Source organism: Crotalus tigris, unplaced genomic scaffold, assembly GCF_016545835.1.
Source record: "Crotalus tigris isolate CLP2741 ecotype Arizona unplaced genomic scaffold, ASM1654583v1 scf7180000017828.1554129, whole genome shotgun sequence".
NCBI lineage: Eukaryota > Metazoa > Chordata > Lepidosauria > Squamata > Viperidae > Crotalus > Crotalus tigris.
Genome location: NW_024096658.1, coordinates 1261196 through 1549553, shown reverse-complemented (window position 1 = coordinate 1549553; position 288358 = coordinate 1261196). Strand labels below are relative to the sequence as shown.

The following is a 288358-nucleotide window of genomic DNA, read 5'->3' as shown; positions in this document are numbered from 1 at the left end:
GTTTAAGTAATTTCTAGACTAGATTTCAGAAAGAATCAATTCCTTGAAGCTTCGAAAATTAATTCATACTCTTTGAATTTTTATATTCTAAATTATACTGGATGCTTAAAGCAGATGTTGCAAACAAGTAATGGATTCATCCCTGTGAGACACTTACCCTCTTTTTACTTTTGTAAAGTCAAAAGCCACTTGTCTGTAGGAAACTGCTTTCTCATTCAAATATCTGCTGTATCTCCTAATAAATGTGGACATATCATATCCTAAAGGAAGCAAACAGAAAGCAAGCTATTTCTTATGTAAAACCAGATTAATATCAAAGAGGTACATTATGACATTCAAAGGATTGCCTACTAGCAAACTGACATATTTGAATCAGTGAGATAATTATTAATAGCATACATGTTTTGCCATAAACCAAGTCAGATATTTTGCCTTGAGTTCCCCCATTCTGCTCATTGACGCCAAAGCTGGGACGATAGCGGTGTACTGATTAGCTTGAATTAAACCGCAATACATGTAGTCCTCAACTTATAATGGACCTGCCCATTACGATCATAAGTTGGTAACGCTTGCAAAGTGAGTCACCCACGTGACCGACCCAATTTTTATATCCTCTTATGGGGCAGTCATTAAATGATTACAGCCGTCATAAAGCAAACGCCGCAATCATAAAGCAAACCCATTTTTCGCCGTGGGGTAGTTTGCTGAAAACTGGACGTAAAAACTTTGCAAAAAAGTAAATAAATCATAAAATGCAGTCACATGACTGTGAGATGCTGCAAATGGCTTTATATATGGACTAGTTGCTGAACAATCATGTGACCCTAGGGGAGAGCCTGGGGCGGTGGTGCATTCTAAGTTCAAAGGGTCACTAAGTGATTGGTCATAAGTCAAGGACAATCTATACAAAATCTGCCATCTTTCTCTTTCTCAATGCATTTTGGGTGATTTGGAGCTGCGGCAGGTTTCCTTCACCATCGCTACCTTTATTCAACATTATAGTACTTGCCCTCAATCTTTTCCTTTTTCTATTTAACCTTGTGAGCAATCGCTAAAAAGCAAGAAGCTACACATAAGCCTTGATAAGTGATGCAGCACAAACTTTCCTTGCTGTTTCTTGTGGATTTACTGGTTTTGAGGCTGGTGCTTTTTACTGTCATTGGTATACTGAATCGAGAGTAGAAAACTAATCTTAAAACTGAGTGAAAATGTAAGAGAAAATAAATTTCAGGCTTATTTTGTTTCATGGATTATTTATTTTAATTTATATTCTATTTCCCTATTCAAGCAAGCACTCAAGGCAGCTAATAATGTAAAAATATTTATAGAGATGTAAATGCGTTCATTGAATAAAGGGGCTTTTAGTTTTCATCATAACGCAAGTCAGCTTCTTTTGGTAGAGTGTTTCATCGGACGTAAGACACAAAAGACTGAGAAGTAAAACTGTAAAATACTATTCAGAAAGTTAGGGATTATTTGATACAGATCAAATAATTTACCTTGCAATCCACTTTTGTCCAAGAAATTGCTCAAGTTAAACAATGTGTTTCTGGAAGCCAGGTACTGGGTAAAACGCTAGAAGGAATAAAATGATTCAGTTATTCAGCTAGAATTGCACGTGGCTCAATAAATTTCTCACTGCTAACGGAGTTTAAAACTCTGATAATCCGGTATATGCATGCAGTCTGTCCCACCAGGTTAAAGAAAAACCACTGTGAGTCAACAGAGTTCTCTGGAAATGAATATTGGGAGAAAAAACTGCTAGCCTGCAATCCCATAAAAAGTGATACTAATTGCAAATCTTGTCAGAGCAACTAAAACTTTCTCTGAAAGTAAGAGACACAGCTAATTTGCTTTAAAATTTGATCATTTCACCACCGGCCTACTTAGAACAATGCAGATGACTGTATGCATTTAAGGCAAGGCACTTTAGTCAATCAGTCACGATTTAACCATGTGGTTAATGATGCTCATTTTGGATGACTCATATCTAAGCCCATTAATTTCTCAGTCTTGACTAGCCCACAGCTTCCTGTTTCTTTACTGATAAAGTTCTCAATAATGCCAAAGACACAATTGCACGGTATAAATAACACTATTGTAGTGTAGACGTATGAGGTAAGGAGTTTGTTTAATACTCCGGATATATTTCTCAGAACGATATAGCATCACAGTTCTGTAAATATATCAGTCTGCCCCACCCCTTTTGCCAGGAAAATTATATACCTGAGACACAAGTTAGTACAGGCAGGATTAAATAGCTAAACCAAAAAGCATTGTTTCTGCTCACAGAATTATAATTGGAGCATTGTTCTACTTTTAATTAGGACAACTGGAACTTGTTTTCAGAGAAAAGGGTTTAAGGAAACATTATTCTTTAGGAGAATGAAAGCCAAAACTCATGGAAAGGCACAATTCACATTACAGAATCTCAGAAGAGATTCTGAATACAGATAGTCCTCAACATAAAACCATAACTGAGGCTGCCCATTAAGGTGGCATGTCGTGATGGCCATGTTGTGTTGTCACATGACCAACCCAACTTTATGACCTTTTTTGTGGCATCATTAAATGAACATGGCAGTCATTAAGTGAACCCAGTGGTTGCTATGGTATGGTTTGGCTAAAAACCAGAAACAGCTGTCAAAGTTTGGCAAAACCAACATAAAACACAAGTCATGTGATTATAGGATGCTGCAAATGTGGCCGGGTTGCCAAGCACCCAACATGTGGTCACATGACTGTACTGGAGGGTTGGCATGACAGTTGGAACTTCAAGTCAAGGGGTGTAGTACTTTTTTTTCTCAGCTGAATTCATATAGAATTATATACATGATTAACATGTATATTAGAGTGGTTGCCTTCCTATTATATACGATATTGCTAAGTCCATATGTCTTTAGAAATTATGAATAAGCAATTGTTAAGAGTTACTTTTTTCCTGAACCCTGTCCCCTCTTTTGTTTACCATGGTTTAATCATATAATAAATCATAAACAAGTACCATTTAAAATACAATATACTTCCAGGCTGCTTTCTGTTTTAGCACCTTTAAACTAGAGCCCAAGTACACTTGCTACATCAAAATACACCAATCTTCCTTTGTATGTAAATTGGATTGTGATATATTCTGGCATTTTGCTCTCTGACATGTATTTGCTGGCCCTTTCTTTATATTTTCATTGTTTTTGAACTAGTTTTCTGCTCCCTGGTGAAAAAGAAAGCCACCAGGGAGAAAAAAAGGACCCAAATTTATCTCCCCAGCTTAGCAACCAGCCACAATTGCTGATAATTATATAGGAAATGGGGTCCAGCATGTTTCAAAGGCACTAATTGAAGCGTAAGAGAAGCAGGTGTTACCTCATTTCCATGCACCATGAGATGGTGAGTTGTGATGAGAGATTTGAAGACTACCACCCAGCTACTATTTGTTGTCCTTTCAAATAGGCTGTCTGCCAACTGTGGGATGTTTACGTTCATGTCATTTGTACATAGTATTAAATCTGAAAAAGAAGGAAATGCATATGGATATTTCAAGCAAACCCTACCAAGCGCCATTTAATTAAGAAAAGCTTCTTAATCCTCCAGGATCTCATGAGCCGTTCAGAAGAGAACAAATGTTATTAACTGTGCCTCTTCTATACAATACGTTCTAGATCCCATGCAAAAGAATTCCTGTGCAATCCTCTAGAAAAGATCTAGAAAAGTCTCTCCAAAGAAATGAACTGAAGACATTCAAGCAATAATTGCCACATTGAGAAAAGCGGTGCAGGTGGTCCTCAACATACGACCACAATTGAGCCCGAAATTGGTGTCACTAAGTGAGAAATTTGTTAGGAGAGTTTTGCCCCAGTTTATGACTTTTCTTGTCACGTTTGTTAAACAAATTTCTTACGTGGTCAAGCCTCTGAAGGTAAATCACGTGACCAGGGGGATGCTGCAAGGGTCGTAAGTGTGAAAAATGGTCATAGGTCACTTTTTTCAGTGCCGTTATAAGTCTGAATGGTCACTAAGTGAACTATTGTAAACCGAGCACTACCTGCCATAGTCGGAAGACAAAGATGAAGTAAAATCATGAGTTGTACTACTCTATTTTTTAAAACTTCTGATGAAATTCACAGGGACGAAATTGGTTTAAATCAGGGAGCTCAACCGGTGGCTCATTATCTTCACATACCTTAACTTCTCAGCACCTTCCTAAAAGTTTTAAATTTATATCAACAAAACACCACTTTTTTAGACATCTAACATCTATTATGATAACATCTATCGTGCTACTGCTTGTAAAAGTGAATTATTCACTCAAGACATCTGCTTAGAAAAGTTTTGTGGTTGAAAGCGGGAGAATTACATTTACAAGAAGGTAGAAGAATTGGGAGTATTTGATCTCTTGTGGAATTGTTTTAATGTGGCAAACTGCAGGCCTGAGGAGGCAATCACCTTTTACAGCCTTGTAGGCAACTTGATAGTGAGAAAAACAGGTTTCTAGTCCTCTGTCAGCATCTCTTCTATTTAAATATGTGCCATTCTGGTTCCCTACAGCTCCCATGCAAGCCCAGAAAAAGTCAAGGAAGTGCTGACAAATGCAGTAAATCACACATCCACACCCTGCTCCAAAGTGCTTCTTTGCTTCAGAACATACATAATGTTCTATGTATTAGTAACTTCTAATTTATGAAATTGCTCAGCATTATCCATGGGTATTGAGGCTCTACTAGAACCTGCCTCCGCAAAGTAGACGAGTAGAGAAAAAAGCAGTCTTGACAATTGGGACTAATTAAGTTGGTTTACACCAAGACCAATAGGAAGAATTAAGTTACTCTATAACAAAGTTAGAGACTTACAGCCACCGATTTACTTAAGTGATTCAGCTGGTTAAAAATGTTAAAGAAGCATTACAGCCATTTAAGACAGTTGCACTGCCAAGTTTAGTCTAATGGTTTTAATGTCAGAAAGAAAGGGAGGAGGGCTCAATAAGAAAAGGAAGGAATATGTATATGCAACTATTTACAGGAAAACCTTATTCTTAATATCTTCTGTGGATGAAATTTCTTTATGTGGAGAATTTTTGTTTCCACAAATAAAGTATTGGAAATATACATTGTCACCACTTCCTGAACGAGCCCAAATTGCTTCCTGCCTCTTATTTTCATGACTAAATGCTAGCTTTCGATCTTGGTCAACCACACAATTCATTGAAAAGGCTGGCTTTGTTCATTTATGGAATTTATATCCTGCCTTTTTCCCAAATATGTTCAAAGCCTAACCAAACAATAGAGCATTATTATTAAACACAATTAGATGCATAAACATATTAAAACACAATGAATAAAAAGCAATGTCCAGTATGTCTCAGAACTTTAGCATTCACGTCTGCTTCCACAAAGACTTGTTTCAATAAAAATGCTTTAATATGCGGTCAGTTTCCAAAGAGTAATTTAGATTTGGCTTTTCAGTTTCCCATCTTCTCTAGTTTAGGCCAGTTTATAAGAAACGCGATGATGAACTAAATTTATAATCTCAATTAAACCAAACTGGAGTTCATTAGTTTGCAATATAAGGCTTACAATAATTCGGAATTAGAATGAACATCTCAAACTCAACCTGCATTTGATTCTATGTCAAGACACTTCGTGGACAAAGCAATTCATGGGATGTCCCTAAGCAGCAGTATATGTTGGCTTTTAAGATAGTCTTTAGCTTAGAACTCAGCTTAATAAAAGAGGATGAGCACGCTGCACATGCCCAAAATGTATCAAAGTTTGTGGGCATTATCCTTGCTATTTGCTGGGATTGCGATGTGTGACACAGGTAAGGGAAAACACTGAAATCTAGTCTATACTTTTGCTGTACAGGTAGTCCTTGACTTATGACAATTGGACCCAAAATTGATGATGCTAAGTGAGAAATTTGCTAAGTGAGTTTTGCTCCATTTCACCACTTTTCTTACCACATTGGTTAAGTGAATCACTGCAATTGTTAAATTAGTAACCTTTGTGAAGTGAGTCTTGCATGCCCCTTGACTTTGCTTATCAGAAGATGATTACATGATTCCTTTACATTACGACACTCATGTTGTAAACATGAAACAGTTGCCAAGCATGAGTTTTGATCACATGACCATGAGGATGCTGCAATGGTTCTATGTGTGAAAATGATCATAAGTCACTTGTTTCAGTGCCGTTATAACTTCAAATGGTCACTAAATGAACTGTTGTAAGTTGAGGACTACCTGTATTACTAAAGGCATTATATGAAAGTCAGTATCTGACTAAAGCTATAAAGAGGAACCACATGAGGTGGCAAAGGTCAATATGTGTAAATAAAGACTGTAGTACTATAGAAGTAAGACTGTGATTTGAATGCAACAGGAGTAAATTAATTTCATGTATTTATTTGCTAAATTTATTTGCCATCTATCTCACCATGGGCTGCTTAACTTGAATAAAAAATGAAATCGAGTGAAGTGAAAAATACGTGTCTATGGAAGTAAGAGAAAGGATAATAAATCTCAACGAGGACAGTCTAGCAATATGGAGCAATGTTGATGAATACCTGCATGGAAATGAAAGTGTAGATCTAATTGCAATGATGTAATTCCTTGCTGAGGATATATAAAAAGTAAGCCTAGGTTGGCTGCTGATAGTTTTATGCTACATGCCAGGGAAAGGTGAAAATGGAAGAATCAGAAATGAGTATTTGGGAGAAACTCTGTGAAATTATGGGAAAAAAAATGAAACACATGGAAAGATTATGCCAAATGGTTGGTAACTTTGTGATGTGGGGGAGGGAGGGAGGGAGGGAGGGAGGGAGGGAGGGAGAGAGAGAGAGAGAGAGAGAGAGAGAGAGAGAGAGAGAGAGAGAGAGAGAGAGAGAGAGAGGCCCAAAATCACCCAGCTGCTTTCATGGCTAAGATGGGACCTGAAGTCAAGGTCTCCCGCTTTACAAACCTGATGTCTTAACCACTAGACCAGGGGTAGGCAACCTTGGCTCTTTTATGACTCGTGGACTTCAACTCCCAGAATTCCTGAGCCAGCATGGCTCAGCTTGGAAATCTCTCCCTTTCCCCTCAGCATGGCTGACTCAGGAAATCTGGGAGTTGAAGTCCACGAGTCATAAAAGAGCCAAGGTTGCCTACCCCTGCACTAGACCAAACTGGCTCTATTCTATTAGACCTATTCATGTTTATACGTAGCAATAGAATATATATAAAGGTAAAATGTTTATTATTAAAAAGCGTTAATGTTTGTTATAAACACCTGAATTACTGAAGGATGCAGCGATAATGACAAACACTGTGGGACAGACCATTTCCTGATAGCAACAGAACTGGATCTGTGGGACAAATCACCATGGAAGAGGAAATAAAAACTAGAAGGAAAGAATGACTGAACAGAAAGCATGAGTTCTGTAAGAAATTAGAAGATAAAATTAACCTTCCATTGGAATGAATGGAAAGTAGACACAAGAAGGTGTGAATGCTGCTTTGAATACAGTGGAAAGAAAGTTACACTGGGCTGTCAAAGTGTGTGGATGTATATTAATGAACAAAAATGAGTGGAATGATGAAATAATTCAAGTGATTTCCAAAGTGATCAAAGCACACCCCTCCAGGTGCAAAACAGCTGCTTCAAACTCAAAATGAAGCTCTGCAAATTTGAACTAGTTCAAATTCAAAGTGCTCTGAGTGTCCCTAAGATACTGAATGTTTCTGTATTCATCGAGTATTACTTCAATATTAGATGAACACAGAAACATTCAGAATGAAAGGAATAGTCTGTTCTTTTTTCTTCTCCTAACAGAGGGACAACAGAATCTAGAACAAGGCAGGGGAAACTGACCCATTTCATTTATCATTGCCTTTCTATTTGGCCCTTTGGTTTTATGACTCCTGATAATTTGCTTTACACCTTAAGTTTATCTGGGCATTTAATCATCTCTGAGGGCAATCATTAGCCAGGTAACACAGTACAAGTTTACATTCCAATTGTTCAGAGGATAAATGCAAAAAGTGGTTAACAGAATAGCAGAATTGGAAGGGACCTTGGAGGTCTTCTAATCCAACCCCCTACTCAGGCAGGAAACCCTACACCATTTCAGACAAACGGTTGTCCAGTCTCTTCTTAAAAACCTCCAGTGATGAAGCACCCACAACTTCTGCAGGCAAGCTGTTCCACTGATTAATTGTTCTCACTGTCAGCAAATGTCTTCTTAGTTCTAGGTTGTGTTGGGAGGAACTCCCCCGTTCGGTCCTTCCAGCCGGGATTCCCCTTGACAGCGCAGAAGAAATAGATTGTGAAGCCAGCTACCAGAAAGAGGTTTAATTTCGAGGATCAGCGTTGAGTGACAATTCAGCTCGAGTCCCCGGCTAGCTAGACAGAGTGATCTTTAAATAGGGGTTTTTATACCCTTTTGTGGTTTCCAAACTTGTCATTTCTGATTGGTAACAAACTTATCATTTCTAATTGGTGAGTTTGAATCTGCCTTTTCTGATTTGTTGGTTTGTGACTATTGTTAGTTCCTTTTTGTTGCCTAAAAGGTGTTAATTACTTTTATTGTTGTGTGTTAATCCTGATTGCTGCTAGCTGGTTCCTCATTGTGTGTGTCAAGTATTTGCTGTTTAGCCTCAGGCTGCTGTTGACCCAGTTTAGTTGGGGTGTTCCTAGATTATTTCTTGGTTGGGCTGGGGAGGGGGTGTCCAACTCTCATCAATCCCCCCATTTTGGGCTATCACTGATGTATCAGTGATTAGCCCAACTGGTTCATATATACGGTAGTGGTGATCAATTTGGCACATCATGAGAGATGTTTTCTTGCTCTGTCCCTTGCTTCTGATGGGAGTTGTGCAGACCTTTAGGCATTTTAACCCTAAAGGAATTAATTGGCATAGGCAACAAAGGAGGGCCCCACCTATTATGACTGTGATTATACTACCAATAAGAATTTTCAACCAATGGAAGTCTGGTAACCATGAAAAGAGCCAGGAAAGGTCCCAGGATGACTGGTTGTGCCCAATGTTTTGTGCTAGTTCTCTTAAATGTTGGATGTCACCTTTAGCTTCCAGTCAGGTTTGCATACCCCCCAAAATTCTTCACAGCCATGGTTCTCCTTAGTACATGACCACTGGCTGCCCAGTTTCAAGGGTTGTTTCCTGCCTTAGCTCTTAATTCAGTGCATCCAGGTTTGTAATGCCCAACTGCCAGGCTATTAAATTTTCTTTAAATTGCACATAATGAGTTCTAGGAATCCCAATCTGAGCTCAACAGTGCAAAATATTCAGGGCATAAGTTTGGGATTTTTCCTATTGCTTCCTTAGTCAGGGCATATGAATTGCAAATCACCTGAGGGGGCCTAGTTCCCTCCCCTTTGGAATCTGTTGGAAGTTGGTCCCACAAAGCTTTGGTGCAATAGAGCAAAAATCAGCCTGGGGAACTTTACTAAAGGTAGGTGGAGGGGATAGACTCTGAATGGTGTGAATGGTGTATGTGTGCATATGCAGCTATTTCTACAAAACAGGCAATACAAACATTCTGGAAAAGTTTTCCCTCCCACCAGATAGAAGTCCAAGGTGTTCAGCACTTGTTCTGCCACATATTCCTAAATGCCATCTCTCCATTAATACATTCAACTGGCTTGTTACAATACAAATGGGGCAAGAAAGAAAAGTTTACAATGAGTTTCCATCCTCCCCCCACAGTCTAATTTTCTCTTCTGAGGCTTCACATGGCACCACCTTCTTTCTGCAGCTCTCACAGGCATCTGGGTAAATGGTAGGACTTGGGAAGATGTTCAACCCAGATTGCATGGTGGCTTTTTAGTGGATGGCTGGATTCAAAACTCAATTCCATGGCTCAAATGGATGGAGGCAGCATCTGGGTCTGTGTGTTCTGCTTCCAAAGGCTTGGGAGGGGGTTTCAGGGCTGAAAGATACAAGAACAAGGTCTCCCCCCCCTTTCTGGGTGGACTGTACCAGGAGAGGCAGACAAAAGGTATGGAGAACAAAGGGCAGGAAAAGAATTGGAAGGGGGGTAGCTTGCAGACAGTTTGAAAATGCTGAAAACTCCAAATAATTTTAAAAGCCTAATATTTTAAGATGTGCAACTTGCCAAGGGTAGGAGAACATTTATTCTAAAATAGACCACATTATTTTAGAGATTAGAAAATGCTTATTTGTTTCAGAAAAGTTTCATAGTAGTTTCACCAGTAAGTTTTAGGATATGAAAAGTAACTTAGGAAAATTATTTCCCCACACAAGCAGACTTGAGCTTCAAAAGGCTCTTGTAGATAGACAACACATTTTTCAGGAAAAAGATAAATAAAGCACATACAGTAAATGCAAGTGAAACTTTTCCAACAGATAAACTTAAAACAATCCCTCCTGGTAACTTAAGGCTGTTCTTGAGCGTACACAGAGAGAAAGAGGAAAACAAACAAACAAACACAATTCTTTTTCTTCACTCTGTTTGTTGGCCAGACAAACAGAGTGAGGTATTTCCTTTTTGTGGCTTATTTTAAGCAGAATTTCTAGCAGAATTTAAAATTCTTTTTCCTTTGGATTTGAAACAGTTAATAGTCACATTTACCTCTCACACAGACTTTGACAAACATATATACACAAAGACAAGAGAACAGAAGTCTTAGTTTTACACATCCTAGTCATTCCCACCATAAATTTCAGATAACTCAAGTTAGGGAAGGCACACATTTTAAACATACCACGTGGTTGCATAGAGAAGAGAGAGATAGAGATAGAGAGAGGGAGAATCACTATTTCTTATTTTCCCTTTTAAGTACCTTTATTTAGCCAAATTGGTTTCCCAGCAAGGCCCTAACCAAAGTCTATTTTTTTTCTATACACTACACAGTCAAAGTCTCCTTGTGAGACTTCTTCCTAACACAGTCGAAGTCCCCTTGTGAGACTTCTTTTCCTAACAGTCGAAATCTCCTTGTGAGACTTCTTTCCTAACACAGTCGAAGTCTCCTTGTGAGACTTCTTTCCAAACAGTCGAAGTCTCCTTGTGAGACTTCTTTCCAAACAGTCGAAGTCTCCTTGTGAGACTTCTTTCCAAACAGTCGAAGTCTCCTTGCGAGACTTCTTTCCCAATACAGTCGAAGTCTCCTTGCGAGACTTCTTTCCCAATACAGTCGAAGTCTCCTTGCGAGACTTCTTTCCCCCAATACAGTCGAAGTCTCCTTGCGAGACTTCTTTCCTAATACAGATTCTCGGAGGTGAGCAGCCACCTCCGCTCGGGGCTACTGCTTTGATATTTACTGGCAGAAGGGGTCCTGGCTTGCCCAGAATAGGGTTCTCTTTCTCTGCCCGCTCGGTCCTCCTCTCTCACCAGAAGGTCTCACGCTCCGATGCCCCCCCTTGCTTTCCCGAATCCTGCCGGTCACGGCTCCAGTAGAGCTAGCAGCAGGTCGGGGTGCGGCTAGAGGGCACACGGAGGGAGCGAGCTCCAGCTGATTCTAAGAGGAGGATGCCTCACACACACACTCATGCATTCTTCCTTTCGTTCCCCCAGACCCTTTAACCTAATAGATTTAAATTTTGGTGGCACTTACCCTCTTTCTTGGTAGCTGTTCGAGCGTAAGACTCAAAAACTCCCTTTACTACCCGATGCCGACCGGGCAGGGTCCGAGGAGGCTTCCCCACGGATCAAAGTGTCCGCTGCCGGCTGGGTGATGACTCTTCCGGGCCCGGTCCGGTGGCTGGGTGAGCTGGAAGTCCCTTCGTAGATCGCCAGATTGTTGGGAGGAACTCCCCCGTTCGGTCCTTCCAGCCGGGATTCCCCTTGACGGCGCAGAAGAAATAGATTGTGAAGCCAGCTACCAGAAAGAGGTTTAATTTCGAGGATCAGCGTTGAGTGACAATTCAGCTCGAGTCCCCGGCTAGCTAGACAGAGTGATCTTTAAATAGGGGTTTTTATACCCTTTTGTGGTTTCCAAACTTGTCATTTCTGATTGGTAACAAACTTATCATTTCTAATTGGTGAGTTTGAATCTGCCTTTTCTGATTTGTTGGTTTGTGACTATTGTTAGTTCCTTTTTGTTGCCTAAAAGGTGTTAATTACTTTTATTGTTGTGTTAATCCTGATTGCTGCTAGCTGGTTCCTCATTGTGTGTGTCAAGTGTTTGCTGTTTAGCCTCAGGCTGCTGTTGACCCAGTTTAGTTGGGGTGTTCCTAGATTATTTCTTGGTTGGACTGGGGAGGGGGTGTCCAACTCTCATCAGTTGCTTCTCTCCTTGATTAGTTTCCATGCATTGTTTCTTGTCCTGCTTTCTGGTGTTTTCTAAGATATTCTTTTGGCTAGAATTTGAATAGATCCTTCCAAACATATAGTTACCATCAACATTATGACAGCTGGATTAAATGTTCCTTATTGCGAGGCCATATGCCTCTGAATACTAGTTGTTAGAAGGTGGGAGACAGTGACTGCTGTTTTCACAAAATGCCTGTCTGTTTCTTAAAACCATCTCTGAATTGGCACCAAATTGTGATTTGGAGGAATGTTAGTCTGATTCAGCAGGGTTGCTGAAACTAAGTACATTTTCAGTCTACAGCAGGGGCCTTCAAACTTGTCCCTTTTATGACTAGTGGACTTCAACTCCCAGAATTCCTCAGCCAGGCACACTGGCTGAGGAATTCTGGGAGTTGAAGTCCACAAGTCATAAAAGGGACAAGTTTGAAGACCCCTGGTCTACAGGAAATTCATACTGATTTTTTAGTAGTCTGGGTCCACCTGGGGAGAATATAGCAATAAAAATCTAATTTAAGCAGGCATTCCCTAGACTCAAGTAAATTTACTTGACACAAGTAAATAGAGCAGATATCCAGCAGAATGAGTTCGGAGCAAGATGAAACGTACAAAGGTCACACAACATGGGTAAAAGCACTGTCCTGTGAACCGGAATATTTGTGTTGCAACTTCTGAATCTTGCTTTTTTTAATCAAGCAATAAATTATTGTTGAATTTTTAACGATAATTCTGCAGAAAGTCTCAAATATTCAGTCTTCAATTCCCACTATTCACCAGACAACCAATATAAATTGGGAAATAGCAATGCAGATTGAGATCCTTTTATAAATATTTCTAATGTTTTTAAAAGGACATCATACAATACTAAATTGAGATGCATCAATAAAGGCAAAGGGAGCACATTCTCCATCAAATGAATGCAATTAATATAAAAAAAGTATATGTAATATTTGAATTACATGAGTTTGGCTAGTCTAAAGAAAAGAATTAACAGGGGAGACATGATAGCAGTGTTCCAATATCTGAGGGGCTGCCACAAAGGAGAGGGGGGTCAAGTTATTCTCCAAAGCACCAGAAGGAAGAACAAGAAACAATGGTTGGAAACTGACCAAAGAGAGAAGCAACCTGGAATTAAGGAGAAACTTCCTAACAGTGAGGACAATTAACCAATGGAATAGCTTGCCCTCAGAAATCATGGGCGCTCCATCACTGAAGGCTTTTAAGAAGAGACTAGACAGTCACTTGTCTGAGATGGTATAGGTTCTTCTGCTTGAGAGGGACTAGAAGACCTCCAAGGTTCGGTTCTGTTCCATTCCGTTCCATTCCGTTCCCATGCTGCCCAAGAGTAACAACTCCATAAAGTACAGGAACCACTTTCACAACAGAAATAATAGAAAAATGCATATACAATTTGCCTTTATATTGATGGCATTAGAAATATCATTTCTGGAAAACAAATTGGGAAATCAAATAATGCCTCTAAAATAGTGGTTCTCAACCTGTGGGTCGGGACCCCATTTGGGGTCAAACGACCATTTCACGGGGGTCACCAAACAAGGCTGTCCGCCATTTTTTCCCCCTTTTCTTTGGCCACGCCCCTGGCACCCGGTGATGTATAAGTGGTTGGGGGTCATCACAACATGGGGAACTGTATTATGGGGTCGCGGCATTAGAAAGGTTGAGAACCACTGCCCTAAAAAAAGGGGAGTAACTACTTCTATATTGTTGCCAGGATAATTACATTCACATGTCCATTAAGTCATCAGAGCCAGCTCAACTTAAAGGCAATTTCTAGGTAGCAGTATTTTCATTCAAAGGTAACTGAACAAAAGATAATATGCATCAATTCAAAATCATTAGATTTGTTGTGCTACGTGTAAGGATTCTTTTTTCTTTTAAAATAAAATGGCAACCGGCCATGTGATGATCTTTCTATCCTCAAATTATAAAGTACATTTTCTTGAGGAGATTCGTATTTGCCATTAGATAGGAAGCAGGAATTATCACTTAAAGGACAATTATAACAAAATACCAAAAGGAACCAGCCTTAAATATGGATTTGTTTAGTAAACTAGAATTTAAACCACAATGTCAATTTTGCACAAACCAGGGATCTTAGTAGTTCAAAGAATCCTAAAATAAAATTACCAAGTGTAGTTAATTCCCTCTTTGGGACACACAAAAGAAACAATGCCCTCGAGAATGCACTTCCCTGTTATTAATATACTAAAAAGTTGTGATTTATCAACTGTGTCACTGTGTTCCGATCCTTTCGACAGTGCTTTCTTTCAGTATGGCCAGTAATAAAAATAATCCCAAAATAGAAATATAAAGGAAAAAAGAAAGGAATCCTGAGATTTCAGTGTTTCAGCGGCATGTTGAAGGTACAGTGTACAACAATACACATCCCCTATAAAGAGACATGTCACTGGATATAAGCTCAGGTAAAATCTTATAGACGAGAAAAAACATTCTTACAAGTATTAGAGACAATAAAAGTTTGGAAATCAAAAGTTCTAAAAGAATCAGAAGCTTAAGATGGCAAAGCATGCAGCTGATCAAAGTAACATTTTCTTCCTGTTATTAAAAAGGAGGGAATGAAGGCCTTAGTTGTAATTATAACCTTTCTGCTAATTGTCATCCTGCACAGTCTCAGCCGATGCGTTAAGCAGTCTTCACTGTATTGAGCACAAGATCTTATGTCTGCTTATTGCTAAAATTTCTCAACTGCCCAAGTCTTAAACAGATTGTAGGTGGGGCCCAAACAATAAGGTCAATACAGAAATACAGGTGGTCCCCAACTTACAACTATTCGTTCAGTGACTGTTTCAGGTTACGATGACACTGAAAAAAGTTTTTCACACTTGCGATCATTGCAGCATCCCTGTGGTCATGCAATCAAAAATCGGATGCTTAACAACTGGCGCATATTAATGATGGTCGCAGTGTTGTGGGTTCACATGATTTCCTTTTACAACCTTCTGAGAAGCTAAGTCAGGGGTAGGCAACCTTGGTTCTTTTATGACTTGTGGACTGGCTCAGGAATTCTGGGAGTTGAAGTCCACGAGTCATAAAAGAGCCAAGGTTGCCTACCCCTGAGCTAAGTCAATGGGGAAGCCAATTCACACAACAACCGTATTGCTAACTTAACAACTGCTGTGATTCATTTAACAACTGTGACAAGAAAGATCGTAAAATGGGGCAAAGCTCACTTAACTGTCCTGCTTAACAATGCAAATTTGGGGCTCAATTGTAGTCATAAGTCAAGGACTATATGTAAAGTACAATAGTGTTGTTGACATGAATATTGTAACAGACCTACATATCTGGCATCAATAATTTCCATCCATCAAGACCCACAGGCTTCTAAAACAGAGATGCTTTTGCTAATTACAGCAAAGCTAAACATGGAAGCCTTGATGGGAGCAAAGCTACTCCTGGGAGAGCAGCTCCCACAAATAATGCTTCCTCTGATCCTTACATTTACTATCTAATTTGATTCTTGCTTTAAATATGCATATGCCCAAGGGGCAGGACCTCATGGAGGAGGGGCGTGCAATGGCTCTCTAAGTGCACAATGGGCACTGTACCATACAGACATCTGCCAAGTCTAGATTCAAATTCCCATCACTGCAATGAAACCCAGCTATACTGAGGGAAAGAGGAGGATATTATAAGAGCCTCACAGAGGACCAATGGGCTCTAAAAGAACTAAATGTATGCTTACTTGTTCCAATGGGCTTGTCAGCCATTTTGATATAGTACAGCAAAACTGCAAAGCAATTTAAAGAATGCATTTATTACAGCTTGAACTTTCTCAAATGCAGGCATTCAGCTGATGGGGATCGGTGGGAAGTGGAATGCTCAATTATGACTTCTGAATTTATGGGGAAATAAAATATAGGCAGCACAGAGGATTGGGACTCTGTTTGACTTCAGCCATTCAGAAAGCAATTGTGTCTACTCTACTACTGTGAGTGGAAATCTTGTGGTCTTCAGCTGACCAAAAATCTTATTTAGAAATGTGTCCCAACTGACTTAAGATTGCCCGTCTCTATTGCAGATGCTCTGAATACATTAAAGCAAGAACCACATCTCTATTCTATTTCGCAAAATATCCAGTTGCCGATCTTGAACTGTTAACTGCACTTACTGTTCCCAGATATACACACCATCTCTGAACAGGGGAGATTCCATTTAGCTATTGTAATTAATTCACTGATAACACATGATCCATAAATCTGATGCAACTCAAATGTCTCTGTTAAAAACTGCCCCGTCCCTTTTCAATGGTAATATACCGTACCACGTTTTCCAAAGTTTTTGATATAGGTTTATCCAAAGTGGGTAATAACCCACTCTATGCTATTTCACATGACAAGACAAGCAGTTATGGGCAAGTCTCACTGTGCCCATGTAACACCTTTGTCCGCAAACTGTATGATTAAAAATAAGTTCCCTGATGTAATTCAAGGTACTGGTTTATTGGTTGCCATCTATAAAGCCCTCATGGCATAAGGTCCAGTTATTCAAGGAATTGTCAAGGCTTAAATACTACCTCATTACTGAAGTAACTCAAATATCATATAAACTGAAGTTAAGGCATACAAATCTGTACAAACTGTTTTCCATCTTCAGATAGTATCAAATAGTATTAAAAGAAACGTATTAACTGCACAGTTTTATTCACATAAATTGCAATGGAACTATAATGCTTCTTAGGATTAACTATAGAGACCAATTTAAAACTATAAAGCTCTGAAACTGAGAGAAAGTTAAGTTGCAACAGCAATATATCTCGTAGGCTACTGTTCCAGATTTCCTGGCAGTTCCACTGCTGTTCTTCAGCTTCATGTCCTTTTCTGGAAAAATCTAATTCTGTTTTTAAAAAAAAAAAAAAAAAAATTCCATTTGTTCTTTAAAAATCCTGTAGAGCCAAGGGTCAATGATAGAAGAACATTAGCCAAGTTCTCATTCAAGAGCGTAATACAACTAAAAAAAAATGTGACAAATGACCTCTTACTGATGCAATATCCTGTATTAAGTTCATATGTTATTTTTACAGGAATAGCTCAATAAATCACCAATGAAAAATATGAACATAACCAATTCACCAATGAAGGCAAGTATACGTGTCCCAGGATAATCTCTGGTCTCAGTGACCAACCCAAATTCGATTTCATAACCAACTCACCATTTTTACAGTATTATGCACAATTATGTTCAAGTCCTTTTTTGAACTCGAGAGCCAGTCTTTCAAGAAAAGTTGTGAAAATACCACATTTGCAAGTGACTGCTCCTCCTGATTATCATACTCATGCTTCCATCTTTTCTCTAGCAGGGAAACTTGAAAGGAAAATCAGTTGCCTGCAGTGAGTTCTCATGTAATCTTACTAGAAAGCACACAGTGAATAGTTTATTGTAATAAACTATTGAAGTAACAATGCTAAAGAACTGGTTTTAAACTAGTTTTATTATCTCTTCATTTTATATGCAAATATCAAAAAGTACTTCCTTGCTTTTCCAACTGGAGGTAGCCAATTTCTGTCCCTCATATCTCTCAACTGTTCTTTATGCTAGGGGCAAATTCACTTGCATTTCAGATCTGTTTGACAAGTAGTATGCAAAACATCATTTGTACTGTTAGCTTTATTATACATTACAAATAATCAACACAGTAACATGTTCTGAATCTTATCTCAAGAGATAACCAGCATCCCCATCAGTAATCCCAATTTGCATTAAACAAAACAAAAAACAAAAAACAAAGGTAGACATAAATATTATCCGAAAACCCACTGTAATCAGCAATTCACCCACATGCCGGAGAATTTCCAGATAGACTCGAATATGTGTCATCTAGCCTCAGCTAAGCTTTCTGAAACTTTTATCACAGATGGAATATGCATGTAAAAAAAAACTAGCAAACCACCAGATTGTTGATCACAACCTACTGTCCAAAAACAGGGTTGATAGCTTCTGAGAAATAATAACAAGCTACCTTTTTGGAGAGGGATTAGCTCATAGCAAATTAGGCCTCTTCTGAGTTGTAACTTGTTGTTGTTGTTGTTAATTGCGAAGTCGTGTGGACATATTTCAAAGTTAATCATAGATAACCAGAATAGTACCACAGAATTTTTTTTTTTTTTTTACAATCTGTATGTTTTTTATGAGACAGGCAGGTTTTCCTTAAATGGTTGCTATGTAGCATGTCAACTGAAACCCACGTATTTCCCTCCTTGGCATAGTTTTGATGCAGAATCCTAGAATTTTATTTTCCTGAGCACTACTGAAACATTAACTAGCTGGAACAATATTCAGCAAATAAAACTGCAAGCCATTAAGTATAGGCCGGAATCAGACTATCATTAGAAATAGTCAGAGAATCAAAGAGATTAAATTTGACTATACAGAGATTACATTTGGAAAGAAACCTATCCTGCTTTGTTCTGTAACAGGAACTGGAATTATATCAAAATGGCAATCATAAATGTGCTTAGCCTGAAACAACCGTTCTTTATAATATAAAAGATGTGTATGGATTCACAGCATATTATGCATGATATTGCTCCATTATCATGAGTATCAGGCCAAGTGACACCTCCTCAGCACATTTATGTTAGGCTTGTTAAACAGGGTAATGCATGCATTTGTTGGCTTTTTAAGATACAAAACATTTTTTTCTTTTAAAATAGGCAGAGCTGAAATTATTCTATATGGCCTCTGCAAGGTCACAGCTGTCAGTAACTAACACTGACTAGTTTAGATCAGAGATGGGTAACACTACGAGGACATCTAATTCCATAAAGCAGAGCCAAGGTGCAAAATTACCTGTCTGTGTGATATAGACTGAGGAGCAGGACTAATTAAATTAAGGCTTGTACAAGGGACAATCAGACTGGGGAGGGAGGGAGGAAGGAAGGAAGGAAGGAAGGAAGCTTAGCATGCTGTGTGAATATGACTAGTTGAGGTTGAATTCTTCCTATATTTCCAATATTGTAAGACTTTAGAAGGCTCAGCAATCTTTCCCAGCAGCAGCAAAATGCTACTGTATGATAGCATATCTATTTCTCCCACCCCTGTAAAACAGCAATAAAACTCACAAGAATATGCTTTAGTTTAGTAATGTTTTGCTTGGTGTGTGTGTGTATGTGTTCGTGTGTATGTATTTGTCTGTGAATATAACATGTTAAGTGTTCAAGTAACTTATTACAAATTTGTTTTTTTCACCAGAAGAATTTTTTTGCTAGCAGTTGAGTTTCAACCAATTTCAATTACTTCTCTAACACCGCTTCTATGTCACCTGATCAGTCTTGTTTCAATGAGAGCTCTAGTGTGTTTAAAGATGATCGATCACTGTATTGATCAGCAGCCCAGAACTTTGTGCTATGTCTCCTGTATTACTCCTAAATGATGCTCAAAAATGGCCCAAATCTCAAAATATTGCCAAGCCTATTATCACATTAGATCCCCAAAAGATACGAAGAGTGAGATTTACAAATTTTCCAAGCAATATGAAAATCTTATTTATTGATATCAGGCAAATGTTATTTAGGACAATAAAGAAAAAAACTACTAACAGACCATTTTGAATTGAATTATTACTTAAAATATTATAGTACTAGAAAACAATCCAATGAATGAACTTCTGAAATAATGATATTTTGCATGCTAATGCATAAGTTCAGTAAAAAAAATTCAGGAACTATCCTAGCCAACGGTATCAGATAGTACAGTCTGGCATTGTCTAGCAACATTGGAATAACTGATACCAACAATGCTATTTTTTGATATAACTAAAGCTTTGAACTGACCTGAGCAGGGTTATTTAATCATACTAAAAGCATTCAGCCTAGTTCTAGTTTCATTTTACATATATATTATATATTCTAATGTTAACATTTCAGAAACATTTGACCTCAAATAAAAGAACCCTAACCTGTGGAATAATTACAATTTATATCAATCCATGTATTGATGCAAAAGCAAGAGGAAGCTATCTAGAAAATATTAATTTCAGTGCTATTATAGAATGACAAAAACCTCCATATATTTATAACTGATTCCTACAGTTACTGTAATGGCATCTAAAACATCATTAATTGTGCAAGTGAAATCTACCATTGTGCTTCTTTCTGAATACAGAGTACAAATAAGAGCTATTTGGCCTTCATGGTTCTGCTATATTAATGAATAAAGGTACTTTGCATTTTTTAGGAAACTAATTAATACTCAGCACAGAAAAATATGTTAGAGTTCAATCTTTTACACTGACTTGAGGCTGCTCAATTTTATTGGATGAAGCAAAAACAGATCCTGAGATTTTAGAATAGTTTAGGTGGTAATAATGTGATATTAAGGAAAAAAAACGCAGCTGTAATATTGGAATGCAGGAATAAATTAAATATTTCTAGTTGGGACCCATTAATTCAATTTGAAAAGAGATTTATAGCCCCAGAGGACCAGAAACTGCAAATTTTATCACAGAATATTCTTAAACTCATTATGCACTAAACAATCATGTGAAAATATCACAAAGGTCACTCTTGTAGATTTAGTAAATTTAGGTACACAAGTGCCACCCAAGAAGTAAAGGAAAAAATATTCAGTGAAGAGTTTATGAGAAAGGGGAGCAAACAACTGTTCTCATTAGAAATGTATATTTTTGGAATTACTGTACCTGGAAAGGTGAGGATAAATATTCATACTTCATTATATTACATAAATTTATACAAGATCACATAACTCAGTGAAGGATGACTCTAAGTTAAATTATGTTATACTACATAATTCTAACCATGAGAATTTTTTTACATTCAGATTTATAGGATCCATCTGAAACTGAATGAATATATTATCTGAACAATAGTTTGAACTAAGGTAGTCCTTGACTTACGACCACAGTTGAGCCCAAAATTTCAGTTGGTGAATTAAGTGAATTTTGCCCCATTTTATGATCTTTCTTGCCACAGTTGTTAAGTGAATCTGGCTTCTCCATTGACACTGTCAGAAGGTTGCAAAAGGGATCACATGATCCCAGAACACTGCAGCTGTCATAAATATGAACCAGTTACAAACATCTGAATTTTGCTCAGGTGACCATAGGGATGCTACAATAATCATGTGAGAAGTTGTCATAAGTTACATTTATCAGTGCTGTTGTAAATTTGAATAGTAAGTCAAGAGCTACTTAACAAAGACTCAAGGAAATCCCAATATTCATTATAAAATGTGTTACAAAATCTGACAGCTAGTTTAGTATAGTGGTTAAGGTAACAGGTTAGAAACAAGAAAAATGAATTGCAGTCTTGCTTTAGCCATGAAAGCCGGCTGAGTAACTTTGGGCCAGTCACTCTCTCTGTCAACCAACTCCACAGAATAGTTGTGGGAAACTAGGAGGAGGAAGGAGTGTTGGATATATTCACCACCTTATTTGTAAAAAATAAAGGCAGGATGCAAATAATATAAAGCACCTGAAAGCAAGACAAGAAGCAATGGATGGAAACGAACCAAAGAGAGAAGCAACCTAGAACTAAGGAGAAATTTCCTGACAGAACAATTAATCAGTGTCCTACAGAAGCGGTGAATGCTCCAAGACTGGAAGTTTTTAAGAAGAGACAGGACAGCCATTTGTCTTAAATGGTATAGGGTTTCCTGCCTGAGCAAAGGGTTGGACTAGATCAGGGCTTTTCAACCTTTTCACCCATTGTACCACTTTTAGGATATGGCAACATCCGAGTACCACCAGTCGCCTAGCAAGATATCAAAAACTTGATGACCCTCCCCCAAAAGGAAAAAAGCGATAAAGTACAGGTAGTCCTCCACTTACAACAGTTCGCTTAGTGACTGTTCGAAGTTACAATGGCACTGAAAAAAGTGAACCCCAAACCACAGCCGAGCAAGACATCTACCTGCCCGCCCGGTGGCGCTTTTCCTCCTGTCCAAGGTTTTCATTGTTGTGAGCATTTCTGTTGAGGATTGGCAGTGGGGGGTGGGGTGGGGGGTGTTTGGTTTTTATTCCCCCCTCCATCTGCTGGGTGGTTGCAGCAGGTTTTGGTCACTTCACATGACCCTGGGACACTGTGAAGTCATAAATATGAATCAGTTGCCAAGCATCTGAATGTAAATCACAAGACCCTGGAGATGCTGCAACATTCCAGCTGATGGGGGTTCTTCTGGGCTCAGTGGAAGCACCAGGATCAGCGCTGAGCTCCAGCTGGAGCCTGGAGCTGATCCTGGCGCTTCCACTGAGCCCTGACAGTCCCGAAGAAGAGCTGATCCTGGCGCTTCCGCTGAGCCCTGGCAGCCCTGCAGCTCCAGCCATCTCTTACTCAGGCTTGTGAGGTGCTGCCACCAGTTCAGCCCATTCCCCTCCCCCACTACCACTTTTCTAGGATGGTCGTGTACCACCTGCCAGGTGCCAAAGTACCACAAGTGGTACCTGTACCACTGGTTGAAAAGCCTTGGACTAGATGACCTGCAAGGTCCCTTCCAACTTATTATTATTATAAATATAATAAATCATACACATTCTCCTCAAGATTGCCAAACTGGACATTCCACCCATGTGAAAGCCCATTTGTCATCCTAAAGTTCAAACAAGGATTGGGTTTTTTATAATATATTTTTTTAATTCAGCATGTACACTGTGATAAAAACCATGTCTCTGCTCAAGAATTCTGCGTGACAGCAATAATGCTGGTCAATCCTTAGACTCCAGCACATCTGCTTCTGGCATAATAGGAAAATTATAGTATGCAAGACCTTTTAACTGGAGTTTCCTTTTTAACACAAATATACCAATCTCATCCAATTAAGATATCAGGACTACAGTTTCCATAAATATCAGGCAGCACTGCTAATATATGACAAGAGTTGTAATCTAAAACACATGAGAAAGGTATTTTAAGTTGCTTGTTATTAGTGCCACCAACCAATTTTGAAGTTGCTATTTTAAGAAAACATAGACCATTCTAAAACAGCTACTTTTAGAATGAAAGAGGTTTTAAGCAAGACAAAATTTTAGTGTTAAGGTTAGAAATAGCAAGAAGCACATAATGTGTATGGGTGAGGTGGAATGATTACAGTATACTACAGACAGCTGTTCATATAACAGTGTGGTTACTAAAACTTAACATTCAGTCAGAACATTTAATTTGCAAACTGATTTCCACAATGCCGTAGAGGCATACATAAAAATACCAGATGGCTATTTTTATTCCTACTTCAAATGAGAAACTAGTGTTAACAGCTGTTTGTCCAGCATCAATAAAGAGTCCAAATATCTCTTGAAATCAGGCCCCATAAAATAAACTGGTTTCTGGGACAACACAGGTTAAAGTGATGAAGCACAATTTGCTAAGTAATGGACAACTGTTGGGAAAATTTCTAACACAAAATTTCAGTCCAGAGGTGTAAATAATTCTTCAAAAGAAGGTGATTTTACTGCAGCAATTTGTTCCAAATGATTTCAACCCTCAAGCAAGCTGATTTGAAAAGCACCTCTATTGTTAATAATAATAATAAAAAAATCAAGCTTGCAAAAAGTTTTTACATGACCTCATTTAGGGAAATGTTTAATACAGCACCTAAGCACTCAGGTGTGTAATACCGGTTAGAAACTGATTAACTATAATCCTAGTGTGAGAAAGAAAAGATTTCACTTATTAATTGGATTTCTATGCCACCCTTCATGAATAAACAGGGTGATTTGCAAAATTACCACAAAAGTATAAAATAATGCAAATATAAAAGCAATACAGAAAAAGCATCTGGAAGATCCAAAGGTCTGGGTGATTAGGGCAGTGTTTCTCAACCTTGCCAGCTTTAAGATAAGTGGACTTCAACTGCCATAACTCCCCAGCCAGCACAGCTTCAATTCTGGGAGTTGAAGACCACACATCTCAAAGCTGGCAAGGTTGAGAAACACTGCCTTAAGCAACTGATTTCCAAAGCACCAAACTTTATGCAAAAGATACACCAACTGGGACCTGAAAAATGACATGGACACCATGGAACAATCTAATCCTACTTCACACAGCATCACCGCAGAAAGTCCTCAACTTACAACCATTCGTTTAATGACTGTTCAAGGTTATAACGTTGCTGAAAAAAAGTGACTTATGAGTATTTCCAGATGTTTCGCAACTGGCCTATATTTATGACGGTTGCAGTGTCCTGAGGTCATGTGACCCCTCTTTGTGCCCTTTTGACAAGCAAAGTCAATGGGGAAGCCAGATGCACTTTACAGCAGTGTTATTAACTTAACTGAAGCGATTCGCTTAACAACTGTGGCAAGAAAGTGTGCAAAATGAGGCAAAACTCACTTAACTGCCTCACTAAGCAACAGAAAGTTTGGGGTCAATTGTGGTCATAAGTCGAGGACTATCTGTGATAAATACAAGAACAATAAAGACATCTCTCACCAATGAGACTGCATTTTGGCTAAAGTACATGCTGGCATCTTCAAGTACAAAACCATCACAAAACTCTGAAAGCCACTTCAAAGGGCCCATCAGTTTTTCAAAGCCACCTAGAAAGCGTCAGAACCACTAAATGGAACATGATGAGAACTTCAGAATCACTCTGCATGCCTTAGTTTAAGCTACAATGTTTGTGAAGTCTCACGTTATACAATCCAGCTAGGCTTTAGCAGCTGCATCCAAGTTACACAGTTCAAGTCTGGCCCTCATTGTAGAAAAGCCCCATGAAAGAAATAGGACAGATCTTGCCAAAGCAATTGTCTTAGCCAAAGTCCTTATGTGCAGGAAAATCAGGAGTCAAGGCAGTTCAAATGAATACAGGTTTATACATTCTAACAGCCTCTACAACAGTGGTTCTCAACCTTTTTAATGCCACGACCCCCAACCAGTCGTAAGTCGAGGACTACTCAACCGGTCGTAAGTCGAGGACTACTCAACTGGTGCAGCACCGTTTGCAGAATGGGACTTTTGGTGGGCTCAGCAGGGCAGAGACAGCCTGGACAATTCCTATTGTCTTTTGAAAGCCAATAGAATTAGACTCTATTCAAGAGAGTCTCTTCTATTGGCTTTCAAAAGCCAATAGAATAAAAGGGAGTAGCACAGCTAAGGAAAAGGGGGAAAAAATGGCAGACTGTGTTGTTTGGCGACCCCCGTGAAATGGTTGTTCGACCCCAAATGGGGTCCCGACCCACAGGTTGAGAACCACTGCTCTACAAGAATCTGAACTACTAACAGTCAAAGCAAATTGGTGGTAGATAAGAGTCAACAGAATTTTAGGTGGGCCGGACTTCGATCTCTTGTGGGCACAAAGGAATTTGAGACTGATGATGCATTTGACCCCCTCCCTCAGATTCAACCTGGTCATCTCCTACAGCCCTGTCTCCATGGGATTATCCTATCCAGACTGAGAGTTTGTTCTACTCCAAACCACAAGGCAATTATTACGACAATGTGAGCATATACTGAGCAGGTATAGAGTTATTTTCATTGCATTAATGAGTTATAAAAAAGAACAAGTGTTGGGAATTACAAAATAGCATAGCAGGGGATTTTTCAGTCCTGGGATTCCAAAGACAGCAGAGCATATGGTAAAAGCATTACTGGAAAGCTGCAGTGCTCCTAGTATCAAATAAATGTCAGTTAAAGGATTTAGTATACAGATGCAGCTCACAGAAAACAAGTAGACAAATCACAGGAAGGACAGAGGCAATCAAGCATTTGAAGGCTGCAGCATTCCAAATTCCAGGTGTTTCTCCCTGAATCTTATAGACGCAGCATAAATTTAACCTATGTTAAAAAATATATAGATTTTCCCCATTATAATTAATGAAAGAATACAACTCTTGTTATAGTGAACAACTCAAACTTTCTCTATGCTTTTGTTTATATAATAAAGTGACTAAGAACTTATTAGCCCAATTGTAGGAATGGGTGCAGGAACTGGGTATGTCTAGTTCAATGAAAAGAAGATTAGGGGTGACATGATAGTACTGTTCCAATGTTTGAGGGGTTACAAAAAAGAAGGGGTCAACTTATTCTCCAAAACACCTGAAGGCAGGACAAGAAGCAATGGATGGAAACTAATCAAGGAGAGAAGCAACCTAGAACTAAGGAGAAATTTCTTGACAGTGAGAGCAATTAATCAGTGGAACGGCCTGCCTCCAGAGGTTGTGGGTGTTCCAACACGGGATGTTTTTAAGAAGAGATTGGACAATCATTTGTCTGAAATGGTATAGAGTTTCCTACTTGAACAGGAGGTTGGACTAGAAGACCTTCAAGGTCCCTTCCAACTCTGTTCTGTTAATCAGTTAGTTATAGATGATAGGTGGGGAAAAGGAGCAGTTTGAATGGGGATTAAGAGGCTAAGTATTCTGAACTATTTCTCAAGAACAGAACCACTTGGCAGATTAAAAACAAGAAATCCAGATCAGCATTCAGAAAACAAATGCAACTGCATCTTGAATAAATGGTACAAAAAGCTTTTCAATACTCCAATAGTCCAAATTATATGCTTTCTTCTACTAACTTGCTTGCCAATCTGAGTTAGCTGATAGGGTTATAAGACCATGTGCATCTAGCCTTCCTCATAAATAGTGTGGCATGTAAGATCTAAAGTTATTGCTTTCATTATTGCTAGTTAGAGCACAAATTTTCTTCTTTGCTACCTTAATGAATTGTCAAACACAAAACATTAGGCTCAGCTTCCTACCACTGAATCCTGAAGAGAGCAATCAATGTATTCTTCTCAATACAAAAAGCTTTAAATTATGGTTCAAAATAATGATGGTAGTAAAGAAAACAAACCTCACCTCTCTTTTTGACTAAAGAACTATATTCAACGCAGGTATGTATTGAGAAGAATGCTTTTCAGAAAAATGTGCCTAGTGTCCAAATGCACATAAAACTGAGATTCTCAAGCCTCAAACAAAAGTACACATTAGTAAGAGACTTTTCCAAGAATTCTCTAAATCAGTGTTTTTCAACCTCAGCAAAAAGATGTGCACACTTCCACTCCCAGAATTCCTCAGTCAGCCTTGCTGGCTAAGGAATTCTGGAAGTTGAAGTTGCTGAGATTGAGAAACACTGCTTTAAGCCAGCCTAAAAGCAGTTACTTGCAATTATAATATCTACGGTAATAAACATTTAAAGAACCCTGAAACATAGGCCAAAATATTTTATTTGCCAGAAATTCTCCTCATTTTTCAGATATTTTCTTAGGAACAAGGAATCAAAAGAAAGTGAAGGAAATAGCATGTTTGGGGTCAATGATCTATAAATGCAAAACAGAGACCTTACAAGCATAGAATCTGTGGAAAGTTAATCACATGAAATCAGATTTCAAGTTTGATCTAGACTGTAAGTTGTGCAAAAATGCTGGAGAGATGGTTCTGAATTGCAATTAAGTTCTCAGAATGCAAAGATCTACTTTATACAACACCACGAGGCAATTTCACATAGGTTTGGAATAGCTATAGCCCCAATTTTAAGCCAGAAAAGCCAATCAATAAAATGTGGTTTTACCAAACGCTAGCTTTCCCTGTCATATGTAACCCTTTAATTGGAGACTGATCCTACATATTAACAGGAAGAAGCCCTTAAAGTTAACTAGCTTCACTTGTTAATTTGAGAGAGTAGTAAATGAAATTATCCTAATGTTGCAATGCATCTTATATTATGAAATGGCATGAAAAGAGAAACAAAGACATTTTTGCATTAAAACTCTTTAGGGGTAATATAGGTAACAGCAAGGATAATCCTATGTCAAACATCTTCCCTCTTGTGTTAATGGATACCCAATATGTAGATCATATGATCCCCCCCACATGACTTCATTAAAAACTACTCAATATTCAATTCAAAGGAAGGCAAAAGCCTTGCTGATAAGTGAAGTAGTACTAGTGTTGGCTTTCTAAACAACTGCTTAATCTTTTAAATTATCATTTATACTGCCTTTGCAAGTAGAGACACCTAATTCAAATTTGTCTCCATTGTGCTGAAGGCAGGACCAGGGCAAAACCAGAAAAGTGATTTCAACCTCTCAACTTTCCTGAATAGCCAAGACTAAACTAAAATTGGGGAAGGGAGGGGAAGAATAGTTAAACCACAGTATTTATTAAATTTATATGCCACCCACCTCACCGTCAGGCAACTCTGTAATCTTCGACTTACAACCTCAACTGAGTCCAAAATTTCTGTTAAGTGAGACATTGGTTAAGTGAACTTTGCCCCGTTTTACGACCTTTCTTGCTGCAGTTCTTAAGTGAATTTCTGCAGTTAAATCAGCAACAGGGTTGTTAAGCGAATCTGGCTTCCCCATTTGACTCTGCTTGTCAGAAGGTTGCCAAAGGTGATCACATGACACAGGGACACTGCAACCGTCAGAAATATGAGTCAGTTGCCAAGCATCTGAGTTTTGATCACGTGATCGTGGGGATGGCTACAGTGGTCGTAAGTGTGAAAACCGGTTATAAGCCACTTCTTTCAGTGCCCTTGTAACTTCAAACGGTCACTAAACAAACTGTTGTAAGTCAAGGACTACCTGTCTACCTAGTCAAAGCACCAAACAGTTGGAAGGAGGTGAAACTTCTTCATCCCATAAAACTGAGAGATGGTGGCAGGATTAAGTTACAAACAACTCCGGGCAGAAGCTGCCACAAAAATGCAGATTTAAGACATTAGGGAGGGAGGAAGGAGGGAGGGGAAAAAGCACAGGGGAAAAAATTCATTTAGAAGCCAAAATTAAAAGGCAGCCTGTCAAGCAGCGAAGGGAAGAAAAAAAAAAAACCGCAGAAAGCCCAAGGAAGAGCGTGGCATCAGAGGGACTAAATCAGACTAATGGTGCTGAATTGTTTTAAGGTGTTTTTTTTGTTTTTGTTTTTAATTTTGCAAACGATGCCTAGTGAAGGACGAAGGCTGAGGGGCAAAAAAAAAAAAAGCTTCGGGGACGCCTTTCTTTGCGGCCAGTCCAATAAGGCGGTTTTCCTAGGCAAATTTCTTCCCAAGAGTTGTAAAACAAAACAAAACAAAAACAAAAAAAGGAGGATAGGAAGGAGGAAAAGAAATCCCAGGGCTTGGCAGAGCTGCCAGCGGGTCCAAAGAAAGTTTGCCTCCCTCCTCCACGACGAGGGCGCGCCGGAGGAGCCCCGAGGGGAAGAGGGGCCGGGGAGGCTCCACCGCCCCGAAAGGGACACCAGCGGCGGCGGCGGCCCCTTCCCCCAAGCAAGGGGAGGCGGAGGGGGAGAAGAGCCCCCCGAGGCTGGAAAGGGCAGCCCCGGGAGGAGGAGGAGGTTGGAGGAAGAGGCGGCGGACTCACAGTCGAGGTGCTTCTTCTTGGGGCCCATCACCTCGTGCGTGGTGGCCTTGCAGACGGTCTTGGAGACGGCCGAGCCCGTCACGCTGTGCTGCGCCGCCGTGATGCGGTCGGTCAGGCTCTGCCCCGACATGGTTGCCCAGCTCCCTGCGCGGACGCGGCTGTTCCTGGCGGGGAAGCGGGGATGGGAAAGAGGGAGGAGGAGGAGGAGGGCGGGCTGCCAGCCCCGGCCGGCCCCAACGCCGCCACCTAGCCTAGACGCCCAGCTACGCGCTCCGCCCTCCGGAAGGGCCGGGCCTGTCACCCGGGAGAAGGCCGCCGCCTCCGCTCCCGCCCGCCCGCCGGAGTGGGCGTCGCCTTCACCCACACGCGGGGAAATGGCCGCCGAAGAAGCCGCCGCCGAGGTCTTTCCGGGACGCCCGGATCACGTGACCGCCACCATCCCTTTTAAACGGGGCCTCCCTCGGCCCGGCTCTCTTTTCTTTTCTTTTCTTTTTTCTTTCCCCCCCCGCTAGGCCACGTGACGCGCTCCACCTTGCAGGAAGAAAGGGGTGTTGGCGGGGCCGCACACCCCCCCCCGACGCCCCTGCACGTGACATGCGGTCATCCTTGTCCTGCTCGCCCCGCCCCTTCCTCGCCGCGTCCCGCGGTGCTGCGTCACAAGGAAGAAGGCGGTGACGCAATCAGCAGAGGAGCTCTGCAGTTTTTTTTTTTTTTTTGCTGGCCGGTCTTTCCCCTGCCCTCTCCCGCCGCCGACTGTTCTTTCGTGGACGATGACGTCATTGGCATTCCAGAGGGGTGGGAGCGGGAGGGAAACCTCTCGTGGGCCGTTCCCTTCGGTGGGTGCTTTTGGTGACTTTTCCACTGCCTTTTCCACTGCCAGTTGCCTACCCTACCCGCACACATCTGCAGCCAAGGTGGCTCCACACACACATTTGCACTTCTCAGGTGACCCTGGGGACACAGGTAAACCTCCAAAATGGTTTCACCGACTCTAAGGAATAGAGATTCCTTAGAGATTAAGAAGAGATGGCAAAACTACACAGAAGAACTATACAAGAATGAGCTTAACATCCCAGATAACCACAGTGAGATGGTCATTGACCTCGAACCAGACATCTTAGAATGTGAAGTGAAATGGGCCTTAGAAAATCTGAGCAACAATAAAGCTAGTGGAGGTGACAGTATTCCAGCTGAGCTATTCAAAATCTTAAAAGACGATGCAGTAAAAGTGCTACACTCAATTTTCCAGCAAATTTGGAAAACTCAACAGTGGCCACAGGATTGGAAAAGGTCAGTTTACATTCCAATTCCAAAGAAAGGCAATGCCAAAGAATGTTCAAACTATTGCACCATTGCACTCATTGCACATGCTAGTAAAGTTATGCTTAAAATCCTACAAGCTAGACTCCAGCAGTATGTGGATCGAGAACTACCAGAAGTACAGGCAGGATTTCGAAGAGGCAGAGGAACTAGAGATCAAATTGCCAACATACTCTGGATCATGGAGAAAGCTAGGGAGTTCCAGAAAAACATCTACTTCTGCTTCATTGACTATGCTAAAGCCTTTGATTGTGTGGATCACAACAAATTGTGGCAAGTTCTTAAAGCGATGGGAATACCAGACCATCTTATTTGTCTCTTGAGAAACCTATATGCGGGTCAAGAAGCAACAGTGAGAACCGAACACGGAACCACTGATTGGTTCAAAATTGGAAAAGGAGTCCGGCAAGGCTGTATACTGTCGCCCTGCCTATTTAACTTATATGCATAGCACATCATGAGAAAGGCAGGGCTAGATGAATCAAAAGTTGGAATTAAGATTGCCGGAAGAAATATCAACAACCTAAGATATGCAGATGATACCACTCTAATGGCAGAAAGTGAAGAGGAACTAAAGAGCCTCTTGATGCGGGTGAAGAAGGAGAGTGCAAAAGTTGGCTTGAAACTCAACATTAAGAAAACCAAAAGCATGGCATCCGGCCCTCTCAATTCCTGGCAAATAGATGGGGAAGAAATGGAGGTAGTGACAGATTTTAATTTTCTGGGCTCCAAGATCACCTCAGATGGGGACTGCAGCCAAGAAATTAAAAGACGCTTGCTCCTGGGAGGAAAGCTATGGCAAATCTAGACAGCATTCTAAAAAGCAGAGACATCACCCTGCCAACAAAAGTGCATATAGTCCAGGCCATGGTTTTCCCAGTTGCAATGTATGGCTGTGAAAGCTGGACCATAAGAAAGGCTGAGCGCCAAAGAATTGAGGCCTTTGAACTATGGTGCTGGAGAAGACTCCTGCGAGTCCCTTGGACGGCAAGGCGTTCAAACCGGTCAGTCCTAGAAGAGATCAACCCCGACTGCTCTTTAGAAGGCCAGATCCTGAAGTTGAAACTCAAGTACTTTGGCCACCTAATGAGAAGGAAGGATTCACTGGAGAAGAGCCTACTGCTGGGAAAGATTGAGGGCAATAGAAGAAGGGGACGACAGAGAATGAGATGGCTGGATGGAGTCACTGAAGCAGTAGGTGTGAATTTGAATGGACTCCAGAAGATGGTAGAGGACAGGAAGACCTGGAGGAACGTTGTCCATGGGGTCGCGATGGGTCGGACACGACTTCGCAAGTAACAACAACAACAACAAGGAATACAAATGACCAGCTGTCTGCAAGCAATATAAATCCTTCCACTCCCCGCCATCTAGCTCAGGGGTCTTAAAACTCGGCCCTTTTATAACTCGTGGATTTCAACTCCCAGAATTCCTCAGCCAGGCACACTGGCTGAGGAATTCTGGGAGTTGAAGTCCACGAGTCATAAAAGGGCCGAGTTTTTAAAACCCCTGGCTGAAAAAGGTTCTTGGGTAAGAAGCAAAATATCTTCAAAACAAACAAGAAAGTGCAATTGCCTTCTGAAAAAAGCACCTTTGGGTTTTGGGTTTCCACTACAGGTGGTCTTTGGCTTACCACCACAACTGAGACCAAAATTTCTGTTCTTGGGAAAATTAAGTCAATTTTGGCCCATTTTGCAACCTTTCTTGCTACAGTTGTTAAGTGAACCACTGCAGTTGTTAAGTTAGTAACACGGTTGTTAAGTGAATCTGGCTCCCCCATTGACTTTGCTTGTCAGAAAGTCATAAAAGGTGATTGATTAATCACCTGGGACTCTGCACCCATCCTAAATATGAATCAGCTGCCAAGTATCTGGATTTTGATCACCTGACCATGGGGATGCTGCAATGGTCATAAGTGTGAAACACAGTCATAAGTCACTTTTTTTGATGCCGTTGTAACTTTGAACGGTCACTAAATGAACTGTTGTAAGTCAAGGACTGCCTGTATTTTAAGATGACCAGAATGTAGAACATGTGAACAGGAGCGCATCGTTCACACTGTACAAACCAGTTACACGAGTTATTGCACGAGTTATTGCAGTTTCTGGAAGTTTGTCCTAAAGAGATAAATATAGACTTGATGTTCAGGCTGCAACATTCCTTCAAAGAATTTCCATCCATTTTTAATCATGCCTTGCGACATTTGGCACAGAGTTGGTTGATCTCTAGAAGAATCTGATCTACTTTGTACTTGAACAGGAGACCACGGGGAAATCCCATGGAGGCTGGGAAAGATTAAAAGAGATTATTCAGAATGGGAAATCACTTCTTTAGCATTACTAGGAAAACTCCAGGAAAGGGACCAAGAGCTGGCTTTCTATCATCTATTTCGTTAAAGGTAGTCTTTCACTTACTGCCATTTGTTTAGTGACTATTTGAAGTTAAAGTGGCACTGTCTCTGGCAGGGGTGTCAAACTTGCTGTGTCACATGGCGTATCACAACTTTTTTTGCAGTGCCGGAGCTGGGGTGGATGCGGCCTCCGTATGATGCAACCACCCATGGGCCGGCAGTTTGACACCTATTTGGATTGGAGACCACCAGGAAATTCCAGGTAGGTGAGATTGGAAAGTTGAAAAAAGGTCCTGGAATAAGGAAATAGTAAATCACTTATTATTGCCAAGAAAATTATGAGGATGTTCATGAAATCACCAGAGATTGAGATTGACAGAAGGGAGAATATACAATGTTACTTACAAAGTAGTTCATCAATGTAAGCAAACATACAGAGTTAAAATTCAGGAAGGTGCTTTGAACTGCTTAAAATAAAGTTTTAGTATCATATTTTTTGGAAGATGCCAAAATAAGTGCCTGCTAAGAGAGTTTTGGAGTTTTCTGCAGGGTGAGGTCAAAAAAGTCAAAATGGTGGCTGTGATGCGGTGTAACACATATACAAAATTGGGAGTGCTTTGATTGTACCACTGTAGCCATCATCTTGACTTTTTGGACTATACCCTGCAGATACCTCTGGTCCTGGATAATTTTTATCAATCAAACCACTCTCATATTTTTATTTTGGGTTTTTTTTTCTGCCTTCTGCCTTTTTTATTTATATCGCTGCATGCTAAGCTGACATGTTTTTATGTTGCTAAGAACGAAATTTCTTGAGTGAATTTGGTTCATTTTATGAACTTTCTTGCCACATTTGTTGTGCAAATCACTGCAGTTGTTAAGTTAGTCACACAGTTGCTAAGTGAAGCTGGCTTTCCCATTGACTTTTGTTTGTCAGAACATCGCAAAAGATGATCACATGACCCTGGGACACTGCAACCATCATTAATATGAACCATTTATCAAGTGTCCAAATGTAAATCCCCTGACCATGGGGATGCTGCAATGGTCATAAATGTGAAAAATGGTCATAAGTTGCTTTTTTCAGTGCCACTGTAACTTCCAACAGTCACTAAATGAACTGTTGTAAGTTGCGGATTGCATGTATTGAGGTCCTTGCCATTTTTAATCTTTTTCTGATAGAATAATTTTCATCGGTATATGTGTGTGTTAGGGTGATGTGTCCTGGATATATTTTTAATTCCATTCCCAAATTCTCAACATAAAATTTACATAGATTTACATTTATATTATGGAAGACAGAAGTCCCCTTATACAGGAAACAAATTTTAATTTTATATCCTGCTGTTTTATTTGGCAGCGTGGGTGTTTTCTGTAAGTAGTCTGAGCAGTTCTATGCAAATAATGTATATAACCATTCCTAGGTTTGTCCTGCCAATTTATGCATATCAGGATATTATCTATCAGGTTTCAGTCTTCAAATTGTGTTGCAGATGGCAACAGCTCAAAGCACCTGCTTGGCATAAGCATAATTCCAGAAGGAAACTCCCAGAATCTCTAGTTTAAAAATAAATAAGGTAGCAGATGATCTGAAAAACTTCCATCTGTGACATTGGGGATCTGCCAGTCAGGGCAGATAAAACTTGGCAAAACTTCAGGCTAAGAAAGAATTATTTTTAAGGCTGTGTTCACTTCAAAAATAATTGGGGAGGGGAATGCTTTTGATTTTGTGCAGTCCTTGTATCTTTTTGCTTATTTGTTCAATAAAGCAGTCTGGCTTTTAAAAAAAGCCTTCCGTATCAGCTGTTAAGGAAGGACGCTGCCCCTTTAAGGAGTCAATTTTTTGGTTGTAAAATTCAAGCTACTTTAATGAATAGTGGCTATTGCTGCATGGCAGCTAAATAAATCCAATCTTCTTCTTTACTTCCTCTTATACCACTTTGGGTGTCTAAATAGATAGGTACAGTGGTGGGATTCAGCCGGTTCGCACCGGTTCGGTAGAACTGGTGGCTAAATATTTTTGAGTTCGGAGAACTAGCTGGGGAGGCCCCCCCCAGGCCTAGAACGGCCCGCCGGAAGTGCATGGATGCCACTTCTGGAAGTTTGTTCTAGGCCTCAGAGGCCTGGAGGAGGTCTCCCAGGTCTAGAATGGCCCCCCGGAAGTGTGTGGATGCCACTTCTGGAAGTCCGTTCTAGGCCTTGGATGCCCAGGCCTGCATCCACTCAGGGAACCGGTTGTTCTGGTATTTGAATCCCACCACTGGATGGATAGATAGATAGATAGATAGATAGATAGATAGATAGATAGATAGATAGATAGATAGATAGATAGATAGATAGATAGAATACAGGTAGTCCTTGAGTTACGACCACAATTGAGCCCAAAATTTATGTTGCTAAGCGAGACATTTAAGTGAGTTTTGCCCCATTTTATGACCTTTCTTGCCACAGTTGTTAAGTAAACCACTGCAGTGGTTAAGTTAGAAACATGGTTGTAAAGTGGCTTCTCCATTGATTTTGCATGTCAGAAAGTCGGAAAAGGTGATCACATGTGACACTGTGACATGATAAATATGAACCAATTGCCAAGTATCGGGATTTTGATCATGTGATCATGGGGATGCTGCAAGAGTTGTAAGTGTGAAAAATGCTCATAGGTCACTTTTTTCAATGGAGGTGGGGGAGGAGAAAAATCAGGAGGAAAATATGAGTGTCGATAAGCTAAAGAGCAATTTTTCTCTATTTCCTTTGGCTTCAGCTTAATACACAGTGGTTTTGGTCCAGCGGCCTATGTCCCTTCCCTCCCACTGTTATTCTGAGAAAACAGTATTGACAGTGTTAGCAAAATTTAACATTAGGAAGAGATCAGATAATCTGTAGCCATGAATTATAGCTTAACTTTTAGCAGAAATGAGCTGGTTATATAAACTGCACTTTTAAACCGTGGTTTATGACAGTCTATTGTGCTAATCTAGGTGTGACTGATTGCCTAAATCACATTAACATAAATTATGTATAGCATATATGAGTTTATTTAAAAAATAATAATCCACCCATTTAAATTAGGGAAAAGGTGAAAGTTCTCTGGACCATCTTTTAAGTTTCATCGCAATTATCTTCTATGGCTGCTAGTTAATGTTCATTTCCTCCCTTGCACAACTTAAAACACAACATTGTGATTAACCCTATTAATAAAGTTATGTGGGGATTTTAAAATGGGCAGCACTGGGAAAAGCAATTACTGATATGTAAGGTGACCAACCATCCTCCTTTAGGGAGGACAGTCCTCCTTTTGTGAGTTCTGTCCTCCCTCAAAAAGTGTCCTCCTACATGTCCTCCTTTTTGATATTTGAAGACTAATCTGCAGGGCTTTTTTTGTCCTCATAGAACGCTCAGAACGGCGTTCCGGCACCTTTTTTTGATGGTTTTTTTTTCAACTTTTACATGAGCTGTGCTACTCCCCCTATTGGCTTTCGAAAGCCAATAGGAATTGCTGCTGAGCGCGCCAAAACACCCGGCCGGCAAACTTTGCACATGTAAGTTGTCTGCAGTGAAGGCGAATTGGCAGGAACTTTGCACCCCTCCCTGCTACCCAACTACACCATATCCTAGTTAGTCCCGAAGATACCTGGAGGAGACTGGAGCGGCGATGCCATGATAACTTTCTCTTGATCTTTGGCCCTGCTAGGGCAATAATGGCTGTGGGTGTAAGAGGCAGGGGCAGTGGGGGTGCTGCGGGCAGGGGTGTGAGGGGTGGCAGCGGCCGGGTGCCTCCCGTGCTGTGGGAGCCGCGGGGCCCTCTCTACATGGGGCTGTGCTGGGTGGGTGGTGGTGCTGGCGGGGCAGCTGCAGGCGGAGTGTGTTGATGGCGGGCTGCCCCCCCGGGGCTGGAGCCGGCATGGCTGGTGCTTTGGGAGCTGCGGTACCCGCTCTACACGGCAGGGCAGCAGTGCTTGCGGGGCGACTGTGGGCAGGGGCGCGGCGGGCGGTTGACCTTCCATGGGCCGAGCCAGCTTTTACAATATTTTTTTCTTCTATTTATTTGTGTCCTCCTTTTCATTGTAAAAAAGTTGGTCACCTTATGATAGGTTAATAGGATATGAGTACACTGAAAGACTAAACAAAGGGCATCTTATTTGTCATATTTAGGATCCCCCTCACAGAGGGACTCTGGGTGGTGAACTCTAAAATTTCATCTTTAATTCTAAACCTTATCACACAGCCGGCTATTGGCTTAATTCATGAGGAAAATGAAACAAGTTCTTTTTAATCAGTAAGATCTCTCTGTGCAAATATATTTTGAATATTATAAAAGCCTACGTGGAAACTTCAAGTACATCATAAATACAGTATAACAATATTGCAGCTGAAGTGTTCTTGACTTGCATCAAGCATTAGCATAAATAAGGAGGAATGTCACTGTGTTCAGACAGACTATATAGTTGACTGTGAAATAATAACACTAATCATGTTTTAACCATGGTTTGTTTGAAAAGCTGTGATAGTTTACTCCATACAAATGGCTGATTCAAAAACCACAGATTGATAATAGCCTGTAATTGAATATGCTTATTATACAAAGACAAAGCCAATCACATTATGGCTTTGCATGATGCATGACCCCAGACATATGTGGTAAAAACTTGCAGGGGCTCTGATACTATAAGATGCATGTAAACAAATCATATGTCTATGGGCAAACTAGGTTTATTTAATCAGAAGAGCATGATTTATTTTATATTTAATTTTAACATAAGTAAACAAACTTTAAAATCTCACTGCCTTCACTTCAGAGCGACCAATACAGGACTACCCGTATAATTCTCTTTTATTGGATAGTTTAACTTACTAGATATGTCTTTCAAATTTGTTTTAAATGAAATGGAACAGCTGATTTTATATTTTATATTAGGAGGAAAGCTGGGGACTTGTCAACAGATTCTTAGCCATCAACAGGCATACAATGTGTCCCAATTTCATGAAAAAAGCAAAAAAGAACAACAATGCAATATTTGGCAGATAAAAACTAATTTTAAACAAAGCTGTGTTTTTGAATAGGATGTGCAGAGAAAAATATATTGGCCAAGTATCCTGACAAAGCAGTAGTGTTAGGTGAAAAGGGGCAATGGGTTTTGACCTTGTGTTTGAATTTCTTTCAAAAACCCTGCACAGATTTGAAAGAACAAGGAAATATGATAAAACATCTGGTTGTTTATCAGAGCACCAGAGGGAAGGACAAGAAACAATGGTTGGAAGCTGGTCAAGGAGAGAAGCAACTGGAATTAAGGAGAAGCTTCCTGACAGTGAGGACAATCAGTGGAACAGCTTGCCACTAGAAATTGTGGGCGCTCCATCACTGGAGATTTTTTTTATTAAAAGTTTTACAAATTTATTACAATATAAACCCCCCCACCCCTTCCCCCTCCCCCACTTCCCAGAGCTGATTACAGGGTAACAAATAAACAAACATAATCTAACTAACATAAACCAACTATACTATCAATCAAAACCATAATACACTTTAACTCCTTCTCAAAACAAATATTAACAAATTAAAACAAAAATAATAATATAATTAAAACTATTAATAATTATCTAAAATCTACTCAAAAGCAAGGTAATACTTTTCAGTTTCATATTCCTTTTGAATATAATCAATCCATCTTCTCCAAGCCATAATGTATCTTTCTTGTGAATGGTCCTTCAAGTAGGCGGAGATTTTCGCCATTTCTGTTAAATTTGACACCTTAAGTATCCATTCTTCCAAAGTAGGCAGTGAGTTTTTCTTCCAATATTGCCCCACCAATAATCTTGCAGCTGTTATAAGATTCAACATCAAATTAATTTCTTTAACATCAAAATCTACAATAATACCCAACAAAAATAATTGTGGAGTAAACTTTATCTTTCTCTTAAAAATCTTTTGAATATTCCACCAAATCTTAATCCAAAAAACTTTAATATCTCTACAGGTCCACCAGATATGAAAATAAGTTGCATCTAAATTTCCACATCTCCAACATTTGGGCTGTAAATTTGGATACATGTGAGACAACTTTTGGGGATCCAAATGCCATCTATAAAACATTTTATAAAAATTTTCTCTTAAATTTTGCGCTTGAGTAAATTTTACATTTCTAACCCAAATTGTCTCCCATGTATCCAATAAAATCAGATCTTGAATATTTTGAGCCCATTTGACCATACAATCTTTAACTAACTCCGTTTCAGAGTCCAATTCTATTACTATAAATTCTTTTTATATGAGCTCGACTTTGATCTTTAATTTGTTTTACCAAATTCACATCCTCTAAAGTGATACCAACCTTTTGATCTATACTGCACCTCACTAACAATTGATTATAATAAAACTAAGAATATACAATATTTTCTTGCTTCAACTCAGTTAAGGGCTTTAATTGCCAATGCTGCCCAACCAAACTAAGTAATTCCTTGTAAGAAATCTTACCCAAATTTACTCCCCTAGATACTCCCTCTATCATGTGTCCAGGAATCTCTCAAATTGGGATTTTATAATTTAACCTATAATAATATTTCTTCCAGACACGCAACAAGGCACTTCTCAAAATATGGGTTTTAAAAACCTGATCAACTTTTTTATCATAAATTAAATATGCGCATCACTGGAGATTTTTAAGAAGAGGCTAGACCAGTGGTTCTCAATCTTTCTAATGCCGCGACCCCATAATACAATTCCCCATGTTGTGGTGACCCCCAACCACTTATACATCACCGGGTGCCAGGGGCGTGGCCAAAGAAAAGGGAAAAATGGCGGACAGCCTTGTTTGGCGACCCCCGTGAAATGGTCATTCGACCCCAAATGGGGTCCCGACCCACAGGTTGAGAACCACTGGGCTAGACAATCACTTGTCTGAGATGGTATAGGTTCTCCTGCTTGAGCAGGGGGCTGGACTAGAAGACCTCCAAGATCCCTTCCAATTTATTTATTTATTTATTTATGAGACTTATATACCGCTTTAAGTGCAAGCACTCTCTAAGCAGTGTACACCAGTAAGCAATGTATATATATATTTACATTGCCCCCAACAATCTGGGTCCTCATTTTACCTACCCCGGAAGGATGGAAGGCTGAGTCAACCTTGAGCCGGTGAGATTTGAACCGCTGACCTGCTGAACACAGTCAGCTAAAGTGGCCTGCAGTACTGCACTCTAACTGCTGCGCTACCTTGGCACCTCCAATTCTACTCTACTCTACTTTACTCTACTCCACTCCACTCCACTCCACTCTAGTGTATAGAGTAACCATCTTATAGGCCTCTACTTCCAACCACAACATAACATTTTTGTTGCTAAGAGAGAGAACGTTATTCAGTGAATTTTATCCCATTTTACAATCTTTCTTGCCACAGTTGTTAAGTGAATCACTGCAGTTATTAAGTTAGTAACACCATTGATAAGTAAACCTCACTTCCTCATGGACTTTGCTTGTCAGAAGGTCACAAAAGGGGATCACATGACCCTGGGACACCGCAACCGTCATAATATAAACCAGTTGCCAAACGACTGAATTTTGATCACGTGACCCTGGGGATGCTGCAGCGGTCATCAGTGTGAAAAACGGTCGTAAGCCACTTTTTTCAGTGCCATTGTAACTTCGAACGGTCACTAAACAAACTGTTGTACGTCAAGAACTACCTGTATTTCAGAGCAGCAAGAAGCCGCCATCTATGTGTTATAGAAAATGTCACTTTTCTGCAGCTGAAGCAGTAACTTTTGGGAAAACATCTGGATTGTGCAGAACAACAGATGAAAAACAACTCTGCAAAGATTGCTTTGAAAGGCGCTGTTGGGAGAGGCTTTGAATCAGAAACAACATTCTGTCAGCAGTCCCATGTGACATATCCATAATTCAACCATACTGATTCAGAATTTAAATGGGAAGACAGGCGCATGAGACCAAAGCCCTCTGGCTGGCTACATGGGCAAAAAGAGTCATGTTTTATAGTACAGGTAGTACTCGACTTACAACCATTCATTTAGTGACCACTTGAAGTTACAACGGCATTGATTGTTTTTCACACTTCACGACCGTTGCAGCATCCCCTGGTCACGTGATCGAAATTCAGACACTTGGCAACTGGCATGTAGTTATGACTGTTGCAGTGTCCCGGGATCATGTGATTTCCCCTTTTGCAGCCTTCTGACATGCAAAGTCAACGGGGAAGCCAGATTCATATAACAACTGATTTGCCAACTTAACAACTGCAGTGATTCACTTAACAACAGTGGCAAGAAAAGTCACAAAATGAGGCAAAACTCAACAAACGTTTTAGATAGCAACATAGATTTTGGGCTCAGTTGTGGTTGTAAGTTGAGGACTACCTGTACAACAAATGCTTCCTTGGCAAAAGATTATACGCAAATGGGACCCGGAATCTTGGTCATTGAATGAAACAGTCATTAAATGACTGCTTTGCTCAATAACATCAATCCAACACTCCTGGTTGTGATCAGTACGCAATTTCACATTCTTCATCCATCCATTAAGTGGATGGAATCCCAAGTAAGCAGCGTATGGTGCTTCAAAAAAAGAGAGGACATTAAGGGAGGCTGTGCTCAGGAGCTGAAATCCAAGTGGGATTTTTAGCCCCTGAGCAGAGAGACAATTGTGTGCAGCCTGCTCTGGGCTATCCAGGGCCTTCACACACATTTCTTACCTTACAGTGCTGCCTCTCTGCTCTCTGCTTGGATTTCAGCTCCCTCCCATCTCTGGAGGCTGCCTGAAAGAGTTGCCTTTTGAAGGATTTCAACTCCCCTCTGTACACAGAAGGGAACTCCTTCAGTGGGGAGTTTCTGCAACCTGTTGAAGGACCTTAGTGGCCTTCAGCAGGCAGTTCTTTCAGCCACCTCTCAGGGAAAAGTGGGAGTCCTCTGAGTAGCTTGCAACTTTCCCACCGACTTCCCCACTGACCTCCTGGGGAAGCTGGCAGAGAAGATTGCAGATGGCAATCACAGGATCATATAACACATGCATGGCATTCTTTTTCTTTGCTGTAAAATATTTTTACTCCATACAGCTCTACCTATGCATTAGCTCTAGAGCAGGGGTGTCAAACTCGTAACGTCACATGACGTGTTGCAACGTATCGTGACTTTTTTGCCATTGCCGGCAATGGGGTGGGCGTGGTTTCTCTATGATGCACCCGGCCCACAGGGCTGACAGTTTGACACCCCTGCTCTAGAGGAAATAGCAGATAGGTATGTTTATTCCATTTCATGTTGATTTGCTCAGAGGAAGAAGGCCACTACTTTCTCACAGTTTGCAGTAAGAGAGACTGGGGCAGTACGTAACAGCAGCTCTCAATAGCTTCAGAAAATCTAGGGTTAGGGTTAGGGGGTAGAACTCAAAATGACCCTGTCACCACATAGGATAGGTTTATGCAAACTTCCTCCAGTTTTATTTATTTGTATCCCGTCATTATTATTTTTATAACTAACTCAAGGTGGTGAACATATCCAACACACCTTCCTCCTCCTATTTTCCCCACAACAACTAACCCTGTGAGGTGAGTTGGGCTGAAAGAGAGGGATTGGCCCAAAGTCACCCAGACAGCTTTCATGCCTAAGGCAGGACTAAAACTCACCATCTCCTGGTGATTGACCTCAAGTCACCCAGCTGGCTTTCATATCTGAGGCAGGACTAGAACTCAGTCTCCTGGAGATTGGCTAAATGTCACCCAACTGGCTATTATGGCTAAGATAGAACTAGAACTTACAGTCTCCTGGTGATTGACTTCAAGTCACCAAGACAGCTTTCATGTCTAAGGCAGGACTTAAAAACTCACAATTTCCTCGTGATTGACTTCAAGTCATCCAGCTGGCTTTCATATCTCAGGCAGGACTAGAACTCACAGGCTCCTGGTTTGTAGCCTTGTTCCTTAACCTAACTGAACTGGCTCTCCAAAAGTCTACATTTTGGAAAAAAAGGCCAAATTTGCTGATGTTCCCTCCATGAAAAAAGCCCAAGAATCATGACAAATAACATCATAGTAATATGGGGAAACTATTACCATGTTTTAAACATGAACCACATGCTCTAAATTCGTTATATAGCACTAAAAAATTAGACTAGGGCATAAAAGTGAGCTATGCTTGCAAATTGCATCGCACAGTGTACTGTATTTTTTTTCTGGCAGAACAACTTCACTCTTATTGAACGGCCCCAGTGGAAAATTCTAGACATCGAAAACTAGGTCACGAAAAATAAGATGTGGCTAAAATTTCTTTGAATTATCTTTTTGTGTGCAAAAGGCTGTAGCTCTGAAGGGCATTTCTGCATAAGTTTATGTTCTGTTTCGAAAACAGCTCTGCCTTGTTCCCGGATTCTGCCTTTCTTATGACCACTGTTGCTGGTCATAAAGTTGAGTCATTTTCCTTCTGATTTTGAACTGATTTACTTGCAACTAGGAAAAATGATTGTGATTATGATTATGATTATTATTATGGATCATCGCACAGTCAGCCAGATGTTCAGACTGGATTTGGCATTTTGTCTACCTATCGAGTCCTTACCCAGGACCTGGGATAGGCAGATGTTTGATGGTATTACAGATATCGTCGCAGGATGGAAGCAGTTCCTAGTAAGGCTGCCTTTTGCAATTGACTAATAGCGAATTTGTCAATGCCAATGGTGTTCAGGTGGTGCTCCAGTTGTAGTATTATTATTATTATTATTATTATTATTATTATTATTATTTATTATTATTAGTGTAGCATGCAAGCCGCACTGCTTTCTTTCATTTTAAGTTATTGGGAGCCATTTTTTCTAGTTTTTTTCCCCCCCAACGTGACATGGTTAGGGTGTTGTGTCACCATCTTGTTGCCATCTCAAATCTTCTTCCTTCTTTGCACCTTCCTATAAAACCACAGAACCTGTCTGTACTGCAAAAATGGGACATAACTAGGAGAAAAATGCCAGCTTCCCTTCCTCCTACTTCATAGGGTTGACATGGGGAAGAGACGATACAATCCCTCAGTGTTTTAAGTCATAATGTCAGTTTTCAGAATTATTCAGGTCACAGAACCAGTTACTGTACTTAAAAGATGCAGAATTCCTGTTCCAGAGGCCAGGCTTTTTTCCCTGTGTTTGAGAAAAATTCTTTCTCTTGCTCTTTCGGCTGTTACAGTCCTTACATTTACAATATGTTGTGGATGACTCCTGTTTTTTCTTCCTGGCTTCCTGGGCCTTTTGATTTACTTAAGATGTCATGGAGGTTTTTACAGGTAGTCCTCAAATTATGACCATCATAGAACCCATAATGTCTGTCGTTAAGCAAGACAGTTATTCAGTGAGTTTTGCTCCCTTTTATAATCTTTCTTGCCATAGTCGTTAAGCAAATCACTGCAGTTAAGTTAGTAACATGGTTGTGAAATGAATCTGGCTTCCCCATTGACTTTATTTGTCAGAAAGTTGTAAAAGGTGACCCCGGAACACAGCAATCATCATAAATATGAGTCAGTTGACAAGTGTCTGAATTCTGATCACATGACCGTGCAGTTGTAAGTGTGAAAAACGGTCATGGGACACTTTTTTTCAGTGCCATTGCAACTTCAAACAGTCGTTTTATTTATTTATTTATTTATTTATTTATTTATTTATTTATTTATGAGACTTATATACCGCTTTAAGTGCAAGCACTCTCTAAGCGGTGTACACCAGTAAGCAATGTATATATATATTTACATTGCCCCCAACAATCTGGGTCCTCATTTTACCTACCCCGGAAGGATGGAAGGCTGAGTCAACCTTGAGCCGGTGAGATTTGAACCGCTGACCTGCTGAACACAGTCAGCTAAAGTGGCCTGCAGTACTGCACTCTAACTGCTGCGCCACCTCGGCTCTTTAATTGAACTGTTAATTGAACTGTTGTAAGTCATGGACTATCTGTAGTTGGTTTGCGTGTTACGATGATGCTGTGCAGCTGTAATAGTCTGATGGTAGTTTGGTAGATGGTAGTTCTGAGATGGTTTGATGTATGGTAGTGTTATCCTTTTCATAGCTCCCATTTATTGTAGTAGGTTAACACCAGACAAACAAGCAAAAAACAACACTCTTATCAAGGAACCACCAAGGAGAAAACCACACCCCACTAACACTGGTAGGAAGAGCTACTGTATAAACAAAGAGCAAACTGCACATTCACTCACACTGATTATGTTACCTAGTGAAGTAATGAAAGGTTTGCAAGCAAACAACCAAGCTCAGAGAGCACCAATGATCCACAGTTCAACTCTGAGCTGCATATATTCTCAGCTATGGGAAATTTTTGTTTTACAGTATTTCGAAGTCATTGCTGTACACTACCAGAATATTGCATTTGGAGCTCCTTTAATATTATTTTCTGTCACTTATATAATGTGCAAATAAGCCCCTTATTTCTCATTATTTCTAGTAGGATGCAATTTTCCAGGGTTCCCTAGCCATTATAGAAGTGTTATGTTCCATTTCCTATCCTTTACACTCTATGCAACATTACTGGCATATGAAACAGATCTCCTATATTTCCTCCCACAGAATGGACTGCATTCCAGCGCTGGCAAATATTCATAATAACCTTGGCTTCCTGTTGTTTTTTTCTAACTTAATGACAATTGCAAGGATGACAGCGGCACCACTCTGCCAAGGACAGGATTAAAGATGGCCACTGGATCCTTGCCATTCTACAGAACTTGTGCAGTCTTATCCTAAGAATTATGCAAATAATTTAAGGCAGGAGTTCTAAATATATGTATGAGGCAATCCCTGAAACGAAGTGGCATTAGGACAGGATAAAAAAAAAAGAGAGCATCTGCTCTCTCCTGGATTATATCTTGTTGCCATAATTTCAGCTAAAACAACCCTATCATTTTATCATGTTGAGCTGGGTCTGTTCTTTTCCCATCAGATGGGGCCCAACGAGTGTTTTAAAAGTGCAAATGAGGACCCAGGGATGCTGTTTTTGTTCTGGAAAATAATTCTTTAATTATCAATTATTGAAACTGGGGGAAGTCAGCCTCCCAGAGAAGGAAATATTAAAAGGGCAGAAAAATATATTTCCTCAAAGGATCTTAAAGAGGCAGAAAAGCATGCCCAGTTTTCTTGATAGCCCCAATTCTCCCTTCCCCAAGCAGAAACCAGCTCTGTAGAAATGCAGATGTAAATAATCCAGGAAGGTTGGAGGCCCCCAGCTAGAAGATTAAGAAAACAAAGACACCTAAAATCTACACACCCCACCCAAACTCTAAGACAGGACATAATAGGATTAACCCACAGATGCCAAAGGGACACAGGTCAAAATACATGACACAGAAAATACAAAGCCTCAAACAGGAACAGGAAACAACCTCAAGAGCCCCAGAGGGTATAAAAACCCACTCCCTACATGTGCTCGCTCTCTTTTCTTCCAGAGCCATCTTCCTGTCTGGCTCTCCTCTCCAATAAACTGCAACCTTCTTTCTAAAGCAGTCACCATGTTGTTTATTCCCGGCTTGGACTGAACCATGGTGAAGACTTTTCCTTCAACAAAACCCTGCCTACGACTTTTTGCTCTTGAAATACAATGGGCATACTCAAAAGCACCACCTTCTTTGTAAGTAGAACAGGTTGCAGAAATAGTATACAGGTTTCTCAGGTGTGGGTGGCACAAAGCCGAAGTCTTCTGCTTCCTTAGCATACCCACCAGACCACAGCAAACACACAAACTGTCTCAGATAGCTTAATCCCTATTCAAAATGCAGTTGTCTTGTGTTCTTTGAACCTTACGTAAAACAAACCAGAATTTTCTTCTAACAATGATTGTTCTGGCCCATAGAGCTCTATGACCCATATAGCTCTATAGCCCAGCTCTATGTTGGAAGGCCTGGCAGTTATTGGGTTAAATGCTAGGTATGTGGATGGGTCAGTGGGAGGAGTTCCAAAGGTCTTGGGGAGACTTCCTGAACACAAGCCACATGGGAATCTCTTAGTCTGTAAGAAGCATGGGCCATGGAAGGTCTCCCTATAAGATGGTATAAAGAGCAAAATCTTCTTACCTAAGGAAAGGATCTGAAAGATGAACAAACATGTATTCCCAGCAGCACCAATCTCAACGTGAACGCAAGTAATCTTTCTCATTAAAATATATTTGTTTGTTATAAGATCGTTTCTTTTGAGTTAACTATCTGACTGGATTTGAAATATAACACTTTTGAATTTGGGTCAGTATAGTAAGAAGATTTTTTCATAATTTGTGCCATCTTTTGAAAGCAAATAGTAAATTTGCAAAGATTAATTCTCCTCTCAAAGCTGCAACAGTTTGAAGAAAGAGAATCAAATTGGTCAGCCTTTTCTCTGCATAAACCTTCAAGCAAGTAAAGATTCTCTTGATGCTTGTAAGAGCCTGCAAAGCAAAGCCGTGTCTGTGTAAAGACAGCTCTCAAGGAGTGATTCAGAAGTTTTGTTATGCTAATTCACTTGCTAGCTAACTTTCAAAATGAAAAGTGCCTTGTATCTGATTCAAAATTACTTTGTTTCTTGCATGAAAAGTTTGAATTTTAACACCAAAAGGAGCTTGGGCTTTTCCCCTTCCCCTCTTTGCCAGTGAATCACGCAGCCTGAAACAAAGAACTGTTTAATGACTGCCTCTAAAGTTCAAACAAAGCAAGGTTTATTGCCTTTCAATAAACTCATCTGTTGCCATAGTGACAGCCCTAGGTATCACAGAAGCACCCCCTGGTGGTCATGCAATTTTTTTTTCCAGCTGAGTCACAACAGCCACAATTAATTCAGCACACAACAGAGCAAATCTGTTAGTTAAAGTACAAGCTACTTAAAGTTATCCCAAGCTACCAACACCCCACAGAGGGCACAGAGTGATCTTATCAGAAGCATTCACTCACTCACTCAAGCTGAAGGCTAAGCTGTTCCAGCTTGAGAGATAGGAAGCAAGAGCCAATTGCCTTCGCTCATTATCACAGCTGATGACCCGGAGTTCCGGCCTGCAACTCAGTGGCTCACTAGCAGTAACGTGGTAATAGGAAGAATTTGGCTAGCCTTTCTCCAGACGCCCCCTAGTGGTTAAAGGAAGCTCTACACGCAAGCCTTTAACCGCACCCAGAGAAGCCCCTCTAGTGGACAAAGGGTGAACCTCGAAGCCAGAGCACCCTGGTAGCTGACCCACAGCAAGCGACCCCTAGTGGTGAAGGGGTGAACTGCACTGAAGTACCCACAAACACAAGAGAACGCACCCAGTGGCATTATCCACCCACAGACAGCACCTCAGAAGCTGATCTACAAGTAGCGACCCCTAGTGGTCAAAGAGATAAGTTCTTCAAATTCTCTTCAAAATAGCTGAGAAGGACACGGAACCTACCCTAACCATGGAGGAGTGTCTTACTGATTTGGACAAAGGGGCTCAATTAACTAGCCTAGTTGAAACACCCCAACCAGTCAGTCCAGGAGAGATTCTGCACACAGCCAACATTGACCAGTATGCAGAGGCTGAAACTCAAGCCTCAACAAAGCCCAAAACGTCTCAGGGTCAATACGATCTTAGACAATGCAGAAAGCTCACAGAAGCCATGCACTCACATCTGATGGAGAAATGGCACACCATCCACAGGCGCCATGAAAGAAGCTGGAAGAGATTATACAAACTCTACCACGAACAGAAGGAGGAACTCTCCCCAGAATGGGCACACGCAGTGGAAGGAGATAAGGAAGACGCCTATGTGCAATGGATGGACTCTGAACAGCAACTCAAGGACGTTCAAGACCAATTAAGAGACCCAAGTGTCGACAGCGAGATGCAAAGCCTCCAGCTATTAAACGAGGAACGCAAGAAGTTTCTAGAAAGCTCACAGGGTTTCCCACAGCCCGAGCCTCACCACAGAGGCAGTCCGGTTGACAGAGCCGAGTCCGAAGTTTCATGCTTTTCACATGCACCATCCCAACGATCGCACGCAGATCCATCTCAGGTTTCTGGAAAGGCCTCATCCTTCCGCCACATGTCCAGGGCACACTCTAGCGTGTCCCAACAATCACATGTCACAGACGCCTCCCGCCTTTCGAAGGCATCCTCCCGCCGCAGCCGAGCATCCAGAATTTCACAAGAAGAGCAAATAATCTTAGATGCTAAAGCCACTGAAGCTGTCTTTCGTGTGGCACAAGAGGAGAGGCAGAAAAAGAAGGAGTTGTCAGCCATAGAACTTGAGGAAGCTGAAATAGAGGCCAAGCTAAAGGCTATAGCAGCCAAAAGAAAGGACGCCCAAAACGAACTTGAACTTACTCAATGCCAAAAAATTATGGCAGACAAAATGGCTAGAGCGGAAGGCCTTCAGAAAATACTCCAGTACACCACTTTCTTGCCAGACCGACAACAACTGGAAAACGAAGAGCGTCGTAGCCGCGTACAGACCTATGTGGACAACCAAAGCACATTCCAGAATGCACAGATGAGAGCACCACAGCCAGCCACAAGCCCCCCAAGACCGAGTAGACGAACAGAGGAATCTCAACGACCTGATTCGCTGGTCAACTGCAGAGTTGATGTCACGACACCTAGGTCACGAGATCCTCCCGCCGTTGTCGCCACATCGAACCTGATGGGATTACCAGCAACGGCAACAACTGCACAGCGGGGAGTGCCACAAGATCTTCCCACCGTTATTACCCCACAGAACCCACCAAACCATACCACTAATGGCAATTGGATGGATCCACCTGTACCACCAACGACCCTACAGCAGAACCAGCCGACGCTCAGGGACGAGGTTGAAAGAGTTAAAGCCACACTAAAGTCACTAGAGTCCCTGCTGCACCAACAGGAGGCAGCACCCCAAGGAACTACCACCATTCCTGAGTACAGAGGACAGCCTCGAGTATCAGCTCTGACACCCTACCAGGGAGCTAGCTACACTCCACCAGGAACACAGATCTTCCAACACGTAAGCAAGCAGGAGCCTGGGCTCCCTCAGCTCAGCGCCAGTGCAGCAGAGTTCCGACCAAGCCAACAAGGTCCTTTGCACGTGACATGGCAGAATACCCCCAGCCACCAATATGCTGAAGGAAATTACCAGCCAAACATGGCACGCGCCCCTACACCTGGAAACGAAGTACCATCGCCACCTGGTTACACCCCTATGAGACTTTACAGAAGCAAACTAGATCTGGCATCCAAGGGTGTACATAAATTCCCCGATAAACCGGGAAAGGACTACGTATTGTGGAAGCTCACGTTTCAAACCGCCATCCAAGATGAAGCTATAACATCGAGCGAAACGCTCGGACATATGAAAACATGGCTGGGACCGGCTTCCACGCGATTAGTAGAGAACACTCAACTAGCTCACCTGGGCAACCCAGCTACCGCCCTTCTCAAAGCTTGGGAAAGGCTCGACGAGCGGTATGGCGGACATGAACTGACAGAAAAGTCGCTCTTAGATTGCATTTACACCTTCCCTAACATCAATATCAATGATCACACCCAGATGTTGGAATTCGCAGACACGCTCTCGATGCTACATTCAGTTCGCGAGCAACCCAACATGCCGAAACTTACCTGCCTCGATCAGTTCGAGAAGCAAAGGATCATAGTTAGAAAACTACCAAAGCAGTCAAGGGATGAATGGGCCAAAATATCAGAAACCCACAGGAACCAAGACCCTAACGCACCGCCCGCCTTCGCTGTACTCGCTGAATTTGTGACTGACCAAGCAAAACTACGTCATAATGCCAGCAACTTCGAGCCAACAAATGACAACTTCGGCCCCAACCAAAGTTCTTCCCAAGCTACGGACAGAACCATACCTTTGGTGTATAAAACTGACATCACGCCTTCCCCAAAGAAGTCTCCAGACGAACAAACACCAAGAAGCGCTCTTTCGAACCCTCATCCAACTACCAAAGGCCTAACTTGCCCGATACACAAGTTCTCTCACTCTCTAAATGATTGCAGAGAATTTAGGAAGAAATCCCTAGATGACCGAAAGACCCTACTCAAAGAGAATAGGATATGTTTCAAATGCTGTGACTCTATGGACCACATAGCCAAGGACTGCACAGCTAATGTGAAATGCCACCTGTGCTACAGCGACAGGCACCCAGCAGCCTTACACCTAGAACCTAAGATGCTGCCTATGGAATCACGACAAGCAACTAGCTCTACACCAGACTAATCACTGACCGAGTCCTGTTGCTAAGGAAGACCAGCTTAGACAATTGAACCTCTTCAGTTCCAGCTGTTCCTGACCCTTCTGTCCCAGCTGTTGTTCCTGATTCTTCAGCTCCGGCTGTTCCTGAGTTTCCTGATGTTCCTGATCTTGATTCTTCAGCCCCAGCTGTTCCTGAGTTTCCAGATCCAGCTGTTTATGTCTTTCCAGGTTTTTCAGTTCCTGAGTATCCTGTGAATCCAGTTCCCCTCATCCCCGAGAAGCTTAGGTTCCAGTTTTTTCTGTTCCAGATTTGGTTCCAGTTTCCTTCACAGGAAGAAGACCTTGTCTCGTTGGGAGACAAGACTGCATACCAGAACTATTGGCCCACGGTCCCTGCGCACCGGGCCCACCCACTTGACGAACTAGTTTACCCAGCTGAGATCCAGATCATGAAGCCACATGAGTCAGGTCGTGACTCAAAGACACTTGTACCAGGCTGATCACCGAACCGGTCCATCGCCGATGAAGACTGAACCAGAAGATTAAACCTCAAATTATGTATTTTCTTATGCATTGTTTGATGTAACACTTGCCTTTTCATAATTGTGCATGTTTTATGTTTACCTTATAATTATGCATGTTTGATACCAAGTTTTTACCTAGTTAGTCACAAGTTAACCACAATGAGTATTGCATGCCTTGATGCTACGTTTTTACTATTTTAATAGTGGAAATATAAATTTCCAAGCGGGGAGTGTTCTGGCCCATAGAGCTCTATGACCCATATAGCTCTATAGCCCAGCTCTATGTTGGAAGGCCTGGCAGTTATTGGGTTAAATGCTAGGTATGTGGATGGGTCAGTGGGAGGAGTTCCAAAGGTCTTGGGGAGACTTCCTGGACACAAGCCTTTTGGGAATCTCTTTGTCTGTAAGAAGCATGGACCATAGAAGGTCTCCCTATAAACATAAAGATGGTGTAAAGAGCAAAATCTTCTTACCTAAGGAAAAGGTCTGAAAGATGAACAAATATGTATTTCCAGCAGCACCAATCTCAACGTGAACGCAAGTAATCTTTCTCATTAAAATATATTTGTTTGTTATAAGATCGTTTCTTTTGAGTTAACTATCTGACTGGATTTGAAATATAACACTTTTGAATTCGGGTCAGTATAATGATGTCAATGCTGCTAACATCGGATGTTTTTGCATTGACAACAGATGGAAATGTAGCCATCTTTTTCCCTTTTGCTTTTAGAGTTAGATGATGCTGGGAGGGGTGGGATGTGAATGGAGCAGGTGGGATGGGGAGGAGCTGGTTTTTGGGCACTCGGTCTCTAAAAGGTTCGCCATCATTGTTATAGCTTATTCATTCTTATTTGGGCCAGTAGACCCAACTATGAAAAACCCCACCCCCAGGGTTAGCAATGAAGACTGACAGGAACTACCACCATCTCCATGTGACATATTGCATTAGAGTCAGAATTATGAAAAAGATGTTCACCTAAGTACATCCATTTTCTAGTCTTTCCTCAGTTGGTGTTTACATGGCACCAGAAGACTGAAAACTCCAATATTGCCCTTGATTATATCATAGTGGCCTTATGTTACCTCAGCTCCATGTCTCAAAATATTATGCTGAGCCTTCTTGCTGAGCCTAGGAAATAATTAGCTTTTCCAAGCTAACCTACCAAAGGATCATGCTGAGTAAATTTCAAAATGCATCTTCCCTGTTGGCTTCTTTGCTCTCAGACCATTTAATAATGAAAATAATTCACCCTTGTCAATCTTTAAAAAAAAAATCTGATGCTTTTAGCCGGAAATTTCAGCTGAGACAAACATCAAGAAGTGGAAATTACAGGGAAACGTTGAAGTCAAGCCAAGATTTGGGAGACCAATAAATAGCAGAGCTGGAAGTCTCTCCTCTTCCTCAAATGGTCAAATCTGGGAAACAGAAGCCGTAGATCAGTGGTTCTCAACCTGTGGGTCAGGATCCCATTTGGGGTCAAATGACCATTTCACGGGGGTCGCCAAACAACGCAGTCTGCCATTTTTCCCCCTTTTCCTTAGCTGTGCTCCTCCCTTTTATTCTATTGGCTTTTGAAAGCCAATAGAATAGACTCTCTTGAATAGAGTCTAATTCTATTGGCTTTCAAAAGCCAATAGGATTGTCCAGGCTGTCTCTGCCCTGCTGAGCCCGCCAAAAGTCCCATTCTGCAAACGGTGCTGCACCAGTTGAGTAGTCCTCGACTTACGACCGGTTGAGTAGTCCTCGACTTACGACCAGTTGGGGGTCACGGCATTAAAAAGGTTGAGAACCACTGCCGTAGATGAAACGGTGAAAAAGTCAACTCACATTTTACAGTTGCGATAGTGGAGGATATATCTAGTTCAAAACGGGACTGGGGAGTTCTTGCTGCTATCTCAATTTGCTTTTCTTCCTTTGAACGTTTCGTGGCCTGACTTGGTAACTATCAGAATGGTACATATACAATGCACATCTCCTTAAGCTCTCAGGGGAAAAGGGATCCTGATGTACCTTATTCATCCCCCTATATCAAGGGTAGGCAACCTTGGTTCTTTTATGACTCGTGGACTTCAACTCCCAGAATTCCTGAGCCAGCATGGGGGAAACTTTGGCCTCTTCATGACTTGTGGACTTCAACTCCCAGAATTCCTGAGCCAGCATGGCTCAGCTTGGAACCTCTCCCTTATCCCTCAGCATGGCTGGCTCAGGAATTCTGGGAGTTGAAGTCCACGAATCATAAAAGAGCCAAGGTTGCCTACCCCTGTACAGATACTGTAGTCCTCGACTTATAACAATTCATTTAGTGACCATTGGAAGTTACAACTTCAATGAAAAAAGTGACATAACTGTTTTTCACACTTACGATCCCTGCAGCATCCCCACGGTCATGGGATCAACATTTGGACTGGCATGTATTCTGGGAGTTGAAGTCCACAAGTCATAAAAGGGCCAAGTTTGAAGACCACTGGGTTAGAATATCCTTGAAACGTTCCCATACATCTTTTCTCAGCAAATGGCATGTATTTATGTCGGTTGCAGTATCCCAGGGTCACATGATCATGTTTTGCAACGTTCTGACAAGCAAAGTCAAGGGGGGGAAACAATGTCCCTTAGCAACTGTTTCACTAACTTAATAACTGCAATGGTTCACTTAACAACTGTGCCAAGAAAGGTTGTAAAATTGGGCAGAATTCACTTTATAAACTGTCTTGTTTGGCAACAAAAGTTTTGGGCTCAATTGCGGTAGTAAGTCATAAGTCAAGGATTACCTGTACATAACTCTTGGGGTGGAGACATTTCTCTATTTTAACTGACCACCTGGTGTTTTCTGGTGCTCAGCGTGGCTGAAAACATCATTTCCAATACATACAATGACTAAAAACAATGAGTGCAAAATCCTTCAAAATTCTGCTTTACCCATAGCACCTGTATTTCGCTCTCTGAGTGATATGGGTGGGTCTCCAGATTTGGTGTAGGAATAAAAAAAATAAAAGAAATAAAATTTTCACTGCTCAGAAGGTAGAAGGTGGATTTCCAAAGGTGCTTTTTTTTTTCAGGAGGCAACTGGACTTTCTTGTTTTTCTTTGAAGATGTTTCACTTCTCATCCAAGAAGCTTCTTCAACTCTGACTAGATCAGACATGTCAAACACAAGGCCCGGAGGCCGGATGCGGCCCGCGAAGTGGTTTCATGTGGCCTGCGAAGCCATCCTGGAAACAGTGAGGGAATGCCCCCCTCTGCCTTGGCCCTGGCCCAGGCCGGCCGGGAGCCAATGTACAATATTGTGGTGGCCATCTATGCTGAAACACATTCAGTCTTAGCTCCATAAGCCCCCCCTCCCCTCATGGCCTGAGAGGAACAGTGAGGCTCCTCCAGTGGATCATGCCTTGGCACTTGCCCCGGTCCCACCCCCTTCTGCCAGAGACCCTCAGATCTGTCCCACTCCTGCCCAGGCCCCCACAGGCACCCTTGACGCGAATGATGTAGAGCTGGCCATGCCCACCCAGTAGGCCACACCCACTCCATCCACACCCACCCAGTAGGCCACACCTACCCTGGCCACACCCACCCGGCCCCCTGAGGTTAACCACAATGCTGATGTGGTCCTCATTGAAATTGAGTATGACACCCCTGGACTAGATGGTGGGGAATGGATTTATATTCCTTGCAGACAGCTGGTCATTTGCAAGCAATATAAATCCTTCCATTCTCCACCTTCTAGTCAGAACTGAAGAAGCTTCTTGGATGAGATGCAAAGCGTCTTCAAAGAAAAACAAGAAAGTCCAGTTGCCTCCTGAAAAAGCACCTTTGGGACAACCATGACTTGAATGACTGAGAATCTCAGTAGACACTTAGAAGGTGAACTGTATATACAATCCAGGTAAATTCTTCCTGTGTAGCTCCAAAGCTAATGCACACAATATAATCATCTAAAGTTCCTAAAGCTCTATGAGTTCAATTCCCAGTAGAGTTGAAAGGTTTCAATCCGAAAGAATAACATCTGGGTATTTATATCAGATGAGACTCAAATAGGACACTGTCAGTCGCAATGGCTTCTGGTGGTCAACGAAACTGGCTTGATAACATCATCAGTGCATGGGGGAGTGAAGTTTGAGGGCTGTTTATACGTGACAACTTGTCCTACCAGCCTTTATTAGGATATTGACTCACCATCAAATGCCATAGATATTCTATTCTATTCTATTCTATTCTATTCTATTCTATTCTATTCTGTTCTGTTCTGTTCTGTTCTGTTCTGTTCTACTCTACTCTACTCTATTCTATTCTCAAGGACCATCTGTATAAGCAGGTATTCAAATTTGCAGAAATGTGCTATGTTTAACTTTGCACCATGTGGAAATTGTGTCAGTTTTGGGGGATACACTGAAATATAAAATTGGAACTGGAGTGCCTGAACCCTAAATATTTGCAGCATCTCCCTGGTCACTGGAATAAGAGACAACCAAGCCCTGATATAAGAAACTGGATACGATCAGCCTTTGTGGGAAGTTGGGTGACATCTTTGACCTCTTTTAGGGTCTATTTTAGATTGTAGCCTCATATCCTCTTTTGATTTTGATGAGCCAGTTTTTTACTCAGACCTGAAAAGATAGATCCTGAAAAGCCATCGCAGACCCCCAACGAAGAAGATTTCAGAAGTAAGGTAGCAGTTTACAAAACTGCTGTGGAACAGCTGGGCAATTAATGTGTCTCCTTTTGAATCACATCCGAAGGAGATCAAGACCTCACATTATTATGCTATGCCTTGCGTTCTTCACAAAGAGGCCTCTCCATAAATATTTTCCGGGAGCTTTAGTATTTATATCCTGTTATAATTGTGCCTTAGAGGGGGCCTTGTGAGAGGCAGAAAAAAGAAGGAGGTATTAAGTACTTTAAAAAAAAAAAAAAGATTGCCAGATGTTTCCAGAATTACTCCTATGAGCCTGAAATGACAAATTCTAACTAAGGCATACAGTACAAGTAGTCCTTCAGTGATGATCACAATTGAACCCCGAATTTTGGTTGCTAAACAAGACAGTTATTAAGTGAGTTTTGCCCCATTTTAAGACCTTTCACAGTTGGTAAGTGAATCATTGCCGTTGTTAAGTTAGTAACATGGTTGTTAAGGGAATCTTGCTTCCTCCGTTGATTTTGCTTGTCAGGTCACAAAAGGGGATCACGTGACCCAGACACTGCAACTGTCTGGGTCACGTGATCCCCTTTCGTGACCTGACATACTTGCCAGTTGCCAAGTGTCTCAATTTTGATCATGTGACCACAGAGATACTGCAACTTGTCATAAGTGTGAAAATCAGTCAAATGGCACTTTTTTCACTACTGTTTGTAACTCTGAATGGTCACTAAATGAATGTTTGTAAGTTGAGAGCTACTTGTATATCTTTATTCTTCCACTTCAGCTCCAGGTTTACCTTTGGCTGCTTTTAAGTAAGTGGAAACGTCATTCTCTTACATTTTGTTGCCTCACAAGAAACATAAAAAAAGCAGCACAAACTAGATATCTAAGTTTACTGCCCTATTCCATGTTTACAACAAATATAAAGAACCACTTACGTAGTCTTAACAAACTGTCTCTTTCTATCTATGTTTCGATTTCAGTGTATTCCCAAGAAGTATAAGTTTCTTTTTTAATCAAGAATTAGAAAATTCACATATTGGTTTCCAAAGAACTCTATCTCTTGATGCCATATCTAAATCCATATAAATATATATATATATTTCTTATTTTTGCACCAGTGTATAATTTCTTCACGGCATTTGATCAGAGATACGTCCCCCCCCATTTCTTTAGATCCATTTGAATCTTTCTATAAACTGTTCCTTCCACAAATATATGGATTAAGATCTAGGAATGTGATGGTTGTCTGAAACTTGCGTGTGTTTTCACATTCCAACTTGCTTCTTTCAGTGTTTTATAAACATTTCTTTGGTCATCTTGTACATTTCATAAAATACCAGCTGATGGTAATCTACCTCTCAAATATTAGCCAATCAACAGTTGTGCTGGTGACTTTTTGTTGACCTATTTTTATAAGTCAAGAAACCCAAATGAAAATAAGAATTGACCAAATTTGAGAATTGCAAGATTGACGTCAGCCTTATCAAGTCAACCACACAGGAAACGTAATTAGAGGAGCTAATTCTATATTATTGTAAGGCTACATTAACAGACTTGTTTAAGTCTAAAAATACAAACCTCCCACTGCTACTTTTAAACTGATTAGGGCAGGTCTTTCCTAATTTCTTCCTCTGACTGTTAATTCATAAGGGGCTCCCTTCCTTTCTTATCTGATCATTTCCTAAGCAGCTTCTCTCCCCCTCATCCTGCAAGGCCATTCACACATTCAATTACAGAAGGAAGCCTCATATGGCCTTGTGGAGGACTAGACTGGGCATTTTTGGTTAGCAAGGAGAAAGAAAGTGGTGTTGAGGGAAAAGTCTTCATCAGGGTCCAGTCCAAGCCGGGAATAAACAACATGGCAACTGCTTTAGAAAGAAGGTTGTAGTTTATTAAAGAGGAGAGCCAGACACTGGCTCTGGAAAAAAAAGTGAGCACATGTAGTAGGGAGTGAGTTTTTATATCCTCTTGGGCTTTTGTTTGGAGTCTGAGTGTGCGTTTCTGGTATTCTGATGGTGGTGGGTTAATCCTATTATCTCCTATCTTGGGTGGGGTATGTAGATTTTAAGGGTCTTTGTCTTCCTGATCTCTTCAGCTTCTAGCTGGAGGGCTCCAATCTTCCTGAATGGATTATTACATCCAGTCAAGCTATTTTCCAAAGCGCCTGAAGGCAGGACAAGAAGCAATGGGTGGAAACTAACCAAAGAGAGAAGCAACCTAGAACTAAGGAGAAACTTCCTGACAGTTAGAACAATTAACCAATGGAACAACCTGCCTCCAGAAGCAGTGAATACTCCAACACTGGAAGTTTTAAAGAAGAAACTGGACAGCCATTTATCCAAAACGGTATAGGGTTACCTGCCTGAGCAGGGGGTTGGACTTGATGACCTCCAAGGTTCCTTCCAACATCATCATCATCATTATTATTATTTCTAAAAGCTGGTTTCTACTGAGTTGTCAGGCTGGGGGGCGGGGTGTGTGGAGAAGTTTCTGCCTTTTTAAAGATCTTCTCCATTATTCTTTTGGGGAAATATATTCTGCCTTTTTAATATTCCCCAAAATATTTCTTTCTCTGGATTATTCCCACAGTGGTGAAGGTCAGTTTCAGGTGACAGAGGCTGTGGAGTACAGATGACCAAATGGGCATAGAAGGGGTCCCAAAGGTGCTTTTCAAAAAGTAACTGGACTTTCTTTGTTTTTTCCTTAAAGATGTTTTGTTTCTCACCCAAGAAGCTTCTTTAGCTCTTGAAGCTTTTTCAGCTTCTTGGATGAGAAGCGAAATGTCTTTTAAAAAAAAAAAAGCTAAGAAAATCCAGTTGCCTTTTGAAAAGCACCTTTAGGGTGTAGGAAGACCCCCCTTCCCCTGAATAAAACATTCTTTATTCTTAATATTAAAAAGAGGCTGAAGGAGAAGAAAAGAGACGTCTTCTTAAAGGCAGAAAGTAGCTCCAGTCTTCTTGCTGTAAGAAAACAGCCTCAAGCAGAAACCAGCAGGTTTAGGAATGAAGATTTTGTAATCCATTCAGAAAGACTGGGTCACACTATTCATAAACAAAGAACAGACAAAAACCCTAAATAAGCAACAGCAATAGGCAAGGCCAAACTGACAAGATTAGCTCAGACAAACAAAACACCTAGGATTTGCATTTCCCCTCTTGCCTGTAGAGCAGCGGTTCTCAACCTGTGGGTCGCGACCCCATTGGGGATCGAACGACCATTTCACAGGGGTCGCCAAACAACGCGATCCGCCAATTTTTTTCTTCAGCCGGAGCAGGGAGTGCCACCGTGCATGCGCGCCGTGCAGGAGGGGCGCATGGGGGCGCCACTGCGCAGGGGGCGCCGCCACGCATGCACACCACGCATGGGGCGGTGCCACGCATGCACGCCATGCATGGGAGCAGCGCAGGAGGCGGCGCCGCGCATGCACGCCGCGTGCTTATGACCAGGGTCGCCGGTATAAAAAGATTGAGAACCACTACTGTAGAGCCAGTGTCTAAGGGGCAGCTGCAAAGAAGAGGGGAGGGTCAACCTATTTTCTAAAGCACCTGAAGGCAGGACAAGAAGCAATGGATGGAAACTAATCAAGGAAGAACCACCTAGAGCTAAGGAGAATGAAAATTAGAACAATTAATTAGTGGAACTGCTTGCCTCCAGAAGTTGTAGGTGCTCTAACACTGGAGGTTTTTAAGAAAAGATTGGACAACCATTTGACTGAAAAGGTATTGGGTTTCCTGCCTGAGCAGAGGGTTGGAGTAGAAGACCTCCAAGGTTCCTTCCAACTTTGTTATTCAATCCTTTCAAACAATGTGGATGCAGGAAAGACCAGCGGTGCCTATTCTGTGCCAAGTCTAAACAAGACATGCGCAAACTTCCTTATGATTGTTATGAGTATAAACAATGCCTTGTCAGCTTCAGCGGCAAGCTCCAGCCAGGAAATCTATCTTTATGAGATTTTTTTTTTTTAGATAGCAAATGCTGAGGCCTTCAGGGCAGTGAAGAGGATGGCCGGGAGCTAATGTGCAGCATCCACTTAAACTTGGTGGCTAAAACCTTCTGCCCTCGGGTGCAATGGAGGACACTACTGCCACATTTTCAGTGCAGGCCAAACTGGTTGCTTTCAGTACATACTGTAGCTCAGACATGTCAAACACAAGGCCCGGGGGCCAGATACGGCCCGCGAAGTGGTTTTGTGACCCGCGAAGCCATCCTGGAAACAGTGAGGGAACGGCCCCCACTGCCTTGGCCCTGGTCGAGACTGGCCGGGAACCAATGTACAATTTTGTGGTGGCCATCTATGCTGAAATGCATTCAGTCTTAGCTCCACAAGGCTGTCTGGAAACAGCGAGGAACCAGCCCCTGCTGTGTTGGCCCCACCCCCTGGGTGCATGCTGGGGAGGTGTCACCCTTTGTGAGGAATGAAGAAATGCACCATCGCCTGGAAGTGGCCAGCAAATGGCCCTCGCCTACTTCACATATCCGAATTGATGGGCTCCAGCGGAGGGGTTTCAGCAGGCAGAGAGGCTCCTCCAGTGGACCATGCCTTGGCACTTGCCCTGGTCCCACTGCCTTCAACCAGAGACCCTCAGATCTGCCCCACTCCTGCCCAGGCCCCCACAGGCATCCTTGACGCGAACAATGTAGAGCTGGCCATGCCCCCAATAGGCCACACCCACTCCCTCCACACCCACCCAGTAGGCCATACCCACCCTGGCCACAACCACCTGGCCCCCCGAGGGCAACCGCAATGCTGATGCGGACCTCAATGAAAGCTACCCCTGCTGTAGCTTCTCACATATCTTGTCTTTTGCCACAGGCAAGAAATGCCCCGGAGCTTTTTTTACTAAGGAAGCATCCCTCATTTCTTGCTCTACTGATCTAGGCTTATGCCTGGAAGTCACCACTAAAATGGATATAGGTAGTTGAGTTACAACCATAATGGAGTCTGCTCATCACAGTCGTAACTCATGATAATTTCAAAGTGGATCATCATGTGACTGATTTGATTTCCCCACCTTTTTTGCAGGGGGCATTAGGTGAATGCAGTAGTCTTAAAGTGAATGCCACAGTTGTTAAGAAAATGCTGTGGTTGCTAAACAAAACAATGGTGTTGAAAGAAAAAAAATCTTCATCCGGGTCCAGTCCAAGCTGGGAATAAACAAAATGGAGACTGCTTTAGAAAGAAGGTTGTAGTTTATTGAAGAGGACAGCTGACCACATGTAGCTGGGAATGGTGAGTTTTTATACCTTCTTGGGCTTTTGAGGTTGTTTCCTGTTCCTGTGGCATGAACTTTGACCTGAGCTTCAGTGTGCCTTTCTGGTATTCTGATGGTGGTGGGTTAATCCTATTATATCCTAAAGGTCATGCGTTTGGGTGGGGTATGTAGATTTTAGGGGTCTTTGTCTTTCTAATCTCATCAGCTTCTAGCTTCCTGGCTCCAACCTTTCTGAATAGGATTATCACATCTGCATTTCTAAAAAGTGATTTCCTGAGTTTCTACTGGGGGCTATTAAGAAGAACTGGGCCTGCTTTTCCGCTCTTAAGATCCTTTGGGGAAATATATTCTGCCTTTGAATATTCCCTGTCCTCCCACAGTGGTTTGCTATGGGAGGCTTTGCTGAAAACCAGGAGTAAATGCTGATTTTTGTAAAATGCGGTCACATGATCACAAGATGCTGCAAACAGCTAACTTCCAGAGTGCAGTCACATGGGGGGGGGACGACTGTTGGGACTTAAAATCTGGGTCATAAGTGCCCCCCCCCGATGGGTCCATTGGAACTTTGAATGGTCACCAAGCGAACAGTCATAAATCAAGGACTAACTAAAAAAAATCTTTTTTTTCAATTGATACCGCTTTCCACACATGCTGGAACAAAATTCAGAGGCTTTCTTCGCTAAGTCTCTTGAGCTGAATTTAGGTTTTGCTGCTTTAATTCTTCCATGGGTAGGCAACATCACGTGCCCCAAACAACCAAGTTTGTCCTTGTGGATTGTCAACTCAAGGGATCAGTTAGCTTTTGGATATACCAGAATAGACTGATTGGTTGTTTTATAGTCCATGGTACTCTTAATAATTGTTTCTAACTGAATAATTTGAAGGTTTCTATCAGTGAAGGAGACTTATTTATATCCTGCCTTTATTATTTTTATAAATAATTCGAGGTGGCAAACATACTTAATACTCCTTTCTCCTATTTTCCTTTCAACCCTGTGAAATGTGATAGATAATAAATACACCTGTCAGATTAGATTCCTACTTCATTGCACTTGCCATCTTTTATCTTTTTTTAATTTTCTACTGATTTTGTTATAATTTCTTTGACTGTTGCGAGCCACACACAGGTGTTGAGAGACTGACTGCATAGAAGTTTAATAAAATGGTTTCTCACAGTGAGCCAGATATTCAGACTGGATTTGGAATTCTGGGATAGGGAAATGTGGATGTTTGATAGCATTACAGCTATTTTAGCAGATGGAAGTGTTGAAAGAAAAATCTTCATCAGGGTCCAGTCCAAGCTGGGAATAAACAAAATGGAGACTGCTTTAGAAAGAAGGTTGTAGTTTATTGGAGAGCCAGATAGAAAGATGGCTCTGGAAAAGCTGATCACATATAGTATGGAATGGTGGGCTTTTATACCTTCTTGAACTTTTGTTTGGAGTTGTTCCTGTGACATGAACTTTGACCGGACCATGCCTTTCTGATATTCTGATGGTGGTGGGTTAATCTATTATGTCCTAAAGGTCATATCCTGCTTCTCTGTGGCTGATGACTGTTAGATTTTTTGCTGTGAGGAGATGTTGATTCTAATGGATCTTTGTCTTTCTAATCCCAGCTTCCTGGCTCCAATCTTTCTAACAAGATTATTACATCTGCATTTCTGCAAACCTGATTTTTGTTTGGGGCAGAGACTTGGGGGGGGGGTGCTTGGTTTCTGCCTTTAAAATCTTTTGGGTAAATATATTCTGCCTTTTTAATATTTCCCAAAATATTTCTTTCTCTGGATTCTTTCCACATATGCGTTGTTTCCTCTTTTTCCTCTTTTTGTTTTGTAAATTAAGAACTATAACGAGCTGCTCTCCAACTTAGGTTTTTTTTTTTTAAAAAAAAAGTCCTCCAAAAAATAAAGGTTACAAATACAGGCCAGGGGTTTGTTCTTTCTGAGCCCTAAAATAAACGCTTTCTTTTGAAAGCAGCCCTCCAAAACGAAGCAACGAACGCCCTAAAATTGGGGGAAGAAGAAACAGGCGCGCAAAAACTCGATGTGAGGTGACGGGGCCGCGCGCCCGCTGGCGGCCCGCTTACTCGAGGCTGCTGCGCACGCGCACGGGGCCGCCTTGCACATTTTCCCACAGTGTGGCTTCTATTTCCCCTTTGGCTTTGCGACAGCAGAAGAGGCGAAAGCCGTTTTCGCTTTACGGCGGAAGAGTTTATATAGTGCGCCCCGCAGGTCTTCCTGTCTCGCCGCGGAGTCGTGGGCGGCGGCTACCTTATCTGTGCTTTACGGTCGGGCGCGAGGGGCGGGGAAGATGTCTGAGAGGAGGCGTGGAGCCGGCGGGAGAAGCGAGGCGCCTGAGGCGGTGGCGGGAACCGAGATGCCGACAAAGAAGCAGAAGCTCAGCAGCGACGAGAACAGCAACCCCGGGGACCTCTCGGGAGACGAAAATGTGAGCGGCCCCGGCGGGAAGGCAGCGCGGGGGTGACCGCCACGGGGCTTTTCGCTTTCCAGGCCTCCTTGGGAAGTCCAGTGTGGTCGAGGCCCGGGCCTAGCGCGTCTCCTAGCAACCAGGGGGATGGGGGGTGGGGACCGCCCTTCTAGCTCTGGCTGCTCTTCAGAGAGATCGGACGGCCAACTCCCATCACTCCCGCCCCAGGTATGGGAATGATAGGTCAGGAGAGTGAAAAAGGGACTTCAGCCTCATTATTCCCAGCCTTGTTATGGGATTGTGGGGATGATTGGGCTGGAAAGAGAAGGTAGAACTGTAATCCCATCATTCCCAGCTTCCTTAAGGGATTGTGGAGTTGATAGGGCTGGAAAGAGAAGGTAGAACTGTAATCCCATCATTCCCAGCCTTAAGGGATTGTGGGGTAGATTGGGCTGGAAAGAGAAGGTAGAACTGTAATCCCATCATTCCCAGCTTCCTTAAGGGATTGTGGGGTTGATAGGGCTGGAAAGAGAAGGTAGAACTGTAATCCCATCATTCCCAGCCTCCTTAAGGGATTGTGGGGTTGATAAGGCTGGAAAGAGAAGGTGGAACTGTAAATCCCATCATTCCCAGGTCTGTTATGTTGACATGGTTGAAGGGCTGGAAAGAGAAGGTAGAAATGTAATCCCATCATTCCCAGCCTCCTCAAGGGATTGTGGGGTTGATAGGGTTGGAAAGGGAAAGTGGAATCTAATCCCATCATTCCCAGGACTGTTATGTTTGGGATGATAGGGGTGGAGGGTGAAGGTGCCACTGCAGTCCCATCACTTCTAACTCAAATATCTTGACTGTGGATGTTAAAGGCAGGATTTCAGTTCCTATCATCATTAGCATGTATTGATTGGGGATGATGGATCTGGAAGCATCTTTTTGAAAAGAGAATAGCAGTGCTTCCTCAAGATATATTGAAATATAATCCTCTCTTAAGTTATCACAATAGGCATTCCCTGGTAATAGATTTTGTTTTCATAGGTAATAGGCCTATGTCAAAACAAAATTATTCAAACAAAATGAACATGTCAGAGATAAGCTTCTGAATTTGTTTGTTTTTTTGTTTACAGAATATTTGGTGGAATATTCAATCATGTCATCATACTTGAATTCAGAAGTAGTACTGGCCCAATCAAACTAATTTATTGATTTATTGGCCAATATTGGGAAAGATTCAGGAAGAGGTTTTTCTTGTGTGAGGTTACCAAAGATTGTAGATTTCCATCTATAAAGTGTTCCTTCCCTTTTCCAGAAGGATCTCTTTTAAGTTTTTGAGTCGGTTGACACAACTGAGAATTTTAAGAATATAATGTGATATGTTCCTCCAAAGTGGTGCTAGTTTTGCTCATGAATAAACAGGACTCACCATCAGTAATTTTCAAACTTGGCAACTTTAAGATGTATAGAGTTTTAAGTCCCAACATTCCATAGCCTCAGATTGGCTGGGAAATTCTGAGAATTGAAGACACACATCTCAAGTTTGCTTAGTTTGAAAACACTGCACATCATGAGGCCATCGCTAATTAAAAAGAGCTATTTATCAACATAACTGTAATGTCCCTCAAATATTTGCTCTTAAAGGACATTTTGTATTACCTTTGACTAGTTTTTCTTTCTTGATGCATAATTCCTAGCAAAGCCATCCATTGTTTTTATTTTCTTCAAAAGCTTTGGTGCCCAGAATCTAAACAAGATGCTGGAACCTATCACTTAAACTTGTAGCATGCCACCTTTCCATTCTGAATGTTTTTAAAAAAATGAAACAAAACTTTGCAAGCATGCTAGTCCCTACTGGGGGCATTATTATTTTCAGTTATTTGTTTATAAGTGCCAGTATTATGAAGCAGGATTATAAAAGGCTGAGTATCTAATCTACTCAGAAACTTGTTTTTTCAATAATTCTGGAAAATTTCTGCATTTCAGACATTGCTCTTTGCTGGTTTTGGTTTGTTATGAAATCCATCTTGTTTTATGTTTCCAGGACGATGCTGTTAGTATAGAGAGTGGTACTAATACTGAACGCCCTGACACCCCTACGAACACGCCGAATGCTCCAGGAAGGAAAAGTTGGGGGAAAGGAAAATGGAAGTCAAAGAAATGCAAATATTCATTTAAATGTGTGAACAGCCTCAAGGTATTTGCAGGCTTAAGTGTTTCATGGAGTTTGCTGCTGCCTGATTAAATATTTTTAAATCAGATTTGTATGTCACAATATATTTTGATGGCTAAGAAGGTATAAAAATACAATAAATACAAAAATCCTAAGATAGGTAAAAACTCAGACAAAATGTATGGCATGAGATCTTGCCAAAACGCTCTTAAAAAGTTCTGTGTTTAGCTTCTAGGTAACAGGCAATGTTGGAAACAAATGAATCTTCAACAGAAGGTCACTCCAGAGAGTCAGCCCCATCACCTCAAAACAGGGCTTTGATTACCCATACCTCCTTAAAATAGATACTGGTCTGACTTGGTGGAAAGCAGCTTCTCATGTCCCTAAAATTAGGAAAATCTTTAAAACAATTTTTAGTGTGCTCCTCATAGTGTGTTCGCTATGTGAGATAATAAGGTGGTTCAAGATAAATTCTCAAAGTACTAAACTTAGTTACACCACATTATTGTTTCATTTTCAGAAAATCCATCTCTTTACATAGTTTTTTTAAAAATATCTTTGTTGCAAGTTCAGATGCACTTGTTATGGGAGGTATACCTAGATATAATTGGAACAACAGGAAATTGTATTTTAGTTGTTGACAGGAAATTGAAATGTGTACTTTCTTTTGGGGGAATGGCTAAGAACAGCAGCTGAACATTATAACTTGGGTTTCCTTCATGACTTCATAGAGAGGACTGTAGAAGTGTAGCCCTTAAACAAAATGCAGAAGCCATAGCAACTGTTTTTATTTTAGATAAAAGATACATAAGCAAAACAGATTCTGGAGTTGTTTCTAGACTCAATTGTTGAGCTCAGTGTCTATTCTTTTCATTTTAGCCTCTTTTTCCTAAATCTTCCTGTTCCTCAAATGCTGCTTAAGAATTTTATATAATATTAAAATGTCCTAAAGATGACCTGGTCTCTCAGGCACTTCAGGAACATATCTATAGAGTTTGGAATTGGCTCACCGCTGCTGTTCTTCAGGTTGCTTTTCTTTGCCCCAAGAAAGTCTACCGCCTTGGTATCCTCTAGTTGTCTTTCATCCAAATACCTGGTAGTCCTTGACTTATGACCACAGTTGAAACCAGAATTTTGGTTGCTAAACAAGGTAGTTAAGTGAGTCATTCAATTTTATGATCTTTCTTGTTACGGTTGTTAAGCAAATCGCTGCAGTTAAGTGAATCAGGTGCTTGTTAAGCAAATCCAGCTTCCCTTACTGCTGCTACGACTCCAGGATGCTGCAATAATCATAAATACGAGTTGGTTGCCAAACTCCTTAATTTTGGTCACATGACTGGGGAATGCTGAGTGCAGACAGGCCTGTGAGGGGCAAGGATGGGTGATAAGCATTGTGGGAAGGCTGGTGGGAGCATTTACAGAGCAGGAGTGGGCAGAGGCGTACTATGGAGTATGAGGTCCCTGGGATCCCGTTCTCCAAAGTGGGGCTTCATGGGGGAAAATTTAGTAGGAGTGATTTATAGGACTTTAGGAAGCCAACAGGAAAGGTCACAAATGGCAGTCATGTGACTGCAGCTCACAGCAATGACATAATTGCAAGCCAATTACCCAAACACCTAGATCAGTGATGGCGAACCTTTTAGAGACCGAGACTGGCCCAGCCCCCACTCAACCCCCCCTGCCCACCCGCTCTGCCCCCCATCCCCCGCCCCGCCTGTCCACAGGGCCACTCACCACCTCCAGGGCCTGCCACAGATTGTCCAGGCAGCCCAGCAGCGCTATGACGGCCACACCCTCTGCCCGCACCCTGCAGCATCAATTGCATGATGGGGTGTGAGGGCAGAGTTTTGTCTACGCTGCCTGGCTGCCATGTCCTTGGCTGCGCTGCTCTGTGTGGGCCACGCTCGAGGGCGAGTCTCCTTCAAGGGGGCTGCTGAAGATGAAGGGGTCGCGGGGGGGAGGCAAGGCTGGGGCAACGGCACGTGTGCTCACAGAGAGGGCTCCGAGTGCCGCCTCTGGCACCCGTGCCATAGGTTCGCCACCAATGACCTAGATAATGACATTGTGATGGCCGACTGGTCATAAGTTCCCCTTGTTCAGTACTGTCATAATTTTGAAGGGTTCCTAACAAATGGTCATAACTTGAGAACTATCTGCACAATAATCTCGCTAAGCCTACTTATGTCCCTACTGAACTTGCTTTAATGCTGAAGGAAATGCTGTGGTTTGAACTTGTGGTTTCTTTTTCAGGAGGATCACAGTCAACCGTTATTTGGCGTGCAGTTTAATTGGCACAGCAAGGAAGGTGATCCCCTGGTTTTTGCCACCGTTGGTAGCAACCGAGTGAGTAGCTTCTTAAAATTCGTCTTGGGCGTCTTTCTTTCCGATAGAAGAGATTAACTTGGTACTCTCCAAGCTTTATTGCTTGCTTGCAGATGTTTCATTACTCAACTAAGATGAAATCAGCCAGCAGCAAACCTCACACTCACTTGCAGTATTGATGTTACCTAGTTGGGTAATGAAACGTCTGCAAGCAAACAGCCAAGTTAAGAGAGCACAAGAAACTCCACAGCATCTTTTCATCTTGCTTCCTGCAGGCCTGTTGTCTCACTTTTGAAGGTTCTAGAATGCTGCTTTTCGGAAAAAGTTGAACGGTGTTTTTGAATTCATGAGCTGACTCTTGTGATGAGTCAACTTATCTTGTGATGAGTTGAGGCAGCAGGGAACAAAGCTGGTCATGGTTGCTGGCTGCAGCCAATGCAATGTGCCTCAAAAACATAGGCTTTTGAATGAAAAGCAGTAGATTTTAAAAATATAGTCTAAGCCAGGGGTAGGCAACCTTGGCTCTTTTATGACTCGTGGACTTCAACTCCCAGAATTCCTGAGCCAGCATAGCTCAGCTTGGAAACCTCTCCCTTTCCCCTCAGCGTGGCTGGCTCAGGAATTCTGGGAGTTGAAGTCCACGAGTCATAAAAGAGCCAAGGTTGCCTACCCTTGGTCTAAGCTGATTGAATTGTGACTTGTTTATTTATTTGTATCCCACCTTTTAAATTTTTTACAAATAGCTCAAGGTGGCAAACACATCTGTTGCCTTGTTTTAGTTATTTTTTTTTGTGTTTTTATTATACTGTATGATGCAGTGAAAAGATCATAGGTTTGCTTGCCTCCCTCAATACTTATACTGTAGCTGTTGGTACATGCATCTACAGTAGTGGCCAAAATTGTGGAAACCTTTTGGGAAAAGTGTATTTTTGAGGTTTGATGGCTAATAAACACCACTTTTTTTGGAGTAGTACCATAAAATTATATATCAATGGAAAGATAATTTAATCAAGAATGTAATGCAACAAAGTTTGTTCAATTATCTGTACTGTATTCTATGAAAAGTTATAGCCAAATAACCAGAAAAAGGAAGCACAACTTGCTTAGGTTGATATCAGGTAGCTTTCCTTCATCTGATTGTAGCCAATGAGCATGAGTGTTTAGAGAGCCAATCAGGTGTCATCTTGTTTTGGCAATGAGCCAATCAGATCACAGTAGGATTCAGTTATTGATGTCCTGTATTGAAGCCGAGAGGAGGACATTTGTCAGTGTGTTATGTGATCGCTATCAAGTTGGTTGGGGTTTTTTGTGTTCTTTCATTTAGTGAGCTTGTAAAACGTAATAAAATTAAAGTCATGGTGCAAAGAGTTGACTGGTCGCCCAGAAAGCGATGTAAAATAATATTATTAAGTGAACAAGGCTACAGTTATAAAGAAATTAGAAGAAAAATGGGTGGAAACTTAACCAAAGGTGGCATTTCTACTGTACACTTTTCCCAAAAGGATTCCACAATTTTGGCCATTACTGTATGCGCTTAGATCAGGGGTATCAAACTCGCACTGTCACGTGACGTGTTGTGACGTATCGTGACTTTTTTTTCCATTGCCGGCAATGGGGTGGACGCGGTATCGCCATGACGCATCCGGGCCGGCAGTTTGACACCCCTGGCTTAGATATTCAAGGTTATATTGATAGAGCTGAGCAGGTGTACAACAGGTGAAAGAGATTATGGCTGGATAAATACATTGTGGTCCTCTTTTAAGTTAAGCTGTTTGTGTACCTTTTCTTTCCTTCCTGCTGCTGAGAAAAGTTAACTTTGAAGTTTTCAACTTTGGTTTGGAAGTTTTAACTTTGGGAAACAGGAGCTTTCACCTCTTGTGTTTCGTCCATCTCCAGGTAACTTTATATGAATGTCATTCCCAAGGAGAAATACGGCTACTGCAATCCTATGTGGATGCTGACGTATCCTTTATTACATACGTTTCTAGAATTGTTTTCAGGCAGGCAGGCATACTTTTATTTTTAATTAGGCCATACCACAAGATCTGTCGATTTTTTTTAAAAAATTTCTCCAGAGGGGGTGATGTAAAATGATGCTCTATCCTGTGGGTTTTGGGAACTTATTGCTTATTAGTCCCAACTGCATAATGTTGCCTGTTTTCTTTCTTTTGTCCCCTTTTCTCATTTCTACATGACATATGGTTTCCTTTGCCTAAGCCAGGGGTCTTCAAACTTGGCCCTTTTATGACTTGTGGACTTCAACTCCCAGAATTCCTCAGCCAGGCACAGTGAGGAATTCTGGGAGTTGAAGTCCACAAGTCATAAAAGGGCCAAGTTTGAAGACCCCTGGCTTAGGCAAAGGAAACCATATGTCATGTAGAAATGAGAAAAGGGGACAAAGGGATTGACGGCATCATTGCAGTTTTCCGCTAGGATCTCTTAGGGTGATTTTGAGCACATCACGCTCTCCAAAGCCACCTGGAAAAGCACGTCACTTCATCAGGTTCTGTAGGCTTCAGTGGTGATAAGGGCTTAAAAACAATGAAAAATATGCTGGCACCTGTTCCATATTCAAGATGCTCTTTAAGTATTTTGAATGCTTTGCCAAAATATTTTTTCTACTCGGAGGAAAGCATCTACCTAGTTAAGAGTCAGGAACCTGCCTGAAATGATATAGGGCAGTGATGGCGAACCTTTTAGAGACCGAGTGCCCAAACTGCAACCCAAAACCCACTTATGTATCGTCGGGTGCTGGGTGGGCATGGCTCATTTGGTGGACGTGGCTGCGGTGGTACTGGCAGATTGGTGGGACTAAAAAGTTCAATCAATTCCAACTTTGTGAGATTTTTTTTTTCTGCAAGAGGTTGAAATTTATTGATTGATTGAACCTTTTATTTTTTTTGCACACGGCAGGGGAGACCTAAAGTGAAAAGGTTTTATAAAACCCAGCTGAAGGCCCAGGACTGAGGCGATGGCGCGTGCCCACAGAGATGGCTCTGTATGCCACCTGTGGCACATGTGCCATAGGTTCGCCATCACGGATATAGGGTCTCCTGCTTGAGCAGGGGGTTGGACTGGAAGACAGAGGTCCCTTCCAACTCTGTTATTCTGTGCCGAGTTGCTGTGCTGGGCTTAATTGTGGGAGCTTAAGTCCCGCATGTCAATTTCCCAAATTAGGAAATTAATAACAATTAATATAATAGATTGGAGAATCTGATAAACCTCTTCAAAGTCCCGAGAATGGAAACATGGCTAGTAGGAACTATAGTTAAAAACAGGATAAGGACTGCAATTTAGAGAAATAGGTTTCAGAAGGATTGAAATGACACCCAGGGAACAGCTTAATAGCTGTTTTGCAATTTCTAGCAATCGCTTTCACTCATTTTCCAGCCATGCCTCCAGATTTTATCCATTCCCTTGACCTCATGTGAACTCCTCCGCTTCTTGGAATAGCCGCTCCATCTGGTGTCCTTGCAGTGAATCAATAACTATGCAGGGAATTTATGGGAATTGTTCTCCAAAACATCTGGAGAGAGAACTAAGCCAGAGAAAGCTGCTGTAGAGCTATGGGCTGTTAATACTTTAATGGCTGCTGCTTAACCGTCCTTTGGCTCGCATCTAATTTCATGGCAAATGGCAAATCATTTGTGCAAGGAATAAACTACCACTCACATACTTTTTAAGCCACCACTTTTCCCAAATGAGTGTCCTTAAGTTGCGCAAGCATTTTGCTATCCCTGTCAGTGGAAAGTCCGCAGTTGTGTGCTATTGCACTTAACTATATAATTTAGGCAGATGAAAACTTTTATACTTGTGCGTGGACTTACGACAGCAATACAAGCCATCCTCTTCTGGCAGTGGCTGGCTCCCGAGGCATTATTCGAATAATTAACCCCATTACGATGCAGTGTATAAAGGTGAGATGATACCAGAGGTAAATACGAGGTTCAGATATTGTCTGGCTTCTTAGTAGAAAATAGGTAGGGTGAGATGGGAACCAGAGAGCTCCTGCTTATTCTGCAAAAACTTGAAGTTCAGCCTCTCCAGGAAAACCTGAAATAATTCTGCCTTAAACCTTGACTATTGCAACGTGCTCTACATGGGGCTGCCCTTGAAAAGCATCCAGAAGCTCCAGTTGGTGCAAAATGCAGCGGCCCGCATGATTTTGTGCAGACCTTGATGTGTCACCTCTCCTGTGGGAGCTGCATTGGTTGGTGATTTGCTTCCCGGTGCAATTCAAGGTGCTGGTTGTCACCTTTAAAGCCCTTCATGGCTTGGGTCCAGGTTATCTGAGGGACTGTCTCTTGCCAGCTACATCCATCTGACCCACTAGAGTGGGGAGGAATGTAGCAGGTCCCGTACTCTTAAGGAGATACACTTGGGGGCACCCAGAAAAAGGGCCTTCTCCGTGGTGGCTCCCTCCCTTTGGAACATGATCCCTGCAGAAATTAGACTGGCCCCCACTCTGACACTCTTTCGGAAGGTCCTGAAGACGTTCTGCCAGCAGGCCAGGGGAGCCCGGAGTGGAATGGAGCCCATTGAATGGCTGGTATGAGTGTGTGAAGTCGCCAAGGTGGGGGGTGGGGTTCACTTTATTATTGTATTTTTACTTCTTTTATATTGTTCTTATTTCCTGGAAGCCAGCTTATGTCGCCGTAAGCAAGTAGGCGGCAATATAAATTTTCCAAATAAATAAAATAAACCTTTAAAGATTAACTATAGATCAGTGGTTCTCAACCTTTTTAATGCCGTGACCCCCAACCGGTCGTAAGTCGAGGACTACTCAACCGGTCGTAAGTCGAGGACTACTCAACTGGTGCAGCACCGTTTGCAGAATGGGACTTTTGGCGGGCTCAGCAGGGCAGAGACAGCCTGGACAATTCCTATTGGCTTTTGAAAGCCAATAGAATTAGACTCTATTCAAGAGAGTCTATTCTATTGGCTTTCAAAAGCCAATAGAATAAAAGGGAGTAGCACAGCTAAGGAAAAGGGGGAAAAAATGGCGGACTGCGTTGTTTGGCGACCCCCGTGAAATGGTCGTTCGACCCCAAATGGGGTCCCGACCCACAGGTTGAGAACCACTGCTATAGATGGTCCTTGAGTTACAACCCTAATGGAGCCGTCATAATCATAATGTGTGATAGTCACCCCCATGACTGCCCTACTTTATGACTTTTTTTGCAGCAGTGGTAAAGCACTGCCATAGTCATTAAATGAACCAATGGTTTGCTGTGGGCCACTTTTGCTGAAAACCGGAAATAAATGCTGGCTTTTGGCAAAACGTTTGTCAGATGCAGTCATGTGATTGTGGGACGCTGTGAACAACTGTAAATGTGGGCCTGTTGCCAAGTGCTCAATGTGGCCATGTGACCGGGGGGGCTGGTCTTTGGAAATTAGTGTTAAGTACACCCCCCATGCACTAGTTCCGTGGGATGACTCAAGGTCGTGCATTGCCACAAGGAAACTGATCTCTGAATTTTATTGCAGCACTATGTAGGCCACGGAAATGCAATAAATGAATTGAAATTTCATCCGAGGGATCCAAATCTTCTTTTGTCTGTTAGCAAAGGTAGGCGAATAAATTAATAAATCACTTTGGCAGAACCGGTAGCTAATTTTTTGTTGCCCAGGCCCAGAATGGAAGCGGCATCCACACAGCGAACCAGTTGTTCACATATTTGAATCCCACCACTGGAATAAATTCCTTTTTAATGTTTTTTATGAGTAGTATACTGTGTTAGCAGCCTATTTTCTCTACCAACAAAAAGGGGAACAAGGATGGCTCAGGTAATGGTGATAGTGCTGGAGCTGGCAGAGGTGAGATCTGAAGGTATTGGAGGCCCTCAGTGCTGCATCTTTGGGGTGTGGCGGTGAATTTATTGACTTTTTAAAAACCACATGTTCTGTAAGGCTGCTCTAGTCCAGAAATTGCTTATTTATAATCTATCTAGGAAGATGTAACACATGCTGGGACATGTATTCAGCAATATCAGGAGAGCTGCCAATTGCTGTCCTTCAGGCTAGTAAAATAAGATAGGATTGAACTATAGTTTTGCACCCTGTGTGATTATAGCAAATTATACTTTTTTTTTCAAAGTCAAACTTGGAATTATTGAAAAGCTTGCTTTATTTTAGAGAGATAGGACATGCTTTCTTGTAGCTGCACTGAAGATTTATACTAACTTTTTTTTTTAAGAAGTGAGCTATGGTTATTAAGGCTTAAAAGACCCCCTTTCTCTTAGATGGAATCTCTTTGGCAGCGTAGATGCTTGAAATCTCATGTGAAATCTTGGCCCATTCCTTTTAATTAAGCATTTATACCTCTTTCTGGTATCTCTAGCTAACCCTTGATGTAGTTTACTATAACGTGTAGTTATAAATGAGGGATATGTTAATGGTGAGTTACATATGGATTACACAACCTAATCTGGTTTATTGGATTTTATTAGATCATGCACTCCGATTGTGGAACATTCAGACAGACACTTTGGTTGCAATATTTGGAGGGGTCGAAGGACACAGAGATGAAGTTTTAAGTGCAGTAAGTCCAACACTATTATGTGGTTTGAGAAACCCTTTGGAAATCATTTTGACTTCGATTTTTGTACAGACTTTATAAAATTCAGAAAACTTAAACAATTACAAACACTGATAAGGTTTATTTGGAGATGAGAGTGTTTTCTGAGGGTGTTGTCTTGCTTCGATTTGAATATTGGATGCAAAACATAAAAAGCTATGACTTTGTACGTTTTGCATACAGGATTATGACCTGCTTGGTGAGAAGATAATGTCCTGTGGCATGGACCACTCTCTAAAGCTCTGGCGAATCAATTCAAAGAGAATGATAAATGCCATCAAAGAATCCTATGAGTACAATCCCAATAAAACGAACAGGTAAGAAACATATATCCTCCAATCTAAAACTGGTAAGTGCACAGGTTTAGAAACGGGTTAATCTCAAAACGGAGAGTCCGTGTGGTGTAATGGTTAAGGGGCTGGATTGGGAGTAGGGACACCCAGATTCTCATCCATTTTCAGTCACAAAAGTACTTTGGTTGGACCTGGACCAATCACTGCCTGCCTGTCCAACTATCTACAAGGTTGTTTTTTTTGGAGGGGAGGGAGGCAAACTCTGGGTTTATACTATTATCACATGCGTAGGATTCAGACATTTGCATCTGTATATCATTTTATTTGGTTATGTAAGACACGCTTTGTAGAACATTATAAAAATGCCCTTACTGAAACACTGGAAGGGTAAAGCTGTGTAAAAATCAATCTGAGGATGAAAAACCAGCAAAAGAATGTGTTTTTGTTTTCATCCTTTTGTTTAATCCTTAAATCAATTCCGTGGCTCACGTGTGAAAGGAAATACTATTCCATAGATAAACACACGCTCATCATACTGTTGCCTTTGGGGGCAAGCAGTGTTACGCAGAGACAGAAAATGAGGAAGAAGTAGTGAAAAAAATAAGGGGAAAAAACAAAAGACAATAGACTAATGGTATTTTACCAGTGCCATTCATTATGTCTCTCTGTGCCTTTTTGTCATTTCAAAGTTTCCTTTTTTTCTGCCATGTACTTTACATTGCCTTTTGTTTTTTAAAATCCTCAACCTCTTCCTGAGGATCACTTAAGTATTCCATTCCTAGTCATCTTACTCATATGTTTCTTCTGACGTACCAATTTTCTTGGATATTCTAGAATAGCTTCACTGAACCTGGGACATAATAGGAATTGTATCAACTGTTGCCTTGTTTTTAGACTTACAATATGTTACAGGTAGTCCTTGACTTACGACCACAGTTGAACCCATTTTTTTGTTGCTAAGCGAGACGGTTGAGTTTTGCCACATTTTACAATCTTTCTTGCCACAGTTGTTAAGTGAATCAGTGCAGTTGTGAAGTTAGTAACACGGTTGCTAACTGAATCTGGCTTTCCCAATGGCTTTATCAGAAGGTGGTCACATGACCCTGGGACACTGCAACTGTCATAAATATTCAGTTACCCACATCTGAATTTTGATCAGGTGATCAAATGGTCAGGATGCTGCAATGGTCACAGGGGTGAAAAACGGTCATGTCACTTTTTTACAGTGCCATTGTAACTTCGAACAGTCACTAAATGAACTAGTTGTAAATTGAGGACTACTTGTATATATTGTATTTAATCAGAGACCAATAATTGTATTTAAACATACCAATAATTGTTGCATTCAGTGCAGGCCTCTTCTCCAAATTTTCCTGTTTTTTTCATGTCTCCCTTCTTTTGTCTGCAGACCATTTGTTTCTCAAAAGATTCATTTTCCTGACTTCTCTACAAGAGACATACATAGAAATTATGTAGACTGTGTGCGATGGCTGGGTGATCTGATCCTTTCCAAGGTATATCTTGTATTATTTTTTTCCCCGTTTCCATTATATATGTTTCGATATCTAGAAGACACTTAAAAATTATTTGCTCTATGAAGTAAATAAATTGTAGAGTATAGATCCATGCCCTTTCTTTCCAAAATAAAACAGAGTTGTTAACATATGTTACATATTCATATTAGCTGCAGTTTGGGTTAGTGAGAACGTTTTTGTCACCAATTTTGCTTTTTTTTCCCTTTCGATTTCTCTCTGCAGTCCTGTGAAAATGCCATCGTATGCTGGAAACCTGGCAAAATGGAAGACAACATAGATAAAATTAAGGCCAGCGAGTCTAATGTGACTATTTTAGGGCGATTTGATTATAGCCAATGTGACATTTGGTATATGAGGTTCTCTATGGATTTCTGGCAAAAGGTAAAAAAAATCATATAAGATTGAGCAGTAGAATAATACAGGTAGTCCTCAACTTACGACCACAATTGAGCCCCAGATTTCTGTTGCTAAGTGAAACTTCGTTAAGTGAATTTTTGCCCCATTTTAATGACCTTTCTTGCCACAGTTGTTAAGTGAATCATTGCAGCTGTTGAGTTAATAATTTATTTATTTATTTATTTATGAGACTTATATACCGCTTTAAGTGCAAGCACTCTCTAAGCGGTGTACACCAGTAAGCAATGTATATATATATTTACATTGCCCCCAACAATCTGGGTCCTCATTTTACCTACCCCGGAAGGATGGAAGAGCCGGTGAGATTTGAACCGCTGACCTGCTGAACACAGTCAGCTAAAGTGGCCTGCAGTACTGCAATCTAACTGCTGCGCTACCTCGGCTCATAATAACCCAGTTATAAAGTGAATCTGGCTTCCCCATTGACTTGGCTTTTCAGAAGGTCGCAAAAGGGGATCACATGACCCTGGGACACCGCAACCGTCATAAATATGAATCAGTTGCGAAGCTGAATTTTGATCACGTGACCATGGGATTTCTGCAAAGGTCGTAAGTGTGAAAAATGGGTCATAATTCACTTTTTCAATGCCATTGTAACTTTGAACGGTCACTAAATGAGCTGTTGTAAGTTGAGAACTACTTGTATAACCCAGAGCTTTAATTGAATGTAAGGTATTGTGAAGTAGCTTGAGTGTATGAAGGCTTCATCAGGATTAAACAGTCCATTTGTATATAGGAGAGGTCTTCAAACTTGGCCCTTTTATGACTTGTGGACTTCAACTCCCAGAATTCCTCAGCCAGCATGCCTGGCTGAGGAATTCTGGGAGTTGAAGTCCACAAGTCATAAAAGGGCCAAGTTTGAAGACCCCTGATGTATAGGGATTAACGCTGAATAGGAAAAAAATGGGGCGAGTGACTTGAGTCAATCAACTGTAATACGCCACGGTCCTGGAGATGAGAGGGCAGATTTCAAGTTTTTGAGAGTGTTATGATTAGATGGTGCTCTGAGGTCTTCATTACCGAATGCCTCTGGGTGATATACCGGTGAAACTAAAAGTAGTCCTCAAGTTACAATGGTAATTGGGACTGGGACATCACATGGCTGCTTCACATAGCAACGGAAACCCAGGCAATCCTAGTTGCCCTCATAACCCTGAGATGCACAGGTTGTTAAGCAGAAAGCGGTGAGAGCCGCAGGTAAGGAACATGGGGATACTGCTGGAAGGTATGACAGGCCAGACGCAGGCCAAATGGAAGTTACGGGAGGGGTTGTTTAAATCTCGTTGACGTATTTCAGATGATTTTTCTGGGATCTAGGAAAAGCAATTCAGGTGTTTAAAATAATATTGGCAATGGAATGAGAAAAGTAAGTCAACAGAATGGATAATTCAGACTTCATTCTCACCAGTTAGCAGTGCTCTCTGTTGTGTCAATCCTGTGTTTCCAATGTATTTCTGACATGAGGAATTCAGTCTCTTGATGACTGTAAATAAGTATTTCCACTGTGGAAAAGAAAGCTTAGTACAGTACATTTTCACGACTGGGGACTGGGATTTTTCTGGAATGAAGAATGCTAGAGGTTTCCAGGGTTGTTTTTTTTTTGAAAAGAAAAACACAGAATGTAAATGGTTTCTGCAGTTCAGAATCTACACATGTTCTTAATAGAGAACATACTTGGCTGTAGCAAACTATGACTTTATTGGTACACAATGACCTACTTTTATATGGTTGAAGCCTTTGAATCAGCCTTGACAAATTTCTACAGCTTCCTTGGCAACGTTTTTTGTAACTGGTGTGCTATTGCTTCATTCCTAGGACAAGAGAGAATGACTGAGCCAAAGTCACCCAGCCAGTTTCCTTGCTCAAGACAGATCTAGAACTCGGGCTTCCTGATTCTTAGACCAGAGCCTGAACCACTAGACCAGTGGTTCTCAACCTTTTTAATGCTGCGACCCCCAACCGGTCGTAAGTCGAGGACTACTCAATCGGTTGTAAGTCGAGGACTATTCAACTGGTGCAGCACCGTTTGCAGAATGGGACTTTTGGCGGGCTCAGCAGGGCAGAGACAGCCTGGACAATTCCTATTGGCTTTTGAAAGCCAATAGAATTAGACTCTATTCAAGAGAGTCTATTCTATTGGCTTTCAAAAGCCAATAGAATAAAAGGGAGTAGCACAGCTAAGGAAAAGGGGGAAAAAATGGCGGACTGCGTTGTTTGGCGACCCCCATGAAATGGTCATTCGACCCCAAATGGGGTCCCGACCCACAGGTTGAGAACCACTGCACTAGACCAAACTGCCTCCATATCTTACTGTATATGCAGGCCCCCAAAGCAATATTAATTATAATGGCTTCTTCACTTTTCAGCCTCTTATCAAATCTGGTGTGTTGCAGCTGTGTTGGCAATTTCAAGGCAGTAGTCTAGACTTCTGGAGATCACTGAGCAGGAGAAGGGTGACCTAAACCAGGGGCCCCCAACCGTGGCCACTTTATGACTTGTGGACTTCAACTCCCAGAATTCCTCAGCCAGCATGACCTCTGACTTAAACCGTAATGCGTAGTGTTTTAATGAATTTCTTCAGTTGAATGTTCAGTAGTACAAAATATTTTATTCTTATAGCCTTGCTAGAGAAATTGGGAGATGGCCATGAGCATAAGCTTCATTTATACAGCAATTCTCAGCTTACCACCACAGTTGTGTCCAAAATTGCTCAACCTAGTTATTACATGAGTTTTGCCCCATTTTGCAACATTTCTTGCAACTTTTCTTGCCACAGTTGTTAAGTTTATCCTTGCAGTTATTAAGTTAGTAACATGGTGGTTAAGTGAATCTGGCTCCCCATTGACTTTGCTTGTCAGGAAGTTAACAAAAGATGATCACATGACCCAGGAGGCTGAAACTATGAGCCAGTTCCCAAGCATCTGAATTTTGATCGAGTGACCATGGAGACACCGCAACGATTGTGGGAAAAATAGTCATAAGTCATTTTTTTTCAGTGCTGTTGTAACTTCAGTCATGGCTGACTACTGAGAATGAAGCCTAATTGAATTATCTGCTCTGTTAACTTACTGTTCCCATTCCATTGCCAGTCTTATTTTAAACACCTGAATTGCTTTCCCTGTTTCCCAGAAAAGTCATCTGAATGACATGAGATTTAAACAGCCCCTCGCAACTTGCATCTGGCCTGTACCTGGCCTCACTTACTCCCCTGCAGCATTGTGTTTCTTGTCTTTGTAAGCCCTTGTCTTACAACAGGGGTCTTCAAACTTGGCCCTTTTATGTCTTGTGGACTTCCAAGTCCCAGAATTCCTCAGTCAGCGTGCCTGGCTGAGGAATTCTGGGAATTGAAGTCCACAAGACATAAAAGGGCCAAGTTTGAAGACCCCTGTCTTATAACCACAACTAAGCCCAAAATTTCTATTGCCAAGCAAGACAGTTAAGTGAGTTTTGTTTGTGTTTATGACCTGTTTTATGCAATTGTTTAGTACCTTGGTTAAGTAAATTTGGCCTTTCCATTGACTTTGCTTGTCGGAAGGTCACAAAAGGTGATCACATGATCCTAGGACACTGCAACATAAATATGAGCCAGTTGTCAAGCGTCTGATCACATGACCCTGGAGATGTGATGGTCATGAAGTGTGAAAATGGTCATAAGACACTTTTTTCAGTGCCATTGTAACTTCAAACGATCATGAAATGAAAGGTTGCAAGTTGAAGCCTAAACTATAGTTCAGGACCATGGATAAAGCCATTTCTTCAAAATGCTTATAAACATGTGGAGTAATGATTGTTACTGAAATGTAGTATACACCTTGAACAGTTTATTTGATACAAGAATTAAGCTCTAGGCATTTATTGGGTTGCCTGAATAAGAAGGGTTTAGATATAGGTTTGTTGAAGATAAATATGAATTACAACATCTCTATAACACCAGGAAGTAGGCTGTGGTATTAAACAATATATTTTAGATCCTTTGATCCTTGTCTCTGTGATACGGGATTGACTACATGTATCTTCCAGATGCTGGCATTGGGCAATCAAGTTGGCAAACTCTATGTATGGGACTTAGAAGTAGAAGATCCACATAAAGCCAAGTAAGTATATATAAATGTTTGGTATTGTTCCAATTCTTGTAAGCATTGAAGCTTGCATGTATACTTCTTAAATTGTAATGTTTAAAATTGTAGTTGGAAATATTGTATGCCTTTTGACAATTAAGGGAGATACCACTATAAAATAACTGGGATACAGGAACCCACATGCATCCCTTAATCATTTATGTATGATCACCCTTTTATTTCTGATTGAGAATATACAATAAGCCCTCAGTGTAATTAACTGATGGAGGGAAAGAGTGTCTCTTAAAACAGATATCCATTAAATCTAAATACAACTTCACACACGCAATGCATTTTATGCATATGTAAAATGGGAATGGAATTTTGTCCATGTGGATTTTTCATCTTTTATATGTGCTTAAAACAGGGATTAGGCTTTATAAATCCATGGGAATATACAATATATTGACCCATTTTGACTATTGCATCTGAATTTCTAAACAAGTATTTGATAGATAAAAATCAGCACATAAGGATTTCCAGAACCTGAACCTTTATAGATTTATCTGATGTAAGCCTTTCAGAGTCATTTACCTTTATCACAATTCCAAAAATTGAAGCCTAGATTACAGCATATATGCAACAACATGGTAAAAGTATTTTTCCCCCTTCTTTCTTGCATCAGCTTTTTTTTAGCCTGGAGAAATACTTCTTTTTGGATTAATCCATGTTTTTAATCTGACGTTATTAAACCAAGATCCAATTTTTCAAATTCATTAGATTTTGATTTATTTTATGTGTAGGCATAGTATTCAGTGAGGTCGTGGGAAGATGGCCTGTAGTGGCGCATCAGTTAGAATGCAGAACTGCAGGCTACTTCTGCTGACTGCTGGTGCCAGCAGTTTGAGTTTCACTGGCTCAAGATTGACTCAATCTTCCATCTTTCTGAGGACCCAGATTGTTGGGGGGCACTATACTGACTCTGTAAATCACTTAGAGAGGGCTGTAAAGCACCGTGAAGCAGTATATAAGTCTAAGTCAGTGTTTCTCAACCTTGACAATTTTAAGGCATGTGGACTTCAACTCCCAGAATTCCACAGCCAGCATTGCTGGCGGTGGAATTCTGGGAGTTGAAGTCCATATGCCTTAAAATTGTCAAGGTTGAGAAACACTGGTCTAAGTGCTATTGCTATTAAAATGAAGTTTAAAAAATTTAGCTTCTTTCTTGTGTTGTTCCAGATGCTTGCTTTCTTGCAAGGAGACTTAACACTTAAATTTCTTTTAATAGGTGCACAACTCTTACTCATCCCAAGTGTGCTGCTGCTATTCGACAAACCAGCTTTAGCAGAGACAGTAGTATCCTTATTGCTGTGTGTGATGATGCCAGCATCTGGCGCTGGGACAGACTTCGATAAATTACGGATTCCTGAGACTTATACTGCTTTTTTGCCATAACTTCTCACCTGCTGATCCTCTAAACCGCTTTCAGAGTAATCTTTCTTTCCTTCTGTCAACAGCTGAACTTAGAGATGTTTACATTTGATTTGATAGCATTGTCTTTTTTAAAAAATACTGCTTTTTTAAATAAAAAAATATTTTTGTACATTTAAAAAAATTATTTTACTTTTGGTGTTTGAAAGCTGGAGAACTTCCTCTGTATTAAATAGATATTTGCTATTTTGTATGTTTGTGAGCTAAAAGACAAACAGATAAAAGTTTGTGCATTTGAGAGAGACAGATTTGATAAGATAAAGCAGTGGTTCTCAACCTGTGGGTCGGGACCCCATTTGGGGTCGAACGACCATTTCATGGGGGTCGCCAAACAAGGCTGTCCGCCATTTTTTCCCCTTTTCTTTGGCCATGCCCCTGGCACATGGTGATGTATAAATGGTTGGGGGTCACGACAACATGGGAAACTGTATTATGGGGTCACGGCATTAGAAAGGTTGAGAACCACTGAGATAAAGAATGTTATTTTATGTAGGATTCTGTTTTCTTCGAATATGGGCTTCGTTATTTTCAAGTAGCTAGTTTTTAACAATGAAAACCTGCTTGAAAGCATTGTGTATCTCAGTGTTTCCCAAACTTGACAATTTTAAGGCATGTGGACTTCAACTCCCAGAATTCCACAGCCAGCGTTGCTGGCTGTGGAATTCTGGGAGTTGAAGTCCTCATGCTTTAAAATTGTCAAGTTTGGGAAACACTGGTGTATCTGAAAAGTCAGGTATTGTGATTGAATCAGGCTTACCATAATTCAAGCAAGGTTCCACTCATGCCTTTTTCCCTTTATTACTAGTACTATTTTTTTTTTTAAAAAAGTATATAAATTAGCCTACAATGTATACAGGTACCAGCATTTAGCTCTCTTTTGTAGGAATGAATGTTAAGGATACAGGCTTATTTTAATGTGAATTGGCATATAGAAACAGCTGATTGGAGTGGTCAGTTTTATTTTACTCCTCTCCTGTAGCCCCTCCTTTCATTCCATTCCCCCCCTCCCCCTAGTTTAGTTTTTCTGAAAATTGTGCATTCAGTCAAAAATTATTAGGAAGCAGGGATAAGGACTTTACAGAAATGCAACGTATTTATGAAAGCAACTTAAAATGTTTTAAAGCAGTGGTTCTCAACCTGTGGGTCGGGACTCCATTTGGGGTCGAACGACCATTTCACAGGGGTTGCCAAATAACGCAGTCCGCCATTTTTCCCCCCTTTTCCTTAGCTGTGCTACTCCCTTTTATTCTATTGGCTTTTGAAAGCGAATAGAATAGACTCTCTTGAATAGAGTCTAATTCTATTGGCTTCCAAAAGCCAATAGGAATTGTCCAGGCTGTCTCTGCCTTGCTGAGCCCGCCAAAAGTCCCATTCTGCAAACGGTGCTGCACCTGTTGAGTAGTCCTCGACTTACGACCGGTTGAGTAGTCCTCGACTTACGACCGGTTGGGGGTCGCGGCATTAAAAAGGTTGAGAACCACTGTTTTAAAGCTTCCATGTGAACCTGAAAGAAAAGATCTAGCTGTGTTACGGTAGTGGTTGCACTACGGAATCAATGTCTCAATATATTTGAGAAGATACCCAAAATAAGAGGTACACTTCTATTTTCTATATATTTATATTCTATTTTGAGCAAATCAATGTAATATATACAACGCTTATTATTCCAACTTCCTTCCCCTCTCTCCCAGCAACAACCCTATAAGATTGATTGGGCTGAGAGAGAGATGTTACACATACATGTAAGATAAACTACTTGCCAGGAAGAAAATGTGAATGTGTGTAATTTGGCAATTAAATAAAAATTGGAATAGTGTGTATAATTTTTAATCTTAAAATTGCTCGTTTTGAACAACCTGTAGTCACATCCATTTTTCTTTACTTTTTTTGCTGTGGGTAAAGCAGAACAAGCAGTGTAAACCAGCTGCTCGGTTAGCCCAGGTATATAAGAACATTAATTCATTAAAATATTTTTAGCTTGTTTAAATTGGGATTTGAAAAAGGCTGCAATTTTTAGGTTTTAGGGTAATCTTGTCTAATACATTAAGTACAAGTAGTCCTTGACTTACGACAAGGCTCTTCAAACTTGTCCCTTTTATGACTTGTGGACTTCAACTCCCAGAATTCCTCAGCCAACATGCCTGGCTGAGGAATTCTGGGAATTGAAGTCCACAAGTCATAAAAGGGCCAAGTTTTAAGACTCCTGACTTAATGACCACAGTTGAGCCCAAAATTTCCATTAATAAGCAAGACAATTGTTAGGTGAGTTTTGCCTCATTTTATGACCTTTCTCACTACAGTTGTGAAGGAAGCTAGCCCAGAGAAAGAAATATTAAAAGGGCAGAAAAATATATTTTTCCTCAAAAGGACTTTTTAAAACCAAACCTGGCCTCAAATCTATCTCTCTGCCCCAAGCAAGACTTTAGCCTCATATAAATGCAGATGTAAAACCATCAGAGAATTGAAGCCAGAGCAGTCAAGAAGACAAAGAAAATCTGCATACCCCACCCAAATTCATTAGCCCCATCACCTGGGAAGCAGGATATGATAATAGGATTAAACCACAGATATCAAGGCCTAGACCAGTGGTTCTCAATCTGTGGGTCGGGACCCCATTTGGGGTCGAACGACCGTTTCACGGGGGTCGCCAAACAATACAGTCCGCCATTTTTTCCCCCTTTTCCTTAGCTGTGCTACTCCCTTTTATTCTATTGGCTTTTGAAAGCCAATAGAATAGACTCTCTTGAATAGAGTCTAATTCTATTGGCTTTCAAAAGCCAATAGGAATTGTCCAGGCTGTCTCTGCCCTGCTGAGCCCGCCAAAAGTCCCATTCTGCAAACGGTGCAGCACCAGTTGAGTAATCCTCGACTTACAACCGGTTGAGTAGTCCTCGACTTACGACCGGTTCGGGGTCGCGGCATTAAAAAAGAACCACTGGCCTAGACAAACACTCAGAAACAGCCTCAAGGTTCATGCCACGGGAACAGGAAACTTCCAAACAAGGCTAGAGAGGGTATAAAAAGCCTACTGCCCATGTGCTCTCTCTCTTTCCTCTGCTCCTTCCTGCCAGGACCATCTTTCTGCTTCTTCAATAAACTGTAACCTTCCCAAAGCAGTCTCCATGTTGCCTATTTATTCCTGGCTTGGATGAACCAGGATGAAGACTTACTTCTGACAGTTGTTAAGCAAATCACTGTAGTGATTAAGTGAATCATGTGGTCATTAAGGGAATCTGGCTTCCCTCATTGACTTTGCTTGTTGTGGGATCATGTGATCACCATTTGTAACCTTACAACAGTGTAACTCATAAATACATGCCAGTTGCCAAGTGCCTGAATTTTAGTCATGTGACTATGGGGATGCTGCAATGGCAGTAAGTGAAAACCCATAAGAAGTCACTTTTTCAGTGTCCTTGTAAGTTCAAATGGTCACTAAATGAATGGTTGTAAGTCAAGGACTACCATAGATATGCTGTTTTTACCCAAGACCTACCTTTTCATTTTGCTTCAGGGAGAATGAACAAATGACAAAAATTGGATCAATAGGCCTGCTCTTTGACAGCCTGGAGAACTATTATAGGGACAGGGAAAAAATAGTAAATGCGGAGACTTCCACTCTTGATGCTTTTTGTGCAACCGAAGAATTCTGTGAAATTGGAAAGCTTGCACACTCCCCTGGCAATAGAAGGGGATAGCAAGGTTTCTATTTGCAGGGTGAGGATAAAGCTGCAGTCCATAAATTTCTTTTCCGTAAGTCGGAACATAAAAGTAATACAGTGTTTTACAAAAGAACTTCATTTCTTTATCTCCGTGCGCACACGCATCCTCCGCCCTTTCATAGGCTCAAGCCTACATTTCCCAAAGGACTCTTCGGCCTCCGGAGCGGAGATTCCTGTACAAACGAACGGAATTGTCCTGCGCTGCATGCTGGGATATAAAGTCCTTTCTTCGTGTACTTCAACCTACGCTTTCAATAGTTTTCTCCTTCCGCCTGCCCCGGATGTACTTTCTTGGGGCGGGGTGGAGTGGGGGCGTCACGGAGGGGCATTGGGGTGTTCGTTCGGGCCGCGTGTAGGTGTCTAGAAAGGCCACCTCGGAGGACCAAGCCGGGGTGCTGGCGCCGCCGCCGCCGCCATGTTTGGTTGCTTGGTTGCGGGGAGGCTGGTGAGTGGCTCCCGCCTGTGGCCGCGGGGGATGGAGTGGGCGGGCTCCTCGGCCTGGATCTCCATGGAAACGAAGGGGAGGGGGAGAGAAGGAGAAGAAGAAGAAGAGGTGACCATGGAAACGAGAGGGCCAGCTGGCCCTTTGGGTTTTCTATGGTGAACGATGCGCGGGGCGACTCTAAGCACCGCCTCTTGCGGTTTTGGACTCGATGGGATGACGAGGCGCCGATCCGATGTCTTGAAACTACAACTCCCATCACCCCTTGGGCAGCAGAGGCTGTTGTGGGGTTGGTAGGAGCTGTAGTCCCAATGCATCAGTTGGTGCCTGAGAGGGAAAGACTAGGCAGGGTCTGAAGTGATGTGCAACGTGTGACGGGAGTTTACAAACTTAACATTGCATTTATGGAAGTTTTCAACAGGACTTATGCCTTCCTTAACTGGGTGTGATTAAAAAAAAAGCTCAAAAGATGCAGTCCCTTATTTTTGAGGGGAAAAGCCTGCACCTGTTGGAACTTCTACATTGGACATGAGGCTCCTACTGCTGCCTGCTTCCTCTCTTCCACCGCCTTTTTATAGAGCTACCTGAGTCTAAATTCATCCTTCAGGGATGACTTCAGAAAGTGAAGTCCTTCACCACTATTTGCACAATTTACATTGCAAATTGGGACTTTGCAAGAAAGATTGCAGCCCAACATTCGCAATTAGATGTGCTGCAATCTTTCATGCAAAACCTCTACCTTTTCAAGGTGGAGTTGTGCGAGTGAACCCAATGCTTGCATTCTACTGTAACTAATTTCAGTATAAAACATATGGGTCTGAACAGTGAATTACAACTTTTGGTAGTTGTTGCAGACGTTGCATTTTCAGTGGAAATCACTTTTTCATGAGTTGGACTGATTTATCAGATGGCTTAGCATGTTTGACTGCTAAAACTCAGAGTTAAGGTTACACTGAATCTGCTAATTGTGAGGTGTTATGTTGGAGAATGTTCTCTACGCCCGTCATATATGGATGTATTTAGCTGATCTGTCTTCTGTGCAAAAGGCTAAAGCAGGGATGAATCAAATTGCACAAAATGATGCATTGACATCATGTGAACCAGTTAGCCTGACTCAAAATTTGCTCAGTGGAAAAAGGGGTTCCCATTTAATGCTCTACATCAGTGTTTCTCAACCTTGACAATTTTAAGGCATGTGGACTTCAACTCCCAGAATTCCACAGCCAGCATTCTGGGAGTTAAAGTCCACATGCCTTAAAATTGTCAAGGTTGAGAAACACTGCTCTACATGGAGCTGCCCTTGAAAAGTATCTGGAAGCTCCAATTAAGCACAGACTCTGCTAGAATTCTCTGAAGATGGACTCCCAGCACAAATCTGAAAGTTTGGACAACAAAAACTCTGGTCTCAGTAACAGACCCAGATTGGATCCTGCAACATTATCCTGGGACACATATGTTCGCTTTCATCCATGAAGCTTCAATTGGTTCAAAATGTGGCAGCCTGCGTGGTTTTGTGCAAATCTATAGTTGGACATGTGTCACTTCTCCTGTGGGAGCTGCATTGACTGCAAATTTGCTTCCAGGTTCAATTCAAGGTGCTAGTTGTCAACTTTAAAGCCCTTCATAGCTTGGGACCAGGTTATTTGAAGGATTATGTTTTCCCGGTTACATCTATCACCAGAGAAGGGATGCTGAGGATGTTACGGGTCCCCTGTCTTAGTGGAGCCAAAAATAAGGGCCTTTTCTGTGGTGACTCCCTCCCTGTGGAACATCATCGCTGTGGAAATAAGATTGGCCCCCACTTTGACACTCTTTTAAAAGGCCCTGAAGATATGGTTTTGCCTGGGACTCAGAGTAATATGGAGCCGATCAAGTGACTGGTTTGATTGTTGTCGTCAGGGGTTGGAGTTTATTAGGTTTTTATTGGGGTTTTACTTCTGTAAACTGTACAGAAACACTGAGCATTGGGCGGCCAAATATATTTTCCAAATAACCAAATAAACTTCTTTTATAGGTTCAAACAGTGGCACAGCAAGTAGCAGAGGACAAATTTGTGTTTAACTTGCCCGACTATGAGAATATCAATCACGTGGTGGTCTTTATGCTGGGGACTGTACCCTTTCCAGAGGGTATGGGCGGATCAGTCTACTTTTGCTATCCTGATGAGAATGGTGTACCCGTGTGGCAGCTCCTTGGATTTGTCACAAATGAAAAACCAAGTGCCATCTTTAAAATATCTGGTCTAAAATCTGGTAAGAGAGGGGCATACAAGAATTGGACCCTATGTATATAAGTGTGTGTTACTACAGGGCAAAGATGGGTAGTCTGCATTTTTGCAGATTCCTGAAGTCCCCCCCCCCAGGATTGTTCCTGCCCCCAAACTTCAGAACTTAGAGCTATTTAGTAATAGTAGTAAAGTTGGAAGGGACCTTGGAGGTCATCTAGTCCAACCCCCTGCTCAGGCAGGAAACCCTACACCATTTCGGACAAATGGCTGTCCAGTCTCTTCTTAAAAACAGATGTGCCTCCAATAGAACTAACAGTCTATTTGGCCAGGAAACATTGGAAGCCAGTTTGGTGTAATAGCTAAGGTGTTGGCATAGAAACCATGAGACTGAGTTTTAGTTCACCTTAGGCCTGAAAGCCAGCTATTGTAGGTGACTTAGCCAATCACCAGGAGACCGTGAGTTCACAATCGAGGCCAAAATTTATGTTGCTATGCGAGACATTTGTTAAGTGAATTTCGCCCCCATTATTGCATGATCCCAGGACACTGCAACCATCATAAATATGAGTCAATTGCCACGTGTCTAAATTTTGATCATGTGACCATGGGGATACTACCACAGTTGTGTGAAAAATGGTGATAAGTCACTTTTTCAGTGCCATTGTAACTTTGAATGGTCAGTAAATGAACTGCTGTAAGTCAAGGACTACCTGTATTTTAATGTTTCATTAATGGTGGCGGTAGGCTTTTGTTGTTTCATGCCACTGCAGTAACTGATGTGTTTCCCTCCCATGCAGTCTTGTGTATGTTTGAAGTTACTTCAGAATTGTGCTTGCATTGAGAAGAAGACCAATGCATTAGGGTCGCTGTGGTGTGTTTCTTTTAGGTAAAGGCAGTCAGCATCCATTTGGAACCATGACCATCCCCCAAATGCCATCTGTGGCCCAGATTGGGATTTCTGTGGAGCTTCTGGAAATCTTGGCTCAACAGACTCCTGTAGCAAGCGCTGCTGTATCATCGGTCAATTCATTCACAGAGGTGATTGCAAATATAGTTTTTTTCTTTCAGTAGAACAGTGTTTTTCAACCTTGGTAAAATAGAGCAGAGTAGAGCAGAACAGAATACAACAGAACAGAATAGAGTGTAGAGTAGAAAATGGAATGGGATAGAATAGAATAGAATAGAATAGAATAGAATAGAATAGAATAGAATAGAATAGAATAGAAAATGGAACAAAATGGAACAGAACAGAATAGAGAACAGAATAGAATAGAAAGTGGAAAATAGAATGGAAAGGAACAGAACAGAATAGAATAGAAACATGGAATGGAATGGAATGGAATGGAATAGAATGGAATGGAACGGAACAGAACAGAACAGAGCAGAAGATATTTTGAACAGAACAGAATAGAATAGAAACATGGAATGGAATGGAACGGAACAGAATAGAGCAGAAGATATTTTGAACAGCATTTTGGGAATAATAGAGAGGGTGTTACATGTTGGTTTTCTACAGTCTATCATTTGTTTTATTATTGTCTTTATTATTGTTTTGTTTCGTTGTTGCTATTAAACATGAGAGGTCCTTATGGCAATATTCAAATGCATAAAGAATAGCGTGCTGTTCTAACAATTGCAGCAGAGGTGATTACATATGTGGAAACTGTTAACACATTTTGATTATTTTTTTCAGTTCACTCAAAAGATGTTAGACAATTTTTATAACTTCGCGTCATCCTTTGCTGTTACTCAGGCCCAAATGACACCCAACCCATCAGAAGCTTTTATTCCTGCAAATGTAATTCTGAAATGGTAAGCTACAGTACATGTCCTGGCACTTACAGCCATCACAGCATCTCCTTGTCACATGATCAAAATTTGGGCGCTTGACAGCCGGCATTTATTTATGATAGTTGCGGCATCCTAGAGTCATGTGACTTCCATTTCTAGATGGCTTCTGACAAGCAAAGCTTGTTTGGTCTGATGCCCTGGTGGCGAACCTATGGGACGCGTGCCACAGGTGCACGCAGAGCCCTCTCTGTGGGCACGCGTGCTGTCGCCCCAGTCCTAGGCCTTCAGCCTGGTTTTATAAAACCTTTTCGTTTTAGGCCTCCACCGCCATGTGCAAAAAAAAAATATCAATCAATTTCAACTTCTCGCAGGAAAAAAAAAGATCTAGCAAAGTTGGAATTGATTGATTGAACTTTTTAATTCCCACCCAGTCTGCCATTACCACTGCAGCCACGCCCACCCAATGGGTGGCGCCCACCTAATTGGCCACACCCACCCAATGGGCCACGCCCACCTGGCACCCGACGATAGATAAGTGGGTTTTAGGTTGTAGTTTGGACACTCGGTCTCTAAAAGGTTCGCTAAGTTACCAGGCTAGAAAACAGGAGACCATGAGTTCAAGTCCTGCCTTAGCCATGAGAACCAGCGAGGTGATTTTAGGCTAGTCACTCAGCTCAATCCACTTCACACTGTTGTTGTGAGGAAAATAGCAGCAGGAAGGAGTACTATGTGTTTTTGTCACCTGGAAGAATTATTTGTAAAAATAATAAGGTGGGACATAAATAAAATGATGCACTGATTTTGTTTGCAGGAACAGTCTTTGTCATGTGGAAGAGCAAGCTGTGTCAGCTATATGAGCTATACAGGAGATGTGATAGTCTCTGAAATAGTTGGAAGATGGCTTTGTTTCCAATACGGTGCATTGAGTTTCAATGCTGGAGATTAAGAGAAGTCTTAGCGGAAATCTCTTCGTGTGTAGAGAAAAAAATAACAAAATAGCAGAGTTGGAAGGGGCCTTGGAGGTCTTCTAGTCCAACCCCCTGCTCAAGCAGGAAACCCTATACTACTTCAGACAAATGCTTATCCAATCTCTTATTAAAAACCTCCAGTGATGGGGCACCCACAACTTTTGTAGGCAAGCTGTTTCACTGATTAATATTCTCACTGTCAAGAAATTTCTCCTTAGTTCCAGAGAGTTGCTTCTCTCCTTGATTAGTTTCTACCCATTGCTTCTTGTTCTGCCTTTAGGTGCTTTGGAGAATAGATTGACACCCACCCGCCCTTCTTCGTGGCAGCCCCTTAGATATTGGAAAGGGAAACATTATCCTTAACTTGAGATTGCCACCAATATTAAGCATACAGATAGCTTTGTTATAAAATTTTAATTTATCCACATCTTCTGTTTCTCCCCCTTTCTTTCAGGTATGAGAATTTCCAAAGACGACTAACTCAAAATCCTTCTTTTTGGAAAACATAATCCTGAGTTACTTTTCTGGGAGTTCACTCAAGCAAGCAGATAAGAGCTTAAAAGATGCAATAAGCCGAGCCTACTAAAGAACATCTGGATGAATTCATAAGTTTGAGATGGAGGGGAAAAAAAAAACCCCTCAGCTTTTCTAACACTTCGGGGACTTTGGCTTTAAAATTAAATCATAAAGAGTAGTCATTGCAGCGGTGTCCTGTTTTCAAGTTAAAAACTGTAAACTGAGAAACCTGTGATGTGTACAGGAAACATGCTCAATAATATTAACCAGCATAAACCTTTTGATTTGGTTTTCCTTTCAGACTGAAGTTGTGATGCGGCGTGTTTGTATCTAAAGGTTTGTTGATGTCGCTTGTATAATTTCTAAATGTCCCGTTCGGTTAATTCTGCTTACGATAGTTGATTCGATTACTTTTGGTTTTCATGTTCAAAACAAACAGTTTCATCAGTAGCCCTGACCTAGCACATCCTTTCAGCTAATATATTCCTGATTCTGTCTGAGTATTTGTTTAGCATAGATGGGGACAATGGAGAAAGAGTCAATGAGACATCTATTATCGTCTTGGGACCTGCTCTGAAGAATTGGCTGACAATATGAGGACTGTCCCATTAGTTGTTTCCTCTTTAAGGTTGTAGAAAGTTGCAGTTGATGACTTATCAACCTAGTGACCGAGATTTCAACAAGCCTTACTTGTATAATTCAGAAGCATTGCATGGGCAATAGCTATCAATTCATTTTTTTTTTTTGAGGGCAACTGAGAGCCACCTCTAAAATGCAGCGGGCACGTTCTGTGGGGAGAGGGCATCAAAATGCCTCTTGATTAGAGAAACAGGGAAAATGATCCTTGCAAAATGGTCAGTCTGCCACTTCAGAAGTGAAACGCGTTCTAGTTGGCCGTCCATAGGTCTGGCCCAGCATCTTAAAAGCTATAGAGCCGGGCTGTCCAACATTGGTAACTTTTAAGACTTGTGGACTTCAATTCCCAGAATTCCTCAGCCAGCCTGGGCGCTTTTGGGAGCGGTGGGGGGGGGGGAAGAGGAGGCAATCAACAGCAGAAGATTAGATACTGCCCCAATCTTGTATAAGACTTGGGAGAATTTCTTCCAACTCCATTTTTAAACCGTCCTCCTGTCCTGCCATGTGCTGGGCTCATTGTCGCTTAAGTTTTTAGTGTGGATGGACTGTGAAGAATGTATTTCTGAATTCTGAACATTAGGTTCAACTGTCTAATTAGGTGTTGACTTGGGAGGGTCCCACTCTGTGGTCCAACCCCCCCTCTGAAACAAAATATCAAAAGACAAGATTTAAAAGCCACACTGTCATAATCATTTAGAACAATCCTGTTTTATATATGGAATAGGCCAGTGATGGCGAACCTTTTAAAGACCGAGTGCCCAAACTGCAACCAAAAACCCACTTATGTATTGTCGGGTGCTGATTGGGCATGGCCCATTGGGTGGGTGTGGCCCATATGGTGGATGTGGCCCATATGGTGGGCGTGGCTTTGGTGGTAACGGCAGACTGGGTGGGACTAAAAAGTTCAATTTTTTTTTCTCTCGAGAAGTTAAAATTGATTGATTGATTGATTGATTGAACCTTTTTTTTTTTTGCACATGGCTGTGAAGGCCTAAAGCGAAAAGGTTTTATAAAATCCAGCTGAAGGCCTAGGACTGGGGCGACGACATGCGTGCCCACAGAGAGGGTTCTGCGTGCCACCTGTGGCACGCGTCCATAGGTTCCCTACCACGGGAATAGGCAATAGTAAAGATAAATACACAAATATCTTTTTTAAAACCAAACAGTGTTTTGCTGGTGGAAAAATATAATTTGAGATCCATAGTGTTATGTCTTCTAATTTTTGTAGCTGCAGTATAGTGTTACTCAAAAGTTTGCATACTTATTTCAGCAGACCCAGACAGTAAGAGTTTTGCCTATCTGTCCATCCATTTAATTTCTATACTGCCATTTCAGCTGAGTGATTCAAGAGAGATCAACAAAGCAGCAAAAACGTAGTGGTCTTATTCTTAACTTAATCTTGTATATCTGCATATTTCAAATAATTTATCCTCCTTAGTGAAATGTACGCCAAACTGATTTAAGGAGGGGATGAAACTAATAGGTTGAACAAAAATGAACAGGAAAAATAACAGCTAAGAAATTAGTACTTCCGGAGATATTTTAGATTTCTCATTTTTTGCTCCACTTTTCTTCAGTTGTAATATACTCTAAGGGCACTTTCCATTGTTCAAAAATAATTTAACCTATTGCAATTAATGTATTCATACCAAGCTGATGCATGGCTGCCCTTACCCAGTTTCTATTGACAGAAAGCTTAGAGGTTTCAGTTTGCTAGCAACTATTACCTTTATGTTAAACACCACTTTTTCTTGGTAACATAAAAATATATGAGAATATTAATAATCAGAAGAGGTTTTTTTTATTTCAACTGCATGTTCATTCTTTAGAAGAGAGTAGCAGCAACGTAGCCTAGATTTGCTGGGATGTCACAACAGATAGCAGCAGCTAGCAGACCTTGGCCATTCTCAAAAAAATTAAGGAGTGTGGAGTTTCATTAACGAATGGAAGACCACTGGGAAATTAAACCAAGAAGCTGAAAAAAAACCACTCCAGAAAAGACTTCATATTATGCTGGGAAAGCTACCTGGCCATATTCATGATGGGATTCTCCAAGATATAATAAGCTTGGATCTTACATATTCCATGGTTATTCTTATTTTATGTATGTTTTTTGTTACCCCATAATTCAGTGAGCAGGCAAAATGCTGCACTTCAAAAACACGCCTTTCATATAAAATCTGCCTCTGTCATCCACACAACTGGTGTCAAGAAGACGTAAACAATCATAACACTGTTAGTTTTAAGGTGCCAAAACATCATTTTGAGTTTGTTTTTGCTGCAAAGGAGCAACATGGCCACACTCCCGTAGTCTCCATTCAAGTATCACAGCTTATAAAAATCAGCAGTTCGCACTGAACTAAGTTTGAGTTTTCACGTCTAGGTCTTCCTTGATATGAAAACTATTTATTGGCTTTTAATATTTGTAAGCTGCCCAGGGTCGCTTCTAGGTGAGATGGATGGCAAAGAAACAAATTAGATAAATGGATAGATATAGATAATGGTAGATGATAAATAGATTGAGATAGATATAGATGATAGAGATAGATATATAGATGATAGCTAGATGATATAGATATTGAGATAGATGATAGATGGATAGAGGGAAAGAGGGAAAGGGAGATGATATAGATAGAGAGGAAGATAGATGATAGATAGGGAGATAGATAGGGAGATGATAGATGGAGAGAGGAAGATAGATGATAGATAGGGAGATAGAGAGAGATAGGGAGATGATAGATGGAGAGAGGAAGATAGATAGATAGGGAGAGAGAGATAGATGATAGATGGAGAGAGGAAGATAGATGATAGATATAGATGGAGAGAGGAAGAGATAGATGATAGATAGGGAGATAGATAGATATAAATGATAGATGGAGAGAGGAAGATAGATGATAGATAATTGATAGATATAGATGGAGAGAGGAAGAGATAGATGATAGATAGATAGATAGATAGATAGATAGATAGATAGATAGATAGGGAGATGATAGATGGAGAGAGGAAGATAGATGATAGATAGATAGACAGACAGACAGACAGAGATAGATAGATAGATAGATAGATAGATAGATAGATAGATAGATAGGGAGAGGGAGAGAGGAAGATAAGATAGAGCGAGGGAGAAAGAGGTGATGGACAGAGACACATGGAAACGGAGAGAGAGGAAGATGATAGGTAGATAGAGGGAAAGAGGAAGGATAGACAGGCAGGCAGACAGACAGATAGACAGATAGATAGCCGAAGGGAACAATCAGAAGCAAGGTGGAGGGGCTGCTTTGGAAGACTTGAAGGACCAACTTAGGGACAGAACTCCTTGAAGAAACTCTATGTATGTAGTCGCTAAGAGTCGAAACCGACCTGATAGCCTATAATCAATCAATCAAACAAACAAACAAACTCTCTTGGTATCAGTCCTTCTCTGATCATTTCCTTCTGGACAAACTTTTTTTTTTTCTTCATCCCACCCAAGAACGTCTAAAAAGAAGCCGGAGGATTCTAAATCGAAGCGCGGGACAATTCATCCCAAAGCCGGGCGAAGAATCCCCCATTGTGACATCACTCCCGGTAACCAGTGAGGGAGAAGCGCGTCCTAGCGACAGCCCCGCCCCTCCCGTTCGCCAGCCCCGCCCCCAGCGCTGTGGGTGCCCTGCGTTTCGCAGAGTTTCTCTCTTCCCCCTTCTCTCCTGCGAGGGGCCGAGTTTCGCTTCTTGCATTGATGGGGAGGAGGAGGAGGAGGAGGAGGAGAGCCAGAGAAGGGAAATGGGGCGAGCTCGCTAAGGCCCTGCTTTAAAAAATCAAGTCAACAGGAGGGCGAAACTGAAGACAATGTGACAGCAACTTTTCCCACCGTGAACTAAAGGATCAGCTTCTGTGCCTCCATCTCTGCTCGACTTCGTTGGGATAAATTGGGCCAGGAATGTAAAAATGTTGGACACAATCCAAAATGCAGTCACAGAGGCTGGCAAGAATTTGTTCATAACCCTCCCCAAACTCACTTCAGAAGGTAAGGTTTATTTAATTGTTGCATTAAAAAAAAAAGGGGGGGGAATATACTCTAGGGCTGTGAATGCCTTTTCTGGTTATATCTGTAAAAATCCCTAGTTTTTGATCTCCCAGTGTTGGAATAGAGCAGACATGGCAAACACATGGCCCGGGGGCCGGATGCAGCCCACGAAGCGGTTTCATGTGGCCCTTGAAGCCATCCTGGAAACAGTGAGGGAATGGCCCTCGCTGCCTTGGCCCTGGCCCAGGCCAGCCAGGAGCCAATGTACAATATTGTGGTGGCCATCTATGCTGAAATGCATTCAGTCTTAGCTCCACAAGGCTGTGTGGAAACAACAAGGAACCAGCCCCTGCCGTGTCAGCCCTGCCCCCTGGGTGCATGCTGGGGAGGTGTCACCCTTTGTGAGGAATGAAGAAATGGACCAGGCCTTGGTGCTTGCCCCGGTCTCACCCCCTTCTGCCAGAGACCCTCAGATCTGTCCCACTCCTGCCCACGCCCCCACAGGCACCCTTGATGTGAATGATGTAGAGCTGGCCACGCCCACCTAGTAGGCCACACCCACTCGATCCACGCCCACCCAGTAGGCCGCACCCACCCTGGCCACCCCCACCCCTCAAGGGCAATCCCAATGCTGATGCGTCCCTCAATGAAATTGAGTTTGACACCCCTGGAATAGAGCATGAAATTTCTCAAAATATGAAATGAAAATGTTCCTTTAGGCAAAACATGGCCCAGTTAAGCAAGCCAAGCTGGCAGGTGAGGTTCGTTCCTTTGCAAAACTTGTGGAAATTGGATGGTGGACCTAATTCTCAGTTAGGACTTATTGGTGTTATTATTCTTTGATGGAGTTTATTCAAATTTTTTACCTACTTAACTATTTATTATTAATTTATCTCTTCTGGTAATTTAATTCTGTTAATTTCTCCTCTTTCAGTACCCTGGAAGGTACGGAACTCAGGAGAGTTTGCCTTTAGTTTACCACTAGATGGCAGCAGCAAACTATTGTGGTTGCCCACAATAAGCTAAGCAGGGTCAGTCCTGGATAATATTTGGGTGGGAGACAACAGGCTGTAAATTAGACTGGAGGCAGATAAAGGCCATTCAGCAAGAAAGGGAGGGCCAAGTAGAAAGGACAGCGAGGAGTTGAGTTTGATTTAAAGGAGGGTTTATTTTTTTAATTTACTTTATTTGAAAGAGGATTTATTTGTTTATTTGTATCCAGCCTTTATTATTTTTACAAATAACTCAAGGTGGTGGACATATCAGGCACACTTTCCTCCTCCCATTTTCCTCAACACAATCAACACTCAGCTGGCTTTCATGGCTAGGGTGGGACTTGAACTCTTGGTCTCCTGCTTTCTAGCCTGGTGCCATAACCACTAGACAAAACTGTCTATTGGGTCAATTGGCCCCTTGGGTGAAATCCCAAAGCATCTGGATCACCACTTGAACACCATCAGCATTGACAAAATCCACATTGGCCAATTGCAAAAGGCAGCTTTAACAGTTTACACCCTACAGTGATGCCTTTGACACCATCAAATAAGACCTACCTATCCCAAGGCCTTGGGAAGGAGTCAGTAGATGGATAAAAATACCAAACCCTATCTAAACATCTCTCTGACTGTGCAATGAGCCGCAGTAATAAATAATAACTGGAGAAAATCATAAAATACAAAGACCTGCAAATAGGGATTGAATGACTGGGGCAAAAGAGAGCAAAGGTAGAACCAATAGCGCTAGGCACCTTGGGTGCAATCCCAAGGTGAACTGCATCGGCATTGACAAAATCACCATCGGTCAATTGCCAAAGGCAGCTTTCTTTGGAACAGCTTACATCCTACAAGGATTGCAGCTGCTTATTTTTTCAGGGTCAGTCCCTGCTGTGTGAACCAGGCTTCCTGTGCAGTTGAGATGGTTCCCACATGAATGACCATCTGGAAACTTAAAGACCAAATTGGTCCATAGAGTCAGTGGCGACTGAGAAGACCCCAGTGAGAAATTGAGTTGATTGCTGCATTTTTTTTAATGCTGTCTTTATCATGAATGTTTGTATGGAGTTGTCATTATGTATACAGGTAGTCCTCAACTTACAATGGTTCGTGTAGTGACTGTTCAGAGTTACAGCGGCACTGAAAAAAGGGACTTATGGCTATTTTTTACACTTGTGAACGTTGCAGCATCCCCAAAATCATGTTATTAAAATTCAGATGCTTGGCAATTGACTCATATTTATGACGGAGTGTCCTGGGGTCATGTGATTACATTTTGTGGCCTTCTGATGAGCAAAAACAAAGGGATGTCCAGATTCACTTAACAACCATTTGACTCACTTAACAACTCCAGTGAGTCACTTAACAACTTTGGCAAGAAAAGTTGTAAAATGGGGAAAAGCTCACTTAATTGCTGCCTCGCTTAAAAACAGAAATGTTGGGCTCAGTTGTGGTCATAAGTCAAGGACTACCTGTACTTATAAACCATCTAGAGTCTGACTGGTTGTCATGGACAGAAATCAAATCCATCCAGCAATAAATCAGTTCAGTAAGCTTCTATCTAGGATTTTTTCTCTTTGTAGAGTTACGTAAAAATTGTGTTGACAAATAAATATGTGTGCCTTACATTTCAGAGGTTGTTAATATTTGGGACACCGTTTCTGAGTTTGTTGAGAAGCAACTATCGATGAATAAGGTAGGACTTTTTGTAAATTTTTCTACTTTCATTCTTCAGATCTAGGTGCTTATTATTTGTATTTGTATCCTGCCTTTATTTTTTTTACAAATAACTCAATACGGCGAACATATCCTCTTATTTTCCCCACAATGACAACCCTGTGAGGTGGGTTGGGCTGAGAGAAAGAGTGACAGCTCAAAGTCACCAACTGGCTTTCATCTTGGCTAAGATGGGCTTGAACTCACTGTCTCCCGTTTTCTAGCCTGGTGCCTTAACTAAGGCTCCAGATTTTGTGGGCACGACTTTTTCTTTTTTTAAATGTACAGGAAGGAAACACTCTTTCGTTGATAAGATTAGGTGGTGAGGAATACCATAGTCCAGGGGTAGGCAATCTTGGCTCTTTTATGACTCGTGGACTTCAACTCCCAGACTTCCTGAGCCAGCCATGCTGAGGAGAAAGGAAGAGTTTCCAAGCTGAGCCAGGCTGGCTCAGGAATTCTGGGAGTTGAAGTCCACGAGTCATAAAGCAGTTTAGGCCTAGGCCAGAGTGAGGCAACCTTGGCTCTTTTATGACTAATGGACTTCAACTCCCAGAATTCCTGAGCCAGCCATGTTGAAGGGAAAGGGAGAGGTTTTCAAGCTGAGCCATGCTGGCTCAGGAATTCTGGGAGTTGAAGTCCACGAGTCATAAAAGAACCAAGGTTGTCTACCGTGCCATAGTCAAAGTTAACTGTGGTTGGCTTTCTTGAGAAAGATAACTTACCTTATGTGCAGCCAGAATCTGAAGATTACATTTAACACAACACAGTAAGCGAGCAAAATGCTTCGGCTGAGATAGGCATATGTGAGACTGATTGGGGTAGATTGTAGGGGTGATAGTGAAATATAATTTGATCACATTTTATCTATCTGCATCTTAAATTGCGGTGCTTGATTTTAATTTCACTTTAAAAATGTATTTTATCCCAATTTTATTTTAAATTGTATTTTATTCCTATTTCACTCTAAATTATATTTTAACTAATTCCATTCTAAATTGTTTTTACTACACTTTAGTATAACGTGGGTTTGGAACTCTGCATCTTGATATGGCCCACGGGCTAATCAATAAAGGTTATTATTATTGAGAAAAAGGAGTTACTGTGTCTCCCTGAAATTAAGAGCTACCTGAAAATAAACCCTAGCTTGATTTTGATGCGTGCACCTAATACAGGGGCAGGCAACCTTGGCTCTTTGATGACTCGTGGACTTCAGTTCCCAGAATTCCTGAGCCAGCCATGGTGAGAAGAAAGGGAATGGTTTCCATGCTGAGTCATGTTGGCTCGGGAATTCTGGGAGTTGAAGTCCACGAGTCATAAAAGAGCCGAGGTTGCCTACCCCTGGCCTAATATAAGCCCTACCCACCCCCAAAATAAGCCCTAGTTAAGAGCCTGTGCAGCTGGCTGCCCGCCCATTCTGTCTGGTTGTTCGCGGTGCTGCCGTCATCATGAGGTGAGGCGAGGAGGAGGGGGTGGAAATGCCCTACCTGCCTTGCACCTGCTTACCTCAGGGCCCCCGCAGCCAGGCCTTCCACGCCCCGCCACCTGCCTCACCTCATGGCAGCACCAACAGGCCCGTCCAGCAGGAGCCTGCTTGTGTGCGTTGCCCCCGGCCTCCGTTTCACCGGCAGAGGCCTTCAGGAAAGGCCTCTGCAGCCGAAAATGGAGCCCTGAGTCTTATTTTCCGGGAAACACGGTAGTAGAGACCAGCAGGAAGTCTCATGTATCTTCAAACCAGGCATTTGGTCACCACTTTCAAATAGATCCTCAAAGACAGACTTAGCATTTATCTCAGCTATTACTTAATTTGCCCTTCCTTCCTTCCTTCCTTCCTTCCTTCCTTCCTTCCTTCCTTCCTTCCTTTCTTCCTTCCTCCCTCCCTTCCTCATTTATTTCCCACACAAATTTTAAGATCTTCTCTCAGTCAGAAGACAAGGGATTAAGAATATATAAGAGTAGACTGTGTTAAATCCTACCCAAGGCTTACTTACTCCATCCATCAGAAGTTCGTTCGCATTCAGAGCGATCAAGACATTTTTCTTAAAAAAATATTTCACTTCATCAGTGACTCAGCTGGTGCTGCAGTATTAAAATTCTTTTGTTCTGTGATTTATTATTCCTTAAGAGCAAGCCTTCCAATTTTCTCTTTGCCTGTCTGCCTGTCTCCCTATTGTTACGTTTTATCTACATTTTCAGAACAGACCAGTGTTCATTACCCTTATTTTGCTGATATTTGTAGGGGAAAATGCTGGTTTGGTGAGTTTGTTGTTGTTAGTTGCGAAGTCGTGTCCGGCCCATCGCGACCCTGTGGACAATGTTTCTCCAGGCCTTCCTGTCCTCTACCATCTTCTGGAGTCCCTTTAAGCTCACACCTACTGCTTCAATGACTCCATCCAGCCACCTCATTCTCTGTCGTCCCATTCTTCTCTCGCCCTCAATCTTTCCCAGCATTAGGCCCTTCTCCAGTGAGTCCTTCCTTCTCATTAGGTGGCCAAAGTATTTGAGTTTCAACTTCAGGATCTGGCCTTCTAAAGAGCAGTCAGGGTTGATGTCCTCTAGGACTGACCGGTTTGAACGCCTTGCAGTCCACGGGACTTGCAGGAGTCTTCTCCAGCACCCTAGTTCAAAGGCCTCAATTCTTTGGCACTCAGTCTTTCTTATGGTCTTGGTGAGTTAGTTTTGTACAAAATGTAAGAGCTGAAATATGATTTTTCAGTTTGTTCTGTACAACAGTTCATTTAGTGACCACAGCACTGAAAAAAGTGACTTATGACCAGTTTTCACACTTACGACCATTGCAGCATCCCCATGGTCACATGATCAAAATTTGGGTGCTTGGCAACTGGCTTGTATTGATGACGGTTGCAGGGTCCCGGGGTCACGTGATCATCATTTGTGACTTTCCCAGCTGGCTTCCAACAAGAAACATCAACGGGGCAAGCCAGATTCACTTAATAACTGCATGATTTTCTTAACAACTGAAGTGACTCACTTAACAATGGTATTAAGAAAGGTTATAAAATGGGGGGGGGCAAATCTCACTTAGCAACTGTCTTAGCAGCTGAAATGTTTGGCTCAGTTGTGGTCATAAGTCAAGGTCTACTTGTACTGTAGGTTGAGAGCCTTCAACATTTTACTGCTCCAACTCTCACTTGTAGCTCTTTCTTTTCCAGGGTGTCCAAATTCCTGGTCTTGGGACATTCTCCTTCCTTAGAGAGAAACTGCAAGTTGGCAGTAACAGATCCATCTTCCTGCAACGGCCTGTCTTCCTTCTTTCCGAGAAACTTGCCCAGATCCACGGACTAAAATTCAACAAAATACGCATTCCGGGTGAGAAATTCAGTTGCAAGCTTTTCCTGTCCCTTCAAATCTAAACCCTTTGCTTTACCCCATTAAGTTACCTACTGAACAACATCAATCATTTTAAAAGGATTATTTATTTATTTTATCAGATTTGCTGTCCTCTTTCTGTCTCCCAAGGTCATTCCTGCATACCATTACAGTTATTGATTGACTGGATCTCTATGCTAGGATGAGCTCTAGGTGTCTATGGAGATTCTCAGTCATCCAGGTCATAGTTGTCTCAAAGTTGCTTTTTCAAAAGGCAATGGACTGTTGGTTTTTTTTGTTGTTGTTGTTATTGTTTTGACTTTTCACTTCTCATCCAAGAAGCTTCTTCAGTTGTGATGGTGGGGGATGGAAGCATAGATCTTCTCCATCCCCCCCTATCATAACAACTGATGAAGCTTCTTTTTTTTAATTAAGCTTTATTGGTTTTTAAAACATAAATCACATAGTAGTTGGTTAACTGTGTGTTTGCTTGGTTTACATTTGTAAAGAAAAAATCGTTAACAATTGATTTCTATAATTCACAATCCACATGTTCAAACAGATGTTTCTTTTTTTCTTAAATATTCTCTCTGGTAGATCCCATCAACTATATTCTTAATTTTCACTTTAATATTTTAATATTTTTCCGTTGATCCGTATCTTTCTTGAGCAATGTGTTTTGCTGAATCAGAGAGTTTTTCCATCTGTTTTTCTCCAACCAATTATACAATTTGTTCCAGATTTCGTAATAATCTGTTTCACTCTTATCCTTGAGTTCTAACGTCAACCTATCCATTTCAGCACAGGATAAAATCTTATTTATTACCTCTTCTTCTGAGGGTGCCTCATTATCTTTCCATCTCTGTGCAAAGACTAATCTTGCTGCTGTTAGCAGGTGTAGTAATAAGTATAGGGATCCTTTATTGCAGTGGTTCTCAACCTTTTTAATGCCGGGACCCCCCCAACTGGTCGTAAGTCGAGGATTACTCAACCGGTCGTAAGTCGAGGACTACTCAACTGGTGCAGCACCGTTTGCAGAATGGGATTTTTGGTGGGCTCAGCAGGGCAGAGACAGCCTGGACAATTCCTATTGGCTTTTGAAAGCCAATAGAATTAGACTCTATTCAAGAGAGTCTATTCTATTGGCTTTCAAAAGCCAATAGAATAAAAGGGAGTAGCACAGCTAAGGAAAAGGGGAAAAAATGGCGGACTGCGTTGTTTGGCGACCCCCGTGAAACAGTCGTTCGACCCCAAATGGGGTCCCGACCCACAGGTTGAGAACCACTGCTTTATTGTATCTATCCTTAGTGATATCCAGCAGAAAGAGTTCTGGCTTTAGCTCAATGTTCTGCATTAGTATCTCTTCTAAGCCTAACACTCTGGGCTTTTTTCCTCAGAAATGTTTCACTTCTCATTCAAGAAGCTTCTTTAGTTCTGAAAAAGAAGGGAAACGTTATCGAGAAACACCTCCCCCCACCCTGAGAAAGTCATCTTGCCTTTTTGGAAAAGCACCTTTGGGACCTAAAGTTATCCTGCTAACATATTACCTAGAGCCTTGGTGTCCCAGGGGTTAGAATGCAGCATTGCAGGCTAACTCTGCCCACAGCCTGGAGTTCGATCCTGACTCGCTCGAGGTTGACACAACCTTCCATCCTTCGAAGATCGGTAAAAGGAGGACCCAGATGGTTGGGGGCAATAGGCTGACTCTGTAAACCGCCCATAAAGCATCACGGGGTGATATATAAGTCTAAGTGCTATTGCTATGATATCAGTTTGCCTACAGGGCAGTGGTGGCGAACCTATGGCACGCGTACCAGAGGTGGCAATCGGAGCCCTTTCTGTGGGCACGCGCGCCGTTGCCGCAGCCCCGCCTCCCCCACAACCTCCGTCCTCACCAACAGCCTCCTCCAGGCTCCCCCATGTGGAACAGCAGAGCCAAGCACATGGCAGCTGGGCAGCAGGGGCAAGATTGCCCTCGTGCCCCATCATGTGCAGATGCTGCTGCGGGTGGAGGGCGTGGCCACCATGGTGCTGCAAGGCTGCCTGGGCGATCTGTGGTGAGTGGCCCTGTGGGCGGGTGGAGCAGGCTGGTGGAGCGGGGGGGCGGAGCAGGGGCAGGGCGGAGGGCAGGCTGGTTTTGGGGCACTCGGTCTCCAAAAGGTTTGACATCACTGCTATAGGGTATTTCTCCCTTCCATACCTTCCTAGGTGATATCCCTATTGTCCAGCTGAATTTCATTGTGTTGTCCCTGGACGGCCCCTTCAACAGGGACACAGTAGAAGGATGTGTCCGAGAGACCCTCCTGTCTTTCTCGAGGTCCATTGCCACCAAACAGATGGTCGAGTTCACCTTCAAAGGGATTGGCGTCCTGATCATCCGGGATAACAAGGTGAAAATGAAGTTTTATAAAGATTTTCTTCACACCATGGATGGAAGCGGAACACTCTTAAAAGCCCTGACAAATGTAAGTTGGTTAGGTAGTCATTATGTTCTAAAACTCGATAGCTTTATGGTTACATCTTAATAAAAACAAAACCTGCTAATGATAAATTCAGCGTGACGATGACACCAAAACAACCAAGTGACGGGGGTTCAAGCCAAATCAGGACCACTATGAGATGGCTGGATTTGCATTTTTTTAACAATTAGGTATAATTAATTAAATTAACATGTATTTGAAAAATTACAAATATAAAATTAATATCATGAAATTAACATAGTATGTTTGTTATGTTTATAAATAGCATTTTATAATTTTTCTCGGCTGCCTTATATGTTTATTTTTCTACTATATTGCAGTTGTTTCCAATAGTTTTTAGACTTGGTTGCTACTAGACTCACATGCCTGAGATAGGTGGCCATAAAAATTAAATAAATAATGAGAATGAGAGTGGGAATGTGATGTTTTTGGATGATTGTTTAAGGCCATTCCTGTTCTTCATGAATACTTGAGGGAGGAAGATTATATATCCGTCCATCCGTCCATCCATCCATCCTATAAAGTGGTATTAACACTGTTACAATAGCTTTACAATAAAGTAGAATTACGGTAGCTCTTCTGGTGGTCTAGTCTATCTTGTAAGGCTAATCGTAGATTTTAACAGTCTCTGGATGCCATGTTGATTTTCCTTTTCTTCAACAGAGGCCAGGAACTGTGGACTCTGTGTTGTCAACCAGAGACACATCCACTCCACCGTTTTGCCCTTCCAACACTGCGGTATTTCCAAGGTATTTCTCTAATCAGCCCACAAGTTCTCTTACCAGGGGTCTGCAACCTTGCCAACTTTAAGACTCGTGGACTTCAACTTCCAGCTGGCTTGCTGAAAAATTCTGAGAGTTGATGTCCACAAATCTTGAAGTTGGCAATCCTAAGTAGTGGCAGATATTTCTTTCTCTGGGCTCAATGAGTAGTTTGCTGCAAACTCTACATAGGCCCCAGGAAGGTCATCCAGCCAGTAAACACTCAAGCTCCATTCAGTTGCCCCAACCCCACCCCGATGCAAGACATTACAGGGTCGTTAAGAAAAAATTAGCATACATGACTTTGATTTGCTTGTCTTGTCCATTTTTGTAGGGCTGATATTTTGAGACTCTTGAAATGCAAAGCAGACAATAAACCTTTTTAGTGTGAATGATTCATTGATTCAGTTTTTTCCCCCCCGGTAGGCTTGAGGTCAAAGAAATGGAAACCATTGCTGAAGAAGGCCAAAAGTCGAGCAGAGAGCAGGAGCAGCTGGACAAAGAGAGCTCTAAAAAAGGTTGGATGAGAATTCTTGTGAACTGTGTTATTGATATTTACTTCACAAGTAGCAAGGATAAGCATGTGTAGATGCTGTTTTTCTGAGATCTGTTTGGAAACGGGCTGTAGAGAAATCCAACTCCTTGTAAAATCACTGAAAAACCTAAATCAGGGGTCTTCAAACTTGGCCCTTTTATGACTTGTGGACTTCAACTCCCAGAATTCCTCAGCCAGGCACGCTGGGAGTTGAAGTCTACAAGTCATAAAAGGGCCAAGTTTGAAGACCCCTGATCTGAGAATAAAGGTGCTTTTTAGATGGCCAAGTCCTCTATTTTAATCTCTTTTCTTATTTTGTTGAGGGAGTTCTAAACGTTTGCCCCTGAATTCCCCTTCTAATGACACTCTTTTGTAGAAGGGTGATGGAAGTATCTGGTGCTAGAAGAGAACCAGTGATGCTGAGAGACTCAGACAATATATGAATTTAAAATGGCAGCCCAGTTCCAAAACACCTGGTCCAGAGTGGACCATCTTGGCACTGGTTGGGTTGGAAGAAGACTAGGTTAAAAGACGGGATCAAAGGACGGGTGTTGTGGGCAGACTGTAGAAGAAAAACTTGCTTTGGATTCCAAGTTCTCTTGCCTCTTTCATCTCTGTACTTCTTGAAGCTAAAAGGTCCTCAGTAAAGGTTGAAAAGCGATATTATCCAATGAAAGCTCTTTCATTGACAGCTTGCTGTTTTGTCCTGAAGTTCCCAGATAACCTTTGCTTTATTTACAGAAAACGTGTTCTCCAAACGCTTTCTCTCCCGTCAAGCAATTTTTCCAGCCAAAGTGACCGGGATCAGTTTGACCGAGGAACTGGAGAAAAACCTGAAACCCAAACCACCGCCTTCTTCAAGGTAGATCTTAAATCTGAGAGCATCGGTGAGATTTTTCTCTTAAAAAAAAAAAGAAGCTAGATATCTTCCTTTTCTCTAATTAAAACAGTCATATATTCTTTTGCCATCTCTGCTAGCTCCCTCACTTTTCCCATCCATTGGAGTATTGACGTATCGTTCCATCTCTGTACATAAAGAAGTCTTGCTGCAGGCAAGGTAAATTATGCTCTGGCCTTATGAAACAACCCTGGATTCATTCTTATAGTGAATATAAAGATAAAACCAGAGACTTTTCTTTGGATTTAATGGAAAAACATTTGGGGAAAAAAAGTGGGTCTTTGATGTTATATTTGTTGATGGCAGCAAGATTACTTTATCCACAAAAATGGAAGGACACTTTGATTTCCACAATGGATGAATGGCTGCAAACTTTGATGGAGTTGGCAGAAATGGCTAAATTGACTGCTCTGATTAAAGAAAAAAACACAATTACTTTTGTTTCTGCTTGGAAACCGCTTCTGGACTTTGTGCTTGAGGGGGGGGGGGAGAAATGAAACTTTGATTTTGGGTCTTGCCGATTAGATAGGTTTGTTCTTATAGAAATGACTAGTTTATATTATTATATAAAGGTAAAATTTGAGATTTGATGTTGTCTTATCCAACTTCACTAAAAGGAATCGGAAGTCAGTGCCTTTTCTTTCTTTTTTCACTTTGCCCTACACTTTTCCCTCCCTTATTTTCCCACTGTTTTCTTTTGTATTTTTTGTATTTTATAAACTAATAAAATGTTGAATAAAAAAAAGAAACAACCTTGCATTGAGGGATGCTGTTGCTTTTCATCCTTTCTGGCCTGGTGGTTCCATTATTTTGATTTTATTGTATTTTATTTAAGATAGCTAACAGATAGAAAGAGATATATAAAAGTAAGGAAAGGAATGTCAATGTGTTAAAACTAATTTGAAACCATAGCTCTGATCAGTTCAGCCATCCAAGTCAGAGCCTGGTTGATCAGACAGACGAGGCTTGGAGTTATATATTTCACCTTGCATAATTCATTTTCCTTTGTTGCTTTTCAATTCAATTTTGGTAGTGGTTAGCATTATTCATGAAGTCTAACTGAATTCTATCCTTCCTCTTCATCGCCAACAATTGTTGAGCCAGCGTCTTGCGTACCGGTTGGCTTTTAAATATTTTAGAGGATTGTCTTGAGTAATGGAGCCTGCCAACTGTCTGTTGGAAAGTACCTCTGAAAAGCTGACTTGCGTGCAATTAATATGTAGGGGCCTCTTGATGTTTAGTTTAAGGCACACCTTTGTAAAAAGAGGTAAAAGGGAACGGTTTCCGTGTCAGTTGTGTCCAACTCTAGGGCACGGTGCTCATATCTGTTTCTTGGCTGAGGGAACCAGTGTTGTCTGAAGACATTTTCTGTCATCATGTGACCAGCATGGCTATATGCTAAAGGCACATAGGACACTGTTATCGTCCCACTGAAGTACCTATTTATCTACTTGCATTTGCATGTTTCCAAACTGCAAGGGTAGGCAGGAGCTGGGGTGAGTAACGGGAGCTCACCCTGTTGCGTGGAGTTCGGGTGTCTCCAGCTGAAAAGCTCAGCATCTTTAACCACTGAGCTATCGTGCCCCCTTGTTAAAAGGAGGAGTGAAATGGAAATAAACCAAAATCCACCTCCATTCTTTATACTTGGGAAGAGTTGCCATTTCATTTGGAGCCACCTTTTCCCCCCAAACAAATAATTTTAATGTTTACAGGCCTATGGAGTCCCCCCAAGGCTGAGCTGCTAAATTTGTTAGTAAAGGACCAAAGCACAGCAGTGGGAGTTGCCAAGGATTAAGCCACATTTTTTGGGACAATAATTAATATAAAAAGTGTGCATTAAAAATGTGATCCCTGAATGCAAATTGCTTGCCTTCTGAGACTTAAACAATGATGTTCAACACTCCCTGAGTGCTGAAAAGTTTTTGGGGTGGCATGATAAGAAATGCAGGTAGTTCTCAGTTTATGACTGTAATTGAGCCTGGTGACTGTGGTCTTGTCATGACACTTGTAGAATGGAACATCACATGACTGGACCTAACTTTACGACCTTTTTGTGGTGGTCATTAAGCAAATGCCACGGTCATTCAGCAAACTCATTGTTTGCTATGGGCATTTTTTCCAAAAACAGGAAGTAAAAGCCAGCTTCTGGAACAAATGTTGTCAGTTGGGGACACATGACAGTGGAACACTGCAATGTGTCTCTCAGTGCGGGCCAGTTGCTGAGCTCCCAAAATATGGTCACGTGACCTCGGGTGAAGGTGGGGAGACAGTCATCAGCACTTCGGGACCAGGTGGTAAATACCTTCTGGCAGATCAATCATAACTTTGAATGGTCACTAGATGACCAGTCATAAATAAGGGACTACCAGTAGTGTCCTATAGGATGAGGGAACTGTACAACAGCATGCAGAGCTGGAAAGTGGAGTTAAATGCATTATCAGTTTAGGGTCCTTGTGTTGCCACAAGAGACCTAAATCTAGCTCTACTTGAATTTAATTGACTCTTATCTAGCAATAATATTAATATTAATAATAATAAAGTTGGAAGGGATCTTGGAGGTCATCTAGTCCAACCACCTGCTCAGGCAGGAAACCCTCTACCATTTCAGACAAATGGCTGTCCAGTCTCTTCTTAAAAACTTCCAGTGTTGGAGCATTCACCGCTTCTGGAGGCAGGTTGTTCCACTGGTTAATTGTTCTCACTGTCAGGAAGTTTCTCCTTAGTTCTAGGTTGCTTCTCTCCTTGGTTAGTTTCCACCCGTTGCTTCTTGTCCTGCCTTCAGATGCTTTGGAGAATAGCTTGACTCCCTCTTCTTTGTGGCAACCCCTGAGATATTGGAAGGCTGCTACCATGTCCCCCCTTGTCCTTCTCTTCATTAAACTAGACATACCCAATTCCGGCAACTGTTCCTTATATGTTTAGCCTCCAGTCCCCTAATCATCTTTGTTGCTCTTCTCTGTACTCTTTCTAGAGTCTCAACATCTTTTTTACATCGTGGTGACCAAAACTGGATGCCGTATTCCAGGTGTGGCCTTACCAAGGCCTTGTAAAGTGGTATTAACACTTCACGTGATCTTGATTCTAAACCTCTGTTAATGCAGCCTAACACTGTTTTTGGCAGCTGCAGCACACTGCTGGCTCATATTTAAGTGATTGTCCACTAGGACTCCAAGATCCCTCTCACAGTTGCTACTATTGAGCAAGGTACCACCTATATACTATACCTATGCATTTGGTTTTTCTGATTTAATGCTGATCATCAGTTGACTAGATTAATGAGAGGTGCAAAGAACCAGGATGATACGTTGAGTTCAAGCACAAAGGATTTATTATTCCAGCCTATACCCAAGAATCTAGTCAATTAACCATCTCTTGTGGCGTGGGGTCTCTTTTGGCAACACCAAGACCAATGACACATTTAATTCCACCTTCCAGCTCTGTCTGCTCTTCTCCAACATCAACAATGGCAAAGTTTAAACTCTGTGCTCTTTGTTGCACACTCATATGCTGCCCATTGTGTTCTGCAGGCAACAAACACCCATTCCGGAAGCCTTGAAGACAGAACAGGAAGCGAGCCGTACCCAAACTCCTGCCTCCAGATCGCAGAGTTCATCACCCATTTGTGATGAGCATGGTAGGGCAGGACAGGTATCGGATATAGTTCCCTTCGTATTTTTATCTACAGCTAGTTATAACAACTCTGGAAATGATGTTTGCTGTTAGGAAGAACTGGGTGAGTGGTGGTCCCTGGGCCATGTTTGGCTCTTGGCCCACCGTGCCCTACAATTATTTAGCCAATGAGAGATGATTCTGATCTCCAACCAATTTTATTTAATATCCTTCCTTTATTAATTATTATAAACAAGGTGGTAAGTATATCCAACAAACCTTCCTCCTTCTATTTCCTCCACAATAACAACTCTGTGAGCTAAGGTCAGTTAAGAAAGAGGGACTGGCCCAAAGTCTTACAGCTGGCTTTCATGCCTAAAATGGTCTAAAACTCACCATCTCCTGGTGATTGGCCAAAGTCTCCCAGCCCCCTTTATACCGAAGGCAGGACTAGAACTCACAGTCTCTTGGTGATTGGCCCAACTCCCTCAACCAGCGATTATACTTGAGGTGGGACTAGAACTCACCATCTCCCAATTCTGATATATGGACCCATTTGTCACACATACACACACCCAGTATTTATATGGAAAAATGGATAGAATAACCTGGTCTTCTCATGTAAATCATATAGCAATTTCTTTGACATGCAGTTATTACCATTTGTTATGAGACTGTCTCATATTGGAAGCTATTATTTATTGATCAGAATCTGTCCGTTTTCTCTCTTTCTGTGGAAGAAGGTATAATTTCAGCCCCAGCTAAGAAAGAAAGCTATGGCAAATCTAGACAGCATACTAAAAAGCAGAGACACCATCCTGCCAACAAAAGTGCGTATAGTCCAGGCCATGGTTTTCCCAGTTGCAATGTATGGCTGTGAAAGTTGGACCATAAGAAAGGCTGAGCGCCAAAGAATTGAGGCCTTTGAACTATGGTGCTGGAGAAGACTCCTGCGAGTCCCCTGGACTGCAAGGCGATCAAACCGGTCAGTCCTAGAGGACATCAACCCTGATTGCTCTTTAGAAGGCCAGATCCTGAAGTTGAAACTCAGATACTTTGGCCACTTAATGAGAAGGAAGGACTCACTGGAGAAGGGCCTAAAGCTGGGAAAGATTGAGGGCAATAGAAGGAGGGGACGACAGAGAATGAGATGGCTGGATGGAGTCACTGAAGCAGTAGGTGTGAACTTAAATGGACTCCAGAAGATGGTAGAGGACAGGAAGACCTGGAGGAACGTTGTCCATGGGGTCGCGATGGGTCGGACACGACTTTGCAATTAACAACAACAACAACAAATTTTATTGTAACACGTATACTGTAGTAACAGAATCTTGCAACTTTGAATATGCTTTCCCTTCCCTCCCTGATTTTCTTGCTCTGGGCTCAAGCCCCGCTTATCTGATTATTGTCTCAGTACTGGCTCTTTCTCCCGTCTTTCAAAACCATTCCCTCCACAGGTAGCCTGTTTTGACTCATTGTTCCTTCACTTAGGCGTGCAATGAGATGCAAGGAAAAAACAAAACCCAAAACTTCTAAATTGCCTTTAGAGGATTTTGATTGATGGATGGATGGATGGATTAGATTTTGTTACAAGTTTGTGAAACAAGAGATTTGCTGTAGAATTAGAATAGAGAGGCAGTCGGGTACACAGATTACACCGTTCTTTGCCTTGTGTATCTCCAGGAGATGTGCTACCTATGCATGCAGCGTGCTCAGAGGAATGTTCCGGTCTACTTGGGTGAAGAGAGAAGAAGGAAGGAGAAAGTGGAAGACTGCATCCTGGCCCAGTATCAAGCCATAAGAGATCACGAAGCCCTTCAGAAGGAGCTGGTATGGGGACCGAAAAACTGATTTTTGCTTTCTTCCTACGTAGAAAAGCAGGACATTTTTAGAACTTTTAGAAGCAGAGATGAGCAGAGCGCCCTAGAGTCGGACACGACTGGATCGGGAGACTTTTATTGTTGTTTTTTTTATTTTTTGCGAGCTGCCCAGAGTCACTGAGAGTGAGTGGGCAGCCATATGCATTTTATAAATAAGTAAATGATAGGAAGGCTCTTAGCCTGATGGGCCTTTGCCAAAATAAAATCCAAGCCAGAAAGGTAGGTTTATGCATAAGTAAAGAGTTCTCCCATGAATTCAAGGTGAAAAGCTCTTTGGAAAGATTGGAAATCACTCTGTATACCAGTGGTTCTCAACCTGTGGGTCGGGACCCTATTTGGGATCGAACGACCGTTTCACGGGGGTTGCCAAACAACGCAGTCCGCCATTTTGGGCAATGTAAATATATATATATATATACATTGCTTACTGGTGTACACCGCTTAGAGAGTGCTTGCACTTAAAGCGGTATATAAGTCTCATAAATAAATAAATAAATAAAATAAAAATTTTCCCCCTTTTCCTTAGCTGTGCTACTCCCTTTTATTCTATTGGCTTTTGAAAGCCAATAGGATAGACTCTCTTGAATAGAGTCTAATTCTATTGACTTTAAAAAGCCAATAGGAATTGTCCAGGCTGTCTCTGCCCTGCTGAGCCCGCCAAAAGTCCCAATCTGCAAACGGTGCTGCACCAGTTGAATAGTCCTCGACTTACGACCGGTTGAGTAGTCCTCGACTTATGACCGGTTGGGGGGTCGCGGCATTAAAAAGGTTGAGAACCACTGCTGTATACCATTCAAACGTACCGAGTATGTAATGAGTTCTTTCAATTATCAGCGTCCTTTGACTCATCTGTCATCTAGCCCAGGGGTCCCCAACCTTGGCAACCTGAAGACTTGTGGACTTCAACTCCCAGAATTCCCCAGCCAGCCATGCTGGCTGGGGAATTCTGGCAGTTGAAGTCCACAAGTCTTCAAGTTGCCAAGATTGGGGACCCCTGATCTAGCCCTTGTAACATGAATTATTTCATAGCATCCCATAGTATTCCTAGCATGATCTTGTTAATGCCTTCCTGCATGTTCAGGAGGTGTAATGTGTTTCCTACATTATACTGAGTTTTCAGATTATTGAAGTTCAGCTCTTTGGGCAATTGTTGTCTCTGGCTGGGTTTGAGCCAGTCCTTGTCATTATCCAAAATCCAGTGGGGAATTTGCTGGTTCTTTAAAAAACTAGAAACGTTACTCAAAAGTGCTCCTTGTTACTGAGAACAATACTCCAGGAGGCCCCCGTTTCCTGCTCCCATCAGAAGGAGGCTATCTACATAGAGGATGTTGCTAAGAGGGATCTACACCATTCATAAAAGGACTGGTGGGACGGCACACCCCTTATGGATTCTGAATCTTGGTTTCTCCAATGTGGTCCAGCTCAGCTCTTCTTTCCCATCCTTTTCATCTCAAAAGCATTTAATTCTTTCTCCAAACTACAGATGAAAATTGCGGCAGCTCGGGAGCAGAACCAGAAAGTGGCATCTTATAACCTGGGCATAGCGGAAGCCATGCGACAACAGAAGAACGAGAAGCTGGCTGAACCTTTTGTAAGACCCCTCAACCTTTGCAACACTATAGCTTGGCCTTTTCTCTATCTAGGCCAGGTGTCAGCAACCTTAAACACTCAAAGAACCACTTGGACCCATTTTCCAGAGAAAAGAAAACACTGGGAACCGCAAAACCTGTGCGCGCTTCCTGCTGAGAAACAGCAAAGGCAGGAGCCCTGCCCAATAAGCTTGTCAGCTTGTCCGAGAAAAGTGTGAGGCCACTCTCTTTTTTACACACACACACATACACAGACAGAGAGAGAGGGCGGGGAAGCGCAAGTGCCTCTTTTTGTCTCTCTCTCTGCAAATGGCGGAGGATGCTGGGAGCCGCAGGAGAAGGCTCAAAGAGCCACATGTGGCTCTGTAGCTGCGTGTTGCTGACCTGTGATCTAGGCTTTTTTGGATCTGTTGGACTATTGGTTCCATGATCTCAATCGAATGGTGAATGGTTGAGGAACCTAGGTAGCCCAGGGATAGGGAACTTTGGCTCTTTTATGACTTGTGGACTCCAACAGCCAGAATTCCTGAACCAGCCATGCTGACTCAGGAATTCTGGGAGTTGAAGTCCACAAATCATAAAAGAGCCAAGGTTCCCTACCCCTATAGGCTATCGAAGAGAAGGATTAGGGGGGATGTGATAGCAGTCTTCCAATACTTGAAGGGAAAGGGAAGATTTATCACAGAGAAGAGGGGATTAATTTATTTTTCAGTGCATGAGAGGGCAGGACAAGAAGTCATGGGTGGAAGTTCATTAAAGAGCGATCCAACTGAGAAGTTAAGGAGAAATTTTCTGACAGTGGGAACAATTAATCAATGGAATTGCTCGCCTCCTGGTGTTGTGGGTGCTCCATCACTGGAGGTTTTCAAGAAGAGACTGGACAAGCCACTTATCCTGAATGATATAGATCTCCTATCATGGATAGGGGGGTTGGACTAGAAGATCTCCAAGGTCCCTTCCAACCCTATTGTTTTATGTTCTATGCGCATCAGTTGATGGCCAGCTGGCTCTTTCTGTCTTGCTAAATACCACCCTCTATCCAAGTGTTGCTTTTATTCACATAAAGATTTGTGCCTCTTTTCAGAGGTCCTACATTTTTGAGAAGAGGCCACCCAGTTCTACGCCTCACGAGAAGCAAGAGGAATACGCCCAGCACTTGGACAAGCAACTGGAGAGCAGAAAAGCCAGAGAAGCAAAGCAAAAACAGGAACAAGACTTCATTGACCGCTTGCAGCAAGTTCAGCTGGCAGAAGAGTGAGACCTTTGGGAGAAGTTGATCTCCTGCCTCAGTATTTATTCAGCCCAAGTTTTAAATGCCTATTTCCCCAGCCTGGTGCCTTATAGATGTCATAATGATGAGTCTGAAAGCACAGCATTGTTTATATTAAAAAAAAACAACCAGATAAGGGTGGGGGATTGAAAAAAAAGGACAATACAATTTGCCCTTTTATCCAGTGTTTTCATGAGTTCAGTTCTGGAAATCTTCTCCACCACATAGACTCACTGAGATATTTGGGATCATATCCCTCTGTAAAATTGTAAGCGCAGTTGCATTAATGTTCTTTTTTCACTTCATAACTGCTTTGCTTAAGGGCAACATTGGTGGTCCCAACTGTAGTCACCAACACACTCACTAAATCAGATTTACCTGTGGGAGCTCAACTGTTATCAATACTGGGGCTTTCAAGATCCGAGGGAAATGCTGTAGATTTAGGTAGCCCAATCCTAACCCATTACTTTAGATCAGGGGTGTCAAACTGCCGGTCCGCGTGCTGGATATGTCATCTGCAAGCCGTGCCCACCCCATTGCCCGCAGTGGCAAAACTGTCCCGATACGTTGCGTGACGTCACGTGTCATCGCGCGTTTGACATGTCTGCTTTAGATGAACCTGCTAGGTCAGGGGTGGGGAACCTTGGCTCTTTTATGACTTGTGGACTCCATGCTGACTCAGGAATTCTGGGAATTGAAGTCCACAAGTCATAAAAGAGCCAAGGTTCCCTACCTCTGTGCTAGGTCATCAGTGATGGCTAACCTAAAAATCAAATCAAAACAACATGTCTTACTATGTTGATTTCCACCCAGGATTAAATCTTACTGAAATCGTACTGGCTGATTCCTAGTCTTCTGTCTGCTTTCTAGATTAGCTGCCCAAAGAGCAAAATATCTAAAAGAGAAGCTGGAAGAAAAGCAAAATTATAAGACGGCCCTTGATACACAGGTAAATCAGCTGGTTGCCAATACAAGCAATTTCAACCTAGAACAAGCGTGTACGAGTTTGTGATCATGAAAGGAACTCTCTTTTCCAACACACACACGTGGCTCATTAAATTTAATGGGGTTACTTTTACATAAGCAACTGCAGCATCACAGCCCAAGTGAATCGTAAGAGCAATAACTGACGATTCACGATCACTTATACCGTACTTTCCGGCGTATAAGACGACTTTCCCAAACATTAAAATCGGTGCTCAAGTCGGGGGTCATCTTATACGCTGGAAATTATGGTAGTTTCTGGCGTATAAGACGACTTTCTAGGCATGCGACTCGGCGCTGAAGACGGGAGTCATCTTATACGCCTAGTCGCCTTATACGCCGGAATATACAGTAAGTTGTGCAGCTGAAGAGAAAGTGGTTGGCCTCTCTTTTTAGAGAATGCAACAAAATTGAAGATTAAATATGGAAGTTGGAGAAAAAAATAATTTATCAGAGTATCGTGAGTTGCTTGTCTGACAATATGTCTCTCCTCTCCCCCATATGTTTATCGAACAAATATAGGCAGTCCTTGACTTACAACAGTTCCTTTAGTGACCATTCAAAGTTACAACAGCATGGGAAAAAGTGGCTTGTGACCATTTTTCATGCTTACAACCATTGCAGCACGATTACATGATCAAAATTCAGATGCTTGGCAATTGATTCATATTTATGTTGTTTTCAGTGTCCCGGGATTGCGTGATCCACCTTTTGCAACCTTCTGACAAACAAAGTCAATGAGGGAAGCCAGATTCACTTAACAACAGTGTTACTAACTTAACAACGGCAGTCATTCACTTGACCAGTGTGGCAAGAAAAGTCGTAAATCGGGGCAAAACTCACTAATCAAATGTCTCCCTTAACAGAAACTTTGGACTCAATTCTGGTTGTAAGTTGAGGACTACCTGTGTAGCTGTACCTTTGCAAATTACGAGTTCCGTTAGAGTGGAACCAACAGGGATGCTGGTTCTGCGGGCAAAGCTGGCTCATGAATTAATTCTCGGAAATTTAATTAGCAAATCTTGGAAGAAAGTCCCATCACGATCCAGCCCAGACCTTCCAATAGTCAGTAGTAAAAGAGCAGGCAGATGATCTTAAACTCTTTCAAAAGTCTGTGTTGGCCCGTACAAACAGAACATTTTCAGGCATTACAAATCATTTGGTGCAACATTTTTTTTTATTGAAAAGTTTTATACAAATACATTATTACAATACAATAACCCTCCCTCCCTTCCCCCCCCACCCCAACCTTCCCCCCCTCACTTCCCAGAGCTGATTACAGGGTTAAAAAAAAAATAAAAAATAAACAAACAAATTCTAACTAAGCTTATCCAAATATACCAATAACCAAATCCCTAAAATACTTTAACTCAAATGCAAACAACTCCCAGTTTAAACTATAAGTTAATGAAAAACTAAATAATACTTTCTAATCCCATATTTACTCTGTACAAAATTTATCCATCTTCTCCACACCGAGATGTATCTTTCTTGTGAATGATCTTTCAAGTAAGCAGAAATTTTGGCCATTTCTGCTAAATTAGAAACTTTAAACGACCATTCTTCTATAGTAGGCAAAGAATCTTTCTTCCAATATTGCCCAACCAATAACCTTGCCGCCGTAATAAGATTCAACATTAAAATAGTTTCTTTAACATCACAGTGCAAGATTACAATGTAATCCAAACTGAGTTTGCCTGGAAGCAGATCCTGGTAGACTCAAAAGAGGCTTATATTTCAATTAGTCTGCTTAAGATTATAATATTTGCTATGCAAAACCAACCTTCACTTCCCTCAGTTTTTCAGGTCCCTATTTAAGTGCTTGATTTTAAAGCCTGGTGTTTTTACTTCGTACAAATATCTGTAATGCTGTCATCAGCCTTGTATTTTCCAGATGGACAGCAGCTTTGTGGCAGCTTATTTCTTTATTTACAATATTTATAGTCTGTTTCAATCCACAAAGATTCTGGGCAGGGAGAAAGAGATGTATATAGGTAGTCCTCAATTTATAACAGTTTGTTTAGTGACCGAAGTTACAATGGCACGGAAAAAAGTGAGTTACGATCGTTGTTCAAACTTGCGACCGTTGCAGCATCCCCAGGGTCACGTGATCAAAATCTGGACACTTGGCAACTGGCATGTACTTATGACGGTTGCAGTGTCCCAGAGTCACGTGATCCCCTTTTGAGACCTTTTGACAAACAAAGCCAATTGGGGAAGCCAGGTTGACTTAAGAACCGTGTTATCAACTTAACAACGGCAGTGATTCACTTAACAGCCGCAGCAAGAAAAGTCGTAAAACGGGACAAAATTCACTTAACAAAATGTCTCACTTAAGCAGCAGAAAGTTTGGGCTCAGTTGTAGACTACCTGTACAGAAAGAATGAATTGCTATGAGTAAAGTGTCTTTTTTAATTTAAATTCTCTCTTCTTTTTTGTACATAGCTAAAATTAAGACCAGCTCCCTTGCCTGAGTATGTGCCTAATTCGACGGAGGTCATTTTTGGGAAGAATGACATGAATGAAGAGAAAATGGAGGAGAGAAAGAAACGTGCCCGGGAATATTCCAAGTATCAGCTGCAGGCAGTTGCAGACCGTAAGAGAGCGGCCATTCTTAATCAGCTGGTAGACCAGAGGAGAGCTGCAGACATGATTCAAAGAGCTAAGAAACAGTAAGATGGAAACTGTAAAGGGTTAATACCACTTTATAATGACTTGGTAAGACCACACTTGGGATATTGCATCCAGTTTTGGTCGCCATGATAGAAAAAAGATGTTGAGACACTGGAAAGAGTGCTGAGTGGAGCTGCAAAGATGATTAGGTGACTGAAAGCTAAATCATATGAAGAACGGTTGCAGGAATTGGGTATGTCTAGTGCAGGGGGAGGCAACCTTGGCTCTTTTATGATTCGTGGACTTCAACTCCCAGAATTCCTGAGCCAGCATGGCTCAGCTTGGAAACCTCTCCCTTTCCCCTCAGCATGGCTGGCTCAGGAATTCTGGGAGTTGAAGTCCACAAGTCATAAAAGAGCCAAGGTTGCCTACCCCTGGTCTAGTTTTGATCACGTGACCAGGAAGATGCAATGGTCATAAGCGTGAAAAATGATCATAGGTAACTTTCCCCCCAGTGTTGTTGTAACTTGGAACAGTCACTAAAACAAACTGTGGTTAAGTCGAGGGCTGCCTGCATGCTCCTTGCCTTAAAACCCTTTTGATATTCTTCTAGGTGGATGGTGGAGAAAGGTGAGCGAATGGAGAGGCTCTTCCAGATGAACTTGGCTATTCAAGAGGACTGGCGGAAAAGCGCAGGGCTGAAGCGACAAAAAGATTACGAGGAAAAGCTCTTCCAGCGGTAAGCATCCAACTAGAGCAGAGTTCCCCAAACTTTCTGGCTTTGTGGACCGGTGTGGAGGGGGGAAGAGAAGGGATGGTTCCACCCCAGCAGCGAGCAAGCGCATGCGTGTGAGCAGCTCCATTTGCGCCACTTCTGCAGCCTGGTTCCAAATGACTTCCAGCCCGATAATGGGCCGCAGCCCGGTGGTTGGGGATCCCTGATCTAGAGAACCTCCCATCTTTTTTTTTTTTTTTACAAATTTTATTTATAATACAATTAAAAACAAACAAACATTGGATTTGACGTGACATTCCAGTATATACATTCTTATCAGATTATTCCACTTTTTACAATCAATTCTTCATCTCTACATATACATCTAAGTTTTATATACAATACTTGTTCTAAAATAACATATATTTCTATCTTAACGTTCATCTTTAATCCCGACTGTCCTCTTCAAATTCCTCCAATGGTAAAATTTATTCCAGGTTTCATAATAAACTGATCCATATTTATCTTTTAATATCATTGTGAGCCTGTCCATTTCTGCACATGCTGATATTTTATGTATTAACTCTTCCTCTGTGGGAATTTCCTTGCTCTTCCATTTTTGCGCTAAAGCAAGTCTAGCAGTCAGGATGTGTAGCAGCTGGTAGATTGTTCCCTTGTCGTATTTTTCTGTCGTTATTCCCAACAAGAAGAGTTCAGGTTTTAACTCTTTTTTTTTTTATTGAAAAATTTTTAAGAGTTTTACAAATAAACAACAAAAAAAAGACAAAACAACCCTCACCCTATCCCTCCCAAACCCACCCCTCCCTCCCCCCTCCCCGAACTTCCCAGAACTGAATATAGGCTTATTTAAAATTTAAAAAAACCTAAACAAATTTTAACAACTTATAAAATAATTAATAATAAAATATATATGACATAAGCATTAAAAAGAAAAAGTACTTAAAAAGAAAGAAAAAAGAGAAGAAAGAAAGAAAGAAGAAGGAAAAAAAATAGGAGAAAGAAAAAAAGGAAAAAAAGAAAAAAAAGAAAAAAAAGAAAGAAAACAATCTATAGAATATCAAAAATTTTTATACAAATTATAAAAAAGCTAAATGATATTTTTTTATATCTAATTTATATTGTATGAAATTTATCCATTTTTCCCATACAACATAAAATTTCTCTTGCGATTGCTCCTTTAAAAAAGCCGAAATCTTTGCCATTTCCGCCAAATAAGAAACCTTAAAAAACCACTCTTGCAAAATAGGCAAAGATTCCTTCTTCCAATATTGCCCTACTAACAGCCTTGCGGCTGTAATCAAATTTAACATCAATATAACCTCCTTAGCATCACAATCAGTAACAATACCTAACAAAAATAATTATGGGGTAAATTTTACCCTCCTTCTAAAAATTCTTTGAATATTCCACCATATCTTAATCCAAAAAGCTTTTATATTTTTACACGACCACCAAATATGATAATAGGTAGCGTCCAAACAACCACATCTCCAACATTTAGGCTCTAGATCAGGGTACATAATAGACATTTTTTGTGGATCAAGGTGCCATCTATAAAACATTTGGTAAAAATTCTCCCTTAAGTTCTGGGCTTGTGTAAATTTAACATTCCTCACCCAAATAATTTCCCAGGTATCCAGTGGGATTGGTTCACCAAAATTTTGTGCCCATTTAATCATACAATCTTTAATTAATTCAGATTCTGAATCCAATTCCACTAAAACCCCATAAACCCTCTTGATGTGAGTTTGTCTTTGATCCTTTACTTGTTTAAAAAGATTTTCATCTTCTCTAAGCCAGCCCATATTACAATCCGTCTTCCATCTGTCCACTATTTGTCTATATTGAAACCATGAATAGGTAATATTTTCATGTACTAAATCTTCCAAAGATTTTAGCTGCCAGTTTTGGCCATCCCATCTAAGTAGTTGTGTATAAGAAACCCTATCCATTTTAACTCCTCTCCTTATCCCCTCTATCGCATGCCAAGGTATAGCCCATAAAGGTATTTTAAAATCACTCTTATAATACTTCCTCCAAACCCGAAGTAAAGAAATCCTTATAATATGTGATTTAAAAACTCGATCCACTTTTTTATTAAAAATTAAGTAGGCATGCCATCCAAAAAGTAAATCCCAACCCTCCAGATGGAGTATATCTACATTTGTTAAATTTACCCAATCACTAATCAATGTTAAAGTCACAGCATCATAATATAATTTCAAATTCGGTGCCTTGAGTCCACCTCTCTCACGAAAATCTTGCATAATTTTAAGCTTTACCCTTGGTTTTTTCCCTGCCCAAATAAATTTATTAATGCCTTTCTGCCATTCATTTAAATTAAGCTCATTCTTTAAAATAGGTAACATTTGAAACAAAAAAAGAAATTTTGGTAGGACATTCATTTTAATAACTGCAATTCTACCCATAAGAGATAACTGTAACTTGTCCCAATTCTTCAAGTCCTTCTGTACCCTGATCCACAACAGGTTTTAACTCTTGAGTCCAGTGTTAATATATCCCTCAACCAGTTTCGTGTCCTGTTCCAATACTCACGAATCTTTGGGCATTCCCACCACATATGGTAGTATGAACCTAATGCTGTTTTACATTTCCAGCATAGGGGTGAAATGTTTGAACCCATTTTTGCTAACCTTATGGGTGGGAAATGCCATCTATAGAACATCTTGTAAAGATTTTCCTTATATGAGGTAGCTAAAGTGAGTTTCCTATTCCTTTCCCACAGTTCTTGCCAAATATGTAGATAACCTCCCATCTTTGACTCAGACTCGGAAATCTGGGACAAATCCTTGGATTTCTGAGATGGAAGATGTAGCTGGGGAAGGATGCTATTTGGCCTTCTATAGGCAGTCAATACTGATGGAAATGCCTTGTGGGGGAAATTTCTGCACAAGCTCCATAAAATCTGTTAGGATGCTGAACCTAGTAGCTGGAATACTAGAGTGTGCACTAGGTACCAGAACACGCAGTTGTAGTTGACTAGTTAGAGCAGGGATGTCAAACTGCCAGCCTGCGGGGTTGGACGCGTCATCCAGAAGCCGTGCCCACCCCATTGCCGGCAATGGTGAAACTGTGCTGATACGTTGTGCGACGTCACATGATTTCACAAGTTTGACATGTCTGAGTTAGAGAGTGCTGACTCATGCATGAGGCATTATGATTGGTTGCCATAAGCATACTGTTGAATTTACCTCATAATGTTCCTGTGTTCCTGACTATCTTGCATTTTTCTTTCTGGATGATGACAAGGTGTTTTCCCGAAAATAAGATCAAAAGAGGCACCAGGTCTTATTTTTGGGGAATGTCTTTTCCATGGTCTCAGTAGCGGTACCAACAGCTCTTCCCAGCTGGCCCACTTCTTCTGCAGCTGAAGGAAATTCCTCTGCAGCTGAGAATGGAGCTCTGGATTGACACGCACAGCGCCCCCTGACCTGCATTTTGCCATCAGAGGCCATATGAAGAACAGCTGCAGGACTTGGGTTTGGCTAGTCTAAAGAAAAGAAGAAATAGGGGAGACATGATAGCAGCATTCCAGTCTCTGAGGGGCTGCCATAAAGAAGATTATTCACCAAAGCACCAGAGGGCAGGACAAGAAACAATGGTTGGAAACTGATCAAGGAGAGAAGCAACCTGGAATTAAGGAGAAAGTTCCTGACAGTGAAGACAATTATCCAGTGGAACAACCTGCCTTCAGAAATCATGGGCGCTCCATCACTGGAGATTTTTAAGGAGAGACTAGACAATTATCTGTCTGAAATGGTATAAGTTCTCCTGCTTGATCAGGAGGCTGGACTAGAAGACCTCCAAGGTCCCTTCCAGCTCTAGACATTACAGTACAACCCTTTTGCATGATCTCTAGAAGCTGCATGAGAACACAGACCCCATTCTTATGTGGCTTCTACAGACTTCAACAATGACCCAAGAACAGGGCATGCTTTCAAGTATAGTTACTATTGGAAGTTGGTGAATGCTTGTGTCTCCTGCAAAATATCACAGCGTGTTCACCTTTGACATGCATGTCATAGGTGCGCCATTACTGTCCTAAGTGAATGAGCAGTGGTATGGAGGAGATGACCAGGCTGAGCCTGATGGGAGAGGAGGGATAGCTAAACACATCATACATAATGAGTCCCTGCACGCCTGCAAGAGATCTAAGCCCAACTCACCTTGAATGGCTTTCTTATCTCGCGCTCATTTCCCTTGCCCCTTACTTGGTCAGATTCTTGTAGAGAACTTAAGTTTGCAATAAATCTTCATACTCATTTGAACAGCCTGAATCTCCTGATTTCTCCAGCATTTGAAATAGAAGCCTTTGAGGAAAAGTGAATTATTGGTCTTTCTTCCCAAGAAGCTGATTTATTTATTTTTTTAACATTTCTGTCTCCTTGAACTGCAGGGCGGGAGACAAACTTATGCTGCTGGACCAGTGTGCAAGATATCGTCGTTGTTACCAGTGCAAGAAAGGCCTGAACAAATTTGGGGAAAAAAATATATGGACAGACAGTAAATATATCCCTGGATCTCGGTTAATCGTTTGAAGCAGCCCCATTTGTTTATGCCTTCCTTTTCTTCTTAGAAGTGCTTTTGAAATTGTTTTTTTTTTTTTTTAAAAAAATCTGATTGTATAAATGTGCTTATGATTTGATTCTTGTGGCCCCGTGACATGGAATTCTTAGTTTTTTTTTTTCTTTTCTGGTGACAGGATTTTGTCCTCTCACTTTGGAATGTGTTTTTCTGCATTAAAAGATATATATGTATGTATGCGTGTATTCTATCCTGCTCTATGGAGTAGAGAGTTGGTCTCTGACAGAAGGCCACCTGAAGAGACTAGAAGCATTTGAAAGGTAGATTTACAAGCGGCTGTTACGTATAAGCTGGGCTGACAAGAGCAGAAATGAGGAGGTGATAAGCCGCCTGGGAAAGCCAAGGGAAACCATCAAAACAATTAAAAAATGAAAATTAGAATATTTCAGACATGGGATGCGACACCCAGAAAAATACGGCATACTCCATTTAATCCTCCAGGGGAAGATTGAAGGCAAACGAGGTCCAGGCAGAAGAAGAACATCGTGGCTTCAAAATCTAAGGGACTGGTTTGGACAAAACTCAGCAGCACTTTTTCATGCGGCAGCTAATAAAAACAGGATCACCAACATGATCGCCAACATCTGATAATGGATATGGCAAAGAAGAAGAAGAAGTATGTGTGTATTATGGAATATATCCCCCCCCCACACACACAAACTCTATAAAACAAGTATCTTTATTACTTCCTAGAAAGTGGGCGGGTTGATCTTCTCAGGCAGGAATGTGAAGGTGGCACGTTTGATTTATAGCAGCGGTTCTCAACCTTTGTGTGACGGCGCCCCCCATCACACGGACGCGGCGTGCATGCGCGGCGCGGCGGCGCCCCCATGCACGGCACGCATACGCGGCGCCGCCCCCTGAGGGGAAAAAATGGCAGATTGCGTTGTTTGGCAACCCCCGTAAAATGGTCGTTCGACCCCAAATGGGGTCGCGACCCATAGGTTGAGAACCGCTGATTTATAGGGACTGATGCCTTTTTGTACATTTGTGGGGGTTTTTTTGTTTGTATATTTATTTTAAAGCATCAGTGTTTTGTTCAAATACAATGAAGGATCTGGGACTGAGAGAAGACAGAGGATTTTGACACTCAGGTACCCAGTTAGAGGAATGGAACACCATCAATGGTGAAAAATCTAGGACCCTTGATGAAATGGCAAGGATAGGGATGGTTAGACCTGCTGCTTCCCACCTGTCCAGCATTGAGGCCAGCATGTCTACCTGTCATCAGAAAATTAGCCACTCATGCCTTGCCCAACCCTGTCCACAGACACCCCACATTTTCTGAGATCTTTGTCATGTTTGTTTCTAACTATTGTGTCTTCTTCTAATTTTGGATGAATCTTCAAGATTCTGTTGGTGGCCCAGGTGCCCCAAGAGTAATCTCAGACACACTGTGAAGCCAATGGAAATTTGGACCTTAGGAGCAAAGTCCTTGTCTGGGTATAGGACATTCAGACCATGCCAGTCATACCTCTTCTATATTTTCCATGCGGGAAAACTGTGGTCTCCTGGATCAGTAAGGGGTGATCAAGGTGACTTGAGCCAGTAACTATACCTTGCAGATCATTCTGTGAGGGTCAGCAACCCATTGTTGAGAGTTTGGAAAAAATTCAAAGAAGAGAAATTAAGATGATCAAAGGCCTGGAGCCTAAAACTTATGAAGAACAGCTGGGTTTGGCTAGTCTAAAGAAAAGAAGAAATAGGGGAGACATGATAGCAGTGTTCCAGTATCTGAGGGGCTGCCACAAGGCAGAGGGGGCCAGGTTATTCACCAGAGCACCAGAGGGAAGGATGAGAAACAATGGTTGGAAACTGATCAAGGAACTGATCAAGCAACTTGGAATTAAGGAGAAACTTCCTGATAGTGGGGGCAATCAACCAGTGGAACAGCTGGCCTTCAGAAATCTTGGGTGCTCCATCAGTGGAGATTTTTAAGAGGAGACTGGACAATCACCTGTCTGAGACAGTGTAGGTTCTCCTGCTTGAGTAAGGGGCTGGACTAGAAGACCTCCAAGATCCCTTCCAGCTTCTATTCTATTCTATTCTATTCTATTCTATTCTATTCTATTCTATTCTATTCTATTCTATTCTATTCTATTCTATTCTACATACAGTTCCAAACATCATTTGCTTCTGCTAACATTCTTAACCTCCCAATATTTTCTCTTTGTGACGATGTTGACGTTGAGGGTTAATCTGGTGGACATTTTTTGAAACTTGAGCGCGCTCTCCTTGCCACAGATGCTCCTGGCTCAGCCATTCTACCAACACATTGGCTGAGCCCTTAAAGTATTCTGTCACATAAACCGGAGGTACATCTCTACCCAGCTTTTTGAAAACCGCTGGGTCTGTCCCTGTCCAGTGACTTGTAGGACCGAGTTACTTTAATGAGATTTAAAGTAGATGCTTTCATTAGATTTCACAATAGGATCAGGGTAGCTTTAGAGGTTAGGATGTTCCACTAAGACGGTGAAGAAGACCAGCCTCCATCAACTCTTTCAGCCCATTTGAGGTTTGAGATTGGGAGAGTAAAATGGAGATTTTTTAAAAATCTCAGTTGCCTTCTAGAGAAAAAAATGAGCTAGAAGGTAAGGTGAAGTTTTGCCTTAAGAAGGGACTACACTATGCAGTCAATTACATAACCAACTTACAAGGATACACTGTTAAGAATATCTTTAATGGTTAATCAATCCCTTTAACACTACATTCAAGTAAGACAATTGGTCGTGGTTCTTTATTATGTGAAATCTTTATTCTAGCTCAGAGAGCCAGTTTGGTCTAGTGATTAAGGCAGGGATCTCCCAACTTGGCAACTTTAAGATTGTGGACTTCAACTCCCAGAATTCCTCAGCCAGCCAGGGCTGGCTGAGGAATTCTGGGAGCTGAAGTCCACAAGTCATAAAAGGGCCAAGTTTGAAGACCCCTGGATTAAGGCAACAGTCTGGAAAGCAGGAGACCGTGAGTTCGAGTCCCATCTTGACCATGAAAGCCAGCTGGATGGTTTTGGGCCAATCACTAGGAGATTATGACTTATGATTATCCCGCCTTAGCCATGAAAGCCAGTCACTCCTTCTCAGCCCAACCCACCTCACAAGGTGGTGGTTGTGGGGAAAATAGGAGGAAGAAGGTATACTGGATATGTTTTGCACCTTGAATAAAAATAATACAGGTGGGATACAAACCAACACATGGGTGCTTTCTCCTGCTTTCAGTGTTCCACACAGAGAGTGCTGCTGAGCTGAATCTCAGTCTCATAACAGCTTTAGCTAAAATAAGACAATTAGTCGTGGTTCTTTATTATGTGGCAATCTTTATTCGAGCTTTAATATATATATACCAAGTTGGGACCATTCACAGTGCTAGATTCACGGGCATTTGCTGAAGTAGATTTTAATAGGCACCAAAGACCACAGTAGGATTTCAACACATGACATACATAGCATTTTTGTGATGCAAAACTCGCAACATAGGCATTTATAGATATTGTGCTTTCTCAGTTATTTAGAAACAACACATTTTTTGGGATGGTTTGGATTAATCAAGGACACACGTTCTACCTATGTGTCGTGACCCCATTTGGGGCTGATCGACCATTTCATGGGGGTCGCCAAGCAAGGCTGTCTGCCATTTTTTTCTCCCTTTTCCGGCAGTGCCTTACCTCCCTTGGGCTGGGCCAGCTGGTGGCCCAGCCGGTGGTCGGCCTGCTCTGTCTCTGCCGCTTGCCAGCTACGCCTCGGCCGGCGCAGAGGGTGGCACCACGCATGCGCGGTGCTCCCAGGCAGGGAAAGTCCTCGACTTACGACCGGTTGGGTAGTCCTCGACTTACGACTGGTTTAGTCCTCGACTTACGACTGGTTTAGTCCTCGACTTACGACCGGTTGGGGGGTCACGGCATTAAAAAGGTTGAGAACCACTGTTCTAGAAGGTTTTGACTGCAGAGGACACAGAGCGCATAAAGAGAGTTGGCTGATGTCTAATTGCTACGTTCTCTGCCCTAGGAAAACATTAAATAGACCTGCCCCAAAGATGCTTTTCCAGACGGCAACTGGACTTTCTTAGGTATTTTTCCTTGAAAATGTTTCACTTCTCATCCAAGAAGTTCTAACTGAATCGTGGGGGAATGGAAGGAGATTGATATTCTTTGCAGTCATCTGGTAGTTAGCAGAAGAACTGAAGAACTTCAGGAGAACAGAAGAAGCTTCTTGAATGAGAAGCAAAATGTTTTCAAGGAGAAAACCAACTGCCTTTTGGGAAAGCACCTTTGGGACAAGGAGGATTGAGAATCTCCAGAGACCAGTGTTTCTCAACCTTGACAATTTTAAGGCATGTGGACTTCAACTCCCAGAATTCCACAGCCAGCATTGCTGGCTGTGGAATTCTTGGAGTTGAAGTCCACATGCCTTAAAATTGTCAAGGTTGAGAAACACTGCATAGACATTCCATAGACCTGTTCTTGAATAGATCTGAAGACCAAAAGCTTAACTCTAACCTTGGTCTTAAGGTCCCTTATGATAGCTAGAAAGTGCATTATTCACGGAGATCGGGATCCAAATTGCATGGTAAATTCAGTTTGGCTACATCACCTGATCCAAGATCTTCAAGCAGCTCATTTGGGGTCAGAATAACAGAAGAGTTGTAAGGGACCTCAGAGGTTTTCTAGTCCAACCCCTTGCTCAAGCAGGAGAACCTATACCAGGGATCTTCAAACTTGCCCTTTTATGACTTATGGACTTCAACTCCCAGAATTCCTCAGCCAGGCATGCTGGCTGAAGAATTCTGGGAGTTGAAGTCTACAAATCATAAAAGGGCCAAGTTTGAAGACCCCTGACCTATAACATTACTTGGGAATTCTTTTGTTCTTGGCTATGCAGCATCTCACTCTTATATTTCTGTAGGGATCTTGAGCTGGCTGGCTTGATAATCTTTCAAGGACATTGAAAAAGAACATTCAAGTTACAGGTAGTCCTTGACTTATGACAGGGGTAGGCAACTTTGGCTCTTTTATGACTTGTGGACTTCAACTCCCAGAATTCCTGAGCTGGTTCAGGAATTCTGGGAGTTGAAGTCCACGAGTCATAAAAGAGCCAAGGTTGCCTACCCCTGACTTATGACAATAATTGATCCCCAAATTTCTATTGCTAAATGAGACAGTTGTTAAGTGAATTTTGCTCCATTTTACGACCTTTCTTGCCATAGTTGTTAAGTGAATTACTACAGCTGTTAAGTTAATAACAGGGTTGTTAAATGAATCTGACTTTCCCATTGACATTGCTTGTCAGAAGGTTGCAAAAGGGGATCACATGAACCCAGGACACTGCAACCGTTACAAATATGAGTCAGTTGCCAAGCATCTAAGTCTTGATCAGGCATCATGAGGACGCTGCAACAATTGTTAAGTGTGAAAAGTGGTCATGTCACTTTTTCAGCGTCCTCGTAACTTGGAACAGTCGCTAAATGGATGTGTGTTCAGAGAATGAGGCAGGGGAAGGATCATGGAGGCATCTTAATTAAAAACAATAAAAAATAGCACCCCGTTTCTAGCTTAAACCTCACCAAGTTTCTCTTATATAAAAACAATTTCAGTTGCATCAATAATTCTATTCTATTTTGTTGCTATTTCCCTTGGAAATTGACTATTGCTTTGATGGTGGCCTCTGTCTTCAAACCTATTCATTTTTTAATCAAAATTCAGAACAAGCAAGATTAATGCGACCAATTTAATTTAGGTATTTAGATAAATTCTGGAATATAGAGTTCACTTGTCCCTTTCTTTGGGACATATGGCTGTGGGGTGATGACAAAGTTACAATACTTTCCTACAGACTTTGTCCCTTTTTTTTTCTAGATCCCTTAACATGCTTGATAAATATAAAGTATGCAATTGCACTAGGTCAGACATGTCAAATGCGCGACGTCACATGACGTCGCGCAACGTATCAGGCCGATTTTACCATTGCTGGCAATGGGGTGGGTGCGGCTTCCGGATGACACGTCTGGCCTGCGGGCCGGCAGTTTGACACCCCTGCACTAGGTATTAAATATGAAGCAGCATTTGCAAACATAGCAATAGCATTAAGACTTATATACCGCTTCGCAGTGCTCTACAGCCCTCTCTAAGTGGTTCACAAAGTCAACATATTGTTCCCAACAATCTGGGTCGTCGTTTTACTGATCTCGGAAGGATGGAAGGCTGAGTCAACCTTGAACAAGTCAGAATTGAACTGTAGACTCTGGGCAGAGTTGACCTGCAATACTGCTTTTTAACCACTGCGCCACCAGAAGGGTTAAATATATTTAGTAAAAAGGATATGGCTTAATTTAGATTTTAAAGTTCAACAATGATTTCATTCTCACTGAGGTAAAGAAAGGAAAATCCCTGATATTTTGAGGTAAAAGACAAGATTAATGTGGTAGCTGAGGATCAAGAGAAAACAAACTCAACCGTTCATGGAGGGAAATATGACTTTTGTGCTCTCTCCATGTATCCAATGAACCAAAGAGTAACATTGGGGAAAGGGTTTTCTGTTATACAGGTAGTCCTCAACTTATGACCACAATAGGGACCAGAATTTTCATTGCTAACCAAGGCGGTGGTTAAATGAGTCGAACCCCATTTTACAAACTTTGTTGCCATGGTGTGTTAATTTTGAATCCGGCTTCCCTCACTGACTTAGCTTGTCAGAAGCCAGCTTGGAAGGTCTCAAATTCATATGACTCTGGGATGCTGCAACTGTTGTAAATAGATACTGGTTGTCAAACACCAGATTTTGATTTTGTGACCGCAATGGTCATAAGTGTGTGGACCAAGTCGTAAGCCACTTTTTCCAGATCCATTTAATTTGAAGTAGTCATTAAATAAATGGTTTTTGGTTTGGTTTTTAAGAAGAGACTGGACAGCCATTTCTGAAATGGCATAGGGTTTCCTGCCTGAGCAAGGGGTTGGACTAGCTGATCTCTAAGGTCCCTTCCAACTTATTATTATTGTTCTTGTTGTTGTAATTTGAGGACTACCTGCAGCACAGCAACCGGTATATTTTGCACCTTTCTCATTTGATACTGTCTCTTCCACAAATGTGATAGATACCACCACATGTCTGCATGCACACAACCCTACTGGAAAGCTTTACTACCTATGTGAAAGGGATCCTGTTGAGTCACAAAGTATCTAAAGCCTTCTGGCTACCATAGGAAAATAGAAAAAGTTGTTGTTTATATTTGTAATGAAGTTTGGAAGCCACTTCTTTATATATTTCCTCCTTTTTTCTTTCTGTGCTCTACATTATTTCTGTCCTTGCACTTTTTATTCTTTTATTTCGTTTTTCAGTTAGCATCAGTTTTTATTACTGAAGTTATAAACTTTAATAACATTATTTAAAAAACAACAGCTGCAATGACCACCACTAAAACTCCACACCTTTAAATGCATCAGATAAAGAGGGTGGGGCTTCATTTACCCAATCCAGGATTCCCTCTTAACTTCTTTGACCTCCCTAGGGATCAAATTCACATTTTAAGAACAAAGCAAGAACAAGTTGTTTGATACGATTGAACTCCATTGTTGTCCCCCCCGCTGTTTTCTCAAACTACCTATCTCTATTCTTTGATGAAAAAACAATGCTGCAGACTTTAATGGCTGAAACCATGGTTAGAAAAGCCTGCTTTTTAAAAAATTCCATGAAATTGTTCTCCAAGAAAAGCATCCAGTTGTTTTTTTTAGGACAAATAACAATACAGGCAGACAATGACTTGGTGAATTTTGAACTTCCTGTGACAAAAAACGGAAGACCATTTCTGGTGATAGTAGCTGCATGTGAAACTGCGAAGAAAAACAAGTTCTTTTAAAACACCATGTTTAGGATGGTTAAATACAGGATACTAGCTAGATTTTAGGGACTTTGGGCCTGATTCAGCAAGATCCGTTGGAAGGAATGACAATCAATTTTCGATGAATGACCAGTGGGGTGAAGCATGAGCTGAGGAGAACTCAAGAGCTTTTACCTTTGGCAGAAGTTATCTGCCGTTTCTTTTCCTTTTTCAGGTTTCCCAACCGTGGCAACTTTAAGACACCCGGACTTCAACCCCTCCCCTGAATTCCATGGCAAGCTGGGGAATTCTGGGAATTGAAGTCCATGTGTCTTAAAGTTGCCAAGGTTGGGAAAACTTCTTCATAGGCATATTTTCTCTGATGGGGTCCAGCCAACCAGAGAAGACATGGTGGCACTTTGGGCTAAGGGTGTACGATACAAGGAGAGGCTAGACAGCCATCTGTCGGGGGGGGGGGTGCCCTAATTTGTATTGGTGAGGGGGTGGGTTTAGAGCCCTGAATGGCCTCTTCTATGATTTTAAATACAATACTCCCTTTGTACAATTCTGTAATCCCATAATTCAGGGTAGAATCAGGGCGACTGGATGGAGCTGAGCATTTACTAGCCAGATGCCCTTCCTGATACCATGCATAGTTCAGAGCAGATATTTTTTCTCTGAGCTGTAAGAGAGAAACATCTGCTGGCTACCTAGAATTGAACTCTTAACCTTCCAAGTGGGAGGGGAGCATCGTCACCACTAGGCCACCACTAGGTTCATGATTTTAAATACAATATCGTTAAAGAAAAAAAAAAAGAGAGAGAGAGAGAGAGAGAAAGAGAGAGAGAGAATAGTCCCTGAGATTACAATTTCTGGGTTGTGTTTGATGGCGAGGCATGTGAATTAAAAAATGATTTTTTTTTCTTCAAGGCATAATAGTGACCGTCTCATGATTTAAGCTTAAGACACAGCTAAAGGAGCTTCTGCAGGACATTCTCTAATCCATATCCCCTGGCTTCCCTTTCCACCAAAATAAAACACAAAGGTTGCAATTTGGAGCAAGGCTTTGCGTTCTCTTTCTCAATACTCGAGGTTGAAATTGCAGTTTTATTAGAAAAGTTACATCCATTTCTCTAAGACTGGGTAAAGCCAGGATCATCCTTAATGGGAAGGTCTGAAGACCAGCTTAAAATCCCCACTCCTAACTCTATCCTAAGCTCTAACCAGAACCCTTGAGATACTTGAGTGCTATTTCTACAGAACAGGCCTGAAAAAAAGCTATAATCTATAGTAGTGTTTCCCAATCTTGCCGATTTTAAGATGTGCGGACTTCAATTCCCAGAACTCCCCAGCCAGCTGGATGGCTGGGGAATTCTGGAAATTGAAGTCCACATATCTTAAAGTCGTCAAGGTTGGGAAACACTGGTCTATAGTCACCATCAAAGCCCCCTTTTTAAATTGTATTAGCTACAGATAGTCAACCTACGAGTATTCATTCAGCAACTGTTTGAAGTTTGAACAGCACTGAATGAATGATGGCTGTGATTGGTCCTTGGGGTGCTGGTTGTTCCAGCCTCTCCACAGTCACACGATCACGATTTGGGCCCTTGGCAACCAGTTTGCACTTACAACCAGTTGCAGAGCACACAATCATATGATTGTCATTTGGAACCTTCCCCTGCTGGCTTCCCCAGAAAGTCAATGGGAAAGCCTACAGGAAGGTTGCAAGTTGTTGGGTTACGTTTCCCTGACTGATGCATCCTTCCCACATCCTTTCTACCTCCCTCTACTCAGCACAAGCCTCTTAGCTGCCTGCTGGCCCAGGACTTTGGTTATGGGCAACTGGCAGGAAGATGCCTCATCTAAGAACTGTGGGATTTGGTTAACAAAGGCAACAAGGACTCCAGGGATTGCTGTTGCTAAACTATGAGGTCTTGTTTTAACGAAAGAGAGAACTGTCCCAATTGCCATCCTAAGCTGAGGATTACCTGTATTCAAACTGGAGCATGAAATGGTCAACCATATTTTTATACGTTGCATGAATCCACCTTATGCTATTGTTATCTTTCGGCATACTGTATCATGCGACCTACAAACCTGAGGTACTTGAGTAAACCAGGACTTAATTAACTATGGATATACGTATTGTTGTGACCATACACTTGGGAGTGCTTCTTGAGTTACTCCATGCGGCCAACCAAAACGTAGTGAGTTTGGCAGAACTTTCATTGTTATATAGTAACAGGACGTTATATAAGCTGGATAGAGAAATATCAGTTATCTGGATTTTTTTCAGTAAATTCGGTTAGTGGGAATTCTGTGTAACTACTAATACCACTGTCCACAACTCTAATGAGGATCAGGGTTAGGATCAGGGCCTTAATAATAGTTGTTAAGACCGGTAGAAGCCATGCAGAACTCTGGGCAAGAAGTCACTTCTGAATTGTATGTCATGGCTATTCCATGAGTATTTTGAAACAGCTGCATTCTCCTAAACCAGGAGTAGGCAACCTTGGCTCTTTTATGACTCGTGGACTTCAACTCCCAGAATTCCTGAGTCAGCATGGCTCAGCTTGGAAACCTCTCCCTTTCCCCTCAGCATGGCTGGCTCAGGAATTCTGGGAGCTGAAGTCCACGAGTCATAAAAGAGCCAAGGTTGTCTACCCCTGTCCTAAACCCATGGATGGTGACCTTTACTGTGAAAGGCCATAGCAAGTGCATCAGTTTAATAGGCATTCTTTGGGATGAAGCCATCTAAGCAAAAGCATTTTCTATAAACTCTGCAGAAATTCTTAATCTAGCCTTCATCATCCTGGAAGGGAACCATGCTGAGAGGGAATTTGGAGAGTTGAATTTCTAATACATTTGGAAAAGACCCGATAAGGGAAGGTCAGTTTGACTCGCGAAAGGAGATTTTCAAGAATATTGGAACTTTCTAAACTTCGTCTAATCACAACAATTCGTTGGCTGCTGGTGGCATAATTGGTCCTTGTTTACTTTGTATGATTTCCGGCTGATTATTATTATTTTTTTTAAAAAAGGGAAGCTGCTCATGGAAAGGATGGGTACTTGCTCTTCTCTCAATTTATAACAGAAGATCCTACAAGCTTGACAGTCAAGACACTTTAGCATCTTGAAGACTCCTCTTGCCTGCCTTCACAAAAGAGAAGAATTAAATATTTTGAGTCTTCATTGCTTCCTGTGGCCACTGGTAACTATCAATAATGAAGGAATCATAGTCAGGGCTGTAAACGAGGGATTTCACAAATGCTTCTTTGTCTTCTGGCTCAGGATACCAGGAGGCCAAGTTGTGTTTATAGGCATAGTCAACCACCTAAGAACAAGAGACAGAAGAAAAAAAAAACATTGGACAAAGCCATTTATTCCAACTAGATCAGAATTCCCCAACCTGTCCGGGTTGGCAGCTCGGGCGGGGAAGGGGCAGACTTGTGCGCATGCACGCATGCTCACATGAGCACCCTTTGCTCACGCGAGTGAGGCTGAGAGCATCTGTGATGCTTGCACAATTGGGGCTGCGAGTGCCTGTGACGGTTATGTGAGTGGGGCCCCGAGTGCCCGTGACACTCGCTTGAGGGGGGCTGTACGCAAACGTGTATGCACCAGCCAACCATTCATGTGACCTGGTTGCGAATAGGCCACAAACTGGTAGTGGCCCACAGGTTGGGGACCTCTGATCTAAGTCAGTGGTTGTCAACCTTTTCCTCAACACAGACCCTCTTTAAATAACTTTTGTGCATCACCAAGACTTAAGATTCAAATCATAACATTTCTTTAAGCTTTGGTGAACACCCTGTGATGACATCACACACCCCCCCGGTGTCTGCACATCATAGTTTGAGAACCACTGATCTAGATCAGAGGTCCCCAACCTTTTGGGTACCAGGGACCAGTTCTGTGGAGAGAGGTTTTTCTGCGGACCCGAGAATGCATGATTTTGTGTGCTGCCTGCATCTCGCGGATGGGGCTTTGCTTGTTTGTGTGGATCAGTTGCTGGCATGCCATGGCCTGGTACTGGTCAGCGGCCCGGGGGTTGGGGACCCCTGACCTAGATAACTCCCAGCCTCCAAAGCCAACCACGATATGATAGGTATTGTAGACAACGTAGACATTTTGTGATTTGCTCTATGGATGCTATTTAACAACCATTTGAAATTAGGACAAAACTAACTTGGGGCTACTTTTGATCCACATTTGAAGATCAAACTGCTCCCTCCTCTTGGTCACGTGACTGAATATCAGGTGCTCGCTAATACAATTGCATTTATGACCATTTGTAGGATCCCTTGGTCATGTGACTGCATTTTGTGACAGTTTTGCCCAAAAATGTACTTCCAGTTTTTGGTAAAACTGTGGTCATAACGAACAATTGGTTTGCTTAAACCAGTGGTTCTCAACCTTTTTAATGCCGCGACCCACAACCGGTCGTAAGTCGAGGACTACTCAACCGGTCCTAAGTCGAGGACTACTCAACTGGTGCAGCACCGTTTGCAGAATGGGACTTTTGGCGGGCTCAGCAGGGCAGAGACAGCCTGGACAATTCCTATTGGCTTTTGAAAGCCAATAGAATTAGACTCTATTCAAGAGAGTCTATTCTATTGGCTTTCAAAAGCCAATAGAATAAAAGGGAGTAGCACAGCTAAGGAAAAGGGGAAAAAAATGGCGGACTGCGTTGTTTGGCGACCCCCGTGAAATGGTCGTTCGACCCCAAATGGGGTCCCGACCCACAGGTTGAGAACCACTGACTTAAACAATTGTGGCATTGCTTAACTGATGCGGCAGCCACTTTACCACCACAATGTTTGCTTAACAACCACCACAAAAAGGTCATAAAATTGTCTGTTACGTGACTGGCTCATTTTATGACTGTCGTGACTTTCAACCATAATGTGAAGGCTCCATTTTGGTCCTACGTCGAGGACTACCTATAAAATAGATTTCTTTTGATGCATATTTAGTTTAATGATGTGTAGCCGGATGCTGAAACATTCATTGTTTCAAAACAGAGAGGAAACAGGAGTTTGTTTTCAAGAGTAGGAACTTAAATCTCTCATACCAGGAACCTCATAAAATGTCTTACTTTAACCGCAATTTTGAAGGACACGTCTCGAATGGAGCTCAAAGGGGGATACAGCCTTCCTTCAGCCAGATTTTCCTGTGTAACCTCTTGTGCAATTGCCTAGGAGAGAAGAAAGAAAGTGTGCATCACATTAGGAAATGTTTTCCAACAAGGACTACATCTTCTCTTTGTGTATCTAGTAGTACTTAACCTAAGCCAGGGGTAGGCAACCTTGTTTATTTTATGATTTGTGGACTTCAACTCCCAGAATTCCTGAGCCAGCATGGCTCAGCTTGGAAACCTCTCCCTTTCCCCTCAGCATGGCTGGCTCAGGAATTCTGGGAGTTGAAGTCCACGAGTCATAAAAGATCCAAGGTTGCCTACCCCTGGTCTAGATTCTAGCTCTTCCTAGGAAAGTTGGCTTACTCCAAGTCTGACTGTTGTTCCATCTACTCTACACACAGGGGGTCCTGGACTTACCACCATAACTGAGCCCAAAATTTCTGTTGTTAAGTGACACATTTGGTAACTGAGTTTTGCCCCATTTTGTGATTTTTCTTGTCACAGCTGCATGCGCTTACCTGCCACTTCTGTGGGCCAGTTCTGAATGGGCTGCAGACCGGTAGTGGGCCGTGGCCTGAGACTTGGTGGCCTCTGGCTTATAACATTTAACAATCCACCACTTAAAACCCCATAACCCACCCACCCCCATGGCAACAACACAATAGCAATAGCACTTAGACTTGTATTCCGCTTCATAGTGCTTTACAGCCCTCTCTAAATGGTTTACAGTGTCAGCATATTGTCCCCAACAATCTGGGTCCTCATTTTACCATCCTTGAAAAAGTGGAAGGCTGAGTCAACCCTTGAGCCCCATCAGAATTGAACTGCCAAGCTGCAGGCAGCCGGCAGTAAACGGAAATAGCCTGCAGTACTGCATTCTAACCACTGCACACTACAGCTCAATCAATCAAATCAACCACTTGATCAGCTCCATCTTCTGAAGCCCACTTACAAAACTAGTATATCCAAAAAGCAACATGGTGGAGGCCAATCATACTTCAGGGAGAATGATGCTCCAGAGGGAAGGGACCGCCACAGAGAAGGCCTTTTTTTGTGGTCCCATCAGATGTACCTCAATTGATGGGACCCATGACATAACCTCTCCTTGGAAGTAAAAGGGGACATAAGAACACAAACCTCTGCTGTGGTGAGAAAGATTTCCTCGGAGATGTGACGGAGTCCACAGGCGATGACTCCTAGAGCAACTCCGGGGAAAACGTAGGCGTTGTTCCCTTGACCAGGGAAGAAGGTCTGTCCATCGGAGAGGGTCACCTTCGGAAACGGGCTCCCGCTGGCGAATATGGCCCGGCCCTATCCAAAGAAATGCAAGAGAAAGTCCAGGCACCATCTGATAGGAAGTCAAGGCATTTTGTTTTATTATTTTATTTTATTATTTTATTTTATATTTTTTATTGTTTTATTACTTTATTTATTTTATTATTTTATGTTATTTTATTATTTTATTTATATTATTTTATTATTTTTATCACTTTATTTATTATTTTGTTATTCTATTATTTTATTTAGTTTTATTTATTATTTTATTTTTTATAATTTTATTTATTTTATTTTATTTTAATTTTTTATTTTATTTTATTTTATTATTTTATTTTGTTTTATTTATTTTTTATTTTTATTACTTTATTTTATTATTTTGTTATTTTATTATATTATTTATTTTATTTTTTATTATTTTATTTTATTATTTTGTTATTTTATTATTTGATTTATTTTTTATTTTATTTTATTTCAATTTTACTATTTTATTTCATTTTATTTATTTTTTATTACTTTATTTTATTATTTTGTTATTTTATTATATTAATTTTATTTTTTATTATTTTATTTTATTATTTTGTTATTTTATTATTTGATTTATTTTTTATTTTATTTTATTTCAATTTTATTATTTTATTTTATTTATTTTATTATATTATATTATTTATTTATTTTAATTTTATTATTTTATTTTAATTTTAATTTTATTTAATTTTTATTTTTATTTAGCATATGGCGAAGGAGGTGAATGGAACAGGAAAAAGGAAAACAAGGAACGGATGCAAAAGCCTGCCATGTTAAAAGACGTCAGACATGAAATAGCTGCTTTGAAGTGACTGGAAATCTTCTGATGCTTTTTGTTTTTTAACCATTCTAGCAATGTTTTAAGCCCCTAAAAGCACCAAATGCTGGTTGGAAGTCTCCATTCCAAGCATGATGTGTTTCAGATTTGACAGGTTCCACCTGAGAGACAAGCTTGTCCTCAAACAGTGGCCTCCCCAGTAGCAAAATCGCCTACAGGTAATCCTTGACTTATGACTGGCCACATAGCAACCGTTCAAAGTTAGCCCTGAAAAAGGTACTGACAACTCTGTTTTCAAGTCCCAATGGTTGAGACCACCCACCTGCAGACACCTGATGTCATTTCAGTAACGGGCTCACCTTTACTGCCATTTGCAGCATCCCTTGGTCACATGACCACAAAGTACAGACAGTCCTCGACTTACGACGACAATTGAACCCAAAATTTCTGTTGCTAGGTGAAACATTTAAGCGAGTTTTTGCCCCATTTTACGACCTTCCTTGACGTAGCTGTTAAGTGAATCACTGCAGTTGTTAAGTTAGTAACCTGGTTGTGAAGTGAATCTGGCTTCCCCCATTGACCTTGCGTGTCAGAAGGTCGCAAAAGTGGATCACGTGACCCCGGGAGACATTGCAGCCGTCTATAAATATGAACTAGGCACCAAGCTTCTGAATTTTGATCATGTGACCATGGGGATGCGGCAGTGGTTGTAAGTGTGACAAACGGTAATAAGTGGCGTTTTTCCATGCCATTGTAATTTCAAATAGTCACTAAATGCACTGTTGGAAGTCAAAGACTAGCTGTATAATATTTTTGCCAGAGACTTGCGATAAGTTTCAGTTTCCTTTAAAAAAAAAAATCTGCCATAATGAACAAGGACCCTGGCGTTTGCTTATTGCACGTTGCACCAAATGTCATCAAATTGGGCACGGCCACACGATGATCCACTTAATGACATCTCAACCTAGGACCGCAATTGTTGGCTCAAGTACACTCGTGAGCAGAGGACTCTCTGTAGACCAGTGGTTCTCAACCTGTGGGTCGGGACCCCATTTGGGGTCGAACGACCATTTCACGGGGGTCGCCAAACAATGCAGTCCGCCATTTTTTCCCCCTTTTCCTTAGCTGTGCTACTCCCTTTTATTCTATTGGCTTTTGAAAGCCAATAGAATAGACTCTCTTGAATAGAGTCTAATTCTATTGGCTTTCAAAAGCCAATAGGAATTGTCCAGGCTGTCTCTGCCCTGCTGAGCCCGCCAAAAGTCCCATTCTGCAAACGGTGCTGCACCAGTTGAGTAGTCCTCGACTTACGACCGGTTGAGTAGTCCTCAACTTACAACCGGTTGTGGGTCGCGGCATTAAAAAGGTTGAGAACCACTGCTGTAGATGGAAGCTTCGACAAGAGCAGTCTTACGTCTGTCAAGCGGTAACAATCTTCAGCTGTACATTCTGCTTTGCTCGTTGGGTTGCTGAGGGCGAACACAATGGGCTTCTCGTTGAAGGTCGCCATGTCCTTCAAAATCCGGTGAGTGAAAGCACCTGCCACAGCAGCCACACCTGCAAGATTTTTTTAAAAGGGAAGAGAACAAACGGAAGAAAACAAGAGTTGGATGGAAACGAATTGACCAGCTCAAGGTTGACTCAGCCTTCCATGCTTCCGAGGTCAGTGAAATGAGGACCCAGGTTGTTGGGGGCAAATATGCTCTGTAAACTGCTTAGAGTAAAGCATTGTCTAAGTCAGTGGTGGCGAACCTATGGCATGTGTGCCAGAGGCGGCACTCAGAGCCCTCTCTGTGGGCACGTGTGCTTTCATCCCAGCCCTGACTTCCCCCACGGCCCCCTCCTCACCAGCAGCCCCCCTGGAGAAGAATCGCCCCTGGGTGCGGCCCGTGCAGAGCAGCTCAGCCAAGGACATGGCAGCCAGGTAGTGGGGACAAGACTCCACCCTCGCGCTCCATCATGCGCAGATGATGCTGCAGGGCGCAGATGGAGGGTGTGGCCACCATGGTGTTGTGGGGTCGCCTGGGTGATCGGTTGCTGTGGGCCGTGGAGGGGGTGGCTTTGAGGGCAGGCAGGGCACAGGGTGGCGGGAGGGGTGGTTTTGGGACACTCGGTCTCTAAAAGCTTCGCCACCACTGTAAGTGCTATTGCTAATTTCTATGTACACGTTACCTGAGAACTGAATGTACCTGTTTTCTGGGTTCACACAAATGCTGAAGGAAAAGCTAAGCAAACAGGCTGGATCTGTGCCATCAACCAGGCCATAAAAAGCTCACGCCAATGAAGCATGCTTTTAGACCATGATGTGAAGTGATGTCCCAACCTGCTTAAGTGTTTTGCTATTTGCATCCCGCCTTTATTAGTTTTACAAATTACTCAAAGTGGTGAACATATGCAACACATCTTCTTCCTAATATTTTCCCCACAATAAGTTCTAGTTCTGCCTAAGCCATGAATGCTGGCTGGGTGACTTTGTGCCAGTCACCAGGAGACTGGGGAGTTGTAGTCCCATCTTAGCCATAAAAAATAATGAAGTGACTTTGGGCCAATCACCGGGAGACAGGGAGTTCTAGCCCTGCCTTAGGATGGAAGTCAGCTGGGTGACTTTGGGCCAATCACCGGGAGACAGGGAGTTCTAGCCCTGCCTTAGGATGGGAAGTCAGCTGGGTGACTTTGGGCCAATCACCGGGAGACAGGGAGTTCTAGCCCTGCCTTAGGATGGAAGTCAGCTGGGTGACTTTGGGCCAATCACCGGGAGACAGGGAGTTCTAGCCCTGCCTTAGGATGGAAGTCAGCTGGGTGACTTTGGGCCAATCACCGGGAGACAGGGAGTTCTAGCCCTGCCTTAGGATGGGAAGTCAGCTGGGTGACTTTGGGCCAATCACCGGGAGACAGGGAGTTCTAGCCCTGCCTTAGGATGGGAAGTCAGCTGGGTGACTTTGGGCCAATCACCGGGAGACAGTGAGTTCTAGCCTGCCTTAGGATGGGAAGTCAGCTGGGTGACTGTGGGCCAATCACCGGGAGACAGGGAGTTCTAGCCCTGCCTTAGGATGGAAGGCAGCTGGGTGACTTTGGGCCAATCACCGGGAGACAGGGAGTTCTAGCCCTGCCTTAGGATGGGAAGTCAGCTGGGTGACTGTGGGCCAATCACCGGGAGACAGGGAGTTCTAGTCCTGCCTTAGGATGGGAAGTCAGCTGGGTGACTTTGGGCCAATCATGCTCTCTCACCTCAACTCATCGCACAAGGTTGTGGGGAAAAAAATAGGAGGATGAAGGAGTATTAGGTATATTCACCGCCTTGAGATACTTCTATAGTAATAAAGGTAGGATTTAAAAAAAATGTAATAAATAATAATAAATAAATTATTAACAAATCATAAATAAATAAGTAAGTAATTGCAGCATGAAAGTGAGAGTCAACAGGAAGGCGTGAAGAACAGAGAGAATTCTACAAGGAAACCAGAACAGTTACCAATAATAGCTGTTGGTTTTATTGTCCGCACCACTTCCTCCAGGGTCTTCACAGTGGGATGGTCATGAGCAAACATCTCCTTCTCGTGGTTCAGATGACTTCTGCCCTGGGAAACAAGAAAAGCACAGGCAAACATATTTCCAAGTTAAAAAAAAAAAAAAGACTGGAGCAAGCCATTTTTCCAGCATTGTGGATCTACGGGGATTAGATATATGAAAGACTTGTTCTCAGTGGTTACTCAACAAAACCTGGCCAAACTCATCCTTCCTGGAGAGTCACCAATCCTGAACATTTCCAGAGAGGCAGCTGGTCATTCATTTAATAGGCTATCTTGATGGCCATAGCAAAAAGAAAGTCTGAATCATTTAAAAAAAATATATGGGTGAGCTGTTTTTATATTTATGGAATATTTTATTCTATTTTTTAAAATATTGTTACTCACACCAAGCTCTTAGTATTAGAGAGGGAAGGGGTAAGAAATCTGATTCCATAATCCTTGTCTTATTCAGAAGCTTTTGGGATCTGGACGCAAATTTTCCAAAGTGTTTGAATGATGGGATTCTGAGGGTGGCCAAAGTAAATTCTTCACTCAACACTGAATTCCCACAATTCAGTGATCGCTAGTTGAGTGATGCCATTTGTGACCTTCTTAAGCTGGCTTCTGACAAAGTAAGTCAATGCAAGAATAGAATAGAATAGAATAGAATAGAATAGAATAGAATAGAATAGAATAGAATAGAATAGAATAGAATAGAATAGAATAGAATAGAATAGAAAATATGATATGGAATGGAATGGAATAGAATAGAATATGGAATGGAATGGAATAGAACAGAATAGAATAGAAAATATGATATGGAATGGAATGGAATGGAATGGAATGGAATAGAATAGAATAGAATAGAATAGAATAGAATAGAATAGAATAGAATAGAACAGAAAATGTGATATGGAATGAAATGGAATGGAATGGAATAGAATAGAATAGAAAATATGATATGGAATGGAATAGAATAGAATATGGAATGGAATGGAATAGAATAGAATAGAATGGAATAGAATAGAATGGAATGGGATGGATGAATAATAATAGAGTTGGAAGGGACCTTTGAGGTCTTCTAATCCAACCCCTTGCTCCAGCATGGGATCCTATATCATTTCAGACAAATGGTTCCCAGTCTCTTTTTGAAATCCTTCAGTGACAGAGCATCCACAACTTCTGAAGGCAAGCTGTTCCACTGATTCATTGTTCTAACTGTCAGGAAATTTCTCCTTAGTTCTAGGTTGCTTCTCTCCCTTGATTAGTTTCCATCCATTGTTTCTCATCTTGCCTTTTGGTGCTTTGGAAAAAAGTTTGACCCCCTCGTCTTTGGAGGAGCCCCTCAAATATTGGAACAGTGCTAGCATGTCCTCCCTAGTCCTTTTTCTTAGACTAGGCATACCCAATTCCTGTAACTATTCTTCGTACGTTTTAGCGTCCAGCCGCCTAATCATTTCATGTGAAGTGGTAGGACAGCTTTATATTGACCTGGTGAGACCACCCTTGGTATACTGTGTCCAGTTCTGTTTACCATAATACAGAAAAGATCTGGCAACTCTAGAAATAGGGCAGAAAAGAGCAACAAAGATAATAAAGGGTCTTAGAGGCTAAGCCACATGATGAATGATTGAGAGAACTTGGTATGTCTAGTCTAATAAAGAGAAGGACTAGGGGTGATATGATAACAGTCTTCCAACTGAGCGGCTGTCACAGAGAAGAGGGGATCAACGTATTCTCCAAAGCACCCGAGGGCAGGGCAAGAAGCAATGGATGGAAGTTTATCATGAAGAAATCCAATTTAGGAAACATTTCTTGGCAGTGAGAACATTAATCAGTGGAATTGCATGCCTCTGGAAGTTATGAGTGCTCCATCACTGGAGCTTTTTAAGAAGAGATTGGACGACCACTTGTCTCCTGCTTGAGCAGGGGTGGATTATAAGACCTCCAAGGTCCCTTCCAACTTAAGTATTCTACGTTCTCTGTTCTAATGGGGAAGCTGGCAAGAGGTTAGAAATGGCGATCAGATGTCTGCAGGATGCAGCATCCCTGCAAAATTTGTCTAGCGATGGCACCTGGACTAGCAGAACTGCCATCATAAGATGCCACAGTCACAGTCCCTTAGCAACAGATTTACTAATCCCAATTACAGATGCTGCAGCGTTCCTGGAATCCCTGTGGTGTCTGTTTTAAGGGGCTGACAATTACCTTGACGATGAGACCTTTCGAGTCCACCATCCAGATTTTCTTAACGGCTTCTTCTCTGGGAATTCCTTCTTTCTCGAGTGCCATAACTATGAGGTGAGCAATACCCAAAGCCGCCTGCCAAGAAGCGAAAAGTCAATTCATTATTTCCTTCTAACCCAGTGGTTCTCAACATTTTTAATGCTGCGACCCCCAACCGGTCGTAAGTCGAGGACTACTCAACTGGTGCAGCAACCGTTTGCAGAATGGGACTTTTGGCGGGCTCAGCAGGGCAGAGACAGCCTGGACAATTCCTATTGGTTTTCGAAAGCCAATAGAATTAGACTCTATTCAAGAGAGTCTATTCTATTGGCTTTCAAAAGCCAATAGAATAAAAGGGAGTAGCACAGCTAAGGAAAAGGGGGAAAAAATGGGGGACTGCGTTGTTTGGCGACCCCCGTGAAATGGTCGTTCGACCCCAAATGGGGTTCCGACTCATAGGTTGAGAACCACTGCCTTAGACATTTAACAAAAAGAAGTCTCCTGGTGCATTTTCCACCAGTGAGTACCCACTTAAGTATGGTTGACAACATAAGATGATGGTGGCAAGCGTAGAACTAATGAATATGGCTAATTTTAATGCTCATTTATATGATAACATTGTATAACTGCTAGAACTTCAATTTCATCAAAGGCAAGTCAAGGAATCCAGATCCACCTAAACAGGGAATAGTATTTTATTTATATACCCCCGTGAAATGGTCGTTCAACCCCAAATGGGGTCCCGACCCACAGGTTGAGAACCACTGTTCTAACCGGAGGAATGAAAGAGTAAGGCCACTCAGGGCCACCTGAGTAGTGCAAAGGGGTGTGGAGCTTTCTTGGCTGCAGGATGTTTTCTGCCCTGTGTCTCTTCACTGTTGTTGGGGCTGAGTCTGTGCTGTCTGCATCTCAAACTGAAGCGCAAATGGTTTGAGATGCAGACAACACAGACTCATCCCCAACAGCCTGCGCCTGTCTTCAACAGTGAAGGGACACAGAGCAGAAAACATCCTGCAGCCAAGAAGGCTCCACACCCATTTGTGCTGCTCAGGTGATCCTCAGGACACAGGTAAACCTCCAAGGGGCCTCAATGACAGAGACAGCCTGGACAATTCCTATTGGCTTTTGAAAGCCAATAGAATTAGACCAATGGTTCTCAACCTGTGGGTTGGGACGCCATTTGGGGTCGAACGACCATTTCACAGGGGTCGCCAAACAACGCAGTCCGCCATTTTTTCCCCTTTTTCTTAGCTGTGCTACTCCCTTTTATTCTATTGGCTTTTGAAAGCCAATAGAATAGACTCTCTTGAATAGAATCTAATTCTATTGGCTTCCAAAAGCCAATAGGAATTGTCCAGGCTGTCTCTGCCCTGCTGAGCCCGCCAAAAGTCCCCTTCTGCAAACGGTGCTGCACCAGTTGAGTAGTCTTCGACTTACGACTGGTTGAGTAGTCCTCGACTTATGACCGGTTGGGGGTCGTGGTATTAAAAAGGTTGAGAACCACTGAATTAGACTCTGTTCAAGAGAGTCTATTCTATTGGCTTTCAAAAGCGAATAGAATAAAAGGGAGTAGCACAGCTAAGGAAAAGGGGGAAAAAAATGGTGGACTGTGCTGTTTGGCGACCCCCGTGAAATGGTCGTTCGACTCCAAATGGGGTCCCGACCCACAAGTTGAGAACCACTGTCTTACAACTAAGTGGGGCTAGTGCTTCCAGATGCCCTTCTAGTGTGGACTACCTCGCAAGGCTGAGCAGTGGTTCCCCCAAACCCTGTAACTCTCAGAAGCAAACCAGAATCCTACCTCGCCAGCTCCTTGGAAGACAAACCTATGATCAGAAAGCTTGTTCTTTGTAATTCTTAAGGCAGCGAAGATTCCTGCTATAGCAACAGAGGCAGTTCCTGCAAAAAGGAAAAAAAAAATATCCAGACAATCCTGTCATTGCTGTGGATGGATCTCGGGAGCATAAAAGTAATATAAAGAACTTGGTGTCTTTTTTCAATAAGGTCTGATGTTTACTGAAGTCCACGACCAACCAGAACAGCTGAGATTAAGATTTTCCCCGGTGGTTTACAGTTTACAGATTCATTTAAGAACCAAGTGATTCACTTACTAACTGTAGTAATTTGCTTAACAACAGGGGCAGAAAAGTTTGTGAAAGCAGGTGTGGCCCACTTAACGACTGTCTTGTTTAGTAATGGGATTTCTGATCTCAAATGCGGTCGTAAGTCGAGGACCACCTGTAACTTTGGAGGTGAGAGAGGAGAGTCACCCCACAATCTTCTGTGCATAAGAAGAGTCTCAAACCTGGGTCTTCCCATTCCTGGTCCAATATCTGCATCGCTACAACACACTTTCCGTCTAACCCCAAAACTGAATTACCCTGTATTGTAGTTTATAAGACAGATTATGGTTTTTTTTTTGAAAAATATGGATCATGGTCATTCATCGATGGCTTCCTTTCCTTGAACCAGCCTGTGAACTTCAGAGTTGGATTAAAAGAAAATTAGACATCAGCCTATTGTCAGAAGAATAATGTAGGGTTCTAAATTGCACAGGAACAAATCAAAATGAAATCCAGATACTGTGAGGAAAGGAGATTTATTCTTTTCCAAAAACAAATAGGTTTGCCCATGGGGGTAGCTACAGAGAACATGGGGTACACACAGAGAATGTTTTATAGGGGGATTGGTCCTTAGTATGGGATGGAGGGGCATGCTGATGCTAGTGTGTGACACTTGAGAGGCGTGGGTGTGTGTATGTGTTGACTCGGAGAAGAGATTGATTAAATCAAGTGATGTGGATTGAGTTTCTTTGTTTGAACTGTGAGCGTATGATTGTTTACATTGTGTTGACTCAGCTTGGTGTGTTTGCTTGGATGTGTTTACAATTTGAAATAAGTATTTCATTAATTCTTATGTTTGCTGTGAGTTTACAGGATTTGGGGGGGGGCTGTTAATCAGTAACTCTGTTGGAGACCCGAGTTAGTTAACATATGATTCCCTACAGAATATTTCTAACACAGTTATATAAATTTATAAATTCTTCCCACACTGTGAAACATACATAGTCGGACTGTGCAATTTCTGGACCATTAAGCCAAACTCATCTCTCAGTCACAATGGGGTCTTGTTAAGGACGCTTAGCGCTAATGGATACACCTCTTGTATTACTGCAAAACTAAAGTAACACAATCGCACCTTTGCATTATAGATGATACTGATGACTGCGCTTGCCAGGTGTTTAAATATCGGCTTAGCTAGGCCAATAAGAAATCGTCTAAATTTCTGTTGAGGCACGAATCAATCTGAAGTGAAAGGAAGGAAGGTAGCTCTCCTAAATCAATCTTTGTAAAAAACAAATCAGGAAGTGTGTTGGGTTACACACGGTTGCTCTGGAAACATTTGATTAGGATAATTTAGGATAACCTTCCATCCTCGGGTCAAAACTGGCTTGGTTTTGAGCGTGCCTGGCTGAGGAATTCTGGGAGTTGAAGTCCACAAGTCATAAAAGGGCCAAGTTTGAAGACCCCTGCATTAGGGCTTATTTTCCAGTTAGACCTTATTTTCAGAGAAATATTTGTTCAATGCATCCATCTGGCTGGCGATCTTAACTGGGGCTTAATTTTGGGGTAGGGCTTATATTACGAGCATCCTGAAAAATCACGCTGGAGCTTATTTTCCGATTAGGTCTTATTTTCGGGAAAACACGGTATTGTTCAGAAAACCAAATAAACAATATTTAGGACAGCGGTCTCCAACCTTTCTGGCTCAGTGGACTGGTGGAGGCAGCTGTGGCTAGAGAGGATGGTTTTGTACGTGTGTGAGTGCCACTTTCACAAATGCAGTGTTGCACACACGTGTGCCCACCACTTCCGCGGCTCGGTTCTGAATGGGCTGCAGCCCAACACTGGGCCGAGAAACGGGGATTGTGGACCCCTGATTTAGAAGATGTTATCCTATAGCTTCAAAAGCTCTTTATGCAAAAAAAATCCATTTTTGTTCCCTTAGTGTGATTTCTGAGAATATTCACACATGATTTTCAAAATTCATATTTATCAAAGCTCAATGCACTACTCTGTCCTCTTGAGGGAGCTAAGAATTAATTTTTTAGCAGCATCAGAGGGATGAACGTCCTATGGTACAAGGCACACAACTTTTCTATAGAAACACTTCACATTTTTAAAAACATTCTTATAAAGAGACGAGAGGCGAAGGGATGCTAAAGGAGGCTATGATTCAACCTCTCCTGTGGTTTTAATAAGTCTTCCCAAGAGACAGGGTGTGCCTATCTATAATTCTATATTCTAATGACAAAAATGAATATTACAAGAAGGTATTGCAGTAATAAATGCCTAAAATGATCATCTTTTGTTAAAGAATGTTGCTCATATGTCCCATTAGCTCTACTAATTGTTCTCTTGTTTTTCAGTTATGTAATTCCAGACATAGCAAATGTGAAGAACAATGATTTAATATGAAAATTAGGCTCTGCTAGTCTCAAAGGAGAATACTTTTAAGAGCCCACAGCTGCTTTTTAAGTAAACAGTTGGGTAGTTAATATTCATTTAATACCAAAAGGTCATTCTCCAAAACTAAATAGAAATCAATCTTTCCTGCTCAATGTAATTTACCAACTCAAAAAAAAAATATTTCGAGCTTTTATTAATTAATGATACTAAGTAAACTTAAGGATCCATTTATTCAATTGGTCACTTTAAATGCATTGCCAAATATTTATATTTAATGTATTTCATTAAAGTGGGCGTGTCCAATCCATGACCCCTGGACAGCTAGTAATGTGGCCACACAAGACTACAAACTTTTAACATTATTATGTGATTTATGTACATTAGCTGTATTATCTATTTTATATGCAGTCAAATAAGACAATTCCTTTTCACTCAATGCAGTCCAGGCAAGACAAAAAGTTAGACACAGGAGTGTCCAATCTTGACAACTTTAAATTTTTGCCAGAATTCCCCTGCTGGCAGTTTCTTGATTGGGGAATTGTTGCTTCTTGATCGTTGGTCTTTATTTATTGTTGATGTTAATCTCTGCTCATTTGAGGGTTGATTGCTAGTGAGGAGGTGTTCTGATAATTATGTTCCTTTTTTGGCTTGTTGATTGTATCCTTTAAATGGTATGTAGATGTTGTGTATGACTATGTGCCTGTTGATGCCCATTTGTCAGAGTGCCAGGCTTGGATCAAGCCAGAATTCCTGGAAGCCTGGCAACATTAGACCAACAATCAAGAAGCAAACGATACCCCAATCAAGGAACTGCCGAATAAACTAAGAGTAAACAGCAGCCTAACCAAGGAACCATCAAGGCTAGTTTCACCAACACTGACAGAACAAACCATTAAAATATAAAATGAGAGCAAACCCCACTCCCTATTAGAACTGATGATGTTACCTAGCTGGCTAATGAAACGTCTGCAAGAAAATAGCCAACTAAGAGAGCATCAAGGACCCCCTCATTCCAATTCTGAGTTACAAATATTCTCCTCTGTCGAAATCTCTCAGTATCAGTAAAAATGTCATGAGCTCTGCTATTCTTGTGAGTTTCACAAGAGACCAGAGATAGAGGGCTGCTGATGAAGGAAATCTATATCAGTGAAATAATAAAGAACTTTTGTATACAGGGAAAACGTGTAAAAACGTGAAGGAGAAAGATTCAAATGCAAGTATTTATGAAGGTAAAATCCAACTTCCAACTGTGAGGAAATACATTCTTCCTATTTCACTTTTTTTATAAGCGACTGCCTCCTCTTGTAAGGAACTTCTCCAGATATTTCTATGGATCTTTATGTAAGGCTGGGATGAATTGCAGAATATGGAACTCAACCAAAATGAAGTGGCACCTCTACTTATCCCTTGAAAATTGCCTCCCAGTGAAGCTCAGAAGACCTTCAGAGGTACTTATTAATAAGGAGTCAGCTGCAAAGGAACGTAAGTTCCAGCCGTGTGCTGCAGCTGCCCAAAAAGCCAACTCAGTGCTAGGCTGCATTAACAGAGGGATAAAATCAAGATCGCGTGAAGTATTAATACCACTTTAAAAGGCCTTGGTAAGCCACACTTGGAATATTGCATCCAGTTTTGGTCACCACAATGTAAAAAAGATGCTGAGACTCTAGAAAGAGTACAGAGAAGAGCAACAAAGATGATCAGGGGACTGGAGGCTAAAACATATAAGGAACGGTTGCTGGAATTGGGTATGTCTAATTTAATGAAGAGAAGGACGAGGGGGGACATGATAGCAGTGTTCCAATATCTCAGGGGTTGCTACAAAGAAGAGGGAGTCAAGCTATTCCCCAAAGCACCTGAGGGCAGGACAAGAAGCCATGGATGGAAATTAATCAAGGAGAGAAGCAACTTAGAACTAAGGAGAAATTTCCTGATAGAACAATTAACCAGTGGAACAACCTGCCTCCAGAAGCAGTGAATGCTCCAACACTGGAAGTTTTTAAGAAGAGACTGGACAGCCATTGGTATAGGGTTTCCTGCCTGGACTAGATGACCTCCAAGGTCCCTTCCAACTACTATTACTACTACTACTACTACTTCTTCTTCTTCTTCTTCTTCTTCTTCTTCTTCTTCTTCTTCTTCTTCTTCTTCTTCTTCTTCTTCTTCTTCTTTTTCTTCTTCTTCTTCTTCTTCTTCTTCTTCTTCTTCCTTCTTCTTCTTCTTCTTCTTCTTCTTCTTCTTCTTCTTCTTCTTCTTCTTCTTCTTCTTCTTCTCCTCCTCCTCCTCTTCTTCTTCTCTTCCTCCTCCTTCTCCTCCTCCTCCTCTTCATTATTATTATTATTATTATTATCGATCATCGCACAGTCAGCCAGATGTTCAGACTGGATTTGGCATTTTGTCTACCTATCGAGTCCTTACCCAGGACCTGGGATAGGCAGATGTGGATGTTTGATGGTATTACAGATATCGTCGCAGGATGGAAGCAGTTCCTAATAAGGCCTGCCTTTTGCAATTGACTAATAGCGAATTTGTCAATTCCAATGGTGTTCAAGTGGTGCTCCAGTTGTTTTGGGATTGCACCCAAGGAGCCTATGACTATTGGTACTACCCTTGCTTGCTTTTGCCACAGTCTTTCTATTTCTATTTGTAGGTCTTTGTATTTTGTTATCTTCTCCAGTTCTTTCTCGTCTATTCTGCTGTCTCCAGGCACTGCCACATCCACTATCCAGACTTTTTTGTCTTTCTTATCGACAATTGTTAAGTCTGGGGTGTTATGTTGCAGGTGCTTGTCTGTTTGAATTCTGAAGTCCCAGAGCAGTTTAATTTTATCATTTTCTATGACTTTCTCTATTTTATGATCCCACCAGTTTTTGCTTACAGGCAAATGATATTTTTTGCAGATCTTCCAATGCACCATTGTTGCTACTTTGTCATGCCGCTGCTTGTAATCAGTCTGTGCAATCTTCTTGCAACAGCTTACCAAGTGGTCCACTGTTTCTTCAGCTTCTTTGCATAGGCGGCACTTACTGTCTGTTGCTGTCTTCTCAATTTTGACTTTGTATGCATTTGTCCTTAAGGCTTGGTCTTGTGCAGCCAGAATTAGTCCCTCGGTCTCTTTCTTCAATTTTCCTGCTCTTAGCCATTGCCAGGTTGTATTGTTATCTGCTTTCCCAGCTATTTTTTTCATGTATTGGCCATGTAGTGCTTTGTCTTCCCATGCCTCTATTCTGTTCTTCATTTGGTCTTTCTTGAAGGCCAGTTTGGTCTCTCCAGTAGTTAGTAAGCCTTCCTGATATACTAATTTCAGTGCATCTTCATCATTGTTCTTCAGATATTCTTCCAAAGCATTTTTTCTTCTTCAACCATCTGATGTACTTGTAGCATTCCACGCCCACCTATTTGCCTTGGTAGATAAAGTCTATCAATGTCACTGCGTGGATGAAGGGCATGATTCATTGTCATTATTTTTCTGGTCTGCCTATCCATTGCTTTTAGTTCTGCTTGAGTCCAGTCCACTATTCCAGCTGTGTACCTAATGACTGGGATTGCCCAGGTGTTGATTGCCTTTATGGTATTTCCTCCATTGAGTTTGGATTTAAGATCTTCTTCACTCTCTTGATGTATTCACCTCTAATATTTTTCTTGACTTCAGTGTGCTTGATGTTGCAGTTTGAAGGGATACCCAAGATTGTAGTACTCTTCCTCATCCAGACTCTTAATGTTATTTTCGTGGGGCATCTTGATTCCTTCAGTTTTCATATTTTTCCTTGTTTGATAGTAAGTGTGGCACATTTGTCCAAGCCAAACTCCATTACAATATCTTGGCTATATATACGGACAGTGTTGAGCAGCGATTCTATTTCAGATGATGTTTTTCCATACAGCTTCAGATCATCCATGTAAAGGAGGTGGGATAGTCTGGCAGATGTTTTTGATGTTTATAGCCATGTCCTGAGTTATTCAGTATTGTTGACAGAGGAAACAGTGCAATAACAAATAGTAATGGTGATAATGAATCTCCTTGAAATATTCCTCTCTTGATATTAACCTCTCCCAGCCTCTCACCATTGATCTGCAACTGTGTCTTCCATTGTGCCATCGATCTTTGCACAAATTTTCTGATGTTTCTACTGACTCCTGTTATTTCTAGGCACTTTATTATCCAATCATGTGGCAGAGAGTCAAATGCCTTTTTGTAGTCAATCCATGCCACATTCAGGTTGGTCTTCCTTCTCTTGCAGTTTTCCAAGATCATTTTGTCTATTAGGAGTTGATCTTTTGTTCCTCTGCTATTGGGGCGGTTTCCTTTCTGCTCAGGTGGAAAGAGATTGTTTTCAACTAGATGCTGTTGTACTGCATCAGCTACCACACCAGTTAGTAATTTGAAAGTTGTTGGTAAGCAGGTAATTGGCCTGTAGTTGCCTGGTGTTGCCCCTTTTGCTGGATTTTTCATTATTAGGTAGGTTTTCCCAGTTGTTAGCCACTTTTCAATTTCTCCTCCTTGTAGTATATTGTTGAATTGCTTGGCAATGAGTGGGTGTATAACAGTTAGATGTTTCAACCAAAACCCATGCAGTTCATCTTCACCTGGTGCTGACCAATTTTTGATTTTCTTTGCTCTTTTTTCTACCATTTTTGTTGTTATTACTAGTTCTTTCATTTCAACTTCTGTTTTATTTGCATCCACCTCTTTTAACCAAGCGCATCCTTGTTGTATTTCTTTGGGTTATCCCATATCTGCTTCCAGAACTGCACTGTTTCTTCCTTGTCAGGTACTGACTGATTCCTTGCAGTTTCTCCATTGATGGATTGGTAGAAACGTTTCTGATTGGATTGAAATTGGAGGTTCTGCCTATAGTTTGCAATTCGAGCTTCATATCTACTGATTTTCCTGGCTATAGCTGTTATTTGTTGCTTTATTATTTCCAGTGCTTCCTTGATCTTCCTTGTTTCTAAGTGGTATTTCTTGATTAGGTATTCTTTGGTCTTCTTGTTCTTCAGCTTCTTTTCTTTCATCTGTTCTAGCTTGCTTGCATGTGATCTTAACTTGCTGATCTTATTTTCTAGTCTAACCTTCCATTTTTCTGGTGCACTGTTTGTTTGTTTTTCTTTTTTGTTGATTTTGCATCCCATGTATTCTGTTATAACTGCAGCGGTGCTGTACATTAGTTGGTTTGTTTCTTGCAATGAATTGGTGCTTATACTTGATATTGCAATATTTGCATCTTTAATGTGCCAGCTTTTTCTTTGGAACAAGGCTTCAATGAGGAGCCTTACGTTTGTGTGCTGTTCTAGATGCTCGTGTATTCTTTGTTCAATTCTTTTATTTCTTTAGTTAGAGGGGTTGTCTTCCTGAGGTAGAGGTGCCTGTTCAAATGAGAACAGTTGTATATCTTGCTAGATTCCTTCACTGCCACTCCCCTGGTTTGCCTCTACTTCTGAATTACTTCTGGTAAGGCTGATTCTTTGCCCGGGTAAAACCTTTGCTCGTTCATGTTTCTGTGAATATTTTGTTCGTGTTATAAATCGGCGTTGATCTGCTAGTCTCTGTTCTGTTATTTCTGTTCTGATGTTGTTCTTTCCAGAATGGTGCATTTCGTTTTAGATATCCTCGTCTTGTTGGACTTGATCTGTAGTAACAGATCATTATTTCTTTGTTTTCCATCACTGTGTATCTGCGACGGGTAAACACCTTTTCTTCCAGTAGTTCTGCAGCTGCTGGCCCTGGTTGCTCAGCCAACAGTCCTGAGTCCTGTAACCCATTTTTCACCAGATATCCAGGAACTCCAATATCTAGTGCGGACCTTGTTAACCCGGGCAACGTCCGAGTTATTATTATTATTATTATTATTATTATTATTATTATTATTATTACCACTACTACTACTACTACTATTACTACTACAGAAAACTCCATGCAAGGTTTCATTTTATCAATGAAACCACTTGGACGTCTTACCTTGTATGTCATCATTGAAAGTGCAATAACGGCTGCGATATTTCTTGAGAAGCCGGAAGGCGTTGGCGTTTGCAAAGTCCTCAAACTGAATGAGACAGTTCATTCCGTACCTGCAGAGTGAAAAAAGGAATAATAATCAAGAATAATGACCATTGGCAGAAGAACTAAAGGGAAAAAAACACTAGCAACTTGCTTGCGGGGAGAAATAGGAAACCCTCTTCTCCCAACTGATGCATTTAACACTAGCATGGTCTTCTGAACCCGGCACCTTTCAAGGATCCTGGAAGCTAATAATGCAGAAATTGCAAAGGACACCAGAGTGAGGAAAATCTGATAGGCTTCCACAGAGACAAATATAATAGTTCTTGACTTACAACCATTCAGTAAGTGGCCGTTTGAAGTTGCAACAGCACTGGAAAAAGTGACTTGTGATCATTTTTCACACTTACCACTGTTGCGGCCTCCCCACAGTCACGTGAACAAAACTCGGGCTCTTGGCAACTTGTATGTATTTATGATGGTTGCACTGTCCCAAGGTCATGTGATCACCATTTATAACCTTTTCAGATACCTTGCAACAAACAGAGTCAATGGGGGGGGGGAAAGCAAGATTTGCTTATCGACATATGATTTACTTTATGCAGTGATTCACTTAACAACTATGGCCAAAAAGATCCCAAAATCAGGCAAAACTCACTTAAGAATTGCCGTGCTTAGCAACAGAAATTTGGGCAAAACTCACTTAACAATTGCCTTGCTTAACAACAGAAATTTTGGGCTCAGTTGTGATCGTTAAGCTGAGGACTACCTGTATGGCTTGAAACTCCGTTTTCATTGCATTTTAGAAAAAGGAGCCACAATACATAATTTAACAGACATTTAGCGAACAGGAATGGTATAGTTCAGCGGTAGGCAACCTTGGCTCTTTTATGACTCGTGGACTTCAACTCCCAGAATTCCTGAGCCAGCATGGCTCAGCTTGGAAACCTCTCCCTTTCCCTTCAGCATGGCTGGCTCAGGAATTCTGGGAGTTGAAGTCCACAAGTCATAAAAGAGCCAAGGTTGCCTACCCCTGGTATATTTGTTTAGTTGTTAAATTTGTCAAGTGACTTTGATGGTTATAGACATAATATAAAACACAAGTACAAATCATTAAAATATTTTAAATTAGCAGAGATTAAATAAATAAAAAAAAACCAGAATACTATGGGGTGGTGGTGGGATCTTCAGTTTAATCCAGGAACCATCTCCAGGTTTCGCATGCCCACATCTGGGGCTCCAGGCTAACCAGCAGGTTTTAAGACCCTTCCTGAAGGCCAAGAGGGTGGGGGCAGATCTCATCACGAGAGACATGGTGTTGTAGTCAGCGGGAGCCACCACAGAAAAGGACCCCCTCCTCAGCCAGAATTCCTTGACCAATGGGGTTCACAGCATGCCCCTTCCACCAGAACAAGTAGGGCGGGCTAATCCCATTGAGGTGAGATGGTTCCTCAAGTTCCCCATGGCTTTAATAGTCGCCACCAACTCCTTGGACTGGACCTGGAAGCAGACTAGCAACCAGTGCAGCTCACACACCAGCGATATTATTAATTTTCATAAATCTCAAGCTCTTTATGCTTTCTCGCATAGCTGCCTTCCTAGGAGACTTGGAGCTCATCTCATCTCTTACATAGCAGTAGTAATAATAATAATAATAATAATAATAATAATAATAATAATATCAGCACAAAAACAACAGAATAAGGCTGCCTGCATTGAAGCTTGTTCCAAAGAAACAGCTAGCACAAGCATTAAAAGATGCAAATACTGCAATAGCAAGTATAAGCACCAATTCACTGCAAGAAACAAACCAATTAATGTACAGCACAGCTGCAGTTATAACAGAATACCTGGGATGTAAAATCAACAAAAAGAAAAACAAACAAACAGTGCACCACAAAAATGGAAGGTTAGACTAGAAAATAAGATCAGCAAGTTAAGATCACATGCAAGCAAGCTAGAACAGATGAAAGAAAAGAAGCTGAAGAACAAGAAGACCAAAGAATACCTAATCAAGAAATACCACTTAGAAACAAGGAAGATCAAGGAAGCACTGGAAATAATAAAGCAACAAATAACAGCTATAGCCAGGAAAATCAGTAGATATGAAGCTCGAATTGCAAACTATAGGCAGAACCTCCAATTTCAATCCAATCAGAAACGTTTCTACCAATCCATCAATGGAGAAACTGCAAGGAATCAGTCAGTACCTGACAAGGAAGAAACAGTGCAGTTCTGGAAGCAGATATGGGATAACCCAAAGAAATACAACAAGGATGCGGCTTGGTTAAAAGAGGTGGATGCAAATAAAACAGAAGTTGAAATGAAAGAACTAGTAATAACAACAAAAATGGTAGAAAAAAGAGCAAAGAAAATCAAAAATTGGTCAGCACCAGGTGAAGATGAACTGCATGGGTTTTGGTTGAAACATCTAACTGTTATACACCCACTCATTGCCAAGCAGTTCAACAATATACTACAAGGAGGAGAAATTGAAAAGTGGCTAACAACTGGGAAAACCTACCTAATAATGAAAAATCCAGCAAAAGGGGCAACACCAGGTAACTACAGGCCAATTACCTGCTTACCAACAACTTTCAAATTACTAACTGGTGTGGTAGCTGATGCAGTACAACAGCATCTAGTTGAAAACAATCTCTTTCCACCTGAGCAGAAAGGAAACCGCCCCAATAGCAGAGGAACAAAAGATCAACTCCTAATAGACAAAATGATCTTGGAAAACTGCAAGAGAAGGAAGACCAACCTGAATGTGGCATGGATTGACTACAAAAAGGCATTTGACTCTCTGCCACATGATTGGATAATAAAGTGCCTAGAAATAACAGGAGTCAGTAGAAACATCAGAAAATTTGTGCAAAGATCGATGGCACAATGGAAGACACAGTTGCAGATCAATGGTGAGAGGCTGGGAGAGGTTAATATCAAGAGAGGAATATTTCAAGGAGATTCATTATCACCATTACTATTTGTTATTGCACTGTTTCCTCTGTCAACAATACTGAATAACTCAGGACATGGCTATCAAACATCAAAAACATCTGCCAGACTATCCCACCTCCTTTATATGGATGATCTGAAGCTGTATGGAAAAACATCATCTGAAATAGAATCGCTGCTCAACACTGTCCGTATATATAGCCAAGATATTGTAATGGAGTTTGGCTTGGACAAATGTGCCACACTTACTATCAAACAAGGAAAAATAGTGAAAACTGAAGGAATCAAGATGCCCCACGAAAATAACATTAAGAGTCTGGATGAGGAAGATACTACAAATACTTGGGTATCCTTCAAGCTGACAACATCAAGCACACTGAAGTCAAGAAAAAGATTAGAGGTGAATACATCAAGAGAGTGAAGAAGATCTTAAAATCCAAACTCAATGGAGGAAATACCATAAAGGCAATCAACACCTGGGCAATCCCAGTCATTAGGTACACAGCTGGAATAGTGGACTGGACTCAAGCAGAACTAAAAGCAATGGATAGGCAGACCAGAAAAATAATGACAATGAATCATGCCCTTCATCCACGCAGTGACATTGATAGACTTTATCTACCAAGGCAAATAGGTGGGCGTGGAATGCTACAAGTACATCAGATGGTTGAAGAAGAAAAAATGGCTTTGGAAGAATATCTGAAGAACAATGATGAAGATGCACTGAAATTAGTATATCAGGAAGGCTTACTGACTACTGGAGAGACCAAACTGGCCTACAAGAAAGACCAAATGAAGAACAGAATAGAGGCATGGGAAGACAAAGCACTACATGGCCAATACATTAAAAAAATAGCTGGGAAAGCAGATAATAACAAAACCTGGCAATGGCTAAGAGCAGGAAAATTGAAGAAAGAGACCGAGGGACTAATTCTGGCTGCACAAGACCAAGCCTTAAGGACAAATGCATACAAAGTCAAAATTGAGAAGACAGCAACAGACAGTAAGTGCCGCCTATGCAAAGAAGCTGAAGAAACAGTGGACCACTTGGTAAGCTGTTGCAAGAAGATTGCACAGACTGACTACAAGCAGCGGCATGACAAAGTAGCAACAATGGTGCATTGGAAGATCTGCAAAAAATATCATTTGCCTGTAAGCAAAAACTGGTGGGATCATAAAATAGAGAAAGTCATAGAAAATGATAAAATTAAACTGCTCTGGGACTTCAGAATTCAAACAGACAAGCACCTGCAACATAACACCCCAGACTTAACAATTGTCGATAAGAAAGACAAAAAAGTCTGGATAGTGGACGTGGCAGTGCCTGGAGACAGCAGAATAGAAGAGAAAGAACTGGAGAAGATAACAAAATACAAAGACCTACAAATAGAAATAGAAAGACTGTGGCAAAAGCAAGCAAGGGTAGTACCAATAGTCATAGGCTCCTTGGGTGCAATCCCAAAACAACTGGAGCACCACTTGAACACCATTGGCATTGACAAATTTGCTATTAGTCAATTGCAAAAGGCGGCCTTATTAGGAACTGCTTCCATCCTGCGACGATACCTGTAATACCATCAAACATCCACATCTGCCTATCCCAGGTCCTGGGTAAGGACTCGATAGGTAGACAAAATGCCAAATCCAGTCTGAACATCTGGCTGACTGTGCGATGATCGATAATAATAATAATAATAATATAAAGTTGGAAGGGACCTTGGAGGTCATCGAGTCCAACCCCCTGCTCAGGCAGGAAACCCTATATCATTTCAGACAAATGGTTGTCCTGTCTCTTCTTAAAAACTTCCAGTGTTGGAGCATTCACTGCTTCTGGAGGCAGGTTGTTCCACTGGTTAATTGTTCTCACTGTCAGGAAGTTTCTCCTTAGTTCCAGGTTGCTTCTCTCCTTGGTTGGTTTCCATCCGTTGCTTCTCGTCCTGCCTTCTGGTGCTGTGGAGAATAGCTTGAGTCCCTCTTCTTTGGGGCAGCCCCTGAGATATTGGAACAGTGCTATCATGTCCCCCCTTGTTCTTCTCTTCGTTAAACTAGACATACCCAATTCCAGCAACTGTTCCTTGGATGTTTTAGCCTCCAGTCCCCTGATCATCTTTGTTGCTCTACTCTGTACTCTTTCTAGAGTCTCAACATCTTTTTTACATCATGGTGACCAAAACTGGATGCAGTATTCCAAGTGTGGCCTTACCAAGGCATTGTAAAGTGGTATTAATACTTCACGTGATTTTGATTCTATCCCTCTGTTAATGCAGCCTAGCACTGTGTTGGCTTTGTATCGACTGAGGATGGATATTTCTTTACATTCTCGGCATTTCTGCTTCTCCAGTCCAAGCAGTTACTCCAAGTTAAGCTGGAATCTTGTCGCCATTAGCTGAGCCCTGACAGTTTCATTGTTCTGAAGGAAAGGTCCAAAGATCCTCTCCCCTAAAACTTTTCCCCTAAAATCCCTGGTCTCTATGTTAACCTAGTCTCTGAATTGTAGCAGGTTGATTGCTAGTGCATAAAGAATAATGAAAGTGGCCTTGACTCACGACCAAATTTGGAATCAGTTGAATGCCTCTTTAAAGTCAGATTCTGAAACTGGAGCTCAAGCAGGGCCACTAACTTTGGACACTAAAGATCTGAGAATCTATGGAGATTCTCCATCATCTAGGTCATGTTTATATCAAAGGTGCTTTTTCCAAAAGGCAACTGGACTTTCTTGGGCTTTTTTTTCTTTGAAGATGTTTTGCTTCTCATCCAAGAAGCTTCTTCAGAAGATCTGAGAGTGAATCAAGAATGGTTGAGAAGTTCTGCAGTCTAAAGGAGACTAGTTGAAAGAGGATGTCATTCCTTCTAACCACCTGCTTTGTAGGTTAAACTGGAGCAGGTAGTTTGTAGTTTAGCAAACATGTTGTGAAAAACATTGTGAATAGAATAGAATAGAATAGAATAGAATAGAATAGAATAGAATAGAATAGAATAGAATAGAATAGAAAATAGAGATTGGATTGGAATGGAATAGAATAGAATAGAATAGAAAATAGAGATTGGAATGGAATGGAATAGAATAGAATAGAATAGAATGGAATGGAATGGAATAATAACTTTATTGTCACTTTAAACACACACTAATCGGCATACATTAAAATGAAATTTTGTTGCAAACAGCTCTCAAGGGGTCCCCACCTCTAATATACACTACATAACTATGACCCCCCCCCAAATTGCATAGTATTAGCAAATTGTGTGATCCAGACCACCACATGAAGTCTTCACATGGTGCAAAGTTTTGATTTTTGTTATGAGATGGTTGTTGCTTAACGTGCACACACAAACTCTGGATTATGTGGCAGACCCTTTGAAAAAACGGCTCATGGAGTGAGTTTCTCTAAAAGCACATGGTTAAACAAACAGTGCTTTGAATATATAATGCTAATAGTCTGAAAGACATTGGTGATGTGTGGAAACTTAGTTCACAGAAAAATGTGATGAATAGACCCCTTCTGAATAAGTGGCAAAGAGAGAATCTAATAAAAAGAGAAATATTGCTTTTGGGTCCCCAAGCAAAGCAATAAAACCTTGGCATGGAAAAACAATCTTCCATTCAGCACCTCCGACTCACATGAACAAGGCCAGGATAACACTGAGGACTTCCAATTGGAAACTGACACCAGGAAAATCAAGCTTTATTTCTACACAAGCTATTGAAAGCTCCATTCACCACTGTATTAAAAAGGTTCCTGGTCTTTGTTAGTGCCTCCCAGGTGTATTTTTTTCTTGTTGCTATTTGTCAGGATTTTTTTTTTTTCCCTGCTAAAAAGTGTCTGTCAACAAGGAGACAAAGGCAGCTGCCTTTGTGGCCTCTTGCTAGGCATTAAGACAAATAATTCAGTCCTTTTTCGCTCCTTGATTTAAAAAAAAAAAAAAGATGAGAGAGAAGAAAAGATTTACCTCTCAGAGGGCCCATCTCACTTGTTTTTCAGTTGGGCATCTGCTGTTAAAGAGCTTACAATCCATGCCATACAAAGCATATTTTTTTTAAAAAAATCTGACAAGGTTGCATCAAATTCCTGTCAGGAATTGACTTTTTTTACTAAATATTTGCATTTTCAACTCTCAGAGTACAGGTAGTCCTCGACTTACGACCACAATTGAGCCCCATGTTTCTGTTGCTAAGCGAAACATGTGTTAAGTGAATTTTGCCCCATTCTACGACCTGTCTTGCGACAGCTATTACGTGAATCACTGCAGCTGTTAAGTTGGGAGCACGGTCGTTAAGTGAATCTGGCTTCCCCTTTCACTTTGCTTATCAGAAGGTCACAAAAAGGGGATCACAAGGCCCCGGGACAGTGCATCATAAATACGAGTCAGTTGTCATAAATACGAGTCAGTTGCTAAGCACCTGAATTTTGATCACATGACCACGGGGATGCTGCAAAGGTCGTAGATGTGAAAAACGGTTGTAAGTTACTTTTTCAGTGCCCTTGTAATTTTGAACAGTCACTAAATGAACTGCTGTAAGTCAAGGACTACCTGTAGTAGATTGATCTCAACTTGTAGTGACCACATCAACATACAGATAGTGCTCGACTTACAACCACTCATTTAATGACCTTCAAAGGTACAATAGCATTGAAAAAAGTGACTTATAACCAGTTTTCAGATTTACGACCATTGCTGCATGCCCAAGCTCACATGATCAAAATTCATATGGTTGGTCATTGACTCATATTTATGACGGCTGCACTGTCCCGAGGAAATATGATCAACTTTTGCAACCTTCTGACAAGCGAAGTCAATAAGGAAGCCAGATTCACTTAACAACTGCATGAATCACTTAAGAACAACAGTGATTGGATTAATGGTGACAAAAATGGTTATAAAATGGGGTGCAACTCACTTAACAACTGTGTTGCTTAGCAATAGAAATTTTGGGCTCAGTTGTGGTCGTAAATCGAGGATTACCTATACTCAGAGTCAACTCCTGATGATTTCATGGACAAGGTCAACCAAAATTGGTTGGGTGTAACTACCTACCGTGTTTTCCTGAAAGTAAGGCCTACACCAACAATAAGCCCTAGCTTGATTTTGGGGGGTGGGTGTAATATAAGCCCTATCCCAGGGGTAGGCAACCTTGGCTCTTTTATGACTCGTGGACTTCAACTCCCAGAATTCCATGCTGGCTCAGGAATTCTGGGAGTTGAAGTCCACGAGTCATAAAAGAGCCAAGGTTGTCTACCCCTGCCCTATCCCAAAAATAAGCCCTAGTTTTGGGGAGAGGTACACACCTAAAATCAAGCTAGGGTGGGGGGTGGGGGGGGGGTGGAGCTGCCCCATCTACCCCGCACCCCCTTAAATTGCAGCCAGGCCTCTCCTTGCTGGCCCACTTCTTCTTCTGGCCTCTTCTTCAGCCAGGCCCGCATTTCTCGGTCAGAGGGCTTTCCGGAAGGCCTGTGCAGCCAAGAACCGAGTTACGGATTCAATCCATAGCTCGGTTCTGCGAGATCTCAGCAGCCGAGCACCAAGCTATGAATTGAATCCATAGCTTGGTACTCGGCTACCTAGGCCTTCTGTAAAGGCCTGACTGCAAAATGCAGGCCCGAATGCAGCTGCAGAACTTCGGCCCCAGAAGAAGCGGACCGGCTGGGTGGGGCTGTCGGTGGTAGAGGTGAGGTAAGGCCTACCCTGAAAATAAGACCTGGCGCCTCTTTTGGAGGCAAAATAAATAAATAAATAAATAAGACCCGGTCTTATTTTCGGGGAAACATGGTATAAGAAATGGGTGCCGTTCTCTAAGCTTCTAGTAACCATTTCAATGTATTCAGAGCTTACTGCCTAATGATTACCTGGACGTGGATCAACCAAAGTTGGCTAGGTATAACCACTTATAAGAAAGGGATCCCGTTCTCTAAATTGGTCCCAGCGGTAGCTTCCCTGTTGACTCCTTTTTACTTTAAGATGACAACACATGACAACAATATCAGCCTTGTAGCAATTTCTTACAAATTACTGCATTTATCCCCCAAAGGAAGACAGTCCCGAACACAAGACAACTCCCCATCTAAAGAAAGCTTAGATGGGGTGTAAAAAGAACACAGACATAAATGCACGTATGGTATTCTGTACACCACCTGTCTTAGCATCTTGTCAAATGGAGTTGCCAAATCCCACAGAAAGCAGCATGGAAGACATTTTCCTCCCAATCTATGAGTGCACACAGCTGGATGCATGCTTGTAAAAAGCTGGTACAGAATAGTATTTAAGGGGATAGGGCAGGATGAGAGACCACAGAAATGCTATTGATTGGCCCAATCATTCTTTGCAGCCTGACTTACTTATACAGTGATGGGAATTCTCCATTTGCCACCCAGAAGTGCTGGAGCAAGGCAAGGCATAAATCTGGCGAGTATATAAATATTTAAATGACATACACATACTCCTAAGAAGTCCAGACAGGACAAAAATAAATTTTTATTAAGGATGAAAATGAATAGTTTATAAAATATGGCGCTGCATCTGGAAAAATACACACGCTAAAGTCCCCCCTCTCTCTCTTTCCCTTATAAATATACTGAGAGAGTGTAGAAATTTAATTTCACCAGGCGTTATAATAAGTTTAAGGGCCTCATTACCAGAAGACAAACGTAGATACGCTTCTAAACTAGATCGGATGATCCATTTAGTCTGCTGTACCCTGTCTAAGTTTGGATAGAAATTGTGGCAGAAATCCATGGAATACAGAGAACAGAAGAGAACAACCAGCAATAAGGTAGATGGCCTAAGAGTGGCGATCAATGCACCTTTAGTAGACTTGAAGGAACAGGTTAGGAATGGATCGTTATGGAGAAAAATCTATGTGGCTGCTAAGAGTTGACACCAACTTGAAGACACATAATCAATCAATCAATCAGAATTAACAGAACAGAATTAATAGAATAAGGAAGGGACCTTGGAGGTCTTTTAATCCAACCCCCTGCTCAGGCAAGAAACACTATATCACTTCAGACAAATAGTTGTCCAATCTCTTCTTAAAAACTTCTACTTTGGGGCCCACTGCTGGCTCATATTCAAGTAATCATCCACTAGGACTCCAAGATCCCTCTCACAGTTACGACTATGTACTATTGAGCCAGGAACCAATCAATCAATCCATCAGTACACAAGCCTCATTTCCCCTGAGTGTTAGGATTGGAAAGCCTCTCTCACCAAACAGCCTATCCATCAACTGAGAATAGGTCACAATAGAAGGACATGTTTGTCCTCAACCCATCCAAACAAGATAACTTCTCAATTTCCTCTCTCTGTTTCAACTGTTTTTGCTAGGCACAGCTTACATCTGCCTTCCTTTCCGGTAAAGAGAGCAATCATAAGCAACTCAATTATTTTCCTGGGCCAAAAGCCTTGTTGCCCATTTAAAGCCGTTGCACTTTAAACCCTGTCATTTATGAAGGAAGAATCTGATCTCAAAATGCCTGTGGAACTATTTGCTTGCAACTGAAAAAAGTGTGGCTTGGATCAACAGGATGGATTTAGCAGAAAGAATGAGCAATATAGCAAATAAAGAAGGGGCTTTATGCCCAGTATGGGGCAAATTGTTTGCCTTCTTGGCATAGCGTGCGAAATCCAGAAAGAGGCATTAAAAAGGGGATTAAGAAAGCAAAAGAATAATTAAAAATAATTAGCTGAATAAGGAATCTATGCAAAACACACAGGTAGTCCTTGATTTATATCCACAACTGAGCCAAAATTTATGCTGCTAATTTACGATGTTAGGTGAGTTTTGCCTCATTTTACAACTTTGCTTGGCACAGTTGTTAAGTGAATCATTGCAGCTGTTAAGTCACATGGTTGTTAAGTGAATCCAGCTTCCCCATTGACTTTGCTTGTCAGAAAGTCACAAAAAGTGATCGTGGGACACAACTCCATTGTTATAAATGTGAGTCAGTTGCCAACTGTCTGAATTTTGATCACGTGACCATGGGGATGCTACAACAGTTGGAAAAATATCATAAATCACTTTTTTCACTTTGAACGGTCAGTAAATGAACTATTGTAAGCCGAGGACTACCTGTACTGGGAAGTTTAAAAAAAAAACACCCTGAAAGACAACAATTCCACTTCCATTTTTTTTTAACAACCAAACCATGTAGGCATTTTCATATAATCATCAAGGGTTGAGATCTACTTCAGGGAGAATTTACCTCAGGAACTTTTAATTTCCATGTATTTTCTCATCCGAACTCAACATTTCTTGCAAACAGATTGTGCCCATCAAGCAGATGGGCAGGTAGAATCTTTTCTTTTTTTTTTTGACCCAAATGAAATTCTTCCATAAGGAGAGACAGTGCAATCTGCAAGCTTCTGCTTGCACTCCGTTGCTGCTTTATTATCTCACAAAGAACCAGGCCTTTGTTCCCCTGATAAATTTAAATTAATCTTTTTCCTAAGCCTCACTCCATTATTTCTGGAGTTATTTGTTCGATGGAGCTAAAAGTGTGCTAAGCACCTGAGGCTGAGTTCTGCTTTATGAATTAGAAAAACAGAATAGAAAGGGATCTTCAAGGTCATCTAATCCAACCCCCAGCCCAGGGTTAGGGTTAGACCTTGGACAAAAGGCTGCCCAATTATTTCTTGAAATCTTCCAGAGAAAGAAAACCTTCGAGAACAAAATCAGTGTAACAGCAGATTCTAGCTCAGTGGTGGTGAACCTAAGGCACGCGTGCCAGAGGCGGCACTCAGAGCCCTCTCTCTAGGCACTTCTCTGAACTCCTGGCAATGGGCTGCGGAGCACCAGAGTGCGCCAATCGAGGGGCCGGCAGGCTATGGCTGCTGACGGACACAGTCGGCCCCCATGCACTCGCTGGCCTCTGTGTGCGGGGGCCGATGGTGTCAGGCAGCAGTTGCCCCGGCCCCTGTCTTGCCTTGCCCTGAGATAATGGCACCTCCACCCTGCCTTGCCTCTCCCCACAGGATGAGCCTCCTACCCATCACCCCACCTGCCAGAGACCCCCTGGATCTCCCCCAACCCTGCCCGGCCCCCACAGGCATCCCTCCCCACGAGCAACATCGAGGTGACCACACCCACCTTGGCCACACCCACCCAGTCTGCCATGACCACCACAGCCACGCCCACTCAGTGGACCACGCCCACCTGGCACCCAGCAATAAATAAGTGGGTTTTGGGTTGCAGTTTGGGCACTCGGTCTCTAAAAGATTCACCATCGCTGTTCTAGCCATTACATTTTTTAAAAAATGTATGTTTTCTTTCTTTCTCTCCCTCTCCTTTATCGGTTCCAAACAATGAGACAACTTTCATTCAAGTCTATTACATTCTTAGATCTAAAGTTTTTCTTTGTTTCATGAACACACAACCCCCTTCCCTTTCCCCTTCCTTTATTTATTTATTTATGTATTTATTTGACTTATGTACTGCTTTAAGTGCAAGCACTCTCTAAGCGGTGTACACCAGTAAGCAATGTATATATATATATATATATTACATTGCCCCCAACAATCTGGGTCCTCATTTTACCTACCCCGGAAGGATGGAAGGCTGAGTCAACCTTGAGCCGGTGAGATTTGAACCGCTGACCTGCTGAACACAGTCAGCTAAAGTGGCCTGCAGTACTGCACTCTAACTGCTGCGCCACCTCGGCTCATATTCCTTCCTTCCTTCCTTCCTTCCTTCCTTCCTTCCTTCCTTCCTTCCTTCCTTCCATTCCTTCCTTCCTTCCTTCCTTCCTTCCTTCCTTCCTTCCTTCCTTTCCTTCCCTTCCTTCCTTCCTTCTGTCCTTCCTTTCCTCTTCTTTCCTTCCCCTTCCTTCCTTCCTTCCTTCCTTCCTTCCTTCCTTCCTTCCTTCCTTCCTTCCTTCCTTCCCTCTTCTTTCCTTCCCTCCTTCCCTTTCCTTCCTTCCTTCTTTCTCTTCCTTGCTTCCCTCCTTCCTTCTTTTCCACTTCTTTCCTTCCCTCCTTCCCTTTCCTTCCTTCCTTCCTTCCTTCCTTCCTTCCTTCCCTCCCTCTTTCCCTTCCCTTCCTTCCTTCTTTCCCTTCCTTCCTTCCTTCCTTCCTTCCTTCCTTCCTTCCTTCCTTCCTTCCTTCCTTCCTTCCTTCCTTCCTTCCTTTCCTTTCCTTTCCTTTCCTTCCCTCCTTCCCCTTCCTTCCTTCCTCCCTCCCTCCCTCTTCAAAAGTCACTGTTGAGTCCTGGTGACCCCCTGAACAGATTCCTCCATTTTCCTTGGCAAACTTTTGCAGAAGTCATGTGCCATTGCCTGCTTCCTAGGGCTGAATGGCCGAAGGTCACCCAGATGGCTTTGTGCCTAAGGCAGGAACTAAGAGTCACTATTTATTGTTCCGTTTTTTAAAAGTATTTTAAAGTAACCTACATTTCTTCTACTTCCCATTCCCTACATTGCCCACAGCAGAGGCTTCCAAGAAGACATCACGATAAAGATCTGCAACGTATTCAAAACTCCAGCAAAACAGACATCAGTAAAATATCTTTTCTTGGAGCATGTTTCCAAAACAGATGGATAAATGCTGGCCTGGGCTACCCTTCCTGACATATAAACTTATCCTGGGCCATTATCATGGGGGCTGAATCTGGCTTTAGGTGCATAATCCCAGGTGTTCTGTCTGCCCTTGCCATTTGTCACATCATCACCCATCGAAGACTGGCAGAAAATGGCACCACCACTTGAGGTGCTTCTCCAGACCAATTAATAACGCCGTCTGGGCAAAAGACCTGGGCAAGGGAAGGAGATATTATCTCTTTCCGTCTTAAGTCCTGAATTTATGATGCTGAAAGGACACTGTGAGGACTTCTTGATTTAATCACTCACCAATGTTCTGTCTGGGAGCAGACGCCTGGGCAAGTCACCAAACAAGACCAAATTAAGCCTGAAAACTGAGAGCAGCAACTGGGATGTTATTCACTTGCTGAATAGTTGCTCTGATTCTGATCTTTAGTGAGTTTTCTTCAATCCTTTCAAAATGTGGATTTAGAATAGAGTAGAGTAGAGTAGAGTAGGATAGGGTAGAGTAGAATAGAATAGAATAGAGTAGAGTAGAGTAGAGTAGAGTAGACTAGAATAGAATAGAATAGAATAGAATAGGAAGCTGGAAGGGACCTTGGAGGTCTTCTAGTCCAGTCCCCGCTTAAGCGGGAGAACCTATACCTGTGGTGGCGAACCTATGGCACGCGTGCCACAGGTGGCACTCAGAGCCCTCTCTGTGGACATACGTGCCATCACCCCAGTCCTAGGCCTTCAGCTGGGTTTTATAAATCCTTTTCACTTTAGGCCTCCGCCGCCGTGTGCAAAAAAACAAAAAAAAAACAAAGGTTCAATCAGTCAATTTCTCACGGGGAAAAAAAAGATCTCGCAAAGTTGGAATTGATTGATTGAACTTTTTAGTCCCACCCAGTCTGCCGTTACCACCACAACCATGCCCACCCAACTGGCTACGGCCACCCAATGGGCCACGCCCACCTGGCACCCGACGATACATAAGTGGGTTTTGGGTTGCAGTTTGGGCACTCGGTCTCTAAAAGGTTCGCCATTACTGACCTATACCATCTCAGACAGGTGATTGTCCAGTCTCTTCTTAAAGATCTCCAGTGATGGAGCGCCCACGATTTCTGGAGGCAAGCTGTTCCACTGGTTAATTGTCCTCACTGTAAGGAAGTTTCTCCTTAGTTCCAGGTTGCTTCTCTCTTTGATCAGTTTCCAACCATTGTTTCTTGTCCATCCCTTTGGTGCTCTGGTGAATAACGTGACCCCCTTTTCCTTGTAGCAGTCCCTCAAATATTTGATATTGTAACTTGAAATTTGTATTAAAGATTTTTGTATGTTATTGAACTATTGATTAACCCAGCCACCACGTTGCTTTTTAAATACTTAGATGTAAAATTGGAAAATTAATAAAATATTATTTAAAAAAAATTGAACTCCAGACTGTGGGCAGAATTTGCCTGCAATTCTGAATTCTAACCACTGCACCACCACGGCTCTAAAGCATCTACTTATCATCTGCAACCCAGCTAACTGGCAATACCTAGCTAACTCCAGCTGATTTCCAAAAAGCTAAGCTTTGTTTGTTTATTTGACTTCTATAGCCACCATATAAACAAGTGACTCTGAGCAGCATAGATCAGAGTTCTCCAACCTTTCTGGGCTCTCGGCCCAGAGGGGAGAGCAGCTTCCAAATTGCTGCATGCACCCGTGCGTGCACCACACAAATGGGGCCACAACCACTGGTGCAGTAGTAGTGGCCACATTCGCGCATGTGCTGGTGCTGTGCGCCATGCGTGAATGGCTGCACACACTCCGTGGCAGCTAGTGACCGTTCAACATGCGCAAATGGGCCATGCACACACACTCGCACTAGCAGCCCGTTTGCGCATGCACAATTGGGGTGCACGCGCCTCTGTGCTAGTGTTCCCGTTCATGCCCGCACACATATGCAAACAGGGCCATGAGTGCTAGCGTGAGTGGGGGGGAATGCGTGCCCACGTGTGCACACCCTGGCCAGCCATCTCTGGGTGTTTTGTTTTTATTCCCCCCATCTGCTGGGTGGTGGCAGCAGGCTTTGGTCACTTCACATGATCCTGGGATACTGTGACCGTCATAAATATGAATCAGTTACCAAGCATCTGAATATAAATCACAAGACCCTGGAGATGCTGCAACATTCTAGCTGATCGGCACTTCTGGGCTCAGCAGAAGCACTAGGATCAGCGCCGAGCTACAGCTGATTGGTGCTTCTTCAGGGCTCAGCAGAAGCACCAGGCTCAGAGCCGAGCTATAGCTGGAGCCTGGCGCTGATCCTGGCGCTTCTGCTGAGCCCCGACAGCCCTGCAGCTCCAGCCATCTCTCGCTCAGGCTTGTGTGGTGCTGCCACCGGTTCAGCTTATTCCCCTCCCCTGCTACCACTTTTCTAGGATGGTCACGTACCACCTGCCAGGTGCCAATGTACCACAGGTGGTACCCACACCACTGTTGAAAAGCCCTGCCCTAAAGTGCTTTCAAGGTGATAACTAGGATTCTAAATGCTGGCATTCAACCAGCACCCAGAAATATGTTGGCAACCAGTGCAGCTCACAAAGCAGTGGTGTTACACATGTTGAATATTTGACACTTTTTATGGCCAGTCCAGTTGCATTCTGCATAGTTGAAGGTTTCGAATGCTCTTCCAAGGGCAGCCCCATGTAAAGTGCATTGCAGTAGTCCAGATGAGGGGGTCACAAGGACAATATTGGATAGAGGATCACCTGGAAATCCCAAACCCATACATGATGATTGATGATGATCAATGATGATCGATGATAATGATATCAATTTATATACTGTAGCTGTCCATCTAGATTGGGGAGTTGTAGAACTAAACTTGACATGAAAGAGATTGTTGTAACTTGAGCATTTCCTCCCCATCAGCCACTTCCTCCCCATCAGCCACTTCCTCCCCATTCCATCGCTAGTGAGAAACTTATAAATTCCTTCTACGACATGGGATGGAGCCTTTTGAAGGATATGTTCTCAAATAAATCAATTTATATTGAAATTTCTCAGGAAAGGCAAATCTGTTTTCTACTCCTGGAGGGACATCTGGCAAAAACTGGTTGGCTTCTGGCTCAGTTTCCTGCCCAGGAAAGATCATGCTGATTTTGTTTTCTAGCTTTTTTGGGCAGGCAAAGACATTTTTTATTATTAAGAAGCTTTTCAGTTGATTTACTGCTAAGTAGCATTTCAATTAATTTATTAAGTTTCAATTGATGTATTGCTTCACCAAATCCCTACTTTATTTCTAATTTGGTCATCTTTTATTCAATTATATTTTAACTGTTGACATTTAATGTTCTACTTATAAGCTGGCTAGGCTATTTGTAATCATTTTTTGTGGGTTTAGACGAGAGTTCTTCAACTTCAGCAAGTTCTAGGTGGGTGGATTCCAACTCCTACAATTCTGGGAGTTGTACTTCAACCAGCTTAAAGTTATTATGAAAAGTGACTTAGATATTATTTGTTTGGTAGAAAGGCAAAGTATAAAATAGTGAAGAAATAAATATACCTCCATAGAGAATGAAGAAAATTGAAGAGGTGTTTTAGATCAGGATTGAACTAATAATTAATTGAATGTTATTTTAATAAGATGATGTGTTTGTTTGATAATATGGATGTTATTAGGTTTGATAATTAATTGGATGAAATCAGAACCTTGTCTAATGGACTTAAATGATTTAAGGTTGATATTATTTTGTCAGTTTAAAGAAATTGATTGATTGATGGATAAGATATGTATAGGATAGATCAATATTTTATTTTAATTGGGAAATATTAGTGTAAGAAGAAATAAACAAGATTTACGATAAAATTAAGGAATTAGGATATATTTGGAAGGGATACCTGAACTGATAATGTGGTTATGTAAAGTAAAATTTGATTATGGTTTTGTAATTGCATAAAGCTCTAAAACAGGTTTAGGATTAATAGAAATTTAAATTAGAAACAGACTATTTTAAATATATTAAGCTATTTGAGGGAAATAGGGAATATTTGATGTATAGATTGAGTTGTTTATATATATGTTTTGTTTTGGGATTTTTGATTACCCCAGCACCACGGTGTGTCTCGAGCACTTTGTCTTAAGAATTAAAAAACCAATAAAATTTGTTTTACCTTAAACCCCCCTGCAACTCAGACTAACCTGAGCACAACAAAGCCCCCACCCAAACAGAACACTCCCCCATCCAATCAGAGCACAGCCAACCCCCCCATCCAATCAGAGCACAGCCAAGCCCCTAACCAATCAGAACACACCTCCACCCAACCAAAACACAGCCAAGCTCCCGCCCAATCAGTTCATACCCCCACTGGCAGTTAAAAGGAAGAAACAGCTAAGACTACACATTGCTCCTCAAAGCACGAAGCTGAAAACACCAGCCTGAAGATGACAAATGGGACTTCGTCAAAACGTCGCCAAGACACTTCCAATTTTACGCGGGAGAAAACCCGAATAACCAAAGACATACATATGTATGTATGTATGTATGTATGTTTTCTGAGGTTTTCGCGGGTGTTTGTATGTAGGTCTTTGGTTATTTGGGTTTTCTCCCACGTAAAATTGGAAGTGTCTTGGCGACGTTTCGACGAAGTCCCATTCATCATCTTCAGGCTGGTGTTTTCAGCTTCGTGCTTCAAGGAGCAAGGTGTAGTCTTAGCTGTTTCTTCCTTTTAACTTGCTACACATATTTAACTTGATACACATTGCTCCTCAAAGCACGAAGATGAAAACACCAGCCTGAAGATGACGAATGGGACTTCGTCGAAACGTCACCAAGACACTTCCAATTTTACACAGGAGAAAACCTGAACAACCAAAGACATACACACACACACACACACACACACACACACACACACACACACACACACCTCTCCATAGTGAATCAAAAGGATTAAGTTACATTTGACATCAATTAAAGCAACTTCAGTCTGGTGCTGTCTTTTGCTGTTGAAGAGGAGGAGGAAACCTTTTGTAAGTTGGGTCTACTTGTGAGTGAGATTACTTCCTGAAATGTGACTATAGGGGACATACAGATCTGAGCATTCGTTTGAGGAAGCTTTCCTGAATGAATATGGAGATCATTAAGATGTGAGTTTTCACTTGCTGTGTGATAGTAGCTTAGCAAGGTAACCCAGACATAAGTACACCCAGAAGGCCTAATTCTACTTTATTGTAAAGATACCTTAGCAGAATTTAAAGTCTAAAAATATATCTTTTCCATTTACAGCTCATGAAACTACAATGGTCCTTTCTCAGATGTTCACCATGCCCACATTCCTTCTGCGTCTCACGTGGAAACTAACCAAGAAGAGAAGCAACCTAGAACTAAGGAGAAATTTCCTAACCGTGAGAACAGTTAAACAGCGGAATTACTTGCCTCTGGAAGTTGTGGATGCTCTATCACTGGAAGTTTTCAAGAAGAGATTGGACAGCCATTTGTCCAAAATGGTATGGGTTTCTTATACTTAGCAGGGGGTTGGTCTAGAAGACCTCCAAGGTCCCTTCCAATTCTGTTATTCTGTTATGTGAGAAGTTTTATATCAAAATACACATTATTCCCTATACTGTTTCCATCTTTTTTTAGAACATTAACAGATCCACAATGGACTGAGAATCAGTGTCTCCACTAGATAATTGACAGTCAAGCTGAAACTACATTGTGTAAAAATAGCAGACGGGGGAAAATCTTTTACTCAAACTTCCTCACTCCCCCCTCCCAAATAAGTCACCCAGATCTAATCCACATATCAAAGGAGAAGGTCTGCAAACACAAATGGAATTAATTAAATGAGGTCTCCCAGCAGAACTGCATGATCACAAGAATAAACATCATAGATGACCTACCTACCTACAGACACACACACGCCCCTCAAGTGGCACCCTAGAATCAGCACGTAGACACTTTCTAAGACAAGCTCCTCTATACAACTGTGTCTCTGTACCCCATTTCTCTGCAGCTGCCCCTAAAGACAAATACCAAAGCCCTGGTGGCTCAGTGGTTAGAATGCAGTATTGCAGGCTAACTCTGCCAACTCCCAGCAGTTCGATCCTGACCAGCTCAAGGTTGATTCAGTCTTCCACCTTTCTGAGGCTGATACAATGAGGACCCAGATTGTTGGGGGGAATAGGCTGACTCTATAAACTGCTTAGAGAGGGCTGTAAAGCACTGTGAGGCAATATATAAGTCTAAGTGCTATTGCTATTGTTTTGCTTTTAATAATAAATATTTCTTCTTTCCTCACAACTGTCTGGATCTCATTTTTACTTATTCTTGCACAACCCTGGTTCGAGTTGCAACCCCAAATTATTCTTCTACCAGTTACATGATTGTTGTGACTTTTCCCCCATTTCCCAAGATCATTCCCATACACCTTAACTGTGAGCGACTATTTTAACAAAAAGTATTATTCACTGGGCCTGGCCTTAATGTCAGGAACCCATGCGAGCTGCATTTTTCACATCCTGTGCTATGGATAGGAAATTGCTCCTTCTCTACCACATAAATAAACATGACTTAAGAGGGTCTATATCCAAAGGGTCATTCCCAGACCACCCACGGGGGCATCTGTGGCTACAATTTTTCTCTGCTTCAATCTGCGCTGAAAGCTGGTTTGTTTACATGCCTCAATCCAATCTCTCACGATAAAGCAGCTAATGGAGAGGAGAAGCCTACTCACTTGTTTGCAACTGCTTGCATAAACTCATCCAGCAAGTCGTCGTACTCTTTCCCACGAACCCGTTTGTGCTTGAGGCCAATGTAGAGCGGATCGTTCAGGAGCGCCTAAAATAGAGGAAGAGAAAACAAACAATGTCTGCTTGCACTACGGGATATTTTCTCCTGCTGGCGTTAGCGACAAAAATTAATATTATCTTCATTTCAGGCACTTAGCCCCCAAGAGTAAGGCTGCGTGTGGTGGCTCAGGTTTGGTGACCTCAGGAATGTGGGAACAGGAACCTGGCTCATAAAACCTCTGTCTTTTCCTGGGAATAAACGGACTAGGGTTTTCTGCCTGAGCAGGGGGTTGGACTAGAAGACCTCCAAGGTCCTTTCCAACTCTATTATTCTGTTTGTCTGACTGCAGGGCTCTGTTGTTTAAAGGAGCTGTCTTTTGAAACATCTTTCAAGCAGATGTGTCTTCCTGGGAACATAGGGCTACCCAATTGCAGTGGGTCGCTTTGGGCGTTGTGTGGGACAATGTTTTTCAAACTTGGCAACTTAGGATGGATGGACTTCAACTCCCAGAATTCCCCAGTTAGGTAGTCCTCGACTTACGACCATAACTGAGCCCCAAATGTCTGCTGTTCAGTGAGTTTTGCCCCATTTTAAGACTCTCTTTGCCACAATTGTTAAGCAAATCACTGCAGTTGATAAATGAGGAACCCGGTTAAGTGAATCCGATTTTCCTATGAACTTTGCATGTCAGAAGATCATCAAAGGGGATCACGTGACCCCAGGACATAGCAACGGTCATAAATATGAACCAGTTGCCAAGCCTCTGAATTTGGGGATGCTGACCATGGGGATGCTGCAAAGGTCATAACTCTGGAAAAACGGTCGTAAGTCACAGTTTTCAAGCCTGTTGTAACTTTGAATGGTTACTAAATGAACTGTTGTAAGTTGAGAATTACCTGTATTCATAAGCAGAAATGATATTCAAAGACCAGGGACGTAGTTTCAGAATAATATACTAGCAAACTTAGTGCTGAAGTGTCAACATGTGGACAGAGATGAGCTTTAAAATGGTGCAGATAGGAAACATTAATGTTTAAAGCACTTTTTAGAGCATCTGAAATCCTGCACAGCCATATTAAAGAAGGACTAGAAAAAACGAGGGGGTCACGTTATTTTCCAAAGCACCAGAGGGAAGGACGAGAAATAATGGTTAGAAACTGAACAAAGAGAGAAGCAACCTGGAATTAAGGAGAAACTTCCTGACAGTGAGGACAATTAACCAGTGGAACAGCTTTCCTCCAGAAATCGTGGGCGCTCCATCACTGGAGATTTTTAAGAAGAGGCTAGACAGTCACTTGTCTGAGATGGTATAGGTCAGTGATGGCGAACCTTTTAGAGACCGAGTGCCCACAAACTGGCCCCGCCCCTGCTCCGCCTCTACCCTGTATCCCGCCCTGCCTGCCCGCAGGTCCACTCACCACCTCCAGGGCCCGCCACAGATCACCCAAGCAGCCCAGCAGCACCATGGCGGCCACTCCCTCTGCCCACACCCCGCAGCATCAATTGTGCGCGATGGGGCATGAGGGCAGAGTCTTGTCCATGCTGCCTGGCTGCCATGTCCTTGGCTGCGCTGCTCTGCCTGGGCCACGCTCGGGGGTGATTCTTCTCCAGGAGGGCTGCTGGTGAGAAGGAGGTCGCGCAGGGAGGCAAGGCTGGGGCAATGACACGTGTGCCCACAGAGAGGGCTCTGAGTGCCGCCTCTGGCACTCGTGCCATAGGTTCGCCACCACTAGTATAGGTTCTCCTGTTTAAGCAGGGGGCTGGACTAGAAGACCTCCACGGTCTCTTTCAACTCTGTTCTGTTCTATTCTATTCTATTCTATTCTATTCTATTCATAAAGCTGTCCTTTAAATGTATTTATTTTCCACCTTGGCCCTTATTTGACTTTTACTGTACAAATGGTACCACTTACTGCAGTCTTTCCCGTTCTTGTGAAAAATACGAAAATGGAATTGTCTTTGTAAAAATGTACTGTTTGATTTTAGATATTTTTATTAGAAGATACATTTCTGTAAAACTGTTCTTGATTTTGCTCTTGAATCTTGCTTGGTAAAGCAAAGTTATAAACATAAGCCAATTAAACGCTTAATCCTTATTTAACCTCTTTCAGATTTGCTCCTTTTTGAGGTTGGTCCTTTTATGTTTTTCTGAGAAAATATGGTCACCGTGTGTGTGTATAGTCCTTCTGGCGTCTGTGCAAATAAAAGAGCTTCCTCATAAGCAAGGCAAATGTGCACCTCGGTTACAGAGTAATATTAACTCTCAGTTCAGATTTCAGTATAATAATGAACGTGTGGAAATAATATCCTTCCATGAACTTCATGCCTCTCCATTGCTCTCCTGCCTGGAATAATAAGAGCAGGCAATTAGCAATTTATTAAATACCTTTGACCATGTGGAGGGTTGTGCCCTGATGATGTTACCTAGTTGGGTACTAAAACGTCTACAAGAAAACTACCCTCAGTGAATACCAAGGACCCAATAGAAAAGAATATTTGTAATTCAAGGCTGAACTGTGAGATTTTGGTTCTCTCCGAGCTTGGTGGTTTTCTTGCAGACATTTCATTCCCCAACATCATCAATGCCCTGATGATGTTACCTAGTTGGGGAGTGAAATGTCTACAAGAAAACCACCAAGCTTAAGGAGTACCAAGGACCCAACAGATTTTAATTAGCATCAGGATAAAAATCTGAAGAATGTCTGCTTAAAAGATATGCTTCGATCCAAGCTCAATTTCTGTTACAGGTAGTCCTCAACTTACGACCACAACTGAGCCTCAAATTTCAGTTGCTCATCAAGACAGTTGTTAAATGAGTGTTGCCGCATTTTAGACCTTACTTGCCAGAGTTGTTAAGTGGACCACTGCAGCTGCTAAGTTAGGCTAGTTAAAATGAATCTTTGCTTGTCAGAAGATTGTAAAAGGTGATCACAGGACTCAGCAACTGTCATAAATATGAACCAGTTGCCAACCGTCCGAATTTTGATTACATGACCATGGGCAGGGGTAGGCAATCTTGGCTCTTTTATGAGTTGTGGACTTCAACTCCCAGAATTCCTGAGCCAGCATGGCTCAACTTGGAAACCTCTCCCTTTCCCCTCAGCATGGCTGGCTCAGGAATTCTGGGAGTTGAAGTCCACGAGTCATAAAAGAGCCAAGGTTGCCTACCCCTGACCATGGGGATGCTGCCATGGTCATAAGTGTGAAAAACAGTCATAAGTCCCTTTTGTCAGTTGTAACTTCAAAGTGGATTCTGAAGTCATGTCCACCATTTTGCCTTTGTTGACTGACACACACACACCCATGCTCCAGACACCACGGTCAGTGGTGGGATTCAGCCAGTTCACACCACTTTGGCAGAACCAGTGGCTAATTTTTCGTTGTCCAAGCCCAGAATAGACTTCCGGAAGTGGCATCCACAGAGAGAACCGGTTGTTCCCATATTTGAATCCCACCACTGACCATGGCACAAATGGAAGGGTTCAGGCCTTGTCTTGTAATCACAGACACATAGATCATACTTTCAACTGAAATATTATTTTTCCAACAGAGCCATAACTCCGGTCATTAGCTAATGATTCATAGGAAATTCTAGTTTAGCTCGGTGGGAAACAGGATTCTGGACCACATACTGGAAACAGAAGCAGATGCAAAGACCAGGGAGACAATTAAGCAGCTTGGATGACTAAGAGGAAGGAGATTTGTGTCTCAATCAATCGGCTGATTCAGCCACACCAAAAACAGGGGGACGTGAAAACATTTTTCCAAGTGACAACATTGTTCCCACAGTGCTTTCTCGCCGACATTTCACATCATTTTGTTCATTGTTTTCCAAAACAGTAAAGGCACAGCTGTGTTTCTCCACCAGAAACCTAAAAGGGGATTCCCTGGATTGAAAGTCAAAGTTCTTCTCCACTATAACATAGTCCACTGAAGACAAGGCCCAGGTTGCACAACTTGACAAAACCCACATATTTTATCCCTCACACTGATCAAAGGGACGTAGCCTCACAACCACAATCAACCCAATATTTTTCTTACAGAAAGTCAATAAATTTTCCGCAGTCCCAAGTATTAAGTATCAACTTGGGTCACTTTTCCTCCCCTTTTTTGTACACCAATCTTTTTTTTTCTTTTTTGCTGTTGTTAGTGCTGGATGTTTTGGGGTTTTTTTTGGTTGGTTGATTTGTTTTCTGTTCTGTATTTTATTTTTTATCATAAAACAAAATATATTTATATATATTTAAAGAAATAAATTTTCCACAGCCTTGTTGCATGATGATGACCAACAAAACAATAGCTTTCATTATCTAGTATAATAATAATAATAATAATAATAAACAACAAACAACTGGTAGGAGAGATATAGTTCTTATTTTTAGCAGCATTTGATACTCTCAATAACTATTCTTTAGGGCAGGGGTCTTCAAACTTGGCCCTTTTATGACTCATGGACTTCAACTCCCAGAATTCCTGAGCCAGCCATGCTGAGGAAAAGGGAGAGGAATTCTGGGAGTTGCACAAGTCATGAAGGGGCCATAATTCCCCCATGCTGGCTCAGGAATTCTGGGAGTTGAAGTTCACGAGTCATAAAAGAGCCAAGGTTGCCTACCCCCTGTTCTAAGTAGAACACTGACATGGCCCTGTTACATACTGTGGGGAGTGTTTTTTTATAGATAGCCTCCATTCCCTCTTTATCTGCAAGCTTATGATGATTTTTCAGTTGTTAACAAATGACGCATTTCTGGCTCTGCTTTCCTGCACTTACTGACTTTAAAAGCTTTGAGTTCTCCTTTTAAATTGGACTTTTCTTCCCTCAGCCACTTCTTCACAATAACCTGAACATTGCCCACTGTCTTTAAACATTTCACAGAAAAATGAGAAAAAGCAATTAAGAAAACAATTTGACCTTGTCAATTACCACGATTCACTGTTTCATCTTGTGCTTTGGGAAAATGGCCTTTCTGCTTTCTAATGATCAAAACAGGGACAAAAATATACTGGTTTATTTTCATTGACTGTTGGAAAAGTAGAACTTCTTCTTGTTCAGCTGGAATCTTTTTTTAAATCTGTTGAAGGGTGAACTGGAAGGTGTCCTGAGTTTACTGGCTTTCACAGGATCTATTGAAATGTTAACTTGTGGATTTCATGTAGAAACAGATCAGATCTATCAGGGAGAGCAGGGGTCTTCAAACCTGGCCCTTTTATGACTTGTGGACTTCAATTCCCAGAATTCCTCAGCCAGCGCACAAGCCATAAAAGGGCCAAGTTTGAAGACCCCTGAGGTAGAGACTAAGGAAATAAAATCTGGTGTGGAGAACTTGGATGGAGCAACCTCCTTCAACTTGGTGTCCTCCAGATGTTGTGGAGCTCCCATACTTTTGGCTGACTGTGACTTGGGGGAGCTGAAATCCTACACATCTGCAGAGCACAAAGATAGAAATGGATGCACTAATAAAAACTATCTCCTAAATATCATGAACTAGCCAACAATACTTTCAGGAAAAAAGTAGTCATTCATGCAACACAGCATTACCTTATAGAATTTGCTGCTGCAGATGGGAAGACCACAAACCCTAGATTCCTTCCTTCCTTCCTTCCTTCCTTCCTTCCTTCCTTCCTTCCTTCCTTCCTTCCTCTTTCCTTCTCTCTCTCTCTCTCTCTCTCTCTCTCTCTCTCTCTCTCTCTCTCTCTCTCTCTCTCTCTCTCTCTCTCTCTCTCTTTCTTTATAACAGAACAGAATAGCAGAGTTGGACCTTGGAGGTCTTCTAGTCCAATCCCCTGCTCTGGCAGGAAATCCTATACCAGTGATGGCGAACCTTTTAGAGACCATGCCCAAAAACTGGCCCCACCCCCACTCCACCCCATGCCTCGCCCCCACTCCGCCCCTCCATCTCCCGCTCCGCCTGTCCACAGGGCCACTCACTGCGTCCAGGGCCCGCTGCAGATCGCCCAGGCAGCCCAGCAGCACTATGGTGGTCATGCCCTGTGCCTGCGTCTTGTCTACACTGCCTGGCTGCCATGTCCTTGGCTGTGCTGCTCCACGTGGGCCACACTCAGGGGCGACTCTCCTTCAGGGGGGCTGCTGGAGAGGAGGGGGTCGCGGGGGGAGATGAGGCTGGGGCAACGTCACATGTGCCCACAGAGAGGGCTCCGAGTGCCGCCTCTGGCACCCATGCCATAGGTTCGCCACCACTGTCCTATACCATTTCAGACAAATGGTTGTCCAATCTCTTCTTAAAAACTTCCAGTGTTGAAGCATTCACAACTTCTGGAAGCAAGTTGTTCCACTGATTAATTGCTCTAATTCTCTGGAAATTTTTCTTTAGTTCTAGGTTGCTTCTCTCCTTGATTAGTTTCAATCCGTTGCTTCATTCTTTCATTTATTCATTCATATCCCCCCTTTATTATTTTCACAAATAACTCAAGGCGTCTAACATATCCAACACACTTTCCTCCTCCTATTTTCCCTACAACGACAACCCTGTGAGGCAGGTTGGGCTGAGAGAGAAAGAGAGAGAGAGACAGGCCCAAGGTCACTCAGCTGGCTTACATACCTAAGGCAGGACTTGAACTCGCAGTCTCTTGCTTTCTAGCTTGGTGCCTTAACCATTAGGCGAAACGGAGGATTTTCCAAATTTATGGCGGATTAATGTAGGCAGAGCTGTGAGTCATCATAGATGATGTGAGGAAGGGGCAATCAGCAATCATGGAATGAGTGGGGCCTATCAAAATGAATTAGTGGCTTGCAGAATCCTCTCAAGCAGGGAATATTAATTTTTTCACTTTTCCTTTTTTATCTAAAATTCAAAGGAATTTTAAAATTAGACTGTTTTTAATACTTGGGGAGACGTTGGGTTAAGGCGGAATAGATGCCTTAAGTGTTTAAGGCCTAAGACATCATTCCTCTAAGGAGTAACAGCTGTAGGACACAAATGCGGCATCATTATTGCCTTGGGGTTTAATTGGTTGGAGTTTAGTTCAGCCCTGGGAAGGAGGATGCTGGCATTAAGCAGATGGACCTCTAGATCTATCCTTTGTAATTTGCAACATACCCTACACCAGTCTATTGTACTCTACAGGTAGTCCTTGAGCCTGTCCATTATGGTCGTAAGCTGTGGTGGTCGTTAAGCAAGGCGCCCCTGTGGTCGCATGTTGGGAAACTGCTGGCCAGGCAAGGAGGAGGGATCAAGTGAGGAATTAGCCTTGAGTCATTGCGCAGCCACAAGAGACTTAAGGGCTGACTTTCTCAAAGTTCCATGGGACTTTTATCTGTTTGTTCTCAAGAGAAGGCAAGCAGTCTGGGGAGAATATAATAATATATAATATAATAAAGTAGTTAGCTTGAGCCCTTATACAAGTGGACCTGGTTGCTTGCACCTGACATCACCTCACTTAACCACTGTAAACCCTGTTCTTCCATTGCAGTTGTTAAGTGACTGCATGGATTGTTAAGGGGAGGAAGGGAACCTCAGAGTGTGGGGGAGGCCCTCAGAGGCCAGGCGCAGGCCCAGGGCTACACTTCAGCTCCTCCCCTGCTTCCATGTGGCCTGTCCCAGTCTTTCTAGGGTCTTCCGCACTCCTGAGGTACTTTGTACTCTGCTTCCTGCCCAGCTGGGTCCCACACACGTGGGCCTATCTCCCATCTTGCTGGCTCCCCACAGCTCTTCTGCCTGTTTCCCACCCTGCTGGGTCCCCCATATGGGAGGGCCGGGGCAAGATCAGGAAGGAAGACCCAGCCGATCCGCCCTGCGGCCTCCATACAGTACAGAAAATTAAATTTAAATCTATATTCAGTCTTGACATTCTGAGAGATGTTCCAGCTGACGCTGTTTCTAATTTTTTCTTACTGGAGGGTGGTGAGACCGTATAGGCTATTGCGATATCTCAGGAGAAAAGGCTTGATAGAATAGTAATAAAAATGGGATTGTGGCTCCAAGTAAGATTGCAATTACTTTATTTTGCATAAATCACAAGGCTCAACCTTTGCTTTCGCACCCTATTGTTTTAACCAGTAAGTGGCCAAAGTTTTTTTTTTAAAAAGTGCTTTATTTTAATGAAAAGCATTTTGTTAGCTAACTTGATCACATCAAATAGCACGAGATATTTGCTGGCCAAAAACAAAGGGGGGGGGGAGTTACAGATGTCCCTTCTGGCGTGGACTTCAACTGTTGGACTGCATCCTTTTGCAGCTGAAGGCCAGAAAACTGCTAACAGATGGAATCCTCTCATATCATCGCAAACATTAGGGTGTGCGCAAACTGACAAAACACTGAAATTAATTAGGCTTGAATTCTTTATTTGCCGAAATGTGATCTTCTCTGGTCACGCAGAGGGATGTGTGCATTTCCTTCTGACTAGTGCAGGAAAAATCAAATCTATCGGATTGACTGGAAAGTTTTCATCACAATCCTTCGTGCTGAAAAATTCAGATGGATGCAGCAAATAACTGTTGCAATTTTCAGCCAGGCGAATGGGAGGGTGCTTATTACTGATCTGCGATCACTCGACTTAATAATAATAATAATAATAATAACAACAACAACAACAAGAAAAACAACAGCAGCAGCAGCAGCAGCAGCAACAACAACAACAATAATAATAAAGTTGGAAGGGACCTTGGAAGTCATTGAGTCCAACCCCCTGCTCAGACAGGAAATCCTACACCATTTCGGACAAATGGCTGTCCAGTCTCTTCTTAAAAACTTCCAGTGTTGGAGCATTCACCGCTTCTAGAGGCAGGTTGTTCCACTGGTTAATTGTTCTCACTGTCAGGAAGTTTCTCCTCAGTTCCAGGTTGCTTCTCTCCTTGATTAGTTTCCATCCATTGCTTCTTGTCCTGCCCGCAGGGGCCTTGGAGAATAGCTTGACTCCCTCTTCTTTGTGGCAGCCCGAGATACTGGAAGACTGCTATCATGTCCTCCCTCCTCCTTCTCTTCATTAAACTAGACATACCCAATTCCAGCAACCATTCCTTATATGTTTTAGCCTCCAGTCCCCTTGTTGAAATGCTTTAGATAATGTCAATTCTTCTAGTCCAACGCATGCTCAAGCAGGATAACTTATACCAGGTCTAGGCAACCTTGGCTCTTTTATGATTCGTGGACTTCAACTCCCAGAATTCTGGGAGCTGAAGTCCACGAGTCATAAAAGAGCCAAGGTTGTCTACCTCTGACCTATACTATTCCAAATGGCTGTCCAATCTCTTCTTTTAAAAGCCTCCAGTGATGGAGCCCTACAACGTCTGAAGGCAGGCCATTCCACTAGTTAATTGTTCTACCTGTCAGTAAGTTTCTCCTTAGTTCTAGGTTGCTTCTCTCTTCAGTTAGCTTCCATCCATTGTTTCTTGTCCTGCCTTCAGGCGCTTTGGAGAATAGGTTGACCCCTTCTTCTTTGTGGCAACCTCTAAGACAGTGGTTCTCAACCTGTGGGTTGGGACCCCATTTGGGGTCAAACGACCATTTCACAGGGGTCGCCAAACAAGGCTGTCCGCCATTTTTTCCCCCTTTTCTTTGGCCACGCCCCTGGCACCCGGTGGTGTATAAGTGGTTGGGGGTCACCACAACATGGGGAACTGTATTATGGGGTCATGGCATTAAAAAGGCTGAGAACCATTGCTCTAAGATATTGGAACACTGCTATCATGTCACCTCTTAGTTCTTCTTTTCCTTAGGAGTAATACACACTGATCTTTTCCTTAGGATCATAGACACTGAGCGAGACCACCCATGGCATGGCTTCTCCATAATGCTTCAGACTAGGTCACCAGGCTTTGCTGTGTCTGTGCTACATTCAGCATTCCCTGCAAATACTAAGGAGGCTATTATTCAGTTCTGACATGTTTTGGGCAATCTTCCCTAAGTGAAACCAAAGCGCAGCATGCTCAAGATAGAGTTCTAATCTAGAGATTAGCTTTCAAACAAACATACTGTTGACACCATCTAACATATTTTAAGGTACATGCAGTCTAATGATATAGTCAGGCTGTCTCAAAGGTGCTTTTCAAAAGGCAACTGGACTTTCTTGGGATTTTTTTCCCCTTGAAAACGTTGTATTTCTCATCTAAGAAGCTTCTTCAGATCTGACTGCATGGTGGGGAATAGAAGGATTTATATTCTTTGCAGTCATCTAGTCGTTAGCAATAGCAATAGCACTTAGACTTAGATATCACTTCACAGTGCTTTACAGCCCTCTCTAAATGGTTTATAGAGTCAGCCTGTTGCCCCCAATAATCTGGGTCCTCATTTTACTGACCTTAGAACAGGGGTGTCAAACTGCCAGCCCGCGGGCTGGACACGTCACCGGGAAACCGCGCCCACCCCATTGCTGACAATGGGGAAAAAGCTCTGATACGTTGTGTGACGTCATGTGACGTCACAAGTTTGACATGTCTGCCTTAGAAGGATATAAGGCTGAGTCAACCTTGAGCTAGTGAGAATTGAACTGCCAAATTGCTGGCAGCCAACAGTCAGCAGAAGTAGCCTGCAGTATTGCATTCTAACCACTGTGCCACCATGGCTCGCTCCTTCCTTCCTTCCTTCCTTCCTTCCTTCCTTCCTTCCTTCCTTCCTTCCTTCCTTCCTTCCTTCCTTCCTTCCCAATAGCACGTAGACTTATATACTGCTTCACAGGGCTTTACAGCCTTCTCTAAGCAGTTTACAGAGTCAGCGTGTTGCCCCCAACAATCTGGGTCCTCCTTTTACCGACCTCGGAAGGATGGAAGGCACTCTGAAAGAATGTAAATCCTTCTATTCCCCACTATTCAGTCAGAACTGAAGAAGCTTCTTGGTTGAGAAGTGAAACATTTTCAAGGAAAAAAACCAAGAACCTTTGGGACGATCGATGACCTGGATGATTGAGAATCTCCGTAGACAGATATAATTCAGGAAGCTCTGATCCATACTTTTCAGCTAGTAAAAGAGATCTAAGAGAAAATAAGCAAGCCATCTCACCTCATTGTCAGTGCCAACATCCAGAAGAACAGGGAGGCACTGCTGTGGGTGAACGCCACCGCAAGCGGTATAGAGTGCGAGTTTTCCTACAGGAATGCCCATCCCGTAGCTTCCTAGATCGCCCAAGCCTAAAATTCTTTCTCCGTCGGTCACCACAATAGCCTGAAAAAGAAGAGAGGAATCTGCTATAGAAAGAAGCATTCAACAAAGCGTTGATTTCCAAGCGGTTTGGAAGGACAATAGATTGTTTCACAACCAATGGAGCTTTTCTCTGATAAGACGGAAACACTGGTTTTGCAAAAAGAAGTTGTGGATGACTGGCTCATGTGCATGATGTTCCCTATACAAATTCTGGATTGACTCAGTTACTTATCACAATTGGTTTATCATTGTTACTTTATTTTTTTTTAAAGCAAAAATATTAATAATAAGATTGCAAGGCATCTATAGAAATGAATATTTGTAGTTAAGGATTGAATGATGGGGTCCTTGATACACTGATGTTACCTATAATCCTCAGGAACAACTCACACCCTGGTCAGCACTTCTTTATTCTCCTACCATCGGGTAGGAGATATAGAAGCATAGCCAGCCGCACCAACAGGCTGAAGAATAGTTTCTACCCATGGGCTGTCAGACCCCTGAATGGAAAATAACTCCATGTATGATAGACTTGCGGGGCCTTGTGTTGTGATTCCGTGCCAGCCTGTGCTCCCAACAGCTGAGTCTGAGGAATCTGAGGAGGAGGAAGTGGAGGAGGCATTTGAAGGGCCATCAGGGGCAGAGGGAGGCTCGGATGAATTACAGGACTCACGGTTTGATGCAGAGCCTGGGCCCTCCAGTCGTGTTCCTGATGAAGCTCAGCTGTGTGAGGAGAATAAGTCAGACTCGGAGGACTCACACCTAATGGACATGCTAATTGATGCTCGCACACGTCGTCAACTAGCGAGAGTAAATCAGCAGCAGTTAATACGGCAACTCCAGAGTAAAAGGAGAAGGCACTGAGAGGCAACGCCTTGGGACTGCTGTATAAAAAGAGGAGGTGTAGGCAGTGCTGGTTGCTGAAGGCAACCGTTTGCAAAGTACTTCTTGGGATTCTGGTTTGTTCATCTTGCTTGTGCCTACTCTTCTGTTTGCATCGTGTTTCCTGTGGACTATTTCCTTCATTTGGACTGAGTTTTGCTGTTTGTGTTTTGGACTATTTGGCAGGTTTGTCATCCATATTAAAAGGGGTTTGTTTTGTTTTAAGTCTCCAGCCTATTTTATCAATAGTTGTTTGGTCCTTGTGCCTTTAACAAGGACGGCTATAGGCTGGGATAGAAAACCTTGCAATAAGTTCACATGGTGCAATAAGATTGTGTGTTTGTTGTTATTGTGATGGGGGGGTGCACGAAGGGAGGCTCAGCCAATCTCATTGTACACATGTTGTACTTTGACAATAAAGGATTTGTATTTGTATTGATAGTTTGCGTAATGAAACCTCTGCAAGGAAACAACCAAGTTCAGAGAGCACCAAGGACCCCTCGTTTCTACCCTGGGCCACTAATATTCTCTTTTATCGATATAATCACTAATGATCTAAGCTGGTGCGTATAAGAATTTTAAAGACGTACTTGTGGATAGGCAATTTTTGCTGTGAGGTCCTTGGTGGTCTATGAGCTTGGTGGTTTTCTTGCAGACGCTTCATTACCCAACTAGGTAACATCATCAGTGCAACACATTTTGCAAAATGATATCCATCAGGTCATAAAGATTTGGGAATGACTGAGTAACTGAACCACAAATGCAATACTGAATTGTGTATTTTGTATATTTTGTTTCTTGAAATAATGTAAAGGGAACAAATATATTCTCACATCGTTGTTGTTATTCCGTTGCTAAGTCGTATCCGACTCTTTGTGACCCCATGGACCATAGCACAACAGGCACTTCCTGTCCTCCATGGTCTCCTGGAGGTTGCCCAAATTCATGTTCAATGCATCAATCACACAATCTAACCATCACCTCCTCTGCCTTCTCCTTTTGCCTCCAATCTTTCCCAACATCAGAATCTCTTCCAATCAGTATATCCCCACATAGCTCTCCACTATGTTGCAAGTGCAACAGGAGAAGAAGCCCATAAGTATTGTTATTAGTTGCGAAGTCGTGTCCGACCAATCGCAACCCCTGGACAACGTTCCTCCAGGCCTTCCTGTCCTCTACCATCTTCTGGAGTCCATTTAAGCTCACGCCTAGTGCTTCAGTGACTCCATCCAGCCACTTCATTCCCTGTCGTCCCATTCTTCTCTTGCCCTCAATCTTTCCCAGCATTAGGCTCTTCTCCAGTGAATCCTTCCTTCTCATTAGATGGCCAAAGTACTTGAGTTTCAACTTCAGGATCTGGCCTTCTATAGAGCAGTCAGGGTTGATTTCCATAAGGACTGACCGGTTTGATTGCCTTGCAGTCCAGGGGACTCCCAGGAGTCTTCGCCAGTACCATAGTTCAAAGGCCTCAATTCTTTGGCGCTCAGTCTTTCTTATGGTCCAACTTTCCCCCCCGTAAGTGTTTGTATGGATTATTATTTTATTATTTGATTTGGACCTGCCACAATCAAACCAAGAAGAGAAGCAACCTGGGAACTAAGGAGAAATTTCCTATCAGTGAGACCAATTAACCAATGGAATAACTTGCCTTCAGAAGTTGTGGGTACTCTATCACTAAAGGCCTTCAAAAAGAGACTGGATAATTATTTGTCTGAAATGATATAGGCTCTCCTGCTCAAATAGGGGGGTTGGACTAGAAGACCCCCCCCAAGGTCCCTTCCAACTCTTAGAATAATAATAGGTAGATCTTTTGAAGATCTACCTATTTTAGGAACTGGGTGGAAGGGAATGAGAGATGCTGGGCTTACTTAGAAATAGACTGCTGAGAATTTTTTTCCCCCAGCTGGGAAGGAATTTGCTTTAAAATATTAACATATTACAGATGATTAAAGGGAGAAATGCCAGGAGGATTTAAACATGTGCCATATGGCTTGCGGTTTTCTTTTTTTCTGCTGAAGTCAAACGGGCATCGCTGTTTGATAGAAAATAATGAAAGCCCTGAATGGGTATCAACCTTTTCCATTTCTTCAGATCACTCCGTTGTTTTCAACTGATGAAATAAATTCCAATGCATCTACAGATAATTGTCTGAGGCCTGGGCTGTGGGTAGAAAAAAAAATTCTTTCTCTTTGCACAAAAAGCACCATTGACCTGAATACATATTTGTAGTCTGAGTATTTTGGATTTGCTAGCATCTGAGTCTCGCTGGCCTTATTAAACATGTTACAGATGCAGTAAAAACCTCACTTCTGATGTGCATTTCTTTGTTTTAAGATGTGGGCAATCAATCACTAGCCCAGCAATGTCGAATATTTTTTGGTATGTTTCTCCTTCTCAAAGCAGTTGTCTCGGCCTTGCTCTGAAGCATCTGTTAACCTTTCAGAATAACAGAATGACAGAGTTGGAAGGGACCTTGGAGGTCATCTAGTCCAGTGGTTCTTAATCTGGGCGATATTGCCCCCCAGGGGGCAATTTCATTTTTCAGGGGGGCAATGAAACAAAAAGGAGCAACATGGGGGCAAAGGAACATAAAGGGGGCGATATGGGGCAATGGAGCAAGAAGTTTTGGGGACACTTTTGAGACTTTTTCGTACAATGAATCGCTTTATATCTGTCATACAAAAACATCAGATCGCTCGCTATTAGTGAATTGAATTGTGTTTTCAAATATTCCTCCAGCTAGCTTCAGTACAGAACGCCGTACATATGTGAATATGCATTGCTTATCTTCATGTGCGTTGTGTAGCAGCCTCTACCCATACAGTGGCACGCCATTGGCCAGAATATGGGAGATATGGGGAAAAGACTGGAAATAAATTATTTGCATCGATATGTCCTGATGACAATTTTAAAGAAAACAAAACAAGTGTTTGCATAAATTGAAGAATTATTTCCTATGTTGTGATTGAGAGGTTATGTTGGGGGAAGGGGGCGATGACAACTTCCTCATTGGCTCAAGAGGGTGATTCGTTCAAAAAGGTTAAGAACCACTGATCTAGTCCAATCCCCTGCTCAGGCGGGAAATCCTATACCATTTCAGACAAATGGCTGTCTAGTCTCTTCTTAAAAACTTTTAGTGTTGGAGCATTCACAGCTTCTGGAGGCAGATTGTTCCACTGGTTAATTGTTCTTGCTCTTAGGAAATTTCTCCTTAGTTCTAGGTTGCTTCTCTCCTTGGTTATCTTGGTTGTAATTACAGTCTAAATTTGGGTATATGTGTGGAGGAAGGTTAAGTAAAGCCGTGTCTATCTCTTTGGCAATGAATAGATTATGACACAAATCATTTGGGTTATCAAGCCCAAGGATGTGTTACAATCACTTTTAAGGAAGATCCACAGAAGATTGACAAGTCTATTTTGGACATGCAGTTAGGTCCAGGAAATTGGCATCTTGAAGAGAAGTGGAAAAGATTAAGAGCTGTAAAAAGGCATAATCAGCCAGTAGCCAATACTCAACTCCATTGATGGTATGATTCAGGGCAACAGCTACGATTCACACCTTACACGGGGTCTGCAGGGATTATCCTTATAAATGGGGCATAGCATCCTTTCCTCAGTGTGTGACTGTAGAGCCTCATAACAAATTATAGATCACATCGTGAACGGCTATAAGCTGGTGGCATATACTGGTTCAGTATCTGATCTTTTTTAATATAAATGATGCTGTGCTTCAATGGTTATGCGGCCTGGACCAGGGTGGGGAACAATGGCCTTTTTATGACTTGTGGACTTCAACTCCCAGAATTCCTGAGCCAGCCATGCTAGTTCAGGAATTCTGGGGGCTGAAGTCCACAAGTCATAAAAGGGCCATCGTTTCCCACTCTTGGCCTAGATATTGATATTTGAACATAAATCTTTTAAAATATATAAATATGTAACATATAATATATAAATAAATATATAAACATAATAAAACATATTATGTTTTACTAGTCTAGGTAAAATGTTAATATATATTGCTAGTTCATGTATGATATGCCATACGCTAAATACATAAATAAGGGCAACATCTTCACATTTTCCATTTCTGAATCCTAGACATCCCCCTGTATTTTGCCATGAAGGTTAGATGTCTGAATTCTAACCCAGTTTGCTTCGGTGTGTTTTTTGAACTGAACTTCGGTCTTCCGTTTGTAGTCAGGAATTGGGCAGCCATGGGATCAAAAAGCTATGAGTCACTCTTTGATCTTAAATCCTGATAAAATCAAAGTATAGGCCCAGTTTTACCACAGAAACTGCTGTTTTAAAAGAAGCAAACCCCAGCTTAACCACATGACTGGTTTTAGCTTGATTTGCTTAGATTCTGAAAAGTTCTTTAATTATGCGAACTTCTAATTTACAAACGCTAGGAGTCATTTCTTTAAAATTAATTCTGCATGAGAAGGCTGCCAATCTTTCTTTCTTTTTTAAATAATATTTTATTAATTTTACAATTTTACATTTAAGTATTTAAAAAGCAACGTGGTGGCTGGGTTAATCAATAGTTCAATAACATAAAAATCTTTAGTACAAATCTCAAGTTACAACATCAAATATTTCCTCTCTTTTCCCCTTAATATCTACTGTCTCGTATTTAAGCTAATACAGTTCTTATTGTATCAACTTAGTAAAAACATCATTATTACATTTATCAATAAATTGGAGGTTTTTAAGAAGAGACTGGACAGCCATTTGTCCGAAATGATATAGGGTTTCCTGCCTGAGTAGGGGGTTGGACTAGATGACCTCCAAGGTCCCTTCCAACTTTATTATTATTATTATTATTATTATTATTATTATTATTATTATTATTATTATTGTTGTTGTTGTTATTATTATTACTATATGTTTAGCTTATACATATCTTAATTACTTTTACATTCAATCTTCATAAACAATCCATGTCCTGTTATTAATTTTTTCCCAAATTTTAGTTTCCCATCAATATTCCAATTTAACATTTGATATCTATAATTTTCAGGCTTTAGGTAACCAAAATTTCCCTTATCTCAATTCATAACAGAATCTAATATTCAAAATACGCATTTTATTTATTTGAATATAGTCTTGTTCTATTTCCTAAAAGTTATCTATTTCCCACCATATTAAATCATCTACTTAATAATACAATATCCCCTTTAATAAATCAAAACCATTATATTGTCTGGGTTAATCAATAAATCAAACAAATTCATAATAATTATTTTTTTTTCTTTTGGGTCTAATTTTTAAATATTAAATAGATAAAATCCTTATTTTTAACTAATTTCCAATATTTTAAATCTAATGACCAAAATTCCCCTTATCTCAACTTCTCCCTTTAACCCTCTAATTAATAATGTGAAATCCACTCAAATAAATCAAAACCCCAGTTTTCTTCAGCCTTATTCTGGCTTTCTTCTTTTGCCAACTAGCCTTCTATATCATTGCTTTTAGATCATCAAATAGATCTCCCTCTATTATTATATATGTTATTTGAAATAAGAGAGATCATTTAGTTGCCATTTTTTTGGAAGGGCTAGCCCATTTGTATTCATTAAATTGTCTCCCTATTATCCCAATTCCTCATGATTGTCCTGATATGTTTTTATCTTCCATTCAATCTGTTCTTCTTTCTCAAATTTCTTCTGTTTTATATAGAAAGTCTTTTCCATTTTCAGTGTTGTCACTCCCTTTTCTGGATTTTCCATTAACTGTATTTGTTGGTCAATTGAGTCCTCTGTCTTAGTATTTGATGTTCCACTTCTTCTGTTATCTTCTGCGTTGTTAGTTCTTTGGTTGTAGTCAATGTTTGGGTTTGTGTATCTAAGCTGGCATCTTGTTCTTTTATGTTAGATCTTATTTTATCACTAGCTGAAAGAATGGTTTCATGTATTGCTTTCAACATGGAAAGGATCTTTTCCTGGTCTTTATCCATATTCTTTTAATAATGTGTTAAGTTGAGGACTTTAAAATCAGACGTTAAAAATAATTTTATAACTAGGTATGGGACCTCTCTTTCATGTGTTTATAGATAGTCTTTAGAGTAGAAGTCGTTTGTCAAGCAAGATTTTATAGTCCAAGGTATTTCATCATCTCATATAGTAACCAATGTTCCTCAAATAAAGAGATAGGAAGGCAATTCCCCACATATAACTCTGAAAGTCAGTAAAGGTTTACATTCATAATTCAAGTAGGCCAGTTATGCTGCCCAGACCTTCTCTTTACAGGTGAGTTTCTCACAGGTGGTACCAAGGTCAAAAAAGTCTTATCTAAAGTCTGGGCTTCAAGCCAAGTCTTTTAGGAAATAACAAGTTGTAATACCAAACTTCGTCACAAGTTTAAAGTTTTTTAAATCCAAAAATTTTTATAATCCTTTTTCCAATTTTATTTCTTTTTTCTAAATAAAAACAAAAGTCTCCAATAAAAATAAGACAACTTTTGGTCCCCAAGTTTCAGGAACATATAAATCCAATAGATTAAAATTGTTCTTTTAGCATTTTAATTCCCCTGGGTAGTCAGTCGCTGCTATTCAGAGGGTGGGATAGAAATTTCCTTCCCTTTCTTCTCACAGGGGGAAAGATACTTTGGGCAGCTTTTACAGGAAAAGAAAATACTTAGGATAAAGAGAAGATCGGATCTCACCCAGTTTCATCCGCGTTGCTTTAGAAGTGCTTGGTGGTGAGTTTGACTTTGGCTGTCTGCAGCTTAGTGACAAGCCATATTGCTATGGCCGGTCTTTCCTCTGCTGGTTTGGAGTGTTGCCCCGGATCAAGCAGAAGGGCTGCTGCCCTCCTGCGATCAAGCGGGGGTCACCTCCTTGCTTGGTGCCCCTACAGGGCAACTTTCGACCCTTTCCAGGGTCCTCCAGTGGAACGAAACCGAACGCGGAAGGCGGAGCTCGCCTTCCAGTGTCTGCGGCGTCTGCGATGGCAAACTGGAAGTCCAGCTGCCAATCTTTCTGATGGGCGTGTGGATGAATTCCGTCTTCTTCAGAGCACAATGGAAGGATGTTACTTTCACAATGCAGAATTTCTAATGCAAAAAAAGGGCTGCGGAAACAACTTTGCCTCAAAACTATAATTCTACATTACTAAGTGTGGACAAGAGAGATTCATATTATTATTTTTTTAAAATATAGCCATGATTATACATGCTCAGAAATGAAATCTTCATTATATCTTAATTTATTTCTATCCTGCCTTAATTATTTTTATAAATAACTCAAGGCGGCAAACAAAAATTCTTCCGCCTCCTATTTTCCTCACAACAATCCTGTGAGGTGGGTTGGGGGCTGAGAGAGAGTAACTGATTCAAAATAGCTTACATTGTCTGTGACTTGAAACTAGCTGTAGGTTGGGACTCTCACACAACAAAGTGGTGTCACATTCCCTTGTCTTCTCAAACTAATTTGTCCTCTCATACTGACAAGCGAAAAAGAGACATAATCCAAGGCCTGAGCTTTGAACCTAAGATCAAGGGCAATCCTTAATTAGTCCTAATAATCTTTCTGCAGCTACAGCAGTCCCACTTCAAAAAGGTAGCTCATTTGTAATAAGTTTCTGATTCCATGAAAAATAGAGGGTTCCCCCCCCCCATTAAAAACAAATCAACCAGCCCATTACCTTTATGTTGTCTTCAGGCCAGGAATTCAGCATTGTGGCAATGTGTCCTTTGTCGTGAATGGTAATGAATAGTCCGCTGAAAAAAAAAGAAAAAGGATAAATTACACAAAAAGAAAAACTAATCTGAGCCTGACAAAGAAGTAGAGAAGGCTGGGCACGAAGTGGAATGGCATAAAGGGCAAAAGAGAGGACCATTAGCAAATTTCTTAAAACTCACTTAAATTTGTTTAAATGAGCATCCCAGGCAAAGAGGAAGCACAGGATTATAACGCACTCGTGAATCTGTCCTTAGAGTGCGAAGGAAAGCATACAGAACTAATCCATGCAAAAGAGAAGCACGGTTCTTAAGTGACCTTGACTTTGCTTGTTCAGAAGGCTGCAAAAGCTGATCACGTGACTCTGAGAGACTGGAAACCGTCATACATACGAGTCAGTTGCCAGCTGTCTGAATTTTGATCACATGACCGTGGGGTTGCTGCAATAGTCGTAATGTGAAAAAACGGTCATCGGTCCCTTTTTTCAGTGCCATTGTAACTTAGAATGGTCACTAGATGAACTGTTGTAAGTCAAGGACGACAACCTTTAGTCTGTTTATGTCGTAATGGGGAGGAGTAAATTCTTTCTGCTAACTATATCTCAGCTACCAAAATCCATGCCACCTGACGGAAAGCCGCTCCACTGGTTAATTGTCCTCCTTGTTAGGAAATTTCTCCTTAATTCCAGGTTGATTCTCTCCTTGATTAGCTTCCATCCATTGTTTCTTGTCTCGCCTTCAGGCGCTTTGGAAAATAGGTTGGCCCCCCTCTTCTTTGTGGCAGCCCTTCAAATATTGGAATCCTGCTATCATGTCACCCCAGTATCTGAAAGGCTGCCAGAAGACAGAGGGGGTCAGGTTGTTCACCAAAGCACCAGAGGGAAGGACGAGAAACAATGGTTGGAAACTGACCAAAGAGAGAAGCAACCTGAAATTAAGGAGAAACTTCCTGACAGTGAGGACAACCAACCAGTGGAATAGCTGGCCTCCAGAAATCGTGGGGGCTCCATCATTGGAGATTTTAAAGAAGAGACTAGACATTCACCTGTCTGAGATGGTATAGGTTCTCCTGCTGGAGCAGGGGGCTGGACTAGTTGACCTCCAAGATCCCTTCCAGCTCTATTCTATTCTAATCCTTCTTTTCTCTAGACTAGACTTTCCCCTGGGGCTTTTTAGATGTGTTGGGATGACTGGTTGGAAAGTTTTGATATTTCAATCAAAAGCAGCTGATACTAGCCATTGATAATATCAGGTGCATCGTGGTTCATGTGGGTTTATTTTACCCATCCCTGGTTTCAGTCATAGCACATCTGGGGATTGTCAGGTCATTCTATGAGTCAGGATTTGATTGAACGAATATATTAAATAAAATTCAATTTAATGAATATACCGTTTTATTTCCAGAAATAACTCCAGCATATGATGCATAAGTCTCTTGAGATTCCTTTTTTAAGGAACCTCCCAGCCATCTGCTATGTTTGCAGATCCTATTTCTGTTATTGCTGTGGCAACTGTGTTAGGCTTTGAAATTTAGAAATCAAACAATTCAAATTAGTTCTTTGGGGAAAACGTTAAACTAACAAACACATCATTTTACAAAAGAGCCTGGGCAATCAAACTTCATTTGAGCCAGCAAGGGATTTATGTGAGCAGGAAAAAATAATTAACCAATCAATGGTTGAAATTACCACGAGTGACTGATCTCTGACTTTTATAGATTTGTTTATTGCAAAGACTCGGCTGTTACAGAGGTTCTAAACAATAGAATTAACCAAGTTGTTTGTTTCTTTCTTGAAGTGCTTTTCAGTTTATGCTCAGCAGGTAATTCATGTATTCTGAGCTTCGAAGCTAAACATGGTGGAACCGTTTGATATTTGGAGGGCAACTACTAGCAAATACTAGGGTTAGGCTAGGCTGGGAAGCTAAAATATATTATTATTATTATTATTATTATTATTATTAGTAGTAGTAGTAGTAGTAGTAGTAGTAGTAGTAGTAGTAGTAGTAGTAGTAATAGTAATAATAATAATAATAAAGTTGGAAGGGATCTTGGAGGTCATCTAGTCCAACCCCCTGCTCAGGCAGGAAACCTATATATAATAATAATAATAATAATAGTAAAGTTGGAAGGGACCTTGGAGGTCATCTAGTCCAACCCCCTGCTCGGGCAGGAAACCCTACACCATTTCGGACAAATGGCTGTCCAGTCTCTTCTTAAAAACTTCCAGTGTTGGAGCATTTACTGCTTCTGGAGGCAAGCTGTTCCACTGATTAATTGTTCTAACTGTCAGGAAGTTTCTCCTTAGTTCTAGGTTGCTTCTCTCCTTGATTAGTTTCCACCCGTTGCTTCTTGTCCTGCCTTCAGGTGCTTTGGAGAATAATATATGTTGTATATAGTACAGTGATGGCGAACCTTTTAGAGACCGAGTGCCCAAACTGCAACCCAAAACCCACTTATTTATCGCCGGGTGCCAGGTCGGTGTGGCCCACTGGGTGGGTGTGGCTGTGATGGTCTGGATGGATGGGTGTGGCCAAGGTGGGCGTGGTCACCTTGATTTTATTTGTGGAGAGGGATGCCTGTGAGATCCAGGGGGGTCTTTGGCAGGTGGGGCAGTGGGCAGGAGGCTCGTCCTGCGGGGAGAGGCGAGGCAAAGCGAGGCAGGGCGGGTGTGCTATTGTTGCAGGGCAAGGCGAGGCAGGCGGGTGTGCTATTGTTGCAGGGCAAGGCGAGGCAGGGGCAGCTTCTGTCTGACACCATCGGCCCCTGCACAAAGGCCAATGAGCACATGGGGGGGCGACGTGTTCGTCAGCAGCCACAGCCTTCCGGCCCCTCGACTGGCACACTCTGGGGCTACGCAGCCCACTGCCAACAGTTCAGAGAAGCCACCTCTGAGCTGGACGGGTGGCCGACAGCTGAGGAGGCAATGGAGTGGGTCATGCCTGGGAAAAGGAGAGCATGCGAGGCCAGGAGGGATGGGACATGGGGGAGGAAAACCAGCTGTGCTGGGATGCATCTGGCCACATGGGACCTCAGCGAGTTAGCGGGTGGTTGGTTGAAGAGGGACGGTTGCCATCTCTGGGCATGGCACACGTGCCTGCAGAGAAGGCTCTGAGTGCCGCCTCTGGCACGCGTGCCATAGGTTCGCCACCACTGATATAGTATGTTTAGGTGTGTGTCATGTCTGTATTCACTTTGAGAGCGGGCAATTAAATTTCATTTTTGATGTGTGCCATGTGCCCACAGTAAAAAAAAATGACAATAAAGGTTATCTTATCTTCCTCTAAGGACAACAAGGTGTCTCACTCATGGACTAGGGATTGAGACAACTTCCTGAGGAAATAGCAGAAAAAGAGAGCTTGAAAGACACGTTTTGCTAGCTGTTTCCAAGTTGTGGAGTCTTTGGTGCTCTCTGAGCTTGGTGGTTTTCTTGGAGATGCTTCATTACCGAACTAGATAATATCATCAGTGCTAACAGACTAGACTCCCAGCACTGATGACGTTACCAAGTTTGGTAATAAAACGTCTGCAAGAAAACAACCAAGCTTAAAGAGTACCAAGGACTCTGCAGTTTAACCTTGAGCTACAAATAGTCTCTTGTTTCCAAGTTACTATACAGGTTTTTTTTTTCCTGAAGATAAAACAAATTGCCGTAGGACCCTGTGTGCTATTCTCTATTCCTTGGCCAGGAATGTAAAAAGCCTTTCTTTTCAAGGAACCAGAGAAGCTCAAGGGACAAACACCTGATTTATGAACTGTGATGAACAAGGGTTAAAAGGTGATTGCTTGCCTACTCAGTCTGACTGGACAAGATCTTTTCCGAAAAGGAAAAAAAGTGCTCTTTGCAAGGAAGAATGTTATTCCCCATGTGATATTCATCCCTTTTAATAAGAGCAAAAAAACAAAACAAAACCCTTTCCAAGGGGTGGAGATGGAGAGAGAAAGAGATAATTGAAAAAATATGCAGTGGAATACAGCTTCAAAGGGAATTGGAACTTGTCTGTAACTATTTACAGAGCATTTACAAAGGTTTGCTCTCCTTTGTGAATTAGAAAGTCAAATGCAATTTGAAACCTTTCTCATTTAAGGCCTGGGATGGAACCAGGGCCAGCTTTCCCATTGGATGGCCGAAAGAAAAACTTTCTGTAAAAGGACAGGTGGAATACACAACCTCATCTCCCTAGCACAGGGAGAAAAGCAGTTGGATATTATTGGCCCCAGGAAGATTTTTGTGCCAACCTATCCCTGGCTGCATCCAAAACAAAAGAAGACCACCTATAATGCATTGAAATAGCAAACTGGGACCGTGAATAGACCGTGGAACCAAACCCTGATTCAGACATAATTTATCTAGGATGCATCAATAAATTTATAGCTCAGGGTTGAAATGAGAGGTCCTTGATGCTCTCTGAGTTTGCTTGTTTTTTTGCAGAGGTTTCACTGCAAACTAGTGCACTCAAGAGAGCACCAAGGACCCCTCTAAAGGAGAATGACTTAACCCAGAGATGGCAAACCTTTTAGAGACCGAGTGCCCAAACTGCAACCCCAAAACCCACTTATTTATCGCAAAGTGCCAGGGCTGCATCAGCATTGTGGTGCCCTCAGGGGGGGTGGGGGGCGTGGCCCACTGGGTGGGCATGGCTGCAGTGGTCACGGCAGACTGGGTGAGTGCAGCTGGGGCCAGTCCCTTGTCATCTCCAGGGCATCCCCGGGGGAACAACGCCGCTTGCTCACTCACTTCCTGCCCCGTCGCTTCCAAACGCCACGTGCTCGCTACTCTAATAATAATAATGGTAAAGTTGGAAGGGACCTTGGAGGTCATCTAATCCAACCCCCTGCTCAGGCAGGAAACCCTACACCATTTCGGACAAATGGCTGTCCAGTCTCTTCCTAAAAACTTCCAGTGTTGGAGCATTCACCGCTTCTGGAGGCAAGTTGTTCCGCTGGTTAATTGTTCTCACTGTCAGGAAGTTTCTCCTTAGTTCTAGGTTGCTTCTCTCTTTGGTTAGTTTCCATCCGTTGCTTCTGGTCCTGCCTTCAGGCGCTTTGGAGAATAGCTTGACTCCCTCTTCTTTAGGGCAGCCCCTGAGATATTGGAATACTGCTATCATGTTCCCCCCCTCGTCCTTCTCTTCGTTAAACTAGACATACCCCATTCTAGCAACCGTTCCTTATATGTTTCAGCCTCCAGTCCCCTCTGGTGAACTCTTCTGGGGCAATGGCATGTGTGCCCACAGAGAGGGCTCTGAGTGCCACCTCTGGCACACGTGCCATAGGTTCGCCACCACTGACTTAACCAGTTAGTCAAGCTGATAATCAAGACTAAATTAAAAAGGTTTTTTTTAATGACTAGCTTTTGGTGATACTTTGAATTTCCCACCTGTGATGCTCTCTATATGCTATTGTTGAGTTACTTGCATATTGGTAGCTCAGGGTTGAAATGAAGGGTCCTTGGTGCTCTCTGAGCTTGTTGTTTTTTTTTCTTTGCAGACATTTCATTATCAGGTAACATTATCAGGGCTAGGCTAGGCTGATGTTACTGAAACGCCTGCAAGGAAACAACCACGCTCAGAGAGCACCAAGGACTCCTCATTTCAACCCTGAGCTATAAATATTCTCTTTTATTATCCTACCTATTATCATATCTAGGATGCCCTACCAATTTTCTACCAATGCTTCAGGACTGAAATCAGGGATGCAAAAACAGAATGATCCCTAGGAGCAGGGAGAGTTTGAAGCAAAAAAATAGCTGGGAGGAAGGAGAGCTGGCTAGATTTTTTTTGCACCTTCTTTTATTTGTTCTGAGGGATTTCAGTGCAGGGATTTCCATACTTTGAAAATATACAGGAATAGGAAAAGGAAGTGCCTCTTAGCAGGAAGGAAGGGGTGTGCAGGCAGGCAGATAGGCAGGCAGGCAGGCAGGCAGGCAAGAAGGAAGGAAGGAAGGAAGGAAGGAAGGAAGGAAGGAAGGAAGGAAGGAAGGAAGGAAGGAAGGGGTATGTAGGCAAGGAGGCTGGCAGGCAGGAACGAAGGGATGTGCAGGCAGGCAGGCAGGCAGGCAGGCAGGAAGGAAGGAAGGAAGGGGTATGCAGGCAGGCAGGCAGGGATGAAGGGATGTGCAGGCAGGCAGGCAGGAAGGAAGGAAGGGGTATGCAGGCAGGCAGGTAGGCAGGAAGGGGTATGCTGGCAGGCAGGAACGAAGGGATGTGCAGGAAGGAAGGAAGGAAGGAAGGAAGGAAGGAAGGAAGGAAGGAAGGAAGGAAGGAAGGAAGGAAGGAAGGAAGGAAGGATAGCTACAGATATTACTAGAGGCTACCATGCAAGACTATTAGAAATTTAAAAGTTATAGATTTGATGGAGGAAGTTTAACGAGAATTAGGGTTACATTTTGTGATTAATCTCAGGCAGAGCGAACTGTACTGTACTGTTCTCAAACAAAACTGCTTTTGTTCATCTTGGAAGACTTTTCCCATTTGTCATTACAGGAATACAAATGCACACTAAGTTATCTGACCATTGCATCAAGAATTGTGAGTTTTCCTTCTTGTGGAGACCACCCAGGGAAAGATAGGTAGCAATTAGAAAGGGAACATTTAATGCCAATGGGAAGCGTTGAGTGAGAAGCAACCCAGCAGAAGAAAAATGGAAATAATTCTGTCCACTCACCGAGGCCGTCTGAAGGCCAGGCCATACAACTGGCAAGCTAGTCCAACAGTTGGAGTATACACAATGGGCATGAATCTTTCTATGTCAGATGTGAGCACGCGGTAAAACAGTTTCTCATTTCTGTCCTGTAGAGTCATGAGGATGATGTATCTGAAAAAAGGACAGAAGAAAAGGAAGAGATGATGATGATGATGATGATGATAATAATAATAATAATAATAATAATAATAATAATAATAATAATAATAATAATAAATGCAACATAACACCCCAGACTTAACAATTGTCGATAAGAAAGACAAAAAAGTCTGGATAGTGGACGTGGCAGTGCCTGGAGATAGCAGAATAGAAGAGAAAGAACTGGAGAAGATAACAAAATACAAAGACCTACAAATAGAAATAGAAAAACTGTGGCAAAAGCAAGCAAGGGTAGTACCAATAGTCATAGGCGCTTTGGGTGCAATCCCAAAACAACTGGAGCACCACTTGAACACCATTGGCATTGACAAATTCGCTATTAGTCAATTGCAAAAGGCGGCCTTACTAGGAACTGCTTCCATCCTGCGACGATATCTGTAATACCATCAAACATCCACATCTGCCTATCCCAGGTCCTGGGTAAGGACTCGATAGGTAGACAAAATGCCAAATCCAGTCTGAACATCTGGCTGACTGTGCGATGATTAATAATAATAATAATAATAATAATAATAATAATAATAATAATAATAATCAGAAATAACAGAACAGAGACTAGCAGATCAACGCCGATTTATAACACGAAATAAAATATTCACAGAAACAGAATTGGACGAACTGCAAAGGTTTACCCAGGGCAAAGAAATCAAAGCCTTACCAGAAGTAATTCAGAATGTAGAGGCAAACCAGGGGGAGTTGGCAGTGAAGGAATCTAGCAGAGATATACAACTGTTCTCATTTGGAAACCAGGCACCTCTACCTCAGGAAGAACAAAACCCTCTAACTAAAGAAATAAAAGAATTGAAACAAAGAATAACTGAGCATCTAGAACAGCACAAAAACAACAGAATAAGGCTACCTGCATTGAAGCTTGTTCCAAAGAAACAGCTAGCACAAGCATTAAAAGATGCAAATATTGCAATATCAAGTATAAGCACCAATTCATTGCAAGAAACAAACCAACTAATGTACAGCACAGCTGCAGTTATAACAGAATACCTGGGATGCAAAATCAACAAAGAAGAAAAACAAACAAACAGTGCACCAGAAAAATGGAAGGTTAGACTAGAAAATAAGATCAGCAAGTTAAGATCACATGCAAGCAAGCTAGAACAGATGAAAGAAAAGAAGCTGAAGAACAAGAAGACCAAAGAATACCTAATCAAGAAATACCACTTAGAAACAAGGAAGATCAAGGAAGCACTGGAAATAATAAAGCAACAAATAACAGCTATAGCCAGGAAAATCAGTAGATATGAAGCTCGAATTGCAAACTATAGGCAGAACCTCCAATTTCAATCCAATCAGAAACGTTTCTACCAATCCATCAATGGAGAAACTGCAAGGAATCAGTCAGTACCTGACAAGGAAGAAACAGTGCAGTTCTGGAAGCAGATATGGGATAACCCAAAGAAATACAACAAGGATGCGGCTTGGTTAAAAGAGGTGGATGCAAATAAAACAGAAGTTGAAATGAAAGAACTAGTAATAACAACAAAAATGGTAGAAAAAAGAGCAAAGAAAATCAAAAATTGGTCAGCACCAGGTGAAGATGAACTGCATGGGTTTTGGTTGAAACATCTAACTGTTATACACCCACTCATTGCCAAACAGTTCAACAATATACTACAAGGAGGAGAAATTGAAAAGTGGCTAACAACTGGGAAAACCTACCTAATAATGAAAAATCCAGCAAAAGGGGCAACACCAGGTAACTACAGGCCAATTACCTGCTTACCAACAACTTTCAAATTACTAACTGGTGTGGTAGCTGATGCAGTACAACAGCATCTAGTTGAAAACAATCTCTTTCCACCTGAGCAGAAAGGAAACCGCCCCAATAGCAGAGGAACAAAAGATCAACTCCTAATAGACAAAATGATCTTGGAAAACTGCAAGAGAAGGAAGACCAACCTGAATGTGGCATGGATTGACTACAAAAAGGCATTTGACTCTCTGCCACATGATTGGATAATAAAGTGCCTAGAAATAACAGGAGTCAGTAGAAACATCAGAAAATTTGTGCAAAGATCGATGGCACAATGGAAGACACAGTTGCAGATCAATGGTGAGAGGCTGGGAGAGGTTAATATCAAGAGAGGAATATTTCAAGGAGATTCATTATCACCATTACTATTTGTTATTGCACTGTTTCCTCTGTCAACAATACTGAATAACTCAGGACATGGCTATCAAACATCAAAAACATCTGCCAGACTATCCCACCTCCTTTATATGGATGATCTGAAGCTGTATGGAAAAACATCATCTGAAATAGAATCGCTGCTCAACACTGTCCGTATATATAGCCAAGATATTGTAATGGAGTTTGGCTTGGACAAATGTGCCACACTTACTATCAAACAAGGAAAAATAATGAAAACTGAAGGAATCAAGATGCCCCACGAAAATAACATTAAGAGTCTGGATGAGGAAGAGTACTACAAATACTTGGGTATCCTTCAAGCTGACAACATCAAGCACACTGAAGTCAAGAAAAAGATTAGAGGTGAATACATCAAGAGAGTGAAGAAGATCTTAAAATCCAAACTCAATGGAGGAAATACCATAAAGGCAATCAACACCTGGGCAATCCCAGTCATTAGGTACACAGCTGGAATAGTGGACTGGACTCAAGCAGAACTAAAAGCAATGGATAGGCAGACCAGAAAAATAATGACAATGAATCATGCCCTTCATCCACGCAGTGACATTGATAGACTTTATCTACCAAGGCAAATAGGTGGGCGTGGAATGCTACAAGTACATCAGATGGTTGAAGAAGAAAAAATGGCTTTGGAAGAATATCTGAAGAACAATGATGAAGATGCACTGAAATTAGTATATCAGGAAGGCTTACTAACTACTGGAGAGACCAAACTGGCCTACAAGAAAGACCAAATGAAGAACAGAATAGAGGCATGGGAAGACAAAGCACTACATGGCCAATACATGAAAAAAATAGCTGGGAAAGCAGATAATAATAAAACCTGGCAATGGCTAAGAGCAGGAAAATTGAAGAAAGAGACCGAGGGACTAATTCTGGCTGCACAAGACCAAGCCTTAAGGACAAATGCATACAAAGTCAAAATTGAGAAGACAGCAACAGACAGTAAGTGCCGCCTATGCAAAGAAGCTGAAGAAACAGTGGACCACTTGGTAAGCTGTTGCAAGAAGATTGCACAGACTGATTACAAGCAGCGGCATGACAAAGTAGCAACAATGGTGCATTGGAAGATCTGCAAAAAATATCATTTGCCTGTAAGCAAAAACTGGTGGGATCATAAAATAGAGAAAGTCATAGAAAATGATAAAATTAAACTGCTCTGGGACTTCAGAATTCAAACAGACAAGCACCTGCAACATAACACCCCAGACTTAACAATTGTCGATAAGAAAGACAAAAAAGTCTGGATAGTGGACGTGGCAGTGCCTGGAGACAGCAGAATAGAAGAGAAAGAACTGGAGAAGATAACAAAATACAAAGACCTACAAATAGAAATAGAAAGACTGTGGCAAAAGCAAGCAAGGGTAGTACCAATAGTCATAGGCTCCTTGGGTGCAATCCCAAAACAACTGGAGCACCACTTGAACACCATTGGCATTGACAAATTCGCTATTAGTCAATTGCAAAAGGCGGCCTTATTAGGAACTGCTTCCATCCTGCGACGATATCTGTAATACCATCAAACATCCACATCTGCCTATCCCAGGTCCTGGGTAAGGACTCGATAGGTAGACAAAATGCCAAATCCAGTCTGAACATCTGGCTGACTGTGCGATGATCGATAATAATAGCAAGTTAAGTGGTAAAAAATAGTTTCCATAGAAGCACTTTCTGGGCATCTCCGAAAACCAGGATTACTACAAAAAGACATTAAACATATTAAAAGGTGCTGAGATATGCAAGATCCCTATCAACATTCCTTCCATTTAGCTTTTTGGAATGGGATCATCCACCAACATGAGAAAGCAGTATTACAGGGTAGTCCTCGACTTATGGCTATAATTGAGCCCAACACTTCCTTTGCTAAACAAGACACTTGTTAAGAGAGTTTTGCCCCATTTGTGACCTTTCTTGCCAAAGTTATTGTGAATCCCTGCAGTTGTTAAGTTAGTAATCCGGTTGTTAAGTGAATCTGGCTCCCCCATTGGCTTTGTTTGTCAGAAGGTCGCAAAAGGGGATCACATGATCACGGGATACCCCAACCGTCATAAATATGAGTCAGCATCTGAATTTTGTTCACGTGATCATGGGGACGGCTACAGCGGTCGCAAGTGTGAAAAGCGGTCATGTCACTTTTTTCAATGCTGTTGTAACTCTGAATGGTCACGAAATGAAGGTTGTAAGTCGAGGACTTATATCCCAGATGAAACGCTGATTGAAAGGTCTCCAGGAAGTCAGTTTCATCCACGTTTATTTGAATGTGCAAAGTTACCACTTACTCAGACATCATCCCAAGGATGGAATATTTGAGACCAGACTATAATTATAAAGTTCTTCCCAAAGAAGGCAGAGATTTTTCATTAAAAGGGAAGGGAAGGACATAAGGAAGCATTGTTCAACTCCCGATTTTTAAATTATTGCCATCGGTTTTAATAAATTTATTTAGAGAAGGATTAAAACTGGATTTTTCTCCTAATGCTTTAGGCTATGATTCAACGGTGAAATAGCTCCCATCTTTTTCCCATTAACACTGAAAAAATAGATTTTAGTGTATAGTACCCAGAATAGTAACCATGGAGGAATAAAGGATACAAAACAAGAGACATCATTATTTTGCATTGTTTTTTTTAGTTTCCCACCCTCTCCCCTTCTCATCATACTCCCTCCCCGCCCATTTGTTTCAGCTAGGTTGATTTTTTATAGTATTTATATTATTAGAATGTATACAGTTTTATCTTTTAATATTGTAAGCTGCCCAAAGAAAGCATGTGCCAAGAAGGAAAGCTAATAAATTTTAGAAATAAAATAATACAATGCATAAAGTTGATGTTTTGTGATAGACTTGGTGTTTTTTCAGTTTTTTTTCAAAGACCAGCAGGGAATAACAGAATAACAGAGTTGGAAGAGACCTTGGAGGTCATCTAGTCCAACCCCCTGCTCAGACAGGAAACCCTATACCATTTCAGACAAGCAGTTGTCCAATCTCTTCTTAAAAACCTCCAGGATTGGCGCACCCACAACTTCTGAAGGCAAGTCGTTCCACTGGTTAATTGTTCTAACTATCAGGAAGTTTCTCTTTAGTTCTAGGTTGCTTCTCTCCTTGATTAGTTTCCACCCGTTGCTTCTTGTCCTGCCTTCAGGTGCTTTGGAAAATAGCTTGACTCCCTCTTCTTTAGGGCAGCCCCTGAGATATTGGAACACTGCTATCATATCTCCCCTTGTCCTTCTCTTCATTAAACTAGACATACCCAATTCCAGCAGCCTTTCCTTATATGTTTTAGGGAGGAAGGGTGTGTGCGCTTCCTTTTACAAATGCTGTAGAGATGCTACATTAAAAAAAGTTCCTACAGTCCTTTAAAAGTTCAACAGTGTCTGCCACGTTTACAGCATGGAGAAGAATATTGGGTCAAAGAAGAGACTACGAGAGGTCATGTCACAGTAACAGTTCGAGGAAGTGCTTATCTATGTGGGAAAATGTCTGAACACAGTGCGGATAGCTGGGGTCAGTTTACTATTTCTGTTGGATGGATACCTTAATAGGAGCTGGAAACAAAGCTAGCATAGAAATTATAAGACTGATCTGGGAACAGCTAGTCTCTTAGGACAAAATGCACAGTAAGATGACAGCCAATTGGCAGTTTATAATAATAATAATAATAAAGTTGGAAGGGACCTTGGAGGTCATCTAGTCCAACCCCCTGCTCAGGCAGGAAACCCTATACCATTTCGGACAAATGGCTGTCCAGTTTCTTCTTAAAAAGTTCCAGTGTTGGAGCATTCACCACTTCTGGAGGCAGGTTGTTCCACTGGTTAATTGTTCTAACTATCAGGAAGTTTCTCCTTAGTTCTAGGTTGCTTCTCTCCTTGATTAGTTTCCATCCGCTGCTTCTTATCCTGCCTTCAGGCGCTTTGGAGAATAGCTTGACTCCCTCTTCTTAGTGGCAGCCCCTGAGATATTGGAAGACTGCTATCATGACCCCTCTCATCCTTCTCTTCATTAAACTAGACATACCCAATTCCAGCAGCCTTTCCTTATATGCTTTGGCCTCCAGTCCCCTAATCATCTTTGTTGCTCTTCTCTGTACTCTTTCTAGAGTCTCAAAATCTTTTTTACATCGCGGTGACCAAAACTGGATGCAGTATTCCAAGTGTGGCCTTACCAAGGCATTGTAAAGCAGTATTAATACTTCACGTGATCTTGATTCTATCCCTCTGTTAATGCAGCCCAGCACTGTGTTGGCCTTTTTGGCAGCTGCAGCACACTGCTGGCTCATATTTAAGTGATTGTCCACTACGACTCCGTGGTCCCTCTCACAGTTACTACTATTGAGCAGGGTATCTCCTATACTATATTTGTACATTTGGTTTTTCAACCAAAGAAAGAAACCTGAAGGGTCAAAATCCAAGTTTCAGAGCATCTAGTTCTAACTGTAAGATTTGTGCAGGCATCCCCAGCTCACTTCTGCTCACTTGTCTAGATCATTGGATTTGGTCTCGTAGCTTTTGAGGACCCGGAGAACTTGGACATCTTGGCTCAGGAAGCAAGGCGGAAGAAGACCGTGTATTCCAAGCTGGAGCCTCTCTTCAAGGGTGAAGGCCATACCCTGGAAGGAATGGAAGAGAGGAGGAGTGTGTTAAAACAATGGGACAGAACCACTCCCTTAAAAGAAAAAAAAGTATTGCAGGTAGTCCTCAACTTATGGCCAAAATTGATTGCAAAATGTATGCGAGACAGTTGTTAAGCCAGTTTTGCCCCATTTTATGACCTTTCTTGCCACAGTGGTGAAGTGCATCACTGCAGTTGTTAAGTGAATCTGGCTCCCCCATTGACTTTGCCTGCCGGAAGGTCGCAAAAGGAGATCACATGACTCAGGGACACTGCAACCGTCATAAATATGAGTCAGTTGCCAAGCGTCCGAATCTTGATCAACTGACCCTGGGGATACTGCAGCGGTCATGTGAGAAGTCACTTTTTTCAGTGCCGTTGTAACTTCGAACAGTCGCTGTCTGTCCAGATCCTTCTGTATCTTAAGCCTGTCTTCTGGAATAGCCAACAGTCCAGAAGACAGGCTTAGGATACAGGAGGATCTGGACAGACTTGAACACTGGGCACTATCTAACAAAATGAAGAGAAGGCGAGGGGGGACATGATAGCAGTGTTCCAATATCTCAGGGGCTGCCCCAAAGAAGAGGGAGTCAAGCTATTTTCCAAGGCGCCTAAAGGCAGGACAAGAAGCAATGGGTGGAAACTAATCAAGGAGAGAAGCAACCTAGAACTAAGGAGAAACTTCCTGATAGTTAGAACAATTACCCAGTGGAACAACCTGCCTCCAGAAGCGATGAATGCTCCAACACTGGAAGTTTTTAAGAAGAGACTGGACAGCCATTTGTCTGAAATGATATAAGGTTTCCTGCTTGAGCAGGGGGTTGGACTAGATGACCTCCAAGGTCCCTTCCAACTGTATTATTATTATTATTATTATTATTATTATTATTATTATTATTATTATCACTACTACTACTACTACTACTATTACTATTACTACTAAATGAATGATTGTAATTTGAGGACTACTTGTATTAATTTTCTAATTGGTAAACTCTTCCAAAGACAGAGAAGTTGTAAAGAAAAATAGCTTAATGAGTGCAATTGATCTCACTTTCCAAGTTCACTTTAAACTTGCAGTTGTGTAGAAGATCAATTTAAAGCAAAGCAAAGTAGCTGAGCACAGATCAGCAATGAGTTCTGTAGTTATTGTTCACTAGATAATATACAGCCTAGGACAATGATGGCGAACCTTTTAGAGACCGAGTGCCCAAACTGCAACCCCAAACCCACTTATTTATCGCTGTGGCCCACTGGGTGGGCGTGGCTGTAGTGGTCATGGCAGACTGGGTGGGTGTGGTCAAAGTGGGCATGGTCACCTCGATGTTGCTCATAGAGAAGGACATCTGTGGGGACCGGGCAGGGTTGGGGGAGATCCAGGGGGTCTCTGGCAGGTGGGGAGGTGGGCAGGAGGCTCATCCTGCGGGGCAAGGCGAGGCAGGGGCCAGGGCGGCTGCAGCCTGACACCATCGGCCCCTGCACACAGAGGCCAGCAAGTGCATGGGGGCCAATGGTGTCCGTCAGCAGCCACATTCTGCCGGCCCCTCAACTGGTGCACTCTGGGGCTCCGCAGCCCATTGCCAGGAGTTCAGAGAAGCCGCCTCTGAGCTGGACGGCCGGCCGACAGCTGAGGAGGTGAATGTAGTGGGTCGTGCCCAGGAAAAGGAGAGCATGCGAGGCCAGGAGGGACAGTACAGGGGGGAGGGAAACCAGCCATGCCGGGATGCATCCGGCCACGTGGGACGTCGGCGAGTTAGCGGGCGGCTGGTTGAAGAGAGACAGTTGCCATCTCCGGGGCATGGCGCGCATGCCCACAGAGAGGGTTCTGATGTGGCCTCTGGCACGCGTGCCACACGTTGGCCACCACTGACCTAGGAAGATGTGATTTAAGCAATCCAGCAACTTGGTGTAGCAAACATACAGCACAGAATGCAGGAGCATTGGTACAATGGTATCTTATATTAATTAGTCCCAGGACTCTCTGTTGAAAACTCCCGATAAAACCCAGTGCTGCTTCTACAATAAATTTAGATTGTTAAAAAGAATCAATCTTGGTGACTGATTCTGAATCAGTGCTATTTTAAATGCCTTTAATCCAAAACTGTGCTCCTTGTGGCAGACAATGTGTTTTTCAAATTGACGTGAATCTTGCCAAGAGATCATTTTGTCCATTATTTGTTTCACTTAATTATTTTATTTATTTTTATCCTGCCTTTTATTATGTTTACAAATAACTCAAGGTGGTGAATATATCCAACACACCTTCCTCCTCCTATTTTCCGCACAACAACAACCTTGTGGGGTGGGTTGGGCTGAGGGAGAGGGATTGGTCAAAGATCACCTTAGGTGGCTTTCATGCCTAAGGCAGGACTAGAACTCACCGTCTCCTCGTGATTGGCCCAAAGTCACCCAGCTGGCTTTCATGCCTAAGGTGGGACTAGAACGCACCGTCTCCTGCTTTCTAGCCTGGTACCTTAAGCACTAGACCAAACTGCTCTCTTTCACAGTGAGATGCATCTGGAAACACTAAAATTGAAGTCCCACTCACAGTTTCACTCTCTGTGTATTGATCTCATCCTTAATTAAAAAGGCTAAAAGTGCCATCATTAAAGAGAGGATTGGAGTAAATTATGGCAGTGAAGGGATTTGTGCAGTAAATCTGGGATCAAAGATGTGGAAAAGGAGATCTGGACTGTGCATAGCTGCCTACCTCACATCCATTGGCATATCTTTAGACCAAATGTGCCAGTTTTGTGCACTACGCAATTGTGCAAGCATGGGAAAAGCTATCCTTACTGTAAAGATGTCAATATTCACTCCAAAGCATACTTTGTTCTTGGAATTTGGATTACTGCACAGTTCCAGAGGTAATAAAATTAGAAATGAGAGAAACTGAGAAAATGTATATATTGTGCTTCTAAGTTAATAGCAAGGATTTTTTAAAAAGACATGGAAAATTATTCCAAGGAACAGAAAGGAAAGCCAAGCCTGAATAAAAAATATTTTTGTCCAACTCACCCCAATATATCTTCTCAGGCTATTTAAGATAGTTGAATTTGTTTGCTGTTATGTAGGGGCCATGAGTCATGCATCCTCCCTTGGCGACTCTCAAAATGGGATGTTTGATATAATGTGCGTGTTTCATTTTTTTGGATTCTCCCAATTGCAATAATTAAATGAAAACAATATTATTTTTGGCAGGAATGTCCTAATCCGCTCTGTTTAGTCACTGCAATGGCTCTGAGAAAGACTTTGTGTCAACAAAATCTGCCAGGAAAGCAATTTCCTTCTTCCAGAGACAAGGAAATGCAAAAAGTTACTGAAGATGACAATTGTTTTTTTTTTTTTGCCAAATATAGCAAAAGGTAAGCCAAGAATTCTAGAGTACAATCTTTAACATTTATTTGTTTAAAAGGTTCTTCAGAAATGCACAGCATTTGATAAGTCAGCCAAACCGCACTAGGCTAGGAAAGTCTGCAGGATTTTTGGAATTCTCCCCAGAACCTTAACATAGGTAGTCCTCGACTTATCACCACAACTGAGCCAAAAATTTCCGTTGCTAAGCAAGGCAGAAGTTATGCCCCATTTTACGACCTTTTGGCTGCAGTTGTTAAGCGAATAGCTGCAGTTGCTAATAAATCACATGGTCGTTAAACAAATCTGGCTCCCCCTGCATTGACTGCTTGTCAGAAGCCAGCTGGGAAGCTTACAAACGGTGATCATAGTGCATATTTCATATTTCGTACAGGTATACTATAGGGGGTATCTTGCTCAATAGTAGTAACTGTGAGAGGGATCTCAGAGTCCTAGTGGACAATCATTTAAATATGAGCCAGCCTTGTGCTGCAGTTGCCAAAAAAGCCAACACAGTGCTAGGCTGCATTAACAGAGGGATAGAATCCAGATCACGTGAAGTATTAATACCACTCTACAATGCCTTGGTAAGGCCACACTTGGAATACTGCATCCAGTTTTGGTCACCACGATGTAAAAAAGATGTTGAGACTCTAGAAAGAATACAGAGAAGAGCAACAAAGATGACCAGGGGACTGGAGGCTAAAACATATAAGGAACGGTTGCTGGAATTGGCTACATCTAGTTTAACAAAGAGAAGGACGAGGGGGGACATGATAGCTGTGTTTCAATATCTCAGGGGCTATCACAAAAAAGAGGGAGTCAAGCTATTTTCCAAAGCGCCTGAAGGCAGGAGAAGAAGCAACGGGTGGAAACTAACCAAAGAGAGAAGCAACCTAGAACTAAGGAGAAACTTCCTGACAGTTAGAACAATTAGCCAGTGGAACAACCTGCCTCCAGAAACGGTAAATGCTCCAACACTGGAAGTCTTTAAGAAGAGACTGGACAGCCATTTGTCCGAAATGGTATAGGGTTTCCTGCTTGAGCAGGGGGGTTGGACTAGATGACCTCCAAGATCCCTTCCAACTTTATTATTATTATTATTACTTATGACCATTGCAGCATTCCCGTGATCACATGATCCAAATACAGTGGTGGGATTCAGCCGGTTTGCACCGGTTCAGTATCCAATAAGAGAATTGGTTCTTCAGGTATTTGAATCCCACCACTGTCCAAATATACCCTTTCCGGGATAATGCAAGTGTCATAAATACATGCCAATTGCGGAGTGCCCATACTTTGATCATTTGACCACAGGAATGCTGCAATTGTCATAAGTGGTGAGAACCGGTCCTAAGTCATTTTTTTTCAGTGTCGTTGTATTGTTGAACAGTCACTAAATGAATGGTTGTAAGTTGGGGACTCCCTGTAATACCTGAAAGAACCTCATAGGTGGTCCTCAATGACCACAACTGAGCCCAACTTTTCCATTGCTAGGCAAGACAGTTGTTAAAGAGAATTTTGCTCCACTTTATGATCTTTTTGCTGCAGTGAACCACTGCAGTTATTAACTGAGTTACATGTTTACGCAGTTTGTTGGAACACGTAGTCTTTGACTTACGACCATAACTGAGCCCAACATTTCTGTTGATAAGTGAAACATTTGTTAAGTGAATTTTGCCTCATTTTACAACCTTTCTTGCCCACAGTTGTTAAGGGAATCACTGTAGTTGTTAACCTAGTGACACGATTGTTAAGAGAATCTGTCTTCCCTGTGGACTTTGTTGGTCAGAGGGTCACAAACAAGGATCCCATGAACCCCACCCCCTTCCAGGACACTGCAACTGTCCCAAAGACATGCCAGTTGCCAAGTGTCTGAATATTGACCACGTGAACATGAGATGCTGCAATGGTCGTAAGCGGGGGAAAGGGTCATGTCACTTTTTTGCAGTGCCATTGTTAAGTTCGAGCGGTCACTAAACAAATGGTTGTTAAGTCGAGGACTGCTTGTAAAACCTCTGTGCTGACTTACACAATTAGAAAAGGAGAGGGCTGGATATTTGGAATGGAAGACTTGGTGACATCTTGGACCACCGGTCATTCGTGTCTCCCAAAAAGATCCAGGCCTTTACCTGCATTTACCACCCTTCAACTTTCGGACCGCTGTCTAGCTCAGAGGTCTCCAATCTTTGGGGCACCAGGGACCGGTTCCATGGAGAGAAGTTTTTCCATGGACCGGAGGGTGCGTGTGTGGTTTTGTGTGCTGCCTGCATCCTGTGGATGGGGCTTTTCTTGTTTGTGTGGACTGGTTGCTGGCATGCCGCGGCCCGGTACTGCTCCACAGACCAGGGTTGGGGACCCCTGGTCTATCTAGCTCAGGGGTAGGCAACCTTGGCTCTTTTATGACATGTGAACTCAACTCCCAGAATTCCTGAGCCAGCATAAGGGAAATTTTGGCCCCTTCATGACTTGGGGACTTCAACTCCCAGAATTCCTGAGCCAGCATGGGGGAACTATGGCCCCTTCATGACTTGGGGACTTCAACTCCCAGAATTCCTGAGCCACATGGGGGAACTATGGCCCCTTCATGACTTGGGGACTTCAACTCCCAGAATTCCTGAGCCAGCATGAGGGAAACTTTGGCTCCTTCATGACTTGTGGACTTCAACTCCCAGAATTCCTCAGCCAGCATGGGGGAACTATGGCCCCTTCATGACTTGGGGACTTCAACTCCCAGAATTCCTGAGCCAGCATGGCTCAGCTTGGAAACCTCTCCCTTTCCCCTCAGCATGACTGGCTCAGGAATTCTGGGAGTTGAAGTCCACGAGTCATAAAAGAGCCAAGGTTGCCTACTCCTGATCTAGCTAGTTGCTTTTTGGCAAATCAATCTGCAATCCCACCCTTGCAGCCTTCCTCTCACAGCTGCCTCTGAAACAAAAATCTACTAGCTGTGCCGCTAGAGATTTCTTAGTCAGCAGTGATGATTATTCCCTAATAGCTTTTTTTTTTTAAACTGACTTCTAGGATGAGAAAATTCTGGAGGCTGAATCCCAATGGCCTGCTAATGCCAAAGGAAACATGGCTAGCCATAAGGCATCCGTTTTCCTGTGATTATTTCCTGATGTCGCTTTTTTTTTAAGTCCAGCAAATCTGGACTGGGAAGGGTTCATGCGTCATTGAGGAGGGAGGCCAAGCCTGCGGGGTGAACTTTGCTCTCTTTTGACCTTGAGGCCCAAATGCCAATTTTCAATCATGCCATTCTTTCGAATATTGATAAAGCCGGCTTCGCTGCCGATTTCCAATGCCCAGGTTGGGAAAAATATGGCATGGAGATGCCAACAACGGAATGGAAGAATAAAAAAATAATTCCAAGGTTATCTGCCTCCAATCTATTCAGACAATCAACACATGGTTGTTCACCGCCTCTGCATGCATGTTTCCTAATGACCCCTGTCAATCAAATTCAGAAAAAGACAAAAAGAATTCTTATGCAAACACAAAGGCAGAGATGCATACTTAAAACTCCCTGTTTATGTTTATATAACTGTCCTAACAGCCTCCTGGAGGCATTTGGAGTCAAGCAGCATTAAATCAAATTAAACAAAGCAAATAAACTAATATTGGAGGGCATAGTGGATGGCATGTCCTTCCTTCCTTCCTTCCTTCCTTCCTTCCTTCCTTCCTTCCTTCCTTCCTTCCTTCCTTCCTTCCTTCCTTCTTTCCCTCCCTCCCTCCCTCCTTCCTTCCTTCCTTCCTTTCTTCTCACTATGCATCTTAAAGTTGCCAAGATTGGGAAAGGTCTATGGAGATTCTCCAGATCACGGTTGTCCCAAAGGTGCTTTTTCAAGAGACAACTGGACTTTCTTTGTTTTTCCTTGAAGATGTTTCCTTTCTCTTCTAAGAAGCTTCAGTCAGAAACTGAAGAAGCTTCTTGGATGAGAAGCGAAATGTCTTCAAGGAAAAACAAAAGAAGTCCAGTTGCCTTGAAAAAGCACCTTGGGGACAAGATTGGGAAACCCTGCTTTCTAGACAAACTTCCTTTGATGAGGTCCAGCCAACCACAGGAGTCTTGTTGGCATTTTGGATTAAGGGTGTTCAAGACACCCTAAACACATCCAAGCTGGCTGAGAATTCTGGGAGTTGAGGTCCACATATCTTAAAAGTTGCCAAAGTTGAGAAACACTGCTCCAAGGAGACAGACACATTCATGCAAGATGGTGGTCCACTGATGTCAACTGCAGCGGTACTGTGGAACATATTGGAAAAAGTTGGGTTGCAAACAGGAAGCAAAATAGTGAGAACAATAGCTTTGGGCTTTGCTCCTCAGCTTCCTGAAACAGATATGGCTGGTTTGTAAGAATATTAAAATTGGGAAATGGTGGACGCTGGCCTCATGGTTATATGATCCTAGAAGAAGGCAATTCCTCAGCAATATCAGCCTTAGGGGTGATCAGTTTAACTTTCTCATCTTAAAAATCTTTCATGAGATTCAGCAGACTTTTATTCCCACATCAGTTACGTAAGCCAAGCTTCACCAGCCTGTTAGCCATAGAAGAACTTCCATTTATCTTATTAAAGGAGGGGGGGTGTCAACCTATTCTCCAAAGCACCTGAAGGCAGGACAAAAAGCAACGGATGGAAACTAATCAAGGAGAGAAGCAACCTAGAACTAAGGAGAAATTTCCTGACAAGTGAGAACAGTCAACCAGTGGAATGCTTGCCTTGAGAAGTTGTGGGTGCTCCAACATTGGAAGTTTTTAAAGAAGAGATTGGACAACCATTTGTCTGGAATACTACAGGGCAGGGATCTTCAAACTTGGCCCTTTTATGACTTGTGGACTTCCAGAGTTCCTCAGCCAGTGTGCCTGGCTGAGGAATTCTGGGAGTTGAAGTCCACAAGTCATAAAAGGGCCAGGTTTGAAGACCCCTCCTGTTTGAGCAGCAGGTTGGACTAGAAGACTTCCAAGGTCTTTAATAGATAGTATGACTTCCCCATGATTTATATCATTGGTGGTGAACCTATGGCACGGGTACCAGAGGCGGCCCTCAGAGCCCTCTCTGTGGGCATGCGCGCCGTCGCCCCAGTCCTAGGCCTTCAGCTGGGTTTTATAAAACCTTTTCGCTTTAGGCCTCCGCCGCTGTGTGCAAAATAAAAAAAGTCAATTTCAACTTCTCACGGGGAAAAAAAAGAACTTGCAAAGTTGGAATTGATTGATTGAACTTTTTAGTCCCACCCAGTCTGCCGTTACCATGGCAGCCATGCCCAGCCAATGGGCCACACCCAGCCAATGGGCCACACCCAGCCAATGGGCCACACCCACCCAGCACCCGACGATGCATAAGTGGATTTTGGGTTGCAGTTTGGGCACTCGGTCTCTAAAAGGTTCGCCATCACTGATTTATATCCTGCATAGTGGTTGGCGATGCCCGATGAGAACGGTGGAAGCTGGGAGTCCACCTATCTGCTGTTGCAAAAGGCTAAGGAACTCTTTTCAAAGGCTTTGAGCCAGAGTTCTTTGGATTACTAAGACACAACTTCAAGAGTAAAGGAGGACTTAACAATCACCCCATCACTTTGGAGATAGATGCATTCATTGACCGTGACGTTCAGCTTTGTCTGTTATTGTTGTTGTTGTTAATTGCGAAGTCGTGTCTGACCCATCGCGACCCCATGGACAATGTTCCTCCAGGTCTTCCTGTCCTCTACCATCTTCTGGAGTCCATTTAAATTCACACCTACTGCTTCAGTGACTCCATCCAGCCTCTCATTCTCTGTCGTCCCCTTCTTCTATTGCCCTCAATCTTTCCCAGCATTAGGCTCTTCTCCAGTGAATCCTTCCTTCTCATTAGGTGGCCAAAGTACTTGAGTTTCAACTTCAGGATCTGGCCTTCTAAAGAGCAGTCGGGGTTGATCTCTTCTAGGACTGACCGGTTTGAACGCCTTGCAGTCCAAGGGACTCGCAGGAGTCTTCTCCAGCACCATAGTTCAAAGGCCTCAATTCTTTGGCGCTCAGCCTTTCTTATGGTCCAACTTTCACAGCCATACATTGCAACTGGGAAAACCATGGCCTTGACTATACGCACTTTTGTTGGCAGGGTGACGTCTTTGCTTTTTAGTATGCTGTCTAGATTTGCCATAGCTTTCCTTCCCAGGAGCAAGCGTCTTTTAATTTCTTGGCTGCAGTCCCCATTTGAGGTGATCTTGGAGCCCAGAAAAATAAAATCTGTCACTACCTCCATTTCTTCCCCATCTATTTGCCAGGATTTGAGAGGGCCGGATGCCATGATTTTGGTTTTCTTAATGTTGAGTTTCAAGCCAACTTTTGCACTCCCCTTCTTCACCTGCATCAAGAGGCTCTTTAGTTCCTCTTCACTTTCTGCCATTAGAGTGGTATCATCTGCATATCTTAGGTTGTTGATATTTCTCCCGGCAATCTTAATTCCAACTTTTGTTTCATCTAGCCCTGTCTTTCTCATGATGTGCTCTGCATATAAGTTAAATAGGCAGGGCGACAGTATACAGCCTTGCCAGACTCCTTTTCCAAGCTGGACTCCTTTTCAGCTTTGTTACAGGCTATTTATTTTATCAATAATAGGAAAAAGTATTCTTGGTCATTCATATTAACAAAGGGGAACCTTTCCGGGTTTTTTTTTCCTTCTGCCGGCTGCCAAATTATGTAAAGGGTTAATAAACCGAAAACAACTTGTTCTTGGAAAAGAAAAATCTACTCTGTGATTTTTTTTGGGGGGGGTATGTTTTCCCCTACAGTCTCTCTCTCTCTCTTTTCATTTCAGTCTAGTAAGGAAGGCACTTAAAAATGGACAAAGCTTTACAATGGTTTTCAATAGGGTATTTTTGTTCCTTTTTGTTGCCTTGGACATAAATGGATGTTTTCTGTTCAGAAACGAGTAGCAAATATTTCTCCTTTTATATTCCACAACAATCCTTCTCTGTAGCCTAGTCCCAGGTCTTAATCACATACAGACGCTGCACTATTTTCTCTTTCTCACTGGAACAAAATTAGCTGTAGCTAATATGCGCCATGCATTCATGGCCCTATGGCTCAATCCTGCTTACAGTCAAAATCATTTTTTCACTGTCGTTAGAACAAAAAGGCATTTGGGGGAATCTTTTTTTTACTCTTAGCAGCCCAGAAAATCCTAATGGCTCGGTAGAAAATATTAGATACAGATAGTCCTCGCCTTACGACTACAATCGGGACTAGAATTTTGCTTTCTAAGTGATGCGGTCATTAAATGAGTTATCGTGTGAGTGGACCGACTATACGACCATTTTTACTGCGGCTGTTATACAAATTACTATGGTTGTTAAGTGAATCATAGAGTCATTAAGCGAATCCAACTTCCCCAATTGGCTTTGCTCGTTAGATGCCAGCTGGGAAGATGGCAGATTGCAATCAGGTGACGTCAACAGAACTGCAACGGTCGTAAACGTGAGCCAGTTGCCAAATGCCCAAATTGTTACCCCACAAACACAGGGAGGATGATATGATTGTAACTTAAAGGACAGAGCATGTGTCCCTTTTTCCAAGCCTGTCATAACTTTGAATGATTATTTAATGAACGATTCCAAGTCCAGAACCACTAAATTCCTGGAGAACCAACTAAATGGAGATTAAAGATTCAGAATAATGGGGAATGTGAAATTTTCTCTCATTGAGTGATGGAGAGAGAATACTTCTCTCTTGCTTCCTTTTTTTTATAATATTTTATTAATTTTCTACATTTACAATTCATAAGTGCTTGGTAAACAACACATTGTCTAGGACCTAGGTCCATTTGTTTTACTTAATAATACACAATAAATTCCTTATCTCTACCCCGTTCTTCCAGCCATCGATAAAATACATCCCATATTTGAAAATATTGTATGTTTTCTTTTTCTTTAATCTTCAGCGTAAGTCTATCCATTTCTGCACAGTCAAGTATTTTCTTGATTATCTCTTCTTCAGATGGTGTGTCTTCATTTTTCCATACAATTCTTGCTGCTGTTAATACACGCAACATTAAATATACACTTCCTTGATCATATTTTCCTAATAAAAATAGTTCTGGTTTAAAATCTACATGTTTTCTTAACATCTTTTCTAGCTCTCTCTTGCTTCCTGATCTGCTAGATTATACTCAAGCTTGGTCAGATCCATCACAGTTGTTTGGGAGTTAATCCCTTAAGTGGCTTCTGTACAGTCCAAATAGAAATTTGGTAGTAGCAAGGACTAGATTCCTTTTAAATAAAAATCAGCCTTGCCCTGTACCAAAAAACGTAACAAAATAAGATTATTTAAGATTAGTTTAATAATGCCTTTATGAGGATTTAAGGTAGGTTTATTCATGGAACATGTGTTTTGTCAACTTCTATGATGTTTAATAATAATAATAAAGTTGGAAGGGACCTTGGAGGTCATCTAGTCCAACCCCCTGCTCAGGCAGGAAACCCTATACCATTTCAGACAAGTGGCTGTCCAGTCTCTTCTTAAAAACTTCCAGTGTTGGAGCATTCACCGCTTCTGGAGGTAGGTTGTTCCACTGGTTAATTGTTCTAACTCTCAGGAAGTTTCTCCTTAGTTCTAGGTTGCTTCTCTCCTTGATTACTTTCCATCCATTGCTTCTTGTCCTGCCTTCAGGCGTTTGGAGAATAGCTTCACTCCCTCTTCTTTGTGGCAGCCCCTGAGATATTGGAATACTGCTATCATGTCCCCACTTGTCCTTCTCTTCATTAAACTAGACATACCCAATTCCAGCAACCGTTCCTTATATGTTTCAGCCTCCAGTCCTCTGATCATCTTTGTTGCTCTTCTCTGCACTTTCTAGAGTCTCAATATCTTTTTTACATCGTGGTGACCAAAACTGGATGCAGGATTCCGAGTGTGGCCTTACCAAGGCATTGTAAAGTGGTATTAACACTTCATGTGATCTTTATTCTATCCCTCTGTTAATGCAGCCTAGCACTGTGTTGGCTTTTTTGGCAGCTGCAGCACACGGCTGGCTCATACTTAAGTGATTGTCCACTAGGACTCCGAGATCCCTCTCACAGTTACTACTATTGAGCAAGGTACCCCCTATACTATACCTGTACATTTGGTTTTTCTTGCTTAAATGTAGAACCTTACTTTTTTGTGTGCTCTATTTTATGAAAGCCACACAGTTGTTGATTGGTACACATTACAGATAATTTTTGATTCAAAACAGTTCATTTAGTGATTGTTTAAAGTTACAATGGCACTGAAAAAAATAACTTATGACGAATGCTCGGATTCAAATATGTGAACAACCGGTTCTCTGTGCAGATGCCACTTTCGGAAGTTTATTCTGGGCCTGGGCAACAAAAAATTAGCTACTGGTCCTGCCAAACTGGCTGAATTTCACCACTGCTTATGACTGTTTTTCACACTTACAGCCCCGAATCCCCATGGCTAGGTGATCAAAATTCAGATACTTGGCAACTGACTCACATTTATGACGGTTGCAGTGTTCCGGAGTTACGTGATCCCCTTTTGCGACCTTCTGACAAGCAAAGTCAATGGAGAAGCCAGATTCACTTAACAATCCTGTTACTAACATTTAATAACTGTGGCAAGAAAACTCATAAAATGGGACAAAACTCACTTAACAACTGTCTCACTTAGCATTGGAAATGTTCAACGACTCAATTCTGGTCATAAGTCAAGGACGGTTGTAAGTGTAAATAAACGATCGTAAGTCCCTTTTTTTAGTGCCATTGTAACTTCAAACAGTCATTAAATGATCTGATGTAAATTGAGGACTATCTGTAGTGAGTTATTTGAGTTTCCTTTATCACACAGCTCCCCAGCCTTTCCAGCTTGGCGGCCCAGAAGGAAAGGGAGGAGCAGGAAAATGTGTCTGTGTGCGGCCCAGGGATACTAGCGTGCACGCATGCACAAGTAGACTGCATGCTCCCACAGCAGTGTACTGGTGCCCGTGAGCATGTGTAAATGGGCCATTGGTGCCCACGTGGTGGCGGTGCTAGCGCACCTGCGCATGTGCAAATGGGGCCACTAGCACCGACGCAGTGGCACTACCATGAGTGGGAGGGCTCCCCAGCTATTCCTGTGGCCCAGTGGCCAATAGGCTATGGCCTGGTATCAGGCCCGCGGACTATAGTTGAGGACCCCTGCTTTATCACACTGCAACTACACCTACAAAAATGTCTGAATTCTATCTAATATAAAACTGTTCCAAGCAAAGCTGCCTTCTTCAACTGATTGTGGTGATTTTGTCAATGCTGATGGTGTTCAATTGGTGCTCCAGATGTTTAAGCTTCGGACTCAAAGTCCCTATTACTATTGGTACTACCTTAGCTTTCTTTTGCCACAGTCATTCTATTTCTGTTTGCAGGTCTTTGCATTTTGTTATTTTCTCCAGTTCTTCCTCTACTATTCTACTGTCTCTAGGTACTGCAGTCCGTTGTCCAGACTTTTTTGTGGGTTTCTTAATAATTATTTCTTAATAATTATATCCTGCAATGCTACTTTTAACGCCATCAAACATTCACATCTGCCTATCCCAGGTTTTTGGGAAGGACTCGATAGGCGGATAAAAATGCCAAATCCAGTCTAAATATCTGGCTGGCTGTGTGACCAACCATAATTTACTAAACTTCTTTGTGTTCAGTGTTTCTGGGTGGCTCATGTCCATCGAAGAAATTACAATAAAATGTTGAACTTGGATTCACTAAACAAACCACAACTGGCAACTTCACGCATACTCTGCGATGTGATAATGTGAAATATGATTATACAATGGCTTAGTTCACACATTGCACTCTGCTAAAATCAAATAAGCCACGTACTAACTTAGCACGTTAGGTAGAAGTAAATTAATATTAAGTAAAAAATAGTAAGTAAATAAATGGTAAGATTTTATATCATTTCCTTGCAAGCAGGGGTTCTCACTGAATCCAATCTCTTATTCAGTAAGCTTATTCTTTTCTTAGTATAAAACACCACGTTTTTAAAGTTCTGGCTCCAGTCAAGATTTACAAAATAATACCACCATGATTTAATAAACCCATAAAAAAGAGCAAAACACCCCCATACTTGTTTTATTCTTGTTGCCTCTGGCATATCTACGGTATGACTCAGAAATTGTGCACTTTAGAAATGAATTCCTTCTCTGTTCTCTGTCTTAATATTTTCCAACATCTTTATTCATCATTCTGCTCTACTTTTATTCCCTTTGAATCATAAAATGCTCCTTTTTGTGCTGCTTAATAGTTGCATGGTTACCTGAGAAAAAATTGCTTACCAGCTGTATAAAACTTGCATAAAAGCTCGTTTCATTGGGGTCTGCCTATTTTTCATTCTCCTGACGAAAATATTTATTCATTGTTTCAAAAGTACATTATTTTGCTATTTCCAAAACACTCTAGTTCTGGAAATTAGTAGCATCTCTTCAGTTACAAAACCAACTATTCATGTTAATTCTTTTTCATCTAATTATTCCCCACTAGCACATATCTCCAGAGTAAAGTAGTATCACAGCATCATTCCATTTTGCATGCTATTAAGTCAGTGGTTCTCAACGTTTGTGTGACGGCGACCCCCGTCACACAAACGTTCTGCGCATGCGCGGCGCGGGGTGCATGCGTGATGCCGCCCACATGCGCGGCACACATGTGCGATACCGCCCCCATGCGCAACGCGCATGCGCGGCACCGCCCCCTGAGGGGGGGAAATGGCAGATCACCTTCTTTGGCGACCCCCGAAAAATGGTCGATCGACCCCAAATGGGGTCGCGACCCATAGGTTGAGAACCGCTGTATTAAGTTGAAATACTCATACCTCCTGTTCTAACCATTTAACTAGCCCAGGAGTGGTCAGTCACAAGCAGTGTTAAGCTGTGTGAACTTCAACTCCCAGAATTCCCCAACCAGCGTGACGGTTTCAAATATTTTATAAATTCCCACTATTGTACCTCCAGCAAATCAGACCTAAAAGTAGAAGAATATGAAATTATGGTTTCATTTGATGTCATAGATCCATGTCTTCTTCATGTCCATAGATTCAGGACTAACAAAAGAATCCATGGCAGAAATACTGCACAACATACACAACCTAACAGTTGGAAGGGACCTTGGAGGTCTTCTAGTCCAACCCCCTGCTCAAGCAGGAGACCCCATGCCATTCTGGACAAATGACTGTCCAGTCTCTTCTGGAAAACCTCCAGTGATGGAGCATCTGGAGGATAAGCATAGACCAGGGCTCTTCAAACTTGGCCCTTTTATGACTTGTGGACTTCAACTCCCAAAATCCTTCAGCCAGCGTGCCTGGCTGAGGAATTCTGGGAGTTGAAGTCCACAAGTCATAAAAGGGCCAAGTTTGAAGACCCCTGGCATAGAATGAAGAGGTCCATTGCTACCCAATTGTTTCAGCAGTTTGTTTTACATCCATTGTTCTCTTTCATGTTTTTGTGATTCCCATTTTGGAAACTTCACCATTTTTGGGATGACTGAAATATCTAGGGATTATTCTAAAGCTAGAAGCTGATGGACTGCCAACTTTGAATTTCAACATTATGGCCTCTGCTATGTTCCTCTTTATGAAGCACTGATATTTATTGTCTCCAATAATGGCTATCTGAAACAGCACAATTACGCTGAAGAGATACCAGCTGGTTGGCAGTGAACCATAAGATTCACGGAGAGAGGAAGATAACAGTCAGACTTCCTTGTTTTTGTGTTTCTGCAAGAAGCTTAGGTCTTAAAAGCCTCCAGTGTTGGAGCATCCACAGACTTTTGCAGGGAATTCCAGTAAAGAATTTTATGGACGCTGAAGGACATGGCATATTCAAATCTGGAGTTTACGCACTCTTGAGATAAAGATACAGGATCAGGAAGTCTATACTGGGTTTAGACAAGAGGTCAGATGAGATGATGATTACTATTCATCGGCTATTCCAGGTTAATTTCAAAGCATTCCAGCTTATCCTTCCTGAGGATCTCCAAGTTTAGAATTCACAAAGCAGATGAAAAATGGCAGGAAACGTTTTTAATTTTTTTGGGTGTGTCTGAAAGTCATCCATAAAACAGTTCTTCACAATCAGCACAAGAATGTTTTCCAATAATGTTAATTATCTCTCCAGGTTACCAGAATTTTCAGCGCTCTTGTGTCTCATTTCAGCACTGAGAAGCAATCATTTATGTGGGAGTGTTAGACATCCTGATTGTGGATTTTGGTAAAAAAAATAAAAAAATAAAACTTAAAGATAATTAGTGATTACTTCCAGCCCAAAAGAAGTTGGCAGGTTTACAAAGGCAGGAATAAATTACAGAAATTGTTTAAATGGTGTGGCGGTAGAGAGGAAGCCTTTCTTTCTAATTTGCTCCTGCTAAAACAATTGTTGTCTGTAAAATTGCTAAAATGCTTCTTCTTCATGGAAAAAAACCGTGGTAAACATATTGTTGTTGTTCATCTCTAACATCTGAGGACCCAAGAAGAACATGGGAAAAATTGGCTGCTGATATCGTCATCTTTTGACTGACAATGTTCCCAGCCAGCAAACAGTGATATGAGGCTGTCATGGAGGACAGGTGCTTTTTTCACGACACAACTGGGCTTTCTTGTTTTTCTTTGAAGACCTTTCGCTTCTCATCCAAGAAGCTTCTTCAGCTCTGACTGGATGGTGGGGGATGGAAGGATTTATACTCCTTGCAGACAGCCGGTTATTTGCATTCTTTCAGAGAGTCGTTGAGGCCACCTGGAGGTTTACCTGTGTCCACAGGGTCACTAGAGTGGTGCATATGTGTGTGGAGCCTTCTTGGGTGCAGGATGTTTTCTGCCCCGTGTCTCTTCACTGTTGAACACAGGTGCAAGCTGTTGGGGATGAGTCTGTGTTGTCTGCATCTCAAACTGAAGCGCAGACGGTTCCTGTAGTCTGCAATGCTTTCTGGAAATCCATTCATGGTCCCTCACCATTTGAAGGGTATTTTTAATTAATTAATAATAATAAAGTTGGAAGGGACCTTGGAGGTCATCTAGTCCAACCCCCTGCTCTAGCAGGAACCCCTATACCATATCAGACAAATGGTTGTCCAGTCTCTCCTTAAAATCCACCAGTGTTGGAGCACCCACAGCTTCTGGAGGCAAGTCGTTCCACTGGTTAATTGTTCTCACTGTCAGGAAATTTCTCTTTAGTTCTAGGTTGCTTCTCTCCTTGATTAGTTTCCATCCATTGTTTCTTGTCTTGCCTTCAGGCGCTTTGGAGAATATTCTGACCCTCTCTTGTTTGTGGCAGCCCCTCAAATATTGGAAGACTGCCAACATGTCACCCCTAGTCCTTTTTATTAAACTAGGCCAGGGGTAGTCAACCTTGGCTCTTTTATGACTCGTGGACTTCAACTCCCAGAATTCCTGAGCCAGCGAGTCATAAAAGAGCCAAGGTTGACTACCCCTGAACTAGACATACCCAATTCCTGCAATCGTTCTTCATATGCAATGTTAAGAAAGTTGTCCAAATCTCAGGCAACATACTAGCTCACAAACACCACTTTGAAAAAGTGTGCCTGGATTTTCAACTCCTTTCTGTCACTCTCTTCATTCTTCTCCTCCAAAACTGATAATTGATTTAGGCATGTTTATGTTAAGCTGATTGACAGACTGAAATATTCTTTACTTTGCAGGCTTTTTAAGTGTGAGCTGAATGAGAAGCTATAACTGGGTGGAAAACTGTCATTTTAAACCCGAAGAGAGCAGCCCTTCAGCTTTAAGAAAAACACCACTTATAATTAGCACCTCATCTGCTCCCAACTACAGGATTAGATTCTGAAAAATAAAACTCTTGATTTAAAATGCACTAGCTGATTGCCTTGTTTTTACCCTTATAGAAAGCAGATGCATGCTGAAAAAGCCACATTAAAAATACTCTTTGAAGGGTATAAGACTTAAAACAGGCACAGGCAACTGATCCAGCTCAGATATGCAATTAAAAAAAAAACAAAAACAAATCAGAGAGCTAAGCTGAACATTTCAATCTTTTTTGCATTACAGATCGTCCTTGGCTTACGACCACAATGGAGCCCAAAATTTCTGTTGTTAACTGAGACATTTGTTAAGTGAGCTTCGTCCCATTTTACGACATGTCTTGCCTCAGTTGTTAAGTGAATCACTGGAGTTGATCAGTTAGGAACCTGGTTATTAAGTGAATCTGGCTTCCCCATGGGCTTTGCTCGTCAGAAGGTCACAAAGGGGGATCACATGACCTTGGGACCTAACAACGGTCATAAATATGAACTGGTTGCCAAGCGTCTGAATTTTGATCACGTGACCATGGGGGTGCTTGCATTGAATGTGTGTGTGCAAAATGGTCTTAAGTCACTTTTTTCAGTGCTGCTGTAATTTCGAATGGTCATTAAAGTCGAGGACTACCTGTATTTGTAGACTTTGGGAAGGGGGCTAAGTGAAAAAAATAAATATTAAGAGGCTTAGGCCACTGATTTTTTTTACCAACCAGTAAACAACAAATTTATACCACAAGAAATAGCACTGTTGAAAGCAAGTGTTTTTCTATTATTTGTACGTGAAAGAGACCAAATAATACAGTGGTTCTCAACCTTTTTAATGCTGCGACCTCCAACCGGTCGTAAGTCAAGGACTACTCAACCGGTCTTAAGTCGAGGACTACTCAACTGGTGCAGCACCGTTTGCAGAATGGGACTTTTGGCGGGCTCAGCAGGGCAGAGACAGCCTGGACAATTCCTATTGGCTTTTGAAAGCCAATAGAATTAGACTCTATTCAAGAGAGTCTATTCTATTGGCTTTCAAAAGCCAATAGAATAAAAGGGAGTAGCACAGCTAAGGAAAAGGGGAAAAAAATGGTGGACTGCGTTGTTTGGCGACCCCCGTGAAATGGTTGTTTGACCCCAAATGGGGTCCTGACCCACAGGTTGAGGACCACTGAAATAATAGAACAAATCAAAGTCTGAAAATCAAAGCTTGCCCGTTCATATTTTAAAACTCAAAAGAATCTCTTTTATTCTGAAATTTAAATTTCAAAGAGTATATTAATGCGTATTGCGCAGATAGCCCTTGACTTACAACTGTCCATTTGGCGACCATTTGAGCTTCAAATGGCACTCAAAGAACTGACTTACAACTGTTTCTCGAACTTACAACCACAACCAGGTGATCAAAATTTGACTTCTTGACTTGTAGCTTGGGCTAGAGCTAGACTCTGAAGTTAAGCTAGCATTTCTCCTGTTGGTTTCTGGAAGGCTTTTCCCAAACCAATCAGATTGACCACCATCTCTCCACAATCGGCGGGACTTCCTTCTTTGTTGCCTCTACGGGGCAACTTCAGGCCCATTTAGGGTCCCCTATCTATCAGGCAGAAATCGGCCGTAGAGTGCGGAGCCCCGCAATCCCTCGGCTGCTGCACTACTGTGCAAAACCGGAAGCCCCAAAACTTGGCAACTGGCATGGATTTACATCCTGAAGCCATGTGATTGCCATTTGCAACCTTCTAAGCTGGCTTCAGACAAGCAAGGTCAATAAGGGAAGGCAGACTTGCTTAACGACCACATGAGTCACTTAACTGCAGAGATTCGCTTAACAACCATGGCAAACAGATAGTAAAATTGGGCATGATTCACTTAACAACCACTTTGCTTAGCAACCCAAATTCTTATCTCAACTGTGGACACAACTCAAGGACTCCCTATATTTGAGCATTGCATTTGTAGGTTTACAGTTACGATCCATCCAGTCGCTCTGATTCTACCCCAAATAGGGACTATAATAGGATCGTAAAAATGGAGTTTATTTATAGGTATCATCTGAGGTCCTGGAGATCTTTCGTAGCCATTTTACTGGTGCTGAATCAGACCTAAAATATAGGTAGTCCTCAAATTACAACAGTTCATTTAGCAACCGTTCAAAGTGACAACATCACTGAAAAAAGCGACTTATGACCATTTTTCACAGTTACAACCACTGCGGCATCTCCATGGCCATGTGATCAAAATTCGGATGCTTTGGCAGCTGACTCACATTGATGATGGTTGCGTTGTCCCGGGGTCATGTGATCCCCTTTTACGACCTTCCGATCAGCAAAGTCAATGGGGCAAGCCAGATTCACTTCAGAATTATGATGCTAACTTAACAACTGCCATGATTCCCGTAACAACTGTGGGCAAGAAAGCTTGTAAAATAAGGCAAAACTCACAACCAATGTTTCACTTATCAACAGAAACGTTGGGCTCAGGTGGTCGTAAGTCGAAGGCTACATGTTCCAAGAAACTGCATAAACACAATTCTTTAGCCTTGGATTCCCATCTGGCATTCTGGCCCAGTGAATTAAGTCCAAAGGAAATTATTGTCAAATTTTAGAACTGCCGGGGCTGTGTGAGCAGCAGAGAGACTGGCCGCTGAGGCAAAACAACACAGTTCTTGAGACGATAATCAGAGAAGAAAGAGCATAAACCTGAAAACCAGAGGGATGTGGCTTTTCTTTTCTTTTGGCATCAAATTAAAAGAGTATTTGAAAATTCTCCACCCACGTCTGGGACTGGCAGCCTAGTGCAGACATGTCAAACACAAGGCCCCGGGGCCCGGATGCGGCCCACGAAGTGGTTTCATGTGGCCCACGAAGCCATCCTGGAAACAGTGGGGGAACGGCCCCCTCTGACTCGGCCCTGGCCCAGGCCAGCTGGGAACCAATGTACAATTTTGTGGTGGCCATCTTGGCACTTGCCCGGTGGACCATGCCTTGGCACTTGCCCCAGTCCCACCCCCTTCTGCCAGAGATCCTCAGATCTGTCCCACTCCTGCCCACGCCCCCCTAGGCACCCTTGACGTGAAAGATGTAGAACTGGCCACGCTCACCCAGTAGGCCACACCTACTCCATCCACGCCCATCCAGTAGGCTGCACCCAATCTGGCCACACCCACCTGCCCCCCCCCGGGCAACCGCAATGCTGATGCGGCCCTCAATGAAATGGAGTTTGACACCCCTGGCCTAGTGTGTTTGTTAAAAAAAAGGCAAGTTATTTGCAAGAACTTGGGAACATAGGATTGAACTTATATCAATACTGTAAGCCTCCTGGGAAGGACTAATGAAACAATTAATTTTTTTGAAACCTGACCTTTTTTATTAGGTATAATGCCAGAAAAGATCGATAAACCAAGTATATACCTGATTTTACATGTGATTACAGCAGCAAGACTCATATTCACACAATATTGGAAAAAGGAAGAAACACCACCAGAGGAAGAAATAATTAAAAAAATACCAGAATGTGCGGAAATGGACAGACTTACTTTGAGGTTGAAAGCAAAAGAAGAAACAGAATATTTTCAAACTTGGGATTTATTTTATCAATGGCTGGAGAAAAGAATAAAGGATTAGGAATTAAATTTGTATTAGTGAACAATAAACTCAGACAACACGTTTGTTGAATAAAGACTACTGGATTGTATGTAAAAATTAATAAAAACTTTACAAAAAAAAAGAAACAGTTAATTATTTATCCACGCAGTTCAATCTATTCAATCAGCGATTCAGAAAATTTTATTTGTTTTATATTCCTCTACCTCTACCTCTGCTTATAGCCAAGATCAGTTCTGAAACTGACACAACTAAAATCCACATAAAAGTGTTGTGAACTCAATAGGTGGTTAGGACTACACCCGAAGGTCACTGGGATTTTAATACCATTTTCAAATTATTTTCAATTCTCCTTGATGTCTGCAGGAATAAATCTTAGGCCCCAACAAGTCACCTTGTAAGGAAGGTGGGCAGCATAATTGTTAAACGAACACACAAACAAACACCAGGTACTCCTCAGCTTACTTGATAACAATGGAGCCCAAACTTTCTGTTGCTAAGCAAGACAGTTGCTAAGTAAGTTTCTCCCCACTTTACGACCTTTCTTGATACAATTGTTAAGTGAATCGCTGCAAGTTGTTAAGTTAGTAATCCGGTTGTTAAGTGAATCTGGCTTCCCCATTGACTTTGCTTGTCACAAGGTCGCAAACGGTGATCACATGACCCCGGGACACCGCAACCATCATAAATATGAGACTGTTGCCAAGTGTCTGAATTTTGACCACGTGATCATGGGATACCGCAACGGTCATAAGTGTGAAAAACAGCCATAAGTAATCCTTTTCAGGGTCATTGTAACTTTGAACGGTCACTAAATGAATGGTTGTAAGTTGAAGACAATCTGTAGTATATTATTCAAAGTGTAATGACCACACTGAAAATAATCAATAAAAGGTTGAAAAAGACAGCATGAGAAAAGAATGTTGTTGTTTTTTTTTAAGTATTTTGAAGCAGAATGGACTCTCAGAATAGACTGAGTCAGCTGTAAAAATTTTGTCTGGGTGGATCAGTGAACATCAGCTGAACTTTTTACTGGTCAATCATTCCTTCTACTAGAATGATGTTTGGGAATGAATGCCAATTTTGAGGATTTGCTGGCTGGAGAATTCTGGGAACTGAAGTCCACAGATCTTAAAGCGGCCAAGGTTGAGAAACGTTCTTCTATTTACTGCATCATAAAAAAAGGATACGCCTGATGCCCTGGGAGCTTGATGACCATGAAAGATTTGGCAATTCAGGATTAATCTTGCTCATCCAAAATTGGACCAGCTTTAGCTGACAAGAACATTACACAGTTCCATATCCCTTATTACAGTCAAGTTTGTACTCTCAGATGGAATGTTGCGCAACCCAGTAATCAACTTCTTCTTCATTTGCCTCTTGTACCTGGGAAAGGTGCATACAGTGAAAGTAAGTGACCTCCTCCTCCTCCTTCTTCCTACTTCTTCTCCTCCTCTCTTCTTCTTCTTCCTCTTCTTCTTCTTCTCCTCCTCCTCTTCTTCCTCTTCCTCTTCCCCTCCTCCTCCCCCTCTTCTTCTTCTTCTTCTCCTCCTCCTCCTTTCTTCTTCTCCTCCTCCTTCTCCTCCTTTCTTCTTCTCTTCTTCTTCCTCTTCTTCTCTTCCTCCTCCTCTTCTTCTCCTCTTTCTCCTCTTCTTCTTCTTCTTCTCCTCCTCTTCTTCCTCTTCCCCTCCTCCTCCCCCTCCCCCTCTTCTTCTTCTTCTTCTTCCTCTTCTTCTTCTCCTCCTCCTCTTCTTCTCTTCTTCCTCTTCTTCTCCTCCTCCTCCTCTTCTTCTTCTCTTCTTCTTCTTCTTCTCCTCCTCCTCCTCCTTTCTTCTTCTCCTCCTCCTTCTCCTCCTTTCTTCTTCTCTTCTTCTCTTCCTCCTCCTCTTCTTCTTCTCCTCTTTCTCCTCTTCTTCTTCTTCTCCTCTTCTTCCTCTTCCCCTCCTCCTCTCCCTCTTCTTCTTCTTCTTCTTCTTCTTCTTCTTCTTCTTCTTCCTCTTCTTCTTCTCCTCCTCCTCTTCTTCTCTTCTTCCTCTTCTCCTCCTCCTCCTCCTCTTCTTCTTCTTCTCTTCTTCCTCTTCCTCTCCCTCCTTCTTCTTCCCCTCCTCTGCTTCTCTTCTTCCTCTTCTTCTTCTCCTCGTCCTCCTCCTCCTCGTCGTCTTCTTCTTCTCCTCCTCCTCTTCTTCCTCTTCCCCTCCTCCCCCTCCCCTCCCCCTCTTCTTCTTCTTCTTCTTCTTCTTCTTCTTCTTCTTCTTCTTCTTCTTCTTCTTCTCCTCCTCCTCTTCTCTTCTTCTTCTCCTCCTCCTCCTCCTCATCTTCTCCTCCTCCTCCTCTTCCTCCTCCTCCTCCTCCTCCTCCTCCTTCTTCTCCTTCTTAATAACTTATTATAAATAAATTTATAAATAAAGCACCCAAATTTTGACCACATGGCCATCCCGCAACAGTTGTGTGAAAAATGGTCATAAGTTACTTTTTTCAGTGCTATTGTAACTTTGAACAGCAATTAAACGAACTGTTGTAAATTGAGGGCTACCTGTATATTTTCCCTGGGTTGCTGTTGGGTTTTTTGGGGTGTGGGTGGGTGGGGAAATGAGAAGGTCTCTAACTTCCATGGGCACATGCTATTATTTTTCTGTTCCCTGCCTCAAAAGAGCAGAAAAACCCCACCACAATTTTCAGCAATTGTGACTGGAAGCCATCCAGTATTTGAGCAAAGGAAAAAAGGAGGCAGAGAGATTAGAAGGGGCGGGGGCTAATATGCAGCTCAGGGCTTTCAGTTGTCCAACGTTGTGATTTACAGACCTCCCCACAAAGGATAGAAAAGCAGGATACTTTCAATAAAGAACAAAAAGAAAATCAATCTGACCACAGGTCTTTTTTTTTATGGGGGATGAAGTGTATGATGACACAAGAAACTCATTTCTATCAGATTTATGGGACCATCAGGAGAAAAACTACTTCATCCCTTTTTTCTCATTTGTTCTTTCCAGGCCAGTGTCTAATTTATCACAGGGTTGGGCTTCAGATACAAACCACAGAGGTGCGGTGAGCAGTTTAATGCTAGTAGGTTGTACAGGCCTCACAGAAAAAAAAAGAGAGAGTTTTGCCAGTTCCTGTTATTACTAAAAAGCAACTTTAAACCAAACCCATTTGTGAAACGCCCTTGTAAAATGGCCTAGAAGAGAATGGACGCTCTTGCCAAACCTAAACATACCTTGTACACCAATAATATTTTTTTTCCTAACCACTGATTTAAAACAAATTAAAGGGGGTTTAGAATAATCATCATACTTTGAATATGTTTCGTACTGGGAAATTCTCCTTGATTGAATATTATTGGGCAAAAATCAGGAAAGACTAAAGGGCTGATTCCTTGTAAGGCAAAGATAGGCAACTGGTAGAGCCGTCCCCAACTGTGACAATATGTCGTACGTGCTCTCACAAAATGGTTGAATGTTACTCATCTGAACCAAAGAAAGGCAACCATGCATAAGGCCCAACTCCATGTAGTTTTTTGAAAGTAGTATAGGTAGTCCTCGACTTACATTCATCTAATGCAAGGGTAGGCAACCTTGGCTCTTTTATGACTCGTGGACTTCAGCTCCCAGAATTCCTGAGCCAGCATGGGGGAACTATGGTTCCTTCATGACTTGTGGACTTCAACTCCCAGAACTCCTGAGCCAGCATGAGGGAACTAAGGCCCTTTTATGACTTGTGGACTTCAACTCCCAGAATTCCTCAGCCAGCATGGGGGGAACTATGGTCCCTTTATGACTTGTGGACTTCAACTCCCAGAACTCCTGAGCCAGCATGGGGGAAACTATGGTCCCTTCATGACTGGTGGACTTCAACTCCCAGAATTCCTGAGCCAGCATGGGGGAACTATGGCCCCTTCATGACTTGTGGACTTCAACTCCCAGAATTCCTGAGCCAGCCTGGGGGAAACTATGGTCCCTTCATGACTTGGGGACGTCAACTCCCAGAATTCCTAAGCCAGCCATGCTGAGGGGAAAGGGAGAGGTTTCCAAGCTGAGCCATGCTGGCTCAGGAATTCTGGGAGTTGAAGTTCACGAGTCATAAAAGAGCCAAGGTTGCCCACCCCTGATTCTAGCGACTGTTAAAAAAGTGACTTCTGACTGTTTGTCACACTTATGATCATTGCATCATCCTCATAGTAACCTGATCAAAATTCAGATGCTTGGTGATTGGCTCAAACTTATGACGGTCGCCGTGTCCCGGGGTCATGTGATCCCCTTTTGCAACCTTCAAACAAGCAAAGTCAATGGGGAAGCCAGATTCACTTAATAACCAGGTTACTAATTTATCAACTGCAGTGATTCACTTAACAACTGAGGCAAGAAAGGTCGTAAAATGGGACAAAAGTCGCTTACCAATTGATTTGCTTAGCAACAAAAGTTTGGGCTCAATTGTGGTTGTATGTCGAGGATGACAGGCACATAAATTATGTATTTCCTTCTTCCAGAATGTTCCTTTGACTTCCCAGTCTAGCCAACAGCCTTGATATCACCTAATGTTGCCCATTTAAGTACTAACCACAGCCAACCCTGCTTAGCTTCCATGATTGTCCAAAAGGTGGACAAGATGCTTGCACAATTTAGCAAAATAGCATCCAGTTGTTCATTCGATCCCATCTTCCCATATGCTTTTTAACATATGGTCTGTTTTGGTCTTTTTCTTTAACCAGGCAGTGAGATTTCCAACCAAAATACTGGGTGTCAGTTCCTTATTATTTTTATTTCTTAAGAATGCCAATGCAGCGTGCCCACCATGGCACAATCTCGCTCCCCCCAAATGCATGAATTCCCAGTGCTAATACTGAAATTGCTGCTGTGCTAATACTGAAATTGCTGCTGCATTATATTAAGTGCCAGTCAGAGATACTTGGGTCTTTCCTCCTTAATAAATCACTGAATTATTAAGCTGCCTTCCACCAGGACATCATTGAGATGACTCGCAAGTTAGAGTTGTACAACCGCAGAACAAAATTCTCCCTTGTGCTACAATCACCTAATAAGGTAGAAATATGTTCTGCCTCTTTAACCTTCAAAAATAGCACACTGTACAAGCTATTTTTCAAACCAGCCTCCACCTCTACAATGGCAGTAACTTTCCCCTCCACCAGTCCAAAGCTCTTAAAAATAATAAAAATCCAACTTGGATATCCTACAAGCTTCTTAACCTTAATTTAAGAAAGCCTGCCTTTCTCACTGTGGAAGAAATGGAGCCGATGGTTAAATTTTGCATCATTTCTGCCTTTTAAAATATTTCCTTTCCAAGCTTGAGGGAATCAGGAGAACAGTGGAGAATCAATACGGATTTTCAGTAGATCTATTTGACCAACTAACATGCCATGGGAAAAAAACCCATGCTGGAAAGCCAATATTTCCTACATAATATAGAGAAGAAAGGAGAAGAAATATTTTCTAAAAAAATATTTAACTGTATTTTAGGTCATCCAAGGTAGGGTTTCAGTATTGGTTACTTCAGAATTGTGGAAAACCCTGGTACAGATCTGCGGCTATGTTCAAAGTGGGTTCTTTGCCCCGGTCCCACCCCCTTCTGCCAGAGACCCTCAGATCTGTCCCACTCCTGCCCAGGCCCCCATAGGCACCCTTGATGCAAATTATGTAGAACTGGCCACACCCACCCAGTAGCCACACCCACTCCATCCACGCCCACCCAGGAGGCTGCACCCACTCTGGCCACACCCACCTGACCCCTCCCAAGGCAACCACAATGCTGATGCGGCCCTCAGTGAAATTGAGTTTGACACCCCGGCTGTAGAGAGTGCAGAGAAGAGCAACGAAGATGATTATGTTTGAACTAGTTTATTTGGAAAACTGCATTGCACAGGTAGTCCTTGACTTACGAACACAGTTGAGCCCCAAATTTATGTTGCTAAGTGAAACATTTCTTAAGTGCATTTGCCCCATTTTACGACCTTTCTTGCCACACTGGTTAAGTGAATCACTGCAGTTAAAGTAGTAACACGGTTGTTAAGTGAATCTGGCTTCCCCATTGACTTTACTTGTCAGAAGGTTGCAAAAGGCGATCACGTGACCCCAGGACACTGCAGCCGTCATAAATATGAATCAATTGCCAACTATATGAATTTTGATCACGTGAGCATGGGCATGCTGCAATGGTTGTAAGTATGAAAAAAGTCACTTTTTTCTTTTATCTTTTTTTAATCTTTTTATTCGTTTTTTTTTCATACAATAATAATTTTTCCACCAACGTGCTGTCTGAATTTACATATGCTAATGCATGTTTAATTCCTAATCCTATAAATTGACAATGTCAACTTCCTATAAAGAAAACCTTCTTCTCTGCACTCTCTAGAGCAGGGGTGTCAAACTCAATTTCACTGAGGGCCACATCAGCACTGCAGTTGCCCTGGTGGGGGGTGGCCAGAGTGGGTGCAGCCTCCTCGGTGGGCATGGATGGAGTGGGTGTGGCTACTGGGTGGGTGTGGCCAGTTCTACATAATTTGCATCAAGGGTGCCTATGGGGGCCTGGGCAGGAGTGGGACAGATCTGAGGGTCTCTGGCAGAAGGGGGTGGGACTGGGGCAAGTGCCAAGGCATGGTCCACTGGGACAAGTGCCAAGATGGCCACCACAAAATTGTACATTCGCTCCTGGCTGGCCAGGGCCAAGGCAGCAGGGGCCGTTCCCTCACTGTTTCCAGGATGGCTTCATGGGCCACATGAAACCACTTTGCAGGCCGCATTCGCCCCCCGGGCCTTCTGTTTGACATGTCTGCTCTAGAGTCTGAAAATTGGACATGACTGAACAGAAGGAAAAAAAAATCAACAGTAAAAGAACAAACAATCAAGAAATATGTTGCAGAATAGCAACATGGTAGAGCAGCCATGAAGGCATTAGAAAAGATATTCAGATGCCATGATGTATTTATTTATACCCACTAATATCAGAATGGTGCAAGTCACAATATTCCCTATAGTACTCTACAAAAGCAAAGTCAGGATTTTAAAGGCGCAGTATAGAAAGAGTCTTGATTTTTTTGAACATTGGGGTTGCGGAGGAAGGACTCCTGTAAATACCATGATAATAATCTAGAAAAGAAGCCAATAAATAATAGATTCCTTAATAGACTCCTTAATTCTCCAAATGTCAAGGTTGAATCGCTAAGATGCCTGCTAACTTCTATTGCTACTCAACTTGCCATAGAAACAGGGAAGAGGGGTAAAAAGCATGGGAAGGAAACAGGATTTTAAGAAGTCGTCCATGGACCATGAGAGCCTAGAACAGTGGTTCTCAACCTTTTTAATGCCGTGACCCCCAACCGGTCATAAGTCGAGGACTACCCAACCGGTCGTAAGACGAGGACTACCCAACTGATCATAAGTTGAGGACTTTCCCTGTCCGGGAGCGCCGCGCATGCATGGTTCTGCCCCCTGCACCGGCCAAGGCGTAGCTGGCAAGGGGCAGCGACGGCGCAGGGCGACCACCGGCTGGGCCACCAGCTGGCCCAGCCCAAGGGAGGTAAGGCATCCGCCGGGCCCCACGCGTGCCAGCAACCTTCCCTGCGCCCGCCGGTCTCCCACCTACCATCCCCTCTTTTACTTACATTTTTAGTAGTTGCTCAGCAGGGAGGGGTGGAAACTTCCAGACAGCTCCCTTCACTGCAGACAACTTTGCAGCACCGTTTGCAGAATGGGACTTTTGGTGGGCTCAGCAGGGCAGAGACAGCCTGGATAATTCCTATTGGCTTTTGAAAGCCAATAGAATTAGACTCTATTCAAGAGAGTCTATTCTATTGGTTTTCAAAAGCCAATAGAATAAAAGGGAGTAGCACAGCTAAGGAAAAGGGGGAAAAAATGGCGGACTGCGTTGTTTGGCGACCCCCGTGAAATGGTCATTCGACCCCAAATGGGGTCCTGACCCACAGGTTGAGAACCGCTGGCCTAGAAGAATGCCAAGGTCACTAATGTAGGTGTCGGATGGACAAGTGGACCGCTCCCATAACAAACCAAAGATATATGAGCCTGAGCACCTGGTAGGTGGAGGTTAAGTTAAGGTTAAGTTAATTTGTTAACCAGGCAATTTGCTGGTTTTGCTTCTTCAATTCTAGATGTGTACTCAATAAAGTTTTATCTTTTAGGGCATTTCAAAGCCTTGAAGATTCCTTGATTTTGAGTTCGCTAATCGGACAGTTGACACTAAAACTGGTCATTCCAATTCTTCTGTATAACTAATTTCATGTTACTTTTCAATCCTTTCCAACAGGGGTGTCAAACTGCCGGCCCATGGGCCAGACGCGTTATCCAGAAGCTGCGCCCACCCCCATTGCTGGCAATGGCAAAACTGTCCTGATACATCTCGCGACATCACGTGATGTCGCGAATTTGACATGTCTGCTTTACAAAATTGAATTGGCTTCCATTCAAATGCTGCATCACTTAAAGATCCTAAAACTAAGGTACCTTAGAGCAGTGGTTCTCAACCTGTGGGTCAGGACCCCATTTGGGGTCGAACGACCATTTCACGGGGGTCATCAAACAACGCAGTCTGCCATTTTTTTCCCCTTTTCCTTAGCTGTGCTACTCCCTTTTATTCTATTGGCTTTTGAAAGCCAATAGAATAGACTCTCTTGAATAGAGTCTAATTCTATTGGCTTTCAAAAGCCAATAGGAATTGTCCAGGCTGTCTCTGCCCTGCTGAGCCCGCCAAAAGCCCCAGTCTGCAAATGGTACTGCAAGTTGTCTGCAGCAAAGGCGAGCTGTCTGGAAGCTTCCACCCCTCCCTGCTGAGCAACTACTAAAAAAGTAAAAGAGGGCCAGGGGTGGGAGGTGGGAGGCCGGCGGGTGCAGGGAAGGTTGCTGGCACGCGTGGGGCACGGCGGGTGCCTTATCTCCCTTGGGCTGGGCCAGCTGGTGGCCCAGCCGGTGGTTGGCCTGCGCCGTCTCTGCCGCTTGCCAGCTACGCCTCGGCTGGCACAGGGGGCAGCACCACGCATGCGCGGCACTCCCGGGCAGGGAAAGTCCTCGACTTACGACCGGTTGGGTAGTCCTCGACTTACGACCGGTTGGGGGTCGCGGCATTAAAAAGGTTGAGAACCACTGCCTTAGAGCAGTGGACCCCCAACTTTTGGGGCACCAGGGATTGGTTCTGTGGAGTTTTTTCTGCAAACTGGCGGATGGGGGCTTCGCTTGTTTGCCCATCTCAGTTTCTGGCATGCTGTGTGGTCCAGTGCTGGTCCATGGACCGGGGGTTGGGGACCTCTGCCTTAGAGGCTGCTAAAGAATCTTGCTGGTGCTATTTCATTAATATGCATGCCAAGCATACATAATTGCCAAGCAAATATTGAAAGTTCAGCAAGTCATATTCAATACACAATACAACAATCCTGAAAATCAACTGGTCCAAAGTCTTGAAGGAAGCTAGCCCAGAGAAAGAAATATTAAAAGGGCAGAAAAATATATTTTTCCTCAAAAGGACTTTTCAAAACCAAACCTGGCCCCAAATCTATCTCTCTGCCCCAAGCAAGACTTTAGCCCCATACAAATGCAGATGTAAAACCATCAGAAAGTTGAAGCCAGAGCACTCAAGAACACAAAGAGAAAATCTGCATGCCCCACCCAAATTCTAGGAGTCATTAGCCCCATCACCTGGGAAGCAGGATATGATAATAGGATTAAACCACAAATATCAAGGCCTAGACAAACACTCAGAAACAGCCTCAATGTTCATGCCACAGGAACAGGAAACTATTCCAAACAAGGCTAGAGAGGGTATAAAAACCTACTGCCCATGTGCTCTCTCTCTTTCCTCTTCTCCGCTCCTTCTTGCAAGGACCATCTTTCTGCTTCTTCAATAAACTGTAACCTTCTTCCCAAAGCAGTCTCCATGTTGCCTATTTATTCCCGGCTTGGATGAACCAGGATGAAGACTTACTTCTGACAGTCTCGATCCCTATTTCTGCTAAACAATTTTGAACACCAGGGTTCACTGTATGTGGGATCTTCATTACCAAGTTGCTTTAATACGTACAATTTGGAAGAAAAGGACATGTTTTAGACAGTTCTCATCAATCGGCTAAGGAGAAACTGAGTCATGCATATTTGAAGTAATTCTCTTCTGAACAGCCATGACTGGTGTTTAAAACATTTTAAAGAATGAGCTGATGTGACAAAAATACTGTCAATGCTTAGTCAGGAATACATGAAATTATCTCTCTCTTTTGAAACAATCTTGTTGCAAAAGAACTTCGCTCATTCCAAAATTTAGTTTAAAAACAGCTGCCTAATAACCGATGAAGCAGGAATTTCTAAGTGTTGGTTGAGAGAGAGACAAGTCCAAGAATATGACTATTGTCTATTAATGCTACTGAACCACACCCAAATATTCTCCAGCTGTGTTAAATCACAATTCTTTCTTTTGCTATGCTGGCTGGAAAGCATGGGGAATTGTAGTCAAAAATTTTTTAGACCACACCAAATTCTTGGAAGGTTAAGAGAGACATACAGGCACTTTTCAACCTACAACCACAACTAAGCCCAAAATTTCAGGATTGAACTCCTAGTGGTGGGCAGAGTTTGCTTGCAATACTACATTGTAACCACTGGGATACCTTGACACCTGCAGTCCCAAAGGAGTAGAAATTCAACATACCAATGCTCACAATCTATACTCGCAACCGACAGAACAGCAATCTCGTTTCAACATTCTGAACTATACTTAAAAATAGCCATTTGTTTCCTGCCTAAAAGAATGTTAGATATGGTAACGACTGTTGGCCAGGCCTCCCTTTTTAAAAAGAAAATAGAAACAGCAAGCAAGGGGGTCAACAAACTGCTTCCTACATAAGATTTCAATATTAACTCAATTATAATTTGCAGAGAGTAGGATTCCATAATGCAAGGGTTCTGGCAAACATTTTAGAATTGCTGAAGAAATATTTGAGTTGTAAATGTTGACCTTTCACCCCCTTCTTTCTCTAATTGTTTTCTCACAGTAATATAACCAAGAACAAAACCTCAAGTTGTAATTGGTTGAAACAGAAAATGTTATCGTGGGTTCCTGGCTGTGATGACCCACTGGTTAGAATGCAGTATTGCAGCTACTAACTCACTGCTCACTGCCAGGAGTTCGATTCTGACTGGTTCAAGGTTCAAGATTCTAACTGGCTCAAGGTTGACTCATCCTTCTGAGATCGGTAAAATGTGTTGTGATATTAAAACGCAAACGCTATCCTTTCTGTACTTGTGTCGTTGTTATGGGACAGAAGTAAGAAAGAATTGGGTTATGTTGCATCACAACATAATTCATCATTTTGTTGAAACTGTCAGTTGCTGTGGAGGCCCGAGAACTGTGGTGGTGCAGTGGTTAGAATGCAGTACTGCAGGCTAACCCTGTCCACTGCAGGGAGTTCGATCCTGATCCGCTCAAGGTTGACTCAGCCTTCCATCCTTCTAAGATTGGTAAAATGAGCACCCAGATTGTTGGGGGCAAATATGCCGACTCTGTAAACCTCTTAGAGAGGGCTGCAAAGCATTGTGAAGTGGTATATAAGTCTAATTGCTAGTGCTATTGATATTATGATAAACTGCTTGCCTACAACCAGAAGCAGGTATACTATCTGGCATTTTTGTAAAAAGAGCAAAACAACACTGGACCGTTGTGTCCCTTTCACACATGTATGTGCACAATACAGGCAGAATTTGCAGCACAAAGGTGTAACATTGCTTTCCTCGTCTGAATACCCCACATATGTCTCTGATCAGGGGTGCCTATTACTTGGATCAAAACAGATAAGGTAGAGATCACAACCACACAATCAAAGAGCTGCCCTTTTGTATGTGCCTGACAAATCGATTCACCTACAAAACAGCTAAGACCTGGATCACACTGTCTTGGATTCGTGCATCAGATTTTCTGAAATGTGCAGCTATTTAGGTAATTAGTCCCTAAGGTCTACTATTTCATTTACTAGCTGACAAGCAGGCAGCTCTGCTTGTTTGGCAGCAGACAACATTCAGCATGATATGATATTGTAAAATACATTTCCCAGTGCTTCCAAAAATAAAATGGATTTGAGAATCCAGAAACATCTCTACTCTCTCCAAAGTTGTCCCTGGTGGCACCAGATTTTTCCAATGACATATCCTGGCTTGTTTCATTTTCATATGTCAAAATAGAAGAGTCTGGGAGAAGTTGGCCAATAAGCGGAGATCATAAGAATTATTAGGAAAACATCTCAAGAACTTCCACTGAGCCTATTCTTAGAGTGCTCAGAGCTTAATGTAGTTCCAAGGAGGTCCTGACTGCCTCAAAACATAGGATTGGCCAAAAACAGTTTTGGGGAAGTGAGTGCCCATTGAGTTTTGAACTTGTTTTCTTTATTCCCAAAAGACAACAGGCATGGATTCAAGCTTCTTTAGCACGAACCAAAATAGGAACTGTGGGGATATGAGTCTATAAAAGTACATGGATCCCAAGGGCCAGAACAAATCATACAGGACTCTTTGAAAAGACATTATTTATTATACATGAATTGTTGAATAAACCCCATCTGGAATGGTTCGTTACAGAATCTGTCAAGATCTTTCTGTATCTTAAGCCTATCTTCTGCAATGTTGGCTATTCATCCCAGCTTGGTGTCATTTGCAAATTTGATGAGTTCCCTCATCCAAATCATTGATGAAGATGTTGAAGAGCACTGAGCCCAGAACAGAGCCCTGGGGCACCCCACCACACACTTCCCTCCATGTAGATGCAGTTCGATTGAGGACCACACCCTAAGTACGGCCAGTCAGCCAGCTACAAATCCATCTGGTGGTGATGCTGTCTAACCCACATTTTTCTTTCTTATTAAGTAGTAGGTTGTGGTCTACTTTATCAAATGCCTTACTGAAGTCCAAGTAAATTATATCCACAGTATTCCTCTGGTCCACTAATTTTGTCACCTGATCAAAGAATGCAATATGATTTGTCTGGCATGATTTGTTTTTGACAAACCCATGTTGGCTTTTGGTAATTACTTTGCCTCTAGGTGTTCCCTGATTCATTGTTTGATTATCTTTTCCAGAATCTTCCCAGGTATTGAGGTCAGGCCGAAACATCTGTAGTTTCCCGGATCCATTTTTCCCCCTTTTTTTGAAGATGGGAACTACAACAGCTCTTTTCCAGTCCTCTGATAGTTCTTCTAGCCCAACCCCCTGATCATGCAGAAGACCCATGCCATTTCAGACAAATGTCTTCTTAAAAACTGCCAGTGTTGGAGCACCCATAACTTTTGAAGGCAAGCCATTCCACTGGTTAATTGTTCTAACTGTCAGGAAGTTTCTCCTTAGTTCTAGGTTGCTTCTCTCTCTGGTTAGTTTCCATCCGTTGCTTCTTGTCCTGCCTTCAGGTGCTTTGGAGAATAGCTTGACTCCCTCTTCTTTGGGGCAGCCCCTTAGATATTGGAACACTGCTATCATGTCCCCCCTCGTCCTTTTCTTCATTAAACTAGACATACCCAAGTTCCCATATTGCACCTTTTTACACCAATTCTCATGTTGCACCAAGCCATAAACTATGGTTTACAAACCACAAGGACTAGATTCACAGAGTGATTTAAATAAAAACTACACATACTGTATCATGCTGCGATGTAGTACAATGTAGGCCACCAAATACTTAGATCTCAGGCGGTGCCATTTCCCAGAGTCCTTTGAAATAGTTTGTATCAGCCTTTAGCAACCTTGAGTATTTAATTGATGCTTGAATCTTCTGGTTCCTTATTGGCAGCACAATTCTTTGTGCTGCATACTCACTGCATACAGGTAGTCCTCGACTTACAACAGTTCATTCAGTGACTGTTACAACGCCACTGGAAAATGTGACCTAGGACCATTTTTCATAGTTACGACTGTTGCAGCCTCCCCCGTGTTCACATGACCAGAATTCAGATGCTTAGCAACTGACTCATTTTTATGACGGTTGCAGTGTCCCGGGGTTACCTGATCTCCTTTTGCGACCTTCTCCCAAGTCAGCGTTAAGCCAGATTCACTTAACAACCCTGTTACTAACTTATCAACTGCAGTGATTCACTTAACAACTGTGGCAAGAAAGGTTGTAAAATGGGGCAAAACTCACTTAACAAATGTCTCACTGAACAACAGAAATTTTGGGCTCAGTTGTGGTCGTAAGTGGAGGGTCTACCTGTATTCTTTTTTCCTGCAATGCCAAGCAACTTTAGATAGCGCCCATCTGCCAGATGTTGCTATTTTTGATATTGCTTGTTCTATCTGCAACAAATGAATGCCAGAGACCTGCCTGGGGACTGCTATCTCCCAGTAGGTGATAGACCATTTTGGCTGATCTCCCAAAATTAAGCAGTATCAAACTAGAACGGGAATAATTAAAAACAAAGGAGCAATTTCAGTGAGAGGGGGAATTATGGAACATTTGCAGTATGTTTCCTTTTTTTGGAAAATAGCCAAGACATTTCCAGTTCCTTAAAAAAAAGATGCAGGTGTTAAAATCCATTTTTAGCCGATATGCCTATCGGTTTTTGGCAAGTGCGGAAGTTGCTGATGTTGGACAAAACTCTGAAATTAATTTCCAGGAGAATGGGTTTCGGATTGACTTGTTAAGTTGCAAAAAGCAGCCAGCCTTTAAAATCCATAAGCTGCACTAGCCGAGGAAAATCTCAATAGAGGTTTGAATTGGCATGCAATCCAGAGTACTTTCTGGCTGGTTTACACTTGTAATCAGTTATCTCTCCCCCCAACACACACACACACACTCCAAGCATCTGAATCATGCTTCAATCTCAAATGAAATGCAAACACAGCTGTGTGATTTTATTCCTGCCAAGATCTTCATGAGATTTTTCACATTACATAAAGATTTGGCCCCCATAACAAATAAGCTCAGAACGGCTGAGAATTCGGATTGGGTTGCGCCCAGGCGCCCTCTTGGAGATTCTAGCACATGGCTGGCTGAGGAATTCTGGGAGTCGAAGTCTACAAGGCATAAAAGGGCCAAGTTTGAAGACCCCTGTTCTAGCACTCTGCATGGTTTGTTTTATGGAAGGACTAAGGGAAAGAAAGAGAGAGATGCCTTAGTAAGACCATACGTGGAATATGGCATCCAGTTTTGGTCGCCGTGATATAAAAAAGATGTTGAGATTCTAGAAGGAGTGCAGAGAAGAGTCACAAAGATGACTAGGGGAGAGGAGGCTAAAACATATAAAGGACGTGTCAAGACTGCTAACATCGGATGCTCTTGCTTGCCATATATGAAGAAGCAAACCTGCTTTATTTAGCCTGTATAGCACTTCTAGAGTTAAAGCAGATAATACTAGCCTAGTGGATGGGAAAATATGCTAGCTAAACCATAACAATATCTGAGCACAGTATTGCCAACGTCAGCTGTAACGGGAGGGGCACTTCACACTTCACATTAATTGGAGAATGTGATTGATGACTGTAAAATGAAGGAGTGAGTTATGCTTTGTCACGGGTGATTGGGGGAGGGAGGATTCAGTTTTTGGCTTAACTTTGTATGTGCCGAAGCTATGCAGGAATAAAAGGATTCTTTAAGGTAAATAAGCCTCAAAGTTCTTTGAAAAGCTGCTTCTTTTCGGAACCATGACAGGACGGTTGCAGGAATTGGGAATGCCTGATTTAATGAAAAGAAGAACTAGGGGGTGATATAATAGCAGAGTCTTGATCCAATGTCTTAAGGCTAGGGCAGGGGTAGGCAACCTTGGCTCTTTTATGACTCATGGACTTCAACTCCCAGAATTCCTGAGCCAGCCAAGCTGAGGGGAAAGGAAGAGGTTTCCAAGCTGAGCCTTGCTGGCTCAGGAATTCTGGGAGTTGAAGTCCACGAGTCATAAAAGAGCCAAGGTTGCCTACCCCTGGGCTAGGAGGACCTGGATGGGACCAACAGGATTCAATTGAACCCTGGCAAGACTGAATGACTTTGGGTTTGGGGTCTCCTTGTAATGCTCACATCCTTACAATGTGAGTATTATTTACATATTGTCCACAACAATCTAGTCCTCATTTTACTGACCTGGGAAGGATGGAAGGCTGAGTCAAGCTTGAGCACCGTCAAACTCCAGGCTGTGGGCAGAGTTTGCTTGCAATATTGCATTCTAACCATCTACCACCGGAGCTCAGTGGTTTTGCGATGGCTCCATTACTGTGGTTCATATAATCCTTTCCTGTTTTGTGTGCCTTTTTTAATCATTGTTTTTAAGTGTGACTTTTCTGTGTACAGTTAATCCTCGACTTACAACCATTAGTTTAGTGACCGAAATTACAACGGCACTGAAAAGAGTGACTTATGACCAGTTTTCACACCGATGATCCTTGCAGGACCCGTGATCAAAATCTGGATGCTTAGCAACTGATACGAATTTATGACGGCCGTAGTGTCTTTTTAGATTCTGCGAAACATTGCTCACACACTTCCAAGTCTACATTCTACTAAATTGATTTACTTATCAAATTTAGTCATTGCCCCTCTCACTCACAGAATATAGCCTATTCTGTGATCCACATAAGACATTAGATCCAAAAATAAGTTAAGAACATTCAATAAAACAAGTTTCCCATGTATTTTTGACCTTTATACCCCTGTACAGGCAGTACTGCAGATGAGAGAGAGAGAGAGAGAGAGAGAGAGAGAGAGAGAGAGAGAGAGAGAGAGAGAGAGATGGAATCTAGGAAGCTAAAAGTTCAGAGAAAAAGATGGAAAATTCCATTCTTGCGTTATTTTAAGATCTAAGCAATTAGGATTAACAGGCTATCATAAACGAAATTTCAGCATCATTAATAGATGAATAGACATATACCTGCAGTGTTCATTTTTTAAATAAATCTCCCAATGATATACTGAACCTTTTTTGATCATCTCAGCTTTTTTTCTGTCCGCAGAATGGTTTCAACACGCAGTTTTAAAAATTGGATCAAATTACCCCTTAGTGTCCTTTCTTTTCACGCATTTTAAGGGGATGTGAAGGGCAGACAAGACTGCCTTCTTCTTGGAAAAGGGGATGTTTAAAAGACTGAAATGGAGTGGACACATCCAGTTCCTGCCAGTGTTTTTTATGGAAATACCAGGTGACCCAAAACTCTGCATTAAGTAATATCTGCATGCAATTATAAGCATGTGGAAATTTGGTAGAGCCATGTACAAATTTCGGTTGTTACAGGTGAAGGAGATAACCTATTTGCAGTATCACATCTATGCCATTTAATAGTTCAAAGAATTTATTTTAATCTGATCTGATCTAATCTAATTATTCTAATTTAATTTAATTTAATTATTTTATTTTATTATTTTACTTTATTTATTATCGATCATCGCACAGTCAGCCAGATGTTCAGACTGGATTTGGCATTTTGTCTACCTATCGAGTCCTTACCCAGGACCTGGGATAGGCAGATGTGGATGTTTGATGGTATTACAGATATCATTGCAGGATGGAAGCAGTTCCTAATAAGGCCGCCTTTTGCAATTGACTAATAGCGAATTTGTCAATGCCAATGGTGTTCAAGTGGTGCTCCAGTTGTTTTGGGATTGCACCCAAGGAGCCTATGACTATTGGTACTACCCTTGCTTGCTTTTGCCACAGTCTTTCTATTTCTATTTGTAGGTCTTTGTATTTTGTTATCTTCTCCAGTTCTTTCTCTTCTATTCTGCTATCTCCAGGCACTGCCACGTCCACTATCCAGACTTTTTTGTCTTTCTTCCAGACTTTTTTGTCTTTCTTATTATTAATTATTAATTATTATTATTATTATTATTATTATTATTATTATTATTATATTTTATTTTTTCATATTAGTATAGCCACCCATCTTATGTGATTCTGGGGAATCATACAACACTTAATTTTAAAAAATCACAAATACAGACAGTCCTTGACTTACAGCCACAATTGAGCCCCAAATTTCCATTGCTAAGCAATTCAACTGTTCAGGGAATTACTGCAGTTGCTAAGTGAATCATTTGTTCATTAAGTGAATCTTGCTTCCCCATTGACTTTGCTTATGGGAAGCTGGCTGGGAAGGTTAAAAAAGATGATGATAGCACAACCCCGGGACACTGCAACCGTCATAAAGTGGCTGGATTTTGATCACGTGATCATGGGGATGCTGCAATGGTTTTAAGGGTGAAAAGCAATCATAAGTCACTTTTCTCAAATGAACTGTTGTAAGTTAGAATATCAGAATAACAGAGTAGCAGAGTTGGATGGGACCTTGGAGGTCTTCTACCCCAGATGTCCCCAACCCCGGGTCTGTGGACCAGTACTGGGCCGTGGCATGCCAGCAACCGATCCGCACAAACAAACAAAGCCCCATCCATGGGATGCAGGCAGCACACAAAACCACGCACCCTCCGGTCCACCAAAACACCTCTCTCCATGGAACCAGTCACTGGCGCCCAAAAGGCAGGGGGCCCCTGTTCTAGTCCAACTCCCTGCTCAGGCAGGAAATCCTATACCAGTGGTGGCAAACTATATCACACGTGCCAGAGGCGGCACTCAGAGCCCTCTCTGTGGACATGCGCACTGCCACTAGCACCTTGCTCAGGTCCATTAGGCCGCCGCCCAGAGCAGCAGCCCCGCCCAGGCAAAACGGTTGGCTAGCAAGCTCGAGTAGAGGTGTTAGAGCATCGAGGTGGCCACGCCTACCTGGCCTCACCCACCCAGTCTGCTGTGACCACCCTGGCCACGCCCATCCAGTGGACCACACACCCTGCCCTCCCTGAGGGAACCACAATGCTAATGCGGCCCTGGCCCTTTGCAATAAATAAGTGGGTTTTCGGTTGCGGTTTGGGCACTCGGTCTCTAAAAGGTTCGCCATCACTGCCCTAGAGTCAGGGAAAACCTTTACCTTTTTGTATCAGAGATATATTGCATTTTTATATGGAAGTTCTAACCTGGCTTTTATATTTAACAGGCATTTATAAATGTCTTCCTTTTCTGTTTCGCTTGGCGCTCGTTTGCCCTGAGCAAACTGTAATTTCATTAGACAGCTAACCATCTTCCAGTAAGGCTGCATTCCATTTATAAACTGCGCATAATTATAACCCAGGACTTCCGCTTTATCCTAGATTATTGTGAGTGAGAAATGTATTAAAACACACCTTTTTATTGAATTAAGTTGGGCTTAATTCCAATTCCCCACTTACCTGAGTGTAAAAAACTTAGCTTTAGCTCGAGTAATTATGTATAGAATCAAACAAGCAATTTTAGGTGCTTATCTAGCATGTAATAATAGAAGTGGAGGTGAAACCAATTAGACATATGGCAATTTGAAATCCATTGTTCCACAATACAACCTTTTTTTCCTTCCAAACTGCAAAAGTAAATATTTAATAGGCTGTCTTTAATTCTGTACGATGTTTTATGTTTTCATTGTTTGCATTTCCTTTTTGTTTTTTGTTTTTTTTTGTTTTTGTAAATTCACTTAGGGGAATTACAGATGAGCACTGCAGTATACTAACTCATAAATGCACTTCATATTTCTAAAGTACTGGTTATTGGAAGAAATAACAAGCATATAATCAGTGCTAAAGTACACAGCGTGTTTTGCCTGCCAGGAAAATCCATGCTGTTTTCTTTTAGAGATTATGTGTGATTTTAGTCTGTGTTGGATGATTGTGCTACCATGAATAAAGGGATTTGAAAGCAGTTTTATGCTACCATGAATAAAGGGATTTGAAAGCAGTTTTAGAAAACCTATGGCTTCCGCTTCAGAGGCATTCCTTATCTAAACAGTGTTGTGTATTTCATTGTCTACTCTTCAGCCATATGGTTAAGGGTTGCCTGGAGGTGCGGTAGAAAAAAATGAATCAACTACCAGGTTTTGCAGTGTGTAGGTGTGCATCATCCATGGTAGTTCAGACTAGGAAACCAAAACCAAGAATATTAATACAGAGGCTAAAACATACAAAAAATGGAGTTGCTGGAATTGAGTATGTCTAGTTTAATGAAAAGAAGGACAAGGGAGGACATGACAGCAGTGTTCCATATCTCAGGAGTTGCCACAAAGAAGAGGGGGTCACCCTATACCCCAAAGCGCCTGAAGGCAGGACAAGAAGCAACGGATGGAAACTAACCAAGGAGAGAAGGAACCCAGAACTAAGGAGAAATTTCCTGACAGTGAGAACAATTAATCAGTGGAACAACCTGCCTCCAGAAGTTGTGGATGCTCCAACACTGGAGGTTTAAAGAAGAGATTGGACAACCATTTGTCAAGAAATGGTATAGGACAGTGGTGGCGAACCTATGGCACAGGTGCCAGAGGCGGCACTCAGAGCCCTCTCTGTGGGCATGCGCGCCGTCGTCCCAGTCCTAGGCCTTCAGCTGGGTTTTATAAAACCTTTTCGCTTTAGGCCTCCGCCGCTGTGTGCAAAAAAAAAAAAAAGGTTCAATCAGTCAATTTCAACTTCTCGCAGGAAAAAAAAAACATCTTGAAAATTGGAATTGTTTGATTGAATTTTTTAGTCCCATCCAGTCTGCCATTACCACTGCAGCCACGCCCACCCAATGGGCCACACCCACCCAATGGGCCCACCCACCCAATGGGCCACACCCACCCAATGGGCCACACCCACCCGGCACTCGACGATGTATAAGTGGGTTTTGGGTTGCAGTTTGGGCACTCAGTCTCTAAAAAGTTTGCCATCACTGAACTAAGTTATCATTATGTTTCTTATGGGAACTGCAAGAAAGACAAATATAGAGGAATTACATTTCATCTTCATCTGGTTTCTCTTTATTTTATCTATGTAACTGTCAAGCTGGACTAACTTATTGATCAGTTGAAAGTCACCCAGTGATTTTCCATGACTGAAGTTAGCTTTGAACTTGGATGTCTGTCATCCCAGTTCAGCATTTTATTCACTACACGGAAAGAAAGTACAGAACTAAAGTATCCTTGATAAGACACAATATCCAAAGAGCAAAGTTCTTGGCTTTCATTTCCTTGAAAACTCTACATAACACTGTCTTTGAAGACAACTGGGAAGCTTGAATGGTCAGAATGCAGGGGCCTCATTGCAAATAGAGATAGCAGGTTTAGCAGTGTTGTATCTGCACTGTGGTTTCTGCTTAAGATCCTGGTTTATTTCTATGTCTAATTAAAAGGCTGGTTATCAACAATCATATCAATCAAATATCTACAATGCCACACCTCCAGATATGGCCAGCCCTTTGAGGGTTGAATGCCGGGTCTTTATTCCACAGGAGGTAAGAAAGGTGTGGTTGGATTTAAATGATCACGTAAATAAATAAAATAAAAACCAAAGTTCTACATGCTTTTGCAAATCTTCCCAAGTTGATTAAAGCAGCAACAAACCAACATGTCATCTTCTGTTACTTTACAATCAACGGAAAACAATCATCATGATCAGCGAGGATACATCTATAGGAGCCAGTGTGGTGTACTTAACTTAAAACCATTCATTTAGCAATTGCTCGAAGTTACAATGGCACTAAAAAATAATTACTTACGACTGGTCTTCGTACTTTACAAATATGATACATAATTTATTACACGTTCCCTTGGCAGGAAAAATTTTAAAAAATCAAATGAAGGAATGTGAACAAAGAAGCCATTGTTATCTAGAGAAGGAAAATAGAACTCCAGCCTTAAAATCTTAGGGGATTTTAAAATCCAGACGGACACCTGAAACACAACACACCAAACATTACTTGTATTGAAAAGAAAAATGGGTGCTGCACACATTCCAGATTTTTACTAGCCAAAGTAAAACAAAAAAAACCCATACAAATAAAAAAAAACCAAAATACTGGAATTAAAGTGAAGTTGAAAGAGGAGGTGGGATGGGGTGGAGGAAGCCAAGTATAATAACAATAGTAATTGATTTTCTTGACTAGAAGCCAAATCATTAGAAAACAGCTGGTCTAAAAATTGTGATATTCATTGGAAGAATAGACAATATGATTATGATTATGATTGATTGTGATTGTGATTATTGTGATTGTGATTACTATTAATAACAACAACAGCAACAACAACAATAATAATACAAGTAGTCCTTGACTTACAACCATTCATTTAGGGACCGTTTTGAAGTTACAAGGGCCCTGAAAAAGTAACTTATGACCGTTTTTCACACTTACAATCACTGCAGCATCCCACGGTCACATGATCAAAATTCAGATGCTTGGCAGCTGGCATGTACTTATGGTGGTTGAAATGTTCCTGGGGTCAGGTGATCCCCTTTTGTGACCTTCTGTCAAGCAAAGTCAATGGGAAAGCCAGATCCACTTAACAACCGTGTTACTAACTTAACAACTGCATGGTTCACTTAATAACTGTGGCAAGAAAGGTCGTAAAGTGGGGCAAAATGGACTTAACAACTGTCTTCATTGCATACATAGGCTGGGCACTACCTGCACATGTATATACACACACACAGCATCACAGAGGTGATTACGGGTCCCAGATACTGAGATATCTGACTGAATACAGCCACGCAGAATGTACCAGTTCCAAAGTTAACATCTATATAGTTTCTTGTAAATAAGCTAGCCTCACACTGTAGAGCGGATTAAGAATCAATCCAATAAAAATGGAAAATTCCAGCAATTATTGCCGCTGATAACTTCAGACTTTCAAGACCTTTGAAGCATACAGACTTTCAAGACCTTGTGAAGACTTACAGAAAACGCTTGACCTCTGTCATTGCCAACAAAGGTTATATAACAAAGTATTGAGATGAACTTTTGATATTGACCACATACTTATTTTCCACCATAATTTGCAAATAAATTCTTTCCAAATCAGACAATGTGATTGTCTGGATTTGTTTTCTCCTTTTGTCTCTCGTAGTTGAGGTCTACCTATGATGACAATTACAGGCCTCTCTCATCTTTTTAAGTGGGAGAACTTGCACAATTGGTGGCTGACTAAATACTTTTTTGCCCCACTATATATGATAGAAAAATATCCAATATGCAAGGCGAAAGTGCAGTGAATGGGTAAACGTCCAGGTTTCCAACCAGCTAGTATGATTTATAATCAATTCCAGATTAATAAAATTGTGGGGGAGAAGAGATGATCCAGAATGGCGCCCATTTGCACATGTCTCTTTCTCTCTCTTATTCATACAAAGACATAGAGTAATCTTAGCCAGAGCGTTGCCTGCACAGTCTATAAAATGTGTACATAAACATTGATATGGGTATCAGGTATGCCAGTCCCAGATTTTCTCCCTAGCTCTGTTAACAAAAGTCAACAAAAGTCCCAAACCAATCATGTTCTTTTTTTTCATATTGTCATTAAGCCAAACTTTACTGTGATGGATAATTTACAGATAGTCCTTGCTTTGCGACCACATCCTAGCCCAACCTTTCTGTTGCGAAGGGAAACATTTGTTAAATGAATTTTGACCCATTTTATGACCTTTCTTGCCACAGTTGTTAAGTGAATCACTGCTGTTGTTACGTGAGTAACCCGGTTGTTAAGTGAATCTGATTTCCCCATTGACTTTGCTTGTCAGAAGGTCATAAAAGTTGATCATATGAGCCCGGGACACTGCAACCGTCATAAATGTGAGTCAGTGGACAAGCACATCTGAATTTTGATCACGTGACCCTGGGAATGATGCTGCAATGGTCGTATGTGTGAAAAACAGTCATGTGTCACTTTTTTCAGTGCCACTGTAACTTTGAACGGTCACTGAATGAACTGTTGTAAGTCAAGGACCACCTGTATTCCCCACTTTGCATACGTTTAAGTCTTCACGAGTAATTTTTAGCATAACTTGAATTTCAGATGCTGACAAATGAACTGTACAGTATGTGTAAGGAAAAGCCTGACAAAACCATTTGCTCCTTTTTTAAAATGTGCTCAGTTGATGGATTTACATGAAATTGTTTTTTGCAAAATCATACCCACCCCAGACGGCCCAGAAGATTTGCAAAGATAAAGCCAGCCCAAGTTTTAGTTCTGCATTGCATGCTTGCTGCATTGCAAAAAAAAAAAAAAGTTATTCAAAAGTGTTGACAAGTCAGAAATATCTTTCCCTCTTCTTGCAAAAAATAAAATAAAACGGATGACTAATGAATTATCAATCCACGTTGTTTGCAGTGGCATTTCTCCAAAAGATAAGGGGAAGTTTCACTCCAAAGTACATATAGTATTTTACACATACTATTCTTCCTACAGAACCAAGGTACATAACTAAATAATCACCACAAGCGTACAAAAAATAAATGAAATAAATCAATACAGGTAGTCCTCGACTTATGACCACAATTGAGCCTGAAGTTTTGGTTCTGGGTGGTGATGGTTGTAAAGCGGGTCGCCATGTGCAAAAGATTGTACAACCTTTTTTGCAACTGTCATAAAATGAACACGCTGTTTGTAAAGCGAATGCCACGGTCATTAAACGAACCCAATGATCACTTTGGGGCTGCTTTGCTAGAAAAATGCTTCATAAATTGAGGTCATGTGAACGGAGGGCACTTCAAACGGCCATAAATGCAGGCCAGTTGCTGGGTGCCCAAAATCCTGTCACATAACCACAGGGGGACCTAAGTCCCTTTTTCGGGGTCCGTCGTAACTTTGAACAATTGCAAAAACCAGTTGTATGTTGAGGACTACTTGTATGCAACATCTTCAGCAGCTAAACTGCTGAATCCAGTGACAGCCAACAATCTTGTTTGCAGGCAATGCCCGATTCCCTGATACTTAAATACAAATGTGAACTTGTATTCACACAAGAATGACAAAGGATGTTTGACTGGCAAATATGACACTGTTGATGGCAGGTAGTAGTTCAGTCTGCAAGTGAGAGATCCTATGTTTTATCTTCCAGTCCCCTAATCATCGTTGTTACTCTTCCCTGTTAAGACTAGAAAGAGTGCAGAGAAGCGTAACAATGATGATTAGGGGGCTGAAGGCTAAACTATATTATAATAACAATAACAATAATTTTAAAAAGTTGGAAGGGACCTTGGAGGTCATCTGGTCCAACCCCCTGCTCAGGCAGGTAACCCTATACCATTTTGGACAAATGGCTGTCCAGTCTCTTTTTAAAAACTTCCAGTTTTGGAGGATTCACAGCTTCTGGAGGCAGGTTGTTCCACTGGTTAATTGTTCTCACTGTCAGGAAGTTTCTCCTTAGTTCTAGGTTGCTTCTCTCCTTGATTAGCTTCCATCCATTGCTTCTTGTCCTGCCTTCAGGTGCCTTGGAAAATAGCTTGACTCCCTCTTCTTTGTGGAAGCCCCTGAGAATTGGAACATGGCTATCGTGTCCCCCCTCATCCTTCTCTTCATTAAACTAGACATACCTAATTCCAGCAGACGGTTGCAGGAACTGGGTATGTCAGGTCTAACAAAGAAAAGAGGTGATATGATAGCAGTCTTCCAATATTTGAGGGGCTGTCACAGAGAAGATGGGAACAAGCTATTCCTCAAAGCACATAAGAACAAGACAAGAAGTAACGGGTTGGGAAGCTAATCAAGGAGAGAAGCAACCTAGAACTAAGGAAAAATTTCCTGTCAGAGAAAACAATTATTCAGTAGAAAGGCTTGCCTCCAGAAGTTGTAAGTGCTCCACAACTGATTGAAGAGGCTGAACAGTCATTTGTCTAAAATTAAATCAGGGGTAGGCAACCTTGGCTCTTTTATGACTTGTGGACTTCAACTCCCAGAATTCCTGAGCCAGCCATGCTGAGGGGAAAGGGAGAGTTTCCAAGCTAAGCCATGCTGGCTCAGGAATTCTGGGAATTGAAGTCCATGAGTCATAAAAGAGCCAAGGTTGCCTACCCCTGGGACTCTAAATGATATAGGGTCTCCTGCTTGAGCAGGGGGGTTGGGCTAGAAGACCTCCAAGGTCCCTTCCAACTCTGTTATGCTGTGACTGATGACTTGCAAAAACACATCATCCTTAGGAAAGGCAATCCTTTGTCAGTTCAAAAAAAATGAACTCTGGGGCAATAGATTTGGGCAAACTTTTCTCTTCATTCCTATTCTAATTCTACATGTCCAGGGAAATTATTCTCAAAAGGAATCTTTATTCAAGGGAGTTCCCCCACCAAGTTTTAAATGGTTCAGTCCAGGAATTCTTTCATCAGGTGATCGGGGTTTTGTGTGAACTAGTCTAAATTCAGGAAGGAACGTTTGGACCAGATCAGTGGGGGGATTCAGCCAGTTTGCACCAGTTCGGCAGAACCGGTAGCTAATTTTTTGTTGCCCAGGCCCAGAATGGACTTCCGGAAGCGGCATCCACACAAAGAACTGGTTGTTCACATATTTGAATCACACCACTGGACCAGATTCGTATGTGCATTCATGCACATCTTGGATTCATATAAATCTTGTGTATGAATAAGGCTCCCATATTTATGTAACAAGCTATGTGCTAACAAATATATTTTATCATGAGATAACAAGGCAGCCATCTGACCTCCCTATTAATTGTAAAGTATTTGGACTGGTCCCAACGGACAATTGTACATTCCCTATAAAATGCCTAGAACTGCAAATTGCAAAGAAGAGTGGCCAATTTTTCTGCCTTTTCAATGGGTGTGGAAAAGCCACTAGATTTGAACTGATCGATTATGTGTCATCAAGCTCTTTGTGCTTCTTGCCAACCACAAAATATCTAGATATACTGAGTCATCTCTGGATAGGATTTTTTTTTTTTACCGGGTGTTTTGCATTGTAACATAGATGGGGTTTTTTTTTTTGGTCTACAACTGCACATAAACAATGATATCCAGATTCACACTACATGCAAAGACACAATACACTGAATCACAAACCATCCAATCCCATGTTAGCCGAGAATAGATTGTTGTGACAATCCATCCAATAGGTTCGAATCATAAAAATGAGCCACATATACAGATCTGTTTTGGTTTTAGTTGAAAACCATGACAAAGATCACCAGTATTTTCCAGATTAAGCAGCAAACCATCACCATCACCCATCAATTTCATTTCATGAAACCAACCAATCTCAGAAGACCACGGCTCTAAAGTTTGAGAATGTCTAACAATAATGCTGATGTCTGATTAGATTTCATGAGTTTGCAAGATTTCAGAAGTCTGTATGGCAATAAATATTCTGTTACCTCAGAGTACCATGTTTCTGATTTCTGATCTGCTCACATGCAAAGCTCAACATAGAACAGGCTAATTTGAAATGAGTTAATGAGTTAAATCAGGCCCAAATTCTCCTTTCCAGCTGTGGATAAATCAACCACAGCTGGAAATTTTTTCTTGAGCTTCCATTCCTTGTACAGTTCTATGAATAGGTAGGTGCTATAATCCAGAGGTAAAATAGATGCCTGAACGCTGAAGGTCGCAGGTGTTTATTTATTTAGTTTTATAGCCAAAGGAAATCTGGTAGGGCTCAAAATATTCCATCCTAAAAATTTAAAGTAGGGATCCACCTAAGTCAATAAGACCAGGCTAGAAGGCCACATTTTTGATCTAAGACAGGCCGGCCTATGGGCCGGGTGCATCATGCTGAAACTGTGCCCACCCCATTGCCGGAAATGGAAAAAAAGTCGTGATTTGTCATGACACGTCATGTGACATTGCAAGTTTGACACCCCTGATCTAAGAGAAGGCAGCATTTTACTTTCTAAAAGCCATTGTGATTAGTCTTTGACAACTTGATTATAGAACATTTAGTCCAAATGATAAATTATCAAGTAAATAAACAAGGCTCCCTTGTATTATTAGGACAGAAGGATATGGAAAACCCCCAAATGCTCCAGAAAGGGAACTTTTAGGAAAACTCAGGAATCTTTCCCTTTCCTCTCCAAATCACTCCAATGTGATGTTCCATAGGTGAACTACACAGTTTTCCAGAAGTTAATCCTCTGAACCAGAAGCTGTTAGTGGTGTTCCAGATGTGGTTCAGCAGAAGACCTCATGTGGAATACTACAAAATGTTTCCTGACCAAATATGGATAGCTATAGCGCCTTTTCCAAAGCTCGTGCCTCTACGTGTATCCAACTTAAACTCCAATCAGCATGAACCATAACTGTTATACAACTGAAGAATAGCAACCAGGGACATCTGCTCTCTAAATCAGGGGTCCCCAACCCCGGGTCCGTGGACCGGCACCGGTCCTCGGCATGCCAAAAACCAATCCGCACAAACAGGTGAAGCCCCCATTTGCGGGATGCAAGCAACACATGAAACAATATCCCCTCCGGTCCGTGGAAAAGCCTCTCTCGATGGAACTGGTCCCTGGAGCCCTAAAAAGGTTGGGGGCCACTGTTCTAAATAGTTACCAGGGCATATGAATCAGTAGGAAATTTTATAGTACATCTTCAGGTCCAATGAAGGATAATGAGAACATGGATCAACTATAGAAAGATCTTTGGTCTGGAAGACTTAATGGACTTTCTAAGTGGAAAACAAATGCCAAGGAAGATTAATTCCCTTGAAAATTAGTTGAGAAGTATAGGAGCCACACTCAAGAGGTGATTTATTTTAGAAGACAAAACTGAATCTGAGGGCAGCAACCAATTGTGAGGTCTTGCACAACAATGACAACTGAATAAGTATTCAGTAACATCTGGGACCCCTCTCCCAGGCTTTAGATCTGCTTGGATCATCAAACACACCATTTGTGGATCTCTGGGAAATCCAGACTTCAGGGAGAACGGCCTATGTGGATGATGGGAGAATTTTATGTGAATTTCATGGTTCTGTAAGTTACTGTGCTGTGAACTTTGTAAACACAGAGAAATAAAAAAAAGCCAAGTAAGGATACTGTCCATCTTTCTGTTCTAGATTGCAGAAATCCAGAGGAACTGTAGGGGCAGAAAAAAGTTAGTTTTTCACCAACTTTTTGCTGCTACCCAGAGGCCATCTGGAGTAGTGAAGCTCATCCCAAAAGTGCCTTTTCAAGAGGCAACTGGACTGTCTTGTTTTTCTTTGAAGAGGTTTCACTTCTCATCCAAGAAGCTTCTTCAGCTCTGCCTGGATGATAGGGGAATAGAAGGATTTATACTCCTTGCAGACAGCTGGTCATTTACATTTTTTTTAAGAGAGTCTTTGATGCCCCCTGGAAGTTTATATGCCACCTCTGTCATATAATATAAATTTCTCCATAATTCTATACTTATTTATTTATTTTTGTCATATTTATGTAGTGTATATCGGTGGTGGTGACCCTTTGAGAGCTGTACGCAATGAAATTTCATTTTAATGTATGCCGATTCGTGTACATTCAAAGTGACAGTAAAGTACAAAAGTGAAAATATGTGTATAATAATGTGTAATAATAATAATATGAATTATTCTTAATAAGAAGTAGAATGTGAAGGAAGAAAAATGTAAATAAGAAACAACGGGGCAATAAGGACAAATATTCTAAAGAAGAATAAGGGGGAAATGTAAATAATAGAAGATCACCGTTATGTAATTGCTGTTAAAAAAGGGGGGGAGGAGTATATATTGTGTGTGCATGTGTGTTGTTTTGTTTTGTTTTGTTGGTTAAAAATAAAATTAAAATTAAAAAAAACAACAAAGTGACAGTAAAGTTAATATTCTATTCTTATTCTATTTATCTGTGTTGTCAGGGTCACCTGAGTAGTGCAAATGAGCGTGGGAGCCTTCTTGGAAGCTTCCAGCCAGAGCTGAAGAATCTTCTTGGATGAGAAGCGAAACGTCTTCAAAGAAAAACAAGGAAGTCCGTTGATCTCCTGAAAAATAAAGGCACCTCGGGGGCCACCATGACCTGGAATGACTGAGAATCTCCATAGACATTGAATGGCGTTTAGATCATAACCACCCAGTCTGGTCCAACCTTGTTGAGATGGGGATTCCTGGTGATATCGTAGCCCCGCTTCTTCATCCCCGTGGCTCTGGTGGCGGAAGGAGGGCCCTCTCCCGAAGAGCAGGACCTGCTGGGGGGAAAACTGCCAACCTGGACCCCCAGCAGTCGAAAGAGGCTGCCAAAAACGCCCCTGCTTCTCAAGGACTTCAGCATCACGAATGGGTCCACCCTGGAGGAGATCCGGCACCTGCGCGGTTTGGGGGGAGGAAAGGCAGGAGAGGTAAGAGCAGGAGGCCAAGCCAACGGATGGGGTGGGATGGGATGAGGGTCTTTCCCAGCGCGAGGAGGGGAGGGGACACGAGGCTCAAAGGAAGGGGGGAGAGTCATCTTCAAAGCAAACCCCCCCAGCCGCCGCCCCCCACAAAAGCCCCAGACAAAGCAAGAGAAGAGCTGGATCTTACTTCCGTTCCTGAGCGCTTTTCCTCAGCCCAGCTCAGCAGGCTTAAGACAGGCGACCCTGGGAAAGCGAAAGGAAACCCCAGGAAGCAGATCGGCCGCCGATCTTTGCAACCCGAAGACTGGCGCTGGCAGCCGGAGGGCGCCTCCTCCTCCTCCTCCCTCCGCCGCCCGCAATCCCCGCCTTCTGTCCCTCGCCGGGCGCCCCCCTCCACCTCACCCCAGCGTCACTCTTTGGGAAGCGGCGATCTTGGCCAGAAGGACGGTGGGAATCTACCTGGGCGCTCCGGGAGGACGTTAACCCGAGCCTGGAAAAATTGGGTGGGGGGGGAGGGAGGGAGAAGAAAAAGAGGCGTGGGGGGGAGGGAGATCTAGTTTCCACCCAGGTCGCAACCTCTGCAAAGGGCGCTGCTAACGCTGCACCCCCTTCCCCCCCCCATGGACCAGTGAGGATCAGCCGGTCCCTGATTTGGAAGGAGATGGAGGAGTCTGGCTTCAACGGAGAGCATCTCCTGTTCCTCATCAGTCTTGGCCTGGGGAGAGGGGGGGGGAGCAGGATGAAGGGAAGGGGGTCCTTGATCTAATCTGGAGCATCACTGGTTGGTCTTCGTCCTGTAAGGACCGTGGGGGGGGGGAGTGTGTTGCAGAGTCGGTTCTCGGCATTGAGAGGCAAGGGTGTTTTTTTTTCCAGGACAGGTTGGGATGTGGGAAAGGCAAAAGCAAGTTGAGGATGCTGGCAGTTTAACCTGGGCCGCAAAGTGCCAGTGGGAAATGAAGTAGGCAGCAGATTGAGTGATTGATTGAGTGATTGATTTGATTGATTCGAAGTAGGCCAGAAGTAGCATGAATAGCATATTTAGTTATTCATTCATTTATTGGACATAGGGCAGAATAGCATGAGAAGCATGGTTGCTTATTTATTAGAAGCAGGCCAGAAGTAGAACGATTGTCTTTCTGACTGTCTGCTGGCCTATCTGCCTTATCTATTTATTTATTTATCTATCTGTCTGTCTATCAGCTATCTGTCTTATCATCTCTGTCTGTCTAGCTACCTGCCTACTTTCTTATCTCTCTCTCAGTCCCACCCTCTGTCTTTCTCTGCCTATCTATTTGCCTGTCTATCTGCCTTATCTACCTTGTCTGTCTGTCTGTCTATCTGTCTGTCTATCTATCTATCTATCATCTCTGGCCACATGAAGATAGCAAAAGGAGGTTTACAGGTTTCAGTACCCTGCTGGAAAATCCAAATGGCATTTCGTAGAGTGAGTCACGGGGCCCTCACTCTGTGTTCTCTCCAGGAAATGAGTTAGACAGGTGCAAGTGTTAGTCTGATCTCTTTTGCAGCTCCATTATCTTCTGATGGAACAGTTTTTAGGCTCTTGGTTATGGGTGGCTCCATCTGATTTTGAGGAAAGGAGGAAAATGAGTAAAGAAAAGCTTTGGATTTGAATGCAGGGACCTCCACAGAGTGGGTTACAAAATTAATGAGATGTTAGGCACAAATATTATGGCTGAACTCTTCCTTGTACCTTTTGTTGTCATGTACAAAAAGGATGGGCCTTTGGGACAGCTCAAAAAGGAAAAACTTTGCTTGCAATGATATCATTGGACTTCTGGCACTCTAGCAAATAGACCAGTGGTTCTCAACCTGTGGGTCGGGACCCCATTTGGGGTCGAACGACCATTTCATGGGGGTTGCCAAACAACGCAGTCCGCCATTTTTTCCCCTTTTCCTTAGCTGTGCTACTCCCTTTTATTCTATTGACTTTTGAAAGCCAATAGAATAGACTCTCTTGAATAGAGTCTAATTCTATTGGCTTTCAAAAGCCAACAGGAATTGTCCAGGCTGTCTCTGCCCTGCTGAGCCCGCCAAAAGTCCCATTCTGCAAACAGTGCTGCACCAGTTGAGTAATCCTCAACTTACGACTGGTTGAGTAGTCTTCAACTTACAACCGGTTGGGGGTTGCAGCATTAAAAAGGTTGAAAACTGAAATAGACTGTGGCTAGGGAGCCATGGAAATAACCTTGGAGAAGGCATCCAGAAACTGTTAAGATGCATTAAGCTTTGGACAGGTGACGGAAGGGTGGGCAGAGAGAATATGGATGAGCCAGCAGTGTGCAGCAGCAACCAAAAAAGGGTTGTATAAACAGAGGCATAGAATCAAGATCACGCAAGTATTGGTACCGTTTTAAAAAGCCCTATTAAGACCACACCTGGAATAGTGCAGCCAAATTTGATCACCATATCACAAAAAAGATATTGAGAGTTTGGAAAAAATTCAGAGAAGAGCAACTAAGATGATCAAAGGCCTGGAGACTAAAACATACGAAGAACGGCTGCGGGATTTGGGTTTGGCTAGTCTAAAGAAAAGAAGAAATAGGGGAGACATGATAGCAGTGTTCCAGTATCTGAGGGGCTGCCACAAGGCAGAGGGGGCCAGGTTGTTCACCAGAGCACCAGAGGGAAGGACAAGAAACAATGGTTGGAAACTGATAAAAGGGAAAAGCAACCTGGAATTAAGGAGAAACTTCCTGATAGTGAGGACAATTAACTAGTGGAACAGCTTGCCTCCCGAAATCGTGGGCCCTCCATCACTGGAGGTTTTTAAGAGGAGACTGAATATTCATTTGTCTGAGATGATGTAGGTTCTCCTACTTGAGCAGGGGGCTGGACTAGAAGACCTCCAGGGTCCCTTCCAGTTTCTATTCTATTCTATCCTATCCTATCCTATTTTATTCTATTCTATTCTGTTCTGTTCTGTTCTATTCCATTCCATTTTCTATTCTATTCTATTCTATTCTATTCTATTCTATTCTATTCTATTCTATTCTATTCCATAATGTCTTGTGATTCAAGAGGAAAGGAAGGAAAAATCCAGATTACAACATGCAGACTGCAAAATTCTCTTACCACATTTTCTAAATACAAGTAGTCCTCAACTTACAACAGTTCGTTTAATGACCATTCAAAGTCACAACTGCACTGAAGACTTAAGACTGGAGTGACTCTTGACCATTTTTCGCACTTATGACCATTGCACCATCCCTATGGTCACATAATCAAAATCTGGATGCTTGGTAACTAATTCACATTTATGACGCTTGCAGTGTCCCTGGGACACGTGATCCCATTTTGCAACCATCCAACAAGCAGTCAATGGGGGAAGCCATATTCACTTAACAACCGTGTTATTAATTTAACAAGTGTGATTCACTTAACAACGGTGGCAAGAAAAGTCGTAAAATGGGGCAAAACTCACTTAACAAATTTCTTACTTAGCAAAATAAATTTTGGGCTCAGTTGTGATTGTAAATCGAGGATTACCTGCAGAAAAAAATAAATAAAAATTAAAACAATTGGTGAAACAACTTTTTTTATTGTTTTATTGAATTGCTGTATGCTGCCCAGAGTTGCTTTCTATGAAATGGGCAGCTATGTAAATTTGGTTAATAAATAAATAAAATGTCAATTTTACTGCTGTCAACCAAGAACAAGGCTCCTTTCTAACTGTTTGGGGGGGGGGGGGAAGATCCATTGTCCTCAGCAGCAAGCCAGCTCTATAAAATTTGGCAGGATTCTTATTCCTGGGTTTACGTGTCAGATTGTTACTGAAAGCAAATTATTATCTTTTTTTAAAAAAAACCAGTACATTTGTTTAAAAGGTCATGCTTCATTTGAAACAGATCTATTATGTTTATTAGGCAAGTTAAGAGAGAGGAAGCAGCAACTGATTTAAAAGACAGGGCTGGCAAATATCCAAGGTCATCCAGTCAAACCACGTCCAGGACAGGCTTCTGAGAATGAATGAAATCCAAAGCCTCTTATGTCTCTCTGCCTGAAAGTTATTGGTTATCATCTCAGCAAAGCTAAAATTAGGATGACAAAAATGTTCTAGAGGCGTTGGCGTTATTAACTCCTGATGTGTTTGCTAGATACCGGAGCCACCACAAAATGAGACGTAATTATAAAGAAAATGATGAAAAATTGAACATGGTGCATAGTTTTTAAATTCTGAAGGTAGGCTTTGACTTACATTACTTTTAACAAAGAAGTTGAATAAAAGCTGAAGCTGAATAAAAACATTTAACACCGGGATATTTCTTTCCAATTTTAGAAATGGTTTATTAAATTTGAAAAACAATTATGTTTTAATGTTTCTTTTTAAACATTGGTTAAGATTGTGTAGCACACTGTATAAATTGAGTTAGCTATGTAATTACAGTTGTGAAAAAAATGATTTGCTTTAAGGAAGAAATGTAGCCTAATATGTATTTTAAATGTTTATAAAGCTAAAGGAATGGGGGAGAAAGAAGAAAATAAATTAAAAGTAGAAAACAAGGGGGGGGGAGCCTAAATGCTTAACAGGTGAGCAAAATTAAACGGCACGTACAAATACATAAAAACGTATAGCTAAATTATATCTAACTGTACTTTTAAAAGAAAAAAAGAATAAAAAATTAACATATAGGGACAAATGTGTTGTTTCACATGACTTGATCTTTCAGACCCGAGAGATGCCTTTTTAACAAATAATAGCTTCAGAAAACGTAGAGAAAGGAATTTGTGTCAAAGCTTGAGCTTTTTAGTTGTTTGAATTCACTGCTGAATTTAAACTGTGTTTTGGACAGATTTAATGAACAGTTGTTACAAGCCTTGCTGTAGAAATGTTTTACTAGTTTGATCATAGGAGTAAACAATCCTGTACTAATCCAGCTTTGTAATCTAGTGACGCTCTTTTAACGTGCTTTATTTAACTCATCGCTTTGCATTTTAATAAAAAACCAATAACATTTAATAAAAAGAAAAGTGGAGAGTCAGCAGCAGCAGTAGCATGAAGGCTGACCATGGTTAGCCTTCAAAAGCTAAGCAGATCCAGGATGGTAAGGTGACCAACCATCCCCCTTTAGGGAGGGCAGTCCTCCTTTTGTAAGTTCTGTCCTCCCTCAAAAAGTGTCCTCCTTCATGTTCTCCTTTTCGATATATGAAGACTAATCTGCAGGGCTTTTTTTTTCCTCATAGAACACTCAGAACGGCGTTCTAGCACCTTTTTTTGATTTTTTTTTTCAATTTTTGCATGAACTGTGCTACTCCCACTATTGGCTTTTGAAAGCCAATAGGAATTGCTGCTGAGCACGCCAAAAACCCGGCTGGCAAACTTTGCACATGCAAGTTGTCTGTATTATTGTTGCAATGAATAAAATGGTTTTTTTTTATTTATGATATTTTTTTCTTCAATTTATTTGTGTCCTCCTTTTCATTGTAAAAAAGTTGGTCACCTTAAGGATGGGAGGAAACCAAGATGTCCTGTGGATGAGACGGAAAAGTTGAAGAAACATCTCAAACGGTATTGCTAAGAATGCAAAATGGATATACTTTGAATACACCAGACATCAGATATACAGTAGATGAAAAAAAATTGGATAGCTAAGGATTTAGCCACAACAGAATCACAGTAGCTGATTTTCTGAAAGAGAACAATAGCTCCTACTGGTTTTTCTTTTTACAGGATCACTAAAGAAAAAAGAAATCAGTGCCAAAGCAATATAATACAAATATCTCTTTCCAAGCACATCAGCTTCATACAAAGTATTAACCTGGTTTTCATAATTGGAGGGTGTAAGACTCCCAACTGAGTAAACGAGAAGATGGTTGGGAACTAGGAGAAAGTTTTACCCACCAGTTATCTTTCTATATGCCACTGGAATTTCTTCTTATGTGTCTCTCTAAAGTACTTACTGATCTTGGGTGGTATCCAAACTTCACAGATAATCACCCCTAATTTAGAGGAAGATGCACACACACACAAAAAAAATGCAGCATACACACATGACAATTAAAAGGCACAAGCAATAATGATGAATTGCCCTTCTTTTATTTTGCAAAGATTAATCCAACCTGATGTTCTCTAGAAATATCGGTACTCTCCCACCCAACGTTTGAAATATGACTGATGTTTAACAGATCTTGTCTGGATGTAAGGAGGCAGAAGACTGCAAATCTGAAGCTGTTGGGTCTATTCTGCTTGGTTTCCACCTTCTCTAAGCAAGTAGAATATTCTACTAATTGTACAGAGGTGTGTTTTTTTTCCTCCCAAAGGGTGTTCGTTTTTCACACCTATTTTAAGCCGTCAGTTGCTTCAGGCTATTAGAATATAAAATAACCTTTCCTGTACTGTGAACAGTCATTCCAGGAAGAAATCTATCAAGCACGTTCCAGAGATGTTCCAGGAAATATGTTCAAGGTCATCATTCCAAGCTAGAAATAGATTTTTGCAGAAATCTGCTCTATTGATTTCATATCTGCATCACCAAACTCTTTAATCCAGTGTTTTGCAACCTTAGGAACTCTGTGGAAAAATTGCCTTCCATGAAACTGGTCCCTGGTGCCAAAAAGGTTGGGGACTGCTGGTATAGGATCTCCTGCTCAAGCAGGGGGTTGGACTAGAAGACCTCCAAGGTCCCTTCCCACTCTTGTTATTCTGTATCCTGGTATACAGTAAATGACCTTGTCTGTCCACTGCATGTGAAGAAGACGTCACCAGCACCTACAAAACCCCTGGTATTTTTTTGGTAGTGTTATGTTAACATCGGCTCACTGCCCATTAACGCTGGCCAATCTTATAATTTATCACTGTCGCAAGGCATTATCTAATTAGTCCTTCAGCAGAACAAAGAAAGCATTCATGCTGTTAGGGCTCCCTGGGCTTGTGTTTGTGAAGATGGTGTGTATTCCTGACCCCAGACCATAACAAATTCTGCAGGAGGTGATGGATTATTGTGTAACCAAAGCCTTCCGAATCCCTCACAGTTTAAGGCTCTTTTCAGCCCAAGTCTGCACAAAGAGCAGCTTATTTTTTCCACTTCTATTCAGTCATAGGTTTTCTTGGCCCCCAAAATAGTTGTTTCTATTTATAAATTTATCTGGATCCTTCTTCGTCTGAGAGAATGCCGGGGGAGTGCAGTGATTAAGGTGTTGAGTTAGGATTGGTGACACCAGGTTCAAGTCTATTCTTAAACACAGAAATTTTCTGAGGGGCTTTGGGGCAGTCCCTCAGCCCAATTCAGTTGGGTCTGTCAGCCCAATTTACCTCAGAAGATGGTTGTTATTAAGGGATGATTGTAATGCTTTATATATTGTTATGGGGGGGGGGACTGTAATGCTTTATATCAGGGGTCCTCAACCTTGGCTGGCTGAGGAATTCTGGGAGTTGAAATCCACAAGTCTTAAAATTGCCAAGGTTGAGGACCCCTGCTTTATATGAAGCTTCAAACTCCTTAGAAAAAAGGTGGGATTTAAATCCACTGAGCCAGTTTAGTGTAGTGGATAAGGTATCAGGCTAAACACCAGGAGACTGTGACTTCTAGTCTCACTTTAGGCACAAAGCCAGATGAGCCCTGGGCCGGTCACTCTTTCTCAGCCCCCGAAAGGAGGCAATGACAGCCACTTCTGAAAAACCTCACCAAGAAAATGGTAGGCATTCTTAGAGAATCAAACACAATTAAAGGGAATATATAATAGTAGTAATAGTAATAGTAGTAAAGTTGGAAGGGACCTTGGAGGTCATCTAGTCCAACCCCCTGCTCGGGCAGGAAACCCTACACCATTTCGGACAAATGGCTGTCCAGTCTCTTCTTAAAAACTTCCAGTGTTGGAGCATTTACTGCTTCTGGAGGAAAGCTGTTCCACTGATTAATTGTTCTAACTGTCAGGAAGTTTCTCCTTAGTTCTAGGTTGCTTCTCTCCTTGATTAGTTTCCACCCGTTGCTTCTTGTCCTGCCTTCAGGTGCTTTGGAAAATAGCTTAATTCCCTCTTCTTTATGGCAGCCCCTGAGATATTGGAATACTGCTATCATGTCCCCCCTGGTCCTTCTCTTCGTTAAACTAGACATACCCAATTCTCGCAACCGTTCCTTATATGTTTTAGCCTCCAGTCCCCTAATCATCTTTGTTGCTCTTCTCTGTACTCTTTCTAGAGTCTCAACATCTTTTTTACATCGTGGTGACCAAAACTGGATGCAGTATTCAAAGTGTGGCCTTACCAATGCATTGAAGAGTGGTATTAATACTTCACGTGATCTTGATTCTATCCCTCTGTTAATGCAGCCTAGCACTGTGTTGGCCTTTTTGGCAGCTGCAGCACACTGCTGGCTCATATTTAAGTGATTGTCTACTAGGACTCCGAGGTCCCTCTCACAGTTACTACTATTGAGCATGGTGCCGAACCTAATAGTTTTAAATCTAGATGAGATTTTGCCCACATATTTCCCAAGTTCTCACATTATTGTGAAACTGCCTGCGTGCCTGATAAGGAATTTTCTGCATTAGGTCAATAGATTCCTTGCAACAGAGATCTGCTTTAACTTTTATATAAATAAACCAAGAACTGGGTATGTCTAGTCTAGTGAAAATAAGGACTAGGGTTGACATGATAGCAGTCTTCCAGTATTGGAGAGGTTGCTACAAAGAAGAGAGGTCAACCTATTCTCCAAAGCACCTGAAAAACAAGAAGCAATGGGTGGAAACTAATCAAGGAGAGAAGCAACCTAGAACTAAGGAGAAAATTTCCGACAGTTAAAAAATTAGTGGAACAGCTTGCCCCCTGAAGTGGTGGGTATTCCAACACTGGAGGTGTGCAAGAAGAGACTGGACAGCCATTTGTCTGAAATAGTATAGGGTCTCCAACTTGGGCAGAAACTTGGACTAAAGACCGCCAAGGTCCCTTCCAACTCTGTTATTCTGTTAAATGAAACTGTCACAACATAGAATGCTGAATCAATGATCAATGACTGTATTGCTTTTCTCCCCAGTGTTGGCAGGATGGCAGTTGTAAAAATGATATGGCATTCAGTCTGTTGTCTCCCATCATTGACGAATGAAAGGGATTCTTCCAAAGCAGTTGTAGATGCATCCCAGTGAAAAGTATCTTGGTTCTGCCACAACCTGAAAAGCAAACAGCCCAGAGGATGGGAAAAACAAGATAAGAGGCCGATAACTCAAACAAACAAATTGAAAGTGTGAAGTGGTTCAGGAAGGTCAGAAATGTGAAAGCTTTTATGGTGTGGGTCAGCTTTATCTCATCTGGCCAAACATGACTGGAACATTTTGGGTGCTTTGTAGAGATCTGTAGAAATCCCTATCCACTGATAATTCATATTGTGTACCTTGGACAAAATTCAGAGGATAAGATAACATTCCGGGCCTCTAGTTCAGTGTACAAATATAAAAATAGACCTTAGTACAGTTAATCTTGCAGACTGTTGGTTGCGGCAGTTAAATACCTATGGTTGTCCAGTCACCAATTACTTCAACTGATTTGATCCTTGGATGGGAAATAATTCTGGGCTGATAGGCTGGACAGGAAAGTGCAAAACTTTAGAAGAGGTCAGTATCAAATCAATTCCTTGCCATGGCCCATGAAAAGAATCGGAGTCCAGGTCAAGTTGAAGGAGACTTTATTTACAGGATTCTGAGATTCCATGGAAGGACTGTGGTTTTTGGGCAACAACAGAAAAAGGGTTGGTTGTTGCTTTCTAGAATTTTTTTTGTTTAATTTTGTTTAAACTTTGTTTAATTTTTAATTAACTTGTTAATTAATTTCCTTCCTGGTCTGCTCTATAAACTTCAGATATCCTCTTTTTGACGAACAACAGGTTCAGCCCGTTTAACTTTTTTCAAGGTCAGCCACAGTCAGACATTGTCATATTAAATCCTTTCTTAACAGAATAATAATGTTGGAAGGGACCTTGGAGGTCTTCTAGTCCAATCCCCCCACTCAAGCAGGAGACCCTATACCATTTCAGACAAATGGCTGTCCAATTTCTTCTTTAAAACCTCCAGTGATGGAGCACCCATGATTTCTAGAGGCAAGCTGTTCCACTGGTTAATTGTTCTTACTGTTAGGAAGTTTCTCCTTAATTCCAGATTGCTTCTCTCCTTGATGAATTTCAATGCATTGTTTCTTATCCTGCCTTTGGTTAGGTCCAAGTTAATATAATTATGGAGTTATATCACATAATGCCACCAGTATTCTAGTATTAGAGCATAGAACCATAGGGCTGGAAGAGACCTTCATTATTATTTTTTTTATTAATTTTTTTTCATCAACATATGTTAACTTTTCCAATCAACAAGTTGTCTGGAGTTTGCTAAGCAAATACATGTTCAATTCCTAATCCTTCATTCTTTTCTCTAACCAAGAATAAAATAAATTCCAAATTTGATAGTAGTCTGTATCTTCTTTGTCTTTCAACCTCATAGTTAATCTGTCCATCTCTGCACATTCCAGTATTTTCCTTATTATTTCTTCCTCTGATGGCAATCCTTCATTCTAGGGCTGGAAGGGACCTTGGAGGTCTTCTAGTCCAACCCTCTTCTCAAGGCAGGAGACCCTACACCATGTCAGATAAGTGGCTGTCCTGTCTCTTCTTAAAAAGCTCCAGTGTTGGAATATTCACAATTTCTGAAGGCAAAGCTGTTCCACTGGTTAATTCAGGGGTCTCCAAACTTGGCCCTTTTATGACTTGTGGACTTCAACTCCCAGAATTCCTCCACCAGCGTGCCTGGCTGAGGAATTCTGAGAGTTGAAGTCCACAAGTCATAAAAGGGCCACATTTGAAGACCCCTGGGTTAATTGTTCTCACTGTCAGGAAAATTCTCTTTAGTTCTAGGTTGGTTTAAACCTATCATTTACATTCTCTCATGTAACCTGGGATGGGAGTCACATGATGGAGGTAATACAGTTCGTTCTGGATATTGATGCACTCTAGGTAGAATGATAAGACAGATGCCACATCCCTATTTCATGGTGACTTATCAGTTTTCAAGTGAATATAATAAACTATTTTTGCATTCACACGATGCCCTTAACCTACTTACAAGACAATATTTGTACAATATTGAATCACATAAATGGAATAGGTTGGTTTCACACAGGCCACAAGGAATCTAAGGAAACTAAACAAGCATACAGCACCCAATGTCGGTAGTCCTTGACTTACAACCGTTCATTTAACAACCGTTCAAGGTTACAATGGCACTAAAAAAAAGTGACTTATGACCAGCCCTCCCACTTGTGACTGTTGCAGCATTCCTCACAGTCCTGTGATCAAAATTCAGGCGCCTGGCGATGGGCATGTATTTATGACAGTTGCAATGTCCCAGGGTCACATGATCACCATTTGTGACCTTCCCAGCTGTCTTCTGATAAGCAGAGTCAATGGAGGAAACTAGATTCGTTTAATCATTGTGCGATTCACTTAACAACAGCAGTGCTTCACTTAACAACATGGCAAAAAGATTGTAAAATCGGGCAGGATTCACTTAAGAACCATCCTGTTTAGCAATGGAAATTCTGGTCCCAGTTATAGTCATAAGGCAAAGACTACCTAGCATTTCCTGGCTCTTTATCTGACCTTCTTTAGGCTGTATCAATACGTTTGTGCTGGAATTAGATATGTCTAGTCTAATGAAGAGAAGGATGAGGGGGGACATGATAGGAGTGTTCCAATATCCCAGGGGCTTCCACAAAGAAGAGGGAGTCAAGCTATTCTCCAAAGCGCCTGAAGGCAGGACAAGAAGCAACGGATGGAAACTGATCAAGGAGAGAAGCAACCTAGAACTAAGGAGAAACTTCCTGACAGTTAAAACAATTAATCAGTGGAACAATCTGCCTCCAGAAGTAATGAATGCTCCAACACTGGAAGTTTTTAAGAAGAGACTGGACAATCATTTGTCTGAAATGGTATAGGGTTTCCTGCCTGAGCAGGGGGTTGGACTAGAAGACCTCCAAGGTCCCTTCCAACTATTCTATTCTATTCTATTCTATTCTATTCTATTCTATTCTATTCTATTCTATTCTATTAAAAGTCTTTGCATGGCCCCTACCAGTGTCGAAATGAACGACTAGCTGATTGTACTTTTTTTTTAAAAGTCCTTTTAAAAAAATCAGAAGAGGGTGAGCGTTGCAGTCCAATATTTTTAGAAAGCAAAAAGATGGGGAAGCTGGAATAGAAAACCCTTTCTTTGGTTGTCATTTGTGTCTGTTGAGCAGAATTAAAACCTTGTGCCTCGCCCCAAAAGTTTTGGCATGCTGGTGGCCGTAGCAAGGCAGTGATCTTTTGCAAACGTTTCAGATCCCCAATGAAGGAATCCTGCAAAAGTGAAGCTATTAATCATTACTGCGGCATAGCTGGGGAAAAAAAGAGGAGCTGGGAAATTCAGATGGAGAAGTGGTGCGTAGGTGGTCACTCTCCACCATCTCAAATTCTGTGGTAAATCTTGAACATTGCATCCCAGCAATTTGGCTGGGAGACGGGGACATGGTGTTCCTCTCTTCCTCCCGGCTGATTCTTTAATCTTTTTGGCCAATAGGCAGCAACATTTTGCAATTCTCAGTCTCTCTGTTGTTAAAAGGATGGGTTTTGATGGGGAGAAAGGAGATTAAGGGTAGAGGATAAAGGAGGAAAAAGAAACAAAAATATCCCATGGAATCCCATGGACTGGGATGGTAAGGCATAAACCCCAGACTTGCATGAAGAGAAAGCAAAGGTCATAATTTCTTTGTTGTTGTTGTTAGTTGCGAAGTCGTGTCCGACCCATCGCGACCCCATGGACAACGTTCCTCCAGGCCTTCCTGTCCTCTACCATCTTCTGGAGTCCATTTAAGCTCACGCCTACTGCTTCAGTGGCTCCATCCAGCCACCTCATTCTCTGTCGTCCCTTTCTTCTATTGCCCTCAATCTTTCCCAGCATTAGGCCCTTCTCCAGTGAGTCCTTCCTTCTCATTAGGTGACCAAAGTACTTGAGTTTCAGCTTCAGGATCTGGCCTTCTAGAGAGCAGTCGGGGTTGATCTCCTCCAGGACTGACCGGTTTGATCGCCTTGCAGTCCAGGGGACTCGCAGGAGTCTTCTCCAGCACCATAGTTCAAAGGCCTCAATTCTTTGGCGCTCAGCCTTTCTTACAGTCCAACTTTCACATCCATACATTGCAACTGGGGAAACCATGGCCTGGACTATACGCACTTTGTTGGCAGGGTGATGTCTCTGCTTTTTAGTATGCTGTCTAGATTTGCCATAGCTTTCCTCCCCAGGAGCAAGCGTCTTTTAATTTCTTGGCTGCAGTCCCCATCTGCGGTGATCTTGGAGCCCAGGAAAATAAAATCTGTCCCTACCTCCATTTCTTCCCCATCTATGTGCCAGGAATTGAGAGGGCCAGATGCCATGATTTTGGTTGTCTTCTTTAGAAGATCTTTATTGCTTGTTTGCTTGGAATAAATTACAGACTGGGGTGAAGAAATGCCCCTGACACTGTCTAAAATACTACATTAACCTTACAAGCATAAGATGTGTGAACTTCTGGAGATAAAAAGAAAAAAGAGAATTGTGGAATTATCTTGGGGGGGGCACACGGGGATTTGCACCAGAAGACCTGCAAAAGGTTTAAGGCTTAATAAAACAGTATGGATTTTTTAAAAAACATGTGTAGAGAAAAGGACAAGGGGGGACATGACAGCAGTGTTCCAGTATTTGAGGGGTTGCCACAAAGAAGAGGGGCTCAACTTATTTTCCAAAGCACCAGAAGGCAGGACAAGAAACGATGGATGGAAACTACTCAAGGGGAGAAGCAACCTGGAATTAAGGAGAAACTTCCTAACAGTGGGGACAATTAACCAGTGGAATAGCTTTGTCTTTGGAAGTTGTGGGTGCTTCATCACTGGAGGTTTTTAAGAAAAGGCTGGACATCCACTTCTCTAGAATGGCAGGATCTCCTGCTTGAGCAGGAGGTTGGACTAGAAGACCTCCGAGGTCCCTTCCAGCTTCCAAACTATTTTTTTTTGTCTCATAAGTTTTCCTCCTCCCTCCCAGTTTTTTCTTTCTTTCTTTCTTTCTTTCTTTCTTTCTTTCTTTCTTTCTTTCTTTCTTTCTTTCTTTCTTTCTTTCTTTCTTCTCTCTCTCCTCTCGCTCCTTCCTTCCTTCCTTCCTTCCTTCCTTCCTTCCTTCCTTCCTTCCTTCTTTCCTTCTCTCTCTCTCTCTTCTTCTCTTGCTCCCTCCTTTCTCCTTCCTTCCTTCTTTCTTTCCTTCTTTCTTTCTCTCTCTCTCTTCTCTTGCTCCCTCCTTTTCCTTCCTTCCTCTCTCTCTCTCCCTCCCTCCCTCCCTCTCCCTCCCTCCCTCCCTCCCTCTCTCTCTCTCTCTCTCTGTCTCTCCCTCTCCCTTTCCTCTCCTCTCCTCTTCTTTTCTTTCCTTTCCTTTCCTAATAGTGCAGGAAAAAGGAAAGAAAAAAGAAATTATACAATTTTCGTTTACAACAGTTATAAATTTAAATTTTACCTCTTACTCTAAGATTACAACATAGCTTTCATTTTTCTATGAACTACTATTGTTCTAATCATCACATCCATATGTTAAAATTTCATTTTTCCCCTTTCACATAAAAAGTCCAAAAGAGATTTCCAATCACCATTAAAATTCATCCATGTCTTTTTTTTCCTAATCAAAACTGTCAATTTTGCCTTCTCAGCAAGCTCCATCGTCTTCACCATTCATGCTTCCATTGTGGGTAATGTCAAATTTTTCCACTGTTGTGCATACAAAAATCTTGCTACTGTTGTCATGTATAAAAACAAAGATCCAAGAGGTTTTTTTCAACATTTTGTCAATCAGTCTCCCCCAAAAACATCTTTGGCTTCAGTCGTATATTAATCTTTAATTTACACCAATATATGTATTTGAATCCACTTTTTAGCCTTTTTAAGATGTCTACGAAGCATGATAAAATGTCTCTTCTTATTCACATTTCCAGCATAAATTCCAAGTACCTTTATAGTACATTTTAGACAATTTTTCCAGTGACAAATACCAACAATGCATCACTTTATAATGTTCTTTTTCAGATCATAACATAGTATGAATTTCTATCCTTTTTCTCCCTTTGTTACATTTGTGTGTTATAGCCAACATTTTTACCCCATTTCGTCATTATACATTCTTTCATTTTTTTCTCCCTGTTAAAGTTTATCCTTGGTGAACCGATTATACTAAGTTCATTACTCAGTGACCCAGTCTTAATGCGCTACTTTTGACCTCAACTTCCCGCAAGCCAAAAGTTTAAAAAAAAACTAAAAAGAGGAATGCGCTAACATCACGCTGGGCAGCTTAAATAACTCCTGTGTGTAACAAAGAAAAATGTTACTAAAGCGAATTAAGTCCATGTTCTTACTCTTTGGATGGATGCCTAACATAGCATTAGCCAAAACAGCCATTGCTCACCAAATGCTAATTTAATGTAAGTTAGAATTTTTCTAATGGAACAAGAATGTTAAACGCATAACAGAGGGAATGATCAAATAGAGAAATTTAAGATAACTGGAATGAGCCCATATTTAATGAGAGGGGAAAAAAATCTACAAAACGTTGTACCAATTCAACAGCACATAACTTGTCTTTCAGACCTGGGCACAGCTCAGAGGTGACCTTGATGGATGATCTCTGGCAGGTTTTCATACCATCCTTCATAGTATTCTTCTGGACAACCTTCAAGGTTTGGGGCCGGGCGGGGAGGGGGGGGGGGAAAACCACTGTGTTGCAGTGATTCTCTTCCTACCTCAAGGCACCAGTTAGGTGTCTGGATGATGTCAGTCAGCTTAGTTTTCACAAAAGGCAAGTGTAGGTACAGCTCAGCAGGTCTAGATGCTGAGTGGGAAAGCATCTTTCTTTCTTTCTTTCTTTCTTTCTTTCTTTCTTTCTTTCTTTCTTTCTTTCTTTCTTTCTTTCTCTCTCCTTCTCTCGCTCCCTCCTTTCTCCTTCCTTCCATCCTTCCATCCTCTCCCCCGTTCTTTCTTTCTTTCTTTCTTTCTTTCTTTCTTTCTTTCTTTCTTTCTTTCTTTCCTTCTTTCTCTTTCTTTTTTCTTTCTCTCTTCTTCTCTCACTCCCTCCTTTTTCCTTTCTTCCTTCTTCCTTCCTCTCCCCCTCTCTCTTTCTTTCTTTCTTTTTTTCTCTCTCTCTTCTTCCTTCGCTCCCTCCTTTCTCCTTCCTTCCTTCTGCCCTTCCTTCCTCTCCCCCTCTTTCTTTCTTTCTTTCTTTCTTTCTTTCTTTCTTTCTTTCTTTCTTTCTCTTCTTCTCTCACTCCCTCCTTTCTCCTTCCTTCCTTCTTCCTTCCTCTTCCCCTTTCTTTCTTTCTTTCTTTCTTTCTTTCTTTTTTCTCTTTCTCTTCTTCCTTCACTCCCTCCTTTCTCCTTTCTTCCTTCTGTCCTTCCTTCCTCTCTCCTCTCTCTTCCTTCCTTCCTTCCTTCCTTTCTTTCTTATTTTCTTTCTCTCTCTCTTCTTCCCCTCCCTCCTCCTCCTCCCTTCTTTCCTCCCTCCCTCCCTTTCTCTTCCCTCCTTCCCTCCCTCCCTCCTCCTCCTCCCTCCCTTCCTCCCTCCCTCCCTTCCTTCCCCCTTTCCCTCCCTCCCCCTTTCTTTTTTCTTTCTTTTGTTCTCCTCCCTCCCTCCCTCCCTCCCTCCCTCCCTCCCTCCCTCCCTCCCTTCCTTCCTTCCTTCCTTCCTTCCTTCCTTGCTTTCTACATTCTGCTGTAGTTGGAAATTCATCATTTCTTGAAATTCTTGATCTTATATTTAATAAAGACTTATTTGCCATTCATTCTTGTGTGGATGTCTATAGTCAGAGTGTTTTCAATAATAAATTGTATTGCCAGGACATGATAAGATAGGCAATGATAAAAACCTGAACTGGATCTTTGGTTGAAAAGGTGCAGTAGAAGATCCATGTCCATAATGCTGGGCAGTGGAACTGGAGAGCGTGTGGTCCATGAGTTGCTTGAGATCAGTCAGCTCTGTTTCTGTAGAAGTTACAGTTCCTGCTCGATTGTGTCACCAAAATTAGCAGCAAAATGCCAATTGCGGTATGAATTTCCGCCAATTGTCATTAGTGAATTATTACAGGTAGTCCTCAACTTGCAACAGTTCATTTAGTGACCGTTCAAAGATACAACGGCATTGAAAAAAAATGACCTATGACTATTTTTCACACTTACGACCGTTGCAGGTCATGTGATCAAAATTTGGATGCTTGGCAACCGACTCACATTTATGACGGTTGTAGTGTCCCATGGTCATGTGATCAGCTTTTCCAACCTTCTCACAGGCAAACTCAATGGGGAAGCCAGATTCACTTAACCACCATGGTACTAATTTAACAAGTGCAGTGATTCACTTAACAACTGTGACAAGAAAGGTCATAAAATGGGGCAAAACAAATGTTTCGCTTAGCAGCTGAAATCCTGGGCTCACCTGTGGTCATAAGTCAAGGATTGTCTGTACATTAAGCTCATTAACACATCAGTTTGGGTTTATTCACACCCTAAGGCAGTGATGGCGAACCTTTTAGAGACCAAGTGCCCAAAAACTGGTCCTGCCCCCACCCCACCTGCCCACAGGACCACTCACCACCTCCAGGGCCCGCTGCAGATCGCCCAGGCAGCCCCGCAGTGCCATGGCGGCCACACCCTCTGCCTACAACCCATAACATCAACTGTGCATGATAGGATGTGAGGGCAGAGTCTTGTCTACACTTTTTGGCTGCCATGTCCTTGGCTGTGCTGCTCCGCATGGGCCACGCTCTGGGGCAACTCTCCTCCAGGGGGCTGCTGGTGAGGAGGGGGTCACGGGGCGAGGCAAGGCTGGGGCAATGGCATATGTGCCCACAGAGAGGGCTCCAAGTGCCACCTCTGGCACCCGTGCCATAGGTTTGCCACCACTGCCCTAAGGGGAAAATCTGAACAGATCATCCTTATTGGTTCTCGGCTCCTGTCATTATTTCATGGTTTTGCACCCCACAATTCTCAACCACTAAAGAAAGCAAACTCAAAACACAACCACCACAACCTCCCTCCCTCCCCTCCCCCCATTGTCCACTTCTGCTCCACAAGGAAAATATAGGTAGGTCTTTACTTTCCCTTTTGTCCCATGTTGATCAAGATGTATCTGAAGATCTACCAGTCACATCTATATGAAACATTTGCGGTGAAAAGCTTCTCTTTCATTTCCCATGAGCAAATGGTCAAGCCATTCCTCTTATGAGAACATAAGGGAACAAGCTTAGCTACTGACCACTGTTGGCTCCTGGCAGTGTTTTCCTTTCTGTTCTCCATGTCCCTCATTAGCAACCCAAATGCTATTATAAAAACCCCTTGGAGATCCCAAAGAGAATGTATTACATTCCTTGGCGCTGCTGCTACCCTTGATCATTTATCCCCACTGAGGCCACAGAGTGTATAATAAAATGTGCCATGAAATACATCATATCTCATTTGGAATCAATTTATTTAGGGCCACACAATAATAGGAGACTATTTTTTTCACAGTTGCCAAAAAAAGTCAACACAGTGTTAGGCTGCATTAACAGAAGGATAGACTCAAGATCACGTGAAGTATTAATACCACTTTACAATGCCTTGGTAAGGCCACACTTGGAATACTGCATCCAGTTTTGGTCACCACGATGTAAAAAAGATGTTGAGACTCTAGAAAAAGTACAGAGAAGAGTAACAAAGATGATCAGGGGACTGGAGGCTGAAACATACAAGGAACGGCTGCTGGAATTGGGTATGTCTAGTTTAATGAAGAGAAGGACGGGGGGGGGGGCAGGATAGCAGTGTTTCAATATATCAGGGGTGGCCCCAAAGAAGAGGGAGTCAAGCTATTCTCCAACGCACCTGAAGGCAGGACAGGAAGCAAAATAGATGGAAACTAATTAAGGAGAGAAGCAACCTAGAATTAAGGAGAAATTTCCTGACAGTGAGGACAATTAACCAGTGGAACAACCTGCCTCCAGAAGCGGTGAATGAGCCAACACTGGAAGTTTTTAAGAAGAAACTAGACGGCCATTTGTCTGAAATGGTATAGGGTTTCCTGCCTGAGCAGGGGATTGGACTAGTTGACCTCCAAGGTCCCTTCCAACTTTATTATTATTATTATGGATTATCGCACAGTCAGCCAGATGTTCAGACTGGATTTGGCATTTTGTCTACCTATCGAGTCCTTACCCAGGACCTGGGATAGGCAGATGTGGATGTTTGATGGTATTACAGGTATCGTCGCAGGATGGAAGCAGTTCCTAGTAAGGCCGCCTTTTGCAATTGACTAATAGCAAATTTGTCAATGCCAATGGTGTTCAAGTGGTGCTCCAGTTGTTTTGGGATTGCACCCAAGGAGCCTATGACTATTGGTACTACCCTTGCTTGCTTTTGCCACAGTCTTTCTATTTCTATTTGTAGGTCTTTGTATTTTGTTATCTTCTCCAGTTCTTTCTCTTCTATTCTGCTATCTCCAGGCACTGCCACGTCCACTATCCAGACTTTTTTGTCTTTCTTATCGACAATTGTTAAATCTGGGGTGTTATGTTGCAGGTGCTTGTCTGTTTGAATTCTGAAGTCCCAGAGCAGTTTAATTTTATCATTTTCTATGACTTTCTCTATTTTATGATCCCACCAGTTTTTGCTTACAGGCAAATGATATTTTTTGCAGATCTTCCAATGCACCATTGTTGCTACTTTGTCATGCCGCTGCTTGTAATCAGTCTGTGCAATCTTCTTGCAACAGCTTACCAAGTGGTCCACTGTTTCTTCAGCTTCTTGCATAGGCGGCACTTACTGTCTGTTGCTGTCTTCTCAATTTTGACTTTGTATGCATTTGTCCTTAAGGCTTGGTCTTGTGCAGCCAGAATTAGTCCCTCGGTCTCTTTCTTCAATTTTCCTGCTCTTAGCCATTGCCAGGTTTTATTATTATCTGCTTTCCCAGCTATTTTTTTCATGTATTGGCCATGTAGTGCTTTGTCTTCCCATGCCTCTATTCTGTTCTTCATTTGGTCTTTCTTGTAGGCCAGTTTGGTCTCTCCAGTAGTTAGTAAGCCTTCCTGATATACTAATTTCAGTGCATCTTCATCATTGTTCTTCAGATATTCTTCCAAAGTCATTTTTTCTTCTTCAACCATCTGATGTACTTGTAGCATTCCACGCCCACCTATTTGCCTTGGTAGATAAAGTCTATCAATGTCACTGCGTGGATGAAGGGCATGATTCATTGTCATTATTTTTCTGGTCTGCCTATCCATTGCTTTTAGTTCTGCTTGAGTCCAGTCCACTATTCCAGCTGTGTACCTAATGACTGGGATTGCCCAGGTGTTGATTGCCTTTATGGTATTTCCTCCATTGAGTTTGGATTTTAAGATCTTCTTCACTCTCTTGATGTATTCACCTCTAATCTTTTTCTTGACTTCAGTGTGCTTGATGTTGTCAGCTTGAAGGATACCCAAGTATTTGTAGTACTCTTCCTCATCCAGACTCTTAATGTTATTTTCGTGGGGCATCTTGATTCCTTCAGTTTTCACTATTTTTCCTTGTTTGATAGTAAGTGTGGCACATTTGTCCAAGCCAAACTCCATTACAATATCTTGGCTATATATACGGACAGTGTTGAGCAGCGATTCTATTTCAGATGATGTTTTTCCATACAGCTTCAGATCATCCATATAAAGGAGGTGGGATAGTCTGGCAGATGTTTTTGATGTTTGATAGCCATGTCCTGAGTTATTCAGTATTGTTGACAGAGGAAACAGTGCAATAACAAATAGTAATGGTGATAATGAATCTCCTTGAAATATTCCTCTCTTGATATTAACCTCTCCCAGCCTCTCACCATTGATCTGCAACTGTGTCTTCCATTGTGCCATCGATCTTTGCACAAATTTTCTGATGTTTCTACTGACTCCTGTTATTTCTAGGCACTTTATTATCCAATCATGTGGCAGAGAGTCAAATGCCTTTTTGTAGTCAATCCATGCCACATTCAGGTTGGTCTTCCTTCTCTTGCAGTTTTCCAAGATCATTTTGTCTATTAGGAGTTGATCTTTTGTTCCTCTGCTATTGGGGCGGTTTCCTTTCTGCTCAGGTGGAAAGAGATTGTTTTCAACTAGATGCTGTTGTACTGCATCAGCTACCACACCAGTTAGTAATTTGAAGGTTGTTGGTAAGCAGGTAATTGGCCTGTAGTTACCTGGTGTTGCCCCTTTTGCTGGATTTTTCATTATTAGGTAGGTTTTCCCAGTTAGCCACTTTTCAATTTCTCCTCCTTGTAGTATATTGTTGAATTGCTTGGCAATGAGTGGGTGTATAACAGTTAGATGTTTCAACCAAAACCCATGCAGTTCATCTTCACCTGGTGCTGACCAATTTTTGATTTTCTTTGCTCTTTTTTCTACCATTTTTGTTGTTATTACTAGTTCTTTCATTTCAACTTCTGTTTTATTTGCATCCACCTCTTTTAACCAAGCTGCATCCTTGTTGTATTTCTTTGGGTTATCCCATATCTGCTTCCAGAATTGCACTGTTTCTTCCTTGTCAGGTACTGACTGATTCCTTGCAGTTTCTCCATTGATGGATTGGTAGAAACGTTTCTGATTGGATTGAAATTGGAGGTTCTGCCTATAGTTTGCAATTTATTATTATTATTATTATGGATCATCACACAGTCAGCCAGATGTTCAGACTGGATTTGGCATTTTGTCTACCTATCAAGTCCTTACCAAGGACCTGGGATAGGCAGATGTGGATGTTTGATGGTATTACAGATATTGTTGCAGGATGGAAGCAGTTCCTAGTAAGGCCACCTTTCTAGGAACTGCTTCCATCCTGCAACAATTCCTAGATTGTTGCAGGATGGAAGCAGTTTTTTTTTTTTCTTCTTCTTCTTCTCCTTCTTCTTCTTCTTCTTCTTCTTCTTCTTCTTCTTCTTCTTCTTCTTCTTCTTCTTCTTCTTCTTCTTCTTCTTCTTCTTCTTCTTCTTCTTCTTCTCCTTCTCCTTCTTCTTCTTCTTCTCCTAGATTGTTGCAGGATGGAAGCAGTTCTTCTTCTTCTTCTTCTTCTTCTTCTTCTTCTTCTTCTTCTTCTTCTTCTTCTTCTTCTTCTTCTTCTTCTTCTTCTTCTTCTTCTAGATTGTTGCAGGATGGAAGCAGTTCTTCTTCTTCTTCTTCTTCTTCTTCTTCTTCTTCTTCTTCTTCTTCTTCTTCTTCTTCTTCTTCTTCTTCTTCTTCTTCCTCTTCTCCTTCTCCTTCTTCTTCTCCTAGATTGTTGCAAGATGGAAGCAGTTCTTCTTCTTCTTCTTCTTAGTAATAGTAGTAATAGTAATAGTAGTAAAGTTGGAAGGGACCTTGGAGGTCATCTAGTCCAACTCCCTGCTCGGGCAGGAAACCCTACACCATTTCGGACAAATGGCTGTCCAGTCTCTTCTTAAAAACTTCCAGTGTTGGAGCATTTACTGCTTCTGGAGGCAGGTTGTTCCACTGATTAATTATTCTCACTGTCAGGAAATTTCTCCTTAGTTCTAGGTGCTTCTCTCCTTGATTAGTTTCCACCCGTTGCTTCTTGTCCTGCCTTCAGGTGCTTTGGAAAATAGCTTAATTCCCTCTTCTTTATGGCAGCCCCTGAGATATTGGAATACTGCTATCATGTCCCCCCTTGTCCTTCTCTTCGTTAAACTAGACATACCCAATTCAAGCAACCGTTCCTTATATGTTTTAGCCTCCAGTCCCCTAATCATCTTTGTTTCTCTTCTCTGTATCTTTCTAGAGTCTCAACATCTTTTTTACATCGTGGTGACCAAAACTGGATGCAGTATTTCATGTGTGGCCTTACCAAGGCATGAAGATGGTATTAATACTTTCACGTGATAAAATTGATCTCTCCCTCTGTTAATGCAGCCTAGCACTGTGTTGGCCCTTTTTGGCAGCTCAGCACACGGCTGCTCATATTTAGGTGATTGTCGTACTAGGAACTCGAGGTCCCTTCTCAACGAGTTTTTACTACTATGAGGCATGGTGCCACCTATGCTGTACTTTGTGTCATTGGTTTTTCCTTTGCCTAAATGTAGAACCTTTGCTTTTTTCACCATTAAATTTCAATTTGTTTTAGTTAGTTGCCATTGTTCCAGTCTGTCCAGATCTTCTGTATAATCTTAAGCCTGTCTTCTGAAGTGTTAGCTAGTCCTGCCAGCTTGGTGTCGTCTGCAAATTTGATGAGTTCTCCATCTATCCCTTCATCCAAATCGTTGATGAAGATGTTGAAGAGTACTGGGCCCAGAACAGAGCCCTGGGGCACCCCACTACACACTTCCCTCCATATAGATGCAGTTCCATTGAGGACCACTCGCTGAGTACGGCCGTTCAGCCAGCTACGGATCCATCTGGTGGTGGTTCTGTCTACCACACATTTTTCTATCTTGTCAAGTAGTAGGTTGTGATCTACTTTATCAAATGCCTTACTGAAGTCCAAGTAAATTATGTCCACAGCATTCCTCTGATCCACTAATTTTGTCACTTGGTCAAAGAATGCAATAAGATTTGTCTGGCATGATCTATTTTTGACAAACCCATTTTGGCTTTTAGTAATGACTTTGTTTGCCTCTAGGTGTTCGTTGATTCGTTGTTTGATTATCTTTTCCCGGATCTTCCCAGGTATTGAGGTCAGGCTGATAGGTCTGTAATTTCCTGGATCCATTTTTTTTCCTTTTTTGAGGATGGGAACTACATCAGCTCTTTTCCAGTCCTCTGGTAGTTCCCATGTGTTCCAGGATCTTTGAAAAATATAGTTCAGTGGCTCCGATATCACATCTGCCAGTTCCTTGAGAACTCTGGGGTGTAATCCGTCTGGTCCTGGCGATTTGAACTCATCTAGGCTGGACAGGTGCTCACTAACGATTTTCTTGCCTATCGTAACTTGTGTTTCTGTTTTGTTTTTTGTGGCACTATTTTTGATAGGTTGGTCTGTTTTTTCCCTTTGTGTAAAGACAGATGCAAAAAATGAGTTAAATAGTTCTGCTTTCTCCCTGTTGCTTGTCACCTTCTTGCCACTTCCACCCCCTAATGGACCAATCATTTCCTTCACTTTTTTCTTGTTTTTTACATGTTGAAAGAAGCTTTTTTTGTTATTTTTGACTTTGGTCGCAAGCCTCAGTTCATTTTGAGCCTTGGCTTTCTTCACTTCATCTTTGAAGGCTCGGGCTATTTGCTGATATTCTGACTTAGTTATGTTCCCCTCTTTCCACTTTCTATACTTGTCCTTTTTATCTTTCAATTTGTCAGAGAGTTCTTTATGCAGCCATGCTGGTTTCTTTTGAGAGCTGTTGTTTTTCCTCTTCGTTGGTATTGTGCTAGACTGTGCTTTTTTATCTCATTTTTCAAAATTTCCCAAGCTTCTTGAGTTGTTTTCCCCTTGAGGATTCTCATCCATGGAATCCTTCCCAAGCCCTCTCTAAGTTTATTGAAATTAGCTCTCTTGAAGTCCAAGACTCTAGTTTGACTTTGTTCTATTGGTTGTGCTTCTATAATGTTGAATTCTAATATTGCATGATCACTTCCTCCCAGGGTTCCTATGGCTCCAACACCGTCTATCATTTCATCTCTGTTAGTGAGAATTAGATCCAAAATGGCTAATCCCCTAGTTCCATTCTCTACTTTTTGGGAGACAAAGTTGTCTGCTAGGTTTGCCAGGAACCTGTTTGATCTTCCACTTGGTGCGGAGTTTGTCTCCCAGTTGATGTCAGGGTAGTTAAAGTCCCCCATTACTATTGTGATGTGCTTCCTACATACCTTAGTTAGCTGACTAGCAAAAAGTTCATCTATTTCCTCTGTTTGGTTGGGTGGTCTGTAGTATACACCTATGGCAATGTCATTTCCCCCCCCTTTTATATTGACCCAAATGCATTCAAGACAGTTTTTATCATTGTTGTACTCTATTTCTGTGAAGATGTAGTTATTTCTTATATAGAGAGCAACTCCACCTCCTCTTTTATTTGGTCTGTTTCTTTTAAATAATTTAAATCCCTCTAGCTGTGTGTTCCATGTGTGAGTTTCATCCCACCATGTTTCCGTAATGGCAACAATATCGTATCTGCCCTCATTAACCTGAATTTCTAGTTCACCCTGTTTGCTGTTCATACTTTGTGCATTGGTGTATAAACATTTGAGTCCTTTGTGGGTGGCCCTGTGTTTCCTTTCTACATAACCTGTGTGGTGCCTGAGTTCCCCTATTGTCTTACCACCTATTTGGTTAGTGCACTTTATATGGCACTCGCTATTAGAGGCTTCATTTTGATTGGTAGCAAGGTTGGTATTCTTGTCCACACACACATCTGTGCTACATGCACTGATAGCCCTATAGTTTTTAAATTGCCGGGGACAGGGTTGTTCCGTATCTTCTTCTTCTTCTTCTTCTTCTTCTTCTTCTTCTTCTTCTTCTTCTTCTTCTTCTTCTTCTTCTTCTTCTTCTTCTTCTTCTTCTTCTTCTTCTTCTTCTTCTCCTCCTTCTCCTCATTATTATTATTATTATTATTATTATTATTATTATTATTATTATTATTATATCCAAAGGTTGGAATATAAACATGGATCTTGGCCATTCTGAGCTATATATGACTCGTTCCAAAAATTCATTGTTCTGGCAAACTTTGCAAAAAGAAAAAAAAACATGCCCAAACATTGAATTGCAAGTAAAACTTCAAAAAGAACTTCTTCACGCCCCTTGTAATTAAGTTATGGGGGTCATATGATGTGGTTGCCACAAAAGAAGTGGCTTGATGACATATATCAGGAGCCTGATCCAACAAGTCTCTCTGAGGGAGACTCCCTGCTTTGTTTGTAGAAGGTCCCAGAGTCAACCTGTGGTTGTTCCAGCTAAGACTCCAAATATCCATGAACTTAAGAACAACCTTTCTGAATCAAGCCCAGGCTCATCTTAGTCCAACGTGAAAAATTAAGATCCTGGAGGAATTTCTCACTGGGATGTCTGTTCTATGACTCCAGAGGTTTGCGCTCTATTAGAACAACTTGAAGCAGTTGTAGTCTTACAGCAGGCTTGAAAAATGAAGAGCATTTTGGAGAAAAAACATATGAGGAACAGTTGCTGGAATTGGGTGTATCTAGTTGAATGTAAAGAGGAACTAGGGGTGACATGATAGCAGTGTTCCAATATCTCAAGGGTTGCCCTAAAGAAGAGGGAGTCAAGCTATTCTCCAAAGTATCTGAAGGCAGGACTAGGAGCAACGGATGGAAACTAACTAAAGAGAGAAGCAACCTAGAACCAAGGAGAAACTTCCTGACTGTTAGAACAATGAATCAGTGGAACAACCTGCCTCTAGAAGCGGTGAATGCTCCAACACTGGAAGTCTTTAAGAAGAGACTGGACAGCCATTTGTCTGAAATGGTATAGGGTTTCCTGCCTGAGCAGGGGGTTGGACTAGAAGACCTCCAAGGTCCCTTCCAACTATTCTATTCTATTC

General features: G+C 41.9%; 5 protein-coding genes and 1 long non-coding RNA gene across 10 annotated transcripts in view; 3 read left to right on the top strand and 3 right to left on the bottom strand.

The window, feature by feature from the left end:
* LOC120307823 (phosphatidylinositol-binding clathrin assembly protein-like) overlaps window positions 1-30007 on the bottom strand; it is a 32748-nt gene extending 2741 nt beyond the window's left edge. Inside the window, exons 1-4 of the mRNA XM_039342971.1 lie at window positions 29556-30007; window positions 3361-3503; window positions 1500-1575; window positions 158-260 (exon numbers count right to left, since the gene is read on the bottom strand). Coding sequence (XP_039198905.1) covers window positions 158-260; window positions 1500-1575; window positions 3361-3503; window positions 29556-29685 — 452 coding nt within the window. The 5' untranslated portion in view covers window positions 29686-30007. The remainder of the gene's footprint in view (window positions 1-157; window positions 261-1499; window positions 1576-3360; window positions 3504-29555) is intronic.
* A 23539-nt stretch (window positions 30008-53546) lies between these two features.
* Window positions 53547-85055, bottom strand: LOC120307822. The gene is made up of 3 exons (XR_005556661.1): window positions 84472-85055; window positions 64021-64025; window positions 53547-53621 (listed from the first exon to the last, which is right to left on the bottom strand). It is a non-coding gene; the product is annotated as an uncharacterized LOC120307822 (long non-coding RNA).
* Window positions 63989-83155, top strand: EED (embryonic ectoderm development). 2 transcript variants are annotated; one of them, XM_039342968.1, is made up of 12 exons: window positions 63990-64198; window positions 66210-66362; window positions 68589-68681; window positions 70557-70622; window positions 72452-72577; window positions 74148-74229; window positions 75110-75201; window positions 75421-75554; window positions 76939-77044; window positions 77288-77446; window positions 81503-81576; window positions 82829-83155. In XM_039342968.1, exons 1-12 carry the CDS (start codon window positions 64061-64063, stop codon window positions 82953-82955), a joined length of 1350 nt encoding a protein of 449 aa, XP_039198902.1. In that variant the 5' UTR covers window positions 63990-64060; the 3' UTR covers window positions 82956-83155. The 2 variants fall into 2 exon arrangements, with proteins under 2 accessions (XP_039198903.1, XP_039198902.1); XM_039342969.1 differs by lacking the exons at window positions 81503-81576; window positions 82829-83155 and adding an exon at window positions 79298-79495 and having other exon boundaries at window positions 63989-64198.
* Window positions 85056-87039: 1984 nt separating the features above from the next.
* Window positions 87040-92974, top strand: HIKESHI (heat shock protein nuclear import factor hikeshi). The gene is made up of 5 exons (XM_039342967.1): window positions 87040-87195; window positions 89207-89444; window positions 90306-90457; window positions 91113-91231; window positions 92633-92974. Exons 1-5 carry the CDS (start codon window positions 87166-87168, stop codon window positions 92685-92687), a joined length of 594 nt encoding a protein of 197 aa, XP_039198901.1. The 5' UTR covers window positions 87040-87165; the 3' UTR covers window positions 92688-92974.
* Window positions 92975-96963: 3989 nt separating this feature from the next.
* Window positions 96964-125507, top strand: CCDC81 (coiled-coil domain containing 81). 2 transcript variants are annotated; one of them, XM_039342966.1, is made up of 15 exons: window positions 96964-97336; window positions 99963-100024; window positions 103218-103374; window positions 105583-105764; window positions 106518-106603; window positions 107042-107133; window positions 107892-108012; window positions 111576-111696; window positions 113341-113487; window positions 115021-115128; window positions 116211-116380; window positions 117267-117345; window positions 119826-120052; window positions 120607-120732; window positions 125147-125507. In XM_039342966.1, the coding sequence occupies exons 1-15, from the start codon at window positions 97258-97260 to the stop codon at window positions 125286-125288; spliced, it is 1899 nt and encodes a 632-aa protein (XP_039198900.1). In that variant the 5' UTR covers window positions 96964-97257; the 3' UTR covers window positions 125289-125507. The 2 variants fall into 2 exon arrangements, with proteins under 2 accessions (XP_039198900.1, XP_039198899.1); XM_039342965.1 differs by having other exon boundaries at window positions 105583-105839.
* A 7127-nt stretch (window positions 125508-132634) lies between these two features.
* On the bottom strand, window positions 132635-262181 carry ME3 (malic enzyme 3). Of its 3 annotated transcripts, none has more exons than XM_039342963.1 (15): window positions 262041-262181; window positions 261610-261826; window positions 209948-210091; window positions 203123-203272; window positions 196425-196500; window positions 187760-187921; window positions 176752-176855; window positions 156521-156630; window positions 147897-147994; window positions 146078-146191; window positions 143833-143938; window positions 141775-141917; window positions 139418-139591; window positions 138239-138337; window positions 132635-136474 (listed from the first exon to the last, which is right to left on the bottom strand). In XM_039342963.1, exons 4-15 carry the CDS (start codon window positions 203257-203259, stop codon window positions 136313-136315), a joined length of 1485 nt encoding a protein of 494 aa, XP_039198897.1. In that variant the 5' UTR covers window positions 203260-203272; window positions 209948-210091; window positions 261610-261826; window positions 262041-262181; the 3' UTR covers window positions 132635-136312. The 3 variants fall into 3 exon arrangements, with proteins under 3 accessions (XP_039198897.1, XP_039198896.1, XP_039198898.1); XM_039342962.1 differs by having other exon boundaries at window positions 209958-210091; XM_039342964.1 differs by lacking the exon at window positions 209948-210091.
* Between the last annotated feature and the right edge of the window lie 26177 nt (window positions 262182-288358).

Excerpts from the sequence above, each read along its gene's own strand:
- HIKESHI (XM_039342967.1), top strand. The coding sequence starts at position 87,166 with ATGTTTGGTTGCTTGGTTGCGGGGAGGCTG. Across the intron at positions 87,196-89,206 it reads GCTTGGTTGCGGGGAGGCTG|GTTCAAACAGTGGCACAGCA; the intron begins GTGAGTGGCTCC and ends CTTCTTTTATAG. Across the intron at positions 91,232-92,632 it reads GCAAATGTAATTCTGAAATG|GTATGAGAATTTCCAAAGAC; the intron begins GTAAGCTACAGT and ends CCTTTCTTTCAG.
- EED (XM_039342968.1), top strand. The coding sequence starts at position 64,061 with ATGTCTGAGAGGAGGCGTGGAGCCGGCGGGAGAAGCGAGGCGCCTGAG. Across the intron at positions 77,045-77,287 it reads GTGATCTGATCCTTTCCAAG|TCCTGTGAAAATGCCATCGT; the intron begins GTATATCTTGTA and ends TTCTCTCTGCAG. Across the intron at positions 81,577-82,828 it reads GAAGATCCACATAAAGCCAA|GTGCACAACTCTTACTCATC; the intron begins GTAAGTATATAT and ends TTCTTTTAATAG.
- ME3 (XM_039342962.1), bottom strand. The coding sequence starts at position 261,792 with ATGCTGAAGTCCTTGAGAAGCAGGGGCGTTTTTGGCAGCCTCTTTCGA. Across the intron at positions 156,631-176,751 it reads ATGCAAGCAGTTGCAAACAA|GTACGGAATGAACTGTCTCA; the intron begins GTGAGTAGGCTT and ends TTCACTCTGCAG. Across the intron at positions 141,918-143,832 it reads AAAACCAACAGCTATTATTG|GTGTGGCTGCTGTGGCAGGT; the intron begins GTAACTGTTCTG and ends AAAATCTTGCAG.
- CCDC81 (XM_039342965.1), top strand. The coding sequence starts at position 97,258 with ATGTTGGACACAATCCAAAATGCAGTCACAGAGGCTGGCAAGAATTTG. Across the intron at positions 113,488-115,020 it reads AAGCCCTTCAGAAGGAGCTG|ATGAAAATTGCGGCAGCTCG; the intron begins GTATGGGGACCG and ends TCCAAACTACAG. Across the intron at positions 117,346-119,825 it reads AGACGGCCCTTGATACACAG|CTAAAATTAAGACCAGCTCC; the intron begins GTAAATCAGCTG and ends TTTTGTACATAG.